This window comes from Carassius gibelio, chromosome B17, assembly GCF_023724105.1.
Source record: "Carassius gibelio isolate Cgi1373 ecotype wild population from Czech Republic chromosome B17, carGib1.2-hapl.c, whole genome shotgun sequence".
Lineage (NCBI taxonomy): Eukaryota > Metazoa > Chordata > Actinopteri > Cypriniformes > Cyprinidae > Carassius > Carassius gibelio.
In genome coordinates, this window is record NC_068412.1 from 5862684 (window position 1) to 6151041 (window position 288358).

At 39.0% G+C, this 288358-nt stretch overlaps 2 protein-coding genes across 6 annotated transcripts; one reads left to right on the forward strand and one right to left on the reverse strand.

Annotated features, from left to right (window-relative positions):
- Positions 1 to 30109: 30109 nt before the first annotated feature.
- On the forward strand, positions 30110 to 34279 carry LOC127976231 (insulinoma-associated protein 1b-like). The gene has a single exon (XM_052580513.1). The coding sequence runs from the start codon at positions 30376 to 30378 to the stop codon at positions 31720 to 31722; it is 1347 nt and encodes a 448-aa protein (XP_052436473.1). The 5' UTR covers positions 30110 to 30375; the 3' UTR covers positions 31723 to 34279.
- Positions 34280 to 34336: 57 nt separating this feature from the next.
- Positions 34337 to 188533, reverse strand: LOC127976228 (ral GTPase-activating protein subunit alpha-2). Of its 5 annotated transcripts, XM_052580509.1 has the most exons (42): positions 188293 to 188531; positions 154498 to 154608; positions 152184 to 152233; positions 127200 to 127257; positions 122567 to 122610; positions 122297 to 122477; positions 120109 to 120224; positions 119833 to 119971; positions 117301 to 117503; positions 116252 to 116482; positions 115239 to 115412; positions 115026 to 115160; positions 113153 to 113301; positions 112964 to 113075; positions 111516 to 111753; positions 111186 to 111359; positions 109340 to 109465; positions 108652 to 108762; positions 107997 to 108064; positions 107826 to 107916; positions 106930 to 107124; positions 105420 to 105521; positions 104300 to 104493; positions 104118 to 104216; positions 103617 to 103772; positions 97634 to 97762; positions 97416 to 97544; positions 96724 to 96782; positions 96407 to 96515; positions 93212 to 93322; positions 93057 to 93125; positions 92726 to 92863; positions 90741 to 90924; positions 83529 to 84306; positions 82432 to 82503; positions 80172 to 80295; positions 79918 to 80073; positions 68325 to 68483; positions 67515 to 67642; positions 41213 to 41337; positions 37963 to 37999; positions 36059 to 36208 (listed from the first exon to the last, which is right to left on the reverse strand). In XM_052580509.1, the coding sequence occupies exons 1-41, from the start codon at positions 188396 to 188398 to the stop codon at positions 37995 to 37997; spliced, it is 5838 nt and encodes a 1945-aa protein (XP_052436469.1). In that variant the 5' UTR covers positions 188399 to 188531; the 3' UTR covers positions 36059 to 36208; positions 37963 to 37994. The 5 variants fall into 5 exon arrangements, with proteins under 5 accessions (XP_052436466.1, XP_052436467.1, XP_052436468.1 ...); XM_052580506.1 differs by lacking the exon at positions 37963 to 37999 and having other exon boundaries at positions 34337 to 36208; positions 188293 to 188532; XM_052580510.1 differs by lacking the exon at positions 109340 to 109465 and having other exon boundaries at positions 188293 to 188528.
- Positions 188534 to 288358: the final 99825 nt, after the last annotated feature.

Sequence of the window (288358 nt, forward strand, 5' to 3'; positions counted from 1 at the left end):
GTTATTATTTCTCACTGGCTCATTTACCAAATGGGTGCTTTCTCTCCGTCCTCCACAAATAAAGCTACTGTAGGTAGTTCGGTAGCAAGACGTTTTAATAAATTATCGTTTGCGATTGATGACGCGATTGACAATGTTGTGATATCTTGGCTACACCAACTTTGTAACTCGTCACCCCCGAGAAAAATGTTTTTTTTTAGGAGGTGGGGTAGTTCACAATAGGCCCCTGTGGTGCGGCCCAAGCTTTTGTTCCTAAAGGCATTTTTTCCCTTACATTACTTTTACTTTTATACTTTAAGTAGTTTTTTAAACCAGTACTTTTACACTTTTACTTGAGTAAAAAGCTTGAGTTGATATTTCAACTTCTACAAAAGTCTTTTTAAGCCCTAGTATCTATACTTCTACTTGAGTAAGGAAAGCCAATACTTTTGACACCACTGGAAAGGAGTTTCTCAGAGAAAGATTGCAAAGAGTTTGAAGTTATCTATGGGACACTGTGGCTAGAATTAAAATAAATGGAGACTTATCCAAAACAATATTTCTTAAAAGGGGATGTCGACAGGGATGCCCCCTCAATCCCACTCTTTTCGCCCTCTTCATAGAGCCTCTGGCACAGGCAATTAGAGAAGACAATGATATAACAGCAGTAGTAATAGGTGACACACAACATAAGATATGTGCATATGCGGATTACATACTCGTGACACATTCATATTCCGTTCATATTCCGGCTATAAACTAAGAAACTAAACCTGCATAAAATTCAAACCCTTACTTTCAACTACGAACCACAAGAAAATATTTATAAAATCTGTCAATTTAAATGGAAAAGTAATACAATTAAATATTTAGGGGTACACATACCTCAAGAGATCTCGGCCATTTATGACCATGATTACATTCCTATAACAGCTGATATTAAAGCAGACTTAAACCGTTGGTCATTATTACCAATGAATATGTACAGTAGAATAGACGCTATAAAGATTAATATATACTACCAGGCTGCTTTTTCTTTTTCAATCCTTGCCTGTTGAAGTGCCTCCCAAGCGATTCAGTGATTGGAATAGAACTATCTCATCTTTTTTATTTGGGGAAAACAAAAACCAAGGATTAGATTTCAAACATTACTACTCCCCAAAGACAAAGGTGACATGGCTCTACCGTGCTTGGAGGATTATTATAGAGCAGCACAGTTATGTTCTCTGGTCTGTTGGTGTGAGTGACCCTGTGTGCGATGCAAAATGGAAGGACCTAGAGCTATGTCAAATAAGCATACCTCTCTAGTCTATACTGGGTGAAAAAACTCTCCTGAAAAAGCATCTGAAAAAATTAAGTAATTGGATGGCAGTCCCTCTTAACATCTGGCTAGGGTGACCAACCGTCCCGTGTAGCGCGTGCGCGCACAGCGTTTGAAGCCCAATTCATGCGTCCCACAAATTGAGACTGTGTCACTCATAATCAATGCTTGCTCAAAAAAAGTTGGCCGCTCTATATCCTCGAGCCCCAGGCAGCCAAACGAACATTACTTGACAGTTCAGCACGCTACTGTTGCCAAACCCACCCCTCAGTTGAACTGCTGACTAGGTTGTTGTCAACTTTTTCGTTGTTGGCATGACAGCGCACGCACATGCATACCAGACACACTGGGAAGGAACTTTAAGATGCATGCTTTCCAATTCGAAAAATGGAGAGGCACCGCCATCATCAATTAAAAAAGAGAAGGTGTGTCCTGTTTCAAACTTTTTTTTTCTTGCGCCTGCCTTTACTAACATGCAAGTTCACCATCCTTTCTCCCCCTTCTCATTCCATTATTTTTAACTGTTCCTGTGGTGTTGAGCAACTACAATTCATTTTAATCCTATATTTTTATATTATAATTTATTTAAAGTGAATAAATTGTAATGAAAAATAAATAAAATAGTTCAAGTAAATTGTAAGTGGAAGTGCATCTGTCAATTCTTTCATGAGCACACATCAGCAATTACACGTTTAGGGGAATATGGCATTATTAATATACCATGTAAGGTGGTATGTGCTAGAAATCGGTAAACCACTATCAGTGAGTCTGCCCATGGGGTGGGGGCACCGCCGCGCAAGGCAGTGTCCCACATTGTCCCTCAGAAACATACCCCTTGTCCCCCCTTGGGCTTATTAGCGGGTGGTCACCCTACATCTGGCACAAACTACATAAAAATAAGGAATTTGAAAAAACTGTAAGAATATTACGTTGGGTGAAATATGATACAGAATTCACATAAACATATTAAAACTACTGGAGAGAAGGGAAAAGACCTGATTAGAGTATTCATTGATGCATATAAGGGTAATACTAACAGAAAACTGATTTCCAGGGTATATTCATGTCTACATTTTCAACTTAGGGACTGAAGGGACTTTCAACAATGTATGTAAAGAAGAGGTGGGAGAAAGAAGCTAACATAAAGATAAGAGAAGCTGACTGGTCCAATATATGCAGGACACAATCTACCACTTCTAGATCAGGTTTATGGAGGGAATTCACCTTGAAAAACACTTTTATAACCCGTAATATAAAAAAGACACAGAGTAACAATCTTGAACATGGTCAGTGTTGGAGAATGTGTGGTAATATGTCTGCTGGTCACTTCCATATCTTTTGGGAATGCCCTATTATTTATTTGTATTGGATAGAGGTGGTGAAGGTAATTAGGTCAATAGTCGGCTCAGAGCTCGAGTTTAATTTCTGTGTTATATATTTAGTAAATCTACCAACAGGGCTGAGAAAGATACTTGTTACAAATACTTACATACTTTTAGCAGGTAGCAAGAAAGCAATAACTAAGAAATGGCTAAGTAAAGATTCCCTGACAATTGCTGAATGGATAGAAATAGTTAAGGAAATCTATGTTATCGAACATTTGATTTTCTCTCTGAGACATGCCCGAAAGAAATATGAAGCATACTGGGAAAAATGGAAATCTGAATGCAAATTTAGATGTATATGTCTTTATTTATTTATTTATTTTCATCTTTTCTTTTCTTTTCCTTTCTGTTTTATGTGATGTCTCTTGGTCTGCCTGTCTGTTTTTCTTTTCCTTTTTTTCTTGTCAAAAAAGAAAAAAGAAATAAAGTTAAAAAAAAAGTTTTAAACGAAGATTGAGTATGATGTGAGAGGACAACAGGGGATGGACTTTTTCCCTGGAGTAAGCGTTATTATGGATTATGGACTGATTTATTAATGGAGTATGGAGAGGTGTGTGAACTTGCAAGCACGATGTCAGACACTGTAATATGCTCTGGTCCCCTCCCTGCTTACCGTGGTGACGAGATGCATAGCATATTGTCATCACTCAATGGCTGGATGTCTAAGTGGTGCCCACAGAATAACATTGGTTTCATAGACAATTGGACGAGCTTTTGGGGCAGACCTGACCTGTTTAAAAGAGATGGTCTTCATCCCTCCTGGGGTGGCGCCACACTTCTCTCTAGAAATATGGCAAATAGTCTTAGTGTTTATCCTTGACTAACTGGGGCCCAGGTCAGGAAGCAGACAGACTGGGTAAACCGACCGTCTGCTAGCTGCCTCCCGTCACAGAGGTCAGTTAATTCTCAGCACATAGAGACTCTTTCACCTAGATATCACACTATAGAGACTGTGTCTGTTCCCCGAACTAGAAAATACAAAAAAAACGTGCAAACCAAGTTAAGGCTAACAATTTAATTGAGGTTCAACAAATAAAAAACAAATGCAATATGGATAAACAAATGATAAAGCTTGGCTTATTGAATATCAGATCCATTTCTACGAAAACACTTTTTGTAAATAATATGATAACTGATCATAATATAGATGTGCTCTGTTTGACAGAAACCTGGCTAAAACCTGATGATTACATTATTTTAAATGAGTCCACCCCCCAAGATTATTGTTATAAACATGAGCCGCGTCTAAAAGGCAAAGAGGGAGGAGTTGCTTCAATTTATAACAACGTTTTCAGGATTTCTCAGAGGGCAGGCTTCAAGTATAACTCGTTTGAAGTAATGGTGCTACATTTAACATTATCCAGAGAAACAAATGTTAATGATAAATCCCCTGTTATGTTTGTACTGGCTACTGTATACAGGCCACCAGGGCACCATACAGACTTTATTAAAGACTTTGGTGATTTTACATCCGAGTTAGTTCTGGCTGCAGATAAAGTTTTAATAGTTGGTGATTTTAATATCCATGTCAATAATGAAAAAGATGCATTGGGATCAGCATTTATAGACATTCTGAACTCTACTGGTGTTAGACAACATGTTTCAGGACCTACTCATTGTCGAAATCATACTCTAGATTTAATACTGTCACATGGAATTGATGTTGATAGTGTTGAAATTATTCAGCCAAGTGATGAAATCTCTAAATCGTTATTTAGTTCTGTGCAAACTTCATATAGCCAAAATTGTAAATTCTACTTCTTGTTACAAGTATCGAAGAACCATCACTTCTACCACAAAAGACTGCTTTTTAAGTTATCTTCCTGATGTATCCAAATTCCTTAGCATATCCAAAACCTCAGAACAACTTGATGATGTAACAGAAACTATGGACTCTCTCTTTTCTAGCACTTTAAATTCAGTTGCTCCTTTACGCTTAAGGAAGGTTAAGGAAAACAGTTTGACACCATGGTATAATGAGCATACTCGCACCCTAAAAAGAGTAGCCCATAAAATGGAGCGCAGCTGGAGGAAAACAAAACAAGAGGTATTTCGTATTGCTTGGCGGGAAAGTAGCATATCCTACAGAAAAGCATTAAAAACTGCTAGATATGATTACTTTTCTTCTCTTTTAGAAGAAAACAAACATAACCCCAGGTATTTATTCAATACAGTAGCAAAATTAACGAAAAATAAAGCCTCAACAAGTGTTGACATTTCCCAACACCACAACAGTAATGACTTTATGAACTACTTTACTTCTAAAATCGATACTATTAGAGATATAATTGCAACCATTCAGCCGTCAGCTACAGTATCACATCAGACAGTGCACTATAGACCCCCTGAGGAACAGTTCCACTCATTCTCTACTATAGGAGAGGAAGAATTGTATAAACTTGTTAAATCATCTAAACCAACGACATGAATGTTAGACCGTATACCATCTAAGCTCCTAAAAGAGGTACTTCCAGAAGTCATAGGTCCTCTTCTGACTATTATTAATTCCTCATTGTCATTAGGATATGTCCCCAAAACCTTCAAACTGGCTGTTATTAAGCCTCTCATAAAAAAAACACAACTTGACCCCAAAGAACTTGTTAATTATAGATCAATCGTGAATCTCCCTTTTCTGTCCAAGATACTAGAAAAGGTGGTATCCTCACAATTATATTCCTTCTTAGAGAAAAATGGTATATGTAAGGATTTCCAGTCAGGATTTAGACCGTATCATAGTACTGAGACTGCTCTCCTTAGAGTTACAAATGATCTGCTCTTATCATCTGATCGTGGGTGTATCTCTCTATTAGTTTTATTGGATCTTAGTGTTGCGTTTGACACAATTGAACACAGCATTATTTTGCATAGACTTGAACACTTTGTTGGCATCAGTGGAAGTTCATTAGCATAGTTTAAATCGTACTTATATGACCGCCATCAGTTCATAGCAGTGAATGAAAATGTATCATATCGATCACAAGTGCAGTATGGAGTACCTCAAGGCTCAGTACTAGGGCCGCTACTCTTCACGCTTTATATGTTACCCTTGGGAGATATCATCAGGAAACAAGGTGTTAGCTTTCACTGTTATGCTGATGATACTCAGTTCTATATTTCTTCACGGCCCGGTGAAACACACCAGTTTGAAAAACTAATGGAATGCATAGTCGATATAAAAATTGGATGACGAGTAATTTCTTACTGCTAAATTCAGAAAAAACAAAGGTGTTAATTATAGGGCCTAAAAACTCTGCTTGTAATAACCTAGAATGGTTGCTCTGTCAATTCTTCGTCATCAGTTAGGAACCTAGGTGTACTACTTGATCGCAATCTTTCCTACTACAGCTAGTCCAAAATGCAGCAGCAAGAGTTCTTACTAGAACCAGGAAGTAAAACCATATTAGCCCGGTCCTGTCCAAACTGCACTGGCTCCCTGTCAAACATTGTATAGATTTTAAAATATTGCTTATTACTTATAAAGCCCTGAATGGATTAGCACCTCAGTATTTGAATGAGCTCCTTTTACATTATACTCCTCTACGTCCGCTACGTCCTCAAAACTCAGGCAAATTGATAATACCTAGAATATCAAAATCAACTGCGGGCGGCAGATCCTTTTCCTATTTGGTGCCTAAACTCTGGAATAACCTACCTAACATTGTTGGGGAGGCAGACACACTCTTGCAGTTTAAATCTAGATTAAAGACCCATCTCTTTAACCTGGCGTACACATAAAATACTAATATGCTTTTAATATCCAAATCCGTTAAAGGATTTTTAGGATGCATTAATTAGGTAAACCGGAACCGGAAACAGTTCACATAACATGTACCTTCTACATCATTAGAAGAATGGCATCTACGCTAATATTTGTCTGTTTCTCTCTTGTTCCGAGGTCACCGTGGCCACCAGATCCAGTCTGTATCCAGATCAGAGGGTCACTGCAGTCATCCGGATCCAGTACATATCCAGACCAGATGGTGGATCAGCACCTAGAAAGGACCTCTACTGCCCAAAAAGACAGCGGAGACCAGGACAACTAGAGCCCCAGATACAGATCCCCTGTAAAGACCTTGTCTCAGAGGACCACCAGGACAAGACCACAGGAAACAGATGATTCTTCTGCACAATCTGACTTTGCTGCAGTCTGGAATTGAACTACTGGTTTCATTTGGTGAGAGGAGAACTGGCCCCCCAACTGAGCCTTGTTTCTCCCATGGTTTTTTTCTCCATTCTGTCATCGATGGAGTTTCGGTTCCTTGCCGCTGTCGGCTCTGGCTTGCTTAGTTGGGGTCACTTCATATACAGCGATATCATTGACTTGATTGCAAAAAAATGCACAGACACTATTTAACTGAACAGAGATGACATCACTAAATTCAATGATGAACTGCCTTAACTATCATTTTGCATTATTGAGACACTGTTTTCCAAATGAATGTTGTTCAGTTCTTTGACGCAATGTATTTTGTTTAAAGCACTATATAAATAAAGGTGATAGATTGATTGAGTATATAAACAGACGTTTCAATATATTGGTATTAAATGCATTTTCTGAGAATTTATATTTCAGGTTTTTACTGCAAATGTCGAAACACGTGCTCTTTGGTCCATCAGTGCTTGAGTCACTGATCACATTAGAATAAAATGTCTCATGATAAAATACAAAATTGACTGATTTATGAATGTATATGCATAGTTCTCATCCGTTGGAAATACAGATAAACGCTTTATTTGTTTGATTTTTGAACAGAACAGCAAAAGAGCGAATCATACCACCGTCTGAGGTTGTGATTCAAGTCGAACGCACCCATTTTTAAATCGTTCACAGCTGAGCATCGCGAGAGGCGGATCTGCACCAGAGCACGCATTTGAATGAGCTGCACAAAGTAATTTTGAGATACAATAAAAAAATAAATAAAAATAAAAAACCTGGATAGCCTAGATTAGGCCCATGTTCACAAATGTGTTAGCTATGGAATGAAATATCTGATATTCTGATTGTCAAATAAATGCAAGTAGAAGTGTATTGTTGTTTAAACACCTTTATAATAATCGCGTTAGTTGAGCTGTATGCGCAATATAATTTTATGACACAAATTTTGAAATAGGCTTAAATCAAACACATTTTAATCCAGATTATATATATATATATATATATATATATATATATATATATATATATATATATATATATATATATATATATATACATATATATATATATATATAAATCATATTCAGATTATATATATAAACTGAAAAAAAACAACGGAAAAAAAAACAGATGGCTGGTCTTTCACGTTTGTTAACTAATGACTCATGCAGCTGTTCGCGCGGATGTGATTTTTTTTTTTTAATGGAATGTAGGCCTATTTTTACGTTTGCACGTGACTGTTTTGAACCCGTGTTTAGACCCGTGTTTCCCCTGTGTCCGACCCGACCCGCACCCGTATCCGACACAGTTGGATATTTTTCACCCGTTTCAGCCAAATTTGCGGGTTACCCGTCGGGTATCTGCGGGTACCCAAACCCGTGCAGGACTCTATTACAAGTATCTGATTTTGCAGATAGTTTATTTATGAATATAAAATTTTGACACAAATTACTTTCTCTGGCCTTTGTTTTAAATAATTTTGTTCCGTTGTTGTACTTCTTGTCATCTGTCGCTGTTGTACAAGCAAAAAGTGATGGTTGTCAGTGTGGATTTTGTCCCCCTTTATCCACTGTGATTGGTTAGCTGACTAAAGATTGACAGTCATAAGTGTTGCGTTTTACTCAAAGTTTACCATTATTCAACTATTGGCACTAAGAATAAAACACCCAAGTGCTCAGTGTGAAAAAGAAGCTCAGCACAAGGTGCCTTTGGTGCTCCCATTGAAAAACTGAAAACTCACACTAGCCTCTGGAAAAAATGCTTTGGTGGACACGTGGCCTTAATGATGAAGTATGAGATGCAGGTGGAGCCAAAGAGATGGAGGTTCAAGGCATAGCTAGAGGCCTGGATTCCAATGGCAAAGCGATGAAGGTACAAGAAAACTGATGGGTCAAGGGCTAAGGTGAAGTTCAGGGCTCTTTGACCAGAGCTGGAATTAGTGGATCATCTCACCAAGTAGAAGCTGGAGACCAAGAGATCCGAGGAGGATCCATACCACTGAGGGTGGAGAAGTGGGGGCTGACAGGAGCCAGTGGAGATGGGGCCGAAGGATTGGCTGGTGCTGGCTGAAGAGGAGGAAGGTGTGGGAGGAAATAGTTGCTTAGGACCAGCTCAGGGACAACTTAAACAAGCTCATGACCAACTAAGTACAAGCTCAAACCAGCTGCCATGCTTCAGAACATACTTTACCAGCATTTGCTGCTTTTTCCATCAGGGATCACCAGGCAGGCATGCCTAAGGCAATGTCCACACGTACACAAGAAAAATTAAAAAACACAAGAATTTAAAAAAAAAAAAATCCCTGTCCACGTGAAGCACTGTCAAGAGCATGCCAAGTTAACAGGTGATATAATCTCAACCGTAAAGCCATATTGGCCAGTCAAAAGCCTGAAAAAGTTTCCATTTGACGAAGATAGCAGCGCAGGCTGCGATGTCACAATCCAATAACTCTTTTTTGCTGTCTACATGATAACACTGCAACTGGAGTTTTTGAAAATCTTCATTGGTGATGGAGAATATCAAACAGAAACACTACTTTATTAATCCACAAAGGAAACTCAGGAGATCACAGGCATAAAATAAATCACAGTCATGAATAACACTGACAAGACCAAACAAAGAGCTGAAGGAAACTAAGGACTTAAATATGTGCAGGGCAAATAAACAGAACTAAAAAAATAGGTGAGGAACTAATGAGTAACTATGGAAACTAATGAGAAACGCAGGCGTGCCAACAGGCAAAGGAAATCAGAACACAATGATCCGAAAACAGAATTTAACATAACACAAGCCTGACACAAACCTTTGTAGTAGTTTTTATTTTTATTTTGAATAGTTTTTTTGTTTTGTTTTTTACAATGTGAAAAGACATTTTTTACCGTCTAATTAGAAGCACAGGAGTCTCCACTGTTCAAAAGAAGAACAGGGATTTGGGGGCGAAATATGGCCAGGATATATCCTTTTGTGGCAAACAAAACCAGTGTCTGCTTTCACTTCCCATTCCCATAGAGACGCTAATGTCATCATGTTTCTAATTAGCTTCATTTGCGTAGGCATCTGTAGACGGCTCATAGCTGCAGACTGAGCAGCAGCAGCTCCTGACCGTAAATTTAGGTGGGGCAGATTCTGGGACATAGCGCTTATATATGAAAAACATTTCGTAAACTTTATATTATAATCCCTGGACACATGGGAACTAAACGTTTAAATTTTTATGTTGATTGACATGCTAGAAGTAATGTTACATGCATAAAATGCTATATAATAATTGCCTCAATATAGTATTTTTCACCTCCAAATATTAATTTAGAATGTTACAAGTTTTGGAGCAATTCGGTTGAGGAAAGAAGACCATATGTCTATTCTCAGAATAAACAAAACAAACACAACAAAACCATATAAAGGCTATTCATGTGAGCACATTTAAACTAAAGGATTTAACTTAGTTTGTTAATTTGATCCACTACTCCACATAGGAAAAAAAAAAAAAAAACACAGACATGCCAACTAGTTACTGCCTTGATGCAGGCACATAGCTGAAGCAGATTGATATCATCTTGGTGGAGTGAAGTTCACATAAGGTAAATCTGCCCCAATGGCTCTCAACTAGAGCACGCTGCAGTTCCCCTTTTCACCATAGATTTACTTCACTAAATAAGGGGGCGCTGTTGAGCTCAGGAGGTCTCGGGCTCCATTTTCCCCGCTAGTATCATGTATACATGCCTGCTAAAGCCATGCACAGGTTTTTACTGCGCCTGAGTCTTAGAGCATAAACTTCACCCTGAAACTCCTGTTGAATTTCCTGTAGATTTCCACTATGTTCCGTTACCAACCAATAGATTTGAACTCAGTTTGCATACTGTCCATATGAATCCAAGCATTACAAGAGGGCTGACCATACTCAGAATTGTTGCTATGCATTTAACCCATCTAAGTGCACACACACAGCAGTGAGAAGTGAACACACACACACAGAGCAGTGAGAAGTGAACACACACACACACACAGCAGTGAGAAGTGAACACACACCCAGAGCAGTGTGCAGCTATATATCCAGCGCACAGGGATCAACTGGGATTCAGTGCCTTGCTCAGGAGCACTTCAGTCATGGGTATTGAGGGTGGAAGAGAGCACTGTTCATTCACTCCCTCCACCTACAACTCCTGCGAGCACAGAGACTCAAACCTGTGACCTTCGGTAACTAGCCCAATTCTCTAACCATTAGGCCACAGCTGCCTCTGTGATATTCAAAGAAACAAATAATGTTAGATATGATTTATACTCGTAGTTATTTGCTACAACTACAAGCTCACTACAAACAGTCATCCGTTGGTAACACTTTAGTTTGAGGACCAATTCTTACGGTTAACCAACTATTAACTATGACTTTTGCCTCAAACTCCAACCTACTTAATAAATAGTGAGTTCGCACTCTTAAGTAAACACTTCAGGAACATACACGATAATATCAGAAGCATTCATACACAAGTATCTCACCAGCCTACCTGTAACACAGAAATCAGAGGTTTTAATTGCAGCGCAAACCACCACTAACTCAGGAGGAAATCCCACCTTCAAACTCACGCGAGACTCACGCGAGAGCACAGTGTCACAACCCCTCCATGCAACGTGACTGCCACCTGCTGGCGTTCTATGAGACTAACATATAAATCTATGTATTTTAAGGCTTGTACTACTGGAGTGCAATATTCAATCTATCAATTTATCATTGCGCTACACTCTTCCCTACTGATTTTACCAACATTTCAGACTTGACCATTATTAATTACCCATTCAACTCTTAATAATAGTAGTGATGACTGATTTCGAAATACTTGACATACACTCTAAGATAGGTCAAAATAAACATTAATTGCATTATCCATTGTCACACAATGATATTATACTTCAGCAACAATAAACACTTATTCCGTTCGTAACACTCTTTTGTAATAGACTCTTAATTTCGGCCAGACAATTCTTTAGTCTACTACCTCCCATTTTTTTGTGTTTCCTTTATAAAGAAAGTCAACAATTTTCTTGGTTGCTTATGTTTAGCAACTGAAAAATCCCCCCACACACACATTTATCATTGTCAAACACATGAAACATGAAAACATCTGTTTCCCTGCAAGTACTGATAAGGTGTGTGTAAACAGTGTATGTTTACCTGGGTACTTCTAACATTGTCCAGGGTCGCCACAGTCTTTGGATTGCAGACTCTTTACTCACATTTAGTCTATCGATTGCAACTTCAACCACAGATGGTTGAAGTCATAAGTCAGAATTTTGTGATGTCGGTGTACTCTCCTAGAATAAGAGTTCACAGGTAAGGAGTCATCATCCTCGCTCTCACTTGAAGCTGGTTCTTCTAATCCCTTTGTGTGTCTCACAGGCATTCCAAGATCCTCCTCCCTTTGCTCCTCTAGCAACTCTTCTGCTCTAGCATCCTCCTTCTCAGTCCTCTGTGGCTCTCGTTCCCAGTGCTGCTCCACACTTGGCATGAACGGCTCTGCATCAGGATTGAGAATAACAGGATTTCAGCTTCAGGATTTGACTCAAGGAAGCAGGAAACTGTAACACCAGCTCACCATCTTGAAAATCCTCGTCCTCCGACACATAATTCTGAACCCCTTCCAAACATTTTCTATCTTTTCTCCTGACATTTGTCTTTCACGCAGTCTCTGGTTGTGGTATTGCTTCTGATTTCTCGATTGGTAAACTATCACAAGGAAAAAGTAAATTCCGATGTAACACTCTCATTTTACCTCCTCCTTCAGTTACGACTTCATACACTGGACTCTCATGACTCCTTCTTTTGACAATCACATACACTTTGAAGTTGTGGGGAAGTTGTGGCCTAATGGTTAGAGGGTTGGACTCCCAATCGAAGGGTTGTGGGTTCTAGTCTCGGGCCGGACGGAATTGTGGGTGGGGGGAGTGCATGTACAGTTCTCTCTCCACCTTCAATACCACGACTTAGGTGCCCTTGAGCAAGGCATCGAACCCCCAACTGCTCCCCGGGCGCCGCAGCATAAATGGCTGCCCACTGCTCCGGGTGTGTGCTCACAGTGTGTGTGTGTGTGTGATCACTGCTCTGTGTGTGTGCATTTCGGATGGGTTAAATGCAGAGCACAAATTCTGAGTATGGGTCACCATACTTGGCTGAATGTCACTTCACTTCACTTTGTTTTCCCAGTACGATCGCAGCTTACCTGGTCCCCCTCTCTCTGACAGATTCCGAACCAGCACTTGCCCCCCAGGCTGAAAGTCTACTCCATGAATTCTCCTGTCATACTCCTGCTTACTCCTTGAGGTTTCCCTGTCAGCTGTTCTGGAGGCAATCTCATAAGCTTGTTGCATCCTTGCTTGCCAGTTCTTCACATACTCTGCATAATCCTCATTTCCTTCTGTCGGCTGTAGGTTGAAATGCAGATCAATCGGCAAATGGGGGGACGGACCATAAAGCAAGTAGAAAGGGGAAAAACCTGTGACCTCACAGCAGGTACAGTTATAAGAGTGAATTATCTTCTCCAATGACTTTTTCCAGTGTGTCTTTTCTGTGTCTGTGAGTGTACGCAACATAGACAGTAATGTTCTGTTGAAACGCTCTACCTGTCCATTTCCTTGTGGGTGATAGCAGGTAGTATGAGACGCTTGCACCTCACAACACTTCTGCAGCTTGTACATTAACTGGTTCTCAAATTCCTTTTCTCATGTCATGGTGAGTCTTTTCTAGGAATCCGAAATGTAAAACAAAATCATTAAAGATCTTGTCCACCACTGTCTTGGCTGACTTGTTTTTAGTGGCATAGGCTTGTGCAAAACAAGTATAATGATCTATGAAAACCAGAATGTACTTGTACCCTCCCTTACAGGTTTCCAGGTGTAAAAAGTCTATAGACACTAGCTCAAATGGTCGTGTGGTGACCATTGAAACAAGAGGAGCTCTTGTGACCTTGTGTGGTTTCTTCCGCATTAGGAACTCACATTCCTTGGCAATGAAGTGCTCAGTGTCCCTCTGCAAATGAGCCCAGTAGAAGCGATCCCGAATCAAGTTCACTGTCTTCTCAACTCCTAAATGTCCCATTTCTTTATGAAGCTCCTTAAATACCATCTGGTAATACTCTTTTGGGAAAACAAGCCGATCTCTTCCACCGGCTTTTCTGCAAAAGAATGCCATGCTCATTGATGTACAATTTTTGACACTGTCTCAGGAGCATTTTCACATCTGTTGACTCAGTTTTAAATACTTGTTTCGGTGGTCTCTGATCCTTACTTTTATACTGAAGAACGATTACAGGATCTTTTCGCTGACTTTCTAAGATCTGATTTAGTGTGAGCAGTTTGTTTGACGTAGACACAGCAGCATCACTCACCAGCTGGAGAGTTTGTTGCTGAGTTACAGTAACCCATGCCAGTGGAGTGTCTTGGCCCACCAACAGTCCCTGAATAGATGCACTGATCACCTCTTGACTCACTCTTCCAGTGCATGATCGATTTCAACTGGCATCCGGGACAGACCATCAGTGTCCACGTTGCTCTTGCCAGGGCGGTACTTTATGGAGAAGTTGAAATCTCCAGCTGAGCCACCCATCTTTGCCCTGTGGAGTTGGGCTTGGCAGTGGAGAGAACATAAGTCAACGGATTATTATCAGTATACACTGTAAAATGTGGAGCATGGTACAGGTAGTCTCTAAAACGTTCACATATTGCCCATTTTAATGCTAATAATTCTAACTTCCCTGAGTGAAGATGGTAATTCTTCTCAGGCATAGTTAGAGTTCTGGAAGCATAACCAATAACCACCAATTTACTGTTCTTTCTCTGGTACAACACTGCACCCAGCCCCTCTTGCGATGCATCGCCGTGCAGAATGAACGGTTGGGTGTGGTCTGGAAAGCCCAAGATTGGTGGGATGGTCAGTTTGATGGTTTTGAGTCCACTGTATAGGTGTGTTTGATGGGGGGCCACCTTTGTGTCGTCTGCTGCTACATTTTCCTCTAACTCTTTTCTCCACAGCTGATGTTTCCCCAGGAGGTGATGACAATAGCTGGTACAGGGGATTCTCCAATCTGAAAAAACAGGTATGTACGCACAGTAATATGAGATGAATCCAAGCGGCTTTCTCAAATCACCTACAGTGGCAGGAACTCGATCTTTTAAGGCCTGCACCGGAACCACTTCGGCAGGATCCATGGTGTATCCATCTCTTGACACAAGACGTCCAAGGAATCTCACCTTCCTCTTAAAGATCTCACATTTACGAGGACTGAGCTTTACACCATGCTGCTGGTATCTCTGTAACACAGCTCTGAGGTGATTGACATGCTCCTCAAAACAAGGGCTGTGGACCAGATTATCGTCCAGGGATGTTTGACACACATCATCTCTAAGACCTACCAAACACTCCTCCATACGCCGTTGAAATTCCGCTGGGGCCGAACTGAGGCCGAAGGGTATCCTCACCCAATGGTATAAGCCCCACGGGGTTATGAAGGCAGTCAAAGGTCTGCTTTCCTCATCCAGGAACCCCTGGTGATATGCTTATGGTGATCCAACACTGAAAGGCCTTGCAGCGTAGCTGTTTTTATTGTCTCATTCACCATTTTTTTTTTATTTCTAGGACTTCTGCTCTGAGCTGCTCAATCAGTTGGCTGGTGTTTGAGTCTACCTCCTACCGCTTGACTTGACTCCTTTTGCTGTTGTTGGTGGAATCAGCTTTAACTGCAGGTGCTCTCTCATCTCTCTTGGATTCCAAGCAGCTTTTAGAATGTAGCTGATACTCAAATGGACATATGTTGGCTTGTATTTTGCTCAGTTTTGGCGACTTACTCATTACAGCCTTTTTCAGTTTTTGTTGTCACTCTTGTTCTAAGTTTGCAGCCTCATTCACTCGCTCTATCAGCTCCTCATCTTTGGTTCTAGGGTTGCTCAGGTAAGGCTTAAGTTGCAGCTTCACAGCTTCATTTAGTAGTCCGGTCTCTGTGGAACGGAAGAATTTTCTTTGAATTAATTCTGGGCTGAATTGCTCACCTTCACCTTGCTCACTCATTCACTCAGTTTCCACAGTAACTTTTCTCTGAGCTCGATTCCTCTGGATAGAAAGTTCTGGGCTGATTCTTTTGGGTCTTGTGAGATGTTCATCAACTTTTGTAACAGGTTACATGGTGGATCGACTTTGAAATCCCCCGCCAGTAATGTCTTTAAGGTTGGAAGTGTGAGATCTCGTTTAATTTCTAACATGTCTCTCAAGTGAAGGCCTGGGCTCACTGCACGTGTTACAGCTTCAATGATTTCTATCTCTGAATGACCTTTTCACAGTCCGGACTCAATCTGGTTCATTAGGCTGGTGTAAGACAGGTTCTCTCGCTGTCCAGATTCCCCAATTTGTCCACAGATCCGAAACTCTCTCCTTAGAGTCACCTCAGGCAGTGCAGGTGCTGTCACTGTACTAGCTCTGGTCTCCTCCTTCAGCCGCTGTTCCATTGCGACAATCTCCTCCTCAAGTGACTGAAGGGCTTGAGCTTGTTCCATCTGCAGTCTGGAATACTTGTCTTTCAGCAGGTCTAACTCATTAGTCTCATCTGGTGTAATGTTCGATGCAGCTCTAGTTGACTGTATGAGCGAGTCTATTAGCGACAATAGATCCTCCAGACACTGAAGAAACACCTCTTTACCCTCTGCTTCGTCAATATCATCCAGCATTTTCTCAACCAATCTAATGAGAGTCCGTTGTGTTTCTTTTTCAAACCCTCTGGCTGGCTTATCACATTTGAGGTGTTTGCAAACTGGAACAAGATCGGAGTTGCTCAACTTCAGTTGCACTACGCTGATTTGATCACAAAGCTCATCTGTGCCTGCGATTTTCCACAGGTTTTTTTTTTTTTTGATTCGTCACTGGAGCTTACTCGTAATTTGCAGCTCTTGGCTGTCTGGCTCACCAAAATATGTAACACTTCCCAGTGTGCGGTCAATCAATCACACAGGATGGTTGCACATTTAAAGTGAATCTATTCTGTAACACAGAAATCAGAGGTTTTAATTGCAGCGCAAACCACCACTAACTCAGGAGGAAATCCCGCCTTCAAACTCACACTAGACTCACACAAGAGCACAGTGTCACAACCCCTCCATGCAACGTGACTGCCACCTGCTGGTGTTCTATGAGACTAACATATAAATCTATGTATTTTAAGGCTGATACTACTGGAGTGCAATATTCAATCTATCAATTTATCATTGCGCTACATCTGCACGCTGCTGAATTAGTGAAATACACTGTTTTAAACTTATTTTAATGTAATGGTTTTAATTGTAGTGGCATGTTTATAAGGATTAATCTTCAATCAGGGGTGTGTTTCCCAAAAGCATTGTTAGCCAACCAACTATGGTTGCAAGTAAGTTACGTTGTTACCAACATAGTTCAAAGATTCAATGTTTCACAAACCCACAGTTCAAACAAACATTCGCAAACAGCATTGCAAACTTAAGCCCCGTTCACACCTCCAGGGACACATAGTGAAAGAGAGACATAATCCCATGCATTTTCAATGGAAAGCTGGCGACTGTCAAGCGATTCGAGTCAAATGACAAAAGTTGAGAATTCAAATTTCACAAGCAAATTTCGCGAGCGTGAAGAATCTGTCAGCGGCGCTCACATATTACCGTCTCGAGTGCATGCAAGACAGGACAGATTTCCTGAGCGATTTCACTGTTTGATATGATTTGACTGTAACCACATACATGGATATAAAAATGATGCATAGAAAAGAAACTGCTGGCTGTCTAAATGAGTTTGAATCATACACTGATGGTTCAAGTTATTAATTATATGATGCAGTGAGCAGTTTAGGTTAATGGTTTAATGCACAAGCACAGTTGTAGTTTATATAACAACACTCTCAACAGCAGAATGACACTTTTATGTCTTTATAAACGGAATATAATACGAAAAAGTAGGTACTTTCTTACAGCGGTCTCCTTTCCCCCACAATGCATTGCATCACATCACGTTGGGGAGAGAATTTACTAGAGAGAGAGGAGTAGTAGATGAGAGTATTCAGATAGCGCAGATTATAGATAAATAGATAAATACATAGATATATATATAGATAGATAGAGTAGATATATAGATTGATAAACAGACAGACAGACAGATATCGACCAACAGCGACCAAAACACACTCACTTCCCTACAGCACAAGCTTCCCATCGCAGTTTCCATGGGACGGCACCGCCCACACAAGCACCTGTCAAACACAGCGACAGACACGTGGCTACGTTTGCAACAACATTTTCACCAGAAGAGATAAACGCTTAGAAACGCTCATACAGCTAGCACGATGCCTTCTATTTCTAGATGACAAAGACAAAGTTTACCAGTTCTACGACACTATGACAAAGGTTACCGGTACTTATCTGAACTAACGTCATGATCACTGCCAATAGATATAAAGAAAACATAGATTTTTCACTCTGTGCTATTCAATGACAGTAAAAAATATATGTGTCGTTATTGTGCACTGCTGCTTGTAGACCAGCTCCAGTGCTCATTGCTGCGATGCTAAATGATAGCAACTAACCAGGACACTTCACCAACTCTCCACTCATTCTCCTCAGACCATGCATAGGCTTTGATGGACATCAGTTCTTGGCAATTCCTCTTTTCCCCTTTCACGTCCGGCTGCGGACCATCATACATGTTGGGTCTTGCCACATCTTCCTCATCCCAGTCAGTCGCTATAGTTCTGATGCTGCATTCCAGGCAGGTTTTGAGCTCGTAATCACCATTTCATACCACGACTAACGACTTTGTCCCGTTCCAGGCAAGTTACGCCAAACTTTCTGAGCGCAAGGAATTGTAACAAGATTATTTATTTTATTGCAACGTTACATTGGCCTAAAATCATTTTTTTCAATGTGTAGCATTTGCATACACACTGCATCTGTAGGCAATATTATTCGTATGGGTTGCCATCATTGTTTCGCGTGCTGTGTGACCTCGGAACTCAAAGTACATCGATCTAGTACGAGTTCACGTACTAGGCTGAGGCTACCTTTCTTCCACTTCTCCCTAACGTGACGTCATCGCTTAATTGCATAAAAAAAAATGTTAATAACAAAAACATAAAAAATTGGTCTTTAGGACCATTTTTGAGACATTTTAAAAATGATATAGATATCTTGAGTGATTTATGTACCCATTAATGGAAAGTGGTGGTTAACCTGCAACATGGCCTTTAAGGCCTTTCCACACTGAGCACGATGCGAAAAAGTAAGGCAAATTGTGACGATCTGTGATTTCACACCAAACGTGAAACGATTCTTCGCCTTCTGCAAATACATGCCTGCACGCTAAGTGGCGCCGACCAACAATGCATTTTTCCTCAGATATGTATCTCGTATCATCTGCTGCTCAATACACAGCATTAAATGAAGGTAAACAAGGTTCTACACCGGAAACAAACTATCTATAATGCTTACAAGAATAGGATACATCCTTAAATATAATTAGAAGTACAATTAGCATCAAGCTACACTTGAAAATGTATGTAATTATTAATGTATTTGCTTACCCACTTTAAACCATCATAAAGTGCTTATAATAACTTCCAGTTGTGATCTGTAGTTGATTTGGATTAATAAGCAGACACATGCACTCTTTGTATATTTAATAATGCTACACTGCTAATAGTTGTCATAAACATCCTTTATTTGTATACAAATACCATACAAATGCTGCATACAAAACACAAATAGAAAATATATCATCATAATCATGTCTATTCACTTTCATATTTCATGTGTAGAAAAAGAGTGAATGTGCTCACATGGAAGAAAACGGACGGTGCTCTACAAATCACACAATTCAGTGGACAATTAATAGAAATAATATTCTGTATAAAGAACAAGTGAGAATATGTTCTCAAATAACGATAACAATAAGGCCATGATTGAACGAAAAAAAAAAATGTGTGTGGCAAGAAATGTGTCACCGTAGGATGGGTCTGTTCAGCTAATTTGGCTACAAATATGTGGGGCACATTTTTCATAGCACAAGAGAGATAACACAATTTAAAATAGACAGGAAATGTCTCACTTGTTTATTATTTTAGTCTCTAACTAACCTAAACCTACAATAGAAGTGCTTAGAAGAATACTTTGTATTTATAGTAGTGTTTTGCATGCATGGAAACCACTGTGCATAATTTATTTATTATTATTTTTTAACACCCAACAGGAGGCTTAAAACATATAATGAATTTTTCCTTGTCTTCTGCCATACATGTCACAGTTCATGCACTGACAAGATCACCAGTGGAGGCCCTTAGGACTGTGTGTGTGGCTCCATCAGATAAACAGTGTTGTCTGGACATACTGCAGCTCCAGTGTGATCTACAGCTCAAGTAAGTGGCTCACAAAGACTGCTGGGAACATTACAGTATTATAGGCTAGTTCTCTCCAGGCATGAGACACCTCATTGGTATCAGATCCCTCCTTAACATGTTTTTCACCAATAGGTGGCACCATTCCCAAAAGACCAAAGTCACCTGCTTGCACTTTCTTTTCCAACACCATCTCTTCAATGTAAATCTCCCAGTGCCTTTGACAATAAAGCAGGCTACACTTTCCATGAATCTGAAAGCAGGCTGGCACTTGTTGTATCATTCATACCATTTTTATAGTAATTCCATATGTAAATAAACGCATTTTGTGCAAGTGTTATATATTCTCCCACTGTTAAATAATGTAATGTTAATAAGAAAGTGACAGACCGAGGTGTGTCTCCTGAGATTGCCTTTTTTTATAGGCAGTAAGCAGGGACAGTGGGCAAGCGGTGATCTAAGCCAGTGCGAGGAGGTAAATGTCATGCACTGCTTGTTTTTATTGGAGGTTCTGGCGCAATCTGCCCTTTTCCGTTCCTGGGACCTATTGTTTAAATAGGAGCTTTTAATGCAGGGCACCAGATGGGCCTTCAAACAAGTGTGGATAGAGGCATGTTTACCGGTCAGCGGTGTGTGCAGAGCAGGTGAAAATATTGAATACCCTGCTCCGATGGCCGTGAGGCAGATGTGATACTTTTGCTTGTAAAGCTTTATTAGGCATGTGCAATTGTGGAGAGGATATTAGCATACAGAAGGGAGGATATGAGAGCAGATATGTGCAGCGATTTGAAAACACATTTAAAGGGAGGTGAAGCCGTTTCTGTGCTAGATGGGATGCATCATTACTGTATTATTTGAATAAGAGCCTGTTTTATGACAAAGTGCCAAATTAGCATAAATGGCTGATGGTGGCACCTTATTTTGCAACATGGAAGTAAGCTATTTTCTGTACGTGTGCCAGACTTCCATTTCATTATAGCTGCTGCTGTAGGTAACTAACTAGAGGAATAAAAAAGTACAGTAAATGGTAAAACTATCTGCTATACAAACCAGTGTGTTCATGATTATCATAGTTTAATGTTTGTGATATTAAGCAGTAAAGCAGACTTGTTTTATACAGACCTAGAAGCAAATGTCACTCACTCATATGTTAAAAAAGTGGATAAAGTGCACATCCCCAGCAAACTCCCCAAACAGACAGATCACATTTGATGCTTTTCAAGATGCTCATAAATAACACTATTATCTTTCTCTGTGAAGAATATGCATGTTTCTGAAGAATTGGTGGAATGGCCCAATTACTGTCTTGTGTTATATAGGACGTGTGTCGTGGATTTCGTGTGTTTGAGCACCTGGCTCTCTGTCAACACAGGATCAGGTCACTGTGTACATTACGCTGCTCACAGCCATTGCAGCGAATGACAAAGACTGCTCAGCTTCCTGTGATTAAAACTGAAGGCCAATACTCACCACACCGGGCCTTTGAATAACTGCCACGATTTTTCTTCGGAATATCTTGATAATTATGTAATTATGTCCTCTTTTTTTTTTGGTCCATACAGTTTGCTTCTGATGTCACACGTTACCAAACATCCCTTCAGATCCCAAAAGCAAACACCAAACAGTGCTGTAGTACTTCCTGATCCTAACCTTTATCTCCATATTGAAATCTCACTCAGCCAGACAGTGATTTCATTTTTTCTGATTATGTAATATATTACTGTCCAGGACAGCAAAAGACCAGGTACACTGTGAGTTTTTAAAAGCTTAGATAAATGTGTGATAAATACATAAACGGTGCTCATAAACGGCTGCTGAGATAGTATTCCCATTTGAAACGAGGTTTGGACTTGGAAACAGTTTTCTTTACATCATAAATGATCAAGCAGACAGAAGTCACTGATAACCAGAACTGTTTGGATTCTTCAGAATGTCTTTTTTTGACTCATATCATCTCAACTCAACCAGAGGTCGCCGGCTCGATTTTTTTATTTTGCTAATATTTTTCTGAAGAAAGACGGACATGTACAGTGTAGTGATGAAAGCCAACATATTAAATGACATGGATGAATATTTACTGAGTAATCCGCTGTTTTGTAGCGTTTTGCATTTTGGCAATGACATTTTCACCTGAGATTCAGAGCCAAATTACAAGGGGGTAAAAATGACTGCAGAAAGATGGCAGCATCAGAGATTGGTGGGTCTGTTAGTAAAATCTGTTGACTTTAGCAATCAGTGTTGCATCATGTGCCAATGGTGACCATTCAGAAATGGGGAAATGGCACTTTTCACAGTTTCTTTTTCTTCTCTTAAGTTTGAATGCCTGTAACTCAAGAAGTATTAAAGATATCTTGATGCCTTGATATCTTTTAGATATTGGTTCTTAACAAACTTTCCATTTGGCATTTTCATCTGTAAGGCACTATATGGTTTGGTTTCATAGATAATAGAATTTCAATATGGCTCCTAAAGTAAATTGTTAAAATGTACACGTTTTCAGTGGTCAGGGGGTCAGTGATTTATTTTTTTATTTTTTCACTGTAGCCTCCATAAATGCTATTAACCCTTTATAATAATGATTATTCACATTTATTTTTTCCAAACCATGTATATTCTCCCCATTTAATGCAAAAAGTGAACAAAATGTTAAAACAAAAAGATACATTTAAAATAAAGACATGGTTCAATGGGATGTTTTAGCCTATCCCACCCTTTTTGTGGATCATCATGGGACAACTTTTGCCCAGGTAATAAGTTTTGGGCAATTCTGACAATTCTGAACCAACAACCATGAATTCCACTTTGTGCAGATACAGTCACTTGCTATGCTTGACGTACTTTCACATGTATGCATTTGACAGACATTTTTCATCCAAAATGTCTTGTGGTGCATTCACAGGGAAATAATTATTCTCTCAGCATGTGTGTTCCCTGGAAATCTGTGTCTACAGCAACACATGACGTACAGGAACAGCTTATTTCTCATGTAAGTTCGGTATTGATCATTTTGATAATTAATCAGGATTCTCATCCTAACACAGCACACAGAAAGCCACCGCCTTCTCCTCTGGCCTTACCAGCTGCCCTTTGACCTATGGCCTTTCCATACTGACCATGTGCTGCAAGACAGAAGGGTCTCCTCACATAACTCACAGGGACAGCCGAAGAATCAGTGCAAGACGCCCTCGCAAAAACCCCTCGGACAGAGACGGATGACAGTGACTGTCAGCATGGGCGTCCGTCACCAGCTAATAAAGGCGGGAGTCAATGGAGCGGGGTTCAGGTCAAGTTTGGAGTCTTCAATGTGGGACTGTCATCAAGCAATCAAATCAATCATATTCAGTTATTGTTAGGAGCCATGATCTGAAGGGGCATCTGTAATGGACTGCATCATTCTAGCATGTATGATGGCCACTTTTATCACTCAGAGGAACATTTTATTGCTCAGAGGTTGCTCATTAAACATGTATCATCCATGTAACATTAACTTTAGCTCAGAAAATTCATCCAAAATTCAGGAAAAAGTATCAATGAGACTTTTTTTTACATGCAGAAGGAGCTGTAATTTGATAAGAAATGTTGGAGATCATTGTAAAGATCTTCCCTTGCTCTTGTTTTTTTATCACATCTGGGTAATTTTCTGTTGATTTCATGTTATGAACACAAAGGCCTGCAGCAATAAAGTGTTGGAATATTATGTTCAGGAGGAAGTGTAGAGATGCCACATTGTAAATGTGCATTTGAAAACTAATTCTGGTTCTCAAAAGAACCTTTAAGTGGACAGTTCTCAAAATAACCATTTTTTCTTAGTGTAAAGAACATCATTTTTCCACTATAAATGGAATGGAACATTTATGGAGTGAAACTATAATGCGAGTGAAGAACCTTTAGAAGAAGAAGATTGTAAGACATCGCTCTCTTTTTCTCTCGATCTCATTCATTCTTTTTTTCTCATGTCACAGAGCATCTTTCACCTCTCTGGCGATGCTGAAGGAATGCGGCCTCAGATTAGAGCCACCCGTCATGTGAAAGACCAGAGCCACACTCCCTCATTGACATTTCAACATGACATTTGAGATCCACTCCATCTCACTGAGGGAGACTATGAAATACACCTTCCTTTTGCATTGCTCCATTATGTGCAAAAGACACGGCATCAGGATAAAAGATTTGCCCATTGTGTTGATCACATTAACTGGGTAACCTTTAATATGAGACTGGCGCATGGGCTACAGTTTTCATTTCATTAACTTCATGACTGTAAAAATGCTACAGTAAAAAACAGTTTATATGTTTTTTTTTTGTTGTTGTTGTTGTTTTTGTCACATAATTTACAATTCCCAGAACTCCCTATGTGACAGGACACATTTCACAGTTTTACATGAAAAAAAAAAAACCTGTTTCTTCATAGTTTTTCTTTTTAGTTATGTACATTAAGGGTTTGTTACGTTATATTATTAAATGAGTTTTTATTGAATTATTTTAGTGTCATATGTGTTACCAGGATGATTTCCTGTATTTGTGTGACTCTGTGCATCTTTTGTCTATCAGTATTTACTGAAAGCAACACTACTATGTAACTTTTCTGCGTTCAAAATGGGCAAAATATATATAATGAGCGAGTACATCATCAATTCATCTAGCAAACCGCCTTTTTGTCTTATCCCAAATCACTACAGTACATTTCTAATTGATTATTTTTGGACTATTGTAGTCTGTTCAGGTCGTCGCCGCTGCGGAGTAAGAATGTTCTTCGGTTAGAATGTTCTTTCGCGGGATGCGTGCAGTTCTGTTTATTAACCGCTAGAGCGCCAAAATGAACATAGTTTTGCTTTATCTTGTGGAAACGCTACTTGTGCCAAGCTTTAATCGATTTGTTTTTTATAGTTGTGAGAACGTTACCGATGGGCAATTGATGTTGAAATAATTGACACTGAAATGTATGTCTAAAACAAGTGAAATATTGAAGTCAAACCATCATAAAACCTTGAAATGACATATTGGCATACATATAGGCTAACCAATGTCAGTGTGGGATTAACTTCTAATTTTACCACTGGAAGAAGTTGCTTTCAAACTGATTTTAAAATGATGTTAAAAGATGAAGTCTTGACTAATATTTGTAAAATTAATATCAAGATGCCTGTTTGGCAATAAAGGTGCAAAACATAGTACTTCAGCAGGTATTTTATCATTATATAACTTTGCTTGCTTGTTCATTTATTTTAAAATCTATAAATTTAAGTTCAACACATACTATATATTTTTTAAAAAATCTTTTTTTTTTTTTTTTCAGTAACCACAGCAGCCTTTTTTTTTCATAAATATTTTTGAACGTTTTCATGTATAGTAACTCTTTTGGAAACAAGCAACTGCCCCAGTTATGCTGGTAAAAATATATATATAATAATTTTTAAACAAACAAACAAATATTAGCACAAAAATAAAATTTTAGTTTTCCATTTGAAGTTTATTTGGCCTCTGAAGGTGAAGGGATATAAGCAATGGTTGTTTTTTTGCAGTGTAAGTTGGCACACTATAGACCTATTGTGGCAGACACTTAGGGGTGTGATCCTCTGACCTTTTAACCTTTTGACCAGCCGCCATCCACCATCCTGCAACCAACTACAACACTCCAGCAATCACCCAGCAACGATCTGGCACAGCCACCCATAACACATGGTTACGTTTGCATGGGCAATCACTACACGTTTAGGTTTTGCAAAAATCAAAATTTTGTCTGTTTCTAATTTCTTCTGTCCTCATTCGTTATTCACCATTCTTCAATATGAAGCAATGATTTTGAAACTTACAATAAGATCAAATACGACATAATTCAAAAAAGATTATGAACCGCGACAAACAACATCAGCCAAACGAGAGTAGGTTTTGGATTTGATTATCTAATCACATTCCTTGTAATCTCCATCAGTCAGTCCTCTCAGACCCTTCCAACCCGGCTCATCACGGCTGATCATGTGATAGTCGGAGGCATGGCAGCACAAATCAGCTCTGAGGATGGAGAGCAGCACATGGAGAATGCTGGTGATTAATGCACCCATCATGTGAGGGAGAATTTATTTCTACATAATTAGCATATCTGAGATTGGCTCAGATCACACCCTGTTCAGACCTCAAGGGCCATGATACTGTGGGATTCTGAACTGGACAGATAGACAGACAGTCAGAGAGATATGTAGATAGACAGAAAATTTCCAACAAGAGAAAATTTACATAGTGTAGCTATTTGTTACGCAATTAAATAAGCAGGGAGATTTTAATTGCTTGAATTATATACACTGAGTAACCAACACACACTTACTGCATTGTATCCTGCAGTCTCGTGTCATGGCCTACCGTGTAAATCGTCCTGCACTAACTAAGCGCGGGTCAAACTCTTTGTCATGTCTAGTTTAAGGCGGATGTAAAGGCATTGCCTTAAGCTAAACGTCTGAGCTCATTTACAGGGTCTTATTATGCAAACCACTCCCTGACGCCCACTGTCTAATTAGGCCTAAATTAATTTGAGTCCAATCTTTTATGTCTCTGGCCCAGGCTGTACCACTTCCCTCCATTTGCAGAATCATATTAATGTTCGTGTGGGAGCACTACTGCTGCAGATGAAAAGACTGATACAATTAATTAAGTCCTGGCTCTGTTCTTGCCTCCTCTCGGCAGAGAAACGATAAGTGCAATGAGCTGCCTGTTATTAACCCCATTATATGGGCTAATAAGGAAGATCATATACAAATCAAGGATGATGCACAATTATACGGGAATGCAAATGACGGCAGCTAACGAGCTGTGTGTCAATGTTGGAAATGCTTTGTTTGGGAAACGCAACATTCAGCATTCTTAACACGGCCTCGTTTATTTGTGTTCCTGTGTGAGCGTCTGCACAGAGATAATTGCATGTTGCATGTTCATGCCATCGAGTGTTTGACGCTCTTGCATCTTCTGTATTTAGTGTCAGTGCAGTCAAGCAAATGGAGCTGCATCAGTGGTTCTGTGATGGACTTTTAACATCCATGCTTTGCACAAAAGATTCTTTACAGTAGAAGTTTCTTCAGATTATTAAAATAGTTCTTCCATGGCAGTTTAAAAAAATACAACTTTTGGAACCTTTATTTTGCAGCATGAAGGAGATTTGTGAAGCAAAGGGCTGCTTTCAGTACCATGGAGAGCAGCCATCGGGTCCCAGTGTTTACAGGCTGTTTTCAGCACTCAAATGGCTTTAGCTTTGCTTCAGAAAACGTTTCATTCATGGTTCCATTTGGTAATATGGGTATCATATTTCGAGTCCAACTCAATTGTATGCAAGCATGCTCCATTTATCATAACATAGTAACATGCTTTGCTTATCCTTATGACAGAATATCTGATATGTCTTCACATAAGCTAGAAGTGAACCATTTCGCTTTTCTGATTCAAAGAGTGCTTCATAACTTTGGAAGGTTTAGAGATAAAACAATCATGTAGTGTTTTGTGTGGTTGGTGTAATAGCATGTGCCAGCCTGTAGGAGGAGCAGTGCAAATCACCCTTAACCACACATTGCTATATAAACCAAAATACTGAGCCATTAAACGTTAAGATCTGATCATTTATTTGAACTGTGCAATTCTGTTTAGGGAATGCATGAGTCTTTGAATAACTATTTATGTTATTTTCAAACTCCACAATACAAACAACAGTCAAACATACTGCTCACACATATGTAATAAAGCCTGCCCTAGTCTACGCTTTACATTTGCCATTAAAGCACTGAGCTTGTGAACTCATATGGCATTCGTTAAGATGCCCACATTTGTTTTGTTATGAGTTTAGTGATATGTTGATAAGTCTTTACTGTGATCGCATTGAGAGGGGGCTCGTGGACAGTAGGGGAGGGGCGCGCGTCGGCCGAGCAGCTGTATGCAAATGAGACGGGACAAGCACGCGCCACACAGCAAACACGCTCACATACGGCCGGTGCGCACGCACACAATATCATTAAAATGCCATCGAAGTGCATTGTGCTGGGTAAGACCTAGACAAACAAACTTCACAGAATGTTAACACAGAGCAAAACATGTTCCGATAAAAGGAAAACGAGCGAAGAGTCTGAACTTGAGATGAAGTTAAATATTAGACGAGCGCAAATCCATTTGAGTGCAGATGCATGATTTAAGCAGAACTTTAGATGATGTTGAGAACGTTTGGATGAGGCAGCGCAACTATGCATGTTATAATTAGATATATTTAGGGAAATTTGAGTATTGCGTGTCGTGTTAAACTCCGCTAGTGTTGTAATATTTGTGAAAATGCAGGGGTGAATGGTGGCAGGCGCATATCTCAATGCTCGAGCAATTATTTGACTCGGTCATACAGCAGCTTTATGCTAATGAGGGGAACAATAGATGAATGCAAACCCGTGCAACACGTCTGTCCAATTATGCGCGCAAAAGAGAATTTAAAGCAACTGTTTCACGGAGTAGAAATGAGATCCTTTGTTTCTGTGATATAAATCGTTGAAGTTAAAGCCTGCTGTAGTGTTTTCCATGTGCATTTGTTGAAATATAACTTACTGAAGATGATTCTAAGAGGTTACTAAAATTATTATTTAATTATTCAACTTTCAGACTCTCTTTATTTCTGTGCTTGTGACTCAAAATACACCACAGATGATTTTATTTCAAAGTAAACTAAAACGTTGTAGTTAGAAGAGCATCAACGAAGTGAACACTAGTGAACTTTATTTAGAAGTTGAGCTGCTTTTAAAACACTTTGTAAGGTTTTATTTTATTTTTTTTGACTTAGTAGTAAATGCGCTGCTATGGAAAGCGTTCAGTAAAACATTCTGGCAAACGCTTCAGTGTCTGAAGTTGTCACCGGTCATGGTGGTTTGAAGAAATGCAATGATGGCTGACCCCTGGCTTGACCTCGAGGTCAGTGCTCATCTTTGATTGCGTCCAGCACGCGTCTCTCTTTTGGCCAGATTGCTGTGTATCCCTGTAGAGATCAATTTGCTTTTCAAAGGCAAAAAAGCCTGTGACGGCCGGCCAGACGCGGCTATTGTGTTGAGAGATGAGGGCTTCTTCTGATGACTTATGCATGCGTTAGCCAGCTGATTTATACTGCCCTCAGACTGACGCGTGGCATTACAAATCTCTTTAATGTCCAGATTTGCAAACAGGAAGCGCTTTAGACAAATTTAGCTTGTTCGTGTTTCAAACGCACTAATTAATAACATGCAATATGTAACTACTTTGTGGAACTGCTATTTTTAGTACACGCTATTTACACGAAATACGCGTGAAACGGAAACTTTAAACTGTAAACAACGCCATCACAATCAGACAAAACAATTAGCCCATTCAAAAAAAAATTTCCCTCGAAGATTCATTTATTTTGCATAATATTTTATATTTTACAAAATGACTACTATAAAGCGTCCTCCTCTTATTCACCTCAGCATTAGATTGTGTAATAACTTGCACTGCAATTATAGGCGCTCGATGATAAATTATTGTATAAATGCAATTTTAATGTAATCACTTCTGCATTCGACGTACTTAAAATCATTCTGCATTAAAATGACAGTTTAATTCAATGTAGATTTGCAAACGAAACAAACACTTAAAGCTTCAGTATGTAGTAGCTACATAAAATGAAAATATTAAAAACATTCTAAATATATAACACATAAGCATGCTTCAGGATTTAAGTGAAGACATTCTCCATCACTGCTCTAAACTAAGCATTCCGAGAAGAACTTTCTTTGTTGTCGCTCATTCCAAATTGTGAAGACGACGATGATGGTCAGTGAGTGACATTTCCCTCTGCGGCACGCGCTGCTCTCTATACATCTCCATCAGACCGTGAATGGAGAGCAGCGCGCATTACTACAATAAAGGCCATGTACATCTGCTCTGGAGCGCCCGGTCCGAGTCTCTCAGCCCTCCCACGGGCAATTCCGCAGAGATCCTCGCTCGCTCCTGATTGGACGAAGACGCGGCGGCGAGGGGCGAGAACAAAACATCATTCCGGCTTAAAAAGAGTGCAGCTATGCGTCGAGGAGCAAAAGCATCTCTCAGAGGGAGGGAGGCGGACGGCGCGTTTATAGCTCTGGATCTCGTTTTGTTGTGCCTTGTCATCCTCGCTTCATCATGCCCAAAGGATTCCTGGTGAAAAGGAACAAGAAAGCGGCGCTCGTTTCGTACCGGATACGCTCGGATGATGATGGAGGATCCGCTCCAGATTGTCAGATTGCGCCGATCGCCGCGTCACCACCCGCTCCCAGCGCCTCCAAGCCGGACAGCATCACCTCGGCGTTCCCGTCGGACAGAGCAGAGGCCCCGATGCCGGTGCCGGTGCCGGTCCACAGCGCCAAGCCGGTGCGGTTCGGCAACCCGGAGACGGTATACCAAGCCCTGTACAGCCCCACCCGGCCCATCAGCAAGGAGCACGACAGGAAATATTTCGAGAGGAGTCTCAACCTCGGCTCGCCCGTCTCTGCCGAGTCGTTCCCTACTCCCGCCTCTCTCACCAGCCTGGACCATCATCTTCTGTTCGCGCCAGTCGACTTGAAAATCGGCACCAGCAACAGTAACCGGAGCGGAACGGCGCCCGTCATCCGACCCGGCGCCAAAAGACCTTCTGACGCCGCCGAGCGTAAAAGCAGCAAAAGCGTCAAGAAACCCAAAGCCATACGCAAACTCAACTTCGAGGACGAGGTCACCACATCCCCGGTGCTGGGCCTGAAAATCAAAGAGGGGCCCGTGGACCTGAAGCCCCGCACGACCTCGGGCAACACCAACAGGCCCCTGGGGGAGTTCATCTGCCAGCTTTGCAGAGAAGAATACTCGGACCCGTTCTCTCTGGCACAGCACAAGTGCTCCCGGATAGTGCGGGTGGAGTACAGGTGTCCCGAGTGCGAGAAGGTCTTCAGCTGTCCGGCGAACCTGGCCTCCCACCGGCGCTGGCACAAACCGCGCGTGCCAAACGCACCCAAACAAGCCCTCCAGCCCACCAAACCGTTTCCCGAGGCGTTCCCCGGCGACAGAGACTCCCCGAGTCCGGGTCTGTCAGAGTCCGGCTCCGACGACGGGATCTACGACTGCCAGCACTGCGGGAAGAGGTTCAAGCGCCAAGCCTACCTGAGGAAGCACATCCTGGGACACCAGGCGCTCCAAAATCAGCTCCTCGCAGAGGCTTTGCGCACCGCGGAGAGCCCCGACATCATGCCCTCGGAGGACAGCCAAAGCCCGGCTCCGCTCAATCTGAGCCCCGCGGACGGTCTCGGGTGTCCGGCTTGTGGAGAGAAGCTGCCGAACCGGGCGAGTCTGGAGCGACACCTGCGCCTGCTGCACGACGACTCCCAGGCGTTTCCCTGCAAGTTCTGCCCCGCCACTTTCTACAGCTCGCCGGGTCTCACCAGGCACATCAACAAATGCCACCCCACCGAAAACAGGCAAGTCATCCTTCTCCAGATGCCCGTGCGTAACGCCTGCTGAAGACGAACCCACACCGATCTGTCCTTTTAGAACGATCTATTTTCTTCATCCAACCCCTCGCTAGAAAAGTCTGGAGAAATGTATTAGTTTGGCCCTTACAAAGGTATTTTTCTAGAACGCTTGCACACATGGTAATGTAATAGCTCCTAGACCTAAGATATGTTCCTGTACCTCTGCCTTGAATTCACATGCTGTGCGTTTCACGTCTGTAGCTTTAATCTAGTATGTGGATTATGGGACTGAAATGTTCTCTCTCTCTCTCTCTTCCTATTGAAAACTACATCAACAAATCTTGAAAAGTTTCCCTTTAGTAGCCAGAAATGCCTTTAGAGAAAAACATCAAACTACTGCCTTAAGAACTCTTCAGTGTAATGACTGTTTCTGAATGTCGGCACACAATTACAGCTTACTATCATGATGTAAAATTATTGTAATATGTTTATTCGTAATATTTTATTTATTTATGTATTTATTTATTTTCAATGGCTTTGTATAAATTATTGTGTGACTTTTCTCCCAGTCGAATCGTTGTGTCGAGATCATCTTGTCTTGGGTTTTGTGCGCTCTCTTGAAACGTGAAGCTCTTATAGATGCAATCTTTTTCTACGTATACAGCTTATTTTCCTAAATGTTTGCTACCTAGCGCTTTATATGTGCGTTCGTGTTGTCAACTCAAATAAAATATTTTCAAAATGAAAAAGCTTCTTGTATGCACATACTTGCCCACAATCCCACTGTCTACTATTTATACAATAGTTTATTTGAATATCATAGACAGTTACCATCGCTTAATATGGGAACTGTAAATGGCAGCGACCTTTCCTTTGGACGCTAAACACAATATGAGCACAGTAATGTAATTCACTCCATGCACACGTAAAGGTACCATCTACAGATTCATGCAGTTAACATAAATGTGTGATGTTAAGGACAAAGTGGGGCTTTTTTTGTGCAGTCTACTACTGCAAAGTTAATGTGCAGCATGACCAACTGTTATTGCAGCTACAAGGTGTTTTTCCACAGGTGTCAAATGCTCGAATGATATAAAGTCAGCTTCTGGCAATTCACACCTTTTCAGTTTCTATCCCAGACCCTTTCCATGCTTTAAATGGCAGCGGTATTGATTTTAAATTGGTCAGGTCATTCTGAAGTCACCATGTAAGCTCTGCTTGATCGATGAATAATGTAGTTGGCCCACTGTAAATTCAGCTGAAAGCATTTAAAGAGTGACAACAGCCTTTGTAATAATGTACAAGGGCATTAACCTGTAATGCATTTCAACACAGGCATTATTGATTCTGAGCCAAGTGGGAAACATTTTTTTTTCTATCTGTGCCTGGTTTGTACGATTGACCATGAAACATCTTTAAAGCAGCATCCAATCCATCTTGTGCTTTACTCACATAACATGTTCCTGAAAGAGTCAATTTATCAGTATATACAAATACAAATAATAAATCAAAGATGTCATCTGGGTGAAGTTCACTAAATGAGCATCTGATTGTTTAAACTAGAGAATCCTCTGCACATTCTTTTCATGTGTAAAGTTCACGCATCCCAGCTGTCCTCCGTTTCTCACTAATGATTTTACTCTTGATTCAGTTTAAGCAGAACCGCTATTTTATGCATTTTCAGAGTGCAATTGGCAAGAAAAGGAAGAAAAAAATCATGCATGTTGTTTTGGTCAGGTTTTGCACACACACAGACACACACTCAGTCAGTCAGTAATTAAATGTGAGTGTGCTGGAGGCCACCTGCATGAGCTGTAGGTGTTGGAGCGTGTGCACCTGTACTCCAGCGAGGGACGCGTCTGTGCTCACGGAGCAGCAGGGGAGACAGATGGGAGGAGGGTCAGGTTACCCTCAATATTCCCTCAGCTCCAGCAACAGACCAACCTCTAACCCCGAGCATCACTTCCACCCACTCGCTCGAACACACAATATGGCCATGCATTCTCCCACAAGAGCAGTCACGGATGGATTCAGACGCACAGACAGTACAGCAGCACATCATCATACAGTTTCTCCAGGTCAGAAGCAGGATAGCGGGGGGTCAAAATCAATGTCCCATTTCATGCATAAACACATTTCTTTTGTTGAACTCAGAAGAAAGTATTTGGACTACAATGACTTTCATTTTGTGATGAAAGACACTCGTACAGGTTTGGAAATAAGTGTTTGTATGTAGTGGAAAAATAGTAAATACATTTAATAGTTATTCAACATTTGGGTTAAACTGAAGTGTCTAGTTTAGTTAGTGGAACAGCATTTTTAACCCCTCTTATTGCAGTTCACTTAAAGACACTGTCAAATAATTTTTTTAAAGTTGTTAAGTAAATCTTATTAGAATATACTCTACCAGAAAAATACTATATCAACCTTTATAATTCAAAATTTAATGTTTAACTCAACGTTATCCATCATAATTTGTAACATTTTCTAGCAATTTCAGAGAGAAAACCTTTTCAAAGTGAACCTTGCTCCAATGATTTTTTTTTTTTTATACAATTGGCGTTTCTTATTTATAAATAGTTTAAATTACATCAAATTGCAGGACACAGCAACTACCCATGAATCATGAAACACTGAACAAAAACAGACCAAACAAATGCATATAAACATGAACTTCAAATCGATTTAATGAAATGTTTCGATTCCTTCACATTTCTAGTAAAGATAAAGCGATTACTTTTTCTATTAAAAACAGTCTGATATGTTAACAAGTCATGACGAAATTTTCAAGCTTCCTTATCTTCAGCATCTTATACAAAGATTATATTACAGGCATTAATATATTTATATCCTTCAGAATTAAGAACATTCAAAGAAAAAAGAGAGAGACACAATAAACAAGTCTACACTGAATAAACATATCGTCAAACAGAAGTCAGGCCAGTTGCAGTATCTTTAACCCAAAGCCCATTTCAGACCCACATCGTCCCAGTTGAGATTTGGGCTGTGGCTCTGCAAACATTCGTCAGCGTTTTTCATTCAGAGCGTGGAAGAGAGAAAAGGTATCAGGCGAAGCGAGACAATAAAGACAAGTGTACAGGTAAGGCAGAGTAGTGCAACATGTGTGCTTTTGCAGCCTGGGCGTGTTACACCTGGCCTCCATGTCAACCAGGCCGTGTCTCTACGGGAAGAGAGGCGAGAGAGAGAGAGAGAGAGAGAGAGAGAGAGAGAAGCGCTGGCATGCTGCTGGTACGGTAAAGGGCACTCGGGAATCAGGGACGCAGGTGGAAAAGATCCCCCATCCAGCATCTAATCAGACAGAAGCCACTCTCACAAAACGCAGACAATCTCATTCAATTTACTCCAGTGAAATGTAAGACTCGTCGGAAAAACACACTGCTCTCCGTGTGGGAAGTGGGGGCAATTAAAACGGACAGGTACTACACAGGCACTGTGAACAGCTCCCTTCACACAGCTCCACCTGAGGAGTTTAGTCAGGTATAGTACGATGGCAGGTCTTTCTCCATATATATACATACACACAACATGAAACAAATAGATATATTATCAAATGAAATTGAAATGAACGTACATCCAAATACAGAGGGAAGAACGGAACAAACATCGACCTACGGGCATCTTCACCACCGAGTGAGTGCAAAAACATTGGAATGTGGGAGTAGATTTACATGACAGGAACGGGACAGGTTCAGTTCACAAATGAAGAAGCACACGCTCGCGCTCCACCTCGACTGAAATACAAACACCTGCCTTTTCCATTCAGCATGTGGCATAAATCAGTTCTGTCAAATGATCAAACACGTTGCTTAAAAGTAAATCATAATAGCAAAAGTGATTTCAGTGCAGTCTGCTGTACTTCAGATGCCACTGATTACATTATTGAAGTAGAAAAAGGAGACTGGAGACTCTTTTTGATGATTGCCAGTATTTTCTCAGACTGGCCCAGAGCGCTGTAAGAGCGCCTCAGTGCTGCCACGGGACAAAAAGTCTCCCCCCTATGCCTCAATGATTGGGTTTCAGTGTTTGACATAAAGAAAATCTCAAAGAACAAACTAGCTAATAGCTCAGGGTTTTTGAAATGTCTACTCGCTACTCTGTCGTAAGGACATTTTTGGGACAAATCGCAGTCCAAACGCAGCATTGCTGTGAAAATAGCAATTGATTTCACATTTGCAGATTCGCTTCAGCATAAATTCAGTTTCTGTTTCTTCACTGCAAGTGAAGCTACATAATTTTATGACAACTTTCACTGCTACTTGACTTCAAAACGGAGAAAAAAACAACAACAACGGGTGGAAAGCATTAGAGTCAAATGATACATTCATCCACACTGCAGTCTGGAGCCAGAGGAAGCCTTCAGTTGGAGGACTTGCTGATGGCGCTGGCCGAGCGGCGGAGCTTTCCCGAAACACGGTTCTTAGAGGCGCGGGGTATGGTGGGCGAGACCTGGTCGCCGGAGTCGTTGGTCATCACAGTAACACTGAGGTCAGCGCTCGTGCTGCAGCTGAGGGAACCTGGGAAATCAGGACATATTACACGCAGAGTGAAGAATCAGCAGAGATATGATATTAATGAGCAGCTGAAGCAGAAAACATCCTCTGATAGAGACGGATGCAAATGGACATTAAATAAAATGCTGAGAACTGCTAACTGGCATTACACAGAGCACTTCCGCTTTGCTGCAGAAAAGAAACGTCAATAGAACGAGAAAAACAAAGAAATGCAAAATATGGATTGTGCTGGCGATCTGAGACACTGGTCCTCCTGAAAGCATCTAAATTAAACAAGCTTCCTGCTTTGTCAAGATGGCATCTGCTTGGCTATTTTCTTTCTTTCTTTTCGACCGTTTTCTTTTTTTTTATGGGCATCTCAAGTTTCTGCGAGCAGATGGTGTGGGGAACATGCGCTCATTGGAGAGGACCTCCACTCCAGGGCTTGTTTGAGAGAGGGGGAGGAGAGCGGAGAACAACAGTCTCAGCATGTGAAAGGAGCAGGGGAGGAGTAAACGAGTGCGGGGTGCTGTCCGCTCCACACGTCCACAGAGACCATCTCAGGAGGACTCGGGATGCCAGCACGCACCTCCTCTCTAACGCTGACTGAACTATCTGTGGTGGCCATCTTCTGTTTCCACACTGAAGCGGAGCGGAAAGATCCAGAGCGCTCGTCATCACAGTGATCGACTAACGAACGTCTGATCATCAGGTTTCATTTGAGAATCAAATCAATCATGCAAACCCTGAGAATTTATGTCTTTATCAGACCCTCTACTGTTTCATTAAACACTGTTGAAAAAAATAAAGAAAAGGAAAATATGAGAATAAGAGTTAAAATACATATATAACATGGGGCCAAACACAAAATTATATTTTAAATGGTTTTCTATTTTGTTTTATACTTGTAATATACTTTAACAATATTATTTTAAGTATTATTCAGAAATACACTTACATTAAAAAAATAAAAGTGGGAACACCAAAATGTTCCACAGGAGGAATTTATTTTTATATACACACTAACACACTGAAAAGTTTGGTCACACCTGCTCATTCTTTATCATTATGATGCTGATGATTGTGATGATGATGATTATTATTAAAAATGCATCAAATTATAAACATTTCAACTGAAAAAAAAAAAAAAAATTAAATAATAATCAGTTTAATGTTTCCAAACTTTTCATTGCTAGTGTATAAACCAGATCTAGAACTTTACAGTGACCTTTAATGGCACATATTCAAATTTATATCTAATAATATAGTCAAAACAGAATATAATCAAAGGTTACAACCTTTCACCCCAAACTACATATTCAGAATTTATAGAATTATTTCCTGTTTGGCCTTTATATATATATATATATTTTCAGTAAGTGTCCCTTCATTCCCATCGGTTCCCTGCAGCAATCCAAACAAAAGCGTAAGTGACAAAGACATTTTCCAGTAGGGCAGGTGTTAGTGTCAGATGTGGCCTCAGGCAAACAGACACACGCCATAGGACAAAGCAACAGGAGAAAAGAGGGGAAAAAGAGAGAATAAAGCAGAGACATGCAGGAGAGGAGGATGGCGACCCATTCATGCTGCTACTGTGTTACGATTCCTCCGCTGGCGTCCACAATCAGAGAACAGCCAGCCCCAATGCAGCTCTGCCTCTGTGCTCCTTTAAAAGCTCCGAGCAGACGCAGATCATTAATGGAAATAAAGAGGGAAGATGAGCAGACGAGCCGGGGAAAGGGGGCGGGGTCTCTGTGACTTCAGACCGAGACTCTTACCTTGGGTTACTGTACTGACACCTGTAACACACTTAATCTACAGAGGGAGAGAAGACAATAGAGCAACACGTAAGCCTCGCACCGTCACGAGTGTGTGTGTGTGTGTGTGTGACAGAGAGAATGAGAACACTGTTGCAAATATGGCTGTTAGATGTTAATGCTGAGGGGTCAGGGAAGGACAACACAACAAAATGTTAAGATACACAACACAAAGTGATCATGACAGACTGTGGCTGCTAACACAAGCAGACGGTGAAACACATTTCTATTCACACTGGCCCACTTCACTTCTTTGTGTTTTCTGAGAATGAAAGAATATTTAACACAGGAAACCGAACAGAAAATCTGCGGGATGCAAAACACTCTTCAAAAGGTTTTTCACGTTATGTGCATTTAACCTTGTGTGATGTAACTGAGGTCATTTCTGAACAAAGGTGATAGTTTGGTGTTTGCACTGGAATAACACTCATAACAGTGCAAGGTGATGATATAGAAGCAACAAAATCTGTTGTATTTCAGAGAAACTCCAGTTTACCATTTCTGAAATTAAACAAATCATTGCCATCTTTTTTTAGATGACTAAAAGGCACCGAACCCTGCATGTATATATGTGTACCTCAAAGCGCTGTTCCAAAACCTAGTGAGCTGCCTACATAGACAGCATCTGACGGCATCATATTCAACAACTGGCAGCAACATTAGTAATATCTGAAGTATAATAATGAAGTATTCTTTGATTAATATAAAGTTCTAAACAATAGCATTTATTTGAAATTTACTGTCACTTTTAATCAATTTAATGCATGCTTGCTGGGGAAATCCTTCATTCAGCTTAGAATGCTGTCTTGAAAAGTAGTTGCTTATTTGGAAGCGAACTAGGTTTTGTAACAGTCTGCATCAGTGGACTTTTCATCTGATAAACTGTGCTTCCTTCCAGAAGTGTAACATTTTTAAAAAGAAGCCGTTTAAGAAAAAAAGTCTATGTGCTCAATTCACTGTCATAAAAGAGGGAACATGCATGGTGTATAGAAAAGGTGAGAAAGACAGAGACAGAGACAGGATAGTGGGCCACATGCGTAATGGAGGAAGCAGGCAGAAAAGTCTTACAGTCCAGCTTGGCCCAGAGGTACTCCACGTCCCAAACCATCCCTGGCCAGCGCCTGCCTGCTGTCATGGGTGAGATGGTGGCGAAACATGGAGCAGCGTCATAGACTGTAACCCACACTGTCTGAACGCTCCTCTATGGGTCTGGACCATGCATTTATGAGGGAATCTATGGCTCTGTTCCACAACTGCTCTTCTTATACCTGGCTATATAAGAAGTTATCTCCTAAAAGCACAAGTGCTTGAGCCGCAGCAATGCCTTTACTATGTCTACACTGGAACAGTGAAACTGTACCCCATGTCAAATTGTAAAATTAGGAACATGTGAATTACTATATATCCAGTTTATGTGCAAAGGAATTCTGAAGAGCATCAACACTGGTCAGAATGACATTGTAATTGTGCAATTATAAAGTTATGTATCTCAGTTTAAAGAATCATTATAATGCTGTCTGGCTACACCGCTCTCTAGGGACCAGAGCTTATATTTTGTTTATGTATATATAGAAAACTTTTTTCCAACCTAAGCCTGCATTTTATGGATAAATGATTAATTAGTAAATAAATACAGACTTTGGTTTTTGTAACACAAAGAGAAGAAACAGAAAGAAGAAAGGAAAGAGGAATGACATCTGAGGTGAAGCACAGAAAGAGTGAACATGAGAAGCTAATTAGAACAAAAGAGAGAATGAGGCCAACAGAAGAAGGAAAAAGAGAGAACAACAGTCTGGGGAAGCAGTTTTTGATGTGTTTGAGAGGCAAAAGAAGAGAACGCCAGAGAAATGGAGATTGAAGTGTCTAATGGATGAGATTCTCATTCTCTCTGAGGTCAGTGTGCTGCTCCCTATGCAGTCAACAGAGGTCACCACAGAGACTTTCACAGCGAGGTAAATGGGTGCCGCTAGAGAAATCAAAACGGGCAGAGCATCACTCTGCTAAATTATCCCAAAGAATGTGTCCTGAATAGTGCACTACACCATCACTGCTGCATTCAGGGACTGGGTCAGTTAACATCCAGAACACATCATGAAAAATGCACTGCATGCCCCACCGAACAAGGAGAACATTTTTGTCATTCTGGAAATTAAAAAAGATAACTGAACTAAAGATTCAAGATTTACAGCATCCTGAAAAACTCAGATGAAACGTTTTTTAGAATTATGATTGTAGTATGAGAAACAGGGTAATTACTGATAACTTAAAAAAACAAAAACAAAACAAACATATAGCTTGAAACAAAATAAAATATAAAAAAAAACGTAAATTCATTTTATTTCAGCTAGCTGGCTAGCAATCATTTTTCATTATGGTTTAGTTGACATATGAAATAAATTAAACTTAACAATATAGACATTAAAAAAAAAAAGAATAAAATGACAGACAAATCAAAATTAAATTAAAATGAAAACAGAAAATGTAAAACAATAAAGTGAACAAAAATGGCAATATAGTATATAACACTGATCAGACTGTTCTCCAGGGTTCCCACAAAGGTTTGCCAATTAATTTCCAGTCATGTAATTATTAGATAAAAATATATTTTATAATGATTGAACTCACAAATGGCATTTCTAGCCAAAAAAAACTTTTAGAGCTGAGCATAAGTGAATCAAATATATATTCATTACAGAAGACATGTCCAAGATGTTTAAATATTTGATTAATTTCCATGACATTTCGAGGTCTAGAAATCAAAAATGATATTAACCTGTAATTTCCTGTCGGGACCCTGATCCAGAGCACTTGAAATAGATTTTTAACCACATCACTTTCTCCGTTCAGTTGTGTAACTCATTAAGCTGTGCTAAAGCACACTTTCAGACTGATCTACTGGGCTTTCACAGTCGAAGGCTGTATTGATCTTAAACTGAAGCGGCTGAGCGCTCCGTGCACCTGTGCATCATCCACCTCAGAAGAATGCATGGGACAGTCAAATGAAAACAACATAACTGCACTTTGTTTTACCATACGTGCACTTGTAGTGTGTACCATATGTAAAGTTTAATGTTAGATTTAGGGTTAGATTTACTTACTGCACAATTGTCGTGATTACTATTGTATGTACATGAAGAACAAGATGGTGAAATAAATTGCTATCAACAACAGGAAAGAGGAAAGGAGAATAAAAACAGAAACAGTGTCTCACCTGCACCTCCCGTTGGCCAGTAGCTGGGGGAAGGTGAGAAAACCTGGGCAGTGAAGTCTTCAAAGGTCATGTTCTCCTTGTGGTTCTGAATGATGGCCTCCAGGTAGAGAGCCCTCTCCTCATAACTGAGAGACCGTCAAGGAAAATCAACACAGCCACTGAAATTACCCAGCAGCAACGAACAGACAATGGGATAATACAGATTATCAAGGAAATCAAACAACAGCACAGAGTAACACTGGGAAGAAACAGAATCATCCAAAAAAAGGGACTCATTAACTCAAGGGAGTTATTCAGATTTATTGTGTGAGAAACACACTAAAATTAATCCATGCATACTCAAAAATGGCAAGATGCTTGCACCATGTTTGATGCCAATGACACCAAATGCCACCGGGTCTCGAGAGTTTTGTTAGTCTGAATATGCAGAAGTGCAGGGAAGCATTTTGAGATCTAACAGTAAGTGGGGGGCAAAAACAGAAGAAATAGCTTACTGAAATAATTTTGGTCGGCTTCTGAAACAAAGCTATCGTGCGATTGTGTCTTCAGAAGCCAGAACCAAACACACCTGCACAAGTCTATTAAGATGACCAGAAATACTTGCAAATGAAAGAGAAGCGAGTTAAACCAGGAGTGGTATCAAGGAGCTGAAAACCCTGATATTTCATATATAAACATATAAACACAAACAAATGTATTTATAAAACAAAAAAATATTTATGCGATGAAATTGCGTGAACTTGCAAAAACTGCGGTTTGATGTTTTGGCTACTCCCTTAATGTAAAGAGTAATTTCTTATTACTTCCTATGAAAAGCGAGCATACTAAATCACAGAAAATTTAAGTTGCAATCTCTTATTGCAACGTAAATTATTTTACATACAACTAATATAATTACAACTGTAAGTTTTTGGTACTGTTCTGTAATCTTACAACTGTAAAGTTGCATCAACTTCTGAATGAAACTACAACAGTGTTAGTATCCTAGTGAGAAGGGGGTGTTTGGGGAATCACCCTTTTTTCTCTATTTCATCAAACCGCAGTTTTCGCAAGTTCTCGCAATATAATTTGGCTCCACTGTCATGTAACAAATCGGGAAACTGCTTTGTACGTTCTTTTGCGCTTATTTTTTTGGCAAATACGAATGATTTGCGTGCTTCAAGTTTCACCCTGGTTTCACCGCGGGGTTTGTAGATGATGTTCACGTCACGTAATTACGTCACTTCATAAGGTTCCCATGGCAATAGGGGAAAATGGCGCTTTACTTGTGTGAAGTAAACGCAACATTTTTCAACTTTCTGTTTTTTAAAAAAAAAAATACAGGAATTATGAAATCATGCTAGCCCCGCATATTTTGCTTTCTGAAATCGGTAATTTATGCGGCAAAAGAGCGGCGTATTTGAAAAAATGCGACCCCCGCATAAATATGCGGCCTTTGGCTGATTATGCATTAAATCAAGCGATCGCATAATCGGGTTTTTCTGGAGGGACTGCCATAAAGAGCTTAAAAGAGTGTATTTTAATGTAGAAGTCTTGGCGACAGCATATGCTTTGACTGCATGTGTGAACATACTGCTAAACATCTCCTTTTGTGTTTCACGGAAGAAAGTCACATGAGGATCTAAATGATGAAAGAATATTCATCTTTTTCTCCATGTACAGGAAGCTAAATTAATCAGGACAAATGAATTAAAAAGGATATGTAACAGAAGGACCCAAAAACCCAACAACAAAAAAAGATTATTATGATTCGCTTTAATTAAAGCTTTCCTTTATGGTCCGGCACTTTCCAGTTGGCATTTCAGGGCAAATGGCAACTTCATGTAATAGTGTGGGCACTTGTACTATGGCAGATGAAACAAATCAGATCTTCCAGCAGACTCCTAAAGCCATTACACACATGGTGAGCGTAGCCTGTTCAGTTACAGCCACAGTCCGTTAACCGTCCAAACAAACGCTCGAGCAGGTGTTTCTGCCTAGATGTTCACATACACACCAACGCAAGCCTGGCAATCACTCGAAAACTGATACACGCATACAATCTGTGTGTACTGCTGTATTTACATGTATATATAGTGTGTATGTGTGTGCGCTCTGATGTCTAATGAATAGGTGGTGGAGTGGAGGCAGGGGCGTTCCAGGGCCACATGCCTGCCTGCTGAAATTCTGGAGGGCCCCACTGATGCCATTCCCATCTCATTAGGGAGGCTGCTTATTCCGCCAGGCGCTAGGCTGTTGCCAAGGCCTTTGCACTCCATCATGACCACGCTGGCTGCAGCACAGCGCATGTGTGTGTGTGTGTGTGTGTGTGTGTGTGTGTGTGTGCCACGTGCCGGCGCAGCAGGGGCTGAGGCAACCGTGACAAATTGTTGAAAAGGTCTGTCTGAACCCAGCACTGACAGGCACCTGAGCCTGAGGGCTGCACACAAGGAGAGAGCAATCTGCTTCACTTCTGCATGCTTTTCTGCTAAAAACACACAGCGGGGAGGAAGGAGGCACACATATCTGGAAGAAAAACTTTTTTTAAATAAAGCCGACCATCGCTGAAACTACAATATTCTCTGTGTTACACACAAGTCTGAGTGCACTTGCTCTGATAACCATCTAAAAATGATTTAGCAGGTTTTGCTGCTATAGAAACATGGACAGCGTTACAGTAAAGTGACTTTATGGCTCGCCAGGAATGAAAATTAAAAGCATTAAAAAAGGAATAATATGAAGCGCCGTAAAGTAATGGGAGCAAAAGAAAAGTGTATGTGCGTGAACTAGAGAGAGAGAGGAATGAGAATAAGGGATAATAAGCCTGATCCCACAAGGTCAACAGAGCCATATGGCGTTCCATTATCAGAGATGCAGATGACTTAAGCGTGGCTCAGCTATTGAGATTCCTAAAACAAATATTGACCTCAGCCGGAGTCACCGCAGCCATCGGCCAACCTGCACTCCCACTTCCTGAGGATAAAAAAAAACGAATCTCTCATCTATTGAACAAATGTATGCAGCGGTCACAGCACATTATGTATTGTACATTTATCTGTGCCTAAACGATGTTTGCGGCTTCTGGCACACAATTTTCGTGATACCACGTAGATTCGGCAGCTGTTTGCATAAATGTATACCGGTGTTTAGATGTGGGATTTGTCCTTTATTGAACATTATAGCATGAGAAAGGCAAAGACAGCTACGCATCAGGAGTCAAAACAATCAAGCTGCTTTTGTTAGCATGATTTGTCTGCCATCTCCTCTCCGTCTCGGGTTTCTCTAATTGTTGTGGCACAAGTTGTTCTGCTGAATGCGTGAGTTGGGCTGGATGACGGTGGTGTGGATTAATTCAATAAAGCAGAGGACAGTGACGCAGGCTTCGCACGCCGTCCGAGCGCTCGTCTCTGTCGGAAGCAGGGAGAACAGAACATACAGGAAATATGCTGAATGTTTGCACGGACAGAGGTCGCTCGGATGACACCGATCCAGGACAGAAAAACAAACACGGGGTAATTCTGTACTTTACGCACACCAGCGGGAATCTACACAATTTGTCGACGAGAAGAAAGTCTTATCTGAAGTTTAGGGATTTCCCAACGTGATTGTAACTTAAGTCACCCTGACAGCACCTGCGATGGAAAACACTCCAGTCCCATGCAAACCAAGCAAAGTGGGAATTTCCAAAAGCATTAATGGCAAGAACATGACTCCCACAGTTCTGTGCTCCCAGAACATCTACACAGAATGTTCTAGAAAGCGCTGGAGATTGGGGATGTGGTGTCAAAATTTAACATCCCCCTGCCATGTAAAATAATGTGATGACCTCATTCGAGCACAGGTCAGATTGTGCGTAGATGGGAGAAAGGGGAAGAAAGTGTGTAAACAAACAGTACAATAGCGCTGGGAAAAACAGATGAAGCAAATCCACTTTAGAGGAAAAAAATGTCCTCTAAGCAGTTTGCGGAGGGGTTTTAAGAGATAATGCTCTTTTTCCACTCTTTTGGAGGCCACTTTGCCACCCCACGGTGCACCAGGTGACAAAGGCGAGGCATTAAAGGCTGTCGAGAGCAGAAGCCCAGGGGAGCGCACAGACTCATTGAGTATTCAGGAACAGTCCAAAACAATCTATTCAACGGGGTCTTCACCCAGAACACCCGAAGCAGAACACTGCATCAACAAAAAGATTGTTTCAAATGGTAGGGAAACATTTGGGTTCGAGTATGAATCTGAATCGATCCATGTATAGGGGTGCGAGGATGAGGATTGTTGATATCGTAATTGTTGTTTTAATGCACACTTTGCAAAACATGCAACATTCCTCGAGAACGCATGCTCTTATTGTGATGTAGCCTAGTTTAATGCAGCTTAAAATGACCTTAAAATCCAATATATGGGGGCAATTCTTAAAGGCCCTGTATGAGGTTTTGCTTCATAGGGTTAAGCAATATCACAAGCAAGGGTATGGTTTTCTTCCCAAATATCAGTGAGATTCCAAATGTGATGGATTATATTCAACAGTAAAATATAAAAAAAAGGGTATTGTGAGTCATATTTTTGACTCATTTTTTTTTTTTTTTTTTTGAGGGCCAACAAAAATGGTCAAAAACAAATTCACAGCAGAATCGTTGTGTCTCTGAGTAAAACACAGTGGTGTTTCATTACCACCATTACCAGCTATCCACTGACCTAAACCAGCACAAAAACACACTTAGCTAAATACTGTCTACATATTATTAAAAAAAATAAAAATAGATAATCCGCACTTCTACACACATAATAAGTCATTATTTTAAGTGTGGAAAAAACTGATATTTGTTTATATCACCCAAATCAGTCATCCTGAAATGATAATGTTTTCTGACGTGTGCAGGAGGGTGATAGAGCGAGATGAAGAGTATGTGTGCTGTTGTCCAGATGGCAAGGGGTGGCCAGTGGGGAATTGAGAGGTCAAGCACTTTGGCAGATCAAAGCCAAGGTCAGGTGGCAGTAGTGGCCATGTTCAAGGTGCACAGGGACTCAGAGGGCCTCAGATGGCTTCTCATTAGCAGTCAACTCAGGGGCCAGACCCCTGGGACCACCTTCTGAACCCATCCCAGCCTGAAACCCCTCCCCTCTGTCCACACACACAACAAAAGATCTCCCCCCACAGGACACCTCAGCCTGGATATAACACCGCTGACTCAGGGTCACAATGCTAGTTTGACAAAACACAGAAATCTGTCATTAACATGTTCGTGGAGATCAGGAAGTAGCAGATGACGCATGGTAGGAGCAAAGTAGCTGTGGTTAAGATTACATCATGAAATATGACAAAACTATCCTGTTAATGGACTTTAATAAGAGTAGACACCATATGTAGAGTGACATGAATGAAAACAAGGCTGTGAGAGACAGACATGCATGGGATATCAGCAGTTTTTAGAACTTAAGAACAAACAAAAGTTCTATCAAATATTCTATAACAAACAAAAAAATATATCTATCTATCTATCTATCTATCTATCTATCTATCTATCTATCTATCTATCTATCTTTCTTTCTTTCTTTCTATCTGTCAATCTATCTATCTATCTATCTTATTTGATTTGTTTGTGTTTTGTATTCAGCGTAATTGTTTTTTGGACAAATTTCCAGTGTTTCATTGGCGATCGATAACAAGAAAATGGTGTCTCGTCTGACCAAGGTCTGTAAACATTGATTCAGAAAGTTTAAACATCTAGTATTGTTTTATTTAAACCTACATAGCACTTTGATAAAATGGAACAGGTTTGTGACAAAGAGCACAGATGGACTTGCTATCTCTGAGACCTAAGGAAAAGAAAGAGCTAGAGCTGTTGAAGTTGGGTTTAGTGTTTTATTAGCATCGCAGGGGTCAATTAGCAAACAGAGTCTTGAGGCCTTGCACTGCTGTTTCTGGTTAAGCTGGAGAAAAGCGAGGTCGGGTCGGAGATGGAGGCTGTAATTGAAACATAAGGAGCCTCTGGAGTTTAAGCCTGAGGACAGTCCACTGAGCGGCAGAGCCTGAAGCAGCTGCAACAGTCACAATGTTCCTCACTAATGCCAGCTACACGGCTTCTGCTGCTGTGAAAGGAATAGTTCACCAAAAATAAAAATGTTGTCATTAACTATTCACCTTTGTGTCACTGCAGACCTATAACGGTTGACCACTGACGCCACGTGGGCAATTTTAACGATGTCCTTTCTGTTCCTTGAACATGGTAGTTCTGTCTATGGAGGGTCAGAGAGTGCTCAGATTTCATCAAAACTATCTTAATTTGTGATCCGAAGATGAACGAAGGTCTTATGGGTTTGGGTTTGGAACAACATGGAATGAGTAATTACTTGACCGCATTTTCATTTTTGGGTGAATTAACCCATTAAAGTAATGTTTACAAACATTTTCTAATTTTGTAATGCACATACAATGGATGTGTATGTAGCAATGCACTCAGTAGGACAAACTACAACACACTGCTTCAAAAGAATAGCCACAAGAGTGATAATAAAAACACTAACCAACACTGTCTGTTTACACTACACTACAAAGGTTTGGGATCAGAAAGATATTAATATTGATACTCAGTAATTTATAATGTTATAAAATATTTCTATTTCAAACACATTCTTCTTTTGAACTTTCTATTCAAAAAGAATCCTGAAGAAATGTGCCAACTCCACAAAACTGTTTTCAACATGGATAATAACCAGAAATGTTTCCTAAGCAGCAAATCAGCACATTAGAATCATTTCTGAAGGATCGCATGAAAATTCAGCTTCGCTTTGTCATCATGGAATAAATTACTTTTTAAAATATTCAAATATATTCACCAGAAAACAGTTATTAGTAATCATATTTCACAACATTACTGTTTTACTGTATTTTTGACTAAATAAATGCTAATTTCAAAAGCACTAAAAGCCCGAACTATTGAGCAGGAGTGTACAAGCAACTCCTGTCATGCATGTCAAGTTGAAAGTCAATCCATCAAATCCATCATCAGCCATCCATCAAATACTGCTTATTCATCCACCATTAGTAAGATGACTTAAAACAATAAGTAAATTTAAACCTTTTTCTGTATAGAAGAATGAACAACATATAAAGGTAGGAATGCCCACAAACTTTCACTGTCACTACAAATTACTGTAACCATCTTTTTTTTTAAACTGAGAGATGAGTTAATATTACTTTTAGAACAAAATGTAGAACATTCATTTTTTTTTGCACTAATTAAGGAATCAAAAAGAAATTACTTAAACATAACACAGGAAAATAAAAAAAAATGTACTTTGTACTACAAACAGTGTAATATTTCACTAAAAAGTTCACCAAATGGTCTTCCTCATTACACTGCTATTAGAATGTTACTTTAATGAACCTCTCTTACAAACAAATATGATGGACAGGAACTTTGAAGGACAGACATTTTAGAGTTTAAAAAGCAAATGCAAATTTCCGTCATTTCACCGCTGTCACTATCAAGACGCGGCAAAGGTTAACAATACCTTTCTGCTCGGCCCTCTCTTATTTGGCCTCTGAATGGGCTCTTGTGAGAGGATGGAGAAGTTGAAGAACTGGAGAGTGACCATGCATGCTCAACCTCCACTCCAGCCAAGCACCAGCCATTAACCTCCACCAATCACATTGACCTTGCTGTCTAGCCGGGGAAGAGGATAATTGGCTGGTTTAGAGAGAGGGAAAAAAAAGGCCCCGCTGCTTTTGGGATATGGTTCGAGCGAGCGTACTTCTGACATTCTCCGTCTGTGAATGGAATGTTCTGCATACAGATGCCTTTCTGCATTTCTGTTGCACTTTTGCTCTAATTAGACGCTGACACCATCAGTCAGATCAAACAGATGGCGCAGCCTGACTCATTTCCACTGATTACATAGTATCACCACCACAGACTGAGAGGGGCTTGATCTTGTGTCTTCAGCTGAATTTTGTAGAAATCATGCTCCGTGAGAGGTGCAAGCAAGTTGTGCAAAAACTGCTGCAGGAGTTAGAATGTTCACAGTCATAATCGTGAAGACACTCCTGCCAAACGGGATACGCGATTTTTTGAAAGTCTGACAAGTCAATCATTTCATTGAGTGCTAGTTCTTAACACTGCTTATAATACTTTGACATACAATCTTGACAATATAGACAAGAAAAAGAATATCACAGCATTAATTATTTATTTTAACTGTAGCCAGCAAATATTCTATTAGCCCCTGTTCTAATGGGTGTAGTTCACATTATTTTGTCCAAACCCTGTATAAATATAGTCAAGGCCAGATCACATTATTAAGCAGTATACTTCAGTTTTGACACAAATGCTTAGCATATGTTTACAGCCACAATCTTTCATAGTATACTTGATTTGACACAATCACACTAGCAATGCTAATCTTTGTGCTGTGTGTGTGCTATTTCCCTTTATAAGCAATGAAAATGTTGTGTGTATCTCTTAACTTCCTCACACAAGCACTTGCCAACATTGGCATCATTCGTTGTTGCTGTCTCTAGTAGTTTGACGTTGTTCTGTCTCATCCATTTAAATATCCATTTATAGGCTAGGCCAGTTTTCCCACCTAACTAATTGGTGCAAAACATTGAAGCGCATGTGCAACCTGAACATACAGTGTAAGAAAAATCTGGACATGTGTTATTCTGATGACCAAATTTATTTATACATGTGGCGTGTGTTGGCAGGGACCCTTTTTATAAGACTGTGATGACATGTTTCAATGTTCATCAGCATATTATATTTTCATTTATATATATATATATATATATATATATATATATATATATATATATATATATATATATATATATATTTATATATATATATATATATATATATATATTTATATATATATATATATATATATATATATATATACACACACACTTTAACACCAACACTATACTTTGTAGGGCTGGGATTTGACAGAAATTTCACAAATTTAATTCGATTCACGTTCACAAGCTTGCAATTCGATTCTCAATTCAGTGTAGATTATATATGGATATATATCAGGTACACATGCCAAATTTTCTCAATGAAAAGGATTATCTTAACTAATGCTGTAAAATATACATGACAGTCAGTTAGTACTACATTACTATAATATTGAAAGTTAAAACTTACTGATTAGCAAAATGCTCCTCTCTTCAGTTTAATTTTCTCTCTGACTAATGAGTTTATGGTTATTTTTTTCTAAGGTGACGTTACGTTTACAAGCTGTTATATTGACGTCTTTGCGCGGCTGAAACACTGATTGAGCGATTACATGAGACAGGATATGGATTGTAAAGTTGTACTCTTTCTTTTAACTAACCTTCGGATGTTTAGTCATGTTTATTTTGTGCTGAAGCTGGTATTAATGTGGAGGAGAGGATCAGTTCACGTGTGCCTCACAATCTCTCACTCCAAATTTAAACAGTGCCAAAAGGGCATTTATTGTTTGAATAATGCAATACAATGGATACAATTTGAAATCTAAGACTGTTTCATATTAAAAGTACCAAAGCACAATGCTTATTGTGATATACTGGATGGGAAGTGCCATTCAATGTCCCGTCGTTTAACTGAAAACAGGCAAGACTAATCGATTATTAAGATTTAAGAATCAATATTGTTTCGTAAAAATGAGAATTGATTAAAAAAATTTTTTTACATAACCCAAATACTTTGTATTATATTACCTGTGCATCAATAAAAAAAAAAATCTAGTTATGGTAATGTAAGGGTGTTTCTAACACAGTGTCTATGGGAATTATGGGAAATTTGACATTCTCTTCTGACTGCCGTTATTGGTTTCTCTCTCTTTTATCCTTGTTCCAGGAATGCCAGGAAAAAACTAGCATATGGGAATGCAAACAAATATATTTGTGGCATTCTACCACTGACCGCTATAGAAGTTTACCCAACTATGACAAAAATATATATGTACTTTTGGGTTTAAGTCACCTTTTTTTCTCTAACATGAGTTGCATTTTACCCCCTAGTGACAGTTGCATATAACTTTCAAATTGGTTGTGAAGCACTGTTATCCCCTGCGTATTCACTATGGTGAAATGAATGAATAATGATGAGTGACAATGATGAATATATCTACACAAATGACCTGACGAAAAAACTAACCAAAAAAAAAAAAAAAATACCTGGTAGGATAATAGCTATAATAGTAGTAATAATAATAATAATACAAATCCGAAATATTGAGAATAACGTTTTAGTGTAAAAAAAATTGCTTTTCATAGTTTCGATTAGACTACATCACGTCCTATTAGGTTGTAACATATGGCCTAGCCACAAAAGTTCAAATGTTTCACCGCAATCGAAGATCGGATACGAAATGTGAAAAAATCCACATCCACATCCATGCAGCTCCCACACTACTCTAAACTGGAAATGCATGAAGTCTACTCAGCCCTAAATGTTAACTCAAAAGAGACTCTAAATGCTCCACCAATGAAAGAAGCTAAGTATCGCTTCTGTAACTAATGAACCATTTACAGCATGAGGGCTTTTAAGGGATGGAGGAAAGTGTGTCGAAAAGCATATCTGAGAAGAGCTAGCAGCGAGAGATGTACCAATAAAGAGAGAGAGAGAGAGTTTTTCCTCACAAATGGACTCGAAGCCAGTTACCGTCAGCTCCAGTGCCCATGGGATAGCAGGTGTTGATTGGTGGCTTTCTGTGGCACCGCTGTAAGGGTACCTGTTGTCACGGTACTGGACGGAGGCGCGAAGCATGTCTCGGTGGAAAAGCCCAGAGGAGGTGTGAGGTGATTATGGGATGGATGGGGGAGGGAAAGAGAGGGAGAACTCCGGAGGGACGAGTGAAACAATGCTGCTGATGTGCTTGTGATTAGCTCAAGGCCCTGGCGTCTCATTAGTCAGCTTGTTCTCAGAAAGAGACGATGATTACTGATCAAGAGCACCAGAGCGAGCTAGAGAGAGAGATGACAAACTACAACAAACAAGGGTGGGGATGCATCAGAAAGCGTCCCTCTTGTCTTTCAGTCGGTAATGTCAGCTTCTGAGGGATATATGTGTGTGTGCATGCATCTTCCACTTTAGCGAGAGGCTAATTAAGCCCAGAGCCCAGAGCTGAGGGGACAGGAAGGGGAGTTAAGACAGGTTAATTGAACCTCCAGGGGGACGTTCACACCCTCCACATCTCACCTCTCCAGCATTCATCTCAGTACGAGACACGGCGACGCAGAATTACGAGCGTGACATCACTGGCCATGCAGATTCCCACATAGAGCTGCCAGGCCGGTCGAGTCTGAGCGCAGATTTACCATGGCTCTAAATCAAACTCTCTGCACTATCTGAGTGTGACACACAAAGGCTCCTCTGCCTACGGCGCTCAAAGTATCGATCCGATCTAGGGGTCAAAGGAAAGGGCTTGTCGGCATACAGGGAGAATGCAGAGAGGTTAACGGGTCACAGCGTACTGAAAGATCCGCTGCGGTGATACAGGTGGCACTCATATTATAGATCTCAGGGGAGCTGTTGAGTAAGGTGAGATGTATGTGACTCAGCGGTCTTCCAGTCCGACCAAAACACTCTAAAAGCTTTAATGCAGCATTTCTCAGATAGGAATGCTTAAAGAGGGTTTTATGGGTTATGAACGGTTCACATTTTGGTTTTGGGAGTCCCCAACAACAGGCTGACATGCATTTAAGGTAAAAAAAAATCTCTTTCATTGTCTTATAATATTCATTTATTTTAGCTTATTTTCTCAATGACTCGCAAACAATTCACTTAATAAATTTTCCAAACTCCTCCTCTGCGTGATGCTGATCTGAGGTGATTGGTACGACATTTCATTTCCATCTCATCATGCCTTTAATGCCTGATAAAGCACAGTGCTGCTTTGTGTACAGTGTTACAGCTATTTTTACCGCTCCAAAAGCAGCACCTAGTGGCAAAGGATGAATCAGCATTTTCAAAACCTGAGGGTAAAAAAGGATTTACCCTCTTAGTGCAGAGCACAGTGTATTCTCGACATGATGCTATAGACAGGAATCCACTACAGTGTCTGATGGAGGAAGTGTTCAAGTTTTCCCAGGTCTGTGCAGGCTACAAGTGGGCGGGCAATATGCTAATGATTCATGTTGACGTTGACATGAATTGACTTGGGATTTGTTTTAAAAATCGTTTTTTATACATGGTGCACTTTCAGATTTAAAACTTTCCAGGATGTTTTCAGCTGTGTTACACACTGCATGAAAGGTAATTTTCAAAAAACCATAGTTGGGCACTTTAAGAAACTTCTGATGCTGTGGAAAGATCCAGGCAAACGGGATTTTGGATGCGTCTCTGAAATTGGTCAATGGTCAATAAATGTCAACGGCAGTGAAACGCAGAGCATAAGAGTCACTTTTGCAAACTTTAGCACTTCTTTCGACAAACCACAGGCATTGAAATAATTGAAATTGATTAAATGTATATATATATTTTTTCTGTCTTGCAAGATTTATTCATAATTTTCCTGGTAAATGATTTAACAACTTCAGATTGTCAGATGTCCAATTAGATGGAGCTTATTTACTCTTTGAGTCACACACTGGCAAAGGCTTTAATATGACTTGTAATGAGGGAAATAATCAAGAAAACAAACTGCTACTATAAAAGGCAATTGGCAACAGCAGCGCTTTTAAAAGAAGACATAATAAGATGGAGCCATCAAGGCAGACGCATCTCAAGTCAGAGGTTCTTTGAAGAGCTCTTTTCTATCAGACACAGGGCTCTTTGTGATAAACAGCTCCAGCGTTTATAAAGCCCTCCTCATCGAGACAATGAGATTAATTCACAAGCGAATATGCACTGGGTGCTGAATAATCAGCTAAACATGCTGTCCTGAATGGACCTGGATTGGAAGAGAGAATCTGTGATCCTCTTGTAAGGTATCAGACAAATGCATGAAAAATTAATAATAAAGGTGTTGAACAATACTGCAAAATCTGACAAAGACCGAAAATCTATTGCTAGTTTCAGTGATAAAAATGTTAAATAAAAAAAAATATTTTTACAGTATCAGTGGTATCAGCTTGAAATCATGCATTTACTACATGCTTTTAATTAGCAGCATGCTACCAATACAGTTTGACCAACGACAGTCAAAGATGAATTACATAGCGTTTTAACAGCCACAAATGAGGACCATCTACACGTTTGTGACCTTCCAGACATGAGTACTGTATTGAGGATGGTGTATTTATGAAGGTAAAAGAATGCCTAAAAGATTTGCAAATGCAGGGAAATGTTGTGGAAGTACACACATAAGACTGTAAGGGTAAATTAAATTTGCTTGCTCAAGAGAAGCTTTGTAAAGGTGTAAATTGCGTTTCAAGTCACTAGGATAATTAAGTAAAGATCATGTTCCATATAGATATTTTGTAATTTTCCTACAGTAAATATATCAAAACTTAATTTTTGATTAGTAATATACATTGCTAAGAATTCATTTGCAACGAAGTCTTTTTTTCCCCCTCTGCACTTACAATTGACCGATCAGTAAGCCCCTCCCCTCGAACGCAGATGAGCCGAAGGCAGCGAGTATCAGTTGCTCAGGGAGCGGAACACAGACATCTTCAAGTTTCAGCACCATAGAGAAACACTGGAAGATTATGGTTTTAGTTAGCAATAATAACTCTGAAGTTAGTATCACTATAAAATTTTGATCACAACTACTTGAAAACTTAAAAAATGAATGGGAATGCATCTAAGTGGGAACGGGGAAACATGGTAAACAGACTTCTAGACAGTCAATGATTCTTTCTCCCATTTTCTCTTTTCACTTTTTTTTTGTTTTTTTGGTAATATCTGCCTGCAGGCGCTCCATGCAGTCAAGCGCATTATTACGAGACAACAATTAAGCAGGATGTGGAAGCCGGCACCTGGTCCAAGACATTCAGTGGCTTTCAGCAGCAGCTGACTGTACAGTGTCCTCCACGCCAGGTGGTCCTCCTTCAATGACATTAGCTAGTGACTCCAGGGTTAATAAAGAGCCCGCATTGGCCCAGTGTGCTTGCACAAATCCCATTCACTTAGCCACAGACACTGGCTCTTTAAATTGGCTGACCAAACAATGTGTTCTCCCAACACCCACATAAAGAGAGCTCAAACACACAATTTGGGAATGTTACTTGTCATCAGAAAGCATACAGGCTGTCTTTAAAATGTAAATACATCTTATGGATGTACTGCTGGAGCAGCTGTATGTTGTACTTTATTCCTACACCATCTGGGCTCCTTTCCTGCACAATTACAGTGTTGCGGTAATGCAAACCTATCTACAGTATATTTTAATACATTGATGCTTAGATTGTTTTATGTTTGTTTACATAATCATAAGATAAATTAACCAAGCAGCATGCCATCTAAATCAGAAGATTTTAGCTTCTGTGTACAATTTAATTATATTTGTGCTTTATCAAAATTAAAATATAAAAACGCAATATGTTTCAGGGATTGAGAATTGTGATCCAACTATGTTACCGTGATGCTAAATTTTGAACTGTGACATATTTAGAGAAATCTACCAGTCAGAAGTCTAAATGTTTGTTTAAATCACTATGGCTTCATTTATTTGATGAGTTTGCGATCTGTACGTTTTTGTTTTATGTTTTTGAAAGAAGTCTCTATTTATTTGATCAACAATACAGTAAAAACTGCAATATTGTGTAATATTAGAAAAATTTGAAATGTTTTCTGTTTTAAATTATTTTACAAAGTAATTTTATTGTGTGAACAACACACACGCACACGCACACACACACTCACACACACACTCACTCACGCACACGCACACGCACATACACACTCACACACACACACACACACACACATCCTCACGTCTCAGCTTTGTGCACCAACCGTGAATAAGACTCATATACATGACAACAGCTATAGATCTGTAGTGGCTCTGCCACAATAATTAAAAGGCTGTATGAAGCGTTTGAAACCAAGACGTGCAAATCACAATAAAATGCTAAGTGCTCCCATTTCAGCAACATGCTGCATTGTCTGGCAAGCAAAAGAAGCAGCAAAAATAAAACCAATCACAGACACGTAATGAACTTCCAAACAGGCGCTCAAAAGTGAAAAGGGTCTCTGGTTGAGGCACTACCTTATAATCAGCATTTCCTAAACAAGCAAATTAACAGAAATCACAGGGAACGTTACGGGATTATTACAGTTCTGATGGAGGAACGTTAGCAGAGCTTAGCCCTTCACCAAGCAAACTGCACTCTTCTACTTCACAATGTAAAGAAGCTCCATTTCCACATCAAAGCCAGACTGGAGAAAAGCAGGATGCACACTTTTATGTCGCTCTGTGGTTTTTGCTGTTGTTTTGTTTATTCGCCCATCCTCTTCGCAGAGACTCCGTTTTGTGTGAACATGCAAATGAAGAAACACAAGGACATCCTTTAGCTCAGAACAATCAGGGGCAGCGCGTGGAGGAGCCGTCTCTGCCTTTGAACTGTTTAAAGTGGTATTAATGGCCAACTTATAAATAATCAACTAATTCCTCTTTAAAGATATCCGCCAGTGGGGCACTGGAGACAGAGAGCGCTGTAGGCTTTAAAGAAGCAGCCCCACACCAAAGCTCTGCATACTCAGAAAAACGACCCTTTGCAGCTTGCAAAACATGCAAAAAAGTGTTTTAATTGTATACATGTTGCAGGTTGCAGAGTTCTTGCATTTACTTTACAAAAAACTGTAAGTTTGTACAATTACACAGCATGTAGTAGATTGTGTACTACAGTTTTGATCATGTCGATCATTTAGAGACCTTAGAAATTTGAGTATTAAATATGATAAAGTTGCTTTTATAGGGTTAAATACTTTTCCTGTGCTCATACTTAATACCCAAGAATATGATCCAATAAAAAAAGGCCTTTATACACCTCTACTTTATTTGTTGTAGTGTGCTATTATTTTAAAATTAGTGTCAAATCTGATTTACAAAAACAACAAAAGAAAAAACATATCATGGGACGTACAATATAGTCGGCGGCTTATATGGTGGCTGACATTTGAGTGACATTTAGGGAAGAATTGGATATGTGTGGCATTAGAGAGGATAAGCAGTCTTCATTCAGACCTGGAGAGCCAGAAATGAGTGAGCGAGCTCTGGGAGATTGAAGGGTAATCAGAGCACTGCTGATATTCACCGATTGAAGACTCTTTCTCACCATTGGAGGATTTCAGTATCACAAGAGCACTAGAGGCAGTATTCTTATCAGCAGCGGCCTCAGACAAAGAAGCCCCCCGAATGAGAGATGAGCTTTAACGAGGGCCGCCGCTGAACAACCGTGACGATTAGCGAGAGGAGAATCAGGCATGCGTGAAGACGCAAACACAAAGATCCAAAACCCCTCTCCCGCAAACAAACGCGTATACATCCTGGCACGATGGCACGAGCCTTGAGACGCCAGAGATCTTTTGAGAACAACCATCGTGTGAAGAATACCTCCGCTGCCGCAGGCAATCTCATTCTAATGAGCCAGAAACAAAACACAAACAAAACAAAAGCAACAGTGCTCTGGAAACACGCGCTCTCGTACATTCAAATACTCCCACACTTAAGTGCCCAAGCTTGCCAGAATTGCTCATTATCACTCCGTTTACAAAACTATAGACAAAGCGCTAGAGACAGAACCCACACACCGCTCATCAATGCGAACGCATTCATTGTGCACATGGGCGACAAACAAAAAGCGGAGCGACATCCATTTGGATAACCTGAGAGGGCTAACAGCTTTCTCTCAGAGTTGGCAGACTGAGGAGGGAGGAGAAGAAAGTTCATTAATTAAACAGGGCTTGGGCAGACAGATGGAAGCGCTAGCTGGATGCTAATTACTCTGAGAAGACGAGCAGGTTTAACACTCGTCCTCCCCTCCTCCGCCATCAATCACAATTAGCACGGCTCCGAAACGTCCATCCTGCTCAATGGACCAACAGCAGGAAGAGCGAGAGACAGAGATAAAAAGAAACTATGATCAGCTACAGCGCTTCATACCCGTTAAGAGATTTTTCCTTGGGTATAGATGGGAATGTCACGCGGCAAACTTATCAGAGAAACTTTTCTAGTTACCGAATACAGCTTACAATCAACTAATGTGTTTACACTACCATGACAACAAAAACTACCAAAACTACAGTAAAAATGGCAAATACTGTTTTCTCTTTGAATATATTTTATTTATATTATTTTTATTTTTCCTGTCATCAAAGCTGAATTTCAGCACCATTACCCCAGTCTTCATTGTCACATGATCCTACAGAAATCCTTGTAATATTTAATTAATGAATGAATATCCATTCTAATATGCTGATTTGTTTCTCAAGAAACATCATTATTATTAATGTTGAAAAACCTTGATGCTTTTTACCACAATTCTTTAATAACCATTAAGTTAAAAAGAACAACATTTTATTAATATGGAAATGATTTGTAACCATGTATTGTCACGTTTGATCGGTTTCATGCTGAATAAAAGTATTAATTTCTTTTAAAGTATAATTATTTTTTATAATAGCAACAAAATGTATTTTACAATTATAGATATATATACATTTTTTTTTTTTTTTACTATAAATAAATAAGGTTAACACTCTTGCAGTTTAAATCTAGATTAAAGACCCATCTCTTTAACCTGGCTTACACATAACACACTAATATGCTTCTAATATCCAAATCAGTTAAAGGATTTTTAGGCTGCATTAATTAGGTAAACCGGAACCGGGAACACTTCCCATAACACCCGATGTACTTGCTACATCATTAGAAGAATTGCATCTACGCTAATATTAGTCTGTTTCTCTCTTATTCCGAGGTCACTGCAGTCACCTGGATCCAGTACGAATCCAGACCAGATGGTGGTTTTTTCTCCATTCTGTCACCGATGGAGTTTCGGTTCCTTGCCGCTGTCGGCTCTGGCTTGCTTAGTTGGGGTCACTTCATCTACAGCGATATCATTGACTTGATTGCTAATAAATGCACAGACAGTATTTAAACTGAACAGAGATGACATTGAATTCTCACTGAATTCAATGATGAACTGCCTTTAACTATCATTTTGCATTACTGACACACTGTTTTCCTGATGAATGTTGTTCAGTTGCTTTGACACAACCAGTTTTGTTTAAAGCGTTATATAAATAAAGGTGACTTGACTTGACTATAGAATTGGTAAAACCATCAATGTCCAGTGTATTGAAAACATGATGTGTGTGTAGAACATTTATTTTTAAAATCAAATCTACACCATTCCTTGGAGGCAATCGTTTCCCCATTGTTTCACTTTTAATACAGTAGTCTCCCATCTGCACAAAATAAACAACAACAGCACCACAGAAAACACTATGGCAGAGTGCAAAAACATAAACTAGCAGGTGCCCACAGGAGCTGCTCTCACGCTTACAGGCGCTTTAGTAACGTCACTCCTGAGGGAGCATTAATAAAGGAGCAAGCTCTGGGTAACTCTACCGCACACACACACACACACACACACACACACACACACACTCGCTGGGGGGATCCCACCCTGATCTGGCAATGGCTCCTCCATTCACAATAGTAGCAGAACATAGACAGATGTCAAGCATGAATGCCTAATGGAGTGCTAGTGATTTCTTTTTTCCATTTTGTGTGGGAGGAGAAGGAGGTTCAAGTTTAAATGTAGATTGTCAAATTCAATCACATTGGCCGCAGATGTTCTGTGATGCAAAAGATGCTGCTACAACTTAAGCAAATTTTTAAATGATATACTGTCCTTAATAAAGCGACCATTGCTATTATTAACCATTGCATAAATAGGAGACTACTTTGAGGCAAACTATACTGTTTAAAAAATAATAATAATAATCTTGATTGGAACCTCTCCATTCAACAAAATGCTCTTCATAATGAAAAAAAGATTTTTTAGATTTTTTAAATGTTCTTCACTAAGAAAAATAGAAAAGTCCTTTGGCGAACTAAAATATTTCTTCATTCTTAAAAATAAAGTTTCTTAACTGGCATCTATGATTCCATGAACAACATTTAACAACCATGGAACGTCTGTATTGGAACTTTTTGCTGAAATATTCTTTGGGGAACCAAAAGTGGTTCTTCTTGTGCTGTGCTATGAAAGCCCCTTATTTGGATCTTTATTTTTAAGAGTCCTGAATACCCCGTCAACAACTCAGAATTAGTTTTGCAACACAAAAATGTCTTTAGAAAGTGTAAAAATCAAGAAAAAATGTGCTTAGAGAGGAGGAAAACAGGAATATCATCAAGTGCATATTTCATTTCAGGTTGATAAAGTATGAAGAAGTTTGACCCAGTAGCATGCTGTACTCATATCGAATTAGACACGACTCGATGACCCGGGAGTCTTCCTGCTCCCTGCGGAAATTTGATTAAAAAAGCTATTGAGGATTCCGAGCATGATGATGATGTGCAGAAAAGAAAGCCCAGCCAGAGCCAAGACTGGATAAACATGAAGTACACGAGATTCATGCACACACCTATCACATCTGCCACCTGTTTTTGTCCTATTTTGTTGTTCTGTCACGGAGTTGTTTACTGACATGTGTTTAAGTCCTGGCTTTACCATAAGAGAAAATCCCCCACGGGCACTTGTGTGTGTGTGTGTGTGTCACTACTCTTTGTTCCAGGCATCACAAGCAGCAGGAGGGTTAGAGAGAGAGAGAGAGAGAGAGAGAGAGAGAGAGAGAGAAAGAGAGAGAGAGAAGAGTAATGCTATGAGTCATTGAGTGTTAGAAAGAGAGGGTGGGTGGCTGGGTGGGTGGGAGAATACTTGAGTATTTCATATAAAGAGGCAGCAGTGAGACGCCATATGCCATATGGACAAAACTGACTTTCCACTCACGGCTGGGCTTGACAGGCCTGTGGATGGGAGCCCCCTTGAATGTGTGTGTGTGTGTGTGTGCGTGTGCTAGTTACAAGTTACTGAACACTGTGCAGTATATACTGCCAGCAATTTGTGAAAAAATAACTGAAACCGTAAGTAATATTTCACACAGTAGAACACTACAACATGTACACACACACAGGCACACACAATATCAAAAAGCAATTGCTGGAAGAACAAGAAAATTCTATACAACTTGTTCTTTAAAATTACACTTTTAAAATTAATTTGGTCTATTTGAATTTGTTCATTCACTATATGCAAAATGCCTTATTAAGCCAGTACATTCTTCATATATATATATATATATATATATATATATATACTTCTGTATTGAACTTCTCCATTTCTGCACCATTATGATCACTAGAATGAACAGTTAAGAAACCTGAATAACTAATAATTCCTTATTTTCCTAATAAGGATACGCCACAACCTCTGAAGATGTTATTCTTGGTTTTCTGTGAAGGTAAATGTTTTATATCTGAAATATTTTTTATCATATTTATCATTTGGTAGTGGCAAATAGTGAGCCAAGAAATCAGCCATCAAATTAGAAATGGAAAGCAAAGACAAGTGCAGTATGGAGGCACGTGATTCAAAACCCAGTCTTGAATGTGTGCAGGGCTGGACAAGAAGAGAAGGACAGAGAGGGATTGCTGGGAGAGAGAGTTGGCATAACTCTGTGATCTTAACACACTGGACTTTGTCAGGACCTCCAGTAACAGCTGGCGAGTTGGGAGACCCACTGAAGTAGACGGGGAGGGGGACTCCATTTGGAGAAAATGCCACAACATTATTTGAATGCTGTTATCTACTATTATACTATGTTGGCCTATTATTGCAGTATCATTAATTTCATGGCCTCAAACATCATGCAAAAAAGCTGATGGGGTCAGTGGGACGGCCTCTTCCAGTTTAACTAAGTGGTTCTTTGCTAGAATAGTCTGCAATGTGTCGACAGTCAAATGTCAGACTCTGCAACACAATGCAATAGAGGAAGTAGGCTCAACCCTGACACACATTTCAATATAGCGCATGGATATTCTGATTTAATAAGCAACTAATATGAACACAGTCAGATCTGTGCTATATGGGCGGATGGCCACAATGACAAGCAAACAATCACATTCATAATCCTCATTCTAAATCGCTGGTACTTGTATTACGGTCTACATGAGACCACATCCTCAACTTACCCTCAAATATCCATCACGGGTGCTAAAAGCTGAATCGTGCATGACTGACGGCGGGCAGGAACAGATTATGGCTATTGATTGGTGCCTAGAGATGGATCTGAGCCAGGAGGAGAGAGGGAGTAACTCCATCGATTCTTGTACAGCACAGCTCAAAGACTGAAGGTCAGTGAATCTCTGCTTCACTTCTTAAAGGCCACTGGTCTGCCATCGCCAGCCCCATGTGGACTGGAGCATGTCTACTTCACGCAGAGACTGACAGAAAGAGAGTGAAGAGACGGTGACACACTGACCTTAGACCAAGGAAGGGCTCAGTGGTAAAAGAGTTAAACCGACTGCTCACTTGTCAACTCTACATAACTCAATGATGTGTGATGTCACACACATGGACAGCTGACAGCAGCGGTCTTTGACCTGTATTGCAACAGGACATCTTGCAAGTCAAAGCAAAGCTGGCTGAATTAGAAAAAACAGCACAGCGCAAACATAAACTATTACCATAGACAGCATCTGAAGACCTGTTCACACCCAGACAAACATTTGGTGTGACAATTCACACAATAAACTATTTCATTTGAATGAAGGCTGCTAATGCTGTTACATGTGATCAGACTGACAGGAACATTTCCCTGAGACGTGGGTGGAACTCAAGGACTGCAGATTACTATAATAATCTTTTATCTATTTAAATAACTCAAATCATTTAAAACTTCATTATTAAATTGGAGTTTATCCCGACTAAAATTTTTTATTTACGAACAATTCTTAAGAACTTTTTTCCCAAGAGGTCAAATTCATATTTTTAGAACAATCTTAGATTAGAAAATATTAGAACATTGTTAAGAAATCTCTGGGAATATAAAATATTCATAACTTCATTTGTAAGAAAATAATACAAATAATTTTATGCTTAAAGAAATGATGAGTATTCTGCTAAAGCCCCTTCACACTGCACATTGGTCCACGAAAATTGCCAGAGTGCCTTCTGAGTGAACGCGAATACGTCCCGAAACAAAAACCAGAACCAATGCAGAAAAGAGTGTGTCTTAGTGATGATGCACATTATCGCACGACTCTTTTAACATTTTTATTTTTTAAAGCAGAAAATATGTGCAAACTGTAATGAAGCGGAGATCAGGTAGCTCCTCACTATCTGTGCTGAAGTTGTGATCGTTCACTAGCTTAAGTGAAACAGATCATGTCACATTACATGTCACATGTCTTTTAAGGGATCCTTACGGGATGTGTGTGAACGCATACACAGATTCTGGAAAATCACTGGCAGAGTGAATGAACCAAAATCAAAGGATCAGTGACAGTGAACCGCAGAGGAAGAACCTGGAACTGCATCGCATTTTTGTATTTATGTATTGGGTGTTATCTGATATACATAACAGCAAACACAAAAACATAAAAGGCTGTTTGAAAACATGTTAATAATGTTCGACTTCCTTTCTTCTCCATGACAAGCAAGTGTCAGAAAAGTTACATAGCGCTTTGTAAATATGCAATTTCATTCAGCTATCTGCCATTTTTTACTAAATGGTCTGAGAAGACGAATCACATGCAGAAATCATGACTGAATTTTTGTGCAGAACAGGCCTTGACTTGCTGTAGTATTTGTGGTATAAGGCAATGTTTTTAAACATGGTCATATGCACATTTTTAGTCAATGTAAATGATGTAAAAAAAAAAAAATCAAGTGGAATTAGTCTGGTGTATATCATTTAGACATGTTATCCTTCTGTTACAACATTTGCCTCTGTTTTAAAGCTTGTCATTATTCACTGCCATTACATGGACGAGAACAAGTGGGACATTATTTTTTATCTCTCCTTTTGTTGTGTGAAAAAGAAAGGTCATATGGCATTAGAACAACAATAATGACTGAATTCTCATTTGTGTGTGAACAATCCCTTCAAGAAAGCCCAATCAGCTCCAGAGCAATAAGGAGAATGTCAATAAGAGTGAGAACATGAAGGAACAAAAGGCTCATGTATCAGCTGAAGATGAATTTTCTTCATTTATTGATCTTGTAATATATCCTAAGTTTCCCTTCGCAGGGCTTCGGCATGGACCACTTCAAACTCGCAGCAGCTGATGAATCAATAATCAAGACACATTATGCGCACTGTGAAAGGTGTCAGCAGGAGCGGGGCTCACCATTCAAACTAAGCCCTTTGGAAAAGCGTAATCCCAGAGCCGGGCGGGAGAGAGATCCATAGATTAACTCTGAACATTCACCTGCATACACGGACAATAGAAGGCAAGGGTGTGGGACAGCGCAAGGCACGGGGTAGACTGCAGTGCCCCATGCCAAGCACTGGTGGTCATTTCACCAAAACCCATCCAATTAGAGCTGAGTGATGGTGTAGCCTGCTGGAGGCCCCTCCATCTCTGCGGCAGGGCCAGAGAGAGACACCTGCTTTTATCAGCCTGTGCAGGGAACATGAGGACTCGCTTTGAAGAAATATTCAACTAATTACACTGGAGCACCAAGCACAACAAGCGGGAAGATTGCAGAGACCCCGACCATTGTGAAGCAGAAAACTCCAGAGAAGATTTCATCTTTCAGATTGTGAGGCAAGGTCATTGTTCTGACGGGGAGCGACAGACTGTAAGAGAGAGAAGAAGTGTTTTCCTCCCTGATGTGTGAGGCAGATCTGTTTTTGGATGAGAGTGTAAATGGTTCGAACCACGCTCAATCTGACCATTCAAATCTGGGCCGCATTCGAATGTGAAAATAAACTGGATCTGCATCAGATTTTTCACAATGTGACTTCAGTGTGAACAGCCAGGATGAAACCGAAGTGACTTTCGGTCATGATTTGAGAGCCTGACATTTTCCAAGGTTCCTTAAGACATCATTCGGTTATTTAAAACAATAGCGTTGAGGTGCATGATGAAACGTAATTGGCTCATCTGCGTTCGAGGGGAGGGGCTTACCGATAGGTCAAGTGTTACTCATTGATTTGATTTTGAGATGCGGGAGGCGGGTCTGAATGTGAGTTTGCAGTCGACAGTAAGAAAGGAGAGGAGTTTAGGCAAAATAAATGATTGGAGGAGCCTGGAATGCATTACCAGAAAGAAAAATTTTGCAATTTTATTGTTAGCTAAAACTAAAACTATTAAAACACATTATTCATTTAAATGAATTGGAAATTAAATATAAATATATTACATAAAAACCTAAACTAAATGAGAATTTGAAATGTTGCCTTTGCAACTATCCATGGTAAAAGCTGAAAATACTCAAATTATGAACTGAAAAAAAAAAAATACTATTTAGAAATACAAAAACAAAGCAATAAAAATGACAAAAGCAAATTTCTAAAACTTAAAAAAAAACTTTTAAAAATAAAAGATAATTCAAAATATGAATAAAAATTATATTAAATAATTAATACTAAATTATCACTGCAAACTGAACAATTAATACTAAATAAATACTAATAGTCAATTCACCGGAAGATAGAGTTATGACATGTTGATCAAATATATATATATACATGGTTTACTACCAATAGGATTAATAACGTTAATAAAATTATTGCATTAATAAAAAAAAAACAAAAAAAAAACTAACAAACATAAGATACATTTTCATTTACCGCTAACTTGACAAAACAGCCCTGTCTGTTTACCCTCATAATGAATCACTATTGTCTTACACATATGGGTCAGTATAGGAGCAGTATATGAGGAGGTGTCTGACATGGGACAAACTTCATATTTCACAACCTCAAACCAACGACAACATGATTTGGAATCAGGCCTGTGTTGTGAACTTGGACAAAGAGATGGGAAACACACACACAGTTTTGTGTGAGTGTAAGAGGTGACTGTCGAGCAGATGTTCATGTGACGGACAGATAAGAGACAGTGGTGTAGAAGCAGCACCCAAAAGCAGATCAATTATTCATAGAGACAGATCAAGTCATTGCAGGAAGCTGTGAAAGCAGAATATCCTTAATGGCCTTTCACACCCTTTTCACTAGAGACAATTAACAGTCACACACACACCCACTCACAATAATGATCACAATGACGCAATATCACTGCAGATAGGAAAGAAAGAGCAGAATGAAAAACCAGACAATATCTACTTATAATATGTTCCGCATATCACTACAGGTGTTAAATAAACTTAAAACCCAGTGCTATAGGAATACCTGACTGTCAAAATACATCGCTAATCTGTAAAATTAATGTCATCAGGCAAGTGTTTTTCTCACTTACCCACACTACCATTCATAGTTCTGGTTGATTAAAGTAAAAATAAAAGAAATATAAAAGAAATAAAATATGACTAGGCACTTTATCCTCGGATACCAAAATTATTTCCTGTCAAATCAACAAATTATGATCATATTTTTTATTTTTATGGAAATAAGTCAGCTGAACATTATTGTGAAGTAATGACCTTTTATGTCAGCATTCCTTTTAGCTCTCATTTTGTGAAAATTACCAATGACTTTACGAAATGAATTACCAAATTACCCTTTTCCCCCATATAGCAGTTTTTCTAAACAAGACAATCAGTGGAGAAGGGAAGAAATTCTACATGCAGATAAAAAGGATATGAGACAAACAATTGACAATTGATTCTTGGCCAATGAATTATTGAAAATGAATAGACACTCAAGGTGTAAGGCTTCCACAATTCAACTTGGAAATTGATTTGTAATAATTCATCAGCTGGAGACAATTATAGAAAAGAGACAGCAGGTCTGTTTCAATCTTCTCCCTAGAAACTATGTACTACCAAGGCATTTCTAGGGCCATTCCAGTGCACTCAATCTTTTGCTCCCTAAAAACTCCCAGTATACACCATAAAAACATTTACTTACCGGGAAAAGATGCCACGTCTTTGCCAGAAATGGATGAGCTGTTCTTTAAACAGCAACAACAAACAACAACACACAATGCCAAAAACAGAGTCTCTCATACTGTGTTACACAGCAATGGTGTCTATAAATACTATAGATATATATTAACAAACAACCTCATTAATCATATCAGTGATATCAGTGTCAATTTTCAGCAGAAGTCATGTTCAACAAAAGATTAAAAGCATTGAGAACTACAGAGTGGAATGAGACATGTTCAGAGTGTGTTCTACCTACAAGCACAAAATGAGTGTCAAATCACATACAGAACGCTGTGATCTCCCAACCATAACGTTGAAGGATACAAACTCTGGTATAGTGGCAGTCGAGACTTCACAGCCCTGCTGGCATTGATGCATGTGGCCCGCACCAGACTTGGCAACAGCGTCCCAGTCACTATTGCCCCGTCGAACAGAGGCCCAAAGAATGGAACCTGGTTGAGACAGAGCAAATAATGAAGCAATATTGTTTTAAGTTTTAAATGCAAAATCAATTTACATGAATTCTCAACCCCATGTTGCATGTAATACATGTACGGGACAAATTAATCTAGTGGATGGATAATGCATCAGTTTCATTTGCCAAGGCTCGCGTTTCTCGAGTGGATGAAATGAGAGTTATTTGGGTGGAACAGCAGATAGCAGTGTTACAGCTGAGGGAATTTCACTAATTGCAGCTGGTGACATGCTGCAGGAGCCATACATCCGACAGCATCCAGGCCACTCGACACACAGCAGTCAAGTCTGGGAGAGCTGACGTGTTTGCGAGAAATTACAAATGATGCACGCTCGGTTTCTCTGGGGATCTAGCGGCAGACGCAGGAGGAGGAAGATGAAAGGCAGCTTGACCGCGATGAGAGTGGCGTGCCGACAGTGCAGTAATGGACTTCCAGCATTAGTGCTTTCAGAGAAGAGACAGGAAGAGATACCATCCAGTCCTTCCAGCCACAATTGACATCTCATGACAATCAACGAAACATCGCACATCCTGACGAAGAGCTTAAGACGCCTCGGGAGAGGCATTTCACGTAATATATGAAAATCTGGTAAATAATGGTGGACGACTGTGGTTTGTAATGTAATGTAATGTCATTATCTTCATGACGAGGGACGTACCTGAGGTTTTTTCATGATCTGAACAAAGAACATGTGGTTTTTCATGGGGTAGATGATGATGAGGACATCTCCGAAGTCGGTGGGAATGATTCCTCGCCTGTAATCCCGCGTGTGCTCCGACCACACGATGTGCACTTCATCGTTTCCCAAGTGACGAAGCTATGACCAATCAGAGGCAAAAGCATCAATAAATCTGACATGCAAACCAATCAAATACTGTCAACATTACTCAGGAACATTATGAGGGCTGCACATCAGGGGAAAAAAACAATTACAGATAATCATTTTACACAGTGCATGTTTATTGAATAACAAATTCGAAAGACATTGCACAAAATAAAGGTGCTTCACGATGCCATAGAAGAACCTTTTTGTTTAAATGGTTCCATAAAGAACCTTTAACATCTGAAAGAATGAGACTTCTTCAGATTATGAAACTTAAGAAAGACATGGTTCTTTAAAGAACGTTTGACTGAATGGTTCTTTGTGGAACCAAAAATGGTTCTCCAATGGCAACACTGTGAATAACCTTTTGAAGCACCTTTAATTTTAAGAGTATGTAAAACTACCGTGGTCATCAAATACAGGACTCTCTCACAAACATGTACATTTTCTTCATGATCAACTATAATTCCAGAAAGACTGTACATTTATTTTAGTACATAACAGCTGAAATTATTTTGGGAATTTTCAATCTCAAGTCAGATGAGCTACTGAAATTGGGTTCATTATGTTTCAACCATTTAAACAAATTGACTTTAGCCAGAAAATTGGACAGATTGTCATTTTTACATAAAAATATACATACATTTGTAGGAAATGCATTTTTCGGAAGATAATTTTTGGGACCTCAGGAACATGAAATACATGGGCGCTGAGAGTTTGATTAACATGTAGCTCTAATGTTGAAGCACCAGCAATCTTTTGCAATGATTAGTTTAATGTTGTACATGAGGAAAACTATATCAGAACAGTGGGCTCAGAGGTGTGCTACTACTAGCCGACAATCCTGTAAAGGCTTTTATATTCAGACAGGAGACGTTAAAACAATTACCAGTGGAAATTGGTTCTAGTATGAGTCAGTTCTGATTCAGATATCTAGAGAGCATTCTGGGAATGACGACTTCTGTTAATGCTGATAACCTTGAGATTTCCAAATATCAAACAGTTAATCATCAACATTAAATGGCCGAAAGAAAGTCACTTTGAAAAGTTCAGATGTTTGAATTGAACTACACGTTGTTTCTGTCACAATGTTGTTTTGAAATAACACTGAACTTATGAACACCGCGTTTAGGTATTATATGGAGGTAAGATTAACAGAAATGCTATAAAACACTCAGTTTCCTTCAGAGATTCATACAAAAACTCATTCATGCAAATCCCAGAAGTTTTGTGTGCTAGAAATTTAAACGTCAAAACTAAATTTCCCAAAACGAAGTTTTGCAAGTATCCAAACGGGCATTCCAATCTTTTTAATAATAAACTGAAAAGAGGAAAATGAAATGGATAAAAAAAAAAATCAAACAATGTAATTAACCGAAGTCTACAAAAATTTGATTGAATACTATGGAATCTATTGTTAGCAGAAAAAAAGAGAATGACGTGAAAAAATTGAGAATGACGTGATAGAAATGTTTGCATGTATCACCCCAGTCCAAGCCTAGCAATGCATACATTAAGTGATAAAAGTGATTTTTTTCATGCAACACACAAGTGGTTGTTTCAGGTGCTCACATCATCATTTACTGTCAAAATCTAAGCAAAAACAAGCAGCACAGACAGACCATAAAGACTCCATTCCAAATAATTAACAACAATTAAGTGGACTATTACCAAAATGGTGAGAAATTAAAGTGACCTCTGTAATCAAAAAAGAGGAGTCTTGGAAGCATGTTGCTGCGACGGCACGGCCTTAAGCGAGCTCCTCTCAATGGGTCGTTAAACATCTGCCGATGCACCCATGCCTAATGAGCCATTACCAAAACATGTCCTCTTCACCAAAAATGCAATTACCACATTTCCCCATAAGCCCTTAATTATGCTAATGGGCTAAAATTAAACAAATCCACAACAAGCTGATTGGGTCGTTGCATACCGATCCATTTGGAGAGTCAGCAGAAGAATTGGCGGCATGTAAACAGGTTGGGCGTAGAGAGGAAATACACAACACATTGTACACATACACCAGATGCCATTCTCAATGAAAGGGAGCAGATGTTAAAGACCGCAGACTTCTAAGAAACCTGAACTTTAGTACAGGCTTAAGTAGGGCACCTGTGAAGATGTTGTGGGTGGTTGCTATGCATTGCCAAAATGTTCCATGCGGTTGCTAGATAATTCTAGGTGGTTGGTGGATTTTCCCCACACAATCCAATAGAGTCCATCTCGAAGACCTTCTTATTCACTGGTCTCTAGATATTGCTCAGGTTCTTCCACCAATGAAAGGCTTTGGGATTCTTTACCCATTTTAGCATCTACCAAAATGACCGTATACTTTTTTCTTAAATCTTATGATTTGCAGTATCATTCCTATCTATAGATTAAACAGCGTTTAATCAGGGTTTCCTCACATACTTGATTCAACACGTTGGGGTACAAACTGGATAATTGCAAGCATAAACTACTCAAAACATGTTTCAGCCAATTTATACATATGAATTCAAATTGCTTTGTGTACCAATACATAGGGATGTGCAAAAAATCGAATGTGATTTTCACGCACATCTCATCAGTAAAGACACTCCTTTAAGTAGAAGTATACCTCCAGCACGTGTGCTCAGATCAGGGTTGCCAGGATTTGACAACAAATCCTGCCCTGTTGCTTCTCAAAACTAGTCCAAAACTAATCGCGATTCCAGGAGGTTTCCCAGATAAAAAAAAAAATGCTTCCCGGGGTTAAAATATACTTTTTTTTTGGCAAGGTTGTCTTGGTAAAATTCGCATTTTAGGGGCTAAATATCACGTTATTGGTATTGGGGTTGCCTCGAACCGCGGACATGAAAAACAACCGCAGACTTGGCAACACTGATTCAGGTGGAGCGGCAGTTACTACAAAGAGCCGTAGTCTACCGACAACTAACACAAAGTCGCTTTCAAAATCGACAAAGAATTGCCACTGATTTTAAAATCGATTTTGTGTAGATTGTCAGTGAATTACGGCTCGGTGTAGTAAATGCCAACCAGTGTTGCCAAGTCTGTGGTTGTTTTTCATGTCCGCAGGTCGAAGCGACAAAACCAATAACATGATATTTAGCACCTAAAATGCGAATTTTACTTACACAACCATGCCATAAAACTTAAATTTTAACCTCCGGAAAGTGATTTTTTATCGGGGAACCTCCTGGAAACGCGATTGGGCTACTTTTGGACTAGTTTTGAGAAGAAGTGGGCAGGATTTGTTGTGAAAACCTGGCAACCATGATCTGAACGCACGTGCTGGAGATATACTTCTAATTACAGGAGCGTCTTTACTGATGAGATGTGCATGAAAATCACATTTGATTTTTTGCACAGCCCTACCATTACATAAAAACAATAAATACATACTAGGGATGCTCAAATACCAATACTGCTATCGGTTTTGGGCCCGATACTGAGCTCTTGTACTCGTACTCGTTAAAATGCCCCGATACGATGCAGCATGTGATAAGTGAGTTATTCAGACAAAGAAACAGAGACAACAGAATAACAGACAGCAGAATGGAGTTATGAGAGTTTAAGGTTGCCTACGTAGGATATCTATGCAATGAATATAATGATAAACATTCAGTATTAACGCCTGTATAGCTGACGTGTGCGAGCTGATAAAGCACACTGAGTGAGCTGAGCGTGCAGCAGCGGAGATGCGCAAGCTTGTCAAAGTGAATATACAATATTATGTTCATCACAGGAAAATTGTAGTTCGGTCAGATATGTCAAAAACAAGTAAAACAATGCACAAATTACTTAACCCTCTTGGCGCCACGGTCGAGTTTACTCTACAAGATGCAGCACTGAATAAAACGGCCGATTTTGTCAAATAGGGTGTCAAATTTCATGCAACACCCCCTGCACCAGACAGCAGACATATAATAATTAATCTCTGACTCAAAAAAACTTCATGCTCCTATACAAAATCTTCGAGCTAGAGCGCATTGAAACTGTGGGGAAAAAAAGTGGAGCTAGTGTGAGAGTGAGCCATTTTATCTGACCAATATTGCAGCGTCAGCGAGTATTGGCATTAGATTATTATTATGATCATTATTATTATTATCTAATGGCATCAATAAAGCTTAAATAAAGCCACAATGAGGTGTTGGGACTTCTATTCGCAGACACTGATTCTGAAGGGGAATCTGCATTCAGAAGATGACGGTGTTACTGAAAGTGAAAGTATAGCCCTACACCAAGCACAAACGGTGAATCCTTTACCCAATGTAAATGGTCCTTTGCCAAATGTCAGAGGTGTGAACAATGTTTGCAGGGGTCGGTGTGTTCATGGCGAAATTAGCAGGCGTGTTATTGTTGCGGGGACGAGACAGGAGATTTTTTCCGCACTAGACTAGACATGTATATTTGTCTTCTGACCGCACCTCTCTGCGATCGCGGTGACACTATTGTAGTGGAGACTTTGTCTAATGCCACTGGGTATGTTAGACGAGGTCGAAGTATTCATAGGACAGTTAGGAGGCAAGGTGGGGAGTCGCAATGAGACTGATAGTAGTCCGAGCTGTACACACTCAGCGCGTGCGCGAGGCAGATCTGGCCACGCTGCTCATAACAGAAGCATAATATGCCCCATATGACGTCATAATATGCAAATTAGATGGGAAAATGTAATCCCTACATAAACATTGGGTCATCCTTAATATTTTTCTAATTGACAGAAAGTCTCTATCTTTTATAAATTTTAAGATATAGCCTTTTGAAATTAAGATGTCAAAATTTAACGTCTTAGGAAAAAACCTCTGGCGCCTAAAGGGTTAACTGTAGAGAGAGAGAGAGAGAGAGAGAGAGAGAGAGAGAGCGAGAGAGAGAGAGAGCAAGAGCAAGAGCAAGAGCAAGAGCAAGAGCAAGAGCAAAAGCAAGAGCAAGGGAGCGAGCATGCTCGTGCTCTTCTGTTGTGTGATCTCTGATGTTCACTCACGTAGCACTCGCATTTGGATCGTAAAAAAAGACGACTGATAGGGGCATTCACTATAAACATAATTTATTTTCGACCTTAAGCATACATGAAATTCTGGCAAAGTGAATCTAGCAGCCTGTGTGTAATGTGCAAGGAAGTACATTTACATTTATTCATTTAGCTGATGCTTTTATCCAAAGCGACTTACAATTGCTACATATGTTAGAGGTCGCATGCCTCTGGAGCACCTAGGGGTTAAGTGTCTTGCTCAGGGACACGTTGGTGTCTCACAGTGGATTCGAACCCGGGTCTCTCACACCAAAGGCATGTGTCTTATTCACTTCGCCTCCCAGTACGTTACTACTGTACCTCTCGTTCTGCAACAGTACAAATACATGCACGCGTTGCGCATGTTTTGCTGGCTTGAGTGTTTCGGCATCATATTATGAGTGGGTTTGGAATATCCGTCACAGCACGTTTTAGATAACAAAGATAAAAAATTATAAAAGACGCGACTGTGAAAAATACCACAGAAGTGGTTCCCTCCATTATTACAGTGAAGCGCGTCATTACAGTACTAAGTGTACATAACGATAGGCCATGTGTCAGAAAGTTCTCCTTACTACATTTCAGTGCCTTGAATGTGGTATTTCCATTGGTGTCTATGGAGGGTCAGAAAGTTCTCGGATTTCATCAAAAATATCTTAATTTGTGTTCCGAAGATGAGCAAAGGTTTTTAATGCGTTTGAAACAACATACGAGTGAGTAATTACTGACAGAAGTTTTGTTTTTAGGTGAACCATCCCTCTAAAAAGTATTGGTAACACTTTAGAATACTGTTTCTTACTTACTGCATAACTAATAAGGAATAATTGAAGAAATAACAGGTAATTATTCATTAACACTTAACTCACTACTGTTAACCGCTAAGGAAGATGTGTTAACTAATCAGTATATATATAATTATCAGATATGCATTAAGTAAGAAACAGTATTCTAAAGTGTTACCAAAGTATTTTTATGTAGAAAAGGTATATCGCCATCTTGTTCCGGCCAGTGACTTAAATGCACCTAACATTGCAATTATTATTTCCTAGAGGATAAGCATGCTATCTGAATGTCGTTTGGAGTCTTATGTAGTCACATTACAACATTTTCTGTCCCCAAATTTAAGACCTCTATAATGTACATTTAGATATGATAGGACTTTTTTTAAGGCCTTAAATTTGATGAAAATGTAATTAAGATTTGATTGTTTAAGACTAAGGACTGTCCAGTACTTTTAAGTATGAGCAATAATAACAGATTTGGATTAGCAAACAAAAACTATGAGAATATTCAGCCGGTTTTCCACTATTGAGCCCATCGGTCCTAAGGTACTGTCAGGTACGGTTCTAGTTCTATTTCCACATGAGGCTGGTACCGCGTTGCACGATTACAACTACTCTCAGCAAGGTTAGACAATTGTGTTGGTCGAGTGCGTGTGCATGACGTTACCACTCTGTTGCCTAGCTTCCAGTTTCGCCATAGCTGACTAAGCCGAAGCACGGTATTTGATGAAATAGCCAAGTAAACAGCTACACTACAGTCAATATAAATAAAGAAGAAATGTATTTGCGCTTATTGATATTTGGGCATGTATATCCCCTCAGCATTTGTTGGTACACTGGCATTGCCTTCTGTTTATTTTTCACATCAAGAGTTGTGTCCTTTTTTCTGTTAAGAAAGTAAATATCAGATAAAAAGGAGTCCCAAAAAACAGATATATCTGATCATTGTCTATATCGCTGTTTACATTACACTTGTGTTAACAAGGCAACAACTGACACGTTTGTATTACGTTCCAAAGCGCTCCGTTATCAGCACCACAGTTGAAAATGAAACCGTATCAGAACTGACTGGCCCGGATCGGCACAGAATGGAATGGTTAAGCAAAACAAACAAAACAAAGAAAAAAACGTTCGGCCCAATAGTGGAAGAGGCACTTTAGTGGCCCCATGTGTGTGCGCTCTTAAAGATTCCAAAAGGAAGTCTTGACAGTGATCCCAAATAATTTTTTGATCCCAAAGAACCTTTCAGCGTTCTTGAAAGAACCATGTGTAGAGCATGACACACACATGCACACTGTAAACACACAGACACTGAGCAAAGCTAGAAATGCCCTCAAGCTTAAATGTTGCCTTGTAAAGAAGCAGCATCCTTCCCTCTGCAACAAAAGAGTGTGTGTGTGCTTGGATGACCGGCTGCCTCCTGACACCATGGCCTCGCATGGCAACACCCTCCCAGTAACTACATTACTAGCCCAGCCAGCTGCTCTGTTCCGTTCTGCCCCCCAGCACTCAATTGGATTCAGGAATTCTTCTCTTTTTCTCTCTTTGCTTTCCTTGCTGTCGGCTCTTCACCCCTCTTTTCTCTCGCTACCTCTGAATGTTGCATTTGTAAATTAGAGGAGTTACTTCCTGTCTGCCTGTGGCTGATAAAATAGCCCTTTCACCCCTCCCCACACACGCGCCGCCCAACAGTTGCCCTCTCTCGCTGCCTGAGCAGGAGCACAGCAATTATAGGGCCTGATGGCCAAAATCAGGCCAAAATGAATCGAGCATGGCTCGCGGCACACACACTCCCTCCCTGCACTGAACAGAGGAAGCGGAGTGTGGCTGCGATGGGCTAATAGGAGTTCTGATGGTGAGAGACTTCAGTGTCTGGTAGCCTGATTAATTTTTCTCTCTGCAGGCCTGCGCATGATCGGATTGAGCGCTCAAACTAACCAGGTTCCTACCGGCTCATTTTGCCAGCGTTAACCTGCTAACGCATGTCGATCGCCGTCCCGCCGACACGGGCGGAATTCGATAGCAGGGCCCTGCTGGTATCCGGCAGGCCTTTGGCCCTTGCGGCGTGAGTTAATGTGCTGATCGGGGCCCCGATCACAGAACGCACAGGAGTCCAGAGAGAGAGAGCTGTTACTAAACCTGCACATGCTCAGCCCCCTCGCTGACTACACGGCCTCACAGCTCTCAGCGGCCTGACAAGAGCCGTGCAATCAGCAGCACGGTCCAAAAGTCACGCTCTACATGCATGTCACTCACCTGCTGTTCAGTCTGTACGACGAACTGTAGTCATTAAATCCATTTTAAACAAAATAACAGTGTTTCTAAGGGTAAGCAAACATTTGTGTTGCAGTTTTTAAAAAAATGTTTGGTTTTAGAAAAAAAAAAAAAAAAACAGGTATATTTATATACACCGTTCAGAATTTTTCATGAAGATCTAGACCCCGTCAGTAAGAAATTGGTCCTCTGATCACTTAATTTTACCACGGATTTGTTTTCAAAGGCACAATTCCATGCAGGATTTTCAGACTGAAACTAAAAGACAACACTGTGCTGACTATATTGGATACTGGATTATTCATTGCGTGGTCACTGTTCCTTTGTCTGTAAAACAGATTGCTTGATATGAGTATTTATGCATTTTTAACCTAAATCACAGCAACTTCCATCTGTTAAGGATGTAGCTGTCAAACATACACAACTGGTAAATGCACATACCAGTGGACATTAACTTGTGAGTCTACAATCCTCCATTAGTGGTGCTCTGATTGATCAGCTACCGATCATCACCATCGGCCAATAATCACTTTGGGAAGTTTGATCGGCGGTCTCTATAAAGGCCGATTCTCAAAAAACGATCTCAAGCTGATGATGAGTGGTTTGGCATGACATGCAGCGACACTGTCTCAATCTGTGTTTAGCCTGGGTCAAATAATTATATTGCTGAAGGTGAGGTGCAATTCATATTTCTTTATTAAATAACTTACAAAATAATTTGAAAACTTTCTGTGAGACATAGTTTTATAAACAGCGTGAATGAATCACTATACACTTTCTCTCTTTCCCTCTCAAAATGCACAAATGACTTCAAATCACCTCATTGCATCATGTGAGGCGGCCTTATGTGTGTGCACTTTGAGTGTGCATGAGCAGACTATCTCAAGGAAATCGCAGAGTGCTAAATGCTTTAAACGGTGCCAAGACTGAAAAAATGTGAATTTATAAACTTTAGTGACGATGCAACACTGCCTCAATTGTGCAAGTGACAATGCCTGTCAACTGTGCAGCTTGATTATAGAGCACTCAAAAATTATTCAGGGGATCAGTTAACAACCACAATACACTTCCCATAACACCAGAGGTACTTGCTACATCATTAGAAGAATGGCATCTACGATAATATTAGTCTGTTTCTCTCTTATTCCGAGGTCACCGTGGCCACCAGATCCAGTCTGTATCCAGATCAGAGGGTCACTGCAGTCACCCGGATCCAGTACGTATCCAGACCAGATGGTGGATCAGCACCTAGAAAGGACCTCTACTGCCCTGAAAGACAACGGAGACCAGGACAACTAGAGCCCCAGATACAGATCCCCTGTAAAGACCTTGTCTCAGAGGAGCACCAGGACAAGACCACAGGAAACAGATGATTCTTCTGCACAATCTGACTTTGCTGCAGCCTGGAATTGAACTACTGGTTTCGTCTGGTCAGAGGAGAACTGGCCCCCAACTGAGCCTGGTTTCTCCCAAGGTTTTTTTCTCCATTCTGTCACCGATGGAGTTTCGGTTCCTTGCCGCTGTCGCCTCGGGCTTGCTTAGTTGGGGTCACTTCCTCTACAGCGATATCGTTGACTTGATTGCAAATGAATGCACAGACACTATTTCAACTGAACAGAGATGACATCACTGAATTCAATGATGAACTGCCTTTAACTATCATTTTGCATTATTGACACACTGTTTTCCTGATGAATGTTGTTCAGTTCCTTTGACACAATCAGTTTTGTTTAAAGCGTTATATAAATAAAGGTGACTTGACTTGACAGCTTAAATAAATGCATGGTTGCGAGTTTTTTCTTAATTAATAATTTAATTAAACCATTTAAGCTTTAAACATTATTTTGTTGCGTTCAGCTGACAAAATAATGTTGATCATTACATTAATTTAAACTAAAATTTCTGTGTTAATTGAATTTCGTTAAAAATTAAGTTGTAGTAACTCAATAAAACTGTCTCATTTGGAAATTAATTAGTGGATTTCTAGTTCCCAGCATGCTCTGCATAGGACAGGATATAGAGAGCAAATGTTGAAATTAGGTGTCATTTTATGTATGTTTTTTGTTTAGTTTTTTGTTTTTGTGAAGGTAATACATATTAGCGTTTAATGCTGTTATGTTTTTCTTTTAAGTTGAAGTTCTTATGGTTACCATTGTGCTGAAGAGTAGACCACATGGAGCTAAACAATACATTGACTCTATTAGCAGTGACTGTGCTAATGCCAATGACAAGTAACATATTTCTTATTCATTATTCATGCTAAACTAGTTACATTTAGTGTGTGCTATAATAGCTGTGGATTTGAACTGAAAAAAGATCATATAAATTGGTTCCAGGCTGACAAATCCATTAGTTGGACAAATTATTTTTTTTAGTAATTAATTTAATATGTTTATGTTACAAATTAAGTTCTTCTGAATCAATTTAGTTCGTTGGTTGAACATCGTTTTATTAGAAGTTATCATAACTAAAAAAAAAAAAAAAGAAAAAACCTGAAGCAAACTGTTTTTTTCGTTGATCTAACATATTATTTCTTAGTGTACAGCTCACAAAATCAAGCTTGCACTGTGTGTAAGCTATTATGTAGCTATTGCCTCACTGTAAAAACTAAAATGCAATGCATGATCAAACATTTAGGTGAGATAATTGTCATAATTGAAAAATGTCTAAAACATAAAATAAAAAGAAAATGTCTTTGTTAAAAAAAACAACTATATTTATTTTAAGAAAATTGCAACCATGTAGGCAATGCCATATGTAATGTGCAAAATGGGTTAAAATTTCATTACATTCTAACATTTTAACATTACGATCTAAAAACAAAAAATAATGCTTTTTAAAGCATAAGTTGAGTACAAACTGGATTGTGCACTTTCCCCGCAGCGCCTCACTCTGTATTTGTTGTCAAATGCCCTTGTATCAATCAAACTACTTCATATTGATATTAACAGCATTGCCTCATTCCATATAATTTACTTAATAAAAAATATATTGCTATATCATACACATTAGATATATTGCCCATCCTTACCAGATACACAAATGCACATTATTTTCACTTAATTACTGCTTCTCTCTTACTGTGTGACACTGGCAGAAAGCTTTATAGCGACAGCAACTGTAACTAAAAGGGTGGGTTTAACATTAGGTCATTTAAAAACTGAAGAGTGTGACCTTTTTACTTTCTGATTTCATCTCTGAATGTATAGTGACTGGAAAGCCTACTCTCCTGACAAAGCAGTGGCATTTTCTTCAACTTCTTTAAAAATTATAAATAAGACAGCTTTCCACCAGTTTCAATCAGGAAACCACCCATCTAAAACCATAAAGTTTTTTTATGTGTATGGTTCTTGTCAAGCAGGAAAAGAGGTGCTTGATCTACCTTTTTGGTGATGGAGTCGTCTGAGTCAGAAGGCATGCGAGTCGACACATGGAAGATGACCTCCACGTTGGAGGTAGCGTAATATGGTGCTGTGCTACCTGTGCTGCCATTTCTCTGCAAACCACCCATAAACCCACAGTGAGTGGCCAAATTCACCTGAAACAGAGAGAGAAACTTCCTGATGCTCTGATAGTCCCAGGACATGACATCTGCTCACTACAGACTCATTAAGTGGATTGGATGTGTTTTTTCACCTCCCATCCCAGCCCAGAGACAAAGTCCTCATAAGCCTGACTGCCCTCTGTGTTGGACAGAATGGAGTATTTGTCCTCTTGGCCTTCTCCAATGTAGAACACAGCAATCTTGTGCGTCTCTCGACTGGAAGCAAAAACACACAAGATGGATTGAAATCATGCCAAATGTCAATACATTTAAGGGATCACCATATTTGATGTGGTCTGTGTATGTAATCAAAGCAGAGATCTCATCTAAAAGTCGAAATGGGATGCATCTGAGAAAAATTTTAAATGCCATAGCAAAAGGGTCTGAATACTATGGAAGCCCGTTTCCCCCACTGAATAAAAAATAAAACAAGGTAATTGCGACTTTTTATCTCACAATTCTGACTTTTTTTTGTAGGGATGTAAATTGGATGGTTCATCACGATACGATACGATATTGATTCTCATTACCCCGATACGATATTTGCCGATCCCTCCAAAAATTCTACGATACGATTCGATACAGGGGTATATAGATCGATATATCAATAGTTTTATATTTATCTATTTTAAACATACATCTACATTTTTCAACTAAAAAATGCAACCAAAATATATAACACAAACATTTATCTGAATTTTTCTCATTGATTAAATAAACAATTGGAAAAATAATTCTGGCTGCTACTTTGGGCTCAGTGCTAAAAATCTTTTTTTTTTTTTTTTTTTTACAGTTGTGAAGTCAGAATTGTGTAATATGAACTTGCAATTCCATTTATTTCACGCAATTTTGACTTTATAACTCCCAACTGGGAGTTTATATCATTTGACTTTATAAATTGCAATTGGTGGAAACTGGCTTCCATAGAATACTGATGCAATGCAATATAGTTTAGTTTGCAAAATTTTCACAAATTTGGTTTTGCTTTGTCATTACGAGGTTTTGAGTTAAGATCAGTGTTATTTTATTGTCATTGAAATACTATTAGTGTACTGAGATATTGCATAAGCATATTTTCGTGAATATTATGAATTTTCAATTTATGAAAAACATTTTAAATGAAAAAAGAAATCACTTTTAATTTTTTCTTTTTTTTAGTTTTCTTGTGTTTTCATCCTTTTTATTAGATTTTTTTATAGATCTTTATAGTGTTTTTTGTTTTTGTTTTAGCAATTAACATTTTATTTACTTTTATATAAACAAAACACATTTTAGCATTAGGTTGCGTTTATAAGTAAAATACATTTGCTTCATGTTTTCAACTCTAAAATGTGTACACGAATTGAAAAATGTTAAAAGAGTCTAAATGATCTTAATATCTGGGTGTCACCTGGGTATCCCCCTTTTTGATAACCAGAGGTAAATATGATGTTTTGGTTTCATATATGTTTTTAGTTAATAATTAATAACTCTCAGCTAATAATTTTCTCTCCAAAGAACAGGTGTGACTTCGTTAAAAAGTTAAGTAAAGGTGACCTTTGTTGTGCTCATGAAATAATATTTAATTACGTCACAAAGGGCGAGGTGCTATCAGACTCCGATTATTAATTAGAAAATATCCTTATAAAATCCATACACTATTGGATGAATACAATACATAGTCATTTGGGATGCAGTTATTATTTTTCCATCAAAACACGCTTTATTATATAACTTTTTGCAAAATAAATAAATAAAATAATAATAATAATAATAATAATAAAAATGGTATAACTTTAAAAATCTCTGCTAATAAATCACATCCAGGTATACAGTGTGTGTGTACGGAGTGTGTCTCTTTGAACAGTGTTGCTAAGGAAGCATCATGCCTGTGCAGTGTGATGTTTGGCATGCTCAGTCAGCCGTTGCCAAGAGTGGACCGGCTATGCATGCAGAGGGAAACAGTGGCCCGATCCTGGGAGTATTCTTTAATAAGCCTCTGTAATTAGCCACTCTGAGCGCCTATTGATCGCTGTTGGCTGAGAAGTGTGGAGCTGTGATCAGCCAGACATGGGCAGGATTAGGCCGTGAGGAGCGGCGTATCTGAGAGTGGTCTTAAGACATGTCTCCTTAATAGTGCTTTTAAAGGATTTAGCCACTCTCTGTAGACTGGCATTAGGCTGCATGATTGAGCTCTTCAAATGCATGCTGTTGTTTGCTGCTGATTTTTTGTGTTAAGTGCTAAGGAGTCAGACAGAAGGTTACGAATATGTTTTCCGTTCGCTAATTGCGTTGGTGTGATATTATGTGTATGAAATGTTAAGGCACGGGCATCAGATGTTGTGGTCTTCTGAAACGAGCAGAAACCCTTACCACTGCCTTGAGTCTAAATTCTTCAGCTCTCTCAAGAGCTTAGAGTTCTTCTTGAGAAGATGAAAGCTTTTTCTATGAAGAGAGAGAGAAATGGAACAGTCATGAAAACCAGGAAAAAACACTTTCCAAAAGATGAATGCTGAGACACAGGCAAAATCCAAAATGTTGTCATTTTCTTTAAAGCTCAAATATTTTCTTCTATTCCAGTTCAACCAAGTACTATAAGCAATCTGTAGGCTTACTTCTCTGAAGATCGTAAATACTGTGACACCACAGCATCATAGCATTGCTCGCGATTAAAAATTTAAGTTCCATTAAAAAAGATTAATAATTATTAATTAAAATATTTATATATCTGATAAATGGATGAAATGGCAAAGAGGACCTCAAGTAAAAAAGGGAAAATATATGTAATGTCCAAGCTGCTCTTTTCCATTTAGAACAACAACAAAATAAGGCACCATAAAAGTAGATTTATGGAAACTGTCAGAGCTCTTCCTCTCTCAAACATAATTATAGTAATTTAAGTATTATGTTTTAACATTTCAAAAAATTAAAACATGACATACAACTTTAATGTGAATAATGTAAATCAAGGATGAGTGGTGACAGGCCCATTCTGTAGACGGGAAATTTCTGACAAAAATCACAATCAACTCATGTCTATTTTTACTATTTTTAATTTAAATATTCAAATAGAAAACAGTTATTTGGTATTGTAATAATATTTCATTATTACTGTACTGTACCTTTACACTGCACTTTTACTGTTGTACTTTTATGATCAAATAAATGCTGCCTTCAATATGTATATTAGCAGCTATGTAACTGATTATAATCAAAATGCATGATTTATGTACTTATTTATGTTACCTTTTAACAATGGCAACAAACCAAAAATATTGATTTTCACAAAATGTCTTCTTCTCCACCATAGCTCTCAAATCTCATTCACACACATCCACATTTTGCATCAGGAATGGTCTCAAGTCTTGTAAGAACGTATGCGTAATGATGTGGAAAAGAGCAGCTTTTCAAATGGATGACTGTATTTTCATCTTGGGAAGTGCTATTCATTTAAGAATGAAATACTGTACCTGCGATCCCATGAGTTCATGCCGAGGTCATTGAGGAGAAGTCTGCAGAGGTAAAAAGCAGATTTGGGCTCGTGGTGTGTGGGCTCTCTCTGTCTCTCTGCTCTGATGCTGGGGTCTTCAGTCTGTCGCCGGGCCAGTTCCTCATCCTCTTGTTTGGCCTGTCTGTGGATGGCATCCATGATGAGCCCTTCCATCTCAGGGTTCATGCCGATGGGTGGAGAGGGCGGCTGGGTGAGCTTCAGCTGGGGCTGCGTCAGGCACTCTGGGCTGCTGTGGCCAAGGTCTTCCAGTAGCTGGTCCAACACATCCACGCCATCTTCCACTTCCAGCTCAGAGGAGCATTTACTGGAGCACACGGAGTCCTGCTTTTCAGAGCAATCTCTGCTGCCACCCAAACTCAAGCCAGTTCCGTCCAAAGTGTGAAACAGAATACCACCGTCCCACGAGTACTTTCCTGAGATGTCCCTGACGATGACACGGACCTCGGAGGAATGATCCCTCGGGTTGGCCCCCGTCGTGCTGGAGCTGTCAGAGGGGATCTGCAGGTATGAGACCAGTGTGCTGTCACTGAAGACGAAGAGCTGCAGATTGGGGCTTTTGAAGACTTCAGAGGAGAGCTCGGAGGACTCTACGTAGGGGTTGTCGTGGTTCTCACTGACCAGGCTGTTTAAGAGAGCGGGGCCACCGCTGAGAGGATGGTGGCCCAAATGATTGACCAGGTGTGTCATTACCATCCGAGCAGTCAGAGGAATCAGCTCTAGACTTCTCCTTTTCTTTTCTGGGATATGAAACAACAAGTTCAGTCACTTACAAAAAATTACAATAAATAAATAAATAAATAATTGCAGGTATACACAAAGCAAATCATAAATCCTGAGTCTGAACTTTTTTCTGTGGGTGGGGCAGCATGCAATGACTGTGTATAGGATATTATGGCGAAGTTATAGCTGTCCTTTAAAAAATTATTGGTATTGCAGCATGATTAAACAATGTTTAAATCCATAAAATTGTATTGTCTGGCCACATGCAAACACGGAAACGTTTATTTTATAATCGCAATGTACAATTAATGGCATATTTAGAAATAGGTTCATGTATTCTCCCGTGTTGGCAAAGTTTATAATTGATTTACATTACAAATCTAGTGAGATAATGCACACTGTTTTCCCAGATGTACGTAAAGCCATTCAAATTCACAGCATATGCAGAGGAAGAGTTTAGCCCCTTTCACACATACAGTCTTCACTGGTAAATTACCGGTAAGTTACCAATAGTAGATAATGTGTGAACTCATGAACAGGACCTTTTCAAAAATCCTGGTAAATTTGTTCTGCCAATTATATTGTTCTTATAGAGATGACACAATTACTCTGAGCTGTTTACAAAGCTCCGCTGCTTTTTAATTAGTTTTTCTATGTAAATGTGCGCCAGGTGACCTCGCAGCTTTTTAAGCACTTCTCCAGGGCTGCGACTCTGCAATTGGACACGATTATGCGCGTCTCGTGTTTATAAGCGAAAAACATTCTTATTGGCTAGAAATGTTAGTGTGGTTGAGAGTGAAAGCTGTGTTCCTCTCATACCATTGGCAGTTGAACTCATGGACTCGAAAGTGATATCAACCAGTTTGTTTAAATGTTAAATTTTTTTCCACAGCCAAACACTGAACGTTGGAGATCCATTGCAGTTCCAAATTCAGAACCCCGCCAGATTATTATCCCCCCAGTATTGGTAGGTTTACGGTTAGGTTTGGGGGAGGGTTTAGGATTAGGCAATCAGGGAGCGATTTCATAGAGGGGGGTATTAATTTGGGCTCAGTGCTGGAGAACTCTAAACCCTGCAGTTCTATCATCAATTTATTGAATCTATTTTATTATTTTAAAAGGGACAAAGAACAGAAATGAAAATTTCAAATAAACATGAATGTAGTTTTTGAAGCGTCAAAATTTAGAGCAACAGAAAACACTCAGGTTTCATTAAAAGTGTATTCATTTGTGTTTCCAAGTTCCAAGTTTTTGTTTGAACTATGCTTTTTAATATAAATTAATGAAGTTTGTATTGCCTCATCACTATTATGTAGAAATCTGCCCATTACCCAGTTACATTACACCACTCTGTGGGATGTGATTCTGATAGATAAGCTGTGGTATTGTGGGTCCACTGTTTTCACTTGTGACAGACCAATATTGCCGCTTTTCCACCGAAATTACCCGGAACATTTGTACCAGGAACTTTTTTCCCCAGGAACTTTTTTCCCCCCAGACCTGTTGCTTTCTGTGTTTCCACCGCGGTGTAAAGTACCGGGAAGATTAGGTAAATAGAATGGTGACTTAGGTCTGAGCGCGTTTCTCAATACAAAGTACTCTTATTTTGGACGTGAATCCTCGGTAGTTCAGACTTTGTGCATTTGTCTGGGAGTGTGATGTCCGCAACGAAACAGCAGCGTACTTGATAACATCAGTCAGCTGACCGTGGCTACTGCAATTTTCCTCTCTGTACATTTACAATAAAACAAAATAGGATATCAAATACAACTGCCTCCTTTCGTTTTCATTTAAACATAATAACAGCTGCAGAAATGTACTTAGTTCAGGGATATGTGTAGAAATTAATTTTAACATATAGATAAATTAAATACAGACCAAAGACAACCTGTTAGATTTACCTAAAAATAATTATATTTTATGTTTAACCACTAAAGACACATCAGAGCCAGCAGCACATATCAGAAGGTCTAGCTGTGGTGAGGCTGCTCTCGGCGGATACATGATCACTGAGCTCCCGCTGATCGCATGGAGCTCACCGTCTCAGAGATCGGCGAAACATTTTTAAATAGGCGCTTTCTTGATAAATAAACCACAGATTTGAGTTTTAAACAACTACATTCTCGCCTGAAATACTTTTAAAATTATATTTCATGACACAATAACAGTAATATTTTGAAAATCCAAATAAATGGTGGTTCCACCCAACCAATGCTGCGTGAACTCAAACAATCAGCATGTTTAGCGCCCAAGTCCCGCCCCCTAAAGTTCCGGAACTTGGAAAAAGTACCACCTCGCCAGCAGGGACTTTCTGAGGGGCATTTCATTTATTTATTTCCTGGTTCCTGCGGTGGAAACACACCAAGTACAAGGCCAAAGTTCCTGGGTAAAGTTCCTGTGGTGGAAACGAGGCATATGTTGCCTGGGCCAATTAGAGGGCCAATATTTGGAGGTTTGTTTCAATGTCACAAGTCCAACTTGGTCGACCGATATGTGTTTTTTGACAGCCGATACCGATATCTTGGAAGGCAGGGGGGGCGATAGCTGATATAAAGCAGATATGATTTTTTCAATTATTATTATTAATATTTGTGGTTTCAAAATTAAACGTGTAAAAGAAACATGCTTATACTTTAAATTACAGTATTTTTCACAAATAAATAAATATTTAAATCAAATAGAATTAAAAAGAAAGTAAACACTGTAACCAACAGGTCACTTAGTATTCTGGGAAGTCTGTGTGCATGCTTTTCTCAATACAAAGTACGCAAATTTCAGACTTGCATCCTCGGTAGTACGGACTCCTTTTGTTTTCATTTTCGTCCCCTTGGAATTATAAGGTTCTATCTGACATTTTTGTCAAAATTGAGTTATTCACATATTCTTATTCTGTGACAATTTATTTACATTATGTGATGTTTTATTTTAAGTTGTGTACATTTTGGGATTTTTTTTTTGAAAAAACAAAAAGGTTCTATCTACAGAAGTCTATGGAACACAAAAACTTTAAAGCTCAATATCTCAAAACTACTCAGAACGCAGATAGAACCTTATAATTCCAAGGGGATGATTTGCTTTCATATTAATAACCACTTTACAGTGTAACTAAATATTACATCAATTACTTCTTTTTATTTTAATTTTAACATACAGATAAATTGAATACATACCAAAGATCATCTGTTAAATTTACCCAAAACAAATTATATTTTATGCTTAACCATTAAAGAGGCAAATGTCAGAAGGTCTAGCCGAGGTGAGGCTGCTCTCGTTGGGAAACATGAGCTCCCGCTGAGCTCCTGCTGATCGCACGGAGCTGATCGTCTTTGAAATCAGCAAAACACATTATTAAATAGGAGCTGTCTTTATAAATAAACCGTTTATAAATAAACCACAGATTTGAGTTTTAAACAACTACATTCTCGCCTGAAATACTTTTAAAACTAAATTTCATGACACAATAACAGTAATATTTAAAAAATTATCTGAATAAATGGTTGAAATCACAATGCTGAGTGAACTCAACCAATCAGCATTGTTTAGTGCCCAAGTCACGCCCCCAAAAGTTCTGGACCTTTGGAAAAGTACAACCTCGCAAGCAGGGACTTTTTGAGGAGCAATTTTTTACCCGGAACTTTATTTAGATCCTGGTTCCTGCGGTGGAGACACACAGAGAACCGGACAAAAGTCCCTAGTTCCTGGTGAAAAATTCCAGCGGTGGAAATGCTGTTATAGTTGTGCTAGTTTCATTTCTCTCAATTAACTTTGAACTCTCTTCACACAAATAAAAAATAAAAACTTAAATCAATATTTAATTTTCATTCAAGTAGCCATGCAAGTGGGATGATTTACAGTCAGCTGGCCATTATCACAAATTATTACACATCTCTCTGGAATACTTGATTCTGATTGGAAAACACAGTCATATACATCTTTTTTGTACAATGACGGATATATGACTGAATTTTTAGGGTAATACAAGTCCCGGCCGGCTGACTGTGTACAGCATTTTGCCTTACTTGTTCTCAAAAGCTGGTCACTATACTGGCTTTTAGCTGTCATGACCGATGGAGGCCATTTTCCCACGTTTGCACCATGTACACGGGTGTCTACACGGACACCTTTAAAATATCTATTCATTCTCACTAAACTGACTCAAAGGGCTGCACTAATGTGCATCACACCTTTCGTGATGAGTGAATAGGGCTCTGCAAGCACTATGAATTAAAGTCCTCTGAATGCTGAACACCTCTCAAAGTGAGAAATCTAGCGTTGTCATTAGTGGATATAAAGATTAAGATGAGATAGAGAGAGAAGGAGGGAAAAAACGAAGTGCTCACATTGTGACAGTGCTATCAATACCATCATCCCCATCAAAGTGGAAAAAGCTCTTTGCAAAGATGAGCAAGTTGCATTAGGGATGCACAGGGCTTTGAAGTGAACTAATCAATATGAGCTAGGTAGTGGGATATTGCTTATGAGTTGCTCTTTGGCTGAGTTTTTTTTTTTTTTTTTTCGTACACAGAAATATAAAAGGCATGTCAATGGATGGAGATGTTTGCGCTGCAAAAGCCAGCATTCTTTTTCTTCCTCTACTCCACAGATATAAATGTACTGTCATAAAAGGCATCCCTGTTGAAAGAGGAAAGAACAACCCCCCACAGCCCATAGCCCAACCCCACCCCAACCAAAAACAGATAACATCTGATGACATGCCAAAGTAGAAAACACACAAGAAATATTGCCTAATGGATGAAGCAAGGTCGGAGGAGGAAAAAATGATTTCTTTAATAATTGGCATAAATGGGCTTGCTTTGAGTGGATGAGGGAACTAATGCACACCTCTTTAAAATTCTATTTCATTTCACATTGTGCTACATTTGCTCTAATATAATTCACGAGAGCTCAGGATAAACTCACAGGACAAACCAAAAATGTTCCTTTTTAGAATGTTCTTTTTTTCTTTTCAAGGGAGATGCAGCGGTTTCACAATTAATGCTGAAAAATGTATTATATACATTAAAGAATGATTTGTGTTAATGTGAAGCAAAAATTCTTACATTTAACAAAAAATGAATACTTAAGGTCATGAAGATAGACTCACTATACACAAATACATATGTGGAACCATTAGTATTAGTATTTTACAAATCAACTTTAAAAAGGCAGTAAATACATAAATAAATAAATAATATCATTTAAAAAAAAGAAAAAAAAAAAAAAAGAAAAAATGCAAAATGATGCAAAGATTGTCAGGGGTCTTAAAGATTTTGGGGTGAAATATATCCCGGGATAGTTCATGACAGATTAGTCATGTCATTTCCCTAGGCACCCTGTAGACAACATGCTGTAAACAACAAGATAGCACAATAGCAGTCTTTGGGCCCTATTTTAACGATCTGAAACGCAAGTGTCAAAGCGCGAAGCGCAAGTAACTTTGTGGGCGGGTCTCGGCGCTGTTGCTAATTTCCCGGCGGGATAAATGGCTCTTGCGCCCGGCGCAAATCAAAAATGGGTTGGTCTGAAGTAGCTTCATTATTCATAGGTGTGGTTTGGGCGTAACGTGAAATAAACCAATCAGAGCGTCATCCAACATTCCCTTTAAAAGCAGGTGCGCAAGTTCCATTATGGATTGCTATTATTATGGCGTATTTACCAGGCGCACGCCAGGAGCGGTTCACAGCCGAGGAGACTGATGTTCTTGTAAGAGCAGTGAAAGACAGAGAAGTTGTGTTGTATGGGGATGGGAGAAACCCACCCAAAATACCGTCGGTTAAACAGGCGTGGGAGGAAATAGCCACAATTGTTTCATCGATTTTTTTCCTGGTTCTTGACGGACAAACATATGTGTCAGATGTCCTTATATACATATATGTCTTGCCACTATTGGGCAAACAGGTCTGATCCTTAATTACTACAATTAGCCTGAATAATTTGTAAGCTAGATTTATGCCTATTTTTTCACATCTTCGTGGCACACCACAATGATTTCCGTCATCTCATGTGTTAATATTTTTTTTAAGTGTAACAATTTATGATTTGCAAAAATAACTGTTGCATCTGTGTAGATTACATGAGCAAAGTGTATGCGCGTTGTGCACGCTATACATTATGGTCAAGCATGCGCCCTTAAAATAGCATAATGAACAACGCGCAACGCGCCACTGACTTTAGACTAGGTTTTTTCTGGTCAGTGGCGCAATTGTTTAATGGAACAGCAAAATAGCACCAGGGATTGTTTGCGCCGGAACACGCCTCCTTTTTTGCGCTGAACCGCCCAGGGAGCGCAAGTTCATTCACTAGTTTAGCGACGTGCTTCTGTGGAGGGAAAAGCGCGCTTCGCGCGGGTGCAAAATAGGAATGACACATGCGTCGGTGTACAAAGTCAATTGCGCTGGGTGCAAGATAGGGCCCTTTATGTTCCTCCTGAAATCAGAAAACAAGTCCTTACCTTCTGCCACAGTGAGAAGATTTCCGAAGTCTCCCATAACATTGTGGACGGGTGGTGGCTCAAAGCTCTTGACATTGCCTAAAGTAAGGAAGGGTTCATAGTCTGTCGACAGATCAGCAAGGCTGAGGAGGTAGTGGCTCTGTTGAGTGTGCAGGTTTGACCCTGATACACAAGTGTGCAGCACCTAAGACAGCAGAACAGTGAATTAAGTACACCGGTAATAGACTACAAAAAGAATGATTAAAGAAGAAGAAAAAAAAAAAAGATTTGAGGGGCTAATACAGAACCCTGGGGGACACCTTTGGGAAAAAAGGATGATTATTTATTTAATAATGAGCTACATTCTTTGTTGTTCTAGACTGAATTACAAATAAAAAGTGTAATGCATAAGATACTAATGGCATTGTTTAGATGTTAGTGCATTTTGAAAGCCTAATGAGAATTAGTCAAATAGCGAGCTCTGTTAGGATCAACAACTCACTAATTACTTCAGCCATGAAGACACTTTCCTTGGCACTCCACTGAGATGCATTAAAAAGAAATCTGTAATAGATTGTAAAATTGTTGTAACACCCAGACGGTGTGGTTGAGCACTACAGGGCCGCCATATGGAGATGGGACGATATTTACAATGCTAAGCCAGGAAACCCAGCGAGAGGGGCTTTATGGGCTAATAATCTATTTCTCCAGTGATATGGGAGTGTATCGATGTGCAAAAACAGATGGCCATGGCTCTATTGGCTGGAGAAGATAAGACACAGTCCAGCACAGTTTATCATAGTGCCTGAACAGGTTTGCTCTGTTTGATTTAATTAAGGCTTTATCCCTTGGCTCATTCTCGAACACCGCACACTCACGCAGCAAACAACCACTCTGTAAGCTACATAAACACCATCAGATATAATATATTAATGTTGTATAAATACCTAAAAATAAAACCACATAACTTTAATTTTGCCAGTTAGTGCCATTAGTGCCATCTGGCTCGAATGGAAACTGCTGATAAATCAAATGTACAGGTCATTCAGAGGTGTCATGGATCATCTCTCAATGTAAATCAGTAACAGACCATCTAACAATGGACTTCAGTCAGGCCATATTAACTTGTAAGGGCAGAATTTCTTGAGTCATAAACTGACTGTTTTTCCTCTTAGGAAACAAACTGGGACAAAATAAAGCAGTCATATTGTGACAAGAAGAGGGGAAAAAGCAAACAAATTTAGGAAAAGTCATTACTTTACTTAAGCGTTAAAACCACTTTTGCCGGTTCTAAAGATTCAGAGCAATTTTCATTAGTCTATAAATGTAGCAAGTGGCACTTCTCAAACTGTGCTGCATAAATGAACCAAGACTCCATAACATTAAAGGACAGTCATTACCAATTATTATTTGAGTAGTACTATAAGCTTGAGATGCTAATCATTATTTCTGGCACTTAACTGAGACACGACACTCAAATGTGCGAGTACTGGTGTGCTCCACTGGTGAGGGTTATGTACATGTGCTCGTGTTAGACGCTATTCAGCTCTGACAAATGAGAGATTAAAGTAATCCCACTGAGCATATAATAACTAGCGGAAAATGATTAACAGTCAAACGAGTGCAGAGGAAAACAAAGGACATTTATTCTTCCCTTTCCCCCTTTGCAGCAGGTGCATTTTCTCTCATATGATGATGAACTGAATTCTTGAGTTCAGCATTCATTGGTAAGCTTATCAATCCAACAATGGGACATTTAAATAATTTGGCCATTTTTTTTCTGGGAGCATGACATCTGCACAAAGGTCTGTGTCTGTCTGCATCTGCACAACAGGCCGGGACTAATATCTCATTTATTCTGTGCCCCTCAATGCCCTCTCATTAGTGTCTGATGACTAAATATGAGCTCTGAGGGGGCGAGTGCATTTATATTAGAACGCACACACATGCATTGGAATATTTCAGCTTTAATTTGAAGTAACAGACTAGAGTATGCCTGTACCCACCCTATAAATGTAGTCGAGTAGAGGGGCTTTTTGCGAGGCGGGGTCGTCCAGCACTGGCATAGTGATGGGCTCCAGCAGGATGGAGAGGGGTACGGCCATGCACCAGTCCAGCAGGCACAGCAGTAGAGACACCATTAACTAGAGCACACGGAGAAAGCATTCATTCAGCACACTCTTGACACGACCACAAAACAATCAATAAACCTGCCAAAGACAAGCTGTTAGGAAGAATGGAACAACGCGTAGAAACAGAGAAAGTGTGGAGTGCTGCTCATCCTGAATTCCCATGTCCAGCACTTCTTACACAAACAGAGATGTTTTGCTTGCTCACCTTTTTATCTGCCTCAACTGTTGAGTGTTCAGCACTGGGCAGAAGAAACGCTATGGTTGCTACAAATATCTACAACAGACGAAAACTGGAGATTAGGCAGGCGCCCACACACAATACTGCAACAGATGCATCATGCTGAGGGAGATGGTTTGTACCTCTATAATTCTTTGGGGAAGGGACGGATCCAGTCTCTGTAAGTGCTGCCAGTGAGAAATCAGTAGCTGAAAGATGTCACAGGCCACTTTGGCCACCACCTTATTTCCAAACTAAAAGACAAAATTACATTCACTCTCACGTTACAGTCCAGACAAAATGAAAAAGATGAACATAAAAAAGGCATGATTTTATTACTTTTTCACTAAATGAGCATGATCATGAAGAAAGACATTTCTTATTTATCTGCAGAATTTACTATAATGCTAAATAGGTAAGGTTACTGAATAATATAATATTATAATATACACTGCTGTTCACATTTTGTTTCTTTTTAAAAAGCTTTATTTGAACAAAAATGTCAGTCAATTGTCATGTCAAGACATTTATAATGTAACAGAAGCTTTCTATTTCAAATAAATGCTGTTCTCACTTTCTATTTATCAAAGAACCCAAAACTATTAAAAGTGTTTTTACACTCAAGGTGGTTACACTCAAGGTGGAAGTTGTCATTTGAAAATGAGTTGTTTCTAATGACTTGACTGCATTCCAGATAATCTTTCCAACAATACTGCAATTTAACAATATAGTATTTACTTTGGTGTTTTATGACTTTTCTTAATAAATACACAAAAAAGTGCAAAACTTTGACAAAATTTGATTTGATATTTTATTATAATAATTTTATAATTTCAGAATACAAAGCAAAATTTTTTGACTAATGACCTTTGCTTCCATCTACTGGTTAAATTGACTTTTTTAATTTTACATTAGAGTCTAACACAAAACTATATTTTGTTTCGTCCCATTAAAAATAACATTTAAATTGGATCACTTTTAGAGCTTTAAAGTGCTGGAAATAGTTGTGTGGAATACTTGAATGTCACTGAAAAGTGCTTGAATTTCTCTCTCAAAAGGTTGTACATTAATTTCAGGGGTTTTATGCAATAATATTAGACTATTTTTACCACAACACCATAGTATAGGCTAGTTAGCATTACTGTTTCTGGTTTTCTGCGTCAGCTTTGTTTGATCTGTGCAGAATTTGAATGCTTCTCACTAGATCTGATATATATCTGATATATATCTGATATATATATATATATATATATATATATATATATATATATATATATATATATATATATATATATATATATGATGGATGAATGTTTTGGAGGCAGTGTGTACGTGAGGTTGTATTTATTTTTTAATGTGCCAATTTTCAGCTGAAAATTTTCAGTCTGAAATTTTGCATGTTTTTTTTTTTTTGTATTTGTCATCCTTTTTCTCTCAAAATGCATGCTATGGATGTGAAAAAACGCAGAAAACAAACCCAATCAGATTTTTTTTTATTATGGAAAAAAGTTTCAGAGGAAATTTTCACAGACAGTGTATAAACACGATTAGCATGACGTGAGGTTGTATTAATTTCTTTTTATGTTCAAACTTTCTGACTTAAAGTCATTGTACACTGAGGGCAAAATTTTGGCATGTAAAAAAAAAAAAAAAACACCTCAGGTTGTGTAAATCACGTTTACACACTGCCTACGAAAATTTTGTCTGTCATAAAAAAAATTTGATCAGTTTGATTTTCTGCGTTTTTGCATTGGTGGTACGCATTTTGAAAGGAAAGGATGACGAATCTGAAAATTTCAGACTAAAATAATCAACGGTCACGATGCGCTGCGCAAAGTAGTAGTACGAATTTCGTTAGGCTTTTGTTTTGTTTGCCATTCGAAATTTCTCACATGCAACAGAAACGTAAAAATTTATGAGTTGGGCAACGAGGTTGCGACAGTGTGACTGCTCAAATTTTTTTTTGTCGCACCGATCAGAAAAAAATAAAAATAAAATAAAAGTCCATTTGGCGGGTAAAAAACAAAAAGGTTTTAATTAGTGGTGGGCCGTTATCGGCGTTAACGTGCTGCGTTAACGCAAGACTCTTATCAGGCGATAAAAAAAAATATCGTCGTTAATCTATTCTCAAAGTTGGGTTGGGAGCTGGGTCTATACTAAGCAAGCTATGATGACTTTCACCTTGATATTTTATATAACCGACTGGCTGAGGCCAGCCTAAAAAGATGCTCAGGACAGTTGACGGGCCACTGCTGCACATTGTCACGAAAGCTAATCTTTTTCACATGTTTTTACGCCTTACCGCTTGTCGATTTAAACATTAAAGCATCCAAAAACAAGACACGGAAAAGCTGAACGGAGTAACAGTTAGCTGTTACTCGCGCTGTGTTCGGTGCGGAGAGAGAGAGAGAGAGAGCCACGTGTCACGGACAGCAACACTGAACTGAGCTCTCTTCTGCCAAGAGAAAGGCGTCTCAAAACACTTGAACATCAAATTTGCTTATTTTTGCTCTTGTGCCGACAAATACATAAAAAAATTTCAAAATATCCACCTTGGAAATTATGCTCGAAAAAACTGTCAGTTATTTCTTAAGTGAAAGTAAACAGTTGAGGAAAAAAATGGGATGTGTATTATATTGGATGCGTTCATCGTCTCTTAAAGTGACCGCGCCTAATTTAGCTACTGGCTGCTGTAATGTTAATCCAAGAAAATGAAAATGAAAATCACTCACTGCTCTTGACTGAATTTCTTTGTAGTTTAACAGTCAAACCAAAAATTATTCAGACACCAGATATGATATTTGATATATATAGCAAAACTGTAATAATGTGAGAAATGTTGAAGGTGTCTGAATAAATGTAGGTTTGATTGTATATTTCATTTTTACATTGAAGACTATCCAGTGCTATTTTACATTTGATTATTTGGTTTCTGTACCTTGACACCTACAAACTTGAAAAAAACTTAAACATTGGTGTGAAACAGGCGTAAGGTTGATTGTACCTTGTGCAATGTGGAATTAGTTTACAGCTTTTTCAATCACTTTGTGATGCATTTTGAAAACAGGAGGTGAGCCCTTTTTCTAATGCACCACCTATCTTGATAAACCCCTTCTCAAAGACTTACTGTTTGACAATTTTATTTGGGTAACACACATATTCTGAATGCCTTCGGCAGAATTCGAATGCGCCATTTTAATCTAGATTAATTTCAAGATCACAGTGAGATTAATCTAGATTTTTAAAAAAAATAATCTATGCCCACCTCTAGTTTTAATACAGACCATTAAAACAGACTAATATGACTTCAGAATGAAGAACAGATCAAATATAATCACCTTCAGTGTGACACCCAGGACGTTAATGGCATCTTTGACCTGATGGTGAGTTTCGGTCTGCCTGAGCTCCTCACACACCCACAGCCCCAGACTGCAGATCGCTACACACCTAAAACATGGTCAAACGCCGCCAGATCATCAGAGGCCCAACGGAGCAGCCATTCATATCATCAACATTGTAAAACACATAAGTGTTATTGTTCACATGCATGACATTTGAATAGGAACAAAATAAAATATCAAAAATGAATGCAAGATCACTGGAATTACGTTACTTCGGAGAACATTAGGTAAGGAATGATCTGGTTGTGCAATACCTGGCTCCTTCACATGTCTCATTGCGTGCTGTCTTCAAAAGAATGTTCACAAGGTAGTCCTGCAGATAGAAAGCATGACAAAGACAGTTAATGCTAATACATTTGGTAACATTTTAAGGCTTACAGATGATTCAAGGTTCAGTTTTGCTGTCATGTGAGCATGGTTTACATATTTGTACACCACATTTTTTGAGATATACAGTAGTTCACCCAAAAATGAAACCTTTTCACACACCATTTCAAAGCAGGCATAAGGAAACTCATACTGATTTTGACAACAATATAAATCCGGTTGAGCAATGTGACTATGAAGATGCTAGAAATACTTAAATGATGACTGAAGGATTATAATTAATATTAGGTTAATGTTTGTATATACTTGGTTAATTTCAAAAAGGAAAAAAGTGTGTCTCACCATGTACTTTTATTTATCTATTGATTTGGTACATGAATATTGTTGGTTTCAATATTATATGAAATTTGAAACATTTTAAAGCCACCTTAACAGTTCATAATATGTTTGTTGCAGTGAGAGTGAGAATTATTAGATATGTTGCAGTAACGAACATAATTCAGCAAGAATTAACATTAGGTGCGGTGTATCCTTGCTGTTATTAAAATCCAGAAGTCAAATGAAAGTAAAAACCATGATTAGATATGTGGTATAAAAGTGAGATTTTATTACAGCATACCTTCATATCCTCTTTGCCAACTACAATATCCTCAGATCCAGGAACAGACTGCAAAGAGGGGATCTGTTGATAGAGGTTAGGGAAGCACACCAGCGAACCAAGAACTGTCTGAGCCTCGACCCGTGGAGCCTGACATGAGCATGAATGGAGAAAACACCAACATGAAGCTGTGCTCTTCTGTGTGTAGTGTAGGTGCAGACTGACAGGACCAGTGGTACCTCAAAGGAGTCAGTGTTGAGGACACGAGCAGCCGCGGTGATGAAGTCTCCCACCAGCATGGTGAAGCCCGGCAGGCCCAGGAAGAAGAAGCGTGGTGAGCACCACCTAATCATCGTGTTCAACACATCCTGAGCACATCAGAACATGAGAGAGGAGGAACAATAAAGAAAATCATGTTTTTTGGATGAAGTACACAAATCAAGTACTTGAATAGGTAAGGATATACAAAAATAAATAAATAAAATAAATAAATATATATTACTCGATTTTACCGATAGATGGATACACTGAATATGTACTGATCTGCACATTCATGCATTCATCAAAACATGCACTACAAAAATGCTAAACTTCAATATACTACAATATCTATCCATGTGCTGTCAAACTATTTATCGCAAATTAATTGCATACATAATAAAAGTTTTTGTTTGAATAATATGTGTGTATGTTCTTTGTATATTTATTATGTATATAAAATACACACACAATACAGGACATATTTAGAAAATATTTATATGTATTTACATGTATCATTTATCACCAGTAAAATATGAGGTGCCACAAGGATCTGTCGTAGGTCCTCTGCTATTTTTAATATACATGTTGCTTCTTGGTAATATTATTAGAAAATGATGGATTAGTTTCCACTGTTATGCTGATGATACTCAGTTACATATCTCAACGAGACCAGATGAAACTTCAAAATTATCTAAGCTAACAGAGTGTGTTAAAAATGTAAAAGATTGGATGACAGATAATGTTCTACTATTAAATTCGGATAAGACAGAGATATTACTTATTGGACCAAAACACAGTACACACAATCTTGTAGATTACAATTTGCAACTAGACGGATGTAATGTTACTTCCTCTACAGTCAAAAATCTGGGTGTTATATTATACAGCAATTTGTCTTTTGAAAATCAGATTTTCCATGTTACAAAAACATTTAAAACATTTTCCCATATTAGAAACATTGCCAAGCTATGAAACATGTTATCTGTTTCTGATGCAGAAAAGCTAGTTCATGCATTCATGACCTCTAGACTGGACTATTGTAATGCACTGTTAGGTGTTGGACTTCATCTTCAATAAACAAGCTACAGGTAGTCCAAAGTGCAGCAGCTAGAGTCCTTACCAGGTCAAGAAAATATGATCATATTACCCCAATTTTACAGTCTCTGCACTGGCTACCTATTAAGATCTGTATCAGTTACAAATTATCATTACTTACCCATAAGGCACTAAATGGTTTAGCTCCAGCGTACCTAACTAGCCTTCTACCACGTTACAACCCATCACGCTCCCTGAGGTCACAAAACGCTGGACTTTTGGTAGTTCCTAGGATAGCAAAGTCCACTAAAGGAGGTAGAGCTTTTCCTAATTTGGCTCCCAAACTCTGGAATAACCTTCCTGTTAATGTTCGGGGTTCAGACACACTCTCTTTGTTTAAATCTAGACTAAAAACGCATCTCTTTGGCCAAGCATTTGAATAATGTATCTCATAATTTGTGACTGCAGTTGTATCTGATCAAATGTGCATTCTTATTCTTTAGCTTGGGTTAAACTAATAAATTTTACTTTGTTGGAACAGCAGCTACGCTAATAATGTCTCTAATTGTTTCTCTGTTTTACATAACTAGGATTTAAACAAGTTTCAGTCTGTATCCAGAACACCTGAGAAGAGATGATGCTGACCCCTCAGAGGACATCAGATGATGCTTACCCTGAATCAACAACAGAACTAACAAATTTTGCTATAAGTTTGATTGCATTAGAATAATTGCTGTTAATAATGTTCGTTGTCTGTTTAATTACATCTTTAATTGATTTTCCTGTACATTTCTGCCATATGTACTTAAACTGAGTCACCACTGATAAGCTACTACTAAATATTATAGAAACATTAATATTCTATAAAGTTGCTTTGCAATGATTTGTATCGTAAAAAGCGCTATACAAATACAATTTAATTGACTGTCTATTTATATTCATATAATTAATATTATAAATATATATTTTATAAGCATAACATATTTTTTCTGAAATGTGCCCATGCATGTGTTTGTATTTATATATACATAATAATGATGTGATTCTGCAATAACTTAATGTGTATGATTAATAGAAAATTAATAGTTTGACATCTCAAATGTCCAAACCTCTATGAGTTTCTGTCTTATGTTGAACACAAAAGATAATATTTTGAAGAATTTTGAAGAACCAAACAGTTTTTAGTCCCCATTGACTTTAATAGTAGGAAAATAAATACTTTGGAAGTAAACTGTTTGTTTTACAGCATTCTTCCAGCATTCTTCCAAATATCTTCTTTTATGTTCCAAACTAAACTCAGAAACTCACACAAAACTTAATACTCTGTGAACTATCCCTTTAATATGAATGTAATACTGTATGTATCTCAATGTGTATGTGCCATGTAATAATCAATACTAAAATTCAGAATAAATAACTTGTTTCACACCATCAGTCACACGCACATTTAAGGTCAATACAAGTCAGACAGACATGAACAACTCAGTGCCTTGGAAAGTAACTGGATCATTAAGTTGTTCAGATCAAGAATGAATCTTTCACTGTGTTTTGGTACAGATTCATAATCACAACTAGAACATTGTTTTGTGTTTCAGAGTGGGTCTTCACGTCAAAATAACGAGGAACAAGAAGTGTGCCAAAAAACAAAACTAAAACCTCCAATAAATTACATATAAAAAAATGTAGAGTAAACCTATTTTTTACTGACAGATTCAGACTCAGGTTAACCGCATACAACATTTCGAGGCACAATCTCTGGACTTCATGTTACTTTGAAGGTAACATTACATAACTCAGTGTATGTTTTAACCACTTCACAAACCACCAACCATTTCTGTCTCCCTCACACCAGTTTCTTGAAACCAGTGTGCCATGTGCACGAACAAACAAATGCATAAACAAACACGGCTGCTCCGTAACTGCCACAGTCATCTTCCTTAATTGAATCCTTTGTAAACACTGTCAGAGGAAGAAAAAAAAAACACCAATATAGGCAACCTAGCAGCATAAAAAGAGTCCTGCTGAGAGGGAGATGTGAAATTGGTGGAAGCGGTGCATCTGCAGGGACATTTTACCCTCATTCTGCAATAACTGACCTTTGCAATGCTTAGCAACCAGTAGTAATTAAGCGCCACCAAACTGCTGTGTGATTACCCAAAATAAGCATTTTGGAGGAAGCGGCAATTCTGCAAAGCGGGACTATTATGCAGCGGTAAATACGACTAGCACAATCTGAAACTGCAGCATGTGTGTCTGTGACAATTTGACATGGCCAAACAGTTTAAATTGGCTACGTTTACATGCACAATTTGGGGTTTAATCGGACTGAATTCATTACAATTGATGAATCTGAATGTAGTGTTTACATGAACACAAAAAAATAAATATCAGGCTGATTTATGCTTTTATATGTCACTAACTTAAAATCAGAATAGTTTTTTTTTTTTTTTGACATTCGCACACTGCACAAATATTTTTTTTTTCTTATACTTTTTAATAGCAGAATTAATGTGTATCTATTTATGGATAAACATACATATAAACCGCTGTGCTGTGCTGTACATTAATTTATACAACACTTTATTCAAAAGAAAGAACCACTCGTTCTATGAGGCATACGTCATTACTCTATTTCTGCGTCATTGCATATGCGCAGTTCAGATTCGGGGTTCAATCGGGGTAACAAGCACTCTCAATCATATTACTCAAATTATTATATTATCATATTATTAGTATATAATTATAATTATATAGTATATAATTATATTAAATTGTATATAATTATATTATCATATTATGAATCATATTATTAGGGTTCCTGTAGCTCAATTGGTAGAGCATTGGTTCGATTCCCTGGGAACACACGATAGGTAAAAATTGATAGCCTGAATTCACTGTAAGTCACTTTGGATAACACCGTCTGCTAAATGCATTAATTTAATGAAATTTTTTATTTAATACAAAAGGAATAAACCACCCCCTTCAATCAGATGGAAATCGGATCGATTAAGGTGTTTACGAGGTGTTTAAGTCCGATTGAGCCGTCAATCCAATTAGAAACAGATTATTTGGTTGCATGTAAATGTAGCCATTGTCAGAGCAGTGCAAAGACATTTACATGTACAGACACATGGGTGAACGTGCCACGATTTGTCCCTTCCATCTGAAGACACTAGATGTGCTGCAGATCTTAGACAAATACCTCAGTTTGTGCCCTTTATATGACTCCAAACGATGGAGGTAAAAATCAATGTGCTGATGGCCAGTGTGTATTTACTAAATCCTGCCAGCAGTACGACAGCTGTTATTCTGTTGACTGTTCTGTTCCTATAGTGGTGCACAAAGAAAGGTTTGATCATTAACTACAGCTTCGGTTTGATCAGGGTTCATGCACGGATACATTTCACAGCACACGGTTTCATGCACCTTTTACTGCTGTAAAACAAATGCTTGTACTAATCATTTATTTTAAATTATTACATTTATTATACATCAGTAAATACTGATGTATGAATCACTCAGAGGGTTATGTTGTGCTGGTTATTCTAATTGTGAAACAATAATTTTCAACTGATATAAAATCACCATAAAATTGACAATATGTATGTATTTAGTTATTTTATGATGCAATGTTAATTACACCCACATCATTATTAATTTACAATAAACATGTGCCCCTTAATCTTCAGTGATGCACAAAACTTGGTGTAGATGCCAAAGCTCTTTAATGGTACAGAACTTTATAGTTGTTCGTAAGATTTTAACAGTTGTTCAATTTTCAGTGCACCAGAAAGGAACAACAAGTGTGTTGAATTGCAGGCCATGTCCAGCCCAGTCCATGCTGTTTTTGCGTGTTCTTCCAGAAGTGTGTAAGATGTGTACTCTAAGCTTAACTTTAACAGCTCCATCGAGTGGATGGTAAAACTACAGCAGAAGAGATGCACTTCTGCACGACCGTCATGCTGTCTCTGAGCTCTATCTGGCCTTCAAATCTGTTCTTGTGTGGATTTGAGGGAGACTTCAAGTCAACAGTGACACAAATGGACACCATTATGGACACACAACAGTGTGTAGATCCACAACGGTGGCCAAGAGCACTTTCGCTGTCTTTCTTGTCCAATCTCCATTGCAGCTCAACATTTGGGGAGCTCTTATTTTCTGACCAAATGATAAGAAACAGAAATAAAGAGTAAGGCACTCCATCGGCCGCAGTGCAGTGCCAGCACACACACACACACACACACACACACACACACACACACACACACACACACACACACACACACACACACACACACACACACACACACAGGAGATCTGAACATGTTTCATCACAGTGCATTACCACCAAAACCACAAAAACAAAAAAAGAGAATATGTCCAGATCAGATCAGACTAACTCTCTTTTGATAATTCAATAATGATTCTTTGAGAACGTTTAGGAGAGAAGCACGTGATCGAGTACAGAATCAGACAGCTTTAGAGAGTCTCTACTGCAATCACAAAAAGCAGGACTGTTGCACCATCTAGTGGTCGACTGCATGAAGTTTTTTTAATGGAATAGTTTAGATTAAATACTTAAGCTCTACAAGCAGAATTTATGGCATATCATCAACAAATCAAAAAAGATGTATCTCTAAAAATGAAAGAGAAGAGAATGAAAAACAATAAAGCAATGCGTTTTCAATTTAAGACTAAGAACAGTCTTTGTTATTGAGATGTACAGCAGTCTAAAACCCCTTTTTTATTGGTGGAAGTACTTTTTCTTGATTAGTATGATTTCTTTAATTTCTCTGGAGCGTCCACAACTCATGTTCATTTCCTTTTCTGGTGTGATTGCATATATATTTATAATCAATAATGTGCCAAACAGAAGTGTGAACCCAAGAACAGAGCACTAGCAGGTTTAATAAAACACAGCTGTACCTGATCGTCGCTGGTGAAGCCTTTGTGCATGACGTGGTAGAGGTGCACCAGGAAGTCACTGTTGGGCAGCACGTCCTGATGTTTGGTCATCATCTCACAGATCAGCTTATACGCCTGGAGCTTCCCAGCCTTGAACTCTGACGGCAGCATGGTAGCCTGAACACACACATCACAAGTCATTCAGTTCTCAGTGTGCCAAGAGGTCCAGAGTAAATTCAGCAAAGCATAATCATGACTTCACTGTGCTCTGTTTGCATTCCACCTAGTACTTTACATCTGACTGCTTCTCTCTTACATTTTCATAGAGATGAATTCCCAATAAAATTCACACCAAGAATGATCCCCATAAAGATAACTATAACAAAAACTACATTAGCAGCCTAATGCAGAAACCCAAGAAAAGAACCCCAGTTATAATCTCGATCGGGGGCAGATTATCACCAGGTGTAGACAGGAATGTTTCACGACTGAAGCTCTAGCAGAGAAATGTTTGTGCATTACCTTGAAGAGCCAGGAGGCCAGCATGCGCAGAGGAGGGATGAACAGGGGTCCGGCCACGGCTGTGTCTGCATCCACTCTGATCCCGAGATTATCTCTGATCTGAAACACCGGTTCAGGATCTTTCGCATTTCATTTCTGAGTTACCTGTAAACAAGGCTTTGTGGGGAACGGAGGGCACCTACCTTGGCCAGCTTGTGCCAGAGCTCGTAGAGGTAACTGAAGACCTTGGCGTGGATGCGGGCACAGCGGATGCTGTTCACATCCCCCAGGATCCCCAGGATCCTCCTCCAGAGGACGAAGGCAGAGTCAGCGTGCCAACCGGTCAAGCTGCCGCCGGCGATGATGCTGACGTCATCGGCCAGAAACTCACTGCTGTCTGCAGACACAGAAGAGCAGACAGTGAGCAACTAACAGCTTTGAAGGCTTGAAGGATCTTCTGCTGGATGTTGGCTTGGGTAAGAAATAAATGGCGTTTAGCCCTATAAAGTCTACAATCTCTCTATCTATCATATTTGATTACACACATCTCTAAGGTTCCTAAATGATCAGCATGATCAAAATTTAGCTGGAAAAGCTAACCCTAACCTAACTTTTCTTCCAGAGTCTGATTGATGCCTTTAGTATAATATTTTCTCCCTTCATCTACCTCTTACATGTGTCTCATTTAAATATCATCTTACTGAGACAGTATTGGGAGATATAGAGTGATGACGACGGATATTTATATCATTTTATGTTAGTATCTGTGATACAGTTATAAAGATCTCATTGATTAACATCACAAGCGATCAGAATTTCATCTTACTTTTCGGTCACATGAATATTAGCATCTGCACCAAATTGCTTATTTTCGCTCAGTTTGTGTCTCTGAATAAAACTGAGGTGTTTTTTCCTGCTGAGCTCCTCGTTCTCACTCTGTTATACTATATGAGCCTTAAAAACTCATTTGGGAGAGCACTATAGAGTATGTTTTCATATACGGTTTACTTTATTCGTTTAAAAGCGGTGTCTAATAATTAATAAGACAGAACTGTTAAACTGAGACAGCTAACTAATGAAGTGCACAGTCAAGATAACAGTCCCACTTCTGACACATCAGCTAAAGTCATCATCCGATGCCAAGAATTAAAAAATGCCATGTTCCCGTGGTTTTCATTTTGATTTAATGTTGGTCAAGACGCTGTCCTAGAAGAAACTGCCTGTGTGAAGGTCTGGAAATATGCTGCCTTGGACGGATGGAGGTAGAGTGAAGCACACGAGATGAGTTTGGTCTGAGGGAGGTCGAGAGGATGAGTGTAATACCCAGACGGTGAGACACATTCATGGCATCCTCCAGGAGCTGAGGGCCCTCACAGCAGCCATGAGGCAGGAGGAGAGCCGGAGACACTGGGGGACAATCAGACCCTACACAACAACACAGTGATGGATGGAAGGGTGCTGGAGTCACATTTACACAAACACACTTAACCACACACGAGGCACAACAGCTGATCCTGATACAATCATTGAATAATCAGTAGCAGACGCTAAGATGATTTAAAGCAGTGCTTCTCCACCTTATTCCAAGGCCTGACCATAAACCTCAGGGTTAGAGGCTTTATGAATGGACTTCAAGGCTTCCCCGCTTTTTAACCACTGAATTTACATGAGATTTACAGTCGTTTGTGATTTACTAAATAAAAGGCAAAAATTTACTAAACTTTCATGCAATATATATTTAAAGTTTGCAATGGTTGTGATACCATGTCACACTCTGCAGTCCCTTTTTTAAAGCATAAATTCAACATATAAAAAAAATAAATAAGAAAATGTAAGACTTTTTTTTTTATTTATTACAGTATTTTAATTTGGGGGGGGGGGTGACCTTTGCATGAACTTGTTTACTGTCTCACACATTTACATATCATGTGTATGTAAGGATTTTTTCCACACAATTTCAATCCAATGAATAAACAGTCATTATAAAAAAATTTATATTAGCTTTAAAATTGTACACATTTTTATTCATTATTTAATTAGTGTTTCTCAAATACCTAGGTTTTCCAAGGCACTGGGATTTTTTTTTTATTTATAAATATATACATATAGAATAATAATAATAATAATAATAATAATAATGAAATAAAAAATAATAATAATATAAAAAACGATACATAATTAAATATAAGTTTCAGAGAAGATAAATTAAAATAATAACTATTTTTATTTTTTTATATATTATTTATTATCTTATTTTAATTTTTGTTTTTTAAACAATTTGTAGCATCTTGATTCCCCTTGGACATCGGGCTCCTGGTTGAGAACCACTGATTTAAAGGAACATTCTGGGTTAAAAAATACTGTTCTACTCACAGCAGCAGTGGTAACCTAGAGTATGGATAATAAACCGTTTACAAATATTGTGTTTTTTGTTTTAATATGCCTATACATGTATACACAAGGCATTTTTTCTAGCACCAATCTTATGCTAATATTTATAATCTTTAAGCGTATAATGTTTAAGTTTCAATAAAGTGTGATGACTTGTCTATTTGTAATGTTTATTCTGGTGCTGTATCATCTTACAGAATTTAAGTGCAATGTGCTTCATTTTTTCTATCTGGTAATCAATGACAGAATCCCACTGATGCTGCTGTTTTTATCCCAGACTATTCCTTTCATCATATGGCATTCTGCTATCATCATCATTATAAATACTGAGACCTAACTAGTGGTCAAGAACAAGACGACAGCTTGCACAGTGGTGTGGGTTGACACAGACGGGACACATGAGTGCTGGGTAGGATGGAGGTTCAGAGGGGAGTTGTGGTACCTGCCAGTGCTTCAGTGTGGCTGAGCAGGAGGCTCCTCTGGCTCACCGTGTCCACAGTCACACTCATGCTCATGCTCATGCTCGTGTCATGTGTGGAGGGAGAGTCCGGCTCCTCCTCGACCGCGTGCCACGCCAGCAGACCCACGTCAGCATCGTTCAGAAAGCCATTAGACGTCTCACTGCTCACACTCTCACCTGACAGAAGAGAGGTTATGTCGAGTTATCACAGATCTCTGCGGTCTGTTATTCCCTGATAATGTATAACCATACAGAGCGCTCATACAGCTATCTGAAGATGGTGCTTCTTTTGTGTCTCTCATAACACACACCACACACTCAACCTCTTCTGTTTCATACAGACTCATTATTTTTGAAAGCTCTGTGTTTAGTGAGCTAATAAAATATATAATATGTACATTTTCAGTTAAGTCCAATTATTTACTTACATGACAAGTAGCCATAAAGGCAGCATAATGTACATCTATACAGGTATGTATGTATGTGTGTGTGTGTGTATATATATACACACACACAAATACACACACACACACAGAGATAGATACATTATAATTATTAGTTAATGTGTTATCTTATTATAGCATTATTTTGTGAATTATTTCTAATATAACAAAATTCCTATTGATATTTGCATAAATACCAATACATTATGTATATCAAACTACCTTACTATTCTTTATTTTAATTTAAGGTAATTTACATTTGTTCTATTAAAATGAAGCATTAATCAAAAACAAAACAAATAAAACTTAATTTTGACATTATTATTATTATTTTAAGTAGTAGTAGTAGTATGGTATACAACCAAGCAAAAACAAGGTTTTCTTTTAACAATAAGAACAGAAAGACTCCAGGAGTGAGCATCGAACAGAGCTCACTTTTCTCCCGTAGTTTAATCTTCAGAAACGCTGGGGCTCCGTCTGCAGGAGAGTCCAGATCTGCTGGACTGCTGCTCCGCCGGATCACAATCTGAGAAGATCCACATACTTCAATACATTTAGCAGGTGAAGAATCATTTACTAAATCTATGGCCGTGCAATGTTACTGACCGTGGGAGCGTCGCTCTCTCTCTTCCCTGCAGAGCTGCTCTCAGACACAGACTCCTCTCTCTTCTGACCTGCAGTTCATACAGCAGCCCACATATCAGAAACCATGCTCCCTGCCTGGGATCGTCAAGAATATTCCTACAGCACACTAATACTTACTCTAAGTTACACTGGCTAACATGACAACCATCCAATGCATATATTTTGATTAATGGCATCTTTTTGCATCAGTATCACTAATATCAATACAGTATAATCTGTCCCTTCCTGTTGAGATTTATGTAAATAAGCTTACAGTCTATCTGCACCTTTTCACACAATTTGAGAAACAACAGCTGTCCACAAAAATAAAAGCTCTTTACTTGTTGCAAAAATAAAGATTTAAAATACAACCCACATTAAAGCAGCAAATGCAACATGCCGTTTCTCTCTCTCTCACTCTTTCAGTTTTTTTTTTTATTTTATTTTTAGAAAAGCTGTCAGAAAACGGAAAAGCTCAGTCATTTTAGGCTGTAAAAACCAGTCACCTGACATCCTGCTGGCACTGTTTTTTGTTTTTCTGAAACTACTGAAGAAGTGACGAGATTCCCGTGATTCTGCATCATTTAACACACATACTACATGTTCATGAGTGTAATGTGTGTGATTGTGTGGATACCTGGGAAGGTGTCGGTGATCTGCTGTGTGATGTCAGAGGTGCTGCTGCTGCGGGGCAGAGGACTGTCTCCATCCCCCATCTCACATTCAGACAGCTGACACTCCTCCACGTCTAGAGGACAAACACACACACACACACACACAGTCACCGATGCTTCACCTGAATCACAAGAAATACGTTCTATTCATAGGCCCCTTTCATATTGACAGGGCAAGCATGCATGCTGAAACTCTGATCATAAACTGTGCTTTAATAATTAAGAGGAAGTTTGCAACAAGCAGTTCTGAGGGCAGTAATGGAAAACACCCTCATTTACACGATGATATAGAATCGAGCAAAAGAAGTAATATAGTGAGCTTAAACAGTTTTTGCGGCTTTCCCTCTGGTTCGTGAGGGTTTCAATCTCAGACTGTCTATACATTTTTCATGCTCCTGCAAAGGTGCGTCTAGACATACTCTTTGATTCAGTTCTTGGAGCGTGAATGAAATGAGTGAGTGTTTCCATTAGTGCTCTCTGCGCTTCCTCTGGTGTCTGCATTGAAAGGAAATAGAAGTATCCTTGGAAAAACAAAGCATTTATACAACGGCTTTTTCTTGGCTATGCTAAATCTTAATTTAAAGCAGATGACGGAAAGACAGAAAACAGGAAAAGAAAGTTCTGTGCCAGAGACAGGAAACAGGAAGTTACCTGAGAGTCTGTGAGAGATACCAGGTAAGAAATAGCTGACAGTGTGGAGCAGCATGGGCACACTCTTAGTGGCCGGCAAAGCCTCACAGAGATGCACACAGTTGCTGATAGACTGACTTCGCTTAGCTGCCCACAGAAGCAGAGGAGAGAGAGCACAGGGGAGAGAGAGAGAGAGAGAGAGAGAGATGGGGAAAAGGATCAGTTGCATTCTATAGCTCTGGTAATAGCAAGACAATTTATTAAAGGTGAAGCGGGTCATTTCTGTGCCAGAAAACTACACCAATATTTAGGCTTCAGAATTTGTAAAGTTTTGTTCATTTGTAAGATTATTCTGATGAAGAAACCTTTCTGCAACAATCCAAAAGCCAATGGAAAATCCTGTTGTTTTTTGTGAAGAAGCTAGCTCATGGGTCAGCCAACACTGCTCAGACTGATGGTTTGTTAGAAAGACCCTATTAATAAGCTTACTTTGAAATGTCTCTGCATTTTGAACTGGAATAGGAGACAGTATTTTATAATTATAAAAAATGACACACTTCAGCTGTAAATGACCACGCCTGCAGTTTAAAATAGAGGTAGTCGTTGAGGGGGTTTGAGTTTTTTGTTTTGTCTATTGATGTTTTGTAAATGCCAATATTATTTGCAAACTGAAATCAAGTGGGATTTAAGCAAAACGATGATGGAAAATACGATTATGCCTACAGTCGTGTTTCTCAGACTCACAAACATAAAAAAGGTCCAAAACAAGTGCATACCAGAACCAAATGTATTTTTACTAGAAAGTCAAACAGAGGACACACTTTGAGGATTTCTAACCGCGCTCTCGTTCGGCTCATGGCGTGCTTTGATACTCAATCCCCGAGAAGGAAATATGAAGCACATTATTTCAAGTTTGCTCTGCCAGCTCTGATAAGACCAAATATACGCATTGTGTTTTGTTGGCCACTCCATGTCACGTCTGGAGAAGAGCCGTGAAAGCGGAGCGCTCTATTATTCCCTCTACGGCGTGCTTTAATTACCGCCTTTTCTTTCCAGATTACATCGCTTTCGCCGAGTTACCTATTTATGCATATTAATGAGCATTAATTACGCTCTTAATGAAACTATCAAAAACAGGCAGGCAGTTTGATGAGGCGGCTCTCCTAACGAGGAGGGAGGACACTGGGCTGTTTGAAGATCAATGTAGGAGAAATCCAATTAGGCAAAAGAAAAGCCACGTCGTTTCATGTGCGCACACACACCATCGAGGATGTTTCTGGGGGCGGTGTGTGTGAGAGGCGTCCTTCAGTCTCAAACGCATCTGCTCCAAACTCAACAAGCTCTCCACCACAACGAGACACAATCATCTCCAAACCAGGAAAGATTCAGAGGGAAATGTTTATGTGCATGTGCGTGTAAGACCAAAGCAACAGAAGAACTTCGGATGGGATTGTGGAATGCAGTCATAAAAAAGTATTTTACAGCAAAAGTTGTGACATTGGGTCCTCCATGTTTTAATTTTAAGATTAAAGTTCTGTCGTGTGGCACTTCACAAGACCAAAATAAAATTATTCAATTGTTGACGTTTTATGAATTTAACGGATTAGACATGGCTTTTGTTTATTAAAATTTAATTTAACCATTAAAACAGAATTCAGAAAAGCTGAAATGTGAAAAAAATTGGATTTGGAGAAAGACAAAAAAACTAAAAAGGAATCTTGGAAAAAGAAAACATCTTGGTCAAATAAGTTTAGAATGAAGTGAATAACACAAAGCAAGCTGTGAGCAAGTCCCCCTGCAGACATCTGCGATAGACTGTGTTCATCCGGAGAACTGATCCGGAGGAGTGCTGCAGACAAACTCTGACCTGAAGCTTTCTGCCTGACATTGTTGCGAGCTTTCTCCACAGCAGGAGCTCCAGTGGTGGTGGCACTGCGAAACCTCATGGGCTCCTGAGCGCCCACCTGATCTCCAGAGCTCCTCCAGCTCAAGGAGAACGGCCGCGCTGCATCGGTGGACTTCTGGGAGTCCTGCGACACTCCTGAAACACACACACACACACACCTCATTACTACTGTGACTGTCTCTGATACAAACCCAGGGGTGCTACTAGTATTACCTATTAAATGCATCCTTTTCATTTCATATTTGTGAATAAAGCAATGCATTAGCTTATTTTTAAGCATGTGCCACCCACCCCTGCCCCGCTGCTTCTTCTCCTTCTGTTCTGAGAGTTTGTCGAGCGGTAGGTTGTGGAGGTCCAGGCCGTAGACGTGACGGGCCAGTACTGCAGTGAGAGAGTCCATGATGCTGGCCCACTCGAACACCAGCTCCTCCCAGTGGCTGAGAGAGGACAGCACAGCCAGCAGATCGTCCCACAGCTCACGAGAGATGAACACGGTCAGGTTGGCCCGCACCCACGCCACGAAGATCGTCTGCAAACGACAGCAGCGCACACAGCCACATCAACTACAGCATCATACACAGCAGCAATAACAGTCTTACAAGCATTACAAAGTATAAAATAAATACAGTACAGTACATGACCAATGTCTTTGTGACTGCCCTTCGATGATCCAATTCAACCATACTAAGCACAAATTACATGTGATAATTTTTGATATTGCTGAATAGTGTTGAGTTTTCTTCTCCTGCATCATATTCTTCATGTAATTAGTTTGAGCTGCGCTTTCTAAATTTACATTTCCTTCACCCTGAGGTGTATTTATTTCACTTATGTTCTGAAAAGGGCTTTTACATTTGGAAAACATTTGTTTTATAAATGCATCACTGCTGAATAAATGTAATCCTTTCAACTGGGGAAAGACATTAATAAAACTAAAACAAAACAAATAAACATGATATAGCATTACATTTACCTCAGGCAAGTCATTCAGTGTTCACAGCTTGTTCGTTCATAGAAGAAGAGCATTTTGCTAAATAAATGCATAATATTGTATATACATTACATTTTACTTAACCTGTTATATATGTATGACAAGAGTATATGCCAAAATGAAAGGAAAACATAACCTTTACAATTAGATTTATAAGTGACATAAATTTTCCATGTTTTCATACAATGCCTAAAAAATTAACAGCAATAGAATCAAATAGATGTTGAAGCTGAATGGTTAAATCTAACAAATTAATCAAATCTAACAGGATTCTGTTGTTAACTGTAACCTAATATTATATATATATATATATATATATATATATATATATATATATATATATATATATATATATATATATATATATATATATATATATGTGTGTGTGCAGTAATTGAGCTCTCTACTAAGTTTATAGCATAGCTGAGAAAAATGTTAATCATAACTGGATTCATTTAGAGACTGTGACTTTAAATCCAAAGTGTTTTTTTTTTTTTACCATATACAGACTTTATATAGGATGTATTTCTGCGATGTGAGCCAAGAGGCATTGGACTATAAGGAGCGGATGATGAGGTTTTACAAAATGAAAAACCTCTGGTTGTGGCTTTAATGCATCTAATTATTAGAAAACCTAAATCGGTTGCTTGTGTTTGCTTCAGCCAGTTGAACCGTGCGTACAATGTGTGCACATGATCAGATTGTTTTGAGCCTGTGTGAAGCCTTGGGTTGTTCGTGTCGTACTCACTTTGAAGAGGATGCTGGCCAGGCTGTGGGCGAACGTGTCTTTCCTTTGGTTCTCCTGTGGCCTCTTCATCACTGCTTCTGTGATCCTCAGTAACACCTGCAGCAACTGCTCCCTAGAATCATACGACGCACACAATCAGCTGAATGTTTGTGAACCAGAGCAGAGCTCTACTGAGGTTCAGTGCCTGACCAGGTGGGGCGGTTCATGTTCTGCTCCATGATAATGTGACGGTAGACGCTGAGCACAGCTCTGCACACCTCCAGCTGGTTCTCCAGCAGCTTGGGCACATCCTGACACGGCTCCAACAGGAACACGTTGGCAGAGTTTGTCAGGAACACCTGAGGACACACGGGACAGCTCATTGTCAACGACGCAGCAGGTGTACGTTTGGAATAACTAAGATTTTTGAACACTTCTGTCGTGTTGAAATCCAGGTACTAGTTCTGTATTATAATTCCCATCTTTTTTCTTTTCTTCATTTTTTTGGGGCTCTATTTGACCCACATATTTTTGTTCAAGCAGCACAACACATTTGTATTTTTTATTTATTTGTTTAAGCCTCACCTGACCTCAGCTTTCATGAACGATAAGATCTACCTACTGAAGAATTGATGGAAAAACACATCCCAGATTGTACTTCCAATCTGAGGCCTTCTATTTAGTATTTTAATTAGTGATGCACCGATCATAACCGATACAGAATCACATTTTCTTTTCATTTTTGAATAGCAAATTGGCTGATTCTGAGAGTGATTTTTTAAAGAACATTTTTTATTATTGGCTATTTGCTTTATAAAATAAATAAAAAAACTAACTGGCCTTAAACAAAAATATCTGTGCCGATCTGAAATTAGAGGCAACCACAGCATTTAATCACAATCCAAACAAAGATGCTGCACGCATGTTGCACGAGCAGTTGATTTTGATTTGAATTAGATTGTATAATTTCAGGATTTAAAACAAAAACAGACTTTAGGTTTTATTTATTTATTTTTATTTGCTGCATAAAACCATAGACTGTATGAAATAAATCACATCAGCATGAAACAGAAACAGCAGATCTGAATGAGGCGCGAGCTCTCTCTCTGACAGCAGGTGGCGCTTATGAACCAGCCGATATTTCGTTTACTTGGTTACCGCCGTAAACAAAGCAGTGCTGCGCTTCAGACAGAGGTAAGAGGAGAAGAAAATGCCATTGCCATCAAAACTTCTCAAGACAGTTCTCTTCAGTGATACATTAACATAACCCTATACGCCCAATTAAAAACTATATTTAAATTTTCTTCCCATATTTCGAACATTATGAACACAGTGGGCTATTATTCTTTGCCTGCTTACAGTTTTTTCTCCTCTTTGCACTTGTCTTCATCATCTCTGACCTGTTAATGTCCTGTTGATAGACTCAGGCGTGATGTATTTTTCTTTATCACTGCCTCAGTAGATCCCGAAATTATCAGAAAAATACAGTGTAAATGTACTGCATCTTTGTTCTTATTTTACTGTTATTTTCAAGATATCTGGGATAGTGATAAATATTTATCAGTCAATCGTGAGCACTGTTGTAGAGTTACATTCAAGCTATTTTAAGGAATGAGAATATTTGTCATTTAGCTTTCTTGCTTTCCTTCTTTCATTTTTTAAAAACAGCATCTATTTGAAATAACAATAATAAAAAAAAATGTATCACTGCTAATGTCTAATAAGTTATACTTTTATTATTTATCAGTTTATCAGTTGCTTGATTTATTATATTTATACTACATTTAATGGAATGTTAAAAATATGACCAAACATGACACACAATTAATAAGGATAGAAAATATTTGCTTCCATAAAGGTAAAAATACACCTGTAAATCAATGTAAAGGGGCAAATATTATGTTTTAACAGAAAAGGTGAGGTCTAAGATGAAGAGTGGGGAGACGCAGAAGAGTGTTAAATGCCCCAGGGGGATACGCTGGTGTAAAATGTTTGAGAACCACTAGGTTAGGGGTAGAAAATATGGTTTGGTCAGTATAAAAGTAATAGAAGTCTATTGACAGAAACAGATGTGTGTGAGCACCTGGAGGGTGGGCTGGACGCCAGCCTTCACGTTCTGGTTCTGTTCTTCTGTCAGACAGCCTCTGCTGATGGCACTGCTGAAGGAGTAAGTGCGCCCCCAGCTGGACGAGCGTTTGTGTCCATGAGTCTCCAAGACCTGACGGGTTGATACAGAGCAGGTGAGTGGAAATAACTTCATGAATCAGCACCAACAGCATTTTGTGCCTGAGTGTACCTGCACGTGCGCAGTGTCTGTCTCAGAGACGAGGTGCTCTTCCTCTACATCTTCCTCCTGGCTCGTTGTCTCAGGCTCAGCCATGAAATTAGGCTTTTCCTGCAGAATCCACTTCCTATATACTTTGATCACCTTGCGAGTGGCTGAAGCTTCACAGGCCGGCAGAAGGAAAGCCTAAGTAATGACAAAAAACAACAGGGACTTATAACAGGGACTTTGGAACTGTTTGATACCAAGGGTCCTCTTATAAAATATAAAAAAAATGTAAAACAACAGTAACACACATTGTTTCAATTCTGATCAAAAATATGAGCTTAATCTAAATAGACAGATAAATATAAATATTCAGATGTAAGCAGTTAATATGATTCTGGCCACAAGGTGGCAGCAAAACACAGAACATCTGAACAAAACTTCAGTTTTCTGATACAAATCATCAACTGATTAACTGCTCAATTAAGATGTATGTATTCTAATTGTGTGTATACGTACAGGTGTAAAAATCTACAGGTAAAATCTACTTATTGAAAACACAATAGATGTTAAATAATGTTCTTTGTTTTCCCTTCCTGTCATTGGGCAGCCTATATAAAAATTAAATGCTAGATACAGTCTGTCTAACCATAATACCATACCATAAAACCAATAATAAGGTAAAATTTCCAGAGGAGGAAATATATATGCAAAATGCAGGACTTTTAATTATAAAGAAGCCTGAAATACACCAGGACTCTTATTTTGAAAACAGATAAGGGAGATAAAATTATTTGCACTCTTAGGACAGAATTTCCATTGAATTCAAACAAATTCAATATACTTGCATACATATCATATCGTTACTTATGTAACTTAAAATATACTGCAATATGAAACAGCTGACAATAAAAATACTAATACTGAAATTAGGACTTTTTATTGTTCGGGTCACCTTATCTCTAACCAAGTAGACTATGCCAAAGAAACGTGAACATGAGGTGACATGATGTAAGCAGCAGAAGCACACGGTCTCTGACCTGATGGAAGACCTCGTTGACGAAATTGACGTTGTCTCGTGTGGAGAGCAGGATGGACTGCACCATGTCGTAGACGGGGCGATGCTCCTCCTCGATGCTACACAGACTGGAGTTACTGCCCCTGCGGTCCGACAGCGTGCTGCTGTTCGAGTGGCTCTTCTCCTGTTCCACAGGACCGTTGGGCTCCGAGTCCGAGCTCTTCTCCAGACTGACCCCGCCCGCAGTCACAGTCTGACCACAAACACAGCAAATATACAGTACAAGATTTAATAAAAATTTCTAAGACTTCACCCATTTTTAAATACAATAATATAAAATGATATAAAATAATAATAATTAAAAAAGTGTCTACACTCCTTGGGAAAACACAAACTTAAATGAAAATAAATAAAAAGTACATATATAAACAAACAATGTTGGTTCTGAGGCTATTGTTGTAATGCAACATGTTAATAAATCTAATACATGAGAAGAGAACGCCGCTCAAATACGAGATGGCAGAGAACACCTATATTTTGCCAACCGCTTCGTATTCATATGCACCTTACTTATATAGAGGACAATATGTGCTTCTATTAGCAAAAAGCCATTCTTAGATAAAGCAATAAACCCCAAGAAGCCGTGGTTTACAGTGAATTTATAACAGCTAAAGGGCGTTATTTCATATACTTAGTAAGGTTTTACAGAATAAAAAAGAGCAAATAAAGTGTAATGATATTAATAAAAACAGTATTCTTCCACCAAACATCGTAGATCCTCAGAAACAGTTGTGGTTGCAACAAATGCTTTACAATGTTTTTGCATCTGCACTTTTTTTTTTTTCAAAAGAGCTATTTGTTTAAATAAATAAATAAATATACAAACAGCATAAGGGTGAGTATGTGATGACGGAAATTTCAATTTTGGTTTTATTGCTCCTATAATGAATTTGACAAATTAGTTTCAATTAAGAAAACATATATTCCATTTTAGTGAGACACTCAGATGATGTGTGTCCATGTAGCTACAGTAGTTGACAGTGAGACAGCGCTTCTCAGTCTTCCTCCCACCTGGATGATCTTAGGAAGCACCTCTCCTCCGTTCTTAGAGCTGCTCGTGGCCAAGTTCACATACTTCTTCTCCAGGAAGAAGTTAACGAGCCACGTGATGAAGGCCACGCGAGGAGCCAGATACTGATCCCTAGTGCAGTATGTGCTCTCACTGTTACGAGTCACAGGGACGTACAGGGGCTTTGGTCTGTGAATGGGAAGATCTATGAGAGAGAGAGAGAGAGGGGAAAGGAAAGGAAATAAAATTAAAAACAAGAAATCTATTTTGAACCATTGCTTTGGCACAGAGCCTGTCAGAGCACAGCACTGTGTTCATTTACAGGTGAACACTGATCAATCCGCTGTTTTCAGCATTTCAAACAGTGGCCATACAGTAGGTGGACAACCTAAATGGGGTTTACCGCCGCACGTACCGACGCGTAAATGTAATTCAGTCATGTGTTAAAATAATCGGTTTCTTTGAATGAAAATGGGTTTTCTTTTTAACATCCACCGACGCTCCACTCAGGCTTTCGTAGTTCCCAGTGGCTCAACCCTCCACCACAAGTCTGACAGAGACACGCCGCCGAGCAGAGGATGAGCAGAGCAGAGTGACTCTGACTGGAGCGAGGAAAGGATGTTTTTAAGAGTCTGAGCGTCGCGGTTTTCACTCGCTTCAAGAGCCTCCATCACCAGTACAAATCGTGCCAAAAGCCCGTAATATAACTGCATATTCAGCAAGAATTAATGTTAAACACATTTAGCTATGGCTTGATCAGGTTTTAATGACTGCGAGAGTCGAGCAGGATGTTAAAGGCTAAGGACTTTGTCTGTTTCTTTTACTGATTATTTTCGGGTTAGAGCATGATTTAAACAGATTCACACGCAATCGCTTTAGCAATAATGCATTCAAACAAATGTAATCTTACAGTGCTACTACATTATCAGCATGTTATCTGATTTTGAAATCTTGAAGAAATTCATCGATCTGTTTAAATAAAATAACTGACAAAAATGTACTGTTATTTTCATCACAAACAAAATTTGTACAGCAGAAAGCAGCAATTATAGATTTAATGCTTACAGCTCTTAACGCCGAGTGGATGGTTAGATGCATGATGGGCTAGTATTAACAAAAAAATAAAAATAATAATAATAATAAAATAAAGGTTTTCCAGCATTAAGGTAATAACATTAGAGTTTTTTATCATCTTGTCTCAGTTATGCATTTATAACTATATTAAAACTTGTTTTGAAAAATTTCTTTGTCATTTGAATATTGATTTTAAAATTGATTTAAATCATAAATCTGATTTTTTTTTTTAGGCCATAAGCTATCGCCCAGCACTAAAAGCAAGTAAAGAAGGCTCCCTTTAAAATCACTTATGTTGTCAGTTAATGAAGCCCTTTTTTACATTGTGTGTATTTTGTTGATTATAATGAGAGAACTTGAGTTTAATCATGGGGACAGTTTATTAATCCGTCCATTCTTTGGAGTTTCAAAGATTTAGCTAAATCGTGAAGGTTTACTTCATTTGCTTCTTGTTTTAGTCTAATTAGGCATAAATAATGGGAATTAAATTATACAGTGCTTCACATTTAAACATGCAACAATGTCTTAATCAGTTTACAGACAAATGTCTCTTTCCCAAGAAGTTATTAGTCGAAATAAAGGACATGTAACGAATAACAAAAATGCATGTTGTTTTAGTAAAGGAATTTTTAAATATAAATTAAAATATAGGCATAATATATGAAAATATTGACATTGCATGCATGCAGCCTACCCTCGTAAAATAGGCTACCACTATTAATGCTCCGATGCAAAGTAAACCACAATTTCTTTTGATTAATATAACACATAATTCATATAATATAAATCATACTTTACACCTTTTAAATGTGTCAAATCTAAAATATGGTTTAATACCATGTAGCTTAAAGAAAATATAAGCACAGGCACAGGCTTGACATTTATCCTGCTTGAATTTGTTCTAAGAAATGCACATAACTTCATAAGTACCAAACTTTCATCTGTGAATATTACATATTAAATATATTAAACATTTTAAATATTTAAACTATAGTGTTTTTCTTTCATTGTCTGTGACTGAAGCCGTCAAATGTAACACATTAGCGAGGCAAAAACGACGTCTATTTTTGAAAATGTGCTTTGATGATCTTGTTTGATAACTTCAAAAGTTGCAAATGCACTTTACAGACGCGGCGGCGGCGGTACGTGTGGCGGTAAAAAGGGCCTTTAGTCTGTCCACCTACTGTAGTTCACAGTGAATGCGGCGAACTAAAAACCTATGCGTCCCGGAAGTTATGCTTTATATGCACATTCCCATCATTGTTGTGGACAGGTCATTTTACTAATGATGTAAAAAGAAGACTGTTCGGTTGTCAGAGAAACCTGCCGCCCTGCAGTTTCATACCAAAACAAGAGCTCCACAGGTTTACCTCTTTTAAGGAAAGAAAATAATCATTAAGCCAAATGCAGTTTAAAATATGAGCTGCTTAAAGGAAGTTCAGTGTGAAACATTTCTTCACCTAATTGTGGCTTGTACAGGTTGGTTTGTTTTGTGAAAGTGGGGAAGAGGTGAGGCAGGTAGTACTTCTTGAACAGGGAAAAGAGAAATCTGAAGCCTGTGTCCTGGCTCTCTTTGTTTTTCCAGTCCAAGCTGGATGCCTGTGGGGTTAAAAAATTATCTTATTCAGACTGCACAAATATCAGTTCAGCTATAAGCAACATGCAGGCATCAAACAGAAACAAAGCAGGCCACAAGCATTATCAGCCAAACACTGACACGAGCAGCTCTGTCTCACCTGGAGAACCATGACTTTGAGCACAATCTGGAGGACAGAGCAGGTGTGGTCTTCTGCCACCTTCTCTCCGGGAACCGCAGGCACCAGCGGGCTGATCTCCTCCGGCACAATCTTGGCTACAAAACCACAAACACAGAGTCTAAATGTACTCATAAACATCTGAAAGGTGAGGCGTGTAATTCAGCATCCAGAAAGCATCACATGGATTTGTAAAAGTGCTATCCTGCTCTATAGGTCAGAGGAACTCAGTCTTTTTGACTCCAAAGGGCCAAACTGTTCAAGACTATATTCAAAAGATCTCCAAAAATATAACTAGTATTTCTGCTGAAATAATAGAGTTTATGCACATGTTTCTAGTCTTCTGTGATAATGGGATTTCCCCTCTTTTCCAAAAATACATAAATAAATTGTTTATACTTTAACTGGGATAATATTTTAAGCTTATTTTAATAATTAATTATTCAAAAACTTTTTGAGCAAGAATGCATCGGGCTTGTTTTTATCACATGGACTGTGTCAGCTCAAAGCGTCGTGCCACATTGTCCCTGCCACTACTGTCTCTGTCACTGCAGAAGGCTGAACAGCCTTCAGTGTGAATAGCCTATGTGTTGCACTAATGAAATCTATTCAGACATAAAGCACGTCAGCACAGACAGAAAGGAATGTTCACTGATTTCAGATGCATTTGAACACATCCACAGTGCTTGAAACGAATGGGTCATTACCGGTTCAAGGGCATCAATAAAATCTATTCCGAGAGGAAACATCAAGGGAAATCATTCCTTTCAGCATTTAACAGACTCTGACCTCCTTTTCTGAGGATGCTGTGCCGCCATTTGATTATTACACTCTAATACTAGATTTAAAGTGCCTTTGTGCCACAAGAGCATTAATGGCCATCATTAAAAAGTACATTCCCAGACAGAAACGCAGTCGATTTGTTGTAAATGGTGAGGGATGAAATGAATGAAGAGTAAAACTGTGAACATGGAACAATAAGAGGGTAATTTTGTTACTTCAGATAAGATAGTACATGTACAGCATTTACACTTGAGTTCAGCTGATTTATGTGTGTTTGTAGGCCAAACTTGGAAATGAGTCTGTATTTCAGCACTTCTTGGAAACGAGTCTATGTTTTTAACTATGCAGTTCCTTTTAGCTTTTGCTTTTGCCAACTGTATTTCAGCTTCAGAATCGATTAAATGTTGTGTTCATTTATGAAGCTTCTCAGCATGAACAAAACATATAAGAATCAGAAACTTCTGTTGGTCCCAGAGTTTATTTTCTGCATTAATCCAAAAACCAATAGAAACTCCTATGAGTTTTTTGTTAAACAAAATCCAGCATCCTAAAACATACATGAAAAAGAAAGAGCTTTTAAAAAATGGCAAAGTCTCAATTGATTGGTTGGAATCTTTTTATATATGTTTTCCTAATAATCATGTCTATATTTTCTTTCAATTAGACTTGACCGCCCTATTTTTGACACGACCCTGTATTATTGTGATGTCACTAATTTCAGATTTATCCATATCTAACCTCAAGTAAAACAAAATGCAAAATATGCAAAAAACTACTTTGAGTAGCAGTAAATTATTGGTCAGAATAAGATTTAAGTTGACTTTATGCAGATATTCTAAAGGCTAGGAATAAAAGACTAAGCTAACACTTTATACTACGTGTCTTTAACTACAATGTACCTACAGTAAGAAAAATGAAAAAATAAATAAATAATAATAATAATAATAATAATAATATATATATATATATATATATATATATATATATATATATATATTCATGTGCATTACATGAACTTACTGGAGTAATAACAGTAACTAACCCTTAATACTATTCAGTCCATGTTTGTTCATATTGCAAAAAAAAAAAACACCTTAAAATGGAGTGCAACCCAAAACAATTTTGCTGTTATAGAGTTAGGATACAGGTAAGGGACAGGGACATGAGTTAAGGGGTAGGGTCAACAGAGTAAATGCAGATGTAATTACATACATTAATTTCACCATTGTGTTGTATTTGCAGTTAAAATGCACAAATATGTATGCACACAGTAAGTGCACAGTATCAAATCAATTAATCAAATGTCAGTACATAGCTGCTAAAGACACTTCATATACAGTGGGTCCCAGCATAGTTGGCCATGTCAGTGCGTGTGCATGTTTGTTACCGTCGGGCGGGTTGGAAAAGGGGTTGTATATGATGGTGTCCAGTGTGCAGGGTCCTCTGGATGAGGGTACAGCAGGGAATCCTGGGATCAGACAGGCGAAGATGAGGAGCTGCTCTTCGGCACAGTTACTCTGCAGAGCCTGCAGCCAGAGCAGGAACAGACGCATTCCCTCACAGCGGATCTGCACACACATACTCCTGCATTCACACTGATCCACAACAGATGTGTGTATCATCATTTGAAGCTCTCCTGGTTCATTGAGCGACTTACCTTGAAAGAGTTTCCAGTGTGCAAAAGTTTTTTGAGTATAGAACCTATAAAAGAAAAGGGTTTAAAATAACACACAATCAGTAAATTATTTAAACAGTACACTGCTTTGTGATGCACACAACTAAATGTAATTAAAAAGGATACTCTGATAAAGCGATCTGAATGCTGACACCTGCTGCTGCATTGTTTTCACTGCATTGTTCTTTGTGCATCTCAAAATGTTATATATTACAGTTCAATAATGTAAATAAAAAAAGCCACACCAGTGTCTACTTATATTTTCTATGGTATCCCATTGGGGTGTGGCAAGACACTTATCCCATGAAACGAGACCAGACGAGACGAGATTTTTAGACTTTTTTTTTTTTTTTTTTTTTAAGAAATCCTCAATGATGAAACAGGGAACAACTGTCTTTTTTCAACTGAAAAACAAAAAATTTAGGAGAATTTTGGAATCAACTTGTGCTTTATGAAATGAAACCTCTATTATTTATCTATATAATATAATATATCTATTATATGCAGCAATAAACAACATGCAAACTAGAGCTACACGATTCTGGATAAACTGAGAATCATGTTTATATATATATATATATATATATATATATATATATATATATATATATATATATATATATATATTAGTGGTGGGCATAGATTATTATTTTTTTAATCTAGATTAATCTCACTGTGATCTTGAATTTAATCTAGATTAAAATGGCTCATTCAAATTCTGCTGAAGGCATTCAGAATATGTGTGTTACCCAAATAAAATTGACAAACAGTAAGTCTTTGAGAAGGAGTTTATCAAGCTAGGTGATGCATTTGAAAAGGGGCTCATCTCCTGTTTCCAAAATGCATCACAAAGTGCTTGAAAAAGTGGGACCTGTTTGAAATTGTTTAATTTGTATGTTCGTTTATTTTTATTTATTGTGCTATTTACACAGTTTAAGTTTTTTTCAAGTTTGTAGGTGTCAAGGTACAGAAACCAAATAATTAATGTAAAATAGCACTGAATAGTCTTCAATGTAAAAATAAAATATACAATCAAACCTACATTTATTCAGACACCTTCAACATTTCTCACATTATTACAGTTTTGCTATATATATCAAAAATTATATCTGGTGTCTGAATAATTTTTGGTTTGACTGTTAAAACTACAAAGTAATTCAGTCAAGAGCAGCGAGTGATTTTCATTTTCATTTTCTTGGATTAACATTACAGCAGCCAGCAGCTAAATTAGGCGCGGTCACTTTAAGAGACCATGAACGCATCCAATATAATACACATCCCATTTTTTTCCTCAACTGTTTACTTTCACTTAAGAAATAACTGACAGTTTTTTCAAGCATAATGTCCAAGGTGGATATTTTGACATATTTTGTATGAATTTGTCGGCACAAGAGCAAAAATAAGCAAATTCGATGTTCAAGTGTTTTGAGACGCCTTTCTCTGCGTGAGCCCTGAACACCAGAACACCGCGAGTACTGAATTGGGCTCTTTCACATCTTTCACACACACACACACACACACACACACACACACACATATATATATATATATATACACACACTGGAGATCATGATTATCTCACAATTCTTAAGGAAAAAAGGTTAGAAAACTAAACTAAATAAATAAATAAAATATTAGTGCTTTTGACATTTTCATTGCTTAAGTCTTTAAAAAATATATTACTTTGAACAAAAAAATAATAATAGTAAATGAAGGAGTCTGTGTCTCAATTTACCAAGATTTGTTTTACTATCGGAATCTCCTGAAGGAAATCATTATATCACACAAAGTGTACTGTTTTTCTACAGATGCATGAACACATTTCATCATCATTTTACGCAAGTTCGGTAAAGCCATAAGTGACATACATTTTGGACATAGTATTGATTTTTTATTTTTTGCTCAATTTTGCCAAAGAAAATAATTCCAAACAGATCACAGCACCTCTAACAGTGTTTACTTATTGAATGAATCAGCTTTTGAACGAATAGGTTGAATCTCAGTGACTCAGTAACATTCACTTAATTTCCCTTTTCAACATTTTTTTTCATGTTTTAAATTATTTCAAATATCAGTATTCAATGTTTTATGTTAAAAACAAAACATTAGGCCTTTTTATGCATCTGTAACTGCAGCTTAAATTAATCCATGTCCCCTCTGAGATACATAAATAAACGCTGTAATTACATGCTATTTCTGATGCAGATTCCAGAAATGTTTTCTTATGTTGGAATGAAAGACACTAAGAAATGCTTCTTATTCTTACCCAAAAATACAAAATGGAAGAAATAGTTAAAACTGAACACAATCTTGCTACTCAAGCTGTGTATGCACATATTGCAATAAATGACGGTCTCTTTAGACATACTTAACATCAATAGCTTTTTGTATTTATGCTTAATTTACAATGATGTTGTTTGCAACACACCACGTGATTATAATTTCTTCCCCACACTAAAGCTATTAAAGCTCACCATCTTGTAACTAGGACCACATTTAGCCTATTGTAGTTTACTTCAACCGGGAAATGCAAAAAGGTCCATCTGCTTAATTTTATAATGATATGGCAGTTGTGGCATTGCTTGGCAATATAAAGCAACACTCAGTCACACAATGTCTACAGTAGACTGGAGGATCAGACTCGCTTATAATCAACTGAGGAACTACTTCAATACAGATTGGAAGTGGACCAAATCTATTAAAAAGCAAAGCTATGTTTTGATACTTTAGCTGACAGAAAGTGGATTGCGAGTGTAAGGAAATAATTTAGCCAAGGAAAGCCATATAGCTGAAATCAATAACCTTCAATACTGTTGCATCAATTTTTGCTTGAATTTCCCCTAGCCATCTGTCTGTCGTTCTGTCTGTCTCTGTCTGTCTGTCTCTGTCTGTCTCTCTGTCTGTCTCTCTGTCTGTCTGTCATTCTGTCTGTCTTGTCTCTGTCTGTCTCTCTGTCTGTCTGTCTGTCTGTCTTGTCTCTGTCTGTCTCTCTGTCTGTCTGTCTGTCTGTCTGTCTGTCTCTCTGTCTGTCTGTCTGTCTGTCTGTCTGTCTGTCTCTCTGTCTGTCTCTCTGTCTGTCTGTCTCTCTGTCTGTCGTTCTGTCTGTCTCTGTCTGTCTGTCTCTCTGTCTGTCATTCTGTCTGTCTGTCTGTCTTGTCTCTGTCTGTCTGTCTGTCTGTCATTCTGTCATGTCTCTGTCTGTCTGTCTGTCTCTCTGTCTGTCTTGTCTCTGTCTGTCTGTCTGTCTGTCTGTCTTGTCTCTGTCTGTCTGTCTTGTCTCTGTCTGTCTGTCTGTCTCTCTGTTGTTCTGTCTGTCTGTCTGTTGTTCTGCCTCTCTGTCTGCCTCTCTGTCTGTCTGTCTGTCTGTCATTCTGTCTGTCTGTCTGTCATTATATCTGTCTGTCTGTCTGTCTCTCTGTTGTTCTGTCTGTCTGTCTGTCTGTCGTTCCATCTGTCTGTTTGTCTGTCTGTCGTTCTGTCTGTCTGTCTGTCGTTCTGTCTGTCTGTCAGTCTGTCTGTCTGTCTGTCTGCCTGTCTGCCTGTCATTCTATCTGTCTGTCTGTCTGTCTCTCTGTCGTTCTGTCTGTCTCTCTGTCTGTCTGTCTGTCTCTCTGTCTGTCTGTCTGTCTCTCTGTCTGTCTGTCTGTCTGTCGTTCTCTCTGTTGTTCTGTCTGTCTGTCTGTTGTTCTGCCTCTCTGTCTGCCTCTCTGTCTGTCTGTCATTCTGTCTGTCTGTCTGTCTGTCTGTCTGTCTCTCTGTTGTTCTGTCTGTCTGTCTCTCTGTCTGTCATTCTGTCTGTCTGTCTTTCTGTCTGTCTCTCTGTCTGTCTGTCTGTCATTCTATCTGTCTGTTTGTCTGTCTCTCTGTTGTTCTGTCTGTCTCTCTGTCTGTCTGTCATTCTGTCTGTCTGTCTCTCTGTCATTCTATCTGTCTGTTGTTCTGTCTGTCATTCTGTCTGTCTGCCTCTCTGTCTGTCTGTCATTCTCTCTGTCTGTCTGTCATGTCTCTCTGTCTGTCTGTCATGTCTCTCTGTTGTTCTGTCTTTCTCTCTGTTGTTCTGTCTGTCTGTCTGTTGTTCTGCCTCTCTGTCTGCCTCTCTGTCTGTCTGTCATTCTGTCTGTCTGTCTGTCTGTCTGTCTGTCATTCTGTCTGTCTGTCTGTCTGTCTGTCTGTCTCTCTGTCTGTCTGTCATTCTATCTGTCTGTTTGTCTGTCTCTCTGTTGTTCTGTCTGTCTGTCTGTGCAGGGCTCTAATTGAGGTTATTGCATCCTTTGAGGGTCTTCCTGTACGGAAGACTGAAACCACGAGACGCATAATTTCATTCAGCAATTTGCATTTCAAATGAAGCCTCTCATTTGCATTTCTCATTTATTAACCTCCTGCCCTCACTCTCTCTGTAGCTAATTATTTTTTCTGAGAAAGTATTAAACCAGGTTACACTGACTCTCTCCTGAACCTGCTTTAACAGCAAAACTCATACAGACTGACTCATTTATGACTCATAAATAATACTGCACAAAGAAATACTGATACTGTAAGCAATATTTCAATTTCAACAACTAAACTGTGTGGCATGAACCATGTGAGTGTAAAATGAGGTCTGAGCAGCACTTACCTATACTGTGAAACTGCCATCGACTGTTGATTTTCTCAGGTAGAAGTTGCAGAATTTTCTGAAAGGAAAAATAAGGACACTCCGTAATCACATTAAACTAATAGCATAAAATTCAAGAGCTCAATAGCAGTCATTTTTCACTTCATATATAGTTTACACCCAATAATAGTAAAGTGGTGCAGCAAAAAAAAATACAAATAAAAATAAAACCTTGTCAGGTTTCAGTCTCAGGTTTCTCCTTCAATGCAAGTCTATGGTTTTATTTTTCACCAGGCCACAACACAAAAGAAGCAAAGTAAACCTTTTATTCATCATTCTGGTTATGTATACAAATGTGATACAGATTACCAACAGTTCAATAAACAGAAAGTTACATTGCAACTTACAAGTCACATTTTTAGACTTTTTTTAGTACAGCAGAACCGTTGTGCTTCTCAGAACACACAGCAGTCTTTTGTCTCTGAATAAATTAATGAGTTTTTGAATAAACTTGATGAATGAATTACTCAGTGACTCAATGATTAAGATCTGCCACCATCTACTGCTGGTTTTAACTTAATATTTAATGCATTAATAATGTAATATCTTTAAAACATTAATCTCGTAGTATTATTAATGCAGTTGTAGTGTAAATGCTGGTTTACAGTATGTCCAGCACTTCCGCAGTGCAACAGATTTCATTTGATTGGGAACAGCCTACAGTTTCTCATATGTGTTATTGATTTAATGCAAACATTTGGTATAAAACATGATGCATCAATTTAATGAGGTTAGAAAATAAAACACCCTTATGAAGAAAGAATGTCCTTGGAAATCAATTAAAGATAGCAAATTTCACGGCTTAAAGAAAAAGTGAATTCATGCCACTACTGTGAACTGACAAATGCACAGAATCTAAAGAATGTGAAAACCAGCACAAAAACACACTCTGCAAAATAGCTTCGAAATTATTATTACCAACAAAAACGCAGAAAATACTTTCTGACAAAGGTTACACCTACACGCTATTTATTTGAAACAGTCAGCATAGAAAGAGCTGAGCTGTGACCTTACTACCACAAGACCCTTCTGACACCAAATCATTAGCGACTATTCACAGACAGTTAGACGTGTCCCTGTTGAGTGATACACACAGTGACAAGTGGGTTAAGATTCACTCTAATGGACAACGGTAATGTCATCAGTAGCAGTGCATTATGAGTAATGCCATTATAAGACACTCAACCACAGAACAGCAACATGGGGTCAAGTCTGTCAGCGCAAAGAAAGAGTGACACCCGTGACACTCCACAGGAAGAGGACACCATAATCTCACGTGTTACGTGACAGCCGTCACTCATCGTGTCATTCTCATTTACGTCCTGTGTTGATGTGGAGCGTGCTGACACATGAGTATGAGAGCATTCAAGCACCGCTGTACTGATCTTCAGCGTGTGGAAGGACAGCTCTGGATTACAGCCTGTCTTCATCGTGAGCAAACTGACAAATAACTGGAGCTTCTGTGTAAGCCCGCACACTCGGGGATCGCAGAAGACGGCTGAGGTAACGGAAAGCGGTCCCCTGCTGCGCTGCAGCGGTGTCTGGGATGGAGGATTTGAGGAGCGTGGCGTGGAGTTTGCGAGCTGCTGCCGGTTGCCAGAGTCTGTGCTAATCTGCCGCAGCTCTCCAAGCATAAGAATGCAGCATTACGGCAGGCTTTTCTGCACCGGCGTTATGCACACTCGCCGTGCTTACCACATGCTGAGCATGACTGAGAATACACCAGCCGTGGAGAGATGGGTCTGAACCACTAACATGTGAAACGCAACTTCTGAAGCAGCACTTTTGAGAAGAAACACCCAGACACTGAGAAGTCCACCATCTGTCTGCAGTTCCAGTAGCACCAAGAACAGACTCAATGAAGTGCTGGTGGAGAGGATGCACAGTGCTGACCAACATGATTAGAACACTAGTATTTTCACCAGCTAAAAAAATGGTTTTAAGTCAGTTATTTGTATATTTTGCTGTAGTGTGTAATATAAACGACACGGAGATGTGATCTGATCATCATCAGTCTGTCTGGAATAACATGAAGAAACAGAACACACTGAGACAGACTCAATCCAGAAGAACTGTGGCAATGTCTCCAGGACGCTTCCCTGCAAAGCTACAGTACTGTTAATAGTTTTAGGCACTAGTATAAAAATGTCATAAAATGAGGATGTTGTCAAAAATAATGTCATTATTAGATTTTCTGTATCAATTAACTTCTATTAACTAAATTAAATCGACATTTGGTGTGAGCATCCTTTGCGTTTAAAGCAGCTTTTGCCCTCTGTGCACTTGTGCAGAGTTTTTCAGGTAGCTCTGCAGGTTTCTTGAGGTGTTTTCTGGACTGAGTCTGTCTCCGTTTGTTCTGCTTCTTCATGTTATTCCAGACAGATCGATAATGATCAGATCAGATCTTTGTGTGCAGCACTGAAATCTCACTGGATTATTACAATTAATGGAAAAATTAATGTTTGGAAATGTAAACACATATTTCCTACTGAGACACTACAACAAAAGATAGAAATAACTGACTTAAAACCATTTTTTAGCTGCTGAAAATACTAGTTTTCTAATCGTTTTGGACCCATTTTTTTTTAATGGGTTTTTGATTAAATGTCTGAAATAAAGTGCTTCATTTTTTTTTATTCTGTGACCAAATTTTTCAGTAAAGCCCCATTGTATTTTTTTTTTTTTTTTACACACTTCCTGGTTGGCCAACAAAAAATTTGTCATCACTGCAGTGCTCAACACAATTTTTTTTTTCTGTGTTTGTGCTGATTGCTGTAGCCAATCACAGGCATGCATGTTCAGTGCATGAACACAATGACCAATCAGAGGGGTTTCTGTTCACTGGAGGACGCTCTCATGATTACCAACAGTGTAAATATAATGTACATAAGAGACTCATTCTGCAGTGTAGGACGCTTCTGATTATGATGAGAGTTTTTAAGCGCAGAGCTCAGGCTGAAGCTAAAGTGATTATAAACGACATACTCTTTGCTAGATGTCTTAATTTCTTCCTGTATGTTTGAATAAATCTGTTACGTAAACAAGTCTTTAAGACACCCACAGTGGAAGTTATCATATTTCCACAATGGATTAAAGAAGAAACATAATTGTATCATTAGACTTTCTCTTTTCATCAGTCTAATTAAAAATGTGTTGCTGAGTCAAAGTGCCATTCAATGAGCAATTCAAACATCTGAATCAACGTTTTTTGTTTGAATGTTAATTAATTTATAAGATCATACGTAAATAAATAGTAGCTGAATTTAGAGTGCCCCTATTATGGATAGTTAATGATCTTTCATGCAGTGAAAAGTGAACACAGCTCCAAGTGAACATCCTGCAAAGTTTTACATCTGAAAGTGCTGTGTATAAAGTTATAAAGGAAAGAGTCGATTCTTTGCCACTAGGTGCCACTTTTGGAGCCTAAATTCACTGTTTCCCTGCTAATGCCGTACAGAAAGCAGCACTGCGCTCACAAACACTGCTTTATCAGGCATTACAGGTGAGGTGAAATTAAAATTCATGTCACGCAAAGGAGGGGTTTGGAAAAATGAATTGTTGAGTAGACTGTTTGTGTGTTGTTGAGCAAAAAAGGTACAAATAAATGCATATTATAAGACAATGGAAGTGTTTTTTGACCCTGCATGCATATCAACCTGTTGTTGGGGACTCCCAAAACCAAAATATGAACCTTTAATAACCCATAATAGGGGCACTTCAATAGTTTGGGCGTTGCTGTTCATTTTTAAGTAAAGTTGAGTTTACAGAGTTAAAAAAAAAAAAAAAAAATCCATAAAATAGAGAAGTGAGAATAAAATCAGTCATACATGTTTTGGATCAGTTCATTTTAAATTTTCAGCGACCTGTTTATGAGCAACTAGTTGTGCAAACACACACATCCACAGACTTGCTGAATGCCGATAAGGTTTCGTTTTATATATCCCAAGAGCACAGAAATCAAAGGTGGGTTATGAGTTCAGGCAAGTCAAAGTCCATCGATATAAGACATGAAACCCAGTGGCGTGGAAAAGGCAGTCATATGATACAAGGATCAGCAAGTACTCTGAAAAACAACCAGAAAGGTCAGAGGTCACAGTCTGTAAACACATGGTTTGTACACAATGTTCAATCTCATAATTTAATGACAAGAATTTAGCCTTCAAGACAAGCATAGGAAACACTGCAAATCACTGCTAGAGAGCCTCAACAAGAAATACATAAGATAGAGATAATGGAAGATAGCATCTGCTATTCTTAATAATCTTCTTCATATAACTGACATTAGTTTAAAGAGAAATAAGCTTGATTCAGGAGTTAGTTTTCTGACACTGACTGAGACACACGGACATGTTTGTGTGCAACAAACACTCAATCGGTGAGATACTTATGAAGAAGTTGTGCTACCAGATGTACTCCCAAATATAAAATTCTTACAAATACATAATGTGACGTATATAACAAAGTGCATTCATCTTTTAATTGTGTGCTACAAAACAAAATATATTTGGCAAAATGAAAACCATCCTTGATTATCATTTTAAATTAATAATAATGAGGAAAAATGTGTCCTGACAGGATGACTATAATCACTGTTTTTTATTTATGCATCTTGTAAGTATTTGTTGCATTTTTTTTTTAATTCATGCCAATTTAAAATAAAACAAAATAATAATAAAGACTATCATGGAAATAAATGCACTGCATTTAAGCACATCAGAAATCAGTCGAACAACTTGCTGAATCTGAATGTTTACTAAATTAATATCTTACTTGATGACATGATGTTTATGTGAAAATGAGAAGTTAACAATATACATTAAACAAGAGTTTTCTTGTTAAAATATGTTACAATAAATAATTAAATAAATCACTGGCATGTACTGTATAACAGGTATAAAACAATACATGGTCCAGTAGTCGTTATTACAGAAATTTACTGGAGTCTCACTTCTTCTTTCTTAGAAAGTGTCTGTTTGTAATGGGAAATGAAATCAACACGGTTCAATCTTACATGGCAAAAACTATAGATCCATAAGTCAATATCTATGAGTTAAATAAATATAACAGCACCAAAAAACAGCTGATGAAGGAACATTTTCCAACATTTAAGAGAGCATTGTTGCAATACCTAGACACTCCAGAAGAGGGAAGCAAAGCAATACAAATCTCTCCAGTTCAACAACAGTTTCAATATTTGCACCAGAAAGAGAGAAACATGAACAGAGGAACGGGATGTGGCAGTTTCTCCAATCACCAACTGAAAACAGTATATTGACAAAATACTAAGGCCATAATCTCAAATTCTGCCTACCACTGTCACACATTCAAGCTTTTTTGTTGAGTTCCTGCTCTTAATGTATATTTTATTTTTCATTAATCACAAAACAAATGCAAACAAATATATCCCAACTCCTGAGACATTCAGATTTCTTTAAATTCAATTTGAAATTCAATTTAATTACAACAAATAAACAACAAATAAATACATAAATAAGTTTATATTGGGCTAAACAGTAAGAAAAAAAAATAACAACAATAAACAAATAAATAACGAGCAATAGTACAAATAAAAGACAACATGATACAAATGAAATGAACAAGTTTTACTACTACTACTATTAAAATTATTAAAACCTTTTTTAGGAATAATCACACAATATTTCTTCAGTGATTTAAATGTAATATTAAATCCTCTTTATTTTCAGAAAAAGAAGATGTTTAATTTTCATTAATTAAAAGATATATTAAATTAATGTTTTATTCCTTAAAACGTTTAAATACATAATTTCTGTGAAAAAAATAATTACATAAATAAATCATAAGGATATTGTAAGAATAAATGAAACATGTTTTTATGCTTTCACATAATTAGACAAGCTAAAACACAGAATCTGTTATCAATAACACACAAGGTTATAAATATACATTCCAGGGTGACATTTTGCTGTTTAATGACCCTGGTATCCATACAGTAAGTGATCCTTGGCTTTTGATTGCTGATCCATGAATTTATTCCCTTTATAAACATCCAGACATAATCTCCAGATCAGCAGCAATTTATCCAAACAGTAAAAGGAATTAACTGTGCATAACCAATCTTAGCACCACCACTGTGCTAATGTTATTAAAATGCATGTACTTAATATATTTTAATAATGTAGTAACACATTTTCATCAAAGCAACAAGGCACTCGAGAGTGTAATCATTTAGCCATCAAAATACAGCACACCCCTTAAATACCACAAACGCAGAATATCAAAATCCAACACAACAGAGGAGAGCACCGAAAAACTGAGAGCCTGCAATAACTCCCAGTCAGACAGAGAGAGATTACAGTTCCTCGTTTGCTCATTTATGACCTTTCTGGTCCGTTTGCATACTAATGAGCCTAATCTGACATCACTGATGGCCATTCAGCTCGACAGACACAAGAACAAATGGACTGCTCACTATAAACCCTTTTCGAACTCTAATAATATTTGGTACAGGAGTTATGATATTAACACGCTCTCATCGTATTAAGGCTGTGCTGATTCAATCATATACTGAGAGATTATTTCTCTTGTTATACCGAACCAATACTTCAGACTTTCATGGGCATTCATATCACATATCAACATGATTCAAGCTACATGCACAGTAGGGCTGGCCGATATATCGAATACCCGCGATACTATCAGAATAATTTTGACGACAATGTACAATTTGAAAATATCGTGAATATAGAATATTTCTAATTCAAGCATACTTTCCCAAAAGAACGCGCCAAACGTCAATGTTATTGGTCTACACTCCTCAACTGCACAAACTCTCATGATCGCGGTTGCCAGATATCAATCATTATAATCCCTGAAACAGAGCTTCACTGTTACATAGATTCATTTTCTTCCTGGTGTTTTACTTATTTTAAGCAATCTGGCAACCATACGCATGCAAACGCTCGCTCCTCACTGCAGAAGCGGTGATGAAGCTTTTATTCAATACTTTTTTAAACCTCCATTTGCCAGATTAACAGCTCAAAACTGTCTCCTATAATGCCTGATGAGGTTAGAGAACACCTGACAAGAGATCTGAGACCATTCCTTCATCCAGAATCACTCCAGAGCCTTCAGATTCCCAGCTTCTCCTCTTCAGTTCACTCCTCTCATTTTCAGTAGGGTTCAGGTCAGAGGACTGGAATGGCTATAGCAGAAGCTTGGTTTTGAGCTCAGTGACACATTTCTGTGTTGTTTTTGAGGTTTGTGTTTGGATTATTGTACGGTTGAATGATCCAAACATGGCCCATTATAAGATTTCTAACAGAGTCGGTCACTTTTTGATTTTTTTATCTGTTGGTTTTAATAGAATCCATGATGTCATGTGTCTAAACAAGATGTCCAGGACCTCCAGCAGAAATACAGGCCCACGACATCAAAAATACAGCTGTATATTTCATTGTACACATGGGGTACTTTTTATCCCTGTTTTCACCAAACCCATCTTGAGTGTTTACTGCTAAAAAGCTCATTTTTTAGTTTCATCTGATCATAGAAGCCCGTCCCATTTGAAGATCCAGTCGTGTCTGATAACTGAATATGCTTTAGTTTGTTTTTGAATTTTTCTTGTAATCCTCCCAAACAACATGTGGTGATGTAGGTGCTGTTTGACAATTTTTTTTAAAGGTTTTCTGACCCCAGGACTCAACTGTTTTCTTCAATTCTCCAGCTGTGGTCTTTTGAGACTTTGGCCACTCAAACTCTCCTTCTCACCTCACATTAGGACGATATAGACACACGACCTCAGGCAGATTCGTAACATTTTCTGTTGATTGGTAATTCTTAATTATTGTCCTGATGGTGGAAATGGGAATTTTCACTGCTCCAATACTTTTCTTAAAGCCACTTCACCAATTTGTGAAGCTCAATTATCTTTTGCTGCACATCAGATATATATTCTTTAGTTTTTTCTCATTGTGATGGATGATTAAGGGAATTTGGGCTTTGTTTCCCCCATTTATATTTCTGTGAAACAGGAAGCAATGGCTGGATAATTTCATGTTTATAATCACCCTGGAGTACTCAGAATTGTGAATATGACTGGGAATATACTTCAGAGTTATTTTACTCATAAGTATTTCTAGGGGTGTCCTTAATAGTGGCCAATGTGTATTAGAGAAAAAACATTTATTTCATAATGAAATGTAAATTCTTATTATCCAATGAAAGGTTAGATTTTTGTGAAATGTTTAAATAAAAGATCAAAAGGATTAACAGTGCATATTAATTTCCACAGCCTTATTTGATCATATTTACCAAGGGTTTTTTATATTTTTGGGCATAACTGTACATATATATAAATACATCTGTGCTTCAGCAAATAGCTCTCCATCTGAGAGGGTTTTTAGACAGTAGACAGACTTGTGTTCTTAGCTAAAAACTTGTCAATACTACAATAGAATACTTATCCCAGTTTAATTATTTTCCCCAAATTTGTATTATTTAAATTAAAATGCAAACATATCGAGATATATATCGAATATCGTAACAAAATTGACAATATCGAGATATAATTTATTTTTTCATGAGGCTCCACACATGATAAAAGTAGAGGAACATGTCCATCAGCAAAGGGCCACTTATTCACTGGAGACTCGACAGTCAGCAAAAAAGCCAAGCAGCCCTGGGCCAGGGTCAGTCAGTCAGATGGGCTCCAGGAAGGAGGCACAGGACATGAGATCAGTGATTCAGGGATCAGAGGTCTGGTGATGCTGTGGAGTGAAAGGGCCTGGGACCACAGCGTCCGGGAAAAGCAGGTCAGGGAATCTCACAGACGCTGTACACACACATCCTCCTCTGTGCTCTCTTAAGATGTGTTTCACTAGATTCAGATAAGACTTGTTAAAATGTGTCAGTGACACCAGGCATCATTCATTTTGGCTAACGCTGCAACTTACAATAATTGTTTAATTAGATTTGAGTTCTTTTTTCTCTCGTTTAGTCAATTCCTCTAATCATTATTTTCTGATTAGTCAATTATTCCTTTGGTTAACTTAAGAAAAAAAATAATAACCATAACTTCCGCCATTGATCTTACAACATTTTACTCAAACAGCACAGGTTTGCCTAAAAAAATTAGCAGATACAGATATGAGACTGACAACTGTAGGTTCCTATGAATATCGCTATGCCGAAAACACGGACAGAATCGTGGAATCCAGTCATAAAAACTGAATTTACAGTTTAACGCGGAATGTCACCGAATTTTTCCAATTTTGAATGAATTAATCAAAAGTAGGTCATTACACAAATCAAATCGTGATATGGACTAATCTGTAAATATTAAGCCGGAAAAGTCTATTTAAATATGAATCCTGCATGTTCTGCGTGTCTCTGTTAATGAATGGCGCAGAAGCGTGACTTCCTTTATCACACACACTGAAGCGTGTGACGCTCGCGGTGATTTCAGCGTCTGTCATCTCACTAAATGAGGATGAAAACACATGAAGAACATCCCCAGATCTGCTCTGAGAGTCACTTCATAAGCATCTGACCATTTGATTTGAGCAAAACTAGTGAACATACACAGAACTGTAAAGGTATTCACAGTAACCCATCAAAATAAAAGTCCGGTTTAATTTAAAAACAAGTTTTTGCCAGAAATGTATTACTATTGTTCAGCTGAATGTACATAGTTTTCTACTAATAAAATGAAACATTTTTTTTAAGGAATAATCACATAACATTTCTTCCATGTTTTATTTTTAATAGTAAATCCCCTTTGTTTGCCAAAAAATAAAGTTTGCTTAATTTTCAATAAAAAAAAAAAAAATTAAAAAAATTCAAGGAATGTTTTATGCCTTCATTTGATAACCAGAAAAATCTTAATACACAAGATAATTTCTGTATTTGTTCATTGATTCTTCAAAATCATCTGTAAAGATCTCAGATTTAATTTGGCTCTTAAGAGAAATGTTTGGGTACATTGTAACAAATGTATGTATTTTTCACAGCATTATTACTGTAAAATGAGCAAATGCTTACTGTAGAAACTGTATACAGCATGTTACTGTAGATCTGCAAAGCATCATGGTCAAGTTTCAATGGCGGGTAAATTCTAAAGTAAGCTACGAGATTCCACACTTTCATCAGAATTTTTACTTCAGAAAGGTAACTTTGCTGATTTATTTCCACAGTTTACTCTTGTAAAGTTACCTATTTGTTCAACTTTAAGAGTGCACACACAGAGAGAGAGAGAGAGAGAGAGAGAGGGGTAAACGAGTAGAGTACACTTTCTAGTAAATTCTTGTCTTGTGTGCATTTTATTACCAAAAAAATTAATAAAAATAAAAACATCTATATATAACTGCGCATCATTTTGATAATGTCATCAGTTTAGAGACTGAAAGCATTGTTGAACAAAAATACATTTGGAATTGTGTATGTGATGTATCGGTTGGTGCACTTGCCGGAAATATGATCCCGACATCCTTTACACTTGGATTTTTCTCTAGCCAGCGAACGTCAACTGTCTCCGCCGACACAACGTGAGCGTGAAGCAGTGAAGCCAGCCGACTCCAGAGTCCAGACTCGACAGAAAATGCAGCTAGAGGTAAGACTTAACACATTTTTCATAGGATCATGATTTTTCTGAACTTCATCACAGGTCAAACTGCAGAAACGAGATTGTTGATAGCCAAATTTGAAGTGTCATTCCCATCATGTGGATGCATATACAGTATTAAGATTGGTCTTATCTGGCAACATTACATTTATAACATCTTCAATTTGATTAAAGAGTAACGTTTAGTATTGTTGAATAAAATTCATCTGAAATTGTGTATTTGATGTATGTGTTGACGCGGTAGCCGTTTGAATAATCTCACTGTTTTTTGAGGGTTTTTTTCTTGCTTGCTAACGTTGGCGCCTGACGAATCAGACATTTAAGCGGGCCGATTCGAAAGTTTTATTCATGCAAGAGATTTATTCATGACTCTTGGAAGCATAATAATAAACTCGCACTGTATTAAGGTTTTTTGAGATCTTAATCGTTCTTTTATTTACCATTTGGTTCATTTCTTACAGGTTGCAGCAAAGAGGCCTCAACAGTCGTTCCAGGAACATAAGTTACTGTACATGAACTAGCATGTATACAATGTTTTTCAAATGCAAACAATGTTGTCTCACTTCAGACACAATCCCTAGATATGTCAAACACATTAAAGTGCACAAAAACAGTGTCAGATCTCAGTAAGATAACAGCACTAGACATACACCGTAGATCCCAGTTTTAAGTGTAGAAGTATATTATGTGTTAAGTATATTTGTATCCATTCACTGTGTGTAAACAAAGTTTTACGTCATCTTGCACTTACATTCCAAAAATCTCTAGTTGTCACTGATCCAATAGATATAAAAAGAGGTCAATGCATTTATAAAAGCAAAATGCTTTCAACACTTCATTTTAAAAGCTCACATGTAAAAAAAAAAAAAAGTACATATTGATGCTAATTTTATTTGTTATTTGCTGGTTTTCGACATAAAACTTGGTGAATTGATTTCATTAGTTTTAGTACTTTTTTAACAGGATTCTGTGATAACCGTGATCATTTTTCTTCGAAGGTCCAGGTTAGCAGAAGAAATGGGAATGTGGTCCAAAGAAAAAACGAGTCCCTCAATCCACACGTGACATTGCTCATGAGGGACTTCATTGAGTATGACAAGATTACATTATTTGTGTATTTATGAACTATGCTCGAGCATTATATATATAAATCTAAATGAATGACAGTGAAGTGTTTAACAAGTGTTTTATCTTTAATCTTTTAAATAGATACATCGTAATATTTGAAGGTTAGTTTAGTAATTTTTTATTGTTTTTGTTTGTTTTGTTATGAACTTGAATGTCATCTTTTGTGACTGCACTTACAAAAGAGAAACTGGATGGCAGTTTATTTTAAGTTTTCAATTGACTTAGTTATTGTTACATTATGTTGTTAATAAAAGTTTTAAATTTGACAGTGTAATGTGGTACATTGCAAACAAAGGTCAGATATTATATTACATAAAAGTCTAGTTTGAAAAATGACAATCTGTGCTTTAAAGAGAATAAATGTAAAAATCGAGAATCGAATCGAACCGTGACCTTAGAATCGAAAATGCAATCGAATCGAGGATTTGGAGAATCGTGACACCCCTAATTAAAGCAATGACATTCATGGCAAATGTAAGAAACCAGTACTGTCTAATAAGAGTAGAGCTGCAACTCTGTAAGAATATTAGAATTTTATCCTTTAAAAATAAGGTTGTACATTTTACAGATGTTACGGTTCGTATTAATAAAAATAAATTTACATTTTGTGTCTTAATAAAAGCTATATAAAAAAAATAAAATAAAAAAATAAAAAAAAATCACCCCCCGGGTGTGCTACTCCACAAACCACCAACAGAGCATATAAAATATCAAAAATACAAATATTTATTTAAGAGACAGTTTGTGAAGCTGTTTCATGACTAACGTCACACTCTCTGGGTCAGCGGCAGTGCCAACACAGATTTGAATGTTGCAATATGATTTTGTCAATTTTAATAGACAGACAAATTGAAAGGTCGCGATGACCGAGATCAGTCTTTGAAGAGGAATCGTGCAGCTCTATTGTATAATCTCTCTCTCTCAGCATCTGAGCAGGGCAAAGGCTTTTCAGTGTGTTCAGTCTCAGGTCTCTTCTACGCTTCCACTCTGGATATTACACCACTTTAACACTCATAGATAACGACACATTTCATCCTCTCTTGGAACAAAAGTGGCTAACTTCCGTCAACCTCATCTACAAGCAAGGACAAAAATAAAGCAATTGAATTTGAATTAATATAGATTCTGGAATAAAAAAAAAAATAATAAAATAAAAAAATTTAGAATCTACGCTATATCTAGGTCGCTTTTCTCTCCAAACCCTAATATATATGTAAATCTGTGTTTTAAGAGTTTTGGTTTATAGAGAAGTGGACATTGTATTACATGTTGATCGGCTAAATCAGATGATCCAATCAGACTTTTATATATATATATATTATATTATTATATATATACTATATATATATATATATTGTCATCAACCCATCTGTCTTGCTTATAAACTTTTCCATTAATAATTAATTTCTTCCACTGCAGGGTAGAAGACTCCAGCCCAGGAAATTGATTAGTTCAGGCACATTTTTGAAGAAAAATACAGTTCTGGGAGAAAAAAAACATGAGGGACCAAATTCTGTTTGAAATCCTGCTGTTTTTAAATCATTTAATTTGTCTTTTACATTCTAATTTTAACCGAACATTTTAATACATTTGAACAGGATTGATTTGTATGTTCAGAAAAAGTGTTGTTGTATACAAAACGAAATGTAAAAAGAAAAATGTTTACCCATTGAAAAAAATGTTTTTTTTTCCTGTGCCATTTTTATTTTATGAATTTAGAAATTTAAAGTGTTAAAAGTTGTCAATAAATGTCATTTTTGTGACAAAAGCAGTGTCTTCATTTGACAGTACATAATACTAATGCAGTAATCACTATTACAGTAGTAAAATATGTGAGGTGATGAAACACAGTACTGTAATTATTACTGTCAAAAGGTTTATAGTATTTTTAAAGGAACTGCAGTTAAGTTTACAGGAAGCATACTGTGAAATGAACTACTGCAACATACTTGCTGATTGCTGTCAGCAAGTTACTGTAAATTTCACAGTATTCTTTTTAGTGTAGGACAGCTTTAAGAGGAGATGAAAACGCAATGCAAATGTGTCTTGTTTGCGCCAACCAGCTCCCTCCTGCCATAAGAGGCTCTTTGTGTCTGTATGTGTGTGTGTCTGTGTGTGTATGTATGTGTGCGTGTGTGTGTGAGTGCCACCTGCGAGCGGGAGATGGGTCTTTGGGCAGCTCAAAGTGAGCTGCGGGCGGATAGGAAGCTGCCATTATGTGCCCATCTGGATGCCAAAGGAACTGCCTTAAGCTAATGACTATCAAGGGTGATAACAGTGCTCTCATTCATCATCCAAGGAGCTTCATGAGCAGCCAGGATCAGTGTGCGCTGGAGACAACAGAATACTCAAGTTAACTACAGACCGTAGTGGCTGTATTGAGTCTGGAAGAAAGGCAAGAAAGTTGATCTGTTTATTGTGCAGCGCTGCGATGTTGACAAAGCCAGATGAAATGCAGCCATGCCCCGATTTTACTGCACAGGAATAACAGCAACAGTGTGTCCTAACTGTGTTTTTAGCATCACTTTATTTGTCTGTCCACACTGAAAGCTGAAATGCTGTGTGATTCAGATTCAAAAGATACTGTCTTTATTTTCTGCATTAGTAGAGATCGTATTGGTGCATATTTGCGTAAAGCTGCTCAGCTCTTGTCAATGGTTTTTGTGTCCATGTTGCTTTAAATAGTTACCACAGTTTGCGTTGTATCTGAAAATGTTGTCATTGTGAATAAGCCTGGGTTAGACTGTATATATACATTTTGGCAGCACTTTATTTTACAGTCCTGTTCCTCATGTACATACTAGGTACTTATTATTCAATAGTTTATGCGAAGCCTGGAAGCTAAATGATTGAGGTGTCCTTGAGCAAGGCACCGAACCCCCAACTGCTCCCCGGCCGCCGCAACATAAAATGGCTGCACACTGCTCTGGGTGTGTGTTCATGGTTTGTGTGTGTTTACTGCTGTGTGTGTGCACTTTGGATGGGTTAAATGCAGAGCTCAAATTCTGAGTATGGGTCACCATACTTGGCTGAATGTAACTTTCACTTCACTTCACTTCAGGCATCAGTGCAATCACTTGCATTTTTTTCAGTGGAAACAACTTAAAATTCATTATCATTTTTGCTCATAAAGGTAAGAGTAATACACCAGTCGGAACAGTATAAAAGTTTTTCGTGCTTTTATAAAATAAAGAAAACAAACATGATGCACTTTCTGTCATCTCAGACTTGAACAGGAGCGCTTCACAAAATTGTTGTGTTTGCCTTTGGAGATACTCAGCAGCTCAGCAGTGACTTTATTGAAACTATTTTTGTAGATGAAACTGAGCAAAATTAGGCAATAGTGTTGTAGTCATGCAAGTCACTTAATATTAGGAGTGCACCGATCGAGATCGGCCAATCGTCAGTAAAGCCAATTCTCTAATCAGCGGTAAATTCCCTCAGGTGCGTGATTTCACATAGAGCAGCTGTTACTACACAGAGCCGTTGTTAACTGAGAAGCTGCGCAAATCCACGTTCATTTTCAGCGTTCATTTGCGCATCTTCTCAGTTAAAAACGGCTCTGTGTAGTAACAGCGGCTCTATGTGAAATCACGCACCTGAGGGAATTTACCGCTGATTAGAGAACCAACTTTACTGACGAGATTCGCATTAACGATCGGCTGATCTCGATCGGTGCACCCCTACTTAATATTAACTTCTTTTTTATGGAACGCTTATATTTAATGAATATCACATTTGCAAGCTACCTTGTGACCTCACAAGTGCTATTAAAATTAACAAAGCTCTCTACACTGCACAATGAAACTCTTATTCACATCGTTTACACTTTGTTCATTATAATGAGAGGATTCGTGAGTTTGCTTCACTCTAAAGACAATAAAATACCCAAGACATGTCACTCGTATAGTTTTGAATGGGGAAAAATGCAAAGCTCAAAATGGCTGCTCAATTGCAGGAAGCCCGCCTTCTGAATGAACGAGCCAATCACTAATCGGTAAAGACAGCGCGTCACTGCAGCTGCCGCTAGGGAAATCCCAGTTGCTATATAAACAGTTATCGTTCCGAAACATCCTCTTAGCAAAACAACAATCTCATTGGAAGGCACTCACCTGTTATTGTCCCTCTTTTGATTTCACCATGATTAATATTCATGAACCCAGCAGCTTATTAATCATTAATGTGTTTATAATGTTATTAATAGTAGAATTTGTAGTATTATCGTTATCTTATCAGGGTTGGTATTAGGGTCCCGTTGGCTGATAGACATCATGATGTTAAGCCGACATCACCAATGAAACTGCTTTTGAATGCACAATCGCTTTTTAGTTTCACTTTCAAGATTTGCAATCGCACATACTCTGTTTATACTATGGAGGGGCAGTTCTTGCCACACATTTTACAAGATTAAATGTAAAATGTCAAATTTGTCAGTGGTGATGAGGATCAGCAAATCATTTAACTTCATCCTCAGTCATCTCTCCTTAATCTGTTAATGTGGCAAGTGGAATTTTATGTACTGTAATGTAACAGGCAACTGTTAGCAATCGTTATTTGTTTTCCATGCCTTTCTGAATATAGATTAATGTAATAAATAATAAAAAAAAGTTATATACCTTAAAACCAGTATCATTTTGAAAAATTCAGTGATATAAATTTTATACATTTCCTACCACCCAGAACTAGTGGATTCTGATTAAAGGGGTCATATGATGCTGCTATAAAGAACATTATTTTGTGTATTTGATGTAATGAAATGCATTTATGTGGTTTAAGGTAAATAAATATATATATATATTGCTGTACATTATTGTTTCTCATCTACACCTCGCTTTTCTAAAACGTGTTGATTTTTACAAGGCTCATCGGTCTGAAAAACAAGGTATGTTGTGATTGGCCAGCTATCCATTGCATTGCGATTGGCTGAATATCTCAGACTTGTAACGGAAATGTTTTGCCCCTCAACATACTGTGATCCCCTTTCCGGCTGGAGCGACGAGCCTTAAACATTAAACTCCATTATAAACGTAATATAAACAATTTCTAGTCTGGTCTTTTTTTGGTAGTTTCACTTTCTCAACCAAACAGCACACCGCATACATACACCGCAGCCTTGAGTGAGCGGAGGCCAGCTTGAGTAAGCAGTGGTGGAACGGCTTGAGAACATCACGGCCAGCCGAATCTACGGACGAGCTTGCGGCAAACACATGTGACGACCCCGTGATGGACTCTGCTTCATCCATGGTGGAAGCCAATCCGGTGATCAACAGTGCAAAGTTGATGTATTTCCTTAACGACCAGCACGGATCAGCTCCGGGCATGACTAAGCAGATATCGTCCTCTTTTGGAAAGCCAAACAAAGTTGTTCCACTTTTACAACCAAACACACAGCGTCTATACGACATGGCGGCGGCGGTAACAACAATAATACAATGAGAATAAAAGGTACGCCTTCTTTCTTTGTTTGAGCATCTGGGCGGCATTATGCAGATCTTCCAACATAGTGATGTAGACATGTGGGGGCGTGTTGAAATTAGGCATTTTAGAAGGGCGAGGATGAGTCGTAACGTTTAAAAAGAATATCTCTTAGGATTTGAGACTTTAGTCTTTGAAACTTTACAGATCTTCTTTATGCACCAAGAGCTTGTTACACTCCAAAGAGAAAGAAAAAATTGAAATCGCATCATATGACCCCTTTAACATTGGGTTCATGGAATCAACAGATATTTCTGTGATACATACTCAACGCTGCAAATCCACTTCGCAAGTAGAAACCTTTAAAGCTCCGATGAGCGCAAGCACAAATATCCTGATCGAGTCTGTTGCGCTGATGCTCATAAATATTTGTTTAATAGTCTCACACAATAGTTTTCAGTCGCAAGTGGTCACACTATAAAGCCCTGTAAACCTCTAGATTAATAGTTCAATAAACTGAAATATATTTAAATTTAATGTTTACTTAATTTGTTGAGACTACATTAATGTTTTTTGTTGCATTAACTCATACTGGGTTGTGGATTGTTATTTCCCAGTATGATTTGAACAGGGCTGGATCAGAGTAAATTACTAAATCAAGTGCTATTTTGTGTTTTTGAGTTAAGGGGCCGTTTTTTTTTGTTTTTTTTTTGATGTTTGATTTTAATTCAGTTAATGTTTATTTAGTTTCAGGTAACAAATTTGTGTTTCATGGTTTTAGTGTGATAATAACCCTGGTGCTGTGTCATCAAACATGAAACATGGCTTACACATTAACAAGACACAAACAAGAGTTTGCTTCATATTCACACACAGGAGAATGCAGTATTACTCCACAACTGTGCTAGATGTCTCAATGGTGCCAGACACAAAGAAAGAGGCACAGAGGAGGAGGAGAACAATACCAGCCCCCCACACCCCCTGCCTGACTGCAACCCGAGCGATCATCTCTCCTCTGCCGACCCATAAAAAAGGGGGTCAGACACCCACTACATGGAGGTGTTTTCAGTAATCCCTTCCAGCACGGTCACACACAAAACAGCAGCCATGACAGGACGAGGGAGGAATAAGGGTGTGCTGGTGCAGATGGGCCTGTGTAAGATGGAGGTTGTGAAGCTTTCATGCTGCATTAACACACACCACTTCAGTCTACTAATGGCTCCTCTCCTGCTGTCGCTGTACACGGGCGCTTTGCCACACAGTCACATCGCAGCATGAAAAGCTTGCGAGAAATTGTCAAGCTAATGAGACGTTCGATTTAAGCGCAAAGTCCAATCTTCTCATTTGCTGTCAAGACAAATGCACGATGATTGCATATTTTGATGCTTGCAGCAGACATTTTTGTTTCCTTACCACTTATCCTGTAAGAGCATTATACTTATATTAGTAGCACTTTTACTAATTTAATTTTACCCAAATAGGTAATATTTAAATAACTAATCTTTGCATTTTATTTTTCACGTGAAGTATATGTTTGTTGTATTTATTTTTGTTTCAGATTTAGAAATTATAGTGAAAGCATGAGTTCAGGAATCATCAAAACATTTCCATCTAACAGAAGCATGACTGGTACTTTAAAAACACCCTCAATTAGGAGTAAATAGTTAAATGTATGCACAATTGGCTCAGACTCTGAAGGACTTTCACCTTTTTTACACCATCAAACCATCTACAGTCAGCCTGCACTTAAGTTATCTCCACCAACCCAAGAATTTGCTTGTCCCAAATCATAGTAATAAAACTAGGATGCCGGCGATGTCAATATAATCTTTCTATTTAAAAATATTTGAATGTGAATATATCACTTATCATCTAATACTATAGAAGAGCTGACAATTATCTCACAAGGTTTTAGCTTACTCTCACTTGTAGTACAAAATAAATATTACACAATGTACAATTGTAAAAAAAAAAAAAATAGCTAAATCTGTTAACCAGGTGATTTTGTAAGAGTAAATAATAAACTTGAAAATAAATAGTTTAAATCCACAGAGAGGAAAACACAGCTTAAGTAGATGAGTAAAAAAAGAGGAAATATTAGGTCCATCTAATCATGAGATAGGTTCACCTATTTATTAATTAGGTCCCTGTGAGATCAGTTTTATTTTTTCCAAAATTCTTTTTTTTTTTTTTTTTTTTTTTTTTTTTAAATTTTTCAGGATGCTATTTTTCCCGTTTAAATTTGGACTCCTTTTTAATAGTTAAATTAAATTGTATTAATCAAAAGGCATGTCTAATTAATTGATGATATGAAACATACATTTTTACATCAATTTCTTAAAAGTTTAACAAAAATTACATTTACCCTATAAAATGTTTCCCTGTCGAATATTTTAATTTTTTCCTCACCATATTTTTTTTTATGTTACCAAAATCTGTGTTTTAGAATGTCTAATTATTTGAATGCAGAAAAAAAGCATTTGTTGTTTTCTTAAAAGGGGTCATATTATGTTGCTAAAAAGAACATTATTTTGTTTATTTGGTGTAATGAAATGGAGTGGCTGGAGGGCTTGTAGTAACCACATGTGATGACCCCGGGCTGGACCCTGCTTCATCCGATGAAAGCAGATCCGGCATGAAGTTGATGTATTTCCTCATCGACCAGCACGGATCAGCTCTAGGATGGCGAAGCGGATATTGTCCTCTTTTGGAAGGCCAAACAAAGGTTTTTTCGCTTTCACAACGAAACACGCAGATCTCCACAGCATGGTTCTGCTGATTTGCGCTATCCTGTCAGATTTTGCCATCTCCCATTAAAACAATGGGTAGTACAATGACAACGAAAAATGCTACCGATAAAATCATGGTTTATTAAAATCTACGCCTACCACAACCCTAAACCTACTCTTACAGTAATGCAAATACAGTAATTATGTGTTATATTTGCAGTTGAAGCTAGAAGGGATACAGCAACACGAAACCAACAATAATAGTAAAAAAATAAATAAAGGACGCAATATTGATGTGTGTATGCGCAGTAAACCCTGGTAGGAAAATCTGATGGATGGGATAAAATGTCAGGACACCGGCAGCAACAGCTAGAATAAAAGTTACGCCTTCTTTCTATTCACGAACATTTTGCCTTTATGCAAATCTTCCCACACAGTGATGGAGATATGGGGGCATGTTTAAACGAGGCATTTTAGGAGGGTGTGGTTGACTCTTAACTTTTATAAAGAATATCTCTTTGGATTTGAGACTTTAGTCTTTGCAACTTTACAGATCTTCTTCATGCACCAAGAGCTTGTAACACTCCAAAGAGAAAGGAAGAATTGAAATCGCATCATATGACCCTTTAAAGTAGCTTTAAAATAATTTCATAAATTTTTTTAATTACTGAAAATTAAGTAAACTTTATTTTTGGCAGACAAAGGGGAATAACTATTAAAACATAAAGAACTAGAATTAAAAGTTAGTGAACTAACTTTGATGTTGGCTTGGCCATCTTGGCCATGGGGCAAAAGAGCCACAGTACTTGTGTGCCCAACATTCTTGAGTTGTCCCGCTGCAAAAAAAATACCATAAAAAAATACACCTGCAACAGTGTTTTTCCATGGTCCCTTGCCGTTTTCTTTTTTAATAAAAAGCCTAGGCTATGATAACAGCTAGGACAGGGTTGTCTAGCTGAATGCGAAATAAGTCATGCAAAAACCATAATCTCCTAAATACCTCCTAATAAATAAATATTTCATAAAACTGAAACTTAAATATATTATTTATATAGGCTATACAAAACAGAAAAGAAAAAAGACTAAATAATAAGGCTGAATAAGCTGCATGTTAAATGGTGGTTGCTTGTCTATGAATGGTACACCCCTCTAAGCTCACAGAAGTGGTTTGACCCAAGTCCTCAGCAGCCAATTACACTGACCTGTTCAAACTGATTTTTAACGTGTACTTCACGTGTATTTCACGTGTATTTAACACGTGAAATACACGTTAAATACCTGCTGATTTTTCACATGTAAACAACACGTATTTAAAGCGTTAAATAATATTGGATATAATATCGGAGTAATATAGTATTTTAAGAAGCTCTTAAAAATATATATAAATGACTTTACCATGTTGTGCAGCGCCGATAAATAAATAAAATTAAATACGTGTTGTCTACGCATGAAATACACGTATTTAACGTGTTGTTGATGCATTAAAATTCACGTGTATTTGACCCTCTTGGCCTTCCATACACATTAGACGTGAAAAAAGGACATTGCGTTGTTTTGATATGGATTACTTTATCACAGAATATTTGTTTGACTTATTTGGTTTAAAAGTAGACATGTCAAGCTTTCTATAGATATATCTCTCATGTCTCTTCGTTGAGTATTCATGGAGTTACAGTTCATTTTAATGACGCGTTTGTAAATGAAGATCAGGGCAGACCAAGGCTGCAGACAGCACACCTTGTTTGTTATCTTTATTTTATAAGTGCCCAAGGTTTTGTTGTTATTATGTTTGTATCCAAAAAAAATAGACCCTTTACAGAGACACGTTAAAATTAACATGTATATTTGACCCTCTTGGCCTTCCATACACATTAGACGTGAAAAAAGGATATCGCGTTGTTTTGATATGAAAACTGAAAATGTAATTTAAGTAATTGTCAGGGTTATCAGCAGAAAATGACTCAAAACGCGTATATGCGTTAATCGACTCCAGAGTTAAAAGGCTGTCGTGACTTTTTTCCTTCCAGTATTCATAAGCTGTATCACGCTGTCAAATTATATGTCATTTTTCACACATAAACATATCAAAAACACCTGAATTCTGCTCTTGTTGTGTTCTAATGGGTGGATTAGTGCTGTGATATTATTTTTGGAATCTCTTAAAAAATGCTGATGAAGTGCTCATTTCTCTCTCGTCTTTCTCTCTGTTCTTTGGTCAGAGACATAATTTATTAATGAGATATCTGACCCGGTAATAATAACATATGTTGATTTAGCTTGTCAGTGTGAATGAAATGTGTAGCCTATTTATTTGTCTGATCTCGCCCTAAACGCGGCTGTCATGTGACTTTTTTTTCCCTTCGCGATGTCAAATATTGCATTTTGCACACATACACGGCTCAAAAACCACTGGATTTTTCTCTTAGTGTGTTCTAATTGGTGGATTGTGTGCATTCGCAGGAATATTTATTTTAAGAAGCTCTTAAAAAATATATATAAATGACTTTACCATGTTGTGACGATGGATAACAATTGATGTGAGGTTCAGCCTGACAGATAAAATCTCACAATCACATATAAACACTCATTTTCATGTGTATAATATATTCTTCTAATTGTTTTGTGCCGTTTCGCTGCAGTGTTTTAATGTGACAGGCTGTAAATTCTCTTCAAGTGTTCAGAGAAATACATCGCGAGCTCGCGGGCAGTTGCGCTGCCGCGAATATATCATATTATTACTTTAAACAGTTCAGAAACATCTGATTTTAGCTCTTGGTGTGTTCTAACGTGTGGATTGCGTGCAATCACCGTTTTAAAAGGTCTTAAATAAGAATGAATTCGCTCGTTGTGAGCTCCGTGGAGACAGCAGCAGTGATTCTTCTCTCATCTTTCTGACTGCTCTCTGCCCAGAAATCAATTATTAATGAGCCCTGACCCCTGTAATAATCAGATATGTTGGTTTAGCTTGTCAGTTTGAGGGAAATTGTATTATTTACTTGGTATTTTTAACCGGTTTAAAAGTGAAACGAAACCCGGCCGACTCCTCCCTTAATCTCGGCTATTGCAACTAGGGGCGCATTTTTTCTCAGTTAATGTAAGTCTATGGGTAATGTATTTTGACATTTAAAAATTAATAAAAAAAAAACTTTAAGTCTCATCAGTCTGAAAAGATATAGCAACCAGCACCGCTCTATCCCGCAGGTGTCTGCCAAGTTTGGGGCTTGTGGCTTTAAAGCCCTAGGAGGAGTAGCGTTCAGAATTTCTGTCAGAAAAATAATAATAAGAAAAAGAAGAAGAAGAAGAAGAAGAAGTTTAAATAGCATAACAGTATGTTGGCTTGTTGCCAAGCCAACATAATAAATGTTGTGTGATTATTCCTTAAAAAATAATGTTTGTTTCATTTTAGTAGTAGTAGTAGTAGTGGTAAGCTGTGTGAATTCTATTGAAAAACAGTAATAGCCACTATGTCCTCAAATCAAACCTGACTTTTATTTTGACGGGTTGCTGTGAATTCCTTTACAGTTCTATGTTTGTGATATGACGCTGTGTGCTTCAGTATGAGTGCAGTAAATGAAACCGCACGTCTGCGCCATTAATAGAGACACACAGAGCATGCAGAATACATATTAAAATCAACTTAATATTTGCAGATACTAGTCCATAGTCCATTTTATTTAAGTATAATGACCTACTTTTAATTAATTAATAAAAAAAGTTAAAAATTCCGTGAAATTCCAAGTTAAACTTTTATGACTGGATTCCGCGATTCTGTCCACGTTTTCTGCATTGCGGAAACCATAGGGACAATACATTAAAACTGTACAGATCCAAAGCCTAAAGTGTCAATACATAATTTCCATCCCTGCTCTGAATTGTCAAAACACCTCTCAAAATGATTGCTACGAATACAAGAAATGCAGAAAATCAAACTCGATTTGAATTTTTCTATGATGAGTGAAAGTACAGAAGTACACAATTTTCAGTGTGCAAGGACCTTAAGAATTCTCATAAACAGCAGTGAAAGTTCTTAGATAAGAGTTCTTTCTAGAGAAAGGGTGGGGTTGACCTCTTATCTTAAATTCTATGAATTTAAAATAAAAATGTTATATTAAAAAAAAGAAAACAAAGTTATTAAATGCAGGGACCCTATTTAAAAGGATATTCTGAGCTAATTTGCTGCCTCTTACATGTCTGCATTATAACTGGACTCGAGAACAGATGTTACGATTTGACCAACTTGTGCATGAAAAGGAGGACACAATTAAATTATCATGAAACTTTTCTTAAATGCTAATGTTCAGAGGTGGACAACAGACATTTTAGGATTATTTTTATATTTTATTGTTTACTTTCAGCTAAAACAGCAAGTTAAGAGCTACTTTTAGCCTCAAGATGTTTTTTAATATGGGCCTGATCGTTAAACCGGAAAAGCATCCAACACCTAAAAACCCTTTGAGACAACCACAATATCCCTCATCTTAGATGTGCAGGTGTAAACAACGACACATCAAAATGAGAAGGTTAGGAGAAACTGTAGTTTAAAAGAATCTTAACCAGTCATAACTTCTGGGGAGAAATAGCACAGACACTGGACAAAAACAACGTGAGTATGCATTTACTGACTGTGTTAAAATTAAGTATATTTATCGTGTCGTAGCTTTAGCTTTTACCACTTAAAATACAATTAATGAACTTATTTCTGATAAAGCATCTAAAAGGCATTTCACCAGGGTGACCTTTCAAGTCAGCGTCTGTTTATGCAACACAAACTCTCTTCTCACACCAAGACACCAGTTTTCCTAAAAAAGAAAGCCTGTCACCACCCTGAGCAAATGAAACCAGAGAATGCCCTGCCTGCCTATTTGTATTGCAAACTAGAGTCTACTTTTCAGCCAGGCAGGAAAATACACAGGGAGGACGGCGCCTCCATAACATAACATAAAAAAAAAAAAAACAGTAGAGAGAGTGGAAAAACCTGCTCTGGGCAGAGCTGTAGGTGAAGCTGAGGTCTACAGATACCTATACTTCAGCTGTTTAAACACGAATGCATGAATGCATGTAGAAAAGGCTTACTTCAAAAATAAAGAGGATGGAGTCCAGCTCCTCCCGTTGAGATTTGTTCCCTGAAAGAAAGCAATAGTATTAGTTATTGTGTCATTTTACAGTACAATCATTCATTCTTAGTCTTTTCACTCAGGCTTGTGCTTTTGCTGTGGTTAGCTATACAGTCATGATCTGAATATTTAATATTCAGTCTTCAATGACTCAGGAGTGGGCATGAGCACCAGAGTACATAAAGGTGTCTGTGATGATCGCTTGATGATCACATTTTGTCCAGGACCTTGACGTCTGACTGGTTAGTGTTGGAACGGCATGCCGTACAGGCTGGATAATTCCAGTCAAACTATGGCTTTGAAAGTGTGCAGTGAACAAATACAAAGAAATGTCATTGTTGCTCATTGTTAGTTCATGTTAGCTTATGCATTAACTAATGTTAACAATTGGAGCTTATTGTAAAGTATTACAGTAAATTATTTGTAATTAAGCTGCCTGTGTTTTAGTGCATTTTTGCAGGAGTTAGAACCTATATCAATTTCAGGTTCATTTGCATTCCTTTTAAATGGAATGCCATTTTTAATAATTGTGCTGTATTTTTTTTTAAAATATAGTTCTATATTTCATAGTTCTATGTTTCTATATAACCCTTAAGTTGCCATCCACCACCATAATTTTCAAAAAACATGCAATATGTCAAAAGAAACAACAGAGCAGCCTCTGCTTGCTATATTGAAATGTATAATATTATGCTATATAAAAATGTATAATATTAAGTTTGATTCTATTCTAACCACTTCCTGATTAACATTTCATCAAGTAACTTTAGGTTTTGATTAATATGCTATTATTATAACATTATGATAAAAAGACTGCTCTAACAATTCTTTGTGCTTTAGTTGCCTGTGTTTTTTTAGCATGACACTACGGGATGAGTGCATACACAACAAGAGTCACACATTCAAGGCTAAAGCTCTTTGCACACGGAGTCCGAAATTTTCATCCGAAATTTTTGCACGTTGAAAAATAAATACGACCTCACTGTGTTGTCAATAATGTTTACACACTGCTTACAAAACTTTCATCCGTCATAAAAAAAAAATTAAAAAAAAATTCGGATCAGTTTTGATTTTCTGCATTTTTGCATCCGTAGCATGCATTTTGATAGGAAAGGATGTTGAATATGGAAAAACACATGCGGAAATTTCATGTAGAACGCCTTTGGTTAACTAAAGCGCTACCAAAGCACTGCAGTTTACTGGTTATATCAAAATATCTTTAATCAAAAACATTTCATTAACAGTAATGATGTGCATAACCTCCCGGCCATTCGTCTGATTTAAATGATATATCATCAGTTCTTGGGTCTATTTTGAATAATTCATTAAAAGCACATGCTCATAGCACTCACTTGAATCAAACCGATTGCGTTGTATGTTACAACTCAATAAAAAGATACGTTTTCAAAATTTGGAGTTTTTTGGGTGCAAAGTAAACAATCTATCACTTACTACAAAAATATAGTGCTCTCTTTCTCTTCTTAACTGCTGCTCTAGACTGCTAATAATAAATAAAAGAATAAATAAAACACTAAACTTATTTAGCATTATGCACTATGAATATTGTGGGCTCTATGACAAAATGTGATCTCAGTTTAAAACTGCTCAGCTGAATCATAAAATCGCTCTCTTGATCTGCAGGAAAATGATGAGGTGTGAGTTTCAAACAAATACTTCTACTGTAGAATTGTGCTTCAGCATGAAGGACAGATGACCTTCACTGATCACAGTGCAGGAAAACCTCTTTTTAACAACAAAAGCCTGATTAACTTCACATGAGCGGGGCATGCAGGCAGCAGGGAGGCAGGTCTGTGACAACAGGCTGAGGAAATCTTTTTTTTTTTTGTTATTTGTTTCTTTGCATTTTTCAAACGTCTTTTCCAAAACCTTTCTGAGCTGCCTTTCTATTTAAGCAAGATATCTTCCAATAAAAAGTGAATAAAAACATTAGAAATGTGTCAAATATACTAGAATTAGTAATGTACAATATAATCAGAATGTCATCAGTATGTTTTCAAGTTATCAGCAAGGATAGAAGTAAAAAAATATATATATATTGTGTATTCTTAATCACATTTATTGGCTGTTGGTGGTGATTTCTTGTTTTATATATCAGTAAGTGATTATATATGCATATTTATCAGTAAACAGTAGATACTTAATTTTAGATTCCTGTCTCCAACGATATTTAGATTTAGAGATAGCAACAGTTTAATTTGCTCTTAAAAGGTAAAGGTTATGTATACAGTATACAGCATACAAACATATCTTACCTTTTTGCTTTAAGTTACTTTCCAGTGTAATGAAATTTTCATAGAAGATAAAATAAATCTGTGAGCAGTTGGTTTCAAAAAATGCCTTCAGTTCATTCCTGTCAGTAATATCTGTGGAGAAAACAAGCAGAAAATAAAGAATTAGACAGAAACAGATATGTCCAATATGTGCATGACTGAAACAGAGTTAGATTGTATAATATGGTATAATTAAATACTGAACAAAACAATTCAAAGATATGAATGTACATGTAGACAATAGATTTAATCCAGACATAACGTTCGTGAAATTATAAAATTAACTCAATAATATATATAGACTGCATTTTTGGGAATAACAGAAGAGTACCAAGTGATCTGACAATGACACCAAAACAATGGTGAATTAATTCTCTAGATTAAGTGTTTTTAAAGATTTTAATAACAGGACATTTGAAATCTTGTTTAACAACAGAAATCGTGTTCACCTTTAATTGCGTAATAAACTGACAGCATGGAATAGATATACACTGTAATGCAATAGGGCTGTGAAGATAATTGTATCTTATTGGTGATCACTATGGCTTCCCGAGTAATTAAATCATAATAATTTTAATAGACAGTAAGCAAGCAACTATAAAGAACCTTTATTTATTTATTTATTTATTTTTGGGGGCGGGGGCATTTTCATTATTTTGCATTGACAACAAGCCTCCACAAGTTATTATGTTTGGGGTTGCCATATACCAAGAGTTTAAGTTCCCCAACCAGGTCACATTTTCTCCCGAGTGTTTTTCTAGTCTCTTGTGTGATATTCTGCTCAAATGAAATGCAATGGGTCGCAGTGATAACTGTGACGTCACAGACTCTATAAAAAAATCATAATACCAAAGATTACATAAATACATACAAAGTTTGTATGCAACGGTTATAACAGTAACAGTCGCAAATAGTTTTTTAGACTGTAAGTCTCTGCTAATTCACAAATCACTTTAAACGTTTCTTTAGATCGGTGGGTTTGGAAATGGGGAAAATAGTTTATTCTGCATTCAGCAAATTAAGTTCATGTTGGGCGATGGACCTTGTTGGGAAACCAAATACTACATCACCGATCTTGAGGATGCCCCCATCCGCGTTTGAACAAATGTGTTCGAGTTTCCATGATCGCAAACACCCGGCTGGTCAGGGTATTGGCAAGGCTTTCTCCAAACTCACCAAATACAAACAAGACATCGGTAAAGGAAGATGCTAACAATGGATTTGGAAACTTGAGCCATGATTCCTATTCCACAGAAAGCACGTGCAGACGAAGAGTTAACGCACCGCTTGCGTTGGAACAGTGAACCATGTCTACACCAGACGCGACAGGTTGAGTCTGACTACATTTGAACTCTGTGTCAGTACCTCATAAAAAGGACGAGGCAGTTTACTGTTGGGGATTTGTCGTGTCGTGACTTGTGCCATGCCACAATCAGTGTAGACAGTTTTTGACATATATCGGACATATTAGTTTTACTTTTTTGCAGACTGCATGTTCACTAACAGAAGTGCTAATAAACATGCACATTTGTTAATAGTGCCTCATTGTGTTTAAAAATGTTATACTACTGACGTAAGTTGGCCCATTACCAATGGTAAAAATCTGCCACCGTCACAGCTCAGTTCCCTTGTGAGGCCACTTGTACCATTTGCTATATCTTTACTATAATGTTTGTGGTTGCTGAATAAGTGCATGTATAAAACCTTTGTGCTGCAATTTTGCTTCCAAGAAACACCGTTTCCAAACTCATGACCCAGATGCTTATCTTTTGGTCCAAACATATTTAAAGCTGAAATGAACAGATTCTATCCTTGCTGATTTTCAGATAGACGATCAGATGGAGTGAGAGCAGATGGCTTCTTAGGGTCATTGACATCTCTGTAAGGTCGCTGGTAGATTTCCAGTAGGTGCTCCTACCCTTCATGTGTATCCAAGTGTATTTCAGTCAGTCTGCATTGGCCAGTTGCTAGATTAGTCACTCTATTTATTTAATTGTTTATTTATTTATAATAAGCTCTAAAGAAGCACTGGATGTTCAGCAACTGGAATTATCCAGCAGACCCCCCCCCCCAAAAAAAACAAAAAAAAAACAAAACAAAACAAAAACCTGTTTCGGTGTTCGGCCGAATTATTGAAAAGACCAAATAAATTGTACTGAACAATGGCGTGACACAATCAAATAGTGGGGTGCACTGATGCAGCAAACATGTCAGAAGTGTGTAAGCATTTAAAAGTGTCTGAGAAAGACGCAGACAGCCAGAGACTGTTTAGCACTGCATCGCATATCTTCGATTAGAAGAGGAAGAGTAGATGTTGCTGCTTACTAGGGCTGAAACGATTCCTCGAGTAACTCGAGTTACTCGATTGCAAAAAATGATCGAGGCAAATTCCTCTGCCTCGAAGCCTCTTTTAATTTATTTTAAATCTCACGTCAGGTTCTTTCGCAATGCTTGTGACACAGCGAGTTTACATCACCCACAAAGCGGAAGGAGACACAAGCGCGGAGTCTGAAATCGCATAATGCAAGGAGTCAGCATTGTTTTGATTTGAGGGCGCGGACAAACGTAAAGAGAATGTCGTGGTGTGTGTCCAACTGTCCATTGCAAGATAGAGCTGGCATTCCACAACTAGGGCCCTATGATTTCCGCGATGCAGAAAACACGGAATCCAGTCATAAAAACGGATTTTACAGTTTAACGCGGAATGGCACGGAATTTGCCAAATTTTGAATGAATTAATCAAAAATAGGTAATTGCACTTACATCAAATCACAATATGGACTTATATCTGTAAATATTAAGCCGGAACAGTCTATTTAAATATCAATCCTGCATGTTCTGCGTGTCTCTGTTAATGAATGGAGCAGAAGCGCGAGTTCCTTTATCACACACACTGAAACGCGCGTGCTGTCTCACTAAGAATAAGCCAACTGCTCTGACAATCACTTCATGAGCATTTGACCATTTGATTTGAGTAAATTGAGTAAAACTAGCGTCACATCACACACAGAACTGTAAAGGTAAGTCAAGCCGTCAAAATAAAAGTCAGTTTTTTTAAGGTTTAATCACACAACATTTCTTTCATGTTTTATTTTTAAATCCCCTTTGTTTACCAAAAAGTTAAGTTTGCTTAATTTTGAATAATTAAAAGATAAATTAAATGAATGTTTTATGTGTTTAATGTTTAATGTGCATCTCAGAAAATGCTTTATTTTAAACCCCAACTGAATGGCATTTAAATGTACTTAATTCATCTGTCAACTTTATTGTCATTGTTCACAGTACAAGTACAGACAGAGAAACAATGGGTAATAATTAAATGTTTATTTTTGATGTATGCATTGCATTTTATGCATTTAAAACTTAGTTGTTCATTTTAAGAGACCCAGGAGTCTTATTTTCTCTTGCATAGTTTATATTGCACTTTAATTAAGCAAAAACACATTTTATCCGATTACTCGATTAATCGATGGAATTTTTGGTAGAATACTCGATTACTAAAATATTCGATAGATACAGCCCTACTTCTTACTGTATGATGACTAAACTTGTGAAATGGCCTTAAAAAATTAGTAAATAAAGTGACATTGCTGTGTGAGATCGCAGCGCTATCTGCTTGTTCAAAGTCCAAAGCGCGAGGAAAATCTGCACTCAAAAAAAAAAACAAAAACATTATTTTGTTTGGCTTTTCATTTCAGTGCATCCCTAATAAGCTCATCACTCATCTAAGGTGGTCATCAATATGTTTCCTAAAGTATCAATTTACAATGAGCATTGATACCATGGTACCAGAGCTTAGTATCGTACAGAAATGAAAAATTTGGTTTCATTGCAACCCTAGGGTTGGCAGAGACTAATGTTCACATCTCACCTCCTCTTTCCTAAACAAAGAGATCAAAGCAGCCCAAAGCTGTTAGACTGGCTCCAGGGAAACACTGGCATTTGCAACCAATTTGTAGCTGTGGCACTGGCCTGATTTTTAATAGTAGCAGGGACAAATGATAGATGATGACAAGGAATGAATTTGATGGTTGCAATAATATTCTGCCTGAAGCCAGACTGACAGAGCTGTGAGAACAACCATTTGACAAATGTGGATGAAGTCATTGCGCTGGGCCAGTGGTGATTATGTTAGGACACACTGATTTTTAGGTAACTGTCCAGTGAATATTAAGATTTTATGAGAAAAAGTACGAGAAATTCTAAATGTAAATGGCATCTCTAGCATTGATATTATCAGAATCGAAATCAGTTAAATTCAAACTATACCCAACCCTAGTTATGTCTGTGAAGGTAAACAGCTGGGAAAGAAACTGCATGTCTATATTAGATCTGTGTGGCAGCACTGCAGTGTAATATACAGTAGATTAATAAAAAAAAAATCCCACTGCTTTCTCGTCTCCTCTGACCAGTGTTTGGAATAACGCCGTTTAAAAGAACGGCGTTAGGTAACGACGTTATTTTTTCAGTAACGCGGTAATCTAACTAATTACTTTTCCCGTCATTACAACGCCGTTAACGTTACTGAACGTTAAATGCGGTGCGCTACTATGCATTGATTTAATAAACTATGCAATCCGAATGGACCCCTGGCTCACACAGCGAGTGAGCAGGTGGGTTAATGACGAGATAAGTGCTTGTGATTGGCTAAGGCATAGTCATGTGTTTCATGGTAGCCAATCAGAGCCAGTGTTTTTACACACGCCGGCACATGCGGCTGCACCAGCGGCGCCAAACACACACACACACACACGCAACAGCTACACAGAGATTCACAGCAGAGATGGCGAGTCAGGAGCAATCCGATGAAAAGTTGGCATTTTCAAGGTGAAGATATAAGCACTACTTCAGATTAATTGTGGTCAAAGGCAAGAACGTGCATGTAATGTGTACATGTAATGTGTGACACGCATCTACAAAGCTAGTGGCCAAAAACACTTTTCTTACAAAGATAATACTTGATAAAACAGGATAAAACTCTTGGTGCTCTGTTGACGTGCAATAAATATAGAAAGTTATGTACCTGTCTGTTCTACTCATTTCAACTGACTTGTGAAAACTGCAAAAAAAAAAAAAAAGTACAAATTCTCTGACATGTAGCAACTTTTTTTCTTTTTTTTTACAGTAACGCAAATAGTTACTTTCCCTGGTAACGAGTTACTTTTATTATAGAGTAATTCAGTTACTAACTCAGTTACTTTTTGGAACAAGTAGTGAGTAACTATAACTAATTACTTTTTTAAAGTAACGTTCCCAACACTGCCTCTGACTCAAAATAGTGTTCTGTGCTCGTCTGTGCAGCCAAAGACAGAACAGTTAGCATGCTTTACTCGAACTTTGCCATGGCATTAGAACTGGTATGTCTCATCGCTTGAGAAAACAATAGGTTACTGTCGTAACCCCGGTTCTCTGAAACATCGAGTGGAGAGATCCACCTATGGGAAGGGCATCCGTACCTGACCTCTGCAGAAGCATCCAATTGCACCAAGTCTGGCTAGACAGACAGAAGCGCGCAGCCAATGCCAGGTAAGGCCCCGCCCCCTTACCTAGGGGTATAATAATGGCTGCAGCGCTGCTATTCTCCAGTAAGTATATTCGCTTCTCGTGAGGCAAGCGGGGCAACGCTGGTGGATCTCTCCACTCGATGTTTCAGAGAACCGGGGTTACGACAGTAACCTATTGTTCTCTTTCATCATCTCGTGTTCGAGATCCACCTATGGGAGAGACATGGACAGCTCCCCGATTGCCCAATACACTCACAGTGAGGTTCTGAAAGCCAGAGAAGGACGGTCGCCCCAAAGAGGCGGTGCCTGACACGTCCCATACTCATGAACCTGCAATACTGATGCACAATCGTGACTACTGTGCATATGCAGCACATGAAAACATTTTGCATCACACACATGATAACCAATGTGCATATAATTACACCCAGAAAAGGACTGTAAAAACATGCTTAGTGACAGGGATGTGCATGGCCAGCCAGCCCATTCACTCCGTCGTCACCTCCAACAGGGTTGCAGGGAAGGGCTAAGCAGACCCCACCCCTAAAACCGAATGTGCTACCGAGATATTGGTGACATCCAGCCGGTAATAACGCACAAAGGTATGAGGAGAAGCCCAACTAGCAGCGGAGCAGATGTCCTTTAGCGACACTCCCCTAAACAAAGCCCAAGAGGTGGCAATGCCCCTCGTGGAATGAGCTCTGATGCCCCCTGGTGGCTGCATACCCTTTGATTCATAAGCCAAAGCTATAGCATTCACAAGCCAATGTGAGAGGCGTTGCTTAGAAATAGGATTCCCTCCATGAGGGGGTGCCCATGAAATAAAGAGCTGGTCGCTCTTCCGGAAAGCACTGGTCCTGTTCATATATGTCCGTAAGGCACGGACGGGACACAGAGCATTTAGCCTCTCATCCTCCAGGGAGGAAAAAGGTGGAGGGTGAAAAGCGGACAGCTCCAACACCTCCGAAGTGAACGCAGGGAAGCACTTCGGCATGAAGGCCGGATTAGGCCTAAGGGAAACCATATCTCCACTAAGAGAGAATTTAGTGCACGAGGGATGAACCGAAAATGCATGTAGCTCACTGACACGTTTGGCTGATGCCAAGGCCAAGAGCAAAGCTGTCTTGAAGGACAGCAGCTTTAGGGAAATACTTCCAAGAGGTTCAAAAGGATATTGAGACAGAGCCTCCAACACCATGGAGAGATCCCACTCAGGAACCGTCCTCCTGATGACTGGCAAGCGGCGACGGGCACCCTTCATAAATCTGCGGATTAGAGGATGCTGCCCGACTGTTGAGCCCTCAAAGCCCACATGACAGGCCGAAATCGCAGCCAAGTAGACCTTAATTGTGGAAAAAGACCTGTCTTTTTCTAGGAGGTCCTGGAGGAAACACAAAATATCAGGAACTGAGCACTGATAAGATGTGAGACCACGCCCATCACACCACCCTTCGAACACTCGCCACTTACTGCCATACAAGGATCGCGTAGAAACGGCCCTGGCATTCTGTATAGTAGCAATCACACGCGGCGAAAGCCCAAGTGCGCTTAGGTTCGTCCTCTCACGGGCCAAGCCCAAAGAGCCACCCTGTCCGGGTGCGGGTGATAAATCTCCCCGTTCGCTTGGGACAATAGATCCGTGCGGGGGGGAAGGCGCCACGGCTCGGCATATAACAGAGGGATTATCTCCGCCAGCCATGGTGCTTTGGGCCACCTGGGTGCTATCAGAATGAGAGACAGGCCCTGCTCTCTCACCCTGGCCAGTGTAGGAATTATCAGGCACAGGGGAGGAAAGGCATACAGCAGCACACTGGGCCACGGGTGGGCCAGTGCATCCACCCCGAGGGGCGCGTCCACGTCCTTTAGCGAGAAGAACATAGGACAATGGTAGTTTTCGCGCGAGGCGAATAGATCTACGGTTGCCTGTCCGAATCTCATCCATAACACAGCCACTATCTGCGGGTGAAGGCGCCAATCTCCGTAGATTGGGTTTCCCCTTGATAGAAGATCCGCGCCTCTGTTTAGAAGGCCCGGAACATGAGTCGCGCGTAACGACAGGAAAACCCGTCCGCTCCACACTAGAAGCTTGTAAGCTAGAGCGTGAAGTTTCGACGAGCGCACGCCGCCCTGACGGTTGATATAAGCCACTGTCGTGGTATTGTCGCAGCGTACGAGCACATGATGTCCCTGCAGGCGAGGCAGAAAATGATTCAGAGCTTTCCATACGGCCATAAGCTCTAAATAATTTATGTGCGCTGAACTTAGTCTGCTCGGCCACAGACCGTTCACCGTTCTGCCCTCCTGGGTGGCGCCCCAGCCTGTTAAGGACGCATCTGTCGTCACAACTTTCCGCATCATAACCGTCCCCAGAGGGGTTCCCTGTGCGTAAAAGTCTGCGCTCTTCCAGTGGCGCAAGGCTGCCGAGCAGGCGCGCGTCACTATTACAGAGCGGCAAAGATCGCGCGTCGGGCTGAAATGTAGTGACAAAACCCATTTCATGAACGCTCTCATTCTCAGGAGTCCCAGCGGTACAACCTGGATTGATGAAGCCATAAGACCCTGCAGCCTGAGGCATGTGCGATATTGTACTTTCGCCCCCTCTCTGAACTGCGACAGACAGTTCATTAGAGAGAGAACGCGCTCTTGAGAGAGACGCGCTCGCATGGAGACTGAGTTCAACTCCAAACCCAGGAAAATGACATTCTGACTGGGTGTAAAATTGCTCTTGCTCACATTCACTCTGAACCCGAGAGATGTGATGTGCGTGAGCACACGGCAGGTGTCCTGCAATACTTTCTCTTTCGATTCGGCTACGATGAGCCAATCGTCTATGTATGTCAGAATCCTCAGACCTGACATTCTCATGGGTGCTAAACCCGCCTCCGCACACAGACAGAAGCACCGGGGGCTCAGACTGAGCCCAAACGGCAGAACTGTGAATTCGTAACATGTGCCTTGGTAGGCGAAACGAAGAAACTTCCTGTGTGACGGATAAATGCTTATATGGAAGAAAGCATCTTTCAGGTCGACCGATGTGAACCAGTCGTTCGGTTTTATGGCGCGGGCGAGCGAGCCATGAGTCAGCATTCTGAAATTGTATTTCCTCAAATGTTTGTTCAACACACGAAGGTCCAAAATAGGACGGAGAGCGCCGTCCTTTTTTGGGACCAGGAAATAACGAGAATAAAATCCCTGATTCATCAGACTGGGGGGCACCACTTGAATCGCTCCCTTGTTTAGGAGGGAGGATATTTCCTCTTTCAGAATGTGTGAGGCGTTCTCTTCCGTGTGTGAAGAGAGAACGCCGTTGAAATGCGGGGGTTTCATTGCAAACTGCAGTCTGTATCCCTGCATTATAGTACGCATCACCCACTCGGGAGCCGAAACAGTTCGCCAAGCCCATTCATGACTTGCGAGCGTTCCCACCCGAGCTGCAGCGGGGCTGTGTAAGCCCAGCTGGTTTATTTGTGATACAATGGCGCCATCTAGTGGACACACCAGGGGCACCATGCAGGGGTTCAGACAGATTTCCTCTCTCTGCAGAGAGAGATCCTCTCTCCGTAACGAATTCATTTGATTCGTTTGTTTTAATGTGTTTTTTGTTTTTTTGTGTGTTTTGTGTTGGGGAAACACTGGGGCCGAAGCCTTTATTGGTTGGGTGAGGGGAACAGAGTGTATGCGGTGTGGTGACACTGCTTTTGCACTTTTCCTCACAACAGGCCCCCTGAACATGAGGGGGGAACACACACCGTTCATTAAACACATGGGCTGGGCAGCCTCGAACGGGGAGGAACCGATCCATCCATGGGAGACCCTGCGTCTTTTGAACGGGGGTCCTGGGACAGGAAGAGAGTCCGAAGGGCTCGAGGCCCGTGAACGCGGACTCGATGTCCCCATCAACCGAACATCAGGCAGGCCGCTTACGTTTCGACTCGATGGGGGAAGGGTTAGGTGGTTTTCCCGCCGCGGCCGCGGCGGGAGTCGATTTTCCCCAGTGCTTAGCAGGCGGTGGGTTATTCTGCCGTTGTGGGGGTTTGTTGCGGGGCCTTTCCTTGCCCTGGTGGAAGTGTCGTCCCATGGCTGGAATGTTTGGCAAACGCGCAGGGGTTGTCTGGCGTGGGGCCGCCTTCCTAGGGAGACATAATTTGAAGGCCTCGTCCTCCTTCTTTTTGTCGTCACACCGTTGTTGCATCAATGCGACAGCGGGACCGAAGAGAGCCCGGCCGGGCTCAACCGACGCGCCCGCGATGCGCCGCTTCTCACTGTCAGGAAGGCCTGACAGGTTAAGCCAGAGCGCGCGCTCTCCCACCACAGAAAGCGCCATAGAGCGCCCGGAGGCTTGGACGGCCTGCCGAGCGTTACGAAGGACGAGGTCGTTCACCGTGAGGATCTCCTTCCACAGGGGTAGAGAAGGAGTTCCCTTTTCTAGCTGTTGGCCTAATTCGTCCAAAAGCTCCGCCTGGTAGGCGGAGAGGAGAGACGAGACGTTGAGGGCCCTGACAGCCAAGGCCGAGGACTTGTATGCGGCCTGGTGAACTGAGGCGGAAAAACGGTCCATCTTGTTTGGCAAGACCGGCTTAGGGGGAGCGAGCAGCCCGCCCTGAGCGGGGTTAAGGTGCCTGGCGATGGACGGCTCGATAGCGGGGGGGTCACCCATACCATGAGATGCCATATCTTTTACTTCAAGCCCCGAAAGGCCGTGTTTGAAGTCGAGCGGGTCGCTCCAATTGTGCCTCATATGCTTAGCGCACGCTGGAAGGACGGGGAAGAGTTGTTTCCTCGGACCGGGAGGAGGTCCCAACACTTTCCCGTCGTAAATATCCCTCTCCTGGTCGGTGGCGCTCTGTGGAGCCGGCCACTCAATGTTGAGGCGAGCGGCCGCTCGCTCACACACTTCCAGGAGGATGGACTGAGGCAGGGCTGCGTGGCCGCTAGCCTGGGGAACGCCAGAGGGCGGGATGGCCTCCTCGTCCTCTGAGACCCCGAGAAGGGCCGCATCATCCTCATCGCCGGAACCGGCCGGTCCGTCGGCGAGCATGAGGTTGCCCGCGAAGATGTCCTCTTCGGGGAATGCGGGATTGGGCTGGTCAGCCCAAACAAGTGAGGATGCGCCCCGGGAGTCCCCCGGTAGCGCGTCGTCGTCACCGTGTCCCCCATCTGAGTCAGAAAAACCGAGCTCGGCGCACTGGGTCGCTGCAACTTTAAGACGGCGTCGTAAAAGCTTTCTGGGCAGCATAAGGCAATTACTGAAATTTTCCGGGTTCTCCAATGCTTCTTGAGCGTGTTTAAGGCCCAAGCAAACCACGCAGAACGGGTGAAGATCCTTAGCAGCGATTAGCGCTCCACACGCGGCCGGGCAGGCCCGTGATAGGCTATTCCCCGGAGAAGCGGTAGGTTTTGAAAGCGACATACCGGAGAAGAAATCGGAAAAATCCGTGGCGGGCAGCCGTGGGAGCAGGTGAACGACGAGAGCGTGGGCGGCTCTGAATGCAGAACACAGCAGAAAAAGGCTGAGAAGACGACAGTCACGTCTGGCGGAGGCTGATCGGTCGATATGTCCTCCTGAAGACACGAAGGTGAGCAGCGTAATCCAACCGAACTGTGTCAATGCAGAGATCGCGAGAAACGAATGTCAACTGGAGAATAGCAGCGCTGCAGCCATTATTATACCCCTAGGTAAGGGGGCGGGGCCTTACCTGGCATTGGCTGCGCGCTTCTGTCTGTCTAGCCAGACTTGGTGCAATTGGATGCTTCTGCAGAGGTCAGGTACGGATGCCCTTCCCATAGGTGGATCTCGAACACGAGATGATGAAAGAGAACTCAGTGGCAGTGCCGCGGGTGAAAACTTGCAGATTAAGTGACATGACATTCAGTGACGTGACATTCAGAATTTGTGCTCTGCATTTAACCCATCCGAAGTGCACACACACAGAGAGTGAACACACACACACTGTGAACACACACCCGGAGCAGTGGGCAGCCATTTATGCTGCGGCGCCCGGGAAGCAGTTTGGGGTTCAGTGCCTTGCTCAAGGTTACCTAAGTCATGGTATTGCCAGCCCGAGACTCAATCCCACAACCCTAGGGTTAGGAGTCATACTCTCTAACCACTAGGCCACGACTTCCCCTCAAGGGTGGTAATATTATAATAAGATCCTCTTTCTATGTCATGGGGGAGTGATATCTGACGCGCCCGTTTTTTCACAAGCTAGCATAGAAAGTCTTACCAAATAAAAAAAATATATATATATATATATACTGGGCTGTTCTTTTTCACGTTTTCTGGGTTTACAGATGCATGGTAACTTGATATGATATGTCACCTTTTACCTGTTAACCAGACCCCCCTTAATGGGACTCTTGTAATAGTTCATAGAGAAACTATGTAATATGGAAATTGTAATAGTTCCTTACTTCAGTGTGCTACACAAACAATTTTGATTTCTTTGGAAAGAAGACCCTTTGGGCTTTACTGTCCATCATCAGTAGTTGATAATGCTCAAAAATATAAAAAGTTATATATATTAATATAAAAATACATGAAATCAGTCCTGAAGCAATCTAGTAAAGTAATGGGTTGAAGGTCACACGTCTCATGAGTTTCTGTTTAAAAAATTTCTGAGACTATGTCTAACACAATAAGAATAATTTTAGTAATAATAAGTAATAAATAAAAAATAAGAAGAATTAACTATAGGCCTATGCCTATGACAGTACATCCTGAGATTGCTAGAAATACAGCATTTACACTGTTAGACACTCAAACAGTCGGTAATCGCATGCTGATGGCCTTCCTAATAGACGGTTTCATCGGGCACACGTGCCTGCCCCTAAGTTAACTTCCGGTCTGTATTGCGTATATCGGTCTGGCTAGCGGTGCCATCACAGTAAACGCAGTTAAAGAGCCAGTAAGATGAAAATTCTAAGCTTCCTATCACTGTTTATAAGTCCTGTACAATAGGTTTAAATCCATCCAAGTTTAAAAAAAACATTGTCATTTTGTCAAAATATCATTTTAAAATTACCTCAATTCTCAGAGATCCCCAAACGGTTCGCGCGAAGCTGTTCAAAAGATTCAGTTTCCTTAAACCCCACCTTTCGGTAGCATACTGTGTTCTGATTGGTCAAGCATCTTTAGCATCTTTTTGGGGTGAATTATGTCTTATTCCTCTCATCGCGAAGCAAACAGTAACATAAAAAACTTGAAAAGTCTCGCTGCTTTTTCTTCTGTGTGGGTGTATTCAAGCCGCGCGCTTCAGTTTGAATATGAATAGCGCGTTCAGCGCAGGGGCGTGGTCACATTAGATATAATGAAGGGAGACGTGAAAAACGGACATCGCGTTGTTTTCATATGGATTACTTTATCACAGAATATCTGTTAGCAGCACTTCATTTTAATGACGTGTTTGTAAATGAAGATCAGCGCAGACAGGCTGCAGACAGCACACATACTGATAAGACGCTCGGGATAAAACAAACACATAACTTCATAATCATACTTCGCGTTGTGATTCGGAGATGCTTGTTGGTCTAAATAAAGTTGGTAATGAACCATCTTTTATGGCCAAACGCTTTGAAATCCCGCCTTGTACTCACAGAGATTAGAAAAGCAGTCATCAGTGAAATGTTGTGAACACAACAAAAGGGATTTATTGTACTGCTCTGGTATCGTGGTGAAAATGAATTTTAGCCATTGGTTCTTCTGATCTTCATTCTTTGGCAGTGAAAATAAAACTTGCCTTCACAATTAAAAACACACTGTGTCCTCGACATGATGCTATCACACCAACCAGAGCGTCTGTGTGGGTGGGGGGGCAGGTCAGAGTTCGTTTCTCCAAGACGGTAGGCGGAGATTATTATGCAAAGTGTTCCTAGTGACGTACATAGAGATGGGCAAAAGATTTGAAATCTATAACGAATCGTTTCAGCGATTCAGAGTCGACTCCTTACTTTAGAAGCCAATAACTTTATAAATCGTGTACTTTTTGGTTTAATTACTTTGCACATTGTTTACACTGATGGACAGCTACATCATACACTGTAATACAGGTAATTTTTGATGTCTCATCTGTGTGGCTCTTTAAAGTTAAAGTGATGAGCAGACTGAAGTTGGGCTCAGGTGATTGTGCTGTGGGATGTGTTTCCCATACATGTATTTATTTGTGGAGACTGAGACCAAACGCTGATGGGTGACATGAATGGAGATGACTCCAGATCAGTGATGTAGCATTTGGTCTCCGAACAAGGTCCATCGCCCAACACAAAATTAATTTGCTGAATGAATAAACTATTTTCCTGGACTCAAACCCTGCCAATTCAAAGGAAATGCTGTTTATGGCATTTCAGGTAATTTTTTTAATTACCATAGACTTTAGACCATAGAATTACCATACTCATAGTCTAAATAAACAATTTTCAATTATTACAGTTATTACAGTGGGCATAGAGTGTGTGACGTCACGTGCACTATCGCTGGTGGCAGTAGACAACTGCAGTGACATGGTTGTGATGGGGACCGTCACAGCTCTAAGTTTAAGGTTATCATAATGTTAAAATATCATAGCAGCCCATGCTTAATATTACTGTGGCGCACTCATAGAAGAGATGACACAGAGAGTCGAGGGCAGAAGAGGAGCAATAACAGCACAGGCGTGTCTCTTATCAGAGCCTCTCACATGCTCTGCTTTTCAACCCTCAGTGTGTTGGGCCTCTTCCTGCTGCCCAAGAAAACACACTGACCCTGAGGTCTGCCTGAGTGTTTCTGAGCAAGAGAGAGATCGGTAACTTCCAATGACAGTTGGACTTCAATGAGCTATGTCAACACCACTGTATTTGAGATGTGAACGCCACAGTACCAAAGGTCACTTCATTTTCCCTCATTTGGTAACAGCTAGACTACTATAAACCTTTTTTGAAAGCATTGTTCATAAGAAATTGGCATTTCCTGATTGCCTTAAAGGAATAATCCAGGTTTAATTGCTCAATTCACATCAAAATATGCGCATCGATTCGTCGACCTGTTTTTATTTCTCTAAAAAACGTTTACCTTATGTGCGCTGAATATACGCGATGGCCAGATCAACATTCTGTCCACCGTTATATAACCAATCTTTTATATAACCAAAGTTTTTCTGCATTGATCTTTTTTTTGGCGGCTGTCAAAGCCTTATTTGATCGGTGAGTGATGTGCCTGACAGGGCGCGTACGAGAGAGAGCCCCGGCTGCGTGCGCACACTTACAGTCTCCAAACAACACGAGCGCTTCTTGCTCTCTCTCTCCCTTGTGCATATTAATTAAATCATTAAACACGATAGAAAAAGGGCGGAACGCCAAAGTTTCACATGGAGCATTCAGAGATTTTTTTTTTTCCTCCATGACAGGCTGCTGGCTCCCACTTATTTTTATTTATTTATTTATTTATTTTTTTGTAAAAGCACTCTCTATATTAGCTTAAAGCCCTCAAGTTTACATTGGTTACTGTATTCTTTCAATTGCTCTAAACAAGTATTTTGGGTGACCTTTTTATTGAATGGTAGACATCAAGTTATTGCTATTTTCATCTTAAAGAAGCACTTTTTTCAGTAAGCTAGGCCCTATGTGTTCAGTAAGTTTGTTTCAGTAAGCTATGTGTTTTCAAGGCTTCAAGGTTTTATTGAATGCTATCTCTATACAAGTGCAAAGTAATGCATTCTTAGTGAGTCTTTTATATTGTAATTTTAAGAGCAATAAACATATATTGCAATCTTAAGGAATTCATGTTTTTTTTCATTCAGATATGTAAATCAACATGTATAAATTGTTAGTAGTCAATTAATGGGGAGATAATCGAAATCGAATCGGTCAGAAAAAATTAATCGTTAGATTAATCGATACATCGGAAAAAATAATCGTTTATCCCAGCCCTAATTGTGAAATGTACATACAGAATTTTTTATACGTTGTAATGTTCAAAGGACAATTTGACCCGCATAAGAAGCTGTCAAAGGCACCTGTACAGACACAAAATAGCAACAAATTCCTTTGTTGTATGTCAGAGCTCCTAAACTTTAGTCCTGAAGTGCCACTAAGTGCAAGTGTCTTCATGTGTTTAATTTCAAAGTTTGTGAAAAAAAAATCTGTTTAGACTTTCAGCTATAAAGCTTTTATTATACTTTTCACTTGAGCAATCCGGAAGCATACACGGACAGCGCGGACGTGGACTACTTGTATTTATACTACAGAAAGCGTAAGCAGGTGGTCTGCTCCATGTTCACTTTGATAGCCGTGATCATGCAGTAATAGCGAGCTGATTTGGGCTGATTTGCACTCAAACAGATGGTAATCATGCAGATACATTCAACATAAAACACAGTCTCACATATATAAAAACTGTTGAAAAATAAAAGAAACAAAGAAAAAGGAGATCGCTATAAGCTCCGCCTCCATCAGCTGACAGGTGCGTCAGAGCGCGTCACGAAGGAGAGCCAAAATTCAGATAAACTATCTTTCGCCTATCTTTCATTCATTCTTTTTTCCGGTGGATCGCCTCATTCTGTTTGTGACACTGTACGCTGCAAACCATGCCGTGTTTTTACTAACAAGACGCAGTTTCCGACCATGAGTTATTCCATTACGGACGCAAACAGTTCTGTCGCTGAAGAACTGAAACGTAAACAAAGCAATTATGATCCATATTACAACGTTATTGCTTCGTTGGACTAAACGTGCTTCATGAGATGTCGTTCAGTGGACCCTTACCTTTCTAACTAAACGGGGATTTACAACTGTGGATGTGTTTATGACTCGTTATTACGACGGATCTGGTATGTACAGCGTTTCCATTGTTCATGTTTGTATGAGTACTGCTTACACAAATGTAGCAAATACAGTCTTTATAAGCTTTCCATTGAAAAACAGCAATCTGTTGTCGATGCTTGAGGCTTAGATCTTTATAATGATATATAGTTTGTCAAGATGAAATTTGTCCCGTTTCATTTAAAAATAACATGCAATATGACCCATGCATACATTTTGCACGCACACAAACACACACACACACACACACACACAGCGACATAGTCATGAATTCTTAAAGCAGCTCATGATGACGGTAAACAATCTAAAATGGTTTAAAACCAGCAGACTTTGACCCAAGACACCATGATAGCCAAGTCATGTCTGCAATCACTATATGACCTTGAACAATTATTAAACCAACATGCTAGTAGCCTTAGTCTGATAGATGATATCATCTATTGCCGATAGCTGATAGGCATCACAATGCTGAGCCGGCACGTTTTCTGCTTGTGCTACTAAACATTTTCAGACAAATGCTACAGAGCTCATAGTAAAAATAGTTAGTCTGGAGCCCTTCTATTAGTATGTTCCACTGTAAAAATTTGTATATAAAAAAAAATGCATTAATAATTCACATTTGCATTTTAATTAGGATTATGAGCTGCTTATATTTAAATGAACACAGTATTATACTATACCCTGAAACATTCAGTGCATATATTTAATCAAACAGCAACATCTGAGACAGGCATATCAAGATTTATGTCTTGTGGTCCTGGCAAAGCCAAAATAAAAGATGACATGGGTGAAAGCGAGCAGTAAGGTCTGTGGCACCTACAGATGCAAACTGTCTGTCTCTGTGTGTGTGTGTGTCTGTGTGTGTGTGTGTGTGTGTGTGTCAAACTGCTCCAGTGGGATGAAAGTCAAAACCCATCGGAGCCTGACATGTCCCTCTCATACCCATTTACATCATCCTGGCCTGTCAAGGACAACCACACTGAATCACAGATGAAGGAAGATCCTGTCCACATGACATGACTGATCCAAGATTGGAATAGTTCAGTGTTTTCATACACAGAGTGCAGTTAACTTAGCCTGACTTCGTCATACTCATATTCTAGGCAGAATGTGAGTCTGATACTGCTCCATTGCACTTGAATTATGGGGCGTGTCTTAACCGAACCAGTAAAAAAAAAAAAACTCTGCACTCAATTGGATAGACCTACAACCAATCAGAGCAACGCAGTAAGAGACGTATGTTGAGCGACGCATAGTTGTCAACAGAGTTCGGTTCAACTGCACGCATGCACGCTGGAACTGGAAGAAGTAGGAAAGTAATGAGTGTAAACGATCTTTGCCGCTGTTGTAAAAGGAGCTTAAGAGTACTTACAAGCATGAATAACATTTTTGAGAGAAACACAAAAGGTGCATGTATATACGAACAAGATCTCTGTCTAGGATTAGATCTCAACAATAATGAAAATAAATATTATCGCATTTGTCGGCCCTGTCTCAACTTTATTACACGGTCGCAACGCGACTTGACTAACTCTAAAAAATGGAAAGACGACGAAAGAGCGCTCAAGTGCTCTTTGATGACGTGGGTGGTTATGTAACCGCAGATAGCCTGTCCATCATCGATTAAAGCCCGCCCAGGCAATTTGATTGGCTCGGCCTTCTGGGAGCCGAGCATAATTACACCTCAATGGATCGAGTCCAGACCGAACTTCCCGTCCAAAAAATGTTGTGGGTGGGGTTCGGGCTGGCACCCAGGCTACAGTTAACTCACACGGTATTCCTTCCTTTTCCCTCCTTCCTTTCTCACAATATGTTAGTTTGCAGTCTTCGGTATTTTTATTTTTATTTTTTATTTTTGTGGTAACAATGTAAAAAAACAAACATAAAAACATCATGTATACTGACCTTTATGTCAGTACATAGTTGAAGCACCTTTGGCAGTCTTAACAGATCAAGGTTTTGGGGTATGATGCGACAAGACTCAGTTAAGCTTTAATTCATACAGCCAAAAATGGGGAGTGTTCAAATACATTCATCATCACTCACTTTCTCTCCTCATATTGCGAACTACAGCATGTAATGTTCATGTAATGCATAATAAATGACTGAATAAGCCAGCGGTTTGCGTGAAAGTGCAAACTGCCTCCATAGGGATTTTATTTTTCCTAATGCACCTTGCAAGTGCAGCACAACAGTGCAAAGTCATGACGGACATAAGCAGAGGCAAAATCTTTAATTGTCCTCTATAGCCACTGACAGATAATCTCTGTTTTTGGCATCATTCTGATGCTGACATCATTACAGTTTAGAGATGTAACGTTAAGAACCTTTCTTATGACAGATATCGGTTGTAACACAGTTTGTAAGATGGGAAGAAGGATGCGGGAACCGGCGAACATTTAAAGAAGCTTTAATAATAAAATAAACACAAAACAGCGCGATAGCCGCTCACGGACAACACAAACAAAACCAAATCACAAAATAAAACCCAGGCCTGGTCCTCTCTCGTCCTTCACTTTAGTATCCTAGTATCATCTCCTCTTTAGTATCCTTCCATATCTCCTCCGTGGGACTCGAGACCGGTGAGTGGTGCAGGTGTCGCTCATTTCCCAAATCACTCCACCGGCCTCGACCCGTTCCCATGGCTCTCGGCCCCGCCCCGCCCCACTCGTCACATCGGTATTATCACGGTATTAAACTGTGTTGGAAATGTTCAAAAACTACTGACACACAAATCATTTCACCAAGTTTGATATCTAAAACCAACAAACCACAAATGAAATTACTTTTTGTTTGCATAAACACTTAAACAATATCATTAATGATGTTTAGATTTTAAATGACCGCATGACTGACAACAGTTTATCTGTTGTACGAAATGTTTAAATAAAACCTTGAAAAGGTTTCACAAAATGGTTAAGCTCACATTTCAGCATTTAGATAAAATAAAAAAGGTGATGATAACTGATTAATAAATGATAATATGCATTTAATCTGCTCCATAAATAATTCTAAATACATTACTAAGTGTTTAAATGTGTAGAATCCACATAAGCATGTTTTTCATCCACTGGTCAAAAAATGCAGCAGAGCATGCAATTCGGTCTGTTTTACAGGCTCAATGTAAATGTAACTGTCTGTAAATCCACTCTTTGACACTAGGTGGTGCTTATGGAACAGCAGAATTACAGTTGTTTCCCCGTAACCTCATTTGCAGCATTGCAAATAAAAACACTTAAGCATTACATGGAGCAAAGATGAAAACAAACTTTTCAAGACATTCAGATTCTTCAAAGGTACATCCATATAATTAATTAATTAATTCATTGATTTATTTGTATAACTTCCTTAGCACTCTTAAAAACCTTTTAAGAGTGTTTAAGGCTTTCTGTCTTGCTTTCACACAAAACAAAACTACTCTGCGGGCAGTGCACATATGAAACTGTTACTTAAAACGGTTGTTTATGCTGGACAGTATTTTGTTGTTCAAATAGCAGAATACGGTTTTAATAATTAAAAATATAAAAAAATAATACTAAACATGGGGAATTTTATCACGATTTATTAGGGGTGCTCCGATCGGCCGATCGTGATCGGAGCACCCCTACGATTTATCGGCAATCTAGGCTAAAAATAATCTTTATAATAACCTAAAAATTGGCATCCAACACTACTGGGAACTGAAGGCTAAAGACACAAATTGCACAAGCCAAAATGAATTCGCTTCACAAAATTTGCATGGCTTAAGACCATTTTATTTCCTTTTTGCCCTGTTGACTTTTGCTAATTCTTTATCTGAATAATTCAAAGCTGAAGTCTTTATATTTCAGGATAAAATGAGGCATTACAGCTCATGTTGCCAAGCTCAACCGCAATAACAGACCAGCCAGAATAAACCTAACACTTTAATGGCCTTCTGAAAAAACAGAACTGTATTGGTCAGTTACATTCATTTCTTTTTGATGCTCCTAACTATAGATTTGGTGCACATCAGATGCATGATATTAAATATGAATATGTATCTCAACTGGTACAGCATGACACTAACAATTTAAGACAAGTGTTTGATATGCATGTCAGTAACATTTAATGTAAATTTAAAATTTTAATTTTATTTATTTATTTTTATTTTATTTTCAAAAATAACGGATGGAAACTACAGGCTATTATTGAGAAAAGAAACTATACATTGTCTGACAGTAACATTAAGAATGAAGATTTGTTTTGGGTGTGGGGGGTAAAAATGGCTTTTAACTAGATGGCTGACAGACAGGTAACAGCTAGTGAGGCTGGGAAAACACACATCCAGCACCCGTAAGGGTAAGGGCGAATGAATCATTCGATGTAACCGGATCTTTTTGAACCAGTTCACCAAATCGAACTGAATCGTTTTAAACAGTTCGCATCTCCAATACACATTAATCCACAGATGACTTAAGCTGTTAACTTGTTTAATGTGGCTGACACTCCCTCTGAGTTCAAACAAACCAATATCCCGGAGTAATTCATTACTCAAACAGTACACAGACTGAACTGCTGTGAAGAGAGAACTGAAGGTGAACACAGAGCCGAGCCAGATAACGAACGAATGCTGAGCGAGTGGATCATTGATACAACCCTCCCTTCTCTCCAAGTACTGTACTCATCCAGAGTGAGCAAAAGGGCCAGTAAAATCACTCTGGACCCCTCATATCCAGCACACTCCCTCTTTGAACTGTTGCCAACTGGTCGACGCTACTGAGCTTCGAGCACCAGAATGGCCAGACACAGAAACAGTTTCTTTCCTCGGGTGCTTAACAATAATCTTGGAACACACAACACAATATACATTACCTATTTAACACCATACTTGTTTGTATTTCAAATTTGCACACATCATACCTGTTCATCATAACTGTCTATACTATATTTTGTTTTTGCTTTTTTTGTACATTGTCTATTTTGTCTATTTTTTATATTCTTCTTATTATTATTGGTGTCCTGTCTTGTCACTGTCATTCTGTTGCACTGTGGAGCTTCTGTCACTAAAACAAAATCTTTGTATGTGTAAACATACCTGGCAATAAAGCTCATTCTGATTCTGATCACTTGTTATTGTGCTATCTGTCTTCTCTCCTAACTCTGTGTATGTGGTGAGTGAACTTTCATGTACTGTAACCGTCTACTGCTAGCAAGCGGCTTACCATGAACTCATAGTGCCTCCGTAGTACGCATTATTTGTTTTCCGTGCCTTTCTTCATTCGGATTCACACTTCAAGTGAATGATGAAAACACTGTATGTTCCTAAACCCTGGGTTAATGTGCATTGGTACTAAAGTGCAGAATTAATACCACAAAAACAGTGCTAACCCTGCTCCAAATCATGGTTTCATAACCTAACCATGGTTTCATCAGACTAAATGTGTGAAATGTACCTCTACCCAGGGTTAAATACAAAGATTAAAACGATGATAACCCTGGGGTTAAGACCAGTGCGAAAATCCCTATTATAAGTGAGAAGCTAAGAAGCTAAGTTTAAAAGAAAAACAAATTAACCACTGTTAGAAAGCAGCCAGCTTATTTACCACACATCTTGATGAGATACGCTTAACTGCAGAGCTTTTGATTTGATTTCAAGCCCATAACAGGGATATCGCTCTCTACACCCCACCTAGGCCAAAAAATTCCTTCTACTTTTCATTTGACCAATTCATTATTTTACTTCTCAAAAAAATACAATAAAATTATATATATGCTATATATGATTTAGCTAATTTTACAAAACACAGAACTGGTGGCATGTTTTACACAGAGTTCCTAACTCTGCAGAATGAGTTATGAGTTGTTTCCTAATGGGCTGTATGTTTCAGGCCGGCTGTTTCCTGCAGGCATGACCACGGGCCCAGCAGCATCTGTTAGGTTACCACACAGGAACAGAAAGCGAGATAAATAAACTTACAGCAAGACCTGATGGGCATATAAAAAATTCAGAGTAGGGCATTCAGGGAGAAAATAACAGCTTTTCAAAGCGCGCAGATTCTCGGTGTGATCAAACAGAACAAAGAAGAAATATCAGAATAGGACTAGACTGGTCTGTGAAACAGATCAATAGTTTTAGCAAGGCAATTCTAAAGCATTTACTCTACACACCAAACAAAATAAATACATTAATTAATTAATTAAAATAAATTAAAATACATATGTACTAAGTCATTGATTTAACTTAAAAGTGCACACACACTGTGGACTGAAGTGACTAAATGCAAGCAAGCAAACATGGAAGCACATGTAACGTGTTGCAGTATGATGTATATAGAGAAAAAATAAAATAAAATAAAGGGTGTCCAAACACACTTGATGCAGATTCACTGGACTTGGACAGAAAAAAATTAATGAACATCTCTAATCTATAGTTGCAACTTTGTGCATTGGGGTGAACGATTTGGGAAAAAAAAAAAATTAATATCATGATTTTATCACAATTCTTTGTCATGTTGGTTTTACTATTTTGCAAGTTGTCTGAGCATTACAGCCAAACTAATTTCTCTATTGTAAAGACAAAAAAAAAAAGAAAAAAAAAGAATAGCAGATATTTAGGTCAAGTATTAATTACTGTTAATGAATACTTATGTGTAGGCATACTGCAGAAAATATGGCCATAATACCAACCCCTATAGAAAACATTATTTACAAATGCTGCAATATTTCTCAGCTCACAGTAAAAAAGAAAAATGAATACAATACACTAGCAGAAAATGACAACATTAAAGCACAAATGTGCACTGGCTCTATGGGGAAGTGTTCCTGCAACACACTATTAAAGTAAATTGAGAAACCGACAGAGGCAGCAGTTTTTGAGCACACTGTGACAGAGGTTAATAACAAATCCATGCCTGTCAGCCGGAGCTAAACAGATATGAATGCAGAGGGCAATAAAGATATTGTGAACTCTGGGGTTTTACAGCACTCTAGTACAGCGATTCTGAATGCTGACAGATTCTTGGAACGGCATCAACTTTCAGACACAAATAATCAATTCTTCATCCTCAGTGGGACAGACAGCTTTCATCACAATGCCAGCCAGAAGCCATTCTTCAGACTCCAGCATGAGCTGCTAAAAGCATCTGAAAACATGCAGAGCTGTGACCGACAAGTGTGGCCTTCATAAAGCTTCACCTGTCTCACAGCAGGAGCTGAAGAAAACAGACCTGCTCTTAAAAAAAAAAAAAAAAAAAAAAAACAATTATATATATATATTGAATTTACTCATTTTTTTAAGGTAAGCGCCAGTTGCAATCAATTTATTTTAACTACATTTAAATAAACAAATTTAGCTGACTAGCTTTCAACATTTTATTTTATTAGCTAAAATAAATTGTTTGCAACCAATTACCTTCACAAAATGTAGTATCATTTTTTTCAGTGTGCAATGTCAATAAGCCCAAAAACAAAAGCATTATCTACTCAATATAACAGGTCTGATTGTTTGCTCTTTATGAGGTACAGACAGCATGGTAAAATCCCTGCTGAAGAAAGCGCTTTGTTTCAAGGTCTCGCTGTCCTTGTAGTAAAGTCAGACAACAGTAGAGTCGGTCACATGCTGCCTTGCATGTGTTTTTAACTGACAGGGTTTGTAATCATCAGACCTCCGGCACTTTAACTTCCCCTCCCAGTGCTCAGAGGCTCTTTACTGAGTTCACTCTCAGAGCTCTCAATGAAACGATGAGCCCGGTTTACAGCTATTAACATTCCTCGCAGGTAATCCGATCACAAGTATTCAGCCACTGCCACCGAACATGCTTTGTGAAAGGGATAGTTCACTCAGAAATGGAAATTCTCACATTTAGTAATTTAAAGACTTTGGTTCATCTTCAGAACACAAAGAAACATATTTTCAATATTCCCTCATCATTTTTGTCTATTCACTGGAAGTCCACACAACCAAAACGTTCATGAAAATACAAAAATACAGTCTGAAAGTAATCCATATGAAACTAATGATGCAATACAACTTAATCGCTTTGTATGATGAACAGATTTAATCTAGGCTTTTGTTCATGTTTTGAAGCAAATTTGCAGTGTTGCTCAATAAGATGACCAAAAGCAATTTGAGGAATAAATTGAAGCAACTGACTGAACCCATCAGCAAAGTGTGCTGTATAAATAAACAAGATCACAATGCCTGTTTTCTCTACAGTTTCAGAGTCATTACAGATACTGATTAACAACCACATTCGGGTTAAGCAAAAAAACAAAAAACTTTTTTTTTTCATTTTATTAAATCCTATACTTTGCTGTACTATAGTTATATATATACATATATATTGTATTGTTCATCAACCTCACATTTGCCATGGTTGCAAACCTTTTTTAGCCAAATTTATGAGGTTGCTGTTTCAGAGCCAGGTTAGGCTGCAACATTTTAAAAGGTAAGTTTTAATCTTTCAATCAGTTTTGACATGAATTAGCTGAAAGTCACAAATCTATGTTGTTGTTAAGTATGATTAATGATTAAGTATTATGAAATGCTTGTGAAACGTTTTACAGGTGTGTTAAAAACATTTAACATGAAATCATATTAAATATTAAACGTGAGAACCAGTGTGTCTGCTTGATAGCTCACTTAAGGCGGGCGTACACGGTGCGATTTTTGCTGTCGTACGAGTTCGCATGCGATTTTTTTCGATCGTGTGGAAATCGCGTATTCTCGTATGGTCGCGGCTCGTATCATTTGCGATGAATTACGAGCCGAGCAGAGTGGCTTACGAGCACTTCCCGACCTCCCGATCATTTTTAAACATGTCTAAAAAGTTCGTGAGCTATCGGTTTGAATTCATGCCATTAGTGCGGTTGCACGAGCCGATTTGTTGATTTATTTGAAGTTTACCAATCACGAACTAGGAAAACCACAGAAGAAGAAATACGAAGACGGCAGCTGAAGTCTGTCAGGAACAGCGAGCGCTGTATGATGTTTCTACTAACGTATTCCAATGCCTTTTTAGTTCTCTCTCTCTCTCCCTCTCTCGCTCACATACGCATATGTAGTTTACAGGGACTCTCCATAAACGTAAAGGTATTCTATACTGTATATCCCAAAACACTACCTCTATCCATCACAAAAAATGCATGTTTAAAATTTCTATTAAACACCGTATAGTATTTTTTTAAGCCATTTGGTTTACGAGGGCACAGTAATTGTCCTCACAAACCATGTTTACATTTTAATACCCATTTCACATATTTATAAACCATATACAAGAACACACACACAGGGTAATCAAACGTCCCGGTTTCCTATTGCTGAAAAATAACCTGTACGTGTAGGAAACAGTCACGGCTCGTATCAATATTTTATTTGCAGTTATGAGAGAGGGAGAGCAGTTATTAGGTGCGTTCCACTTGAAGCACCGCTGCACGCACAGAATGATCACCTGTGCGTGCAGCGCTGCTTCAAGTCGAACGCGTCTATCAACTTCGTGCGATTGCTTCAGGAATTCGCCGGTTGTAAAATCGTGTCGTATATCATCTCGTCCGTACGATTTTCAGATAAACTCACTCGTGCCGTGTGCGTGGACATACGATCTTCCGACCATCCGAATTCGCACCGTGTACGCCCGCCTTTAGTAGTAATAAACAATTAGTAATAAACGTTTACTTATTCATGACAACGGTATCGCTTTAGTTACAGCAGATGATAATGATTAAAATGAGCCCAAAAACAACATCAAAAATCCAAAGATGTTGAAATAAACCAGAATAATAACAATAAAAACAAGACAGAGCATTGTGACATGATAACTGAAGACAGTCCTGGGGTGTATTCCAGAAAGCAGGGTTAACTTACCGTGAACTAAACCCTGAACTCTCGGTTGATTAACCCCAAACTTTGCTTACTCGAGGTATGTGGTTCCAAAAACGCGTCCAGGAGTAAGTTCATTCAACTCAGATTAACTTATATATAAGTTAAACATTACCTTGTCATAGTTTTATAATTTATACATACCTCTAAATACATAATTTATAGATAACTCTTAAATATGCCAATAAACGAAATAATCATATTAGAATAATATATTACCTTATTACTTATATTAGCGCTTACTCATTAACATATTATGTATCATAACAACTATATATATTATAATAGGCTATATTACATATTGTAATATTATATAATGTTCTGTCACGCCCACTGAAGGCTCGCTGAAGTGAACTAACCCTGGAACAGACGCTGCTCCGGAGCAGGTTAAGTTCAGAGAGTGAGTTGCTGAAAGTTACCTGTGTTTTGGAACCGAAAGTTGAGGTTATCCGCTTACTTACTCTTAAAACATACCCGGGTATGTGACATAACCTGCTTTCTGGAACACCCCCCAGGTCACACACACGGTGACAAAAGCTCTGATGCACACAAATATACCAGGACTAAGGCCCCGTCCACACGGAGACGGAGCTCACCCCAATCCGATCTTTTTTTTCCTCGTCTCAAGAAATATCCGCGTCCACACGAAACCGCATAATGATGTCGTATACATGCCAGACCAGTATGTGGCGCTGTAATTCTGCCACAGACATACACTAAAAACAGAGAAGAAGACTTGGACTATGCTCATAAACCTTGCGCGTGGTACACAAACGAACATGGAACAATACATTTATTAATCTGTGTTAATGTTAGTTAATAAAAAGACAATCGTTCAGTGTTTGTCATGTCATGTTTTGTCAGGGGTGTCTGACTAGGGGAGAGACGTGGGCTGATGACGTCATCGTTTCAGAAAATATACGGATCAGCCGTCCAGACGAAAACGCAAAGACGGCGTTTTTAAAATTTATCCACTGGGACCCGGTTTAAAAAAATAGCAGTTTCACCTTATGAAAACGCCGGATCCGTGTGGACAAAACGCCTATCCGATAAAAAAATTGTGCGTATTCACTGAAACGCGTCTCCGTGTGGACTAAGCACTAAGTATCAGTGAAAATATCAACAGAAAGAAATAATTATCACCACAATGATAATAGCTAAATAATTGAAGAGGTTGTGGTTATAATATACGAGCAGTGTGATACACTATTATATTATTATTTTATTTCATTTTTTCTCACTGTGAATATCGGTTCTGGAATGCTGGAACTGCTCCAGTTGTTGAAGCAATTATGAAACCACAACAAAAAACAATTATGCAACAGAACACACTGCTTAATTTAATAATTAATTAATATGCTCAAAAAATATATAATTAATTAATACAATGCGAAAATAGCCTTCAGGTGTTAAAACTGGTTTAAGTTACTGAAGTAGCCTAATTATTCAAATAAACAATGTGACACTTTTAACAAGCAGAGTAACTGTTATTGAAGAGAAACTGAAGAGCACTCATGCACAAGACAAACAGCATGTGTACGGTAGTCCAAGTGTCAGAAAGCTGCCATCTGTCAAACAATGAACCACACTTCTGATATTCCCACTTTGAGTGTTCGGTTTACCCAGAGAAAAAATACATTTCAAAATCTCAGGCAACTTTGTGTCACTAAAGTTACTGCCTCTAAAGTTTCAATCACTTTAAAGGAACCACCGAAAGCCACTGTTCCTGACGAGGGTACAAAAAGGTGGAACATTTTCAGTAAATTTCACATACATTCCAGAAATTTTGGGAACTTTCCAGGATTCCTTGGGATCTACCAAGGTTTTTTGGAAATTTACAGGCTATTTTCCAATCCTTTTGCGAGCCTATTCCTGACAGAGGTAATCTTAATGCTACAGTAGTTGACATTTAATCTTTCTTGCATTAAAGCCACACAGATGATAGCAGTCTCTATTATGCTAGTAAACAGCAGCTGAGCACTGGGGGACAGGAATAATGCACAGGAGTGGCAGCACAGCCTGCTGAGCAGGAACAGGAGGGGCGCTCTACACACTCCCTCTATTCCTCCAGCATTTCAGTTCCCAAAATCAACTCATTGTGAGCACAGATGTCATCAGAGTAACGTCTTCTGAAGTCACCAAACCTGTACAGCGTCCCTCTTCACAATAGAACTGCCAATGTACAGAAACAGTTGAGGTTTGTCAGTGTCATCAAATTCAAAATCGAGTCCTTCGTGACGCAAATGCAACTGCAGCAGATCTGAAGTGAAGTGGTTTAAGAGACATGGTGTTAAGACTTTCACAGACACTCACAGCTACAAACCAACAAAACACCACATCACACAAATCACAGAAAACCAATGACCTCTCACTGAGGCAGCTGATCTCCAGCTAGTGTAACTGCGACCTTTGATGGGAACCAAAGAACTATTCAGAAACGTTTTTCATTTCATTTGAGTATTTTACAAAATGTACATATTGATGGAATATAATTGAACTACTTCCACAATTAGTATGTGTATTCTCCATAGAAGCGGTCACAGAACTGCAATGGTGTTTTATCAATGAGATGTTTTTGCTGCGTTATTATGGTTCTATCATACGTTTCAGATTTGTCTGTCCCTCAGAAACACATAGCAACAAACCTAACTGTAGTAAGTCACTACATGTTAGTCGGATACTCTCTTCTCATCTGGACTTCACACCAACAGCCTAAGTCTGGCTTTTCAAGACACAAAAGAACAATTCATTGAATGCAAAGCTGTCAGAATTTCAGTAAGAGACAAAATACTGAACAGAAAATAATAATCAGAAAATGCTTTGTAGACATTTGAGGCCTTGAGACTGACGGATGGATGTCTATGCTACTCTCTCCTTAACCGAATCCAAGGTTTGCAGGAACTTCTAATGGGACGAAGGACAGACGATGATTTGCATCATTCAAACCAACATGTAAATGCAGGACTCATGGAAATAGATTCAAATCCGCTTCCTGGTCACCTTGCACAGGGAAACAAGTGCTCAGCTATCCTTACATAACTGAATTCATCATATTTTCCATTCATATTTCTATTCAAATTAGGATATGCCAATTAAATCATAATACATTACATGTATTAATAAAAATGCCCATTACAAAAAGGGCACATTGGCCTGTCTTAAAAAAAGGCCTTTTTTTCCACACTATTTGAGTATAAACCCCAACGTATACATTTTTTTGTTTTTGTTTTTGCAGTTTTTATAGTTTTTTTTGTGTGTGTGTGTGTGTGTGTGTGTGTGTGTGTGTGTGTGTGTGATAGCTATGTGTACTGTCGAAAACAGAGCTTTTGTAATATCGAATAATATCAGTCTTTAAATGTAAATATATTTACAGTGTACCTGAAATATACTTGCAATAGTTCCACTTCAGTGTAATTAAATATACTTCAGTATATCTTTAGTTGGACTTCAGCACTACTTCTGCACAACTGAAGTGCATTAGTACAAATTACATTTAACAAACTTTAAGGCCCCTGTATTTAGTAAACCAAAACAATTGAGGGCATATTTATTAAGTACATAATAAGTAAATGTATTTGTAATATACGTAGTATGAAATAAATGTATTTCAAATACATTTTTGTATATATATTTTTCACAAGGGCAAAAAAAAAACACATTCTGGAAAAACAGGACTAGACCCAAAATGCCTTCCCCTCCTTTGATTAGAGACAGGCCAGTGGTGACCCGGACTGTGGTGTGGACTGTTGTCCTGTCACTGTGATGGAGGGGTAAAGACAGGCTGTGTGTGATCAGGTGCAGCTTTAATGACCAAACTCAACCATGCTCAACCACGCATGACCAGTGAATGCACACACAGCAGCTCTATAGCTCCAACCTACTGTTAGAAAAACAAAACAAAAAAAATACGATTTCAGCCACCATAGATTATGAAATTTTAATAATCAAGATATAACAATTATTATGCCCCATTCTGCCCCCTTTCCAGCGGTGCGATTTCACTCCTCCATAAAAGCCCAGTTTCACGCCAGATAAGTAAATTTATGTAATTAGACTTTTGCAAAATGGGACATGCTTGATTTCTTAAAGTTGATTAGATTTAGGACTAATCGTATTTTAAAAGCATGAAAGCGAACTTGCATGGTTCAGCTCAGAGACAGAACAGAACAGGGACAAGTAAAGTCATCTATTAGCACCTAAACTGACAAATACATGCAAACGTGTGATTATTCAGGTAAACCCTTGTTGGTTATGTAATAAATGAGCGTAAACAGTTGAGAATGAAACTAGGTGTGAAACAGTCAATTGGATCGGGGCGGCTCTTAAAGAGACAGTGGGCTATATTCTGTTAATATTAATAGTAATCAAACAAAATCACTCACTGCTCTTCACCGAAGGACTTTTGTCACTTCAATAAGAAAGAAAGGAAGTCTTACTCTTACTGATCTGATTATGCACCGATTGTTACATTTGTTTATTTTTTATTTGTCATAATCATTCATATATAGTTTTCAACTCGTCCTATCATTAGTAGAGACTTTAGGACCTGAAGTGGGTCAGAGTTCAGATCAGATCAGCATCAGCAGCTCTTAAAGCAGCCAAAATAACCTAACAATCCAGCTGCTGTGATGTCTGCTTATCAAAGAACACAAGAAAAAAAGAGAGAAATTCATCTATATTTAATTTAGAATTTAGTGTTTCATAACTTTATTCAATTTTAGTATTTTTAGTACTGTGCCCTTCAGCAAGTAGGAAATATACAGATATATCCTACTTGAAGGGCACAGGTAAATATGACATTTATTATAATGGGATTTAAGTTCTCTTGAATTAAAAGTTATTTTTAAAGTCTAACAAATGTTAAAATTGATAGCTCTCAATAATACTGTTATTCTACTTTGTTTTTTTTTACATTTGGTTTTATTTCCAAAGTGACAAGCTCACACAGAACACAAATTCTGTCCATTTGAGTGGATTCTGACTAACTTAAAACATTTCTGATTGGCCAGTGCATTCACAAGCTCATCAAACATGTCTGATATTGGGCCTGGCATTGTAAAATGTATGTACTGACTTGGTACCACAGTACTGATACCACTGACAACACTAACAATGACATTATTTAAACCGGCTCATGATGCATAAAACTACATTATTGCAATGCAAACATTGTTTTTATTGGAACTAGCAATTTGGCCAATGGCATTAAACAGCAGCTCATTTAATGGACAAAAGGACCTGCTGAAGATCTGCCTGAATGTGTTTTATCAACCATTATTCAACACACACTGATGTCAAATCATATTAAACATTACCAGCAATTAAACCAAGAGAACAGATGATAAAACAGGAAAGTAAGGAAAACAAATAATAATAATGTCAGGCCACTAATGGTGCTTCTCTGTAGCTCCATCACTCCTCCTCATTTCCTGTTCACACAGGAAGCAGCCAGTGAGAGGAAATTCTTCCTTTAATGAAAACAGCAGACAATGTCACACTGCTGCCGGGCAAGAGTATATGGAGATCTTAATAATAGGGGTGTAAGAAAATATTGCGAGAAAAAGCAGGTGTCAGGATCGGCTGCAGCATGTTGGGGGTGTTTTGTGCAGTTGGGGCGATGCTAGCGGCGTGGTCTCGCCCATTCCACAAACTTCATGTATTTTCTTGTATTTATAAATACAAACTTAAAAACCTGAGAAATTCAAGTTGAACGGTTCTGAGAATGTTTAACGTTTATTTATTTTATTGCTTTACACCTTTTTTTTTTTTTTTAGGAACCCTGAAATCACATTATTTTTCATTGATATTAAGCAAATTAAATTTTTTTGTTCAGATCAAAATGTTATGACGTCTGTCACAACTTTAAACTTAAACTGTGATCATTTAAAGAACATATATAGATTTATACAGATTATAAATTACTCATATTGCACAAAATGTGGTTCAGTAACACTTCATGTTACAGGGACTGATTATTGCAAATGCAGATCCCACTGTGCTCGGGTAAGATATTTGTATTTATTTAGGCCTATTCATTTTTTTTTTTTTTTTTGCTAAGGTTTGCTAAGCATACGGTGGTGTGTTTTTAATGACAGCTTTCCTAAAAATATATCCTATTCCTAAAATAAGAAATATCCCAATATATTGCCTTGCTTACAGCATCCCAATGTATCGCAAAATATCGTATCGTAACCCCGGTATTGTCATACGTATCTTATTGCCGAATTCTTGGCAATACACAGCCCTATTTAATAACAGCTGATGGCAGACCAGACCGGTTTTATCTAGCTCCTAATACATGACTACACAAACACACGGGAAGTAGCAGACAGCATCCTCTGACCTGTGACCCCTGCTCACCTGTCCCGACACTCGACCAGAAATGAGTCAGCAGGAAAAGCACTGACAAACAGTTCTTATAAAGACTGACCTCTGCGAGACAGCTTTACAGTTTACTTAAGATAGGCCTATATTTCAGAGTGAAAAACTAAGTCAAAAATAAAAATAAATTCAGATGCTCAGTTAAGTTTAAAAGGTGAAACAAAGCCCAAGTACAGAGATGTGACATGCAGCTGAAATCCCAGTGAGCTGCCAAACAGACTTGCAGTTTTGGACATCACAGGCAGGCTTGAGTCAGTGATCACAGGTGAGCGAACAGCGACGGTGCCCAAAATTACTGATGATTTTCAAGCATTCGGCTCCACAGAGTAAGTGTGAAGTTGTTACACCTGTGTCTCTTACTTGATCATAGACACTCACTCAAATCTAATTAACACACATCACATAAATGGCACGTCTGAGCACAGATTAATTCTCTTATTTGAAAAACAAACATATTTGTGTGTTTCAAACACACCTGACATGCACCAGTGATTACTGTTGTATGGTAACACATGCAGGTGTGTTGTTTGGGAAGCTTGTATACATTCACACATCAGGGCTGTTGTGTATAATTGATGTATATTCACAACCATATAAAGGTGTTGTGTCCATTGTTTATATATTTGGTGTATATATTCACAGTCAGTGTTTCACATCTGTTGTTTACGAATTCAGCATTTATATTCACAGACATAACAGTGTTTCATGCCTATTGCTTCAGTGTCAAGTCTGTAGTTTATTATTATATATCTATATATGGGTGCCATGTCTGATGTGTGCGAGTTAATACTGAGAAAATAAACAACAGATATGTCATTTGTTAACATATTTGGTATATATTAAATGTATTTACACATAACAGGGCGACTGGTTTGCTGCTTATATATCCTGTAACCTTATATATTTACAGACATATAGGTGTATCATGTCTTATGTATTTATTTGGTATGTTTAATCACACACATATCATAGTGTCATGTCTGTTGTTTATATATTTTGAATATCTACATATCGACACATAAGAGGCTGTCAGGTCTGTTGTTGATGTAGCACGATACGCTAGCTAACGCTAATCATTCAATCCACACTATCGATCACAAATGGAGCAACACGAACAATACAGCCCTGTTTCACATTCAGACGGTCATTTGAACATCTCCGTGGTATTTAAACCCCCGAAGCAGCTGATTTGATGAGGATAAACACGCGCTGAAGGGAATATGTCTGTGAATGTGTCAGTCCTGTCAGAGTCTCACTCACCTAACAGCGCGCGAAGATGCTTCAGACGCGTGAAAACATCCTTCTTTGAGTCCAGAACTTTCTGTGTAGATTTCTTGACGTCTCCATAACCCCTTCGAGTGAACATTCCGCTGTAAAAGGCGATTCTGTAGCCGCTCTCTTACCTTCCTTTCACCATTCAGACCCGTGTGTCTCTTGTGTGTATGTGTGAAGAACAGCAGCTGCCTGACCGACCGACGGACGGACAGCGGGGCGCCAGATCCTCTGGAAAAAATCCCCCGTGAGCACAACATGCCAGATTTAGACCGTTTTCGCACGACTGCTGCTCTCGTCTAATTAAGCTGATGATATTGATCAACCTAAAAGCTCACAAAAAAAAAGACAAAAAGAAGAATTACGAGGAAAGCTTAAGTAAACACAATTTTATTTTTATTCAATTATCAGATGGCAACGTCTTGACAAAAATAAATGAATAAATAAAATGAACGAAAACATTAACTCTTCTTGTATGCATTCAGTACATCTTGGTGTACAGCAATGCATTATAATACATCCTTAGGATAAAGAGTACACTGAGATGCACTGACAATATGTTTTACACACAAACACATAGAGGGTTTGTACAAAATATGGCAACACGTACCGCCGTTGTGGGTGTGTAAATACGGAAGCACACCGAGAGATACACCAATTATTATGTTTATTATTATTATTATTATTATTATTATTATTATTATTATTAGCATTAAAGAAAAAAACATAGGCATTTTACAATTTGAATAAAAAAATCAACCATTTGCTATTTTTGCCTAGTTTCAGAAAATGTAGCTATAGGTATTAATATTACCTAATGTTATGTGCTATGCCATTATTTGCTGTATATTTCAACCTCTTTCATGATACAAGCCAGATATGACGCCTTTGGTCATGACGTAACCCAGGGCTTCAGCAGTGTCAGGTGTAGTGTAGTGATAGATTATACCGGCGCGCCCCCTGGTGCTTGATTGAGGCATCGTCTGCTGCTATCAGTGCGCCTACAGTAACACTTCCGAGCTGCTTTACTCATGATCTACTCATGACGCTTTCGGCCTCCTGTAAAAGACCAAAATACTTTTACACGAGACAAATAAAACATTTTTAGGTTGATTGGCAGACTGTATGTATGTATGCATTACTTCAGCTAGTTTTTAGTTATTCTACAGCCAGAGTAAGGCTATATTCTACAGCCAGGTTTTTATTATTATTATTATTATTATTATTATTATTATTATTATTATTATTATTATTATTATTATATTGATTTATTGATTAGGGCCAGACCCGATGGAGTGTTGTTTCTGGTATTTCTATTATTGATGTAATAATTAATAGAACTCATTACGTTATCATTTAATAGTTCCTTTAATAACATTTTAAATGTCTTCATTTTCCATCGTAACCTATAACGTAACCAGTCAAAAGTTTGGAATAATAATGATTTTTTTTTACCTTTTTTTTTTCTTTCTTTTTTTTTTATGTTTATAAAATAAGTCTCTTATATACTCACAAAGATTGCATTTATTTGATCAAATGTAAAATATAACAGTATGAATGAAATAGTGAAATATAATTACAATTTAAAAGAATTGCTTTCTCTATGAATATATGTTAAAATGTCATTTATACCTGTGATGCAAAGATGAATTTTTCTGTATCATTACTCCAGTCTTCAAGTGTCGTGTGTCACATGATCTGTCACAAATCCTGCCAATAAATATGAAAAATGTTTAATGAGCAGCAAATCAGCATATGGAATTATTTTATTTTAAATGATTTATTAGTTATTTAATATTGTAATAATATTTCTCCATATTATGCCTTGAAATGCAGCCTTGCTGAGTACAAGAGACTTCTTTAAAATCTCTGAATCAAAATATCTGAATTATTTGAACTTTTGACCATTTAGTCTCATGGAATTTATACTCTATTGCTGTTAAAATGATTAAAATATTGTGATAATTAACAAATTAAAATATAGACCTACATATAAATTCATAGGATTATATTATGTGATTCAGATCTATTGCTTCGATTAGAATGTTATGGGAGAGAAGAGTTTGAATATTAAAAGAAATGTTATTTTTATTTAACTCAGCTAAAGGTTGCACTGTGCATTCTGTCATATTAATTGGCTTGAAAACAATATAATGATATTACAAAACATATAACTATTATATAAATCATTATACAGTTTTGGTCTCTGTAGTCAATCCATATTTGATCCATAAATGCTACTGTAAAATTGTCAAACAATACAATTTAAACATATTTTAAAATATATTATAAATGTAATAACATATTTCATTGAGGTTGTATGTGTTCTGTAATGTCTTGTTTGGTACTTCATGTTAGACGTCCAATAATCTGCAATTGAAAAAAAAAAAAAACAGACAGCAGATGGCGTCTTTGAGCAACCTGAATGAAAAGAAGAAGAAAAACATATTCGAGGCTTATTTCCGAAACACGAGAAAAGAAAAGAAAAGAAAAGAAAAGAAAAGAAAAGAAAAGAAAAGAAAAGAAAAGAAAAGAAAAGCATACTGCTGTTGAGTTTTCAGGCTCAGTCACAGATGTCTGTTAAATCTGTTTTATACCTGTTGCCAAAATACATGAGTCTGTGTAGGCCTGTTTTATATTTATATGTATGCATTTAGCAGGCGCTTTTAATAACAACAACATTAACACAAAGAAGAAGAAGAAGAAGAAGAAGAAGAAGAAGAAGAAGAAGAAGAAGAGTAAAAGCAATTCGTTAAAGAGTCAACTATATTCACAGCCTACAATGTCAAGTTTATTAGAGACAACCAGATTAGAAAAGTACTGTATCTTGAGAGAAAAGGAGAAAATAATATTCGTGTTACAGCTTTCTGTAAAACTGCAGCATGCATTCAGATCGGTCTCTGTCCATATCTTCTTAACACACAGGCTGAGAGCTCAGGGAAATGTTTAAGATGTCTTGGAGGATGTGAGAGAAACGAGGCCACAGGGAGGCGAGATGACTCCACGAAAGCCCTGCTTCAGCCGCACTAAACACATTCACCCAGGGCTTGAAAACACTTGTCTCTACTAAACTCAGATGAAGAGCTCGCAAATACTTGACTTCTCTCTTTGTGTGGTTATGTTTTCTCCTTGATGTGAATCAAAGTGTCATTAAAAGTAAACGTATCCGATTAAGATTAAAGGAGAGAGCGGGTCATATTATTCCCAAATATGTTCTGCTTGTAAAATAACACACCGTAAATGAATCTTCAGACAGAATATCATCACATCCGTGAATAGCAACCGTACAACTGGATTCTTGTGTGAAGAAATAGCCTCAAGTAAATGTGTGTGAGTGATGCTGATTGACTTTAGTCTTACACTAATGTAGCTATATGTGGAATAACCTCCAACTCCAGGAAAACTATTCATTACTAAACATTACCTGGAGTTCTTCCGGTCAGTTACTCAGACAAAGCCAGTCAAAGCGTAGGGAATTTTTTAATAATAATAATAATAATAATAATAATAAAAGAATATGCGATGAAAAACAATCTCAGGGAAGACAAATGTAATTGCAAATAATTTATAAACTTTTCCCGCCAATCTTTCCTTCATATTGAGTCAGGCGTTTTGTTTTTTGTTTGTCCTCCAGAGGGCGTTTTAAAGTACGTTTCTTTTCTACGAACAGCTGCAATAAGGTGAATTTACAGAGACATTTCAGTTGTGTTTCAGTTTCATACAGTCTTGAAATGTAAACTATATACTAATGCATCAATAAAAGGCAAATATTTGTGCTATATACTTGTGTTGTAAAATTTTAAAGGATGCATTTCATCTTATTAGCATTAGCAATTCAAGATTTAGGAAGGAAAAATATATATTGTAAACTGAAACTGCAATTCAAAGGACATATTTAAATGCATTAATTAGGACTTATAAAAACATTCACACAACTAATAATAATAATAAAAAACCCTCTCTCAAAACACAAGATGTATCTGATCAGATTATCTACTGTGAAATTAATAAGCATTAGCGAGGGGGATTCTTGTGAGGGAGGAAGGGGTTTTGTGCTGAATGCATATTACATATGACACACAGCAAAGAGAGCTTCAGGATTTCTTACTCTATCATCTGATTGCAATTAAATTTGTCATCAGACACTTAGGAATGGAGATCGTAGATGTGTAATCCAAACATCTCTGTCATAATTGAGTTCGGTTAAATGTAACATTACCTGCCCTAGCATTTAAGCTCTCGAATGGACACGGTTTGAACTGTACATCAGTTAAAATGGGAAATCATTTCTCTCTTCATGTATTCATCTCAGAAAATAACAGACTAGGAACAGCGTGTTTCAGATAGTAGTATTCATCTGACAAACAGATTGTGGTTTTCAACAAGACTGCTTGAAATTCAGTGTCCTTCAACATGTGTCAGTTATCAATCAAAAGAGAGACTTATTCTTATGTTCTTATGTTTTCATTTTCTTTATTATGCATTTTAACAACTGAAAATGTGACTGTGCTGGAAACTTGCTGGTTTGATCCCAGTTCACTGAAATCACACCAGGGTTATTACAGCTAAAACTAAAACTATACCAACAACAACAACAACAATAATATATTTACTATTCTAAATTAAATATACATGAGCTGAAAAACACACAATATAATATAATATAATATATAATTAACCTTTAATTATTAAAAGTTAAATAACAATACATTTAATTATTTTAGCTAGTTTACAAGGCAACATTCATTATTTTCATATAGTTTAAATTGATGTACTAAAATAACTAAAGCTATGATACAAATGAATAAAAAACCTATAGGAACATATATATATATATATATATATATATATATATATATATATATATTTTAAATTACACTTCAAAATGTAACTTATACTGAATTTAAAATAGAAAACAAAAAATAAATCCCAACATAACACTGGGGCAAAAAACAAAACAAAAACCTGACTTGTCAATATGCCAAATACGTCATAATAATATTTGAATGCATGCTGTTAATTAATAAACATATACATAAAAGAGACGTAAACCAGAAAACAAAAAGCAGAAATCAGTATGCCATGAAATCTAGCCTGGAAGGCGTCAGAGTGATTCCTGTTTCATCATCATTGCTCTGGTGCCATCTTGAATTTGTAACACAATCACTTCCCAGCACCTCTTCAACCCCCATATCCTCCATACCATTCCTCCAGCACTGATTGGTGCTTCGGCAGTTTGAATACTAATGCTCACCGTGTCCATCGGACCCATGCACGTATGATGACGATGGCCTTCAGCAGCTGAGAACAGAGCAGTTACTTCCAGCACGTCCACCATAGCAGCTAGCATATATGTGTAAGAATGCTTAATAAATGTTATTTCCTCTCCCACACTTAAAGATAAAGGTTCTTTATTAGCATCAGTGGTTCCCTGAAGATTCATGGGAATTTTCCATTTCACAAAATGTTCTTAATATTATAAATAAATAAATAAATGTTCCTCAAAGTAAATAAAAGATGGTGTTCGATGAAAGGATCTTTGGGGAACCAGAATTGGTGTTTGTATGAAATTGCTGCAAAAATCTTTTTGGAACGTCGTAACCTTGAAAGAATTTTGGATTTCAGAATGTCCTCTGTAACAAAATATTAAACATGTCCATGTGAGGGTGAGCACATGAAAGCACCTTTGTTGCTGCTGTTGTTGTTTTTTTTACAAAGATTTAAAAAAATTATCACAAAGATGAATGAAAGCACTGACCTCCATTTTCATCACTGTCAAGGGCATGAATGAGAATTACTGAGTTGATTACAGCTCTCTACTTTATTATTAAAAGAATTAACAAACGCCAAAAGTGAACTAGTCTAGTATTTCAGAGGAAATTGCAGAGGGGGATAAATGCACTTCTTTGTTTAATCAGAATACACTCATCACTAAAGAATATTGCAAATGGTGAGAAGTGTGTAAAACTTATTTTCTGAATAAAGCGTCAAGGAATGTAAACTGGAGGATTATGCGAATGCAGAAATGATCACTAATTTGTGCCATTTATCGCTTTCATTAGATTACTTTGTTTCATTGTGCAACACCGTTATCCAATATTGCCTCCCATATTTTCTTGGTCCAAGTCACCAAAAACCTAAAGATTTAAGTGGCCCTTTAGGGACCTATTTAGATGGCTAAGAACAACAGTCTTTTCAGACTCAGATTAACCTTGTTAGCCCAGTAAGTTTTATTGCTAGTTTTTAAGGGATTGTTTTCAAACTTGTAGCCACAGGGGTGTGAAATAACAAGCACCAGTGGGATTTCACACAAGCCATCATCACACAAACACACACCCAGGCAGTCCTCTGAAACGCCAACGTTTTGAACAGGTTTAGCTCCTCTCTGTAAAAACCAAGTCACTTCAGTGAATTATTTCTTTATGTTGACTGAAAATGCTAGAGAGCTCAGCATCATCATTATCTTTCCTTTCCTCCATGCCTCCGACTGAGCTCTGCGATCGACCTCCTTTTTTAAGGTTTGTTTTATTAGTATCTTCTTGTCGGTGAAAGGCACGGTCGGCCGTGAAGACATAGGGCCTCTTTTCTGATGCGCCGACAGAAAATCGATAGCTGCTTTCCCACAGACGGCTAATTAACGAAGCACTTGTGTCATGTTGGTTCACAGGAAGTGGCTTTATGTCAGACAATCGTATCGGTTCCAGTGCACAAGACACTGAACTACAGATTAAAGTGTCAAGAGGTGAGAAGTTAATGCACACGTGCGTGCGCACGTACGAGATGATACATTTATTTCCTCGGGTTTGGACCACAAAGTTCTCTAGCTGAAGATTCAGCAGTTGATGCAAAAAAAAAAAAAGGAACCATTGGAAATGACCAACCCTGAACACACCGCCGAGAATGACACTTGCGAGTTTCCAGTGCGGACATGGTGGCAGTACAAACGCTTGATAGATGGCAGGGAATAAAAGGGCTTCTCGTGACAATCTTTCAGCAAATGTCAGCCTTTCATGCTGTCGAGAAGGCCCATTTCATATCTATTACAGCAGGCTTTCCATGGCCGATATTTCAGATTTTAGTGCTCGCCGTGCCGCAAATCCTCTGCCAATCTTCCCCATAAGAATCTTTGCCAGCTCCCCCCGACGCATTCTTCCCCTCTGTACCTCCCTCGCTCAGGTCTTTGATGTGACAGAACAAACCACGACCTATTAGGATTAAGGCTTTGAAAAGATCTTTGATGCTGCTCAAGGTTCCTTTAAACTGGCAAACTGACAATATGAGCTGTGTGGAGGCAGGCTTGAATGAGGAGATTGGCTGTCCTCGCCGAGGTCCACGGCAGCACCTCCGTTCCCCAACCTTCGTTCTCAACCCCTCGCAACACCCCTGAACCCTGCAAAAAAGAGAAAGAGAGAGAGAGAGAGTCTCGTACAGCCAAAACCTGGTTTAAGACGCCTACAAAATGTGTATTTTGTTGTGGGGTTTGTATTGTGCTACTGCTAGCGGCGTCTGTTGCAGAGGACTTGGCTCGGTGCCCTTGCCATATCTGAACTGTTGCCCGGAATCAAAGGAAAACAATAGCTCATTTTATTTTCTCTCCCCCCACCCCTACCCCCACCTTCTTTTTATTCCTAAGGACACATAAGCAACGTCAAAGGCAGCAGCAGACTGCAGAGCCGAGGATATGTGAAGGACAGGGATAAATGCTGTGCCACGTTATTCAAAAGAAACGAGCTATGGAAAAAAGAAACCCTTTTTAAAAGAAGAGGGGGGAGAAACCCTCAGTCAATCTTCTATCGCTAAACTGAATTAGAAATGCACCGACGAGGGCTCCTCTATTCCTCCAAACATAACGACGCGGTGTTTTGACACTTCTAGACACTGGTGGGGAAAATCCTGACTCGTGCCAGCTCCAACTCAATGCACAGGATGTAGAAACCGTAGTTTCACAATGAATTGTTGGGCCACACTTTATTTTAAGGTCCAGTTAAAGGTCCTTGCTATTAACAAACCAGTAACTATGACCTTTGCTTCAATAAACTCCTAATTTGCTGTTTATTAATAGTTAGTAAGGCAGTTGTTAGCTTTAGGTATTAGGGATGTAGAATATGGTGAAGCAGACAGAGTATGTGCTTTATAAGTATTAATAAACAGCCAATATGCTATTAATAGGAATGCTAAAGCAACTAACTAATAGTGAGAATCGGTCTCTATACTCAAGTGTTACTATTGACATTAGCGAGACATCTAGAGTACGGTTGCATCACTGCATTTGAGCAAGAATCTGTATTTGATAATAGTATACCAAAATCCTACTCGTTACAAGTCTTTTTTTTTTCGTACGAATATCTAAAATGAGATTTGTAGGGGGGAGAACAGCTAAAAATGCTGAGCCACAGAGCCCCATTCCCATTTAATGAGACAGATGACTGCTAGCAGACGCCATTACAGAGCAGTTCTTTTCTTTCAAATATCCTTCCTCTGTAGTTTAGTTATGACCTTATCTTCATAACCTTATCGACCTTATCTCTCTAGCTCTGCATTTCAATTCTGAACATTTCTTGAAAGCCTCTTGGGTCTAAAAGAGAGGTTACTGATCTTCTTTGAAGAAGAGCCTCAAGTTTCCTCTCTGATTTGGAAATTGCATTTTTTATATATATCATCTACAGCCTCTTAACTGAGATTAGATTCACGATGTATTTGTTTTTAAGCTTGTGTGCAAGATTATGCCAAGTATGAACCTACTATTCATTTATTAGTTCAGTTTTTTATTATTGTTTTTTTTAAGTCTATTAAGTCGATATCAAATATCATTGATATTATGGTTCAGAGAAATCTATCTATCTATTGATTTGTCAATCGCTGCATTTGGAGGTCAAATCTTTTTATAAAACTGACTGTTGAGCTCCCATGTATCCTTCTATGGTCTCTTTCTTCTCACATAAAAAGAAAAAAGTTTAAACCCAAATCAATATTCCTAGTAGTATAACGTTGCCATGGAATGCTGCAGCCCCATGTCTGCCTATGGCTTTCATACCACATTAATAACACGAAGCACGTTTTAGCGCCTTATGGATTAGCTAATTAGATAATGAATGAAAAGCAAGATTTAGGCTTCTGTGTGATCAGAAGGCTGATCAATGTGAACAATGTACCAAACCGGTGGTTTTATTCCTTCTGGAGATTCAGTGCAATGAGAAGCAACAAGCCTTGACCAGGCATTGTTTCTGTTTAGTGGCGCCGTCAGAGAACTAGAGAGGCATGTTTGTTTTTAGGCCCCATCTAAAAGACCCAGTGGTGCATTTTGTTAGTCCCAAACAAACAGCAGGCCCATGTTACTGGCTTGCGTTCCCCATCGTTCAGCCATGAATGACCATTAAACAATAAGAAAGTTCACGTTCCAAGGTTTGGGGTAGCACTGGTTGGCCACAGATGACTTTTGTGCATAGCTCCATTAAAATCCCTGGGTGAAAATCCATAATCCATAGAAACAGGCGTTGGCATATACTGCCAAATTCCCTCCTCTTCAGCCTGTGTCAGTTTTCAGCTCCTTTTAACGCGAGATTGCTTGCATAAAGTGGGTTCTTATACCATTGTTCAACTAATCATATCCTCTTCTGTAATTTCATTAGATGTGAAAAGATGAGATAGCAACCATTAATCTCTTATTGCTTCATCTAAAATTAAAATAGAGCCAAAAAAGAAAAAGCTCAGGAGAGAACGGGGAATCAATTTGTCATAGTTAGTACATTCACTTGAAAGGAAACATTAATTTGTGCCATTATCTGTCTGAAATCCCATTAAAACTGGGTTAATGTGGTAGCAGCAAATTTCAACATTGTCAGATTGCTTCTTCATTGATATCGCGTGAATGTGTTTCTTTTGTGATTCATTTATTTAGGGTTGCAGTATGTTAATCTGATTTTGTTGATAACATCAGGTCAGAGTACTCTGGCAAATTGAAGAGCCAATGAGCATGCTCCGTTTCTTAATGGAACAAAAATAATATATATAAAAGAATAAACAGTATTTTTCATATGTGATTATATTTAAAGTCATATTGGGACAAGTGTCTGGGATGTAGTCCAATATTCCACGATTACATGATTATCTTGGTCATGGAACATTTCATCATTCATGTTACTCCACAGTGGTGTCACGGTCAAGAAAGAAAACAAACAGATCCAACTCTAATAAAGGCATGTTGGCACCTGATGCGGCATTATGGTGAGCGAAATAGAGCCCTTTGAGCGTCGCAGGATATTAGATATCAAACATACATTTTCTGATTAAAAGAATAAAGCAGCAAGCTTTATGTATGGGGTTAACGATGACTGAGGACTTCCGTGGTGAGGACGCTGAAGTGAAACTCACAATTCCCACTGAACACAGTTAAATTGAGAGGCAAAAATTCTGCATTCTCCAGGTCTCTCCTTTATTGTTCCAAGAAATCAAGGACTCTCACCATTATGATTGGCTGTGGAGCTGTAGTGTGCTAAAGGTGCCCTGCCTCATCTGCACCTCATCATGGCTTTCTGTTTACTTTCAAAGCCTCCAAACAGCATTCTCTCTCTCTCTCTCTCTCTCTCTCTCTCTCTCAAATTCTTTCCCTTTACACCACGTCTTTCACTTCACTCGACATGTGCATGGGAATGACCTCACATTGGTTTTAGTTTGGTTTTGTCAGATATTCTGTGCAGCGATCTGCCTTTGAAACCATCTCAAAGCGCAGATCAAGGATTTTCTGTTGCAAATCCAAAAGGCATTACAAGCCATTCTCTCTGTTTATTTGCAGTTCAGTAGTCCGAGCTTATAGCTGGCTAAAATTCTGTATTTCGTGAGATGCGAAAATAGAAAATCGTGCATGCACGGATCTGTTTCACATTAACATGTATTTGCTAGAAGCTAACACAATCTCACTCCCTACTCATCACATATCAATGCTTGGTCAGAACTTTGTAGTGTAATTTTGGATGTGCAGGGTCCTCCATTGATTTAAATAAGAAACCTTTGACAGTAGGCTTAAGGGAAAGGCATTGGGAATTTTATCGTCATGATTAAATTACATATTTGGTAATAATATTGCCATTATTGCATTTATGTTGGTATGTGATTTTTTTTTTTCCAATGTAAACAGTCGGTCACAACGGTTTTATTTACATTATACTATTTACACATTTATGAGCATAACCTCTGCCCCTAAATGTACCACTGTCAATATAACACAGTATATAACAGGCAGGTACAACTACAGTCATAATTGATTTAAAGCATGCTAATATTCCAAGTCTTCTGAGTCAAAACAATTTTCTATCTATTTGAGGAATAGATGCAATCACCATCTCAATCAGCCATAAAGTCCAGATCCTGTGTGCAGTCTGTGTGCAAATTAAAAAAATTGCTGCCAGAAGAATTGTGCCATTGACTCTTGTGTGTTTCGTGCCCTATTGTGTTATGCTAAAGTATGGGAGTGTCTCATTGAATGAGATGCAAGTATGTGAATGGAGAAAGATCATTTTCAGCAAATAAAACCTTGGGCGCTATTTTAAAAATCTAGGTGCATTATCTGAAGCGCAATGCACAGGTACACTCAGGGCATTTCTGAATCCACTTTCTGAATCCACCAGAGCAAAAGAATCTGCTTATGCGTGAGCAAATAGGTAGCCTAACTCTGATACACGCAGTAACTATCCATTATGACACGTATTACTTTTTTTATATGTAGCCTACACAATAATATTCTTTTTAACTGTAATCCTTTAATTTTTTATATTTGTCAAGTTTGTGTGCTGTAGCGCATCCCTGTGTGTAATAAGCAAATTAAACGCGTGTTGTTGACCCGCCAGAGGCCCATTTTCTACTAACACACTCTTTAAATAACTTACAAAAATTATTGCGTTAAAGTTCCTCAATATAGCAATGCACCAACTGAACAGTTTTTAGATCAGTATGCTTACGAGCACACAAAAGCCCCTTTCACACTGCACGTCGGACCCGCAATATTCCCGTAACATTGCCTGGTCGCCTTCTGTGTGAAAGCAACCACGTCCCGGAATTGATTACCGAATCGAACCCAGGTCGGGGACATAGTAACATTGCGGTAATCGATCCGGAACGAGCGCTGTGTGAACAAAAGCCAGATCTAATTCCGTATCGAAGTGATGACGCGCGTTATCGCGAGACTCTTTTACCGGCTGTTTTGAAGGAAGATCAACATTCGAGACGAAAACATATGTGCAAACTGTAATGAAGCAGAGATCAGTTAGTTCCTCACTTTCCGCGCTGACGCAGAGATCGTTTGCTTGCTTCAGTTAAAGTATAATGTGCCAAGCGTTGTCGATTTGTACATTACACGTCACGCGCTGATGTCACGTGTCTTAACGGGATCTTCAAGGGTTGTGTGTGAAAGCACGCACATATACCGGGTCATCACTGGCAGTGTGAAAGTGCCAAATCTAGCGACCAGGGAATAATTACAGGAACACTTTACCCCTGTATTTGCCGGAATGGCAGTGTGAAAGGGGCTAAATGGGTGCAAATGCATTTGCTATTTAAACAACGTGGCGCAGGACAGGAAAATGAGAACTGCCTTGGGCTGAAATTCACAAAAACACATATGCCGGGTGTAACGATACACACTTCCTAATCATCCGAAAGAAGGAGGCGGGAACCGGCGCACAATCAAAATGAAACTTTAATATTCAAAATAAACACAAAACAGCGCACCAGCCCCTCGCGGACGACTGGTGCGCGCAAATAAAAACCAAAACATAAAATAATGTCCCAGGCCTGGTCCTCTCTCGTCCTTCACTATAGTCGCTCCAGTTTTATATCCTTCCATCTCCTACGTGGGACTCGGTGGGGCGCAGCTCATCTCCAATCACTACACCTGGCCTCACTCCTCGTTCCCACGCCTCTCGGCCCCGCCCCGCTCGCCACACCGGGTATATGATAGGGCCCTTATGTTTTACTCTTTTCTTCACATAAATTCTGGAGGGGCTTTATAGGTAATATTTTAATCTGCAAAATTGAACAAAAACACACAATATTGTGTTTCAAATATAACAGCATTAACTTCTTACTTACTGAACTGTTGTATAAAATCACATCTGCACCATTGCTCTTGCTGCTAATTTGATATTGGGAATGTTTTTATTTTTATTTTTTATATATCTTAAATTTTAGCGAATAACAGAATTTAAGAAGTTGTTACCCTGTATTTATCAACAGTTGATTGTATGAAATGTAAGATGAAGCACAGGTCTAGGGGTGGGGTCATTTAAAATATTTTAATCACGTTATTTTTCATAACTAATTAAGTTAAGGTTTTAAACTGAAAGCCCTAATATATACAGTATATATAGCCTACCACCACCTATCTCCCAAGTGGACCATTGAAACTCCTAGTTGAGATTCTAGATAGAGTGTCAATGGTCCATTTGAGAGACAGGTGGCGGTACTTATAAGTCTGTGATCCGCCATAAAGCAAGAAGAAAAAGAAAACCCCTCATGCACCTGCTGCTGAGAACGCGAATAGGAGAACGTGCTTAGGAGAGTTCGAACAGTTTGCACATTGTGTCAATCAGAGGTAAAAAACTATATAAATACTGTTCAGTTTCTTGCACAGACCGATTGTTTTGTTTCTTTACACATCAGTGTACTGACACGAGCTGCAGGGCTTAATTTGGTTTTGTTTGTGTATGTTTTTTTTTTTTTTACTGTGATTCCCATTCACCTCCATCTTAAGACTGAAAGACTGAAACAGTTTTCTACAACCACATGTGATAGATATGGCTGAATTGTCCCAAAGATTAAGGAGTTTAGGACACATGCTTATTTAACAACTCTTTTATTTCCTATTTATTCACGAGTTCACATCTACGTATATTAATACAGTAAGTTTATGCGTATTTGGCGTGCTGTCCGGGTGGAGGGCTCCGAGCTCGGGATGTGGCCCGAACCTAGAGTACTCCCCCCGGTTATGGTAAGAGTAGATGGATCTATAAGTGAGGAGAATGGGGTGGAGGAGGGATGCTGAAAACTGTCAATGAACAGAGGTAGGTTGATATACATATATTTAAGATGCATTTTTTTTCCTCAAAGCTTTGTTAGATGCGAATATTTCATGTGAGCTATTCAAAAAAAAAAACAGTATCATAGCTATTATGATTTTAAATCAGTATTTCATCTATAAATCACCACAAGGTAAAAAGAGGTGCTAAAGTTTGGTTTTGTGGTGCCTGTGTTTTAAAACTTAATTATAAACTTAATTCAAGTGATAAAGTGTTGAGTATACTGTAAGGTTAAACCTGTCTGCCTTAAATGATTTCAAATGATTAACAGTTGAATGTGTTCATCAGAAATGTAGAAAAGTAATCAAAAGGTAATCAGTTACACTACTTTAATAAAGTGTTTTAAATAGTTACACTATTTATTTTAAATGAAGTAGTATGTAACCTACAGTATTACAGTTCCAAAGGAACCTTCCCAACACTGAACCCATACAGCACATGGAAGAGTAAGCACAGCCGCAGGAGTTACACACAGAGTCAGTGCTAGTAATGTCAGAGAGGTGTGTTCTCACCTCAGCCGTGATGGAGGGAGGGGGGTGTGAGACAGAGACGCTCATTTGTTCAGTCATCTCTCAAACGGCTAGTGTTTGACTTCCTCCCGGTAGGAGTGGGTAATTCAGCAGCACCGTGTGAGCTTGTTAGATCATCAAGGCCCACGGTGTACCATTCTTTGCAGACCCTTGACAGCAAATATGTAGTAATGATATTGTCTCCAGCTGGGTAATAACACACAATTCAGACGGCCACACACCATACTGCCGCAGAAATAGAGGGGAGAGAAGAATTACCTTGAAGCACTAGAGGAAAATGACAGTAGAAACGTCTCCAGCCTCTGAAGTGGAGCATTGAAAAATGTTCTCCAGTACAACTGGACCCTCGATAGCTGTTGTATCTCTCAACAAATCAAACATGCAGCTTGAATGAAAGTATAAATACCTACAAGGGCACGTGTCTATTCTCTCAAGTTCATAAAAAAATTTAATAATTAAAAAAAAAAAACTATAATTTTTTTTTTTTTTTTGCAATTTAAAAACACTAAAACGTAAAAGACCCCATGAAATCCTGAATGGAACTTAGTTGTTTCTGTTTTCACATTTGATTTAATTGTATGGTCTGAACTCAAGATGGCTTCCACCCCCTCAGATACCATCATAAATAACAGCAGCTGCATACCACAGTAACTTGGTAACAACTCAGTATGAGAAGACATCAGCCTCACTATTTTATACATGTTTTTTAAGCTTTCGAGGTAGTAGCAAAATTACAGAAAGCAACTTCAGTCCAAGTGTAGTCACCTGTCTGCTAGTGTACACCTAAAGGTTAGACCCATAAATGTTGATGCACGCTGACAGGTGCAGGATCAGAATTGAACAGGCTCTTAGGGGCAAAAATTCCACCACAAACTAAATTCAAACTAAATCAAATAGAGTGAAATGTGAAAATGAAAGAACGGTTGACTGTGTTGCTCATGTTGCATTAGCTCACACATTTCTGCTTGCAACGGCCAATCAGAGACGTTTAGTTTAGTCACTGTGTAAAACACCAGACTTTTGTTCAGCACACAATCTCACTGACTGAATTTTTCACTCTAGTGAATTTTCTCATCATAAAGTGTAGAGAGATGTAGGCTAGGTAAGACATGCATTTTGCCTTGTAGACAGCTTCAGTGATTATAACAGGAGTTTTTGTTTTTCTTGGTGTGCAAAAACGTATTGACTGCTTCAGTCACTTTCACTTTATCTTTATATTATTCCTAGTTTTGCTTTTCATGCTACTACTACAATCAATGTGACGTCTTGATTTTTGAATGTGTAAAAAGCAATGAACTTCCTAAATGGTTCTTAGCTAGGTTTATCTTTGTAGCAAGAATATGACTTTAATAATTGCATACCAAGAGCAAATCAGCAGTAATCAACAGTGGTTTATTACACTCCTACATCATAATGAGTTCCTGTTTTATTTTTATTTCATAATTTATGTAGGCTATTCACATGCAGCTTCTATTTCATATCTGCAATGAAATGATGATTTTAATTTTGATAACATTTATTTGTAACAGACTATGGTATTTTGATTGACTGAAGAAATTTGTTAAATTTAAGTACACACACACACAAAAAATGACTATTAGGTTTTCCTTAAAAATTGCTAGTAAATTTTAAAAACAATCACCAAGCAATAAAACAGCAAATAATTATTTTAGCCGGTGGTGAAGATGAACCACCCCATGTCTAGGCAAACTTAAACAAAATTGTAAAATCAATTAAAGTTTTTTATAGAATTAATGTTTCCCTACATTTATAAGTGATGTTGAGTATTAGCCTGATAACAAAATAAAGTACAAATTGATGAACTGAAAAAACAAAACAAAGCAAAAACGGACTGCAATTATTGATGTGAGTGAGTACAAGTTATTAGGGTCGGTAGGGAGCTGGATCCTAACCCAGCGTCTTGAGCCAACTCCCTGGATGGATGGTCAGTCCATCACAAGGCTTACACATATGATTTAGGAGGTCATTTTTATTGAAATTCTGTTCTTTTGATATGACCTATGGCGAAAAAGCATAATCAGCGGCACAGTTTAACTCCATGTGGCTTAACCTAACCTCTCCCTAGGCTCAATTTATCCCACACCGGGGACAAGATGAGCCAAGAGACCACTTTTTTTTTTTTTTTTTTACAATACCAAATTATAAATATTGCAAAAGTGAGAAGCAAATAATGAATTGGACAACTTGCCATTTTTTTCACAAAATGCAAGTACAGACGAAACAGAACTGTGCATGTTGAAAATCATTTTATGGGGTCTTTAAACCAATCAGACTGACATTGATGACACTGACATTTAACCAATAAAAGTGGACTCCAACTAACCTTTTTGTTCCCCTACTGTAGTGTGAAATTGTGGAACATGACTCTTAATGAGCATGAAGTAGTCAAGGGCTTGACATAATGCCTCAGGGGCCTCAAGGGGCCTACACTGGAAAAGTCTATTAGCTTCCTGCTGGGCTTTGGCTCACACACAGAGCTCCCTGCTCAGGATAAGTTGGCCCCTTCATGGATGCCTCCAGGCTATAAACTGTACTTCTGCTGTCAGACAGAGATGTTAAGGGGCTTGATCAAATAAGTGCTGTTGTTAATTCAGAATATCACAGAGATTTGGAAGAGGGATCTTGAGATTTAGTCATAAAGCAACCACCTGACAACCACCCAAAACACCTTTGTAATTGCTTAGCATTATGTTATAACTCACTCAGAACACCTAAACATCTGCATAGCAACCACTCACAAACCCCAGCATTGTGGCGGTAACTTTTGAATTGCCAAGTGTTTGCTTTGGAAATGTTGTTTTATGAACATTTCTTTTAAATATGAATAAATTATTTCTTATTTATATATAATCAAAACTCGTTGGTTTTCGATTCTTAGAAATTTAGATCAATTTGATCTGATTCAGAATGAGGTTCAATTCAATTAAGTTAAATTTGATTGTGATTAATGATTTGATTACATAATTTAAGGTGCAATTATACTATTATGTAAATAATTATCCTAATATGTACATGGTAAGAAAAGGACAAACTATTTAAGATTGTTTAATTCAGTTTAAGAGTGCAATGTGTAAAATATTTTAGAGCTGAACATACAAAAAAAAAAAAAAAAAAAAAAACCATATGTTTTCTGCTTACCCAAATAAACACAAGTAAAACAAAAGTATCGTATCTTATAGAAACCAGAAGAGCTGTATTTAAGTAGTAGTGGCCACACAATGATTTGGCAGCTTTATCAATGGTTTTCATGTCTTTGACGCAAGACTATAGCGTCATTGTGATAGGTCTGTCATCTAGCCATGTAGTAGGCAGTGATCATCCTGTATTTTAAAACAATGAATGCTTGAGTTTTAAACCTTCACCCAAACAATTTCATGATGATGCAAAATTCATGTTTCAAAATCGATGTGCATGGGGAGGATTTGCAATTAAGTCATTAAGAAAACGTTTGAATCGTTACACCCCTAGCATATAGGCTACACTTTATTGTATTCTTGTATGCCATGGCTAAATAAAAACTAAAGCTGTTCTATTGATACTGAAGCTGGATGCCAGTGACCTCAGAGATGGAGGGAGTCATCCTTCACTCCCACAATGACACGCACACACACACACACACACACACACACACAGATTGTTCACGAGGGGTGTGCATCGAGAGCTGTCCTCGGGCAGGAGAAAATACTTTAATCTGAATGCTTGATCAGAGCTCTCCTCACACACTGAATCGTCTCTCTGTCACCCCGCTCAATGTCCTCAGCTTGTGGCCGTGAACTGTCTCCCGTCTAAGCACTAAGCGAGCGATTGGATGAGAGAAGAGATAGAGGTAGAAAGAAAAAAAAGAGCTTCCTGCTCCTCTCCATTATTTCTACCCTCTGATGCCAATATTTTATCATGTAAAAATAAATTAGAATGCAATGTAAAGCGTAGCCTTGATACACCCTGGCAGAGAGAAAAGGAGACACATTAAAATGGACTAATTCATCTTTTTTTCATCTTGTTCATGGGTTAGAGCTGCTTTATTGAAATGAGTCCCTCTTTCTGAGAGTGCAGCATACACAGCATATATTTCATACCCTGATGACCTCTGAATAAATTAATGCCACCAAGAGACTTATATGTTCAGACTTAACTTTTCTCCTTTTGAAGGAATGAAGAATTTAAACATTTTCCTAAAACAGTTACCACATAAATAATGCTTCCTTTTCAGTACATAATCCAAATATTTGCTTGTTTGCAACCATTTGTTATATCAACTTGAAGCTGCATATTATATGTACAATTGACTGCTGAACCAACATGCACTTTCTCAATTGTCTTAAATTTATTCTATAACATCATCACTACAGTTAGGGAATGTTACTATTGTACTTTGTAGGTCATTATCTGTAATCTTGTAAAAAAAAAAAAAAAATTCTTATCACTTTTAACTGCTTTAATATGCAACATTTTTTTTTACAGTTGTAAATATTAAATTAAATGTATATATTTAAATTAAATTAAAATTAAATTAAATTAAAATTAAATGTATACATTTAGCAGACGCTTTTATCCAAAGCAACTTACAGTGCATTCAGGCTATCAATTTTTACCTATCATATGTTCCCAGGGGAATCGAACCCCCAACCTTGCACTTGATAATGCAAAGCTCTACCAATTGAGCTACAGGAACAATAAAAATATTTGTGTGAATGAGATAAAGTGAGCAAGATCAGGGGAGCAACTGCCATTTGTTTCACGTTCACTACTGGTCTTCTGATGAGACAGCAGAAAGTGGTGCATGGTGCATTTATGGTGCATTACTGTATATATAAATATATAAATATGCATCCCTCAATGACTGATAAACATAAAACAGGGGAGCTCATCAGCCTGGCAAATCCTGCACCTACCCTTTCAACTTGAGGCAGGTAAACAACTTTTCTTAGAAGGCCAAGGACAGCACATGCTTGTGGACTGTGGATCAAGGGATATCAAAGGCTGAAGCAGTGACCTTATAGGATGCAGCATGCGCCAGCCAGACGAACAACAGCACCTAGATTTCTTGTTGAACCTCATAGGGAATTGCAGTCCCTATGGATACCCTGCTTAGGTGCAGATCAGGGCAGAGGTCAGACTCCTCATCAAAATACAGTCTCAGCATAGATACTGTGGCATTTAATTTAATAGTATGTTGTGGGGTTCACACAACCGATTAATAAAGAATAGAGCTGTTAATTTTATTCTTAAAACTAACACAAACTTTATTTAAAAGTTAATTTTTCAAATCTGCACTGTTAGCCTCGTGGGCAGCAGTTATTGTGTCATGAAATATAATTTTAAAAGTATTTCAGGCGAGAATGTAGTTGTTTAAAACTCAAATCTGTGGTTTATGTATAAAGACAGCACCTATTTAAAAATGTGTTTCGCCGATCTCAGAGACGGTGAGGTCCATGCGATCAGCGAGAGCTCAGTCCTCATGTATCCACAGAGACCTTCTGGTATGTGCCGCTGGCTTTGATGTCTCTTTAGTGGTTAAACATAAAATATCATTCATTTTGGGTAAATATAACAGGTTATCTTTAGTCTGTATTCGATTTATCTATATGTTAAAATGAAAATAAAAAAGGCTAATTTATATAATATTTAGTCTCATTGTAATGGCTATATACATACATACCCATATCCCTAAACTAAGTACATTTCTGCAGCTGTTATTATGTTAAATGAAAACGAAAGGAGGCAGTAGTTTTTGATATCCTATTTCGTTTTATTGCAAATATACAGAGAGGAAAATTGCAGTAGCCAAGGCGAGCTGACTGATGTTATCAAGTACGCTGCTGTTTGCAGATTTACCAGATTTGCGTCGTTATGGACATCACGTTCCCGAGTCGAAGTAGTTCCTGGGAAAAAAAGTTCCTGGTACAAATGTTCCGGGTTTTTTTGGTGGAAACGCAGAATAACAGTCTCACGTGCACACAGCTGGCAGAGTAGTTTTGTTTTACATTTACATTTAATCATTAATCTGAAGCTTTTATCCAAAGCGACTTACAAAGGAGAACAATAGAAGAAGTCAGGTCAACAAGAGAACAACAACAGTTTTCAAGTGCCATGCCAAGTCTCAGTTAGTCTAGTACGGAACGCATAGCCAGGGGATTTTTTTTTATTTTTTATAAAAGAAAAGAAGGAAAAGTGCTAGTATTAGTTGGTTAAGTGCTGGCGAAAAAGATGAGTCTTTAGATGTTTCTTGAAAATGAGTAAAGACTCCTTTATTAAAGACTCCACAAGGCGTCATTCACTTGCAGAGCACAAACTTCTGGAGGGCACATAAGATTTAACCAGTGAGTTTAGATATGTTGGTGCCGTGCCAGTGGTCGTCTTGTAGGCAAGCATCAGTACCTTGAATTTGATGCAAGCGGCTACTGGTAGCCAGTGTAACCTGATGAGGAGAGGAGTAACGTGAGCTTTTTTTTGGCTCATTGAAGACAACCCTCGCTGCTGCATTCTGGATCAATTGCAGAGGCTTAACAGTACATGCAGGAAGGCCCGCCAGGAGAGCATTACAATAGTCCAGTCTGGAGAGAACAAGAGCTTGGACAAGACTTTGGGTGGCTTGCTCTGACAGGAAAGGTTTAATCTTCCTAATGTTGTATAAGGCAAATCTGCAGGACCGGGTCTTTGTAGCAATGTGGTCTGTGAAGCTTAACTGATGATCCATCCCAACTCCTAGGTTTTTGGCTGTCCTCAAAGGAATAATGGTTGACGAACCCAGCTGTATAGAGAATTTGTGATGAAGCAATGGGTTAGCTGGAATCACCAGGAGTTCTGTCTTCATAAGGTTAAGCTGAAGGTGATGGTCATTCATCCAGCTAGAAATGTCACTCAGGCTGAAATGCGAACAGCTACCGTCGGGTCATCTGGTTGGAAAGAGAAGTACAGTTGGGTGTCATCAGCATAGCAGTGATAAGAAAAGCCATGCTTCTAAGTCACAGATCCTAATGACATCATGTAGATGGAAAAGAGAAGTGGTCCAAGTACTGAGCCTTGAGGAACCCCAGTAGCAAGTTGTTGTGATTTAGAAACATCACCCCTCCAAGACACATTGAAGGATTTGTCAGAGAGGTAGGACTTATCCCACAGGAGTGCGGTTCCAGAGATGCCCATCTTTCTGAGGGTGGACAGGAGAATCTGGTGATTAACGGTGTCAAAAGCAGCAGACAAGGTCCAGTAAGATGAGTACTGAGGATTTTGAAGCTGCTCTTGCCAGTTGCAGGGCTTCAGTAACCGAGAGCAGAGTAGTATCAGTTGAGTGTCCACTTTTGAAGACACTTTTGGAACCCACACATTTAACACTAGAACAACCAAGACTGTCATTTTGATCGTTTCTGAATTCTAAAATGTAATAACTGTTCAAATAAAAACCATATAACTATACTACCCTGATTTTTCCTAAATGTGTGTATATTTTATTATAACATTGTTATTTTATACTATAAGTATGTCACGGTTGGTAAACCGTTGTCACAGTTCATAGATACATGGTGTCATCTTGTTGTCTGTGTGTAGGTTGCGGGGTGTATCAAGGTCCCTGTGTTGCCATCTCTCCTGCTGCTTGTTTGTCTTGTCAATTCCTGAACATCTGACTCTATCTGTGGAAAGCTCTCATTAAATATATATTAACTTGCATTTGCATCCAGTCTTCTTTTCCGTGACAGAACGATCTGACCATCATCATGGATGCAGCGAGTTCAGCGGCTTTCACCGAGTTCATCAGCCACAGCATAACTCGTATGGATTAGCAGCAGGAGAGCATCTCTTACACCGGACGCGCCGTCCGGGCGCTGGTAACACAGGTGTCTGAGCTCTCCCAACAGATGCAACAACTTCGCGCTCCCACTGCGCCAGCCCCGCCGACCGTTTCCCCACCGCCTTCAGAACAACGGGACATCTTGGAGCCCCGCCTCTCCGTGCCACAGACTTATTCCGGTGAGCCTGACTTTTGTAGAGCATTCCTCAACAAGTGTTCTCTCCACTTAACTTTACAGACCCGTACGTTCGAGAGGGAGGAGTCCATAGTGGCATTCGTGCTCATGCTACTCACGGGGAAGGCGGCGCTGTGGGGAACGGAGGTTTGGGAGAACCGTGATACTTGCTGCTCCTCGTTCATGGCACTCGCCGGCGAGATGAGGAGGGTTTTCGACCGTGCGGTGGCGGACAAGGAGGCCGCCCGGAAACTCACCGCACTCAAGCAAGGAAACCGCACGGTCGCTGATTATGCCATCAAGTTCCGCACCCTCGCGGCGGAGTGCCGGTGGAACGAGGAGGCGCAGTGGGACGTTTTCCTGCATGGGCTGGCTAATCGCGTCCACCGTGAGATCTACACCCTGGACTTACCTGAGACTTTTAATGGCCTGGTAGAGCTGGCATTACGTGTCGATTCACGCCTTCGAATCTGGAGAACGATGCAGTGGTCTTCGAGCCAGTCCGGTGGATGCGGTCAGTCCACCGTCCGATCCTGAGCCCATGCAGGTGGGGAGAGAATGGCTTTCCCGGGAGGAGAGGGAAAGGCGGAGGTCCCTTCGCCTTTGTCTCTACTGTGGAACATCTGGTCATCTCGTTAGAAACTGCCCGGTAAAAGACCAGGCCCGATAGTAAACTCGAGGCTACTATCGGGCGGGATCTCTGCCGAGAAGTCCTCACCATCTACCCTCCTTCCGGTAAGACTGAGATGGGCCACCAACGACGTCACCTGCAGTGCACTTCTGGATTCCGGGGCCGAGGGCAATTTCATGGATTATAACTTCGCTCAGCAACATGGCATCTCCACTTCCTCCCTCGAGCACCCCATCTCCGTCAGCGCACTCAATGGACAGTTACTACCTGCTCTCTCACACATCACGGATTCCATCACACTCATCACCTCTGGTAACCACTCCGAAGAGACTCAGTTCGTTCTCATGGACTCACCTCATGCTCCAATCGTCCTGGGCCATCCCTGGCTCAGGAAGCACAATCCCCGCATTAACTGGATTCTGGGTACTGTCACTGAGTGGAGCACCAGTTGTCATAAGTCTTGTCTTTTGTCTGCTTGTCCCACGGTGTCTGTTTCTGTTTTGCAGGATGAGACTGTGGATCTCTCTAACGTGCCCATGGAGTATCTCGACCGAAGGAGGTGTTCAGTAAGTCCCGGGCTGCTTCTCTCCCTCCACATCGTCCCTACGATTGTGCTATAGACCTAGTCCCGGGTAAGTCTACGCCTATGGGCAAATTATACTCTTTGTCTGTTCCCGAGAGGGAGGCCATGGAGAAATACATTTCTGATTCTCTGGCAGCCAAGATCATTCGCCCTTCATCTTCTCCAGCGGGGGCGGGGTTCTTTTTTGTGGGGAAGAAGGATAGTTCCTTGCGACCTTGTATTGATTACCGGGGGCTGAACAACATCACGGTTAAGAATACCAATCCTTTGCCGTTGATGTCTTCGGCTTTTGAGAGGTTGCAAGGAGCATCCGTCTTCACTAAATTGGACTTGCGTAATGCTTATCATTTGGTCCGCATCAGGGAGGGAGATGAGTGGAAGACCGCTTTTAACACCCCCAGAGGGCACTTTGAATACTTGGCTATGCCCTTCGGGCTTTCCAACTCGCCTGCGGTCTTCCAGGCACTCGTTAATGATGTGTTGAGAGACATGGTTGATCAGTTCATATATGTCTACCTGGATGACATATTGATATTTTCTTTGTCTCTCCAAGAACATGTTCAACACGTCAGACGAGTGCTTCAGCGGCTGTTAGAGAATGGTCTTTTTGTCAAGGCGGAGAAATGCGAATTTCATGCACAATCTGTTTCCTTCCTAGGGTACATCGTCTCGTCTGAGGGAATTCGCATGGATCCTGACAAGGTTAAGGCTGTGGTGGATTGGCCAAGTCCAGATTCCCGTAAGGCCCTACATCGGTTTCTGGGGTTCGCCAATTTCTACCGGCGTTTTATTCGCAACTTCAGGCAACTAGCCTCACCTCTGACTGCCTTGACCTCTCCCAGAACGGCCTTCAGGTGGTCAGATGCAGCCTAAGCTGCATTTGCTAAACTGAAGAGTCACTTCGTTTCGGCTCCCATTCTGATTGCCCCTGATTCCTCATGTCAGTTCGTGGTGGAGGTCGATGCGTCAGAGGTGGGCATAGGAGCATTTCTTTCCCAGCGGTCTCCCTCAGATAACAAGATGCACCCTTGCGCATTTTACTCTCACCGTTTATCTCCCGCGGAAAGTAATTATGATATTGGTAACAGAGAGTTGTTGGCGGTCAAATTAGCGTTAGAGGAGTGGCGTCACTGGTTAGAGGGTTCGGGGGTGCCCTTTATCGTTTGGACTGATCACAAGAACTTCGAGTATATGCGATCAGCTAAAAGGCTCAATTCCAGGCAGGCTCGGTGGGCACTTTTTTTCGGTCGTTTTGATTTTACTCTATCGTACCGCCCGGGCTCCAAGAACAACAAGCCCGATGCCCTTTCTCGTATTTTTGGTCCGTCCGAACACCCGTCCACTCCCGAGTGTATTTTTCCTGAGACATTAGTGGTCTCCACTCTGACATGGGAGGTCGAGTCGAAGGTCCTAGCGGCCTTAAAAGGGGTAACGCCTCCGCCTGCATGCCCACCAAACTGTTTATTTGTGCCGGATGAGTTAAAGTCCTGCATCATTAAGTGGGGTCATTGCTCTAACATAGCTTGCCATCCAGGGGTTAATTGAACCAGATGTTTGGTCAAGCAACGGTTCTGGTGGCCAGGTATGGCTCGCGACATCCGTGATTTTGTTTTGGCTTGCTCGGTTTGCGCCACTGGTAAGAGTTCCAACCATCCTCCAGATGGGTTACTCCAACCGCTGTCTGTCCCTTCGAGACCCTGGTCCCACATCGTGCTAGATTTTGTCACCGCCCTCCCACCCTCCCAAGGGTATACGATTGTTTTGACCGTTGCGGACCCATTTCATACCCTTGGCCAAATTACCTTCTGCCAAGGAGACAGCGGTCGCTGTCATTGACCACATCTTCCGGATACATGGCCTCCCGGTGGATGTGGTTTCTGACAGGGGGCCCCAGTTTGTGTCCAAATTCTGGCAGGAGTTTTGTAAGTTGCTGGGGGCAACGGTTAGTCTTTCCTCTGGGTTCCATCCCCAGACCAATGGTCAGACTGAGAGAGCCAACCAGGATTTAGAACGTATGTAGCGATGTTTGGCGTCCAAGAATCCTTCCTCCTGGAGTCAACAACTCTCTATGATTGAGTACGCACATAACTCGTTACCAGTGTCTTCTACGGGCCTCTCCCCGTTTGAATCTAGCTTAGGTTACCAGCCACCTGTTTTTCCCAGTCTGGAATCCGAAGTTGCGGTCCCCTCTGCCCACGCCTTTGTCCAGAGGTGCCGCCACACCTGGAACAGAGCCCGTGAGACTCTCTTGCAGGTGAGGGCGCGCACCAAGGCTAAGACCGATCGCCACCGGTCAAAGCCACCCGTATACATCGTTGGTCAAAAAGTGTGGCTTTCTACTAAGAATATTCCGCTCCGCTCCATTGCTAATAAACTTGCTCCCAAATTCATTGGCCCGTTTACTGTCACCAAAATCATTAGTCCGGTGGCAGTCCGCTTCAAATTGCCTCCAGCGTACAGGAGGATTCATCCCATCTTTCATGTTTCCAAAATTAAAGCAGTTTTTCATTCACCGCTTAATCCGCCTGTCCCGGTTCCTCCACCGCCGCGACTCGTAGACGGGGAACCAACCTATTCGGTTAACCATATTCTGGACTCGAGGCGGAGGGGACGTGGATTCCAGTACTTGGTGGACTGGGAAGGTTACGGTCCAGAGGAGAGAAGTTTGGTACCTGCCTGGGACATTCTGGATCACTCCCTTATCAGTGATTACAATCGAAAGGTGAGGGGTGGTGGGAACGCCGAGAGGCGTTCCTAGGAGGAGGGGTACTGTCACGGTTCATAGATACATGGTGTCATCTTGTTGTCTGTGTGTAGGTTGCGGGGTGTATCACCTGATTGTTCTGTGTGGGCGTCGCCGCTGATTACTGATCAGCGGCAGCTGCGGCTTATTACATCTTGCCTATATTTACGCCTTGTCTTTCGTCTCATGTTTGTCAGATCATTGTTTGGAGTCCTGGTGTTGTTGTGTCCCTCATGTAGTTGTTCCTGCTCTGGATTTCTCGTCGCTGTTTCCTGTTAGTTCCTGTGGATATTCGTTCTGGATTACCTCGTTCATCACTTCAGCCACGGTCACTTCACGGACTCCACTCACCACGAACACCAGCGCCCATCAAGGTCCCTGTGTTGCCATCTCTCCTGCTGCTTGTTTGTCTTTTCAATTCCTGAACATCTGACTCTATCTGTGGAAAGCTCTCATTAAAGAGATATTAACTTGCATTTGCATCCAGTCTTCTTTTCCGTGACAACCATGATCTCGGGGTGTTTGCACTTTGTGGTGATATCTGTGTGTTCCGAGTCTGCACTGATTAGCTTGTGGGCGTCTCCGTTAATTGTCATCAGCAACAGCTGTCACTCATTACTTATCTACTATATATTGGCTTGTCTCACGTCTTGTATTTGTGAGATCGTTGTTTAATGTGGTTACCCTGTTCGTCGGCTTTAGTGTTGTCTGCGTTGGATGTCTGTGTTTTCCCTAGAAACTCATTCACTCTCCGCACTTCCACTGAGCCACGAACTCTTACCTTCGGCTCTATTCCCCGCAGTTCCTGTGCCATCCTCTCCTGCTGCCTACTCACCGTCATCCGGACTACTCACCATCTCTCCGCCATCATCCGGATTCCTCACCTCCTCACCACCACCACGGAGTGTTGTCTTCTCAGCCTCAATGTTTATTTGTGTCTCTATATTTATCTAATCTCATTAAAACTGTTAACTCGCATCTGTTTCCTGACTTTCCTTCAATCCACCGTCACAAAGTATTTCTACCTTGAATGTCCAAAGTGGTCAAATTGACCATTCGCATTACATAGTGTATAATTGCTGCTTTCGTGACTTTTTCCCACGACTGAAGAGGGACGTCAGTGTTGCCTAGCAACTTTTGTTTTAGTTGTTTTTATATTTTATTGCTAAGCTAAAATTCCTGTTCGTAAAAAAGCCAGGTGGACACCTCGAATACAACGCCTGCTGTCATTCAATCTGCCACGGTTCCAGGTAGGCTATGCTAGGCTGGAAGACTATATCCTGTCTGTTATAAGTAATAGCTTACTTCAGTGTTATGATAAAATAGCCATAATAATAATAACAATAATAGCTATTATTATTTTTATGCTAGTGTAATAGCTAATGCATATACTGTATGCTCATTTTAGCCTGGAAAAGACTGATATTGTGAAATAGAAAACAAACTAATAAGGCTTTTTTTGTGACAGTGAAAATATTTATTTTACCTATACTATCATAACAGATCCATCTATTCATGGATCACGATTCCAGTGGTGGCTGCATAGAATTGTTTCCAGTTCCTCTGATCCAAACATTTCCAATAACTCCAGAGCGTTGTAAAGTACAAAAGTAAAAATGTATTGAAAAAAGATGTATGTAATCATTTCCAAAATTCACAACATGTTATCTCGAGAAATATTATGCGTCAGTTCATATTTATTGCCATTTAGACTTTTAAATAGGCTAAAACATTTTCACTGCAGTTAAAAACTAAACACAAAGCGAGACATATTCGAGAGCTCAATACACAAATATTACAAAAATATAATATTTTTAGGGCGATGACATCATAAAATACGACAACAGACATTAAAAATTTCACTGTAAAACCTCAAAGAACCTTCAAATGTAAATATGACAAAAATTGAATTCATTTCAGTCTAGTATGACGGGTCAGAATGACCGCTATGGGCTTTCCAGTAGTTATGGTATTCCGGTAGTTCTAGTGTTAAACAATTTGGATAAGGGATCTAGAATTGTTTATGGAGTAGATGAAATAGATAATTTATTAATCCGATCACAATGCGTCCTCAACTACCTCTGGATCAGGAAACACTGATCGGATAACATTCTGTTCAGAAGTGTGTTTAGACTTGTCTTTTCAATCTGTATGTAGACAACACTGGATACAGGTCGCATGTTAATGCCAAATTTATACGCAGCCTGAAGAAGGTTTAATTTTATCTGAATCTTGCTCAAAAAGGTACGACCATTAGAAAAGGAAGTGTCCACTGTCAATAATGCATCTGCTTACTTAGAGGGCAGTTTCAACCCAACCAGTTAATATTAATCAATGTGACAAATTTAAGTTTCATCAGACTTATATTATTCATATATTATATTGTTCCACAAACTCATAAATACTTTTCGTTTTGGCGATACTTCATTCCAAACTGTCACACCCATTTGTTCTCTGAATTCATTTTGCATTTTACATTCAGTTTTTGTATTGTTTTTGTATTTGGGTCTTGATGCTGCACTGAGCTCAAATAAATCACACCACTGCTGAGCCACAGTCACAAGCACTGCTCGTTCAGCTCAATTTCTAAACTCCCCAATTCTTCCCACCAAATTCATCTTAAAAACGACTTCATGTAGTTTAAAAGAACCACAGTGTTTCATCAGGGATCTACATGGCAGCAGTGCATGTTCACCAGAATTTTTAAAATCTGGCCTAAATTGAAGAAGAAAGCCAAAATAGAAAGAAGCCAGATACATTTTTATACACATGATATTTATATCGCACAAAACTGTATTTTCTATTCCCTTATCCTACCCCTAAACACAAAACCTTCTGCGTTTTTTAATTCAAAGTAAACAGAAATATAATTAAGACGCGCAGCATTCCTATTTTAGTCGCATTATTGAAGTGAAGGGAAAAGACATGTACAGTACACACCTTAATCACATTATTACCATCTACAATTTTTTTTTTGTTGCATTTTGTGACAGGACATGGCAGCGGTCAACCGCTTGAAGGCAAACAAAATAGCATGGATTCAACAATGCTGTCATCTGTTTGCATGTTTAGCATGCCGAATAATTAACTGCACTTAAAGCTTTCATAAAATTAAAAATTGAGCAACCAAAACTGTATATGGCACCATAACGAAGAAAATCTGTAACGAATGGTGAAAGGAGTGACAGGAAGCAAGTGCGAGTTAGAGGGTCTTTAATGGAATGAATAGCACAGCACATAAAGACAGGAACACAGGTGATACTTGGCTGGGGATACACAGTCCGGGAAGGTGCTGGTGAGCAGATGATTCGAGGTGCGGTGGTGAGTTGGCAGCAGGAGAGGGTGACACAGGAACTGCGGGGAAGCGAGCCGAGAAGGTAAGTGAAGATTCCAACGGTGAGATGAGATGAGTGGACGGGGTTCTGGGAGACAAGACAATCCAATGAAGAAACAACACAAGGAGAACAGAACATGAGACGAGAAACTGAAACAATACTCTGACAAACACAAGACACTAGACAGGGCAATATATAGGGAGGAGTAATGAGTGACAGCTGCTGCTGATAACAATTAGTGGACCACATGAAACAATCAGTGCTGACGCAAAACACACAGACTTCACCCACATAGTGAAAAACCCTGAGATCATGGTTTACCAACCGTGACACAATCATATTACATTTAAATACATATATAATACATATTCTAGAGTATTCAGACTCTTAAGTCCTCACCTGAAGCACTTTTGACAGCAATTACAGTATTTTTATTTTTTTAGCTGGTGCAACAAGAGTTGCACTCCTGGATTTTCTACTATTCTTCTCTGCAGATTCTCTCAAGCTCAATCAGGTTGGCTGGGAACCATTTTCAGGTCTCTCCAGAGATGTTTGATTCAGTTCAAGTCCAGACTATGGCTGGGCCACTTAAAGACATTCAAAGAATCATCCCTAAGCCACTTCTGCATTGTCTTGGCTATGTGCTTAGGGCAATTGTCCTACTGGATGGTGAACCTTCCAGCCTAGCCTCTTTCCATGAAGGATGTAACAGAAATGTGTCGAACCAGACAAATTAAAGAGTCTATCAAAGCGATGTTTGAAACACGAGAGCTGAATTCCTCAGGAAGTCATAAATCAGTTCTAGTGCCACAAGAAACAAGCAAGATGACCAACCAACTTGTGCACACAACAGCTTTCAACATTAACACCACTAGAACAATTATTGACAATTTTAATTTGCAGAAGAGATTGTCAAATTTGTTGTTCATAATTGAAATGCAACGCTGGACATCACATGGAAACCCATGAGTTAAACACTTCCATTGACTTCGACCCACCTAGCAGAACCAGACTGAATTTCCTAAGGGGGGGAAGGGCTTTAAACCTCTGTCTTCACAGAAAAGACAAAGAAACTGCTTTTGTACATATATATGGAGCAGAATGAACTCAAAAAGACTCATAAATGAATCAGTCCATCGCATCACTCCATATTCATTTATGTGTAACTGACACATTTGACTATCATGTTATAATCACTTATTGTGTACGTTTTTTTTAATAACTATGGGATAGCTGAAGGATACATAGTCATGTCTGGTATGTGTGTGATTGAATCTACTTGCTTGAAACAGCCCTGACAATAATTTATTTGTCACATGTATCATATTCGTGTTAAAGGAATCATGTCCAAAATTATACCCTGCAAGAGCAGAAAAATTCGGACCACATGCTTGGTAAGATAAACATATGATTTATGATACCCCCAAGCCAAGACAATATCTGATTGGTCAAGACAACATTTGAGGTGTGGCCAACAGGCCAGTTTAAAAACAGAGGACACCATAAATGCTGGGCTTTTAGTCTCTAGCTATGCTTCTGCTATTAGTCATTTTAGCCTGCTCTTAGCTTTTAGCTTGTAGCTTTGTTACCTAGCTTTAGCTTTTAGCTTCTAGCCATGCTGTTTAGTCATCACTGTTCTTTGAGCGCGGTTCCAGCGTGCTTCGGCCTGCAAGCCTGCTGCCACGATGAGAAGGAACACAACCTTGTCTCGTCAAACTTTATTTCTTTTCTTTACCGTTTGAGAGTTTCGTGTTCTGAGTTAAGTTTTGTAACGTCGACCTCGTCTGCGCGTTTCAACTCCAACCAGCCACACAACTCCAGCTTCAGCCAACACCCCACCACGGGCTTCCCAAGATGTCACTTCAGCGAATGAACTTCCAGCCAATCAACGACCTCGGGATAGCCCTTTCACCGGGACTCTTTCACAGGAGACGCAAGTAACTTTACCTCCAGACTGTGACCTTTACTGGTGTATCTAATATAATTTTAACCTCACTGAGGAACTCAATGCGAGCGCTAATTACGTGATTGATGGTTGTTCATGTCTATGCAATTTAAAGTTTTGTGCTTACAAGTTAATGTCTTAAACTGCCGATCTTGTTACTGTGCTAATTGACAGTGTTTCACTAGAGTTTGTATATTAGTATCCAGCGCAGATTTGATGTTAAACGGCTCGTTCACTGAATCGCAGGGCGTCTCAGTGACCAGCCGTGAAACAGTGATTCTCTTAAAATTCCCTTAAAATCTTAAATGATTCCCTTTGAGCTAAATTTACCTGTTTCCGTTACAAGGATATTTCAGGATTATTATTATTATTATTTAGCATTTAACTTTCTGTGTACCTTGACCAGTTCACCAGTCTCTGCCACTGAAACACAGCTGCATCATAATGCTTCATCATTTGGATAATGTTGTACAGGTGAAGAGCAATATCTGCTTAGAACTGAGGTTTATCAGACCAGGGAATCTTTTTTATTTATTACAATTATTATTATTTATTATATATAATATATTAATAGATTTTAATTTATTTACAGTATTTAATTTTAATATACATTATATATATACTGGACCATCTGAAAAGCAAATAATTGGTACTTTTTATGCCTTGGATATTTGTGCACTGACAAAATTATAATAAAAAATCTATAGAATATTCAGAATAAATAATTTATCTTTTGGAATTGCAAATAGTATTTAATCCACAATTCTGTAATTTTCACCCCCTATATAATTTTAAACCACTGTAGCATAATATATGCAGTGTTTAACAACATAATACACCCCTGCACACATGTGCTGGCAAATGGACAGTTGCTGGTGCTATGAGCTGGAGGTCTGAAGGATTGTTTTATTATCTCAGAGTGAGGAAACTTCATTGCTCCCCTCCTGAGAGCGGCAGTGACCACGCTGCAAAGAGAGTGCACTGCAGGTGGGGAAAAAAGCAATTTCATGGTTCATTCAGCCTGTAATGTGTGGCTGTAATCTTCGGATAGAGCCTGGCTTTTTGTTTAAGTTTCTCAGAGGACAGAGCTGAGCCCGGCCCAATTAATCATTCTGCTAAAGTGAGCAGCGATGGTGGGGGAAATGAAAGGCTGGAATATTGTGAGCCTGTGTATGTGCAGATACATGTGTTTAAATAAAACATTGCTTGTGTAATGTTACATCTAAATTTGTTCCACATGCATGTTCAACTTCAATAGCACAAGCTCACTAAAAGACATTGCGAGTCAGTACATGAATATGTTGCAGTGTGGTTTAGGTAAGCCTCTCCAGTTGATGCATTATCTCTCGCCATCTCTCCTCCTTTGTTTTCATCTCTGAGTGGCAGTCTGAAGCTTTCAAACATGCAGAGAAAAAAAAAAAACAAGAACAATCACAGCATGAGGGTCATTTTCTGCAAGAGCTCACCTCTGCTTCCTCAGCAGCCTCTTGCCCAGCAGGAGCACTAAATTAACACTTCACTTCACGGCACTGCGCCTCAGCGCTGATGAGTCCTAACTACAGGAGAAGGAGGAGGCGAAAAGGAAGAGTGGAGGGTACAAGGAAAACGAGTGTGGGAAAACAAACACTCCATTTCTGCTTCATTTGGCCCTCAAATGTAGAGATACGCTCACCTGGAGGGGTGGCGATTGGAGTCGTGGCAGCTCACTTCTGGCCTAGGCGAACCCTGACAGGGAAGTAGCGTTTGTGTTTTTGAGGGAGATTAGCAAGAACAGGATGAGGAAAGGCTCAGAATATTATATGAGGTCCTGATACGGTGGTGAGCGCTAGGGTAATGACTAGAGGGATGTGGTGTCACGGCTCAGATCCCATTGGTTCTCTCACACCTGTTGGGCTTCATCTAATTACTCAGCCAGAACATATGCTAGCCGGTTGGCCGCTGTGGAATTGGAAGATGTCGACACCAGCGGAGCATGAAATATGGAGCAGATCATGTGTGGCCATGAGACATGATGAGAAGACGAAGTGTGGATGAGAGAGAATGTGTTGTGTGTGTGTGTGTGTGAAACTGAGAGGGACCTTGTGTGTTTGTTTTTACACTTGATGTACTCAGAAAACCAAAACATTGTGTAAACCAATGCTTGACATCGCTTATGCGACTAGTTCGGAAATATTCCAATGCAGCTTGTACACAAAACCAGAGCAAATCAGCAAAAGTCGTCTGTTGGGGGTGAGAGTAATTTAGCAGGGTGGCATGAGCCTATTTCTGAAGCGTTCATCATGTTATACCTTCAGTCAATTTCATCATTGTTTTTATTAGTTTTTTTTCCCGTCTCTTTGTTGTTCAGAGTGTTTATTTGCACGCATAAGAGGGATTTGACGTTTTGTATCCGAGCAAATAGAAGCAGAAAAGTGCTTCAGAGTGGAATTAATTAGCGTGCTCTTAAACATGAGCACACAGTGAGTGTTTTTGTTTGTGGGGTGATGCTAAGCAGCAGTGTGGTGAGGGGGTGGATCGCAGGCAGGTTAAAATTACTTGTTATGCTGGAGATCGTCATGATAGGATTCCAATTGGTCAGTGCCGATGAACAATCAACATGGCCCATCGGAAAAAGCGCTTCATTTGTGGTATGACCGCTTGAATGCTGATGGATATGAGTGTTTGTGCATGTGTATGAGGAAAATTCAGGGCAGCAGTTCAGCTGTACGTATATGTCTGAATGACATCAGGGGAGAAAACATAAAGCAATTCTTTCTGTGTGTATGTTACCAAAGACAACTTATTATATTTCTTGATAAGATTGCATCTGGATGTCAGCTAACCCATTTCATGTCTGTTGTTCCATTGTAATCAAAATAATCAATAAAAGAAGTGACATCGACAATAGAAGTGACATGTCTGCAGTGCAATGGAGAATAAATGTCTGTTCTGGGTCAGATAAGATCCAGGTAAAGCAGGGTGACGTTTGGATCGTTGCTTGCTTAACATCTCCATTTTTGAAGTGTCTGAGGAGAGTGATCTTATCACGGATTAACGAGGTGATAGAGCTCCCATGTCTTGAATGGGCATGGCCACATACCAGGCATGGCGTACAGGCCTTCAATTAGATGATCCTAACATACTTGTCATTTTTAGTGCAGGAAACTAATAGGAATAGAGGTTCATTTCTCAACAAGAACATTCATCGCATGTGTGGAACAGTTAAACTGTCTGAACTGTCTTTAAAAGGCTACAGCTTGTGTTCCTCATATACATTTTATTAGTTGCTTAAAAAGTATGCACATTTGGAAACACTTTTGCATAGGGACCAAATCTCACTATTAACTAGGTGTTATTAACCCTGTTATAAGTACTAAGCACATATTCTTTATGACTATATTTATCCCTAACCCTACCCAGAATCTAAATTTACAACCTACCTTACTACCTATTAATAAGCAGCAAATTAGGAGTTAATTTAGGCAAGAGTCATAGTTAATGTTTTGTAAATAATGAGAATTGTACCTCAGGGGTGTAAATAAAGTGTGACCACACACACACACACACACACACACACACACACACACACACACACACACACACACACACACACACACACACATATATATATATATATATATTATTTACATAAATCCAAAAGCCCAAGCAAGCAAGCCCAAGCAAGCAAGCAAACAAAAATCAACTACTTTGTAATAATGACACCCCCTCCCCACAAATATAAAATGTACTGGATGTAGAAAAGTTTGTATTATACAGTATTATTTAAGAAGTACATTGCTGAGGAGAGAATATCAGCACAACCAATAAAAGTAATTTGTCAAACATAAACATGCAGCCTGCAATCTTCAGGCCCCTCAGCTAAGCACCATGGACAGCGTAATGACAAGGCCTTGAGAGAGAAGGAAACTACAGACAACGACAACAAAAGGCAAACTCAGAAAAATGCTTTTTACATTTTTGATTGAATTTGGATTTTTTTTTTTTTTTATATAATTTTTTTGTCCTGTGTTCATTTTGACAAAATGGGGAGCTTTTGTGTTTCACCTTTGAAGGACAGTATAATCTATATAAAAAAGAAAATGCACTTAATGTGTACACTTAACAGTGTACTTCAAATTAGGTACAAAGGTACAGTTTTTTTTTTTTTTTTTTTTTTTTACTTGTAAATAAAAAGGCTACTAATTTGTACTTAGAGAGCACATTCATATTTGTCTTCTTTCACTTTAAATTAAATTTTCAATAATTTTCAATAAACATGCATTAAAAAAAATTTAATTTCCGTTTTTTTTTACTAACATATCATGTTAGTCAAAACATCAAAATAAGCATACGTTTGTGTAAATAGCCTTGATTATAACTTCTTAATAATTTTATTAACTAGTGTGTTACTTGATATAGGAAGTTTAATATTAAATGTACTAAATTGCATAATCATTACAAATGTGCCATTACATTATCATTTAAATACATGGTATACAGGGTTTCACACAAAATATTTTGGTTGACCATAAATGCTTGTCAGTACACTCATATGTACACTTAAACCATATTTCAATCACAATATAAGAAATTATTAAATGAAATAATAAAGATGGTCTGAAGTCCTAAGCTAATTGTCTTCATATAAATGAATCATGACAATTTACGGTAGCACTTTATTTTACAGTCCTGTTCCTTATGTACATGTACTTATTATAGTAATTACAATAACTATGTAATAACTAGGTACTAACCCTGAACCTACCCCTAAACCTACCCCTACCCATGTAGTTACCTTGTATTACCAGAACTTTCCTAGATAAATACACTGCAAGTACACTATAAGTACATGTTAGTACACGTACTGTAAAATAAAGTACAACCGAATTTACATTAAGGTTCCATTTGTTAACATTACATTAGTTAACAAACTAATAATAATAATAATAATACAAAAAAATACTTATATGGCATTTATTAATCTTAGGTCATGTTGATTCCAATAACTGCATTACTAAAATGAATGCATAAAATACTTAACAATTGGAACCTTATTGTAAGTTTTACCAAATTAATCATAAACTTTACCTTAACTTAATTTCTAATTAACTATGCATTTTCATTTAATTGGAATTAGCACTTTTTTTAAAAGCTCGCTAAAGTATGTAGAAATGACTTTAAGTATAAATAAATTAACCAATTAATAAATACATAAATGTAGAAATAAATAAATAAAAAATGAAATAAAAGCCTAAATAAATAAATACATTTAGAAATGACTTAAGTACTAATAAAACAATAAATACATAAAATAATCAATCAATAAATGTAGAAATACATAAATGCAGATATGCATAAATGAAAGAATAAATTATTTTGTCAACTGTCATTTTTAATTTTGCTTATTTTGTACCATTTGTGTTACACTACATTAATTTCAATATTTATTTATGTATTCCACATTTATTAATGCATTTCTATATTTCTGAAAGGTAGCCTGTCCAAATCGCTCTCAATGCAGGATTGGTTAAACAGGATTGTTATGGTGTTTTTTTTTAAAGTAACATTACTAAAAAAAAATTGTTTAATAGCAAATTATATAGATCATGCACAAAGCAGACCTTCTGTTTTGTTTGAAACATGTAGTCAATGTTTTAGTTAATCTCAGTGCTGATATGGATACACTTCGATCCAGCTGTGTATCTTTTTCTTTTGGATGTAATCGAGGCACACATCCTTTTTTCAAAACATTTAACTGACGCAATGTTTATAAATTACATTATCCCATGCTGTGCCATCCTACGACAAATTGTTCTCTCGCACACTCCAAATAAACTAGCTATATCTCCAGCGCTGTGTCCCAAACAGGAGGTCTGCCTTGACGCAAATCATTAGCAATGGTACTTTAAAAACCTGCTGTATTTAACAGATGAAGTACAACTGTAACGTTAACGATCCTGTTCAATGAACCCTGTATTGAGAGAGTTTTGGACCGCCTACCTTATTGACATACAGACACATAATTAATAAATGTAGAAATGCACAAATAAATGTAAAATAAATATAGAAATAAATACATAAATGTAGAAATAAATGTGGTATCACACAAATGGTACAAAATAGCACAATTAAAAATATACTTTTTTTATTTTTATTTCTTCATTCATTTATGCATATCTGCAGTTATTTATTTTAACATTAAAGTAATTATTTATTTCTTCATTTATATATTTCTGCATTATTTATTTCAGCATTTATTTCTTCGTTCCTTTATGTATTTCTTCATTTATTTATTCATTCATTTATGCATTTATGTATTTATACATGAGTCATTTCTACATTTATTTATTTTAGCAATTAATTATTTATTTATGTATGTATTTCTGCATTTATTTATACTTCAGTAATTTCTCGTCCTCCATACTAAAGAGTATTTCTTTTCACATAGGAATACATGAAGATTCCCAGTTGCAGTTGCTTGTACCATCTGTAAGTACACAATTTGAAATCTGCCACCTTTGAGTCGATTACCCAAGCCATAATGTCATGTGGTTAATCACAAGAATGTGCACGGTCGCTTAGCTAACAACTATCCTGAGCTGTGATGAGAAAGCCAGCAGACAGAGAAAAAATTTAGTTAATATCTTGTTTTAATAAGCCCAATCATGTGTTGATTTATTAATCTTGCTCCCTGGACATTTCGAAAGTTCAGGTTCAGTCATGTTTCTAGCAGTTTCAATGAATCATGTCTTGGACTAGTTTTGATTCCTAAAAGGAAAGTTGGATTTCTCACAATTTGAGCCCTTTGAAATCGTCCGACAGGGAGAAGGAAATTCGGAAGGAGATAATATGGGGCACTAGCATCCGGGAATGTTGTGCTGGTTTCTCAAAGACACACCCACTTGTTTTCAGTGGTACAGCTAAGCTCTCACTCCCTGAAGTGGAGACACTTGAAACACTAAGAGTGACAGAAACTTCACATAAGCCAGGAGGGCTCCCTCTCTCACGCCTCACCCAGAGGCCGTTCCACTGTTCTCCTGGGTCACAGGCCACCCTGCGTGGGAGCGCAGCGTTACTGTCACAGGTAGAGATTAGAGAGGTGATAGTCCATGATCCCTCGACTTAAAAAAAGAGGAGGATAAAAGAATGAAAGTTGGGATACGCGGGGGGCTCTCGTCCTCTCTGTGGCGAGCCGTAATTGTTTCGCTTCGCTCCCAGTCACAGGTGCCACCCAGCAGTACCACAACCATGTAATCCCCCCAAATCCAGCCTCTTCCGACGAGTGCTAACCAGGAATGTTCTAGCAGGGTCAATGGATTAGATGCAATTCACGGACATGGCTTGGCTTGAGAGGCAGAACTAGAGGAAGAAGTGACAGAGATGGAAGTATGGAGGGAGGGAGGGAGGAAAGAAAGAAAGAAAGAAAGAAAGAAAGAAAGAAGGAAAGAAAGAAAGAAAAGAAAGAAAGCCAGTCTAAATGAAAGAGGGACAGCGTTATATTAAAATGAGCTTGCCAGGTGGTCCCCCGAAAAGTGGACACAGTGTGTCGAGTAATCTGAAAAGACCCAGCTTCTCTCGCCGCTCATTGGCTCCCGCTTTAAAAAGCGAGAAAATAAGAGCACCAACGATGGGGGGTGGAGGTAGGGTTTGGAGGTTGCACTGATGTGCTCTATTGAGGTCTCAGTGAAATGTCTGTCAGGCTTGGTTTACCACAATCACAGCAGTGATTAGACTTCTTTTGATGATAGGTTTAGTTTTCTGGCCATTGGATAGAAAGAGGGGAAGGGTAAAGGCTGGGGGAGGTGCGGGTGGGATGGGCAGAAGGAACAGGGAGGGGTACCGGGACAGCATATTAATGTCCCACACTGGGAGGGACCTCCTACGTAATTTCCCAGCGGGTCGAAGGGGTCAGGTTTGTATTTAGTTAGTGGTAATGATCTCGTTAGGGATCTGAATGGACCACCGTCTAAGCCTTTTCAGGCCAGCGAGCGTGCCTGTCCGCTGCCCCTCCCCCAGCCGCCGCTGTGTGGGCTTCCACAGCCCCTGAACTGTGATTAATAGACTTCCAGGGCTTAATAACTTGCAAAACAGCATTAAACAAGAGACGGCCTGGGACAATCGGCCCAGGGGAGCCCGGGAAGGCCGGCGGAGGGGGTGGGCCGTAAACAGGGACGGCAACAATCGCCAATGCCTGGAATTAACTGAGACGGCAACGGAGAGCACAATGCTACAGCTGGCCACTGGCGAGATGCCAAACTCCTTTGCAGCTTCCAGGTGGCCTGAGCCCAGCCCAGACCGAATCTTTTCAGTTTTGTAAGTGTTAAAAGATAGAGAACGGGGAGGGAGTATGTGTTTGTGTGTGTGCGCGGGGTTGGACGGACAGTGAGAGGAAGCCATTGAGCAGGGACAAGAAAGAGAGTAAAGAGCAGAGAGTGATAAGCAGATAATAGGCAACACATTCAATGGAACAAGTAATCCTTGACATGTCAAAGCCCAAATATGAGCATGCTTTGTTTTTGCAATTCGCTTCGCCCACAACACTAAAGTGGGAAAAATGGGAATGGTGACCCATACATACACAAACACACACAAACAACCCCCCTCCGCTCCCCCACATATCTTCCAGCCCCTGCGCTCTCTGTTCCCACCCTTGTGCTCTCTTGTCTAAATACAAATGTGCTCAGCATGGCGGCTTGTTCAGTCCACCCTCTCTTCATGTAATGTAGCGTTTCCTTTCTTTTGGCCGTGGGTGTGCATTTTATGCCAATATATGTCTGCTTTTTGTACCAAAGTTTCCCTGCACCTCCAAAAAAGCCATTTTAATGAAGCAAGGCAACTACATAACTTATTTGAGGGATTTTTCATGCCAAAATGCCTTAAGTAAACATTTAACAAGTCTTACTTGTTACATTTTGATATCTGAGTTAGCATTTCACATTACACATGTATAAGCATGTTTTGAACACTGGGAAGTGTAACAATGGATTCAATTTTTTAAAAAGTATCGAATTGATAATATAAATGTGAAAATTATGCAAAGAAAGTTTCATACATCTAACCTCTGCTTAACATATGCATACGCACATACATCTATAGGAGCAATGTTTGTATTGGTTTGATGGATGTGTCTCTTTGTGTAAAGGCACTGATTGTGCTCCATACTGAGAACATGTGGCCTCTGTGAGCGGGGACACAAGGATGGGTGGCGGAGCAGCATTCGTCTCACATAGAAGCTTATAATCAGAGCATCAATTAACCAGGACTGCTAAATGGCCATTGGCAGGGAACACATAAATCGTGCAGCATGTGCTCAATTATCACCAATCATGAGACAATTCCGAAGGTATCTGCTTAGAATAAGAACAGGTTATTTTTCCCCAACAATTTATCACTAATCTGTCATCTGCCGCCATTTTTACCCAAACAAAGCCAACAGCTGGGAATTGTAGTAAGACTACAATACTATTAACATTTTTAATTTATTTGTGTCTGTATCTAAGAATTATTGCATAAAAAATGCTATCAGTTTTAGACCATTTTTTGTATGTCCTAAGTCTAAAACCACATCGAGTCTTGGTTTTTAGAACATTTTAGAAAATGGAAAATTACTCTGATATTGAACATAAAAAGCATTTAATCCATCTCTATTTCTAGGTCGGTAAGCAAATTTGCAATCTTGACCATATTCACCCCTTTGCTAGAAAATAATAATAATAAAATAAAATTCATGCTTCCAGCGAAGCACTTAAGGAACATAACATAGATCATCAGATTTTGATCTTGCAAGCCTTAGAGCATGTGTGGAATACATTACATACAAAATAAGAAATTAATGCAATGCTATTTTTTTATTCATATGTTATCATGCAGCAGTATTTTAAATGCATGCAATTAAAAGTCATGTCATATTTAGATTAAATAGGACATTCTAAACCTACTATTACAAAAGTGAAATTATGGGGGGAAAACCCCTCTTCCAGCCACTTTCACAAATGTCTAAAGATGTTTGACTTTCTTTCTACTGTTCGTCAGAGCTGCATCTACGTTAAAGATGACTGACAAAAGATATTTAGTCCAGTTCTAATCTGTTTTCCCATCAGACAAGGAGTTCATTGTCTCAGCACAAACTGCAATGAGTCCATTTCTATTTTAGAAATATCTGCTCAAACCATTCATGCAGAAAATACATAAAAGTGAAATGCGAACAAGTGTGTGCGAAGAGAATGAGTGTGTTAGTGTTGTTTTCGGCGGAACTTAGAGAGAGTTCAAAAGTGTCTAAGTGCTTTGCAGTTCTTCACTTTTTTTCTTGCGTCATCTCGCTCCTCCTCATTCCCTCTTTTTCCCATCCCAAAAAACCTTTTTGTGTCTTCTTTGTGTCTCTTCTTCTCTTTTTTGACCTTTCTCAGTTCCCTCTTCCCACCCTTTCTCTCTGCTTCTCCCAGCTGTCGCTGGCTTGGCCTCTATCGTAGTGTGGGGGTCTGGGAGGGCCGGTACGGGTGGGCTCCTCTGCAGTGCTAAGCCCCTGACTCCATGCTTAGCCCTGCCATGAATAATGGATTGAAAAAATACATTTATCTTTTAATAGCCATGGCCTCCCCCACGGCCCCCTTTGGCTACTCCCACTCTGTTAGGCTGACACTAGAGGCTGAGGTTCACACTCGTCAATTGTCTCCTGTCTGTTTGAAGCGGTCGCTTCTTAGTGTCCTAGAGAAGTTTAATCAGGCTTGATTTGATCTGCCAGCGATATACTTATTCCTTTTTCTGTACTAAATGGGAATTATGAAACAATCGTTATTCTTTTTCTTTTTTTTTTTTAAATGTTTGGTCTTTGCAGCCATCATTTCTAATGCAGCAGAAAAATATTTTTTTCAATATATTCTCAAGAATGTTGAACTCACCAAGAAAAGCTAACGAGTGACCACTCTGTCCTGAAATTTTGTCTGCATTATATTTACATGATCAATGAAATTATCGTAGCCTCAGTTATGTTTTTTTGTTTTGTTTTTTGACACAATACTGCATGTTCTCAAGGGTCAAATCACAACATCTTAAGGAAGGCAAATATCCTTGAAAATAAAGCACCTAATGCTATTAAAATAAAAATAAAAAATACATTTTCCTCTAATATTACTGTTTTTAATATTATGATTAAGGACTTTAGAATTATAGATAATTGTGTTACTATGATAATAATTATTAATTATTATTATTATGGTATATGCATTTTGAAAACATTTCAAGCTAAAATGTTTCAATGTAAGTACGTTATAATAAGAGATAGAAAAAAGGCATACATTTTTTTTTGTTTTAGTGTATTCATCATACAATTCCTAGAGATGGGAAGAAGCACCATACACCAAGAGGGAGAGAGAGACTATTTGTGCAGCCAAATGAAGTATTTGCAACACAAATAAAGGAGAGATACTTCAGCGGATCATTTCCCCTCACTCTTAATAAAGTGCCTTTGAATCTCATCTCAACCAGCCTCTCAGGCCCCTCTCTCTAATACACCAATAACTCGGCTTACTTTGTTTAAACGGGACGAGGAAGATTTGGGAGTGGAAGAATACATCTCCTCTTTCATCCTCTCATCTACATGTAATCCATGGCCTTAGTGACAACAGCCAGTCTAAAGCAAAATTGTGTGCACTGTGATCGTAAGATTTTTTTTCTGTTTTATATTATATTATTATACTATTATATGATTTTCATTTTATAATGTGAAGATACAGAAGAACATGTTTCACGGTTAGTTATTTCATTTCTTTAATGTCTGGTGTTGGTGGCAGTGATGAAAGCAAACTAAGCCGGAATACCTTTACTGCTGTTCCACATCTAAACTGAATGTGAATTAATTTACTTGACATGTTCATTTTGAAACATTTACATTTATATTGATTATGTTTGGAATATGAAACGATTAACACAGTACGATTCAAAAACACCCAGTGTGCCAAAAATGATTATTTGTTATTCTTTAATGTTGTTTCCCTAAATACATATCATTTGTTCCTTAGATTGATCTACGCTAATTATGATCACCACAGGATCAGGAGAGGATCCTGAAACACGTCCAGCTACAGTCTGTCTGCGTGTAATATGATATTACTGAAAATGAGTTATGCATTCAAATCATTTTCTTTTAGTCTCAAGGAAAATGCATCTAATTACTAGGCTCGGAAATCTTTAAGTAACATTTTCTTCTTTTTACTTTTTTTTTTTTTTTAGCAGAAATTAAAAATTTATTATATAAACTATTGTCAGTTTTTCATTTATGATTAAAAATTAAATAAGTCAGTATAAAGTAATAAATGAAAGAAAGAAAGAGAAAGAAAGTGATTCAAAGTAAATCCTGCACCAAAGTAATTGTAGCAAATGTACTTAAAAAAAAAAACAAAAAAACATTTGGTTTAAAATGACATATCACCCCCCCCCCCTCCACTGGGAATTTTAAGTCATCAAAATTGAGTTACTCTTTAAAAGAAATACAACTGTATCCTCCAATCAGTCCTTCACCGGGCTCTAGTCATTTCCCCACTTGCGATCGAATAAACAGCATCGTATAAACCCTTATCACCCCACTCTTTGTGGCCATCCCTGCAGTGGGAGGAGCTGTACACTGGCCAGGGCCTCCTCTGCACTGCTTTCTGGGGTTCGAGGAGCAAAAAGAGACACGGAGAGGAGACTGAAAGCCTCATTTATCATCACTTGTGTGGGCAGTGTTGCCAAGGCAACACTCAGGCTGGCAAATGCCACTGCGTGGAATACTAATGAGGCACTTGGCAGAGCTGCTGGCGGCTGCACAGAGCTACGGCGCACGGAGGACACTGCTGTCACTCTGCTCCAGGAACCCTTACAGCTGAGGTAAACAGTCAAAAGGGAAATCAATTAAGGGCCTTCCACAGGGCTTGGCAAGTGTGCTAATCTGCAAAGCCACGTTTAAAATAACGCTCCAATCTGCCTGCAGTACCCTCCAACTTCTGGCGCGAATAAACCAGAGGAAAAACAAAAACAAACATGTGAGAAAGAACAAGGGAGTTCAACTTCAGTCAGCTCTAGCAGCATACAGTATCAGATATGATGATTTACCTCGGACCAGGAGTTTATGCTTGTTACCAGCGCTGAATGTCTAACTATATCATCAACCTAGTCCACTTAATACAGGAATTACTTTACAAATAAATTAATTATATTTCTAAGTCAGAGATTAATGCTGCACTTAATCTAATATTATTATGCAATCTAATATCTAGCGTATTATAAAATATTTTGTATTTTTAAACCTATAGGTTTGAGCAAATTTAACAAAAAAGGTGCTAATATTGCTGGACTGAGACTGATATTATAATGTAATAACATTTAGTGTAATCAAAAGATCAGATGGCACTGTTTCATCACTGTTGATCATACTGTAAACTGTATTTTTGGTAACACTTAACAACAAGGTCTTATTAATTGACATGAGTTAATGCCTAAAAAAGATTGTTGTTCATGTCAAACAAGGTCCATTAAATAATATTAACAGATTAGTAAATGTATAAATTAAATCTAATGATAACAATTTTAATGTTAACTAATCTTAATGTTAATTAATGTACTTAAGTAATGTTAGCAAATGGAACCTTAATTTAAAGTGTTATATATATACAAAACAATATGTACAAAACAAACACACACACACACACACACACACACACAGCATTATAGACCTTTAAACACATACTAATACAAACCCTTTAAATACTTCAGACTGTGACTGCCTTCTCGCAGCATGGCCTACAATATGATGCCTGGTAAAGAAGTGAACTGCGGGTAAATACAGCCACTAAAACCTTCTGTCAACGCCTTGGTTTTAATAAGACTGCTCATTTCCACCTAACAGATTAGTATGGTATCTCCCCTCTCATCTCTCTTTTCCTACAAGAAATGGTGCAGGGGATAAATTAAGCTGGAGCATGTCTTTTCTCTTCTCTCTGCACTACTTTATTGATTCAGGTACTTTGATCAAGCAGAACCTAATCAATTCTTCAGCGGTGAGACGTGGGCAAAATCATTTCCCTGACAAACCCCTTCAAATGACTTGTCATTAATTTGCCTCTTTACTGGCACTTGTTTGCTCAGAAAACGAGATGCGTTTGGCTTTCTCTGTCTATTAGCAGGGGTTGTGCTCTTTGGGGGATTTTCATGGGCTGCTAAGCGTCAGGGAGGGCACAAGGAAGGATTGGATACACCATGTTTGCTCATCCTTACCGAGTCACTTATTAGCGCTAATTGGGTGGGACAGTTCAAACAAGCACAGCAAAGTGGGGTGTCACACAAGCGTGACATGGGTGCAAACAGGCACAGTGGTGGCATTGGTGCTGTATGGTGGTGGGGGTTACGCTGCCCACCGCTCCGGTCAAATGACCATGCTCTCTTCTGCCAACCTCCAAAGTGCTGTTCCACTGGTTCCAAGCCAGGCGGTTCTCAATTGGCATCAATGGTTCCATAAAGAACCCATGGAACCTCAAAAGGTCCTTTAGATGAACTAATGTTTTTTTTTTAAGAACTGTTCATCCAAAAGTTCTTTGGGGAACCAAAAAAAGTTAATCTATTGCATTGCTGAGAAAACACCATGTTGAAAACTTAATTTTTTAAGAGTATAAAGTCCCTCGTGTAAAATTTTCAGCTCTTCATCTCTTCATTTCTGAAAAAGGACAAGCACACGGGCACATACAAAAAAAAAAATAACATGGCTGCCCATAACAAATAGTGCTTGGACAGCTGATAGAAGAAAGTGCACCAACAGGCACGGACCATCCATCAGGAACATTAATTCACGGCCAATAAAGGGTCTCAACAGCCAGGTGATGTTACACAGCCCCCCCGGCCCCTGGGAACCTCATGCTAATGAAAAATCACACCATCTCACTGTCAACACCAAGACCCTTTCTCCCCCATAGTACTGTTTAGGATGTGTTTTGGCTAAAAGATGCTAATTTCCAGGGATTATTTACCTCCATAATAGCTGCAATTATATTCCATGCTAACCGATTTAAAGTATAAGCACCAATTAGTAACTGGTCATTATCTTGAGCATTTGAAACTCGCAGTGAAGTAATAGGCTGACATTTCCTAGCCTGTGCAGGGGAATTGCTGTAGTGCCTCTATAATTAGAGCCTGTTTACCTTCAGTCTCCAGAAGATGATATAAAATCACAGTTCTATCATTCCACATGATGCCAAAAGCCAAAATCCCACGAAGGATAACTTGTCAAATAAAGTAAATGGAGTTTCAATTCTTTAAGTAGATTGTTTTAACGAGTCCTGTATTCTTTTCTGTTGAATCAGGGTAATTGGTGTAATTATGCACAGTACATGCATGGCTAGAATAAAGGCAGAATCAGAACTGGTAATAAATAAATATATATATATATATATATATATATATATATATATATATATATATATATATATATATATATATATATATATATATATATTATTATTATTATTATACATAATATTATACATCTAGTCGGCCATTTTTGTCACATTTAGGAAATCAGTGGGATTTAATTGTTTTTATTTATTTTTTTCTTTTATAACATAAAAAAATAATAATTTTGCTCGACTACCCATGTTAAATACGAGCTGTTCTGTGTTTTACTGCCGTCTACAGCATTCACCACGGTAGCGGGGTGGAGTGCCTCCATCTCCCAATAAATCAAGACAATAGATTGGGTCTTGCTAATGGATGTTTAACAAAACCCCCTCATTTCAAACAGTTTGACCCCATGTCCCTAAACACAATGTGAAAACTCCCCCTGGATTAGCGCTGACCCCAGGGGCAGGCAGGCCACACAGGCGCTAATAGAAGCGACTACTGCTGTCTTGGAGCAGTGGCTCTGGGAGGACGCTCAGAGGGAAGAGCACCTAGTATGCATGAGCAAGATTTGTATGCATGTGCGTGTGTGCTAGAGAGATACATGACAGTGGGATGGGACAGGTCACTGTAAAGACTTCTTAATGGATCGTCATTGACACCCACTAAAGCTGCGCTGCGTCTGGGTGCTTTTTAATTAGGCTTTGTGTTCCCACCGCTGAACTGCCCACATGAATAAGAGGACATATTTACAGCACAACAAGCCTTGTCGCCCATGTCTTCACTCACGCTATCCTTTTTATGGCATGCCTGCTCGTGTATAGCTAACCTACAATCCGACAAATTCATCCTTCAGCAGCCATCCTGCTGCACATCTCTCACCCTTGAGATAAAATTGCCTTTCATATTCCAAGATCAAAACAATTATTTTGCTTAAAAACAAGTCCATTCTGTTAGAAGTGGCCCCATTGAGAACATGAATACACCCATCAAAGTGGGGAGAGGAGAAACTAGTTTTCATAAGCGGAAAGATGCAGATTGAGGTGGGAGCAGTCAGACAGGAATGCAGATTTTATTTTCTTAGTAACTGACCTTGATCTGACAATCAGGGGGGTCAAAGACTCTTCAGTCATCATTGTAGCACCCAATAGAATGATAATGAATTGCCGTGCTGCATATTAAAATGAGGCTTTTCAGTGCCGCCGTCTGAACTGTTTCGGCACGTCGAGTATCTCTGGCTGGAAGATGAGAGAGATCCGGTAGTAAAACCAGGCTGAGCGAGGGAGGTTGGAGCCGTTCCACTCTGTTCCAGCAGGGTGGGTATTTTCCTCCTTTTTTCTCGCTCCCACCGCCGTGGCGCTCCACGAATGAAAGAGGTGGTAAATAAAAATTTCTCTCAAATGTGGGCTGCGTGACATTGTGCTGTTTTGGGGAGCACAATGGGTCCTTTCAGAGCCAGGCGAGAGCCAAGCCGTTTCCGCTGGCCCGGACGTGTTTGAGTATTTATCTGTGGTTTTGTTTTGTGGACAGCTGCAGGCCTTGTTTGTCTTGGCCTGTTTTTGATCGCTTAGCACGCTTGAAGAGGCCACGAGTCACAATTGTTTCAAAACAGAGTCTGGCATTGTAAGTGCTGGGACTGCTGTAGTGGTTGCTATCTCCAAAATCCAAACAGAAAGTGTAAAAGGAACAAATGTGATTCTGAAAGGAGAGCGAGAAAAAGAAGAGATTATTTCAGCGTCGCAGCCAAAAACCTAGACACATTCTGTCCCAAGAATATTACTAAACACCAACACAAATGTATAAGGTCACAGTAGAAGAATATACTTACTGTTTGTAAATGCTGAATTTTTAGCTGTGTAATAACTATGCAAAATAGGTATTTCGATTTGTAATTTTAATGTTGTTAGCAGTCAATAATGGATCCCGGTGATGGCATATATTTTCAGAAAGGTTTCTTCATTCATAGTGGTGATTTCACGAGTGTGTAGTTCAAGAGCTCTTAACCCTCATTCTCCAAAAATAACACTAAGCCTTTAATAGCCGAATATTACCATTATTACAGTAATAGTAATAATATAATATTAATAATACTATACAATAATATTATAATAAATTTTTTTTTTGGTAACTATTATGCATATGTTATTAGAATTAATAGATAAAAATAAATCAGTACTTAAACATTTTTGTTCATGGGTAGCACGTTTGATTTTTGAAATATATTTAATTGCAATGTATTTAAATGACAAAATCATAATATCAAAATAATTAAATGTAAAGTGAATAATTAAATAAATCCGTACTTGAAATTATATGTCTAGTAGAAGCACATTTGCTTTTTTTACATTTTTTAAAATTGCAATTATATTTAAACAATCTAAATAAAAATAAAGTCAGAAAAATAATTATTTAATTTCAACTGGCTAATCATTCTAAAAACACTGAAGCAATGCATGATCCATTTCTGCAATAATAAGGAAAAATCCAAACAAAAGCAAAACCGATTTGCTCACATAAGATCACATCTGCTTCCACTCTTCACACTGAAATATCTGTGCAAAGACATCCAGAGAGCTGCTATTTTTTAACACCTCTCTAGTAAGAGTGCTTTCATTCAGCGCCTCAGACAGTAAGCTCTGATGATATATCAGAGTGAGAGAGACCGAGTACGAGAGACAGAAAGCTGTCTGGCTTGTTGAACTCTACAAACCTGGTGCAAGCATCTTAGCACTGAGCTTTCTGCCTTTGTCACAAATTTTACATGGTCGCAGCTGGGATGAAAAAAAAAAATGAATGTAGAGAAATATATCAGCGGACAACATCTGCAGATGGTGATTAGCATTAGGAAATTGCCTCCTTGAATGAAATTGGAATGTCGACTGTCAATTTCCTTTTATGCTCGCGACTCCTTTTTTTGGAAAGCTAGAGGGCACTGCTTTGTCCTTAATTGGTTACAATTTAGATAAAGAAAAAAATCCCCCCTTAACAACCACCTAACATGCATGCACAAACACACACACACACACATGCGCACGCGCTCACATACAGTTGTGATGTATTATTAGAACACAAAAAGGAGACCATTAATTGTGTTGACTAGGAAGGCCTTTATTTGGCTAAGGGATTTGCGTAACTTTCTTCTTTCTCTCTTCTGTTTGGAGGTTTCTTCTTTTTCTCGGTGTTATCAAGATGTTTGGCTCTAATTTTACACTGAGTGCGAAGCGGCTGCTTTGTAAGGCAGTATTATCTTCAGTCTTCAGCTCTGGGTATGTCTCTCTCTTCCAGCTGATGAGGCACAGCTTAATTGGGCCTGTGCTTTAAAGTCTGTAGGGCTCTCCACAGCTCACAGAGCTGCATTCATGCTCTGCCCATTTACCTCGAGTGTGTGCTAGATGAAGATATTTTATTTACATTTATAATCCAAATCAAAAGCCACAAAACACAGAGGGATTGCAGTTTTCTTTACATTTTACAGAGAACTCAGTAAGGGAATAATAATAATAATAATAATAATAATAATAATAATAATAATAATCAGAGCTTTAGACTAACTCATTTTACTAGGAGCACTGTAGCCCCCGACTGAAATTTTTAGGAGTGCAAGCAGAACATTTAGAGGTAAACCTTAAATCAGCCTGCAATGCAATCATTCACATATTTTCCTGATTTTAACTGTATTACTGACAAATGCTTAAATAATAAATAGACTTAACTCATAGAGATTACAATGTGCAGTATTCTTTTAATTACAGAGATATAGGACAAACATATATATGATTAAATTACTATGGTTTTGCATTAATAAGTGCAGTTAATAATAATATTACATATATTATATTCTTGTTTATTTCATATTTATACACATTTGACAGTAAAACTCTAAGCTTGAGTTGGGAAGCTTAAAAAAATAAATTATTTCTACTGCACTGACCAACCACGATTCAATCAGTGATTACATGATTTAATCGCAAACTGAAAACATTTTTTGTATCATTGTATCATTTTAAAATGTAAAGGAAAAAATATAAACGAATGACTAATAAGCCAATAACTGCTCCTCTGCTGCCATCTACAAGTTATAATGATGATTTGCTGTATATATTTTTTTATTTTAGTGTTTGTTTACCACAGTATATTTCGGTCATCCCATTGAAAATAACATTCAAATTGGATCATTTAGGAGCTTTAAAGTGCTGGTTGTGAAATGCTTGTAAGTCGTTAAAAATTTCTTGAATTTTTCTCTCAAAAGGTTGAACAAACCCTGAAATGAATGTAATAACATTTGAGTATGTCTTCCACAACACCATGGTTATAATTAGCATTACTGCATGGATCTCACAGCGATCTACTGAAAGTGTCGCAAGCTCAACTTTTGTTTATGACTAAGGCTGTTCTGAGCTCAGACTCGTTTGTTTGCGTCACGTTGCGAGCTGATAAATGGTCCACTCTATGCAGCTCAAACGAGTAGCAGGATTTTCTTACACTTTTGTTTTATTTGCTGTGTTATGTTTCTCATATGTAACAGAAATGGCAGCACAATTTGAACAATGTGGTGGACTACAAAATATGACCATTTGGTCGCAGACTGGAGCCATGATAATAATAATAATAATAATAATAATAATAATAATAATAATAATAATAATAATAATAATAATAACAGAGCAACTGGCTAATAAATGTTCATAAAATATTCAACTTGTACATTATGTTAAGGGGGACAACATTTCTGTCACACATTTGAGGCATTCGGCCAATCACGACACACTGGATAGTTGGCCAATAAGAGCACATCTCAATTTTTCAGACCCATAAGCCTTATAAAAATCGATGTGTTTCAGAAGGCAAAACAATAGAGGAGAAACAATAATCTCCATTATATGGAAAATTATGTTTAAATATATATTAAATACATTTTTCAATTAAGTTTACATTTGAAAAAAAAATGCATTTAACAAAAATAAAATTGTTACTAAAGCTAAAGCTCAGTAAATGTTTATTTTCCTGAAATGTATTAAATATATTGTATATTACATTTTAAGTTCTTACATATATTACAGCTGTAATTATTATTGTCATTATTTGATGGCCTTGCAATATAATGCAATATAAAGAGTATACAATATTAATTTCAATATTGATTTTATAAAATTAAGACTGTCTATTATTTAAAAAATGTGTAGTTTTAATTTGTTAACATTACTTAATGCATTAGCTAACATGAACTATCAGCAAAACATTTACATTTATTAACATTTGTTAATGGTAGTTAAAAAAAAATTAAATTGTTTATTGTTATTTTACAGTGCACAGACAACAACTAATTTAAAAAAAAAATGCATTAGTAAATGCAGAAATTAACATGAACTTAGATTAAAAATTGATGTACAAGTGTTGTTCATTTTTTGTCCATCATAACCAATGTTAATAAATGAAATCTTAAAGTGTTACCAAAACAATACATTATGTGCTTGATTATTACGATTAAAAAAAAGAATTGCCACATATAATTGTCGAGAAAAGCACCTAAATTAAGATAATTTTTTTACACAGAATTTATTTCTACAATTAATTGCAATAATATCATTAATTGTTAATGATAGCAGCAAGCCCAACAATAACAAAATTATACATTGGCAAATGAACATTTAAGGCATTATATATGCATGTATAAGAAAATTATATATATATATATATATATATATATATATATATATATATATATATATATATATATATATATATATATATATAAAAACAAAGAAATCCATCATTAAGAATTAAGTCACAGAGGTCAATGCATGAGAACGGTATAATGATTCTCTGCCAGTGGAATATTCGTACTGCTCCCAAGACCTTCCAAGTGCTAATGGGAGACTACAAACAATGCCAACAACAATAACAGCTCTCCTTTCCTTCTCTCTTGTACAGGCAGGATTTACAGGGCACCCAGATGTGTCACAATAAGGTTTTAATGCTGGAGCTGTAGATAAGGGTAGAGGCTTCTGTTAGCACACACACCAAAATACTCCAGCAATTAGCGTGGCCGTTAAACCCTAGTGCAGCCATTAACCAGGCAAAGATGACGTGTGCGAGACAGTGGAGAGTCTGTTCCTGCTTTCCAAACTCTTGAAGTATATTTGGCTTTCTTTTTATGGCCATATGTGCATGGATATGGAGTGTCTCCGAATGCAGCGATAGTGCGGCACTCCTGCGAGGCTGATGAAATGAGGAAGACTCCCCTTCTCCTCTCATTAGCCAGTGTGCCTCAGCAATGCTGCACATGGGCATAAATGAGGCAGCTATCAGCCACTGCCTTGACGGTCGGCCTTATCTCATTAGGTTCCACATCAAAGTTAATCAGAGATGGGCATGGTAATTGGTGGAGGAGACAATGCCACAGATCGGGGTGGGTGGGGGGTGGGGGTCTTTCTCTAAAACGTGTGTCATCTTGAAACATTGGCAGGGCTGGCAACAGAAGATAGGCCACGGCAGAAGACAGAATGGGAAGATGGTGAATGAGCAAGCGAGCGAGCGAGAGAGAGAGAGAGAGAGAGAGAGAGAGAGGGGGTAGGGGATAGAGGGAAAGGAGTAACGGCACAGGCATAACAAGCAAGCTGCTCAGAATTAATGAGCTTAGCCAATAAGAATAGAATAACCAATCAGTGTGTGTTGGGCAAATATAATTTAGGAATAATTGCTTGATTGCTTTTCTATCGCGGGCTGATTTGACCACACACAAGAACTGAGAATTAAGATGTCAAGACAAGAATTAATTTGGCATGCGAGGGCACATAAATTCTTTCTCTCCTCTTTCTTGCCTGGCATCGCTAGGTGATGTTAGCGGAGTTGTCTCCCGCTAATGATGAAAACACAGAGCTAGATTGCGCATTCATTTCCTGACTCCATTATCCATAAGGAGTCGCTTCACTAATGCCACAGATGCCCCGATATCATGGAAAAGAGTGTGTATGCTAACACATTTAATTGCTGTTTTTGCATATTCCACTCCAGCCGTGATAGCAAGCCCCGGCTGATTGTGCAGTTTGTTTCTGTATTGATTTCAGCTTATTTCTTTTTCACAAGACGCACAGGCTGTAATTGTGATGTCTGATGGACCCCTCCCCTCCACAACATTGCTCATTTTCCAAGCTCTCACTTTTCTCGCTGGATTGCTAATGTACGACGGCTTAAGAGAAGACTTTATTACTCGCTACCTGCTTTGAGAAATGAGGCGCAACCTCTCTTGACAGTCTCCTTGGAAAAGAGTCTCACAGAACTGTTTTGTCTTGTCACAGAGAGGCCGTGGTCACGGGGAGACACGCAGCTTTAACAGCCCGAGAGTCCCAGCCTACATCGTGGACACTCCACTCACCACTAATTGACTGACCAGCATAACACGATTGCTTTATTTTTCGATGACGGCAGAGCACGGTCAGCGTGCAGTTACTTGTTAAATAAAAACGGAGGCTATAATAACCACTATATCTAATGCAAGACTGGGTTTGACATTAGCCTGATCAGTTGGATTGAGTTTGAGCAGCCCCAGTTCAATTTATATTTAAATAGACGGCGTGTCCAAATAGGGGAACGTGCATATGAATATAGCCATATATTTGCTCCCACATGCGTCTGCTACTTAGTTCCAATTAGGCTGAAAACAGTGCTGCTGTGGCAGAGCCCGTGCACAGTGCCTGACTTATCGCAGCTCTGCAGGTTCCACAGCTACGTGTTTATTCATTTCATTCGCCTGTGTGTGTGTGTGTTGACATCAGAGGTGGGCCGAGTAAAAGGGGAATAAATAAGGGGATGAGGTTTGTCAGGTGGGCATTATGACTGCCCTCTGTGTCCCTGCAGTTTCGGCTCAGCAAGTCGCACACAACGCCTACCTTGCTGTCAGTGCACCACACGGCGTTTAGGGACACGGGGCACAAGGTACCTCGGCACTGAACTGCGTGAGGCCTAATTGAGTCACAGCCAATGACTCTATCTCTCCACATCAAGGAATTTGCCAGTGTTCGATTATTTCACTGGGGGATTAAACCTCATTTTCGGGTGTTCCGCATTAACCTATTAGGAAGGCTCATCTGCATTGCTAATGCGGGCAGGGGACAGCTGTCACAGGCGAGGGGAAAAACATGATCGCGCAATCCTTGAGTGAGTGATCCCAGCTCCGATTAGCTGCAGTGAAGTTTGCTGAGCCCAAGTGATAAGACAGACAGAAATTCCCAAGTTGCCAGTAGCTCTGAAAATTATCAGACTGTAGGCAAAGGCAAAATTGTGCCTTGCGGCGCCTGGGCTTCATTCCGGGGACTGCCCAGATTGACATTATTTAAAGCTATGGAAATGTGGCCTGCCTGCCTATCAGACCCATGGTAAAATAAGATTTTCTCCCCTTCGTGTTCTGTTTGTGTACATTTTCAGTATCCTGCCATTCTCGAAAAAGCAATTTGAGAATAATTTAACAATTTTATGATCTAATTCGGATAACACAAATAAACAAATCTCTGTAGCACTAGGATGGATGCTGGGTATAGCACTTTTACGTGTCTAAGGTAAGAAACATACAGTATGCAAGAAGAGTTAGCTACATGCATTGTTTCATTGCCATTACAGCTACAGCTATACATTTCAAAAACTATGCTGCACCACCATAATATGAGTTTGAGACAACTTCTCAACTTGTGACCATTTTATAATGTTTTATTATATTTAAGATAAATGTACATGCATACAATATTTATATGACTATAAATAAGAAATGCATAGTAAAAAATGGTGTATATAAGTATAGTTTAGTATAGCTTATTTCTACCCCCAACTACTGCATTGCAGTTTAACTGTCAGACCAAAGCAGATGCAATAATTTTAAATAAACAATAATTAAAACATTTACATAAAAAAGCTCTGAGAGTTTTCAAATAGTTTAAATTAAAAAAGTACATGTAACATTTAAATTAGCCTTGGTTAAGGTGATGTACGAACAAAAGGTACCAAAATGACATTTGGATTGTACAGTAGGGTTGTGCCGATAGACGATAGTATCATGTATCGACGATAGTCAGAGATATCGGCATAAGCAGATTTCTCTGTCGATAATCAAGATGATATTAGACTAATTTTCCTATTAATGTATTAGATTATAATAAGTATTATTTTTATTACGCGGCTTATTATAACTCGACTATCAAACTGCCAAGCAATTTCACTTCAGCAACGCATTTCACACACACACACACACACCGCACGCGTGAGCGAGCGCAGAAGGATTAGAGCCTGTAGTTGCAGTTGTCCGTTTTAACTCAGATAATTCATTAAATCCATGAAATGCAAGAGATAGAAAACGAGGAGTTGGTGTCCCACATATTTAATGGCTGCTACACGGCAACGCGCTCTTCTCATTCATGAGAGATTAAATCTTTCTTTGCGTTACAAATGAAGTAAAGACAAAATAATAAGGCGGCAGAGCAAACTTATCATCCATAATGGTTCTCACATAGTCCTTCGCTTAAAAACTGATCACTTAACTTATAAAGCACACTATGTGGTGATGATGTAGAAGGACTACGTGAGAACCACCTATGGATAAATTCGCTCTGCAACCTTGTTATTATTTTCCCCACTATAATGTGATGCATGCAAAATACATAGTTTTGGCCATTACAAATAATTTGAACGGCCTATATGGATGTAATATTTTAAACGAGCCCTCACTAACTGAGTTTAATGCCACAGTTATATTAGAACATATCTCATTCTTGTTTCTGTGGTGGTGCGTCGGTCTCGTCATGAGGTTGCGCGGTCTAGAGCGATGTAGGACTGATGCAGCAGTTCAATTCAACTTTACTCCAAATTGTGATGGCCTAGATTTAAACCACACAATTCTTATATATATTCATCTTTGCAGTTGATCAAATAAATGGACATTACTATATTGGTTTGGTTTACAATCTTTATTTGTCATTGTACTGAGTCAGTGCACGGGCTTAGTTATTTGGCTTAAGGTTAAAACATTAAAACCAGTTAAAATTCCTCTTTGGCTAAAATGTGATTTTATATAAACATAGCAAATTGTTAAAGTTCATTCTGTCTTGAAATGACTTGAAATGTTTATTACCGGTTGTGTTGTGGGAATGGAGCAGCCTAGTGACAAAGAGATTCAAACAGGAAGTTGTTCTGTTTTATGTGAATTCTAAAGGAAATGAGACTATACCAACTTTGATGTATAAGAAGGGACATAGGAAAATGTGATGTCTTGATCAGTGTGATTTTTGTCTAATAGAATCCTTTTTCATTAACGAAAACTTGTTGTATCCTGGTAAAGGTGGTGTGGAATGTTGTCCTCCATCAGTTTGAGAGTATCATGCCCAGTTATGTTGTTTGTGAATCTCCTGTGATGTAATCTACATGGGAATACCATTTTTGGTCTTTTTCCTCTCTAATGAGGTTAGATCACTTTTTATCTTGCGTAAGCAAGAATTAATAAACCTATCACAATTGAAGACCACTTTTCTCCCTGTTTTGTGGCTATGGACTCATTTGTTTTGTTGTGATCTGCTCAGGCTCATGACGGACCTTTCACACAAATATATGAACTTACTTGTTTTCAATACTTTATATTTAACATGTTCGTTTATGTCCAATATTAGTGTTAGAATGCTGGACTTTAAAATAAATCTTTTATTGATTTTCACTGTTGACTGATTTTGCAGAACATTTAAACTGATAACTCCTGTGCACAGATGCGGCAGATTTGTCACAGGACGCATGATATGACAGCTGCGTATGTCTATATATGAAATAGCTGTTTTAAATACAGTATTTTTAGATTTAACCTTAGTTTATCAGTATGTTTGAAAATATTTTTTTGGTGAATTCATAGACTCTCTCTCGTGCACCTGCGCGGTTTAAAACACCAAATGCTGTTTTATAACAAAGTTCGGGAGGAACAGTCGCAGTTCATTAACCTGATTAACACAAGTGGAGACCAATCAGTAATCAACTCATGACAAGGTATAAATAACAGCAGAACCTATCTCTGTTCATTGACAGTTTTCAGCATCCCGGTTCGCGCTGTCTGTCATCTTATCACAGACGAAATCTTCCTTCCAACAAGGAGATCCATACCGGTGATTTTTCAGATATGCTACTTTGCTGACCATGATCATTAAACACGGCCGTTGAGCACCATCAAACGTCATCGCGACAGCTGCTCTTCGTGTCAAGCCACACGTCGTGGCCAATAGACTCCGATCAAGACCGGGCTCTCTTTGAGCGCTGGAATCGCAGCACCAGCAGGCATTCAACCAGCCCGCTCCTCAGTTCTTACTGCAGCAAGCCTCTTTCACTTCCCGCAGCGGCTCAGCCTTTCACCGCGGCTTTTTCCGGCCGAGGCGAAGTTTGAGGCCGCCTCCTGCGTCATAAATCAATACATTTTCAGATGAAGACGGTAAATACAGGTTTGCGGCCAGAAGTAGTGCGAGAGCCGCGTGGAGTTCCGATCACATATGTATGTGGAAATTCAGATCCAAATTGAGCCTCGGATGCGTTCAAATATTTAAACTTCTGCGACCAGGCCGTGTGCAAACGCCCGACCGGATGTGATCTTTCGGTGCGAGGGCAGAATTACCTATATTTTGTTAACCTTGACATTATTCTTCAACATCATTTATGTAAAATGGTGGTTCATAATAATTATGGCAGAAATAATTATTAAACCATTATTTACGTGATTAGCCCCATAAAACCTACTGTTTTTATTTAGGGGGTAATCTGATTTGTGACGATGTATTCATACATTATACATTATATTCATTCAAATTATTAACTTTACCATGGTAAACATGTCAAGGTAACAGTTACTGCACTACCAGTTTGAAAGTTAAGCACGCCTGCCGCGAGAGGGAGAAATGCGACAATCGTGTACAAATGTCGCGTGCTGTGGAAAGGAGGCTTAAAGTTTGTTAAATCAGGCCATGAGGTAGTCATCATCCACACTGAAATGTTCAAAGATATCATCTGCCTTACCGTGCATGTTTAAACCTCACTGAGGTTTTACAGACAAGTTTCATGCCTATTCTGGCAGGACCAATTTTCTTGGGGACATATTTCACCATCTACTGGCGTGATCATTATACCCTTGTTTTGCCGCAGGACAGCAGTGTGAGTAAATTCTGAGTTTTTCTAGGACCGTAATATGAAAGCATGCAAGTAAATATCGTTAGAACTGCTTGTAAGTGAATAGCACATAACTGCAATTAACGTTATTGCCATAATCATGTCTGTTGGTATGTTTTACAGACATAATGATTTTCATTGCATAATGATTCTCATAGTTTTCAGAAGCCTCTGTTTCCACAGTCTATACTACAACGTGAAACCAGTGTTCCAGATGTATCCATTAGTGCTAGTGATGTGTCATTCGTAAACGAATCGTTCTTTTTGAACGAATCTTTTAGGTGAACGAATCTTTTAGGCGAACAAATCGTTCATGTTATCCACGGACTCATATTTCTCGTTCAGTAAAGTTCCTCCCTTCATAGCAGCGCGGCGCTTTAAGCAGCGCATGCGCAGCTCAGTGAACCGGGTAACAACCGTTTCATCCTGTCAAAGAATTACTCAACATCGAGCCGATAGCCTTCGAGTATGAGATGTGACAGAGTATGTGATTTGTTGAATGTAGTAACGAATACGCCCTTCAATGAACGAGTTTCATATGAGTCTGAACTAGATCTAGAGATCTTATCGTTCGTGAGTGAAATGACTGAACTGGCACACTTGTCATTCGTGAACGAACTGAATGAACGGATACATGTCGTTTGTGAATTAAATGAACTGGCACATAGCTTATCTTGTTCGTGAACAAAATGAATTGGAGTAAACTGGGTTAATCTGCTATTTTAGCATGTCAATCTCGAAAATGCAAGCGCAGTTATAGGTACAGTACTGTGCACATACGCTCGTTTTGATATTTAGCAACTGCACGTTTAATCCATAGACCGTAAAAGAAAGGTTAATCCCCGATTTATGGATGTGAATATATAATATACAAACTGTCTGACCAAACAATTAAAATGCTAAATAGGCAAGAAACCCTGTGCTTTGTTCATCTGAACAACTCAATTAGACTTCATATATTGAACGCGATTATACACACATTTTAATAAAGCCAGATCAGTTTTTGTAACAAGTGAATGCGTTCGTTGACGTAAGACATAACACATAATACACTCTTTTGCCACCTGCTGGCATATTGTGTAAAACGAAGAAATTATCTCTGAACTAATAATTTTGTTGAATGAACCGAAAATGAACGAATCTCTAGAAAGAATCATAATTTCCACCACTAATTAGTGCTGCAACGACGCGTTGACATCATCGCTTACGTCGAGAGAAAAAAAAAAAAAAAAAAAAAAAAAACGTCGACGCGCGTGCAATGCGTGGACGCGTCACACTGTTTACATCTCGCATAATGGCATACAGTGAATGAAGAAGTTGCATTCTATCACAAACCGAGACCACTGTTATTAAAAGTATGAGAATACTTTAAACAGAGGACAAATAAAACGTCTCTTTGTTCCCTTTGCAAAACCGATATGGTGTACCACGGCAGCACAACTGCGATGAGCGAGCACCTCAGAGGAACATCTAGGCGCTCTCCGGTGTCTCCATGCAATTTAACTGGTTACCCTGTGATCTGGTGACCAACTTCCTGGTTCAGGTCTGATATTCTTGCGCTGCGGCATCCTGAAAAGTTGAGATGTTTTCAACTCGATGCGGTGCAGACGCGCCTGAGTAGGAAAAAAAAAAAAAAAAAAAAAAAAAAAAAGACGTGATGGGTGAACGGCCGCTTAAAAGACAGCGCGCCACGAGACAACAGTCACAAACCACCGAGCTACCCAGAATCAGCTCCAGATCTCTGGAAACCATGCTAAACCTTGCAGAGCCATAACTACATTCTATGGTCATGATGCTAAAGAACATTTCACGACGTCTCAGACAACGGTAAATTTATGGCTACCGTGGTTTAATTATAAATGCTGTCATAAACTCATATTTACAATAGTAAAATAATTTTTTGCCTCTTATTTTATACTGTAAAAAACTTCCTCCACATTGGTTGAAAATGAACAAAGGTTGAAAATGTTACTAACCTGCCTACTCTTCCCACAGTCAAGGAGGGGGAACTCAGGGCCCAGTGGTTAGAGAGTGGACTCCTAACCCTAGGAGCAGGGCACCGAACCCCCAGCTGCACCCTGGGCACCGCAGCATAAATGGTTGCCCACTGCTCCGGGCGTGCGTTCACGGTGTGTGCGCGTTCACTGCCGTATGTGCACTTGGATGGGTTAAATGCAGAGCTGCTTCCACAGGAGCCTTTTCCATATCTCCCCATTGCCACAGCAGTGCCTGCTCCCGCAGGAGCCTTTTCCGTATCTCCTCACTGCCGCAGCAGTGTCTGCTCCCGCAGGAGCCCCTTTCGTATCTCCTCACTGCCGCAGCAGTGTCTGCTCCCGCAGGAGCCCCTTTTGTATCTCCTCACTGCCACAGCAGTGTCTGCTCCCGCAGGAGCCTTTTCTGTACCTCCCCCAGATATATAAAAAAAAAAAAAAAAAAAAAAAAAAAAAAAAAAAAAAAAGTCATCATGTTAAGCCATTTCACTGAAATAAGCTGTTCAGTTTTCACAATAAGCGACGTGAATTTCAACAAGGGTTTATGATCAGCTTTGATGCCCCACATTCCCAGTCGCATTAGCCTCTGCACAATACGCTGTTTTCAAACATAATAAAAATGTTAATTTAAAAGTCTCTCAGCGGACGCAGTAAATATTTATCCGTTTCCACTGTCCGTCCAGCGAGCACGAGTCTCTCAACGGACGCAGTAAATATTTATTTGTTTCCACTGTCCGTCCAGCGAGCACCAGCCTCTCAACGGACGCAGTAAATATTTATTTGTTTCCACTGTCCGTCCAGCGAGCACCAGTCTCTCAGCGGACGCAGTAAATATTTATTTGTTTCCACTGCCCGTCCAGCGAGCACGAGTCTCTCAGCGGACGCAGTAAATATTTATTTGTTTCCACTGTCCGTCCAGCGAGCACCAGTCTCTCAACGGACGCAGTAAATATTTATCCGCTTCCACTGTCCGTCCAGCGAGCACCAGTCTCTCAGCGGACGCAGTAAATATTTATCCGTTTCCACTGTCCGTCCAGCGAGCACCAGTCTCTCAGAGGACGCAGTAAATATTTATCCGTTTCCACTGTCCGTCCAGCGAGCACGAGTCTCTCAACGGACGCAGTAAATATTTATTTGTTTCCACTGTCCGTCCAGCGAGCACGAGTCTCTCAGCGGACGCAGTAAATATTTATTTGTTTCCACTGCCCGTCCAGTGAGCACGAGTCTCTCAGCGGACGCAGTAAATATTTATCCGTTTCCACTGTCCGTCCAGCGAGAACGAGTCTCTCAGCGGACACAGTAAATATTTATTTGTTTCCACTGCCCGTCCAGCGAGCACCAGTCTCTCAGCGGACGCAGTAAATATTTATCAGTTTCCACTGTCCGTCCAGCGAGCACCAGTCTCTCAGCGGACGCAGTAAATATTTATTCGTTTCCACTGCCCGTCCAGCGAGCACCAGTCTCTCAGCGGACGCAGTAAATATTTATTTGTTTCCACTGCCCGTCCAGCGAGCACGAGTCTCTCAGCGGACGCAGTAAATATTTATCCGTTTCCACTGTCCGTCCAGCGAGCACGAGTCTCTCAACGGACGCAGTAAATATTTATTTGTTTCCACTGTCCGTCCAGCGAGCACCAGTCTCTCAGCGGACGCAGTAAGTCCATCCAGCAAGCACTAGTCTCTCAGCGGACGCAGTAAATATTTATCCGTTCCACTGTCCGTCCAGCGAGCACTAGTATATTTATCCGTTTCCACTGTCCGTCCAGCGAGCACCAGTCTCTCAGAGGACGCAGTAAATATTTATCCGTTTCCACTGTCCGTCCAGCGAGCACTAGTCTCTCAGCGGACGCAGTAAATATTCATCCGTTTCCACTTTCCGTCCAGTGAGCATGAGTCTCTCAGCGGACGCAGTAAATATTTATTCGTTTCCACTGTCTGTCCAGCAAGCACGAATCTCTCAGCGGACGCAGTAAATATTTATTTGTTTCCACTGTCCGTCCAGCGAGCACCAGTCTCTCAACGGACGCAGTAAATATTTATTCATTCCACTGTCCGTCCAGCGAGCACGAGTCTCTCAGCGGACGCAGTAAATATTTATTCGTTTCCACTGTCTGTCCAGCGAGCATGAGTCTCTCAGCGGACGCAGTAAATATTTATTCGTTTCCACTGTCCGTCCAGCGAGCACCAGTCTCTCAACGGACGCAGTAAATATTTATTCATTCCACTGTCCGTCCAGCGAGCACGAGTCTCTCAGCGGACGCAGTAAATATTTATTCGTTTCCACTGTCTGTCCAGCGAGCATGAGTCTCTCAGCGGACGCAGTAAATATTTATTCGTTTCCACTGTCCGTCCAGCGAGCATGAGTCTCTCAGCGGACGCAGTAAATATTTATTCGTTTCCACTGTCCGTCCAGCGAGCACCAGTCTCTCAGCGGACGCAGTAAATATTTATTCGTTTCCACTGTCCGTCCAGCGAGCACCAGTCTCTCAGCGGACGCAGTAAATATTTATTCATTCCACTGTCCGTCCAGCGAGCCTCAGTCTCCCAGCGGACCCAGTAAATATCTATTTTTCATTATTATTTTTCTTTCCTCTGTCTGTCCAGCGAACCTCAGCCTCCCAGCGGACACAGAAAATACCTATTTGTCTCCTCTATCAGTCCGCGAGCACTAGTCTCACAGCGGACTCAATAACATCTATTTTTCCACTGTTTGTCCAGCGAGCACTAGTCTCCCAGCGGACGCAGAAATATCCATTGATTTCCCTGTCCGTCCAGCGAGCGCTAGTCTCTCAGCGGATGCAGTAATTATCTAATTCCTTCTACCTGTCCATTGGGCCTCAGTCTCCAAGGGGACACTGTAAATACATATTTTTTCCTCTGCCTGTCCAGCGAGCACTAGTCTCTCAGCGGACGCAGTATGCATCCATCTCTTCCTGTTCTTCGTCCAGCAAGCCCAGTCTTCCAGCGGACGCAGGGACATAATTCGTCTCCCATATCTGTCCAGCGAGCCTCAGTCTCCCAGCGGACGCAGTAATATCTATTGGTTTCCTCTGTCTGTCCAACGAGCACTAGTGTCCCAGCGGACGCAGTAAATACCTATTCATTCCTCTACCCGTCCAGCGAGCCTCAGTCTCCCAGTGGACGCAGTATGCATCCATCTCTTTCTGTTCTTCATCCAGCGAGCCAGTCTTCCAGCAGATGCAGGAATATAATTTGTTTCCTCTATCTGTCCAGCGAGCCTCAGCCTCCCAGCGGATACATTACGCATCTAGTCAATATATCATTACACCTCGCAGGCAGACGGTGGAGCCCGTCTTCCCGACATCGTAACCGCTTCTTCCTCAACTATTAACCAACAGGACCTGCCTGCTCCTCTACTTCTGCCAGAGGCAATGCGAGATCTCCTGGTCAAACGACCATACTTCTAAAAACGTCAGCCCGCCAAATCTCTGCGTTTTGGGGGGTTCGTAGTCTGGCGGCTGTCCTTTTGCTCTCTTGTTTTTGGGGGGAGTACTCTGGGTTCGGGCCACATCCCGAGCTCGGAGCCCTCCACCCGGACAGCACGCCAAATACGCATAAACTTACGGTATTAATATACGTAGATGTGAACTCGTGAAATGCTGTTTTATAACAAAGTTCGGGAGGAACAGTCGCAGTTCATTAACCTGATTAACACAAGTGGAGACCAATCAGTAATCAACTCATGACAAGGTATAAATAACAGCAGAACCTATCTCTGTTCATTGACAGTTTTCAGCATCCCTCCTCCACCCCATTTCTCCTCACTTATAGATCCATCTACTCTTACCACAACCGGGGGGAGTACTCTGGGTTCGGGCCACATCCCGAGCTCGGAGCCCTCCACCCGGACAGCACGCCAAATACGCATAAACTTACGGTATTAATATACGTAGATGTGAACTCGTGAAATAGTTGTGCTATGACAAGTACAAAGAGTCTCTCTCTTGCTCCACCCATGCACGATAATATCGTGTATCGTCGATCTCATTGGCTGATGATATGGCGATTTGAAAAATGACCATACCGCCTAACACTATTGTATAGGATAAAAGATGCTAGAATAATGCATCTTCATGAGAATATGTTGGTAAGTGGTAACAATTCGTAATCTGAAGAAAGCTTATCGACACTGACAGTACATATTTGTTTATCTACAACAGTTTTCAATAGCTCAAGTGCAGACTGAAAGATTTAATACAGCCATGCATTTGTAAGGTGGAACTTGTCTTAATAGTACTTCCTAATGCATAAAAACTTTCCTAATTTGAAGAACAAAAAAACATCCTTTATTTTGAAATGCTGTTATCATATTCATATGCAACATGTGAAGTCACATTTTCCACAGGAGGTAGTCTCAAGAGACCCATTGAAACCAACACATCACTCTGTGCCAGCCCCAGTACATTTACAGCTTTGCGGGTCAGAATGTAGTGGCCTGCTAGGTTTCTCTGACATTGGGCATTTGCCAAATTCAGTTACTGTTGGGATAGCAATGAAATATGCATATTCTGTACAGTCTCATCTGTATGCAAATTGTTCTCATTGTTGTCTCAATGGCAGGTTGGTGTGAATATAACTTTTGGCCACTAAAATACAGATCAACAAAACCAGTACTTTAACAAAAACTGATTTGTTTTATTTGGACAGCCTAAGTGAAGACATAAATGTCCTCAAAATTGCCCCCCCATCCCCCACCCTCCACACTTCGCCTCGAACAGATATGCACTCATATAACTGCCCAAATTTTGTGACTTCATTACGTATTGCTACCATATTGGATGTTTATTACTACTTTTAAAGCATATTCTGCACTCCTCATTCTGCACAAACATATTTTAGATCCTTTAATCCTACCCCATATCTAAACTTAACAGCTACCTTACCAAATATTAATAAGAAACAAATTAGAAGTTTATGGCAGCAAAAGTTTTAGTAAATAGTGAGGAAGTATGACTTAATAATGAATTTGCATATTTAGTGATAAACTTGCATAATGCACCTTACACACTGTGGAGACAGGTTCTAGTTGAGCCAAACCTAATCAATGTCAGGGTTGAGGAGAGAATCCTTTGGCCCACGCTGTTTGACTTAAGCGCTCTATTTGTGCTTTCTCTGGTCCCACTGCCTTTGTGTGCATTGTAATGAGTGTTACCATAATCCTGGGATTTTCCCTTGGCTTGACCTCAGGCAATGCCTTCTCTTTGCCCCTCCACACCAGGACACCAAGAGTTTACCGTAAACATTATGGCTGGAGGATACACAACAATGACACGTCCCCCAAGAGATGCATCCATTTACGGCTGGTGAGGAGCTTTCCCTGATAGACCTGGAAACCCATTTTAATCCTATTAGAGCTGCCCAACAAAGGGTGAAGCTGCAGCAGGCTGGGTGAAGACAGAGCGCTCCTGATATCTGCCAGTGGGACAGTGAAGCTCCCCCACCAAGTCTCATATATTAGAGTAGCAGACAGGGGGACAAAAAAAAAACTGGCAATAACAGGACCCATTGTATAAAAAACGCACTCAAAAAAAAAGGACCACTAATTACCAAGCATCTAAAAAGTCATCTCATTAGACATCCATCTCCAGCTCTAACGGATGTGTTATTGATGGATCGGGTGATAAATTTCTTGCCGGTCGAGGCACAGGAAGTGGTTCTGTGGTGCCTTGTGAGTGTTAGTACCTTAGGGTTGTCTCACAAAAGAACGGAGAGGCTGGGAGGCCTCAATGTGCTTTTGTTTTGCTCTCCGATTATGGGACATGCGGTGGCCAAGTGTGCTGGTGGTCCATCCTGTTCACCATCACCAGTGTCGAAGCTTAAAGTCTCCCATTGTGATGGACAAGGAGGGGGGGTTACAGGGTCCATACAGACAGAAAGTCTTCTTTAGCCAAACAGGGCAGGATATGACTCTTTAAGAGCCAAGGGGGTGTGAATGGACAATGCCAAAGCAGAAGAAAAGCAGCTCTATGCTGGGACCACTGGGTTAACACACTTCCACAAGGGTGAACTGCATGCATGATACTCATAGTTCTCCATTCAATTGATCTTATGAAGACTGTAAACGCACAGTTCAGCAATACATTCTTTGCATTTCTCACTTAAACCTATTCATTGAGAGGCACGCCAAAAAATATTTAGGAGATGACTTAGCCAACCCCAAATCACCTCTTAATTTTGGGTGTCCACCAAACGTTTTCCACATTCCACGAACATCAGGACCTATGCCCGTTATACTGGCGTTATCATCATGCAATGAATCACAGTCAATGATCCTTTTACCCCAAGTTTTGTCAACACTATTCCTTCCAATTATGAAAGTGGTTTGGGATGGAGAGTTTGGATGATTGACAGTTCTTTTAAGGCTGCTGTGTGTTTAAGTCTGCTTTGTGTTTCCCCAGAGGCTTCCAGTAGGAGTCTGGGATACTAAACACAATGTTATACATTTATGTATACACCTGACCTTTTCAATAATGAGTTCACACCATAACTGACAATACATTCAAATGCTCTCTGCTGAGGTGTGCGACAAGAACCAGGAGCAAAAGAAAACCATGGAAGATACAAAATAAAGTAACAAATGGAAATGATAGATGAGACAAACTCACCTACATCTAAACAATCCAGAAATAGAAAGCCTTTATAAAATTGTTCTTTACAGAAAAATATTCTGTTACTTCCTTTCACACCATTTAAAACTATTTTTTTATATTGTTACAAATGTGATATCAATATAGATCTTTCTATTTTTTTTTTAATGCTAGCCACTCTATAAAAATACATGGCAAACAAACAACCCATAAATAAACATGATCTCCTGTACAGAGTAACTGAAATGGAAAATGCAAATGACAAGAGTCAGGTAATTTTTTTGAGCCAACACTTCAGCCTGATGAAAACCTTGCTTAATAAAGTGCCAACTAGTTGGGATGCAAACTGAGAATCAGGACTTTTACAAAAAAAAATGTAAAAAAAATAAATAATTCAATCAGTTCACTCAAAGCAGAATCGATATTCTCATGTTTCTGTTCCTGCATTTCTATGTATTATTACCATTCCGAAACCGGTTTGAGAAGAAGAAATACCGGTTAATAATGGTATTTATAAAAAAAAAAGAATTAGCTTGTAATAAGCTTATAATAATTATAAAGTACAGCATTTTCTTTACTCAAAAAAAAAACATGTTTACTGCATTTTAAAAAAAAAATGCTACTTGTAGCTTATAACATTACATTTTGAAATAAAAATAAGTTGCGTAGGCTAGGCTCATTTAGCTTTTTATTATTACATTCAGCAATTATGTAGGCTAAAATACCGGTAAAGCAAAATGTTTACAAACATTATAAACAGTTTCTCTCCACAACAAATTCCTCAAAATCCTCACAATTCCAAATATGTACATATTCGCGATTTATCTGGGTGCTAAAATATTATTTATTATAGGCTAGGCTGTGTACTTCACTCGCATCAATGTAAAACATCATCCTACACATTGGCTATATCAGCACAGTAAGGCAGTAGTCATGCTGAACGCAACAGATTGTACAACTGAACTTTTTATAAATTTCTTACGTTAATTTCTTATTTTCATTTATTTCTATCACAAAAATATGTTATGTTATGTGGATTGTGTGAGTGAGGGGGCGGTGCGATATGGTCATACAAGCAAGACAACCTTCAAAACTCTTGCAAATTAAACTGTAAAATAAACAAAGCTTTTGTAAAATAAAGAAAACCACTGTCTGCAATCTAGATTTCCTTTTCAAGAACTTTTGATCACGTACATTTTCTTTTGTTTTGTTAATCTTACAATGATTTAAGAAATATATTCCTTTTTTGTAAGCATTTCTTTCTGTTCTGTTTTCTCCATTTACAGAAGCGCTTGCAGGTGCATGTGATCTGTTGAATCCATCTTACACTATTCTCGGTAAACACTATGCTGGTGCATTGCAGGACATTTCACTCACTGGATGCATCAGCGTCACATTTGCTAACCATAGTTTACTACTTGAATTCCTGATTGGTTGACAGCAAATTTCAAATATTAAATGGAACGTTAAAATAACATTATGAACAGGATAATGGCCATTTAAAATTTTCGATTCCGGTCAGAACTAGAAAATTTTATTACATTTCTGTTCCTGTCTAAATTTGGTTCACTTCTGGTTTTCATTTTCATTCCTTGAACCGGTTCAGAGCCCTGCTGAGAATCTTGAAAACTCACAGGTAATATTGACTCTGACCTGCTGGTTGGACTTACATGATGAGCACTTATCTGTTTGCACTGTAGTCGCTCTGTATCGTGCTCCACTCTGAGTGTTCTTCCCCTCGTTTTTACGTCCAGTGGTAATTCCACACACAATGGACACAAAGCGGAGGAGAGAGGCATGTGTTGGGCTCACCCAACACATGCCCCACACATAATTGCCTCCTTTTGCACCGTTGTATCCTTGTACATCCCTGACACAAAACAAGTCCCCAATGCTTAAAGCTGTTCATTACAGCTACGTTTGCAGCGGAAGGAAGCAAACATTATCTCTACATGCAATCAGTAAATGAATCTGTGCCAGCATCTGTTCAATACATTGGTTGCCCATAGCTGGTTTATTGTGCCGTATATATAGAGGGAAGGGAGCAAGTAGGAACGGTGTTACAATACGTCAGCTGTTATTTTCCACAGTGCCGAGTTTGCTGGCAAGTGCACTGCAGCAGGTCAGAGAGTGTACTTGACAGAAAATATGCATACTGAGTGGCTACTTGTGCTGCTTTTCATTTGCATTGTGTATTGATTTTTTGGGGGGGCCCATTTAATCTAATATTATATGTGGGTTTCGCAGCGCTTTCAGCCCTGTCTGAGAGGAACGCTTATATAGGGGGCTTAATGATAATTGCAGCAGTCGAGGTAAACCAAGGTAGGTTTCAGCCAATACGCCCACACCGAAACACATCCTGTCTCTCGCTCTGTCCCTATCTCTCCAGTCTGTTATTTGCTCTAAGTTACGGTCAAACGCATCAGACTCTTTATGCATAAGCATGCAGAAAAAGTATTCCAAAAACAATGACCAGGCAGATGGAATCCAGCATGAACAAATATAGCAATATCCTGTACGAGGGAAATAAAGAAACCCTAACACGGTTTTCTGGACTGTGAAGTATAATTAACCTTTCATGGGTGCTAGTCGGGTCTTCCGTACAATTCAAAATAGAGGCAATATGAAAGGCCTTTTAAAAGGCGACATTTCTAATTTCTATGAGATTACTTCTGTTGTTACAGTGTCCACATTCTGTCCTCTAAGGCTGTATGGAGCACTTCCGTCTTGCCGGACTGCATAGGGTATTACTCTGAAATGTCAGTACCTGAAGACGAAATCAAACCCACAGCTCTCAGGGGATCTCGGTGAATGTCATTTTTGTTCCACCCTCTGCCGTGGAATTGTTTCCATCACTGATAAAACGACAACCACATGCCCCTGATATGTGATGGTTATCGTACAACCTGAATGTAAAAATAATTGAGAAATGCCTCCAAAACATACAAATACCATTGCTGCTTTTCCTTATATCCCGGTATAGAACCAGATTAAGCTGTCAGAGACGGTGAGACGCTAAGCTATTGTTTGATCTACAAATGAAGAGTAATGAGGGGCACTGACAGCCAAATACTGTCACACATCTCCGTTCCTCCAGGACAACATTTCCATTCATGCCTGCATTTAGATGTGCAAATCTGGCCAAAGGAAGCTTCAGGTGCCTCTTCCTCTCTCATCGTTCATCTAAGTCTCATCACTCTGAAGTTGTTTCACGGAGGTGGTGACTGTCGCGGTCTCCAAAAGGGCCTTCAATTCCAGGCTTGTTTACATTGCATGCAAGTAACGGACAAGCACAAACATTAATGAGCTTAACGAAGAAGCAGAGAGGAATATTAATTAGACTTGCCAAAGAGCTGTAGGCTTAGAACCGCACCGACAGAAGCCCCTCAGGGCCACTGTGGGCACAAGACACTGTTTGAGAGACAGATGTCAGAACAGGATAGCATAGGAAGCTGCTTTTGCAAGAGACTTCTTCAAAGAATACAAGTTTAAGACAGAAACAAATTGTGTGGTAAACAGAAATGTTATGTTATGATTGACAATTGCTTTTCAACAGGAAGGATTTGTGTGTTTGTGACGCAAGTCTTCAACCAAACCTGCTCCCTGGTCCGTGAACTGTTTGCAAGATCCAAATTCAAATAGTGCCATTTGTTATGATCATCAATGAGCACCTCTCAGTGGTCTGTTTTAACCTCTATTAGGCAGGATTACAAGGCTGCTAGCTTGCTGGCATTTGGTAAGTGTCACGGTGACAGCACTTGGTGGCGAAATGCTGGGCTGTCAGCGGCAAGCTTTATCACCAGGCTTTTCTCCTGCACAGAGTGTGGACTAATAAGCCTAGAAATTACAATTGCCTCCCTGCTGAATCCCCGATAGCTGCAAATAATGATATCAGTGCCCTGCTAATCTCCTCTGCTCGCGGCTTGGCATCAACCTATTGAGTCACCTGTCATACTCATGTCTGATGAGGTGAACTTAATCTCACCGTCCGTAATGACAATAGAGGCCATTTGAATGTTAAGAATGATATTTGTCAAAGTTTCCTGCCTTTTCTTGTGCTTCAACATCTCTTTCAGACAGTGCAATTGAAATGCCCTGTCAAAATGCATGAATCCCTAGACTTAGTTAAGACAGATTCCGATATGAGTCCTATTTCAATTTTATTCTCTATTCATGATTTCAAAAGACCGGATTGAGGTAGACAAGTTTCATCACTTCGATCGACTGTGAAATGCAAGCATTTAGATACAGCCAGCGATTATTTTCGCTGATCTCTATAAAATCATGATAACGGTTTTTGATGACGATGACATGGTTTTCACCACATGCCAGTACATTTTTCAGCTTTAGAATGCTGCAGTGGCATTGATAAATCAAAGTTGTATTCTGTGTAACATTACTGATCCAATGTCCAGTACATATACTTATTTTAACAATACTGCATTCAGTCAGTCTAAAGCACTGAAAAGCCTGCTCACTAATAGGTGAATTGCAGCAGTCAGGTAGAGCAAATCTATATGCACTTGTGTAGGTGGCACCTTACTCAAACCTCACATGGTCACCAGTCTTCAAATGCTCCCTTTGTAGCAATCTATTTATGAGCACATCCAATTTACAGTGACATCAGCTGCAGCCCTAAAGCAACAAAGCCACGACAAATTCTTCCATTATGCCCAGTCTGAAGAAAAGAACTAGTTCCAGCTCTTGGAGATATGAAGCAAACAGAGGTCACTCTAGGTATGTGCCAGTGCCCTCTCTCTCCTGTATTATTCAGTCCTTTCAAGAGAGCCGAGCAGAGATAAACTGACCTAAGAGACACACATAGAAGTACACTGAGAGTTAAACTAAATGTTCTGGAGAGTGCTGAAAGAGGTGTCTGTCTATTCACTGTCTGGCTCTCTATTAACAGCTGTATTTGAACCACTTAATGTTCTGTGCCTCTTTAACAATTTAAGCTGTTTAAAAAAGTCTCTGTCATTTTGCACAGATTAATAATTAAAAGAGAGATGGGGAAAAAGGATAAACTCCAAAGCATCGTGTGAATGACGCCTCTAAGTGTCTGAAACTGAAACAAAACAGATGTCCTCAGTTTAACCAATCCATTACCTTTAACCATTAAAAAACCAAAACGGTCCCTATCATGCTGTATTAAATGAAACACAACGTGACTGTAGGGGAATGACATGACAAAAGCTATTGTTTATTCTTTAATTCTTCTATCTGACAGTATTACGGGCAAAGCAAGAACAAGTCCCACTGAAAAAGGTTTTGTTACTGATAAAGGAGCAGTACTTTGCAGTGCCATCATTTCCCCTCTCTTCATTAGGCATTGATCATTCACACGGAAAACTGTCATTAGATAAATGACTGCTTCCCTCTGCTGTCGGATTAACACTGACAGCACAATCAGTACTTTCTTATGTCTGTGTTGACAAAGAATCATTTAGGTACTGCCATATGTCTACTGTACACCCTGCCACAAAGTGCAGCAAATAACTGTTGTGACCATGCACTTTGAAGAGAAGTGGATTTCTACCACAAATTTCCCTGTAACCGTTGTCTTCCTTTTTTTTTTTTTTAAGAAGGTTCACACTTCAAAGAGATGAACTTAGCGGTATTGTTTTTGCACAAACAGTACTACAGCAATGTCTCTGCTATTAATCACTGTCAACATTTTAACACCGGCCCCTTTGAGAGAACAAGACGAGTTTGTTCTCTCAGGAATGTTTCCAGGTCATGCAAGGACTATTACAAGCAGTGTTTTAGTTTCTTATCATAAGACAACAGCGCATGGCATAAAGTATTAAATTAAAATGTATTATTTTCATTATTATGCATCCACTTTCTGTCCTGTTCCTGCTTATACTGGTGAGTCACTGTAAAAGATTTATGCTCTGTATTTATGTAGAGGTGCAGTTGTAATAGAAAAATACATATTAACTATGGCCTGCAGGTACTGTATGTCTTCCTTTCCTGTTTCTGCAGTCCCATCCCGACATAAAAATAAGCGAACGCCATTGTTTTAAAAAGGTGTCAGTGTCATTCAAAGCTGTATTAAAAATGGAAACATCATGAAGATACATTCACACTTACCACAAAGTGAAAACTGAAACGTAGCATTCCCCTCTCTAACTGTGCGTGGTATTTCCTAAAGTATGCATTCTAATCAGGACCAAACAGACAGCCCGTTCTCTGTGTTCAATATTTTTTTTCTTTAAATAACTGCCTGCTTCTCTTCTGCTGCAATTTTAAATCTGTTTGGCTCCAATGAAGAGGAGTATTATTTCTGCGGAAGAGACACAGCCGTGCTAATGAGCGTGGTTATAAACATCATTATGTTTTAAGTGTCATTCTGGTGTTCACAGCAGGGAATGTAAGAAATCTCTGTAATAATCAGCTTTTGCGGCTCACATTCAAAGTGACAGAAGAAGCTGTCACTTTAATGCCGCGCAATCATTACCGCGTCAGATTCTTTTGGTGCCGGTGAAGGAAAACAGTAATGAAGATACATTAACTAGGACTAATTTGGTTGTTCTTCAGTACAAGTCACATCCACGCTGATATTTGGTTTTATTCGCACTGATGTTTCAACAGAAGTAGTGTGCCGCTTGAACAAAAGGGCTAGAGTATGTTAAGTGCTTTTGAAATTGTGAGCTTTCCAGGCAGCGGAACCATGCCTGATGAAAGGGTGTGAAATACAATGTTGAAATCGATTTCACAATCTCCTCATTCACTGTGCCAGCAGAGAGGCGCTATGTCAGTGCTACACGGTGCATGTCTGTACATTTAACACACTCAACAATGAAGGACTTAGCAATTTATGCTACCGTTGTTAAGCTTGACAAATTAATGCAGGTTTGAGTTCGGATGAGAGGAAGACGGGTAGGAAATTTCAATTGGTCTGAAATTGACTGGATTGCTGACATAATGTAGTACCACTACAGTTGCATTTTTGAAGACAACTTTTGGATTTTGCGGCCCTGGATGACAAAAACCGAAGGCTTAAACATTCCCCGCTGAAAACAAAAATACATGGGGTGGTATCTTAGATTGTACGCAAGTCTTAATTAGCATGCTAAGTACTGCTAATAGCAAGTAAGGTGTAAAACCCTGAGCTCCTCTCTGAGTGATTGACATCTGAAGCGCACTTGTCAAGACGTGTGATGTATCTGAGTCTTCACATCATCTTATTGTTGTTATGAGCTGGCATGGCTTTTTCCCCAGCGCACGTGTCCGTTGAATATAAATGGCAGCTCAATGTCTGTTGATGACAAAAGGCCCACAGAATAGGAAGCGATGGGACAGGCAGACAGAGCGCGAGCTGGTTTCTAGAGCTCTGTCTGTACCATCTGTGGGGAAAACAGGATGCAAGCACAATGACATTAAAAGCCTTTCTCTTTCTGATTAATGGCAGTGATACACGTCAAGCCATTTAAGCATATTTGCCACGACTATAGCACAATGCAGCTGTTCTTGAATATGGCTGGGAGACAGGGAGACGAGGGCAGAGGGATGGAAAGCAAAAGAAAAGGGTCATGCAGCATCTCCCAGCCTCTGTAATTCCACCCAAGGGGTAATAGGTTCCAAAAATAAAAATGCCATCCATCATAGTGTTTTCAGTGCTTTTAATCTTCCTTCTGCGAGCATTTTGCACTTTTAAAGTGACATGCCTGACGGTCGCTTGTTGTCTCAAGTAAAACAGATAAATAGATACCTAAATGAAAGAGGATGAGCCTGGGAGTTAATTAAAGGAGGTCTTACTTACTGGAACTGTGAAACGAAATCACAAAAGCAACGTCCTGCTCATCGCCATAGGTGGCAAGTTTGCTTCTGAGGCTCGGGCCAAGAAAAATAAACAGCGAAACAAGCAGAAGGCCGTTCACAACATCCCAAGATACCTATTATGTGTGGGGAGGAACAAATTATGCCCTGGTAAATTGCTAATGATGAGCCAGTGATGTCTTGTTAAGTGACATTGTTTGGCCTCAGATCCTTTTGTGTCAGCCTCGTGTTCCTCGCCTAACGAGAGACAAGAAAGACCGAAGTGATGCGTTCCGTCCTTCTATTTTTTTTCTTTTCTGTTTTTGTTTTGCACAGTTAACTCATGTCTACATCTCCGCTCGGCTCTGTCACTTGGCATCTGCAGGCCTGATTTGGCAGAGGAGAGCATGCTAGAGTGGGGCTGCGCAGCGGGAGGGAGCCCTTTGATGGGACCCCCTGGGAGCCTGACGCCAAGGCAGCAGTAGGATCACAGATGTGGCAGCTTTCATGTAACAGTTAACTTTTTCCTAATTAAAGTCGCCCAGCTAATTACAGGCGGTTCTATCTGATCATTGGGAAACAGGATAAGGTATAGTCGCACAAGCGAAGATGGCTCACATCAAAGAAGTGCGGCAAGAGCGGCGACTAGAGCAGATGGGGGTGAAACGGTGGCTCTTGTCAGGGATTTGGGCTCACCTGGACACAGGAGTGCATCAGTCACCCAACACAGCAAGGCCCATCTCATTTGCAACAGTTCCTTCCCTGAATGCTGAGCTGTAATTATGAAAGAAGAGTCTAGAAAAAATGACCAAAGAAAAAAAATCCCATAATTAGCAAGGCAACTCCAAGCACAAGAAATGGAAATTAGTCACAGTGTTATAAATTAGCCTGTGCATACATTACATGAAATGAACACCCTCGGGGCCACGAATTAGCGCTTTTGGCTGTGCACCCTCATGTATCTAAATAAAACATTCCGTCCTTGGCTATTATGGGCTAACAAAGAGACATCTCTTACACAGTCATTCTCTACAAATTGGCCACACACACATCATTTAGGAGGGCTATATATGCTACAGGGAGTGTGGGCTGTCTGATGGAGGAGGGGGGACGCCACTTTCATGTATTAGCATCAGGTGACGATTGCTTACTATTTTAGCTGAATTACATTTATAGGGCCTATTACGTTTTCTACCAAAATCTCTGCACAACTACAGCTTAACTTCAAAAAATTCAGTCCATCAAAATCATTCTGGGTTCTGTTAAAATCGGCAAACAGCAAGCAAATCACAAATGAAAAGACACAATGTGAAGTGCATTTTGTCACCGGGCTTCACTGTCCTTTGGATGCGGAGGAGGGGGACGAGAAAGAGGCTGGCAGTTAAAAAAAAAAAAAGCAGGCATGCGCTGGAACCGTGTTTTGATGAGTCTTATCTAGAACGATTATTCATACTTCTCCTTCTGCTTGAATTAAAGCAAGAGTACTGGAGCCTGTTAAAGCCAAATACTTGAATGGCTAGTGAACTCTCACCTTCGCGCGCATCCATTTAGCTTGCAAATGAAAGCCAAGTACAGTCAGTGAGAGCCATAATGGGCCTTTCTTCTTGCAGAGTGCGGTCATTACATACTAATTTCTTCTGGAAGCTCTTCAGGAATTGAAACACTTGGCTGTGGTGGCCCAGCCTCGTGCTGAAATGCACAGGCCAATAATGACAGCACACAAGGTGTTTGTTTAAGGCCTACTCATGGCAGCTGACCACAATCAGACTCAGCTGAAGAGGGCTGATTGCAGCTTGATGCCGCGCTGTGTTCACAGAGAGACAAATCCTGAATATAGTATTGGAAGCACACTACAGTCATCAGTATACTAAATCATCGAGTGCATTCCTAGTCCTAAAATCTTTCTTCTAGTCATTTTTAAGTCTTTCTCTGTATGTTTATATGTACTGTATAATGTATGTATATTTTATATACACTTGATATATTTCACTGTACTGGTGGACTGTACTACTATGGTTATAAGGACTGCAAAATAAATGTGGTCTTATTCTGCATAGCTTTAGCATTAATTAGGACAATGTGCAACTTGTAATGTATTAGTTGCTACAGGTAAACAGTAACCATAACCGCAGTAAATAGTACAACTACAAACCAGATGTACCTGCTCGGACATTAAAAATAAAACTGAAAAATAGAAACAGTTATTAAATCTTTAAGTTTAAGCAGAATTTATGTATGTATTTATTTGAGAATAAAAAAGTGTGTATTTTAATATCAGATATTAGTAGCCTAACAGAAGACAAAGACCAATAAATCATGTCAACAACATGCCATTACCACATTGCCCTAAAGATACAGTTGCTGATGTAAACACATGTATGGATGAATGCATGCGTATTTGTGATTTGCAGACAAGCATGTGGCTTGCTTGACGGCTCTCAGATTATGCATTGTTGGTTTACATTCACCTTCGGAAAGCAAAGATTTAGAAACAGCACCAGACTGCTAGCCACACACCATCTTCTTTTAGAGAGGTTGCTGATTTGATTATGCAATTAGGCAGGTGGCTGATTAAAAGCTTAGCTAATAGATATCATGATTAGCCCGGTTCAAAGCCGTTTATAGTCCAGCCATAAAGAATCTGCTTAATTCTTTTAATAACGTAACTAAAAACACTGCAATTTATTCCATAATCAACAATTAAAGTTTGTTTTTTGTTTGGTTACTATTGTGACTATAAAATGCAATAAGGGTAATAGTGTTGTGTTTAATTACAAAATTATGCAAGCAGTTGCCATCAGTTTGCTGTCTTCATCTCCCCCCTTCAGAAGTGTCGTCAGTGTGTCCTGTACTTGAAATGCTTTTCTAGGAACTCAGCGGAGATGACGCGACCTGTCTGTCTGCCTGCCTGCCACACCATGATTAAGACATCACAGTAATCCATGTTTGCATTGCTGTCTGCATGCGAATTTGTGTGTGTTTGGGTTTGTGTGTCGTGCCCCAGTGCTAAACACACAGAATTAGGTTCCTTTCTGACACCACTGGGAATCGCATTAACTATATCCCCAACGGAGATACGGCAACACTTACGAACAGCTCCAAAATACACCAAACAAATGAAAAAATTAAAATAACAAGAATAACAATTATCACATAACTGATTTCTGTAGAAAACATTAGTTAGGTGAAAATTCCAAACTCCAGTTTCCTCCTAGTCGCACTCTCCTTTGCCATGACTGATTTCATCCACTAGAAAATCCTCTTCCTCCTCTCCTGCTCTGCTTCTTTCCCTCTCACCAAACTCTCGTTCTTTCTAGCATTCTCACTTTCCCTCCCTCTCCCTCTCCTCCCTTCCCTTTCTTCCCCTCTCTCTATCTCTCCCCGTCTCTGTCTCTCCATTGCTTGCTCAGAGAAGCAGCCCATGTTTACTTGCCCTTATCCAGCAGCCTAATCCCTGCAGCAGTGAAAGACTCCACTAAATAGGTGCTGGAGAAAAAAAGAGGCGAGGGGGGACAGGCAGAGCCATTAAAGGAGAGTTTATCAGAGTCGCTCAATCTGTTATCACTCCTGTCCCTCTGTCTCCCCCACCAGCCTGCCTCCCCCCACTGTCATAGAGCCACTGATTACAGCCTGCCGTGCAGCTCGCTTTTGGGTGTGTGAGTGTATGTGTGTGGCTCCTGTCCCCCGCGTTACAGCAAGTGTGAGAAAGAAAGACAATTTTCTCTCAAAGCTTCGAGTGAGTCTGTATTTGTACGGATGGGGAGAAACTCCTTAATGCTGTTTATTTATTCTTGTGGCATGAGGGTTTTAGCTTTTATTATATTATTATTATACTTATTTATTATATCTGGCTGTGCATGTGTGAAAGAAAAGAAGCTTGTCCCATGGTAATAAGTGTTTGTTATTGCGTTGCTTCCATATTTTTTAGCTGGGTCATGCTGGCAAGAGGACCTGTCGTTTTGGAACTAGATTTGTTCGATTAAAAAAACGAAAAAAGTCACTAATTGATGCTTATTTAATAATTTACTGTAAACAAATATTGAAAATTCTGATCAGTGGCACTCACCATGGTCATCTAACTGTGATACAGCTGCACAATTAATCAAAAATAAAAGTGAAAACGTGATATGGCTTAGTGCAATTATCAAAACGCAAAGGCTGTAATTTAATTAAATAATATATGCACTGCATGGTTTATAGCATAGCACTGATTTTTTTTTTTTTTTTTTTGTAAATGCAAAATGCTCTAAACATCTTCTCATACTTGTAATGAGAAGCTCTTATCAACAAAAAAGCATTTTATGGGCTCCCTGCGGTTTTCCAATAAAATATATTTTGGTGGTTTAATGTTTGAAAACTAAGACGTAAATATTAGTATTGCTATACAATATTGTATATACAGTACATATATAAATGTATATACTGTACATAATAACGCATATTGCAATAAAGATCAGTTCCAACTATATTTGACCCTCTAAGCCTAGCACTTTCTGTTCTATTTTAATTTCTACTTTATCTATTTATCTTCTTTTTTATATAAAATAAATAAATAATAGCTTTCTATTATTTATATCTATTTATTCTAAATAAAAAATACTTTGCTACATATACTGCGTTAGGCTAACCAAGACTTCTTCTATCATTGCTCTTTTGTTAGTTTAAATTGCTTCTATTGTCCTCATTGGTAAGTCGCTTTTATAAAAGTGTCTGCTAAATGAATAAATGTAAATGTAAATATTATCACATTCTTTTTCTTAAATACATTTTTTAAGTGAAATATTACAATAGAGATATTATTATATACGTATGATACATACAACATAATATTGTAATATTTCGTTTTTTTTTTTTATTTTTTTTTTTATAATTTTATTTAGTAATGATAATTATAATTATAATTATAAAATGTTCTGGCTGAGTATGTGTGTGACAGAGAATGTGCTAAAAATTTCAACACTTTAATGTTTGAAAATGAAGAAAGGAGTACAGCCATAGATTATAGTGTTGTATTGTAAAATATATTCATATTTTATTCCCATATATATATATATATATATATATATATATATATATATATATACACACACACACAAACACAAACACAAACACACACACACACACACACACACCATTGTAATATATATTTTTTTACATTTACTATGTGTTGACTTTGAGTGCCTAGAAAAGCGCTATATAAATGTAAGGAATTATTATTATTAATTACTATATATTTTTATTTAACAAATAATAATAATCATTATTATTATTATTGTCATTTTAATATATAGTCACAAACATGTGGCCAAATTATGTAGCACTACAAACAAACATAAGAAACCTTATTTATTTATTTATTTGTTTGTGTATGTATTTTATTAATTCTTTTTTTTTTTTTTTTGAATCAGGAAAACAAGGGGACTTGCAATCACAAATGTTATCAGGCAAATAAGTTTTCCCCAGCAGATACAGCTGTACTGAAGTGTTTCAACTGCTGAAGCTGAAGTACAGAGTAGTTGACAGCTCCAGCTGTCATATTGACAGAGGCTACTCAGGGATAAGAAGCCCTGCGCCCGAGAGGGGACACACCAGGCCTGACCTCAGTCCTTTACTAAGACAAGCTAGTCATTTTCCCTGGAGCTTAATAATCTCCGGAGATAACCACTCACCGAGGCCATCTGAGCAGCATCCAGTTTCAGTTTTCTCACTTGAGCTCGACCTTATCATCAATATGGCTATTGATTGTACACAAACACACATTACCTGCACAAACTGTGTACGACACAGTGTTATGCACAAGCTACAGGGGTCAGTCCAGTCGTCCAATGTTTAGATATTTAATGTCGGAAAAACTGGGCATAAAAAAAACATTTAGCACAAGTAGTAGACAGTCATACAGTATATAATAAATTTAATATAAGTAAATTTATAGTTTTTGCTTATGTAATGTATTAATAATTTATAGAGTCATCATGTTTCTTGTACTATAATATGTTATGCTTTTTATGATATGTCTACTTAAATAAAATGTTGATTCCTCTTATTAAAAGAGAGGACAGACAGTCCACTGAGTTCACCGTGCAGAGAAATGTTTGCCTGGGACAACGCCTGGGTCAATTACACAGTTCAGTGATTATATACAATAATCTGGAGAATGCTGCGATTGACCAGACAGAAGGAAGTATTACAGAAAGGTGTGTAGAAAAAAGCATTTCCAAATAATATTCAGTCACATGCCTACAATGTTTGTTACAGAGAGCAGCGTTTACATGCAGGGCAACAGAGTAATGGCCAGCCCCTAGCAGCGGTTGGCTGTGTTGCTAGCACTGCATACAGGACCACACCGTTTAGACCCTAATGGCTGGTAATGTAAGCGCCGTGTTTACTGAGCAGTGGGTCTCCAGCACACAGGCTGTGACAAATTATGAAAGGCAGGCCTGCGTAACCAGGCTGAATTTCATTAAACTTTAACTGGCCTTATCTGCGGCGCGACAGAGGACAACATAATAAATGCTGACAGGTATCTAAAGATGTGTGTTTGGACTAGGGAGAGGGAACAGCGGGAGAGATGCTGGCAGCTTTGTCACCGAAGAAGGGACATATGTTGTGGGCTATAAAGCCGTAAAGCAGATGCCGGTGTTTTTTTGTGTGATCATGTATAGGCTGAGATCTTGCCTTTACTGAACAGAATGCAGCATTTCATTTATTCGTATAGTACTGTATGTCTTACTGTATGTCAGATTTTCACTTATTTAATTGTAGTTAATTGTAAATTATGAACTGTTTTAAAATGTAATTGTGGCACATAGCTTTTAATACACCACTCCAAATTCTAAGTTAAATAAATTACAAATATATATTTACAGGAAAACAAACACACACACACACACACACACTACTCTTTCTAACCCCCCCCCCCCCCCCCCAAATTACGACGGTCTAAAAAAATCAGCTCCACGATTAAATAATGATCCATTTGAATATTTGTACATGAATTTAAAATTTTTATCCTTTTTCATAAGATCTCTGATTTGCTTTTGAAATATGCAAATTAAATACAAATACAGTTCAATTAAATCCCTACAACAAGGTATAATAGATCTAATTGTTCTGGTAACATTCTAAATTAAATAATCTGGTAACATTCTGTTATTGTATCTGCTTACATTATATATGCAAACAATAAACAGATATATACTTGCAAAATTCATAGAGGTTTTCATCTTGTATGATACACTTTTCAATTTGGTAAAAAAAAAAAAAAAAAAAAAAAAATATATATATATATATATATATATATATATATATATATATATATATATATATATATATATATATATATATATATTCTTAAGCGTGTTTTTGTTCCTTTGACAATTATTTTCAAATTAGTATTCATTATTAGCATTTAATTATAAAATAAAATTAACTTAATGGTGCATCTGTGTCACTTGCAGCATTAAATAGCCTTTATTTGAAACCCTGACGCTCAAAAATACAATTTCTGCACGTTTTGGAGGCTGAATGCAAGTAACATCACTGCATTATACTAATGTAGGTATAAGGGTGAATTTCTGCTGAATTTCTCGGTTGGCTCAACTTCTTCTTTTAGTCCCATTGTATTGCTGTGTTTTCTTGAAAAAAAAAAAAAAACACATTCTGATTGCCAACAAACACGTGACTAACCATAGCTTGACAAATCACTGAAGAGAGTCGAAGTTAAAGAAAAGGACAAAAAGGGGGAAATTAAATAAATAAAATAAGTACAAATTTGATTGATTTCTACTAACCTTGTTCATCAAGGTCATTTTGAGATGACTGAAATTTGGAATATGGGGTAAAAAGAGGCAGCTCCTGTAACAAAGACCAGACAAAATACAGCTTTGTTAGGAAACGAAAAGATATACGTGTTTCGTATTGCATGTTGAGATAAAGAAAGACTAAATCAGGCTGCTATAGCAACCCAATTTTGTGTTGCTGTTGAAGATAAAACATTTGATTTTGCCAGCATTCATATATCTGTTGAATGACTGTATTTTTCTTTAACCTTTGAATTGGACCTACGTCTTTTAACCCAGAATTTTGTGAGCAGTGTCAGACCTCAGAATAAGTGTGACATGCATTATCTTGGATATTGTTAGAGATGCCTTCCTGTCTTATTTGAGTGCAGACACCACAAAACTACCTTAAGATACTCATTCTCATTCAAAAATTAAATCAACAGAAAGACACTGGACCAATCAGAACCTACTTCTATAGAGTAATCATTTTTTCTAAAATGTTATACGTAACTTTGATATTAAATGCAAGAATGTTTATTTATGCAAGATTGTTTTGTAAACTTTTGATTATGTGCTTTAGACTAATATATATATATATATATATATATATATATGTTTTTACAAAAAAAAATGTTTAATTGGGAAGGGACATTTATTTCAAGAAATATATATTTTTTCATTAGAATTTTTTTTCAAACATTAGTATATTCACTAAAAGGACTGCATCTATTGTTTGTTGTTTGTCTGTTATTCTTCTGTGCAAAGACCTATCCACAGAAACATCTAAGAGTGTCGTCTTCTGGATGAGAGGACACTTAGGGGGTACAAGACCCTCGAGCCAAACCCAAACTCCACACGAACACCACACACAAACACTCTTGTGGCACCACTCAAGTGTCCCTGGGCTGATCCAGTGGGTTGTGTGGCTTTTCCATTTGAACAGGCCTCTAAGCTCTTCCACAAACAGTCCGAAAGAGGTCCTCTACACCAGGAATATTTGCATTCGTCCATCACATATTCCATCCATTGTGACCCTCGAGAGCAGAAAACGTCTGCGCTCACATTTTAATAGCTGAGTATAGAATAGAAATGTGCAAAAATAACCGCAGCTGAATATGCCTTGGATTCCATGGCCTTCCTGGCCTGTTGTCATGGTGTGTTTACGCGAGAAAAGGCGATGTAATCAATAACGCACAGCCTTGAAAATGTCTCCAAACAGATGGTCCATTGAGAATGGAATGCCGTCGCCTTTGTGCCCGGAGCCTTTGCATTAGCGCGTTTTAATTTAGCGAATGCTGGGAAATTCTTTACCATTTTAGCTCTAAGCAAGCTCACAGATGATCAAGTCTGCTTCATCGATACCACCTCACTGTCTCTCACTTGTCTCTTTCTCTCAATTACTCGTACTGAAAGAGCTGAGAACACATCATCTTAACTCTCAGAAGAGAAGCTGCATTTCCCGCACAATTGACTGGAACTCATACGATGAGCCTGCCAGAGACACAGAGCAAACAGACTTGCTACCATTTTGCGAAACGGCTTGTTAAAGGTTTTTTTTTTTTCTTTGGCCATTCCTCGTTTCTTTTTTTAGCGAGCTCTGGCTACTCCAAGAGGCACAGCGATGCACCATAACAGAGTGAATTCATGCTCTCTAGACACCTGTTCAGCTCTGGAGAAGCACAAGATATTGACCTTCAATTCAGCCAGCATTCAAAAGCGATGAAAGGAGATAAGAGCTCTAATCGTCCCTCCGTCTCAGGCTCCTCTTTATTGACTAACTGACACATACTTACTCTGGCTCTGCTGCCAGTGCCTGCGGTTTCGTAGCCTTGCAGATACCACACACCAAATCGAAACCGAATCGCTCCAACAGCGGGCTAATATGAAAATTGCCAGTAAAGTCGTACAAATGAATGTGATATTGAGTAATGCATCAGATCTTCATTGCAGACGGTGAAGCTGCTTGACACGTTTCTTGTTCTCGCTCTCATTTACAGCACAGTATCTCGCATCAATAGGTCTGTCCTTTTTTTTCCTACTAACTAAAGGAAATACTGGTTAACAGCATGACGTGGAGAGGGAATTTTTTTTTTAAATCGGAGCCTACCACACTGAAAAACATGGTGATGATTCAGGTAGCTTGTCTTGACCCCAGAATATGGCCCCAGCGTTTCTTTGTGGTTTGGAAGCTTAAAATACTTGAGTGGTATAGTCTATAATGCAGGATGACAGAGCCCATTCATTCTGCTACAGAAAGCCAATAGGAGTAGATGACTAGACTAATGGCATAGCTCCCTATCCACACACACACCTTCAAACCATAACACATGCCAGCTCAAGCCGCATTTTACAGACCCCCCCCCCCCCCCCCCCCCCAGTCATTTTCGTATTTATATTTACATGCATATGAGTGTTCCCATCCATGAGAATGCAGGCAGTGATATTTGAATTCCTGTCAGAATCCATAAATACCCAGCCTGGGCAGATACAGTGGTATATTTATTTGACTGACATTGTCTAAATTGAAGTTTGACACTCTTCACCACTCTAACCTTTATGCAAATGCAAAATCATCCAAATGTGATGGACAGAATTCAATTAACTGAGATGACAGAGAATAATCTAGTGAACTGAATACATCAGCCAGTTGAAAGGTAACACAATCATCATGCTGGGGAGCGGGGGTGGAGGGCTGTTCTGAGAGAGAGCGAGAGCGAGAGTGTGTGTGTGGGGGGGGGGGGGGTGCTGAGGACGTAGATATAGCCCATTTCCCCTGTCTTATCTAATGGCGCAAGCTCTATTTCTCCAAAGCGAAGTCTTCAGTCCAGTAAACTCTTGATCTCAAATGAGAGGTCTGCAACACTGTTGCTAAGCAATTAGGAGCCTTTATTGAGCAGCTGATTCCCGGTGCTCAGTGTCCATCAGTGCGATTTCGCCTCACCTAATAGACTTCCATACTGATGAACAGAATAGCCCTGTGCTCAAAGAAAATGGCTCAGGAGCTGGGCTTCAAATGAAAGCACAGTAAGCATGCTCCTTTCTTTTAAACACAGCCTGCCCAAAACAACTGTTGCTTTCTACATTTTTTCTTTCTTTCTATTTTACAGTCCTAAAGGATGAGATCTTCCATTACAGACAAAGAGGTGAAAAAAATGTAATTGAGAAATTTAAATGCTTCTAAAAATGATATTTTGATTATTATTTTTGTATTAAAAAATAAGGTTTTGTTTTATTTAGAAATGATTGTCACTTTTGATTTAACGTGAAAATAAAACCATCCACTGCAATGTATGTGCACATGAACAAAACCTAACCGTATCAGTGCGGTCTCTCAGTGTTTAATATGTCAGATACAGAACAGACTTGTGGCCAGGTGGGGGCACCCTTAACCAATTTTTGAAACACTTGCACTTACAAGTGCTGGAATATCAGTCTTAACAAATAATATATTTACAGGTGGGAATAGCTAGAATGACTGAAAGTATTTAATGATAAACTAATAACAAACACTTCAATTTCAAATTAAATTATTAGTCATATGTATGGGATTCCTATTTCTTTGATTTCTCTAATGATCTAATAATACTATATATTAATAAAATAAAATGCATTCTAGTAGTAGCCACCATTTTATAAAATTATTTCATATTCTACATAGTAAATGTTAATTTTCCCTAGACATTTTACTCCCATAATGTAGGAGACCTGTTTTAAAGTGGTGTGTATCTATTCAGTACAATTCTGGTCTCAGACATAAAAGATATAAACAATGCTGGTTTTGCTTTTCAAGAATAACCTTAAAAAGTGAACAACAAAGAGCTAAAAATTCTCAGGACTACTTTGCTTCCACCAACGAAAACACTAGATGGCTCTGTTGTGATACATAAGGTGCTGATGGACGATTTTATTTCATTTGTATCTTTTCTTTATCCTTTTTTTCTGTTTGCATAGTTTTACTTGAATATCTCTGACTGAGATACAATTAAATTTGATTAACATTTCAGAGATACTCAGCAGACCATTTATTGCCTTTCGATAAGAGCATAACAGACATGCAAGTTATTTTACCAACTGATTTGGCTCGGGCACAGATGCTGTCCTCTGTAGCTTTTTAAATTCTATCGGTTCAGAAAAAAAGGAGGTGGAGTGGTCCTTAAGCATTTCTCTTCTCACAAAAAAGATGTTTCACCGGCAAGAAATGAAACGCATTCTTTTTACATAAAACATTCACACCATCTCATTGGTCCATCAGCAAACTAGCTTTATAAATTTAACTAATTGAATTTCAGAATTATTAAATATGGTATTTTCTTTAAACAGATTATTTTTTTTTTTATCTTTCTATGAACGAGCAAGCAAAGGGGGTAAAGTCAAATTATATCCATTAATGATAGTCAAGCGATTCTCCAGTATATCGCTTACATAAAATGTAACTTCCATTAGCCCTCCAACTGGCTTCAGTACACACCATTTAATTAAATATAGCCTTTCAAAGAAACGTACTGCAAGCAATTTAGAGAGTAGCACATTTGAAGCTTGCATGAGGTTACTAGTGCTTTTAACCACTAGTATGAGAGCATAGACTGTTAATTAACATATTTAGAATTAAGTGGATTTGCAATGCACTAATCAGTCTCTAATTGACTAAGAACTGTACACTTTCAAACACTGGACAGCAATCACAGCAGCAAGAGCCAGAATATTACATAATCACTAATTATGTTTCAGATAGCAAATAATAAAAAATAAAAAAAAAACAAAGCTGATGGATTACGCAAAGCTCATCAATATGACTGGTTAATGACTACTCAGAGCAGGCATCAGACAGAAAATACCAGCTATTTTGCCTCCAGATTGTGTGATTGTGCTTAACTGACTGAATTGTGTCAGGTACAAGGCAGAGTGTTACTTACAGAAAAAGACATCGGCTAATGTTTACCACATCATACATGAGGTGGATCAACTTTTGGAATAAATTTACTTTCTTTACAGAGAATAAACATAATACTTTAACCAAATAAAACCAAAACATTAAACAAAATAAAAATTATTATTTTTCTTTCTATGCAATTGACCTGACTCTCTATTTTACCGTCTCTGACATCAGTTTAGGGTTGAAAATACCATGTCTTACGTAGCTGCTGACACAGCCTTGAACCTTCTGAGCTGAGAAAAATCGCCCACATGGATGACTGGCTCCTCTCCGACCTGTGTGAACAGGCAGAGCAGCCCTTTCTGCAGGACCTGAAAAAAAGACCTCTGATTTCTCTGCACACAGATAAATATGGGAGATCGAGGGACCCATACAGGGTGGCGGCTGTCTGTGCTTTCATTTCACTTTGATACCCTCTGTCAAGCAGAGCAGTGACATACAGGCCAATGCATTGATATGAGAAAGAAGGCTGCATGGATAGAAAGTTATGAAACTGAAAAAGAAACATTTGAACACAGCCACTACATTACAGTGATTCATTCTGTGTTTAATAAAAAATATTCACACACCTGTACAGAGAGAGAGAGAGAGAGAGAGAGAGAGAAAAGAAACAGAGATTACAGGCAGAAGTTATGAAATATGAATATAAAAAGACAAGTTTAAATACATAGGGAACAGTGTGTAAAACCTTGAAACGCATAATACTAATAGGATAAAACAGTCAATGAAAGTTTGTCTGTTCATGTCTCTGTGGAAGATTGCATGGCTGAAAAGAGTTTTAACATGCAAACGAGCAAACAAAGAAAGTATAAACACTGTAGACCACACATAAAGATGACTTCAGGAGAACAGGTTAGTCTGAAATATCAAATAAAGACTGTACGAACCATTGGAGATTCTGAACAGAACTAAACTGCTCCAGTCCCCATCCAGTCTGACATGTGTGTATGTGTGCGTGTGAGGCAGTAAGAGGGCAGCTGGGGTTTCTTTTCAAAGCCCTTCACCTCTCTGCGCTGCTGCTAGGCCGGGGCCTGCTCAACGCAACAGAGAACCGGAGAAATATGAGTGCCGCTTTGTTTGACTTCCTCTCAGCCTCCAAGACACCAGCAGGGTCTGGTAATGAGTCGGCAAACAGGACTCGCAAGGAACGTGATGCCACTCATAACTAATTGTGCTCCAACACTTCACTGAAGAGGAGAAGGAAGTCTGTAAGCCTATAAGATACGCTAGTTTAGAGAGCTTTTGTGTTTTTTTTTTTTTTTTTGTTTAAAACAGGTTACAAGACAGTAAATCTAATCAGTGAAAGGGCATGGCGACATTAGTACACGGCACCCTGCATGGTATCAATACATTAACCTTTTAAACATATAATGTTTAGTTCAAGCTTATGACAATTATCATGATAAAAAAAATGAAACATAAAAAAAGGCGTTGCCTATGTATAATATCTGTATTTTAAGGCCAAATTAACGTAAAATGTTGCTTTTTCTCCATTCATAAAGATGAGACCCCAAACACACACTGATTATATAAAATTACTGCTCCAGCTCAAGACCGCACAAAAATCCTCCTCTCTCTGCTGGAATGGGGAGTGATATTGTTCCAACCAAGCACCATAAAAACAGACCGGACGGGGCTCGGTGCTCAGGAGAACTGGTAAGCCCCTGTTTTATTCATGAGCATGCATGCTCCGCCAGCTGAGAAAGCCCCTGCAGTCTCTTCCAGCACATCAAGGTTTTGTGCCTGAATTACAATCAGGCCCAGGTCGCTGCTCTGACACATTGCATTAAAAAGCAACAGAGATTAACGGACCCAAGTCAATTTGGGGATTGATCGACGGGTCCTCATCTAGAAAACAGAAACACCCCGAAAGAGAGCTCTGACCACCGGGATAATCGGAGCATGCTCATTCGACTCATGGAAATCAAATATGAAAAGAACATAAGACAAGCTCCTTTTTGGTGGGAGGGAGTGGGATTTGAGGAAGGTTTGAAGAGAGAAAAAGTTTGCACGTTTGTTGCTGGTAATCTGTTGGAAATGGAAAGAGGGACAAAGAGGCGTCCCTAAGGTGATACCAATGCAACAGCTAAATGGTGATGGAATGAAGCTCAATTCTTCAATATAAAGGTCATGCACCTATAGCATGACAGAAAGCTAAATCTATTTACTTCTCAAAACTGTTTCATGGCAGATAGTAGTATACTTGTAAAAATGCCACATTCTGAAATGTCAATTGTCATTATTAAATCTGTGTGCTGTTACATAACAGGCGTAAATAGTAAGAATGGGATCATGCTGTCATATAAAAAAAAAAAAAAAAAAACACCAAGCTGACGTGCATGCTCACAAATAGACACTTAATCAAGGAGAAACAGATGAAGATGTCCTCGCAGGCCTGACAGAAAATGAGCAGAGAAACAAACACAAATGAGTCACTTTGCCAACAAGAGGAGAAATAATTGGTCCACTTCCCATTATGCTAATAAATAAGCAATGATGATAAACAAAGTTTCAGAGCAGATAAAAAAAAAACAAAAAAGATAAATCTCAGTGGGAGGCCACCTATCTCCATCTCGCCCTCAATTTCACAACCATTAGATGTATCTGGCAAAGTCAAATAACAACAACGTAAAGATTTTTTTCATAGCATCTAAATTTACAGTTTGGAGGACGCCCCCTAATTGCCCTCTTTGAATACAGCGTCCCAGGCTCCCTGTCATTATGGCTGCATTGAAGTCCTAATGAGTGGAATTGTCATCCACAAAGACGCCCCCCTTTTTCCCTGCTGTGTGAGCGCATTAAATCCAGACAGCTCATTTCCATTCCCCTGCCATCTCTCCAGAAATGACGTGCGATGCTTGAAACTGTTTATTTCCAAATTCAGACCTCCTCCGTAGCAGCCATCGGCTTCAATTACCAGTTTTTCTGAGCGCAGCCATCAGGCAGCCTGACACTAAGGTCCAACCTAATTCCCACCTTCTCCAGAGTCAAGAGCATAATGTGCAGATAAAAAAGGTGGAAAATAGCCTGTGCCTCATTAGCATGCGGTGGCTGCCTGTTCATTTGCTCGCCTGCGAATGAAAGTTCTGACACTCGGGCGCCTTCCGCAATATGAGAATGGTCCTCTTCAGACAGTGCGCCGTCCTTACCGCAATGAGAGAGGTCATGAAGGGAGGGGGGGTGCAACATCGAACCCTGCTAGCTTTGCCCTGTGACTGCAGGGCCGGCCAGGGTGCCGAGTGGAGGGTATTGATTCTGGGAGCAGCTCATTACCTGCTGAATCAACACATTACAGGCGCGTTTGAAGCGCGCACAGCTGAATTGTTTACGAGTGTCTTTAGTGCAGGCCAAAAGCTAGCACTGACAGGGCATGGCCACACTCATTAGCCTGCAACCCCACGATTAGATGTTATCCGATACGCTGCTATCTGCTGCGTCCGTCTAACCAAGGCTGCTGGCCTGCATTGGTCTGGCCCATTATGGCCGCTCACACTCACTCTCCCGTCTCTGTCCTCCTTTCTCTCACCACTCCCCATGAATGTATCCATTAGGCCGCAGGATGTGTAAATTGTTTTCACCTGCACTGCGGGCAGATGGAGGAGAAAGAAAGGCGCTGGACGCATAATTTCCTATGCATGAGCTTTCTAATCAGCTGCAGAGTAACATGATTCCCCAGCTTCTTGTGGATATGGGGGAAAAAAGAGTCTCTCAAATGCACAATCTGCAATCAATATGCATGCTATGTTACAGGGATATTGGAGGCAGAAGCGCTGGTGACTGAGTTCATATGAGCTTGCCTTATATAAGTGAGATGGCTTAATGGGAAGGATGCGGGGCCCAGCCTGATCCTATCCACTGGAGATAGAGTTCAGCCTGTGCACGATGAATTGGAGGATAATTTGACCTACAAGACAAAGCCCCCATAAGCACAATTTCCAGTGTCAGCAGAAGGCAGCCTGGATGAGTGACAATGTGTACGCACCATCACACACACAAATAAATGCTGTCCCTATTTAATGCTGCAACCACAATTTGGATTCCTGAGAGGGTCATGGTGTCAAACAGGCCATATGGAACCAAGCAGAATGCTGCTGAGTTAAGGCTAGAAAGTAAAGTATTATCATAATTAGGATATTCTATGTCAAAAGTGTATCATCCTTTGTAAAACATTTGACTACATCAAATTTGAGCCCCAAATTTACCAAACTTGAAAACCAATGTCAAAATGATTTATCAAAATATACAATTTTGTCTTGTATTATGGATTATACAAATAAATTAAGACTGATAATGAAAATAAATTTGAAAGATGATTTAAGTGGTTAAAATGTTTAACTATTTTGTATCTGCTGGTTTAAACAAAAATGTTGGCCATATAAAGAATTCCTGCAGCTCAAACCTAAGAGAATGACCCTATGGCAAGGTCATGGGGCTTATTCCCAAAAAATACAAACTGATAAATGTATATGCTGCTACACTACACATGTGGGAACTAGGAGATCATCCAGCTAATCAGCTTTAAAAAGCTTTAGGCCAGTAGTTTGAAATCATAATTGACTTGTACACTAATCTAAACCTATAGGCTTTCACTCACTTAAATGCACTTGCTTGTAAGAAGCAGAAACCGATAGATTGGTTATCTTATACTGACAGTTACGTTGAACTGTTTGGCCTGGATAAGTGTGGCGTTCAAGTGTATAAAAACTAAGAACTAAAATTAGACACTGTTTTCAAACAAGTTTTCAACAGTCCCCCTGCCATTATAAAGACAAACAGGTAGTCCTACCCCAAACTAGATAATCTAGATCAGGGATTTTTAACAAAGATCCAGGCTGTCGAGGCTATTTCCTTACAAATAAATGTGCTAACCATTCTTTTTTTTACAAAGGCTTGTTAAAAAGGGCTCATAACCACTGATCTATAATAGTTCAAATAATGGTTCATACTAGTAAACGATTATATTGCCCAATTTAACTCATTTCATAATTGATGATTTAACTTTTATATTAAAAATAACTGAATCAAAACTCAGCTGTCTTTAACTGCATTATGGTATTTTTGGCAGTTACACAAAGTGGAAAAAGCGATAAGTGCAAATAAGTTCAGTTTACACTAAAATAGCAGTATTTTCTTTAGCAACAGGCATGTAAATAGGAGTTAGGTGGCAGATATTTATACTTCAGTATTATAGTATATTATAAGCACAAAAACACACTTCTTTGAAAACATTCTTCCAGAGCAAGTCCCGTACAGCCCTTGCAACCCGGATGAAGCTCGTTGATGGGTGTGTTCTAGCTCTGGTCTTAATGTGTGTATGGGTGCGATTTTTTTCTTCTTCTTCTTGTGTGACTTGCAGCAGCTTAGATGCTTCAAAGGCGTATTGCTGCCCTCCTCGGTACATCTAAAGAACTCCATCTCATCTAGATTAAATCCTCAAATAAATACCAGCATGGAGTTAAAAACGTATAACAACCTTTGTTATTCCATATTTCTTATTTTCAATAATTAATTTTAAAGATAAGGATGAGACTCCGGATTCATCTCTTGCCCTCTTTGGATACATCTCTTTAACAGTGTTAACAATATGGATGCATAAAACAGCATTGTACACCCCCAATCTTAGACAGTTGAAATAGTAACCAAAATTATTTTGATGATCCAGATGTTTGACATATCCCAATAAATATATATTTTATTTCATCACTGGATGAGAACGGCAAGATGCGCTTAAATAAAAAAAAGGGGAATGGAAACACATTTACAGAATAGATTCCTTCATGCGCATCTACAAAGTCATGTGATTTTGCGCTATTAGAAGGTATAACTTGACTAGCAGCGGACTGATCGTGTAATAGCATGTATATGTAGTTATGGTCATTCTGAAATGCCTGAGCAAAGTCTGTAGTCAAAGTATTCTGTATAATCATCTTACATGACTGCATTCCCAAACAGCAGCATCCGCCTCCGAAAGCATTGACAGCAAATATCATGTTACGTCTACACACACCTAGGTGGAGGTAATTCATATCATGTATGAAAGGTATTAAATTCAGTGGCTTCTGCTATATTCTTAGTGACATATAGTGCCACAGTTTACCAGGAGTGACAAATTCTTTTTGACTAGTTAGATGGAAATGGCGCTGTATTTGTGTATGTTTTTATATATTTTGGTTATGCGCATAAGTTCATTTGAATCTTGGATGGAAACATAGCTATGGACTACTAAGTCTCTATATACAAAAGGTATTGCTTGTCTCTAGTTGCTTGGAAAAGTCTTTAAAGTTCAGGAAGTCATGACAGTGACGATGTTTAGCCAGAGACTGGTGATAACTTGTGGAGTGCTGTTTCCCCAGTCATGGATAAAGGAGCTGAGCTGCTTATCTGAGAGGCATTTCAAGGACTGATTCACGTGAACTCACCAAGAAGGGACTTTGATGACATGGACATTTCACTGGCTAATGTGACTTCATTTTTAACAGTGCTATAGTTCAATTCAAAAGGGTCCACATTAACACAGCTATTCACACTATTTCTCTGGGGTTGCAGGTGGTGTAGCTACATTTGCAATATTATTAAATCACTCAATTAACAATAGTGTGATATGCTATTTTTGCTAGCACATCACCATTTTTTTCTCCAATGCCTACGATAAAGAAGACTATGCTTGCCTAACATCCATGCAGCTACTTCATTTTGTTGGGAGAGAAGTAACTCAAACATTATTTCTTCCGCTCATGTAGTTATGCAGTGTTATGTCCGGTATACATCAAAATTCTAATTATCCTCACCAGCGTCTTACTAGAGATTAGCATTCCTGATCATTCTTGAAATATACCATTTTCACCAGCCGAGACAAGTGTATCCACTAAAGTGACAATCAGCATGAACGCAGAGGCTGATGGGCCTGAAGTTGATCAGAGAAGACCAATCATTAAGAGTGGCAGGTAAACAGTCCACTGATGGTTAAATGTAGTTTCATAACAAGGTTTGGGAGAAGCATGTCAGATACTTAGCCTAATTAGCACAGGTGGAACCACCTAAGATAATCAATCTTAGGGTATAAATACAGCTGAATTAGCCTACCTGTCTCCATTGACGTTTTATCAGCATCCCGGTTTGCGCTGTCTGTCATCTTATCACAGACCCAATTTTCCTTCCAGCGAGGTGATCCATACCAGGGATTTTTCAGATCTGCTACATTTGCTGATACCCATGATCATTAAACAAGGCTGTTGAGCACCATCAAACGTCATCCCGACACGCGAGCGTGTTGGAAGCGTTTCCAGGCAAAATAGAATAGGAAAATATGTTTATATGCCATTGTGTACACCAATACATATTAACGAGAACTTTCCTGGTAGAGCACTTACGTTTTCTCTTTCATCCAGCGAGCATTGGGTCTCACAGCGGATGCAGCGAGAACTTTCCCGGTAGAGAACTTACATTTTCTCCTTCGTCCAGCGAGCATTGGGTCTCACAGCGGATGCAGTGTGAGAAAATATCCCGGTCAAGCTCTCGTTTTCCTCTTTCCTGTTTTCTCTTTCTGTCTAGCGAGAATTAGGTCTCACAGCGGACACAGTGAGAACTTTCCCGGTAGAGCACTTACTTTTTCTCTTCTGTCCAGCGAGCATTGGGTCTCACAGCGGACGTAGTGTGAGAAAATCTCCCGGTCAAGCTCTCATTTCTTTCTTTCCCGTTTTCTCTTTCTGTACAGCGAGTATTTGGTCTCACAGCGGATGCAGCGAGAACTTCCCCAGTAGAGCACTTACTTTTTCTTTTCCGTCCAGCGAGCATTGGGTCTCACAGCGGACGCAGTGTGAAAAAATTTCCCGGCCAAGCTCTCTTTTCCCTCTTTCCCGTTTTCTCTTTCTGTCTAGCGAGCATTTGGTCTCACAACGGACACAGTGAGAACTTTCCCGGTAGAGCACTTACTTTTTCTCTTTCGTCCAGAGAGCATTGGGTCTCACAGCGGACGCAGTGTGAGAAAATCTCCCGGTCAAGCTTTCATTTCCTTCTTTCCCATTTTCTCTTTCTGTCCAGCGAGCATTTGGTCTCACAGCGTACGCAGCGAGAACTTCCCCAGTAGAGCACTTACCTTTTCTCTTCCGTCCAGCGAGCATTGGGTCTCACAGCGGACGTAGTGTGAGAAAATCTCCCGGTCAAGCTCTCATTTTCCTCTTTCCTGTTTTCTCTTTCTGTCCAGCGACCATTGGTCTCACAGCGGAGAAAGGCACAAACTCGCCTGATCGGTCGCTCCAAATTACAATTGCTCCCCATTGCAGGCCAGCAGGGCCTGTCAGTCCAGGTACAGTGAGCCGCCATCATTGGCCCACTGGCCAAACATTCAGACCCTTTCTCGAGATGCCAGCCCGCCAAATTTGGGGGGGGGGGTCTTTAGTTCGGTGGCTTTCCTCCTGCTCTTTAGCTTTTTGGGGGGTACTCTAGGTTCGGGCCATTCCCGAGCTCGGAGCCCCTTCCCCGGACAGCACGCCAAATATGCATTATAATACTTGAGCTAATTATATGTAAGTGTGAACTCGTGAAAGGACAGCTGATCGAGCAACTGCAGCAATTTATCAACCTTCTGAGCATAGTGGCCACTGATGGAGGCCGAATAAGGCCACTGATCAAAAGCCGAATAAGGAAGACAATGAAGGCATAGAGACAAGCTTTCCAAGAATACCTGAAAGACACTGGCATCCAATGGAAAGATGTGGATAATGTGGACATGGATAATGTCGTCTTTTGGTCATCATGTCAACATGTGACATGATCTAATAATGGCGAAATCTCTGCAGAGTGTGAGCTACTCTCTTTAAACTCTCTTTAAGGCATGCCACCTCTTCAAACCATTCAGAGAGTGCACTCCCTGAATGATCTTAGAACTGAACTACTACGTCTTTGTGTTTGGAGGTTCAAACCTCAGTGAGGTTTTGCCTGCAGATAGCTCAGAATCTGAACCCTTCAGAGCAAAGCCTGTCACGAAAAATATGTTCAAGACCTCTACAATATTCTGAAATTAACAAGTGGTCCTGAATTAAATAAATTTTGAGTGACAAATGAAGCTCAAACATAGTTCAGGCAGAACACGGCATGACTGAAGCATCAGCTGACGCTCAGCTGATTGTAACTCCTTTCACTACAATTAATAAGATATATAAGACCATCTGTACTCATGCTAGCCATGGTCTGTCATAAAAACCGGCACTAGTCAGCCTTGAATTCTGTCGCACAGACACGCACTTACCCTCCTTCATCCCCAACTCCTCCTATGAAGATAAATGACTATTTAAATGCTCGCCCATGGCGATGTACCATCTATTCAGCTCATGTTGCTAAGATTGTTCAATATTTTCACAGTACGGATTTACTCTACTGGTATATGACTGTGTGTATAAAAATATCTGGGAATTGTTTAGTCTTTGGGGGGGGCTCAAACCTTAGTGAGGTTTTGCCTGTGTAAAGCTCAGAATCTGAACCCTTCCGAGAGAAGACTGCTGCCAAACACAAGTTCAAGACCTTTACAATAATCTGACATTAAAAAGTGGTCCTGACTGAAATATAATTTAAATTCATGTCTTGCACACTTCAATGCACTTTGAATGGAACATATGTTCACTTCGAACTGGAATCATGGAGGAATATCCTGTGATGTCCACTTCACAGGGCACTTATGTTCGAAAAAAACAAATGTCTGATGCATAGGAGAAACATACAAAATGTGCAGATCAGGGGGGTGTGAGGCTGGAATTGAGTACCGCTGACTTATGCGGTCTTTTTGCACATTGCATCGCACTACGAAAAATAAAAACATAAAACATTTGTGATCAGAGAAATGACAAACAACAAGTGCTTCTCTTCACTCCGCAAAACTCTTAAACGTACTTACAGACAGTGAGTCAGAACAGCTGGAATTGTAGTCTACTTACCCAGGATCAGGAAACAGTCCTCTATACAGTGCACTGCACACATGTGAATATTTAGGTTGAACTGTTCTGAAACAGTGTTGTAAATACAACTTAACCACTGATTTCTAGTTGTGTCCTCTTTTGGCCAAACAAAGTAGTTTCACTTTTGCAAAGAAACACACAGCGTCTCTACAACATGGCGAGACATCAGCAAGAATAAAAGTTATAAAAGTAACATTTCTGCGGCATTATGCAAATCTTCCCACATCATGAAGTAGACATGTGGGGGCATGTTAGAATGAGTCATTTAGGTATGGGTGCTTGTCTCTTAAATTTATAAAAATATCTCTTTGGGTTTGAGTCTTTAGTCTTTGCAACTTTACAGATCTTCTTTATGCACCAAGAGCTTGTAACACTCCAAAGAGAAAGAAAAAAGTGAAATCGCATCATATGATCCCTTTAAAGCAGAATTTAATTTTATTTACATATTATAATTTGACTTGATTGGAAACATGCTATAGAGATTAAAGTTTAATTTATGTCCTAATAATGATAATGTTTATAGATACATAACAAAAGCTTGTATTTTATTTGTTCTGGTCAGTGTTCCCTTGTCTGGTATTAAATGTTCTACGTGTGTCGCCTACCTGTCTGTTTATCACACGCTTGTGGATTTATTTAAAGACTATTTACCTTCATCTTCTTTGTGCATGAGTTTATCTTCGACACCATTCTGCATAGGCATGGGAAGTGGGGGTGATGAGGGTTCCCTTTCAGTCGGTCAAGTTCTATGTTACATCAAAAAGACTAACGAATGGGATCTCACCCGAGATCCCAATCACCTTTGAGTGGTACAAAACGAGCCAATGGTCTGCAGAATTTGCATCTCGAGCTCCACCCCACAGAGCGGTATATAAGGAGCAGCATGAGCAACTCGCATTCAAGCTTCCGATTCGGAGCCGAGCACATCGCTTGCTGCTTTCACCGGAGTGTTAACAAGCGAGTCAGCTGGTGTTGGTGTGATGGCGCGATTCAGCGGTTTGTCTGGGTCCCTTGCAGTCAGCTCCTGCATTCCCCTGAGTGCTTCAGTGCCACTGAAAGAGCTTTTTCTCTCACTAAAAGAGAAAACGGGTTGAATATGCGTCTTTTTAAAGACGTAATTTCGCCCCTGTGTTTCTGGGTGCAGTCAATGTGGAGGGGGGTGGGGGGGGTACAGCCACGATCGCTGTGTCACGTGTCTGGGCTTTCAGTGCACTGACACTGCATTCGTGGATGACTTTTGTACTCATTGGGTTTGTTTCTCTCCGGAAGCGCACCAGGAAGTGACCAGTTCATGGAAGTCACCTTTTACTGCCTGAAACCGATCTGGTGCTTCCGTCGCCTTCACTGCCCTCGATGGCAGAGGGGCCAAGGAGTATGCTGGGATTCCGCCAGTGGAACGTTCTGTTGTGATGCAACCGTGTCCTCAGAGCACCTCCGCATGGCGGGAGGACCGGGGAGGAGGGCCGGGGAGAATTCTTTGTTCTCCTAGAGTACCCCCCAAAAATAAACACCATTTTATTTTGAAATGCGCAATCTGGCACTGATCCAGCCACCTCAGTCAGAGCGCACCGCTCTGTTGCCTAGACTAAGCCCCGCCCATCATCCGTCTGATTTGTTTGGAATCACGAGCCTGGCCAATCAATACGGCTGGCGTGGCTGGAAAATGTTCCGCTCTTACACCAAAAGCACAGGAG

Bases quoted from the DNA above. Each gene is read 5' to 3' on its own strand.
- LOC127976228 (XM_052580506.1), bottom strand. From the start codon at position 188,398: ATGTTCACTCGAAGGGGTTATGGAGACGTCAAGAAATCTACACAGAAA. The intron at 104,494-105,419 runs GTATTACACTCA...CTGTGTCTGCAG, and splicing joins GAATGTGTCTCACCGTCTGG to ACAGCAGTGAGTTTCTGGCC. The intron at 68,484-79,917 runs GTAGATCAAGCA...GATTGGTCATAG, and splicing joins ACGACTCCATCACCAAAAAG to CTTCGTCACTTGGGAAACGA.
- LOC127976231 (XM_052580513.1), top strand. From the start codon at position 30,376: ATGCCCAAAGGATTCCTGGTGAAAAGGAACAAGAAAGCGGCGCTCGTT.